The sequence below is a fragment of the Phocoena sinus genome, chromosome 8, assembly GCF_008692025.1.
Source record: "Phocoena sinus isolate mPhoSin1 chromosome 8, mPhoSin1.pri, whole genome shotgun sequence".
NCBI classification, from domain to species: domain Eukaryota; kingdom Metazoa; phylum Chordata; class Mammalia; order Artiodactyla; family Phocoenidae; genus Phocoena; species Phocoena sinus.
Window position 1 is genome coordinate 58,054,273 of NC_045770.1, and position 252,952 is coordinate 58,307,224.

Here is a 252,952-nt window from a genome sequence, read left to right on the forward strand (position 1 = left end):
AGTGGTGCTGGGAAAATTGGATAGCTACACGTAAAAGAGTGAAATTAGAACAGTCCCTAACACCATACACAAAAATAAACTCAAAATGGCTTAAAGACTTAAACATAAGATATGGCACCATAAAACTCCTAGAAGAGATCATAGGCAAAAAATTCTCTGACATAAATCATACCAATGTTTTCTTAGATAAGTTTCCCAAGGCAATAGAAATAAAAACAAAAATAAACAAATGGGACATAATCAAACTTACAAGCTTTTGCATAGCAAAGGAAGCCATACACAAAACAAAAAGACAATCTATGGAATGGGAGAAAATATTTGCAAATGATGAGACTGACAAGGGATTAATTTCCAAAATATACAAACAGCTCATACAGCTCAGTAACAAAAAAACCCAAACAACCCAATCAAAAAATGGGCAGAAGATCTAAATAGACGTTTCTCCAAAGAAGACATACAGATGGCCAACAGGCATATGAAAAGATGCTCAACGTGGCTAACTATTAGAAAAATGCAAATCAAAAGTACAATGAGGTATCACCTCACACCAGTCAGAATGGCCATGATAAAAAAGTCTACAAATAATAAATGCTGGAAAAAGGAACCCTCCTACACTGTTGGTAGGAATGTAAATTGGTGCAGCCACTATGGATGTTCCTTAAAAAACTAAAAATAGAGTTACCATATGATCCAGTGATCCTACTCCTGGGCATATATCCAGAGAAAACTCTAATTTGAAAAGATATATGCACCCCAACATTCACTGCAGCACTATTTACAATAGCCAAGACATGGAAGCAACCTAAATGTCCATCAGCAGATGAATGGATAAAGAAGATGTGGTACATATATACAATATAATATTACTCAGCCATCAAAAAGAATGTCTCCAAAGATCTTAACTAGCCCTCTGTTGTCTGAATTACATGTTATTTTGCTGTGGTTGCTTTGCTCCCATTAGCAATTATGTCTTTTGGAGCCAACAATTTTTTTTTTTTTTTTTTGCGGTACAAGGGCCTCTCACTGTTGTGGCCTCTCCCGTTGTGGAGCACAGGCTCCAGATGTGCAGGCTCAGTGGCCATGGCTCACGGGCCCAGCCGCTCCGCGGCATGTGGGATCTTCCCAGACCGGGGCACGAACTCGTGTCCCCTGCATCGGCAGGCGGACTCTCAACCACTGCGCCACCAGGGAAGCCCTGGAGCCAACAATTTTTGAAAGGAGTCTCTAGCCTTTTCCCAGGCATTGAAAGATCTATCCTTTGTGTCTCTAATGCCTAATGGCTAAGAGCCCTGTCAGATGTAGGTACTGAATACATGAACAAATCACCTCAATTCCACAGATGTAAAGAGAACACCTATTGTGTGACCAGCCCCATGCTTGGTGCCCCATGAGATTCCAATAAAATGAGGAGGTCTGCTCACTGCCCTTAAAGCAAAATTAGCACATGCCCACATATAAGAATAGAGAATTATATATAATCAAATAGAAAGCTGGGGCTGCTCACCCTAAGGATCACAGGAGTTGGGAGAAAGGGGAGAACCCTATGGCTGAAGTGGGATGAGAGGGCTTCCACATTGGGACCCCAGGAACACAGAAAGAGTGAGAATGTGCCTGAAGAGGGCAGGGAGCAGCTGCCACCTCACCTGTCCCCCATTCACGCACAAGGGGGCAGGGAGAGCTGTCTGGAAGGAGGAAGTGAGAGGGTGTTGATTCTGGGGGGGCCCTTATCCAGCAATGCCAAGAGGAGCCAGCACAAACTGCCCTTTCATGGAACCACTCAAAGAGTCCCCTGTTCGGGGGCCTTGGTTGCTCAAGCTGGGAGAAGCCAAAGGAGAGGGGGTGAGGTGGGGACAGAGGGACATTTGCCTGCAGACTGCTGTATACTCAGAAAAACGAGGAAATCAGCTAAGGGCTGGGGGAGGAGACAAACATTTATGCCTGCTCTGTGCTGGCTATTTTATCTCCCTTATCTTATTCACAACAATTATCATCCCTTTTGGCAAGACAGGAAAGGAGGCTCAAAGAAAAGACCTCTGCTAGAAGCAGAGCCGGATTTGGAGCTAGGGAGGTCTCCTGCCATCAGCTGCTTCTAACCTCTCCTTCCTCATGTTGGGATCCCCACAACTTCTCCCCCTGAGGAAGTAGAGCCTGCCTCTTTCTCTTCTTCCCCTCTGCCCCATCCTCTTTTATTCCCTTTCTTCATCACGTGACCCTTCCCATCAAATGCTTGATAGGCCTGCTCCCCCTAAGGTCTGAGTGACAGGGTCCTGCTGTCCCTGCCAGGGGCATATTTGCATTTTAAATGGATAGCCCATGGTGAAATCAAATATAATCTCAAAGGAATGAGGTGTCTTTTTGGTTAAGGATTTAAGGGCATGGATCAGATGGCTCCCCATAGATAACTACTGTCTCTCTCACCACATTTTGAGATGGGGCATAACTAAAATAATGACCATCATGCCTCCTGTCCAACTGCTTATCATCTTATGGGACCAGAGGGCAGCAGTTACTTTCCCTGGCCCAGAAAGGTGAAGCGACTTGTCCATAGTTAAACAGTGTGTCAGTGGCAGAGCCAAGACTAGAAGGCAGATTTCTGGGCTCAGAGACCCATGCCTGTCCGCTTCTTGGAACAGGAGCACAGTGGGCAGAAGATGGAATCAACCTACCCTTGATGGTGTTTTCATGGGCACAGATTTCATGTGTGGCTGTCACTCATTCATTCAATTAAGGTTTACTGATGTTGCCTCTGTGCCTGGCCCTTTGCTGGGGCTGGAGATGATGACTCTGACTGTCTATCCTTGAAGAGCTCCCAGAGAAGAAAACCCACACAATGACAATACTAGTGGAAAGGGGACACGCAACACGTTCCATGTCCGGAATGTGTGTGTTATGGAGATGTGGGAGCTTATCTCCCTAACTCACAAGTGTATAAAAAAACTCAAAAAATCCATACCCTTCTGATAAATCTAAAAATTTCTTTAGTCTTGAAAATTCAGACACATCATTCAGGAGAGATTTTCTCTAACTTTGTGTTCCTTAATCTGTTTCAGAAAACAGATTTTTCCCCCCCTTACCATATCAAAAATTGTATTAAATATTCTTTTAAAAATCACACATTGTCCCCTAGGGGATGCCATCAGCCTAGAAATTCCCACAATGCTCTCCAGGTTCTAGAGTTCTGGAATTTCTATTTTTAACCCTCTTGCAACAAAAGAGGAAATAGGAATTGTCAGTGGGCTCATCCTGGAGGAGCAAGGCAATCTATCCTGCTGCCTCTGCTCAATCAATTCTTTCTCTGGCTGCCACTGAGCCTGTTAGTCCTCTGGTGCTTGAGGCCAGAAAAAGCCATCCTCTCTATCAGCTCCCTGAGTCCCTCTGGCTCTTGGGGTTGTGGGCCTGGGGACAGGCAGGGCCAGCCTCCAGTGCCTGGGCCAGCCAGCATCAGTCCACTTTACTAATTCCAGAGCCCTCTATGGGGGCTCTGCCCTGGGTCACCTCACTCACTCTCTCCCACATCTAGCTGTCTTAGAATACAAAAATTACAGAAGCACAATGAAGTACCACTTCACACTTACTAGTATGGCTATAATTTTTTTTTTTTTTTAAAAAGGAAAAATACTAAGTGTTAGGATGTGGAGAAATTGGAACCCTCATGCATTGCTGATGTTGCAGCTGCTGTGGAAAATGGTTTGTCAGTTCCTCAAAAAGTTAAACATGGAACTACCATAGAACCCAGTAATACCTCTCTTAGGTATATATCCAAAAGAACTGAGAGCAGGGACTTCAAAATAAATATTTATACACCCATGCTCACAGCAGCATTATTCACAATAGCCAAACGGTGGAAACAACCCAAGTATGTATAACAACAGATGAATGGATAAACAAAATGTGGCATGTACATGCGATGGAATACTATTCAGCCACAAAGAGGAATGAAATTTTGATACATGATTTAACACAGATGGATCTTGAAAACATTATGCTAAGTGAAATAAACCAGACACAGAAGAACAATTATTGTATGATTCCACCTATATGAGGTACCTGGAATAGACAAACTCACAGAGACAGGAAGTAAAATAGAGTTTCCCAGGGGCTGGGGGCAGGGAGAAAGGGGGAGCTGTTGTGTGACCTTGGGCAAATCACTTTCCTTATCAGAGCTCTCATTTCCTCATCTGTAGGGTGGCACTGCTAATCTGTCTGCCTTACCCACTCCACAGAGTTGTGAGGTCTCAAAAGGCTGTAAATGTGCTCTGTAAATGGCACATACTGTATTGTGTCAATTAATATATGTTTACATTTGATTAGCCATTGATTTGTGGTATCATCATTGATCATCAGGAAAAAACTTTCTCCCCCCATTGCTCAGCTAACTACCCAGTTAACTGTTCCCTACATCCACCTGTAAGAGGCCAGCCACTTGACTAGTCTCAGGTTCCAAGGTTTCACCTGGCTGCAGGCTGGGGTTTCTAGCAAACTGCTGGGAGAGGAAGCCAGCTCTAGGAATATCGGAACCTCTTGAGTTTACATAACTTTCTGAGCCCAGGACCCAGACTGAGAATGTGTTGACTCTGGCTGCTGACGGGGCAGCCAGCTGGGGCAGGAGAAGAGTTGGCTCGAAGATTACAAACAAAACACTGTCCCTGCAGGAAAGAGTATGATTGCTGTTTGCTTTCTCTACTCCTGTTGTAGGTGCTCTTCTTGCTTTCCCCTTGTTAAAAGTTGTGACCTTTTAACTCCCCACCCCCAGTTCTGATGGCAGGCCCTTGAATCCAGCTTCAGGGTCCTTGGCACCTCACTGTCCAAATCAGTTTGTCTTGTTCATTCCATCTCTAAAATATCGAGCCTTTCTCCTTATCTCACCCTGCAGCCACTGTCTAGTTAAGTATACCTTTGCCTTTTACCTAGACTACCACTGCCTCTTTACTGCTCTCCCTGCCTCTAGTCTGGTGCCTGCCAGTCCACCTACATGGATACCAGAGTGACTTTCCTTAACTTCTGGCAACTCCCCATCTTGCCACTCAAGGCCTTTATGACCTGCCTCCTGCAGCCTCTCCTGTTACAGCTTTTACTCCAGCCATATGAATCGTGCTAATCTACCAGCTGTATCAGACTGACTTTCAAGTCTCCTGGGCTTGTGTATGCTGCCCCCTCTTCCTGCAAAGTATTTCCCTTCTTTCTCCACCTCCATTTTGTGACGATGCTTCAAAGCTCAACTCAGATGCTACCTACTTTGTGAAACCATCCCTGACCTGTTTTGAAAGAGGTTTACCTGTCCGTTTCCCTTTATACAATGTGGGCAGTGTTTCTATAATGGTCTCTCTAGACTATGAGCTCATTTGAAGGGTCTCATTATTTCTTTATCTCTGTCTCCAGAGTCCACTGGAGGCTTGGCACAGAATAACTGCTCAGGTTTGCTTAATCAGCAAATAAATGTTCATAACTGCAGGTTTAGAAGAGGATAACACCACAAGTCATGCCCAACTCTCCTCATGCCTTTGAGTCTTCTCAATCTCAAGATTCTCCGCCCTCAACACTAGATCTGTGTCTACCCATTTGCCTGCCTACCTTCTCCTTTCGGACATTTCTCCTTGGACATTCCTTAAAGTGTGTGTCTGACAGAACGGCCCCTGGTTTGACCGAAATATGTTCCTTCTGGCTTTGTAGAACTCCTTCATTCAAAGGGTCCAAGGGTCTCCTTTATTTTCTTCCTGAGTATGGAGTGCTGATCTGTAGGCTTCACAAGGATGTTGTTACATCCAGAACATAGCAGGTGCTCCTTAAAGATACGTTATGTGAACATATGAATGGTCCCCTCTCTGCTGGGGTATAGTGGACCACTCAAAGATGCTGCCATCTCCTAGCCATGTCTGTGGGCAAGTCATTTCACATCTCTGAAATTCAATTTCCTTGCCTTAGAGGGAGGAGATACGGGGATATATGTATATGTATAAATGATTCACTTTGTTACAAAGCAGAAACTAACACACCATTGTAAAGCAATTATACTCCAATAAAGATGTTAAAAAAATTTTTCCTTGCCTTTAAATTGGGTAAATACTGGACACCTACATGTAAAAGATTGAAATTAGAACATTCTCTAACACCTCAAAATGGATTAAAGACCTAATAAGATAAACTCAAAATGGATTAAAGACCTAAATGTAAGACCAGATACTATAAAACTCCTGTAGGAAAACATAGAACACTCTTTGACATAAATTACAGCAATATTTTTTTGGATCTGTCTCCTAGATTAATGGAAATAAAAGCAAAAATAAAAAAATGGGGTTTCCCTGGTGGCACAGTGGTTAAGAATCCACATGCCAATGCAGGGGACATGGGTTTGATCCCTGGTCCGGGAAGATGCCACATGCCGCGGAGCAACTAAGCCTGTGCGCCACAACTACTGAGCCTGCGCTCTAGAGCCTGTAAGCCACAACTACTGAGCCTGCGTGCCGCAACTACTGAAGCCCATGCGCAGAGAGCCCATGCTCCGCAACAAGAGAAGCCACCGCAATGAGAAGCCCACACACCTCAACGAAGAGTAGCTCCTGCTCACGGCAACTATAGAAAGCCCACGCGCAGCAACAAAGACCCAACGCAGCCAAAAATAAATAAATTTATTAAAATAAAATGGGACCTAATTAAACTTAAAAGCTTTTGCACAACAAAGGAAACCATAAACAAAACGAAAAGACAACCTATGGAATGGGGAAAATATTTGCAAACAATGCAACCGACAAAGAATTTTCAAAATATACAAACAGCTCATAGAGCTCAATATCAAAAAAACACAACCCAATCCACAAATGGACAGAAAATCTAAACAGACATTTCTCCAAAGAAGACATACAGATGGCCAACAGGCACATGGAAAGATGCTCAAGGTCACTAACTATTCGAGAAATACAAATCAAAACTACAGTGAGGTATCACCTCACACCAGTCGGAATGGCCATCATCAAAAAGTCTACAAATAATAAATGCTGGAGAGGGTGTGGGGAAAAAGTAACCCTCTTACATTGTTGGTAGGAATGTAAATTGGTACAGCCACTATGGAAGACAGTATGGAGGTTCCTTAAAAAACTAAAAATGGAGTTACCATATGATCCAGCGATCCACTCCTGGGCATGTATCTGGAAAAGACAAAAACTCTAATTCGAAAAGATATATGCACCCCAATGTTCACTGCAGCGCTATTTACAATAGCCAAGATATGGAAGCAACCTAAATGTCCATCAGCAGATAAATGTATAAAGATGTGGTATATATATATATATATATATATATATATATATATATATATATGTATGTATTTGTGTGTGTATATGTATAAACAATGGAATATTACTTATAAAAAAGGAATGAAGGGCTTCCCTGGTGGCGCAGTGGTTGAGAGTCCGCCTGCCGATGCAGGGGACACGGGTTCGTGCCCCGGTCCGGGAAGATCCCACATGCCGAGGAGCAGCTGGGCATAGTGGCTGAGCCTGCGCGTCCGGAGCCTGTGCTCTGCAGCGGAAGAGGCCACAACAGTGAGAGGCCCACGAACCGCCAAAAAAAAAAAAAAAAAAAAAGGAATGAAGTAATGCCATTTGCAGCAACATGGATGGACCTAGATATTATCACATTAAGTCAGACAAAGACAAATATATGATATCACTTATATGTGTAATCTAAAAAAGAAAATGATACAAATGAACTTATTTACAAGACAGAAATAGACTCACAGATATAGAAAACAAATTTATGGTTACCAAAGGGGAAAGGTGGGGGTAGGGAGGGATAAATTAGGAGTTTGGGATTAACAGATACACACTACTATATGTAAAATAGAAAACAACAAGGACCTACTGCATAGCACAGGGAACTATATTCAATATCTTGTAATAACCTATAATGGAAAAGAATCTGAAAAAGAATACATATACATGTGTGTATAATCAAGTTACTTTACTGTACACCTGAAACTAACACAATGCTGTAAATCAACTATACTTCAACTTAAAAATATAATTTATGTGAACTTAAAAATAATAATAATAATAATAAATAAACTGGGGATAATGCCCATACTTCACAAGGATACAAAGGATAAAGATGTAAGTAACTAGCACAGTATCTAATACAAAGCTCAATGAGGGCTTCCCTGGTGGAGCAGTGGTTAAGAGTCTGCCTGCCGATGCAGGGGACACGGGTTCGTGCCCCGGTCTGGGAAGATCCCATATGCCACGGAGCAGCTAGGCCCGTGAGCCATGGCCACTGAGCCTGTGCGCCCGGAGCCTGTGCTCTGCAACGGGAGAGGCCACAACAGTGAGAGGCCCAGTTACCGCAAAAAAAAAAAAAAAAAAAAAAAGCTCAATGAACATTTTATTCAGTTTCCATCCACCAAGGCTGGTCATCATCCTCTTGCCAGGTATCTTCACCAAAAAGAACTCTGACCAGGGTCCCCTATATTGTCCAAGAGGCAGCGTGAAGAGGAAACAACGTAGGTTTGAATTCTGACACCACCACTTCTGAGCTATACAAATTTGGACCTAATGCCTACCTGTAAAAGGAACATCACTTACCTCATAGGGTTGCCGTGAGGATTAAACAGATATGTGTAAAGTGAATTAGCTGATGATCAACTTTGATGACTATTATGACTTGCCTGGTGAACAAAAGTGTCTGACGTGTGTCCCTGAAAACCGTGCATTTGACTATGCTGCCCCGCTGTAGACAGAGTGCACACAGCCCAGCAAAGAGACCTTGGCCCGCTCCTTTCCCCACCCAACCCCCAAAGGGCTTGGTGAGAGGATGCAGATCACACACAAGGCACTTTTCTTCTCTGCTAGGGAGCTCATGCTTTACTCAGAAATATTTAGTGAACATCTAAACCAGAACTTCTCAGGATTAATGTGCCTGTTGGAATGCAGATCAGTACCGACTCAATAGGTCTGGGGTAGGGACAAAATCTTTAACAAGCTTCCAGATGATACTGATGCTACTGGCCCACAAACCACTCTGAGTAAAGAAGGTCTTAAATATAATATGGGATTGACATGACAGGAACTATTTATTCAGTGCCTACCCTGTGTCAGTTACTGAGAGAGCCACTTAACCTATATTAACTTGCATAGTCCTCAAGACTCTGTGGGGTAGATACTATTGATCTCCATTTTTCCGATGAGGAAACTGTAGCACAGAGAGAGAGAGTACATAGCTATCTCATACAGCCAGTAAGGGATGGGCCTTAGGTTCTAATTTAGGCAGCCTGGCTCCAAAGCCTACTAGGAAGAGGACTCCAACAGTATGTAGAGGATAACCAGGGGAGGGGCTGAGGCAAGGAAAGGAGACATCATAGAACAGAGAATGGACAGGGGTTGGTGGTAGACTGGATATGGATGTAAGAGAGGGTGCCATCTAGGGCACTTTGGCTGCCTGGTTTGGTCAAGTGGAGAGATGGTGGTATCTATCACTACTGAGTTAGGAAATGTGGGTGGAAGAACAAGTTTTAGGGGGAAGGTGAGTTCGGTTTTAGGAATGGTCAATGAGTGGCTTTTGGACATCTGGGAGATATGGAGAAGTAGATGGACCTAGAGTATCTAGGTATCTAGTAACTCTAGAAGTATCCAGAGTTCAGGAGATATCTAAGTTGTAGACAAAGTTTGGGTGTTGGCAGATTTAAAGCCCTGAGTGCCTGAGGTCATGTGGACGGTGTACAGACTGTCCTGTTCTGGGCCAAAGTCAACACAGCAAATAACTGGAAGAGATGGGACTGGAATATGGTCTCCCGGGCTGCAGTGGAAGCTGGTTCTGTCCATTCCAGTGGGCATTATGGATCTGGGAAGCAGGCAGAGCATAAGATGTTGATAGGCTACAGGAAAGAGGTTTTTCTGGTGCTCTATGGTGACTAAATCCAGTGAAATGTTCCCTGCCCCCAGATCAACAGAAATAAGGACAACTCCATAAAGACCAGATAGATAAAGGTTAGGAGATTTATTTTCTTTAAACAAGATCATAAATAACAAAGAAACAAAGTAGGTCCCAGACTTCAGACCCTGCAGCAGGACAGGAATAGGAAGTTGTTGGGTCGAAAGGTGGAGGGGGCTACGCATCACCTAAGACAGTCACAGAAAAGATGGGCTGCAGGAGACTGCCCCTCCCTGCCCTTGGGAATGGCGTGCCTGGGCAGCAGGGGGAGACTGAAGTGCTGTGATGAGGCAGCTGGAAGAGGGCAAATATTGAGGATGCTGGGCTGCACTGATTCTATGAAGAGTAACATGGAAACCACAAATGGCTAAGATAAGCTGTGGGTCTAGAAAAGGCAAGCGGGCACTCTGCACACCTCCAGGGACCAATTATGAAAATGGTTCAATTTGATTCTTAAAAACAACTCCACGGGCCTTAGCCTGTGGCTTTGTGCGTGGGCTGTATTCAACCTGGGTTGCCCTGTGGCAGGTGAGGGCTCAAGAGACCCCTGGAGCAGCCTGGCCTCAGCCCAGGGCAGGTGCCCAGACATGTGGGAGTGGGACCGTGGGCCCTCCCCAGTTGGGAGGCCATGTGCTTGGACTGGCCGGGCCTGATTTTCAGGCTGGTTTCTTGTGATGCTATCCACCCCCCACCCCTGTACCTAAGGATGAGATCCTGGCCCCCCTGGGTCTTCCAAGCCTAGAATAGTAAGACGGGGATAAAAAGGTACCTGACTGGTATTTTATTTAAAAGGGAAAAATAAGGACTATGCCGCACGTGGTCCATCCCATGAGGTAGGGCAGGACCATGGCAAGAACAATCTCAAGGAATGGAGGTCCCTGAGCCTGGGGAAACATATGGACGCAGGTGCATTGCCTAATGCCAGGAATAGGGGCCCAGGGTTCTGACGGAGGCTTCACCCTAGGCAAGGCAGGGAGGACAGGCAGGGGCTACCCCTGAACAGGGAAGGGATAGGAGCTGGGGAGCCTTAAACTGGGGAGACCAATGTTGGTCAAAGGCCCTGGAAAACAATGCTTTCGGCAGGAATACACGAAAGGGTTTGTACATCTGGGGATGCCCGTCTATAGGGAGCCGGTGTCACATGGTCGGGCAGGATGGTGAGGAGGAGACAGCGGCATCACAGTGGCCTCTGGTGCAATGTATTTACAACAGAGCTCAGTGTTGAGGGAGGGAAGGAGAGCAGGTCACTAACAGCCAGGAAACACACTGTGAAGAGTAGAAAGAGAGTGGAAAACAATGCGACCGTCACTAGCTTTCCCGCTGCTTACCCTGTCTCATCCAGGAAACCCTCCCTAATGATCACCAAGGCCTTTGTAGATCTCTCCCACCTCTTCTCAGCCCCATCCAGGGCAAGACACAGGGTCTGCTCTCAGGGTACTGCCGATTTGACCACAGCTCCAAATGGGCCAGGGGCCCCAAACGCTGCTTATTAAGTGAAACTAAGTCTTTATTTTGATTCCTGGGATCCATCAATAGTCAGCTGCTTGAGGGGTGGTTTGGCATAAGGGAATCACTTGTGTGGCTCACTGTACCAGGCTCCTGTCCTCACTTCCAATGCCTACCCTGCTCTGTCATCCACACCTCCTAGGCCCTGGCATTCAGAACTCCCTAATGCAGAAACCCTTTCTTTTTCTTCAACATTTTTTCTTCTTCAAACTTCCTGAGGGTGGGGAACAAGTTCCCCTAGACCATCATCAGAATCAGATAAGAGACTTCCCAACTGGCAGGTGTGACTCTTCATTAGGCCTGTGGGCTCTCTGAGGATCAGGGGCCTCCTGTAGCAAAGACTGGGAGCTCCCTGACGTGGGGCCGAGACTGTGTTGTTTGGGTCACCATGCCTCTTTTCCTCCTCCTCCTCAACAAAGAGACCTACTATGTCTGCCTAATCACACGGAGAGCTTCCTAGGATGAGGGGCATCCTTGTTCCTCTAGACCCAGTGGTTCTCAACTGGGAATGACTTTGCCTCTCTTGAGACACTTGGTAAAATCTAGAAACATGTTTGCCTGTCACAGCTGTGTGTGTTCAGGGGTGCTACTGGCTTCTGGTACGTAAAGGCCAGGGATGTTGTTCAACATGCTACAGTGCACAGAACAGCCCGCGCCACAAAGGATTACCCAACCCAAATGTTACTAGTGCTGGGGTTGGAATCCCTGCTCCGGATCCCTACACAGCCTCAAGACCTGCCCCAGCTTCCTTGGCAGCAGGGCAGGAGAAGGCATATTGAATTTCTCTGAGAGCCTGGAAAAGGACGGATTCCCATCCCAGCCTCCACAGGAAGGGGCATCTTAAGAAGAAGTATGCATCACAGTGAGGGTGGGGGACTAGGCATCATTTAATGTCAGCCAGGCAACAACTCATTGAACCAGAGCACATGGAAAGAACCAACCATGGCTTTGCAGAAACACACATGCTGGGCTCTGTGTTGAAGAGGAAGAAGAAAGGCAAGGTGACCTAAACCAGGCAGGGGTAAGGCAGAGATACCTATAACCTTGCAAATATCTCTTTGTTGGAGCACTGCTGGGCTCCTTAAACCTTTGTACTTCCTTACCACTGGAATCCACCGATGGGCTCTGCAAACCTGTGCCGAATCAGGAAAGTGGCAACAGCTTCAGCTACCTGGAAAAGGGAGAGATGTTCCAGGCCACGTTAAGGGTAGCAACGGGGTTCATCCTTGGAGGTCTGGTGGGCTTCTGTTGGAAGGTAAGGCTCTCTGGTGGACTCATGGGTCCTACAGTTCTGAGGAGCCTGAAATCACAAGGACCTGGGTCCTGGCAGGGCTGGGAGACTCCTCCCCACCATTTGCCAGGGATGGGTCCAGAGAAGTCAAGAGGAATGATGTGAAGGCTTATTTATCCCCTTAGAGTTACAAAGCACTTTTTTCCTACAGGAGGAGCACATATTAATTCCTAACTGTCACTGTGGTTTAGAGAGCAGTTTCTACCCAATTATCCCTTCTACCATCTGGCTTTCGGGGGCAATGGAGAAGTAGAGCTTAAGATCTTAACCATAGGGCCCTGGGTGAAATAGCAGGGTGCCAGTAACTCCTCAGCCCATACACACAAAGCCAAGACCAGAAGCAGCTGCCAGGGAGAGGTCTGGGGAGCTGGTGGAGTCCCAACTGTGTAGGCCCCACAGCAGCTGCTGCAGGCGACACAGGCTGACTCAGAGGCTGGTTCTACCTTCTGTGAGACACACAGTTATTCCACGTTGTCCTTTTACATTCATCAAGCACCAGACTCACCTTGTCTGGAGCGTCCTCATGGACTGCATGGCCACACTGGGGTAGGACCTGCATCTGGAACTTCCCTGGGGAAGATACAAACCAAAGCCACCTCAGGGACTAAAATGGTCCTCTCCTTACCATCTCTGCAGCCTCACAGGTCACTCCAGGAGGCCAGGACTCCCCCATCCCCTCCCTGCCAATACTCTGGACCCAATTACACCTAGCCTTTGAGGAGGATGGTAATACTTGAAATTGTAACCTTGAGCAAATCATTTTCCCTTCACTTTTTCTTTCTACACCTATTTAGTATGCATTTACTTTGGGCCAGACACATAGAAACAGTTCCTGTATACACTACAGTCTAGTGGGAGAGCAAAACATAAAAACCAACATTTTAATGCAGCATGTAGTTCCTATGATAACACAGAGCATATGGAACTGGAAAAACACAAGAAGTGGGGCTTTGCAATCAAATAGGGATCCAGGAAGGCTTCCCACACAGAAAAAATAACTTACACAAAGAAAGAAGGATGAAATGGTATTTGCTCCTGAAAAGAAAAACTTTGGCATGGTGCTCATGAGAGTTAACAATGAGGCTGGAGAGGTAAGCAGGGACCATACCATTAAGGGGTTTGTAGGCCATGTTAAGGACTTTGAGATTTATTATTACAATAATAAGTTACCATTTGAGTGCTTAACTATGTGCCAGACACGGTACTAGGCACTTTCTCACACTGTCCTGTAGAACACTGTAAGCTCACAACTAATGTGACAGTTATTAAGAATGAACAGAAATGACTGATAAAGCAAGATCTCTAAGGAGACTAAAGAATACGGGACCCAGAGCTCCCACAGGTAGAGAGAGCAGACTCTCAGAGCCTCAGAATAAGGGAGTAAGCTCTGGAAGTCCTTCTGGCTATCACATTCTGGGATTCTTACCCCAGTTACACAGTGCTTTAAAATCTTTTTTCAAAATACTCATCTACCCATTTTTTAAGTTGATTCTCAAATTTACCCTATAAAATTAAGCAGGACAAATACTGAAATTCTTTTTTGAGATGATGAAACCAAGGCCTTGATTAGTGAAGTGATTTGCCCAAGGCCACTTAATTAGTCAGCAGAGGAACTAAGACCATTCCCTCCAGGAAGGTCCTGCTTATGCCCCTCTTCCTGCAGTAAGCTGCCGCTGGGTGCTCCAGCCTAGTCCCCTCTCCGCTGTATCTCCTAATGTACTACTGTTAATGCATTTAATGGATCCAAACACAGAGCAGCTTGTGCCCCTGTTGTTCTGTAAACTAATATCTATATGCCACTGGTGCTTGCCCCCGCAGGAGTGTGTCATTTCTATAAGAACAGGGCTAATATCATTACTTGCTCTATATCCCTAATAGGGCCCAACCCAGGGCTAGATATTAAATAAGCGCTTAGTAAGTTTTGGATGAATGAATGATCGAGCAAATAACCTGATAAAACTTAAAACTCAAACCTTGATGACTGGGGCTGCATTTTTCACTCCTCTTTGGAAGAGGGGGTATAAGGAATCAGGGAGAGCTCACACATACTAACAATGCTGTACCCAGTACACATAAAATAACATAATCATGGGTAATCCTCACAATTATTTTATGAGGTGGGCATATTTCCAACTCCATATTATTTTATTTATTTATTTTTGTCTGCATCGGGTCTTCATTGCTGCATGCGGGCTTTCTCTAGTTGCTGCGAGTGGAGGCTACTCTTCATTGCAGTGCGTGGGCTTCTCATTGCGGTGGCTTCTCTTGTTGCGGAGCACGGGCTTTAGGCGCGCAGGCTTCAGTAGTTGTGGCATGTGGGCTCAGCAGTTGTGGCTCGCAGGCTCTAGAGCACAGGCTCAGTAGTTGTAGCACACGGGCTTAGTTGCTCCACGGCATGTGAGATCTTCCAGGATCAGGGCTCGAACCCATGTCCCCTGCACTGGCAGGTGAATTCTTAACCACTGTGCCACCAGGGAAGCCCCTCCCCGCCAATCTTACAGATGAGGAACTTTAGGTTCAGAGAGCCTAAATCATTCACCTAAGTTGCACCATGAATGAGTGCTGGATTTCTAGGATTCAGTAACTAATTCAGCTGGTTTAAACAGTGCTGGGAAAGCTGTGGTTTGAAATCTGTGGTGATTTAGACATTTCCTTTTGTTTTATGGATGTCATTACTCTCTATACATACTCATGGGATGCTTTGAAAGAGAAGGTGGTCTTGGCATAAACCTTACTGGGGAAACAGGAGGGATTTAATGAGGTATCAGGAGTGCCTCCTGGACACAATGAAGCCATCATTTATTTTACTTCACCCACATTTTCTCATTTAAACCTCACACAATTGAATTATTTCATTATCTCCATTCGATAGATGAAGGAACTCAGAATTAAGGAAGTCAGCAAGCCACAAAACCAGTAAGAGTGATTCAAACCCAGGACTGTCTGCTTCCAAGGCTGGTGATCAACACTGATTCCAAATGCTATTCTAGTCAAGATTAACTGCTTTCAGATAGTATCAAGAGCTATGTCTGATTCTTCTGTGTGCCCAGCATCAAGCACAAGTCTTACAACTAGGTCTTTTCTTGCTTAGGAAAGGTTTGCTTAATTGAATTTACGGAAAAATGTCTAAGCTCAGAATAACCAACATCAGGACTTCCCTGGTGGCACAGTGGTTAAGAATCCGCCTCCCAATACAGGGGACTGGGGTTTGAGCCCTGGTCCGGGAAGATCCCACATGCCGCAGAGCAACTAAGCCCATGCGCCACAACTACTGAGCCTGCACTCTAGAGCCCACGAGCCACAACAACTGAGCCCACATGCCACAACTACTGAAGCCCGCATGCCTAGAGCCCGTGCTCCGCAACAAGAGAAGCCAACGAAATGAGAAGTCCATGCACCACAACGAAGAGTAGCCCCCGCTCGCCACAACTAGAGAAAGCCCACGTGCAGCAACAAAGACCTGATGCAGCCGAAAATAAATTTAAAAATAAACTAGAATTACCAACATCAGTGCCAAAAAAATCACATAGTCCCAGCCCATGGTCCTGCTCAAGGCCTCAGGACACTATGTAGTTGGGAGAAGGGAAGGGTATGGTATGAAGGTCTAAGGCCAGAGTTTGATAAATCATTCAGAGACTTTTGAACAACTATTATCAAGGAAAATAGCCCCCTTCTCTGTGGAGAGCTTGAGGACAGCTCAAGGAACAGTCTGAGAGGCCCATGAGACATCCAAGTAGAGATGTCCAGCAGGTTTGATACATGGAGAGGTATGAGTCAGATGTTTAGTTTTGGGAGTTATCAGGGTATAAATGAGAGCCATGAGATTGCCCAGGGAGAGTAAGTAGAAAAGAAGGAAGGTCAAGAACAGAATCTGCTTAAGCTTGAAACCTTGGCCTTGGAGTTAGCACCTCTTCTTCCTATAACCCAAAGTTGCCAGTGACTACTGACTTCACATTCACCAGGCCTTTCATCTGTACTAAAGCCAAAAGCTTCCATGAAATTGGTTCCACTACCTCCACAGTCATCTAGCCAATACACCTGGACCTAAGCACAACATGTCACTTTCCTACTCATTATACTTCACAATCCTTGTGAGGTTGCCATCAATTTTCTCATTTTATAGACCGAGAAAACTAAAGCTAAGGCAGGTCAAGTAACTTGCCCAAGGTCAAAAAAATTAGTAGGAAGGAAGCAATACTCAAACGCATTTCTCAGAGCCCTTGCTTTTACCACCTCATTATGCTGTCTTCTAAATAGAGTTCAACCTTTTTGTATCTGGGTTATCTTGGACCTTTCCCTTTCCTAAGAATTCGAACAATAATAAAAATACTGATCAGTATTCAGAATATCTTTCACAATATTGTATATTTACACAGAGTACTTTATAGTTTATAATGCCCCTTTCAAAGACATTGCCTCACTTTAATCCTTACAACTCTGAGGCATATGTGGTAGTACAATTCCCATTTTTAGATGGAAAATTTCCACATGACTCTGCCCATTTCTCTGCCCTCAGGGGACCTAGGAACATAATTTCTTCACAGCTTACCTTGCATTTGGCCAATAGTCAGATCTTTATCCAATCTATCAACACCTAGAACAAAATAAGAGAATCCATAAGTAGCTTGCTAGAAAAAAGCTGTGTGAAATAGGCTCTGCTGTTCAATAATGAAGTAAAAATTGCTAGAGTTGTAAACATGATGACATTCTCAATTCATGTTAATGCCAATCCTAACTCCCTGAGGGTATATTCTCACCACATGAAGCTTTCTAGGCTGAGGTTCCCCGTAACCACTTTGCTTGTTTAAGCTGGTTTCTGAAAATAGGGTTTTACTTTTCAAATTTCCATTATACTCAGAATATCCTTATACCACTCAAGGAGAAGGACTTGGGCTTGACCAGGTAGAGGCCAGGCCAGAATTCGGCCATCCCAGGTGGATGCTTATGCTTAGTTAGGTTTAGGGATTTGGCAAAGGGAGGAGAAAGGGCACAAATGAGGGAGGATGGTACTTCACTTTGGAAGTCGCTACCCATTTGGTAAATAGTTTTAACAAAGACATGCTGAGATGACAATATACATACACTGCTAGGGACTCAACTGTGTTCCCCCCAAATTTATATGATGAAGGCCTAATTCACAATGTGACCATATTTGGAGATATGGAAGTAATTAAGGTTAAATGAGGAAGTAAGTAAAGTTAAATGCGGTCATAAGGGTAGGGCCCTCACAGGACAGGATTAGTGTCCTTATAAGAATAAACAGCAGAGAGCTAGCTTGTTCTCACTCTCTCTGCCATGTAAGAACACAGTGAAAAGGTGGTTGTTTGCAAGTCAGTAAGAAAGCTCTTAGCAGAACTCGACCAGTCTGGAACCCTTATCTCAGACTTCCAGCCTCTAGAACTGTGGGAAAATTAATCTGTTGTTTAAGCCACCCAGTCTATTGTATTTTGTTATGGCAGCCCAAGCTGACTAATAAAAACACATACACACTTACCAGCCAGGAGCAGCAATTTCGGAATAGGACAACTAAGAAAGAGATTGGATAAGCCTCGGAACCAGCCATCCCAGTATTTTTCTGTTTTTGCCAGTTCAATTCTCCAAGTGTAAGGATGGTCTTTCTTGGTCTGGAGGAATAAGAGCAAGTTTTGAGTCTCTGAGGGCAACCCCTGGAGGAACAGGATAAAAACTAGGTCCCTGGGAAAAGGAAAGGGAAGGAAACTAGCACATATTAAGAGCTTACCATGTCCCTGACATTTTAATATACATTTAATCCTTATAACAGCCTTGTGACCTAGGTTATTGTTGTAATTTCCATGTTTAGATAATCAGAAGTTTACTTTTTACTTCTATTAGTTTCAGTGAACCTAGGAAACTTTCTTAAGATCACAAACCTAGTAAATGGTAAGGCCAAGATTGAGCTTCTTATACTCATTTGGCAAAATGAACACATCATCAGAAGAATAACTACAAAAACACACTGTAGTATGAAAAATGCTTACAATATAATATTAAGTGAAAGAAGCAGAGTACAACATGTCATCTAAGTTAGGATTACTACTGGAAAAATATGGTATACTTTGGGAAAGAACTGGAAGGGAAAACTGAAAATATGTTGATTTGTTCATAGAACATGTTTTCTTATATTTTTATTTATGACAATGATATAATGTTCCTGCAATGGTAATTTAAAAAAGGAAAACTGACACAAATATGACAAAATGTCAATATCTGTTAAATCTCGATATAAAGTAGATGGCACAGAGTATGCACTCATCAAATACAAGCTGAACAAATAAAAGGTTCTCTATACTTTTCTGCATCAAAATTTTGAAATATTATAACTGAAATAATTAGATGACCACATATCAACCAAAATATGAAAATCTAGAAGTGAGCATGAGACAGCATATATTGTATTAAAGATCACCACATGGTTAAGATGTTCATACTACCCAAATGATCTGCAGATTTAACACAATATCAAAATCCCAATGGCATTTTTTGCAAAAATAGAAAAATTCATCCTAAAATTCATATAGAATCTCAAGGGACCCCAAATAGCCAAAGCAATTTTAATAAAGAAGAACAAAATTGGAGGACTCATGCTCTCTGATTTCAAAATATATTACAAAGTTACAGTAATCAAAACAGCATAGTACTGATATAAAGACAGACAAATAGAGCAATGGAATAAAAACTTCGAGAGCCCAGAAATAAACTCTCACGTATACAGTCGAATGATCTTTGATAAGGATGCTGAGACTACTCAATGGAGAAAGGACACTCTTTTCAACAAATGGTGCTGGGGAAACTGGATATCCATAAGCAAAAGAATGAAGTTGGACAACATACAAAAATTAACTCAAATGGATTAAAACCTAAATACAAAAACCTACAACTGTAAAAGTTCTAGAAGAAAGCATCATGAAACTTTTCACGACATTGGACTTAGCAATGATTTCTTGGTTATGGAACCAAAAGCAGAGACAACAAAAGTAAAAATAGATAAATGGACTATATCAAACTTAAAAACGTTTGTGCATCAAAGAACTCAATCAATAGAGTGAAAAGGCATACCACTGAATGGGAGAAAATATCTGCAAGTCATGTATCTCATAAGGAGTTAATATCCAAAGGACATAAAAGAATTCCTGTAACTCAACAACAAAAAAATCAAATAACCTCATTTAAAAATGGGCATAGGACTTGAACAGACATTTCTCCAAAGAAGATGTACAAACAGCTGATAAGTACATGAAAAGATGTTCCAACAGCACTTACTATTAAGAGATCAGCTGCTATGAACATGGGTGCAAATATCTATTCAAGACCCTGCTTTCATTTCTTTTGGGTATATACCCAAAAGTGAGATTGCTGGATCATAACGTAGTTCCATTTTTAATTTTTTGAGTAACTGCCATACCATGTTTAATAGTGATTGTACCATTTTGTAATCCCACCAATAGTGCAAAATGGTTCCAATTTCTCCACATCCTTGCCAATACTTGTTATTTTGGGTTTTTTTGGCAGTAGCCACCCTAATGGGTACAAAGTGATATTTATGGTTTTGATTTGCATTTGATTTGATTTGCATTGATCATTAATGATCACAAATGCTATATGAGTCCACTTATATGAGGTATCTAAAATATAGTGAAATTCACAGAAACAGAAAGTAGAATGGTGATTATTAGGGGTCGGGGGGAAGCGGGAAAGGGGAGTTGTTGTTTAATGGGTACAGAGTTTCAGTTTTGGAAGATAAGAAAATTCTGGAAACTGGTTGCACAACAGTGTGAATATATTTAATATTACTGAACTATACACTTTAAAATGGTTAAGATGGTAAATTTTATGTTGTGTGTGTTTTTTACCACAATTTAAAAAAAAAGATCACTGGATGGGGAGTCAGGAAACTTGGATCTTCTAGATCTCACTAAACAACTCATTCTATTCTCTTCTATTAATATTTTCCAGACACAGGACACTTTGAAATGAACACTAATTGTCATTTCAACTTGGAACCTCAGCCTGTCCTACTGCATGCAGTGCTTCCCATTTATGAGTCATTTATAAGAGATCAGCTCCACAGAGACAGCATAATCTCACAAGCCGCTCCCAAATGCATACTAGATTTCATCCGCAAATACAACTCAAAAAGACAAATAACCCTATTTAAAAATGGGCAAAAGATATGAAGAGATATTTTTCCAGAGAAGATACATAAATGGCCAATAAGCACATGAAAAGATGCTCAACATCAATAGTCATTAGAAAAATGTAAATCAAAACCACAGATATGAGATTCCACTTCATACTAGGATGGCTATAATCAAAAAGAAAGACAGTAACAAGTGCTGGCAAGGATACAGAAAAACTGGATCCCTCATACACTGCTAGTGCGAATATGAAATGATGCAGGCACTTTGGAAAACAGAATGGCTGTTCCTCAAATGAGTTACCATCCGGCAATTCCACTCACAGGTATATACCCAAGAGAATAAAAACCTATGCCCATGCAAAAATTTTTACTTGAATGTTTATATCAGCATTATTCCTAAAAGACAAAAAGTGGAAATAACCCACATGTCCATTAACTGATGAATGGATTAAAAGTGTGGTCTATCAAAGTGGTTACCAGGGGCTTCCCTGGTGGCGCAGTGGTTGAGAGTCTGCCTGCCAATGCAGGGGACACGGGTTCATGCCCCGGTCTGGGAAGATTCCACATGCCACGGAGCAGCTGGGCCCGCGAGCCATGGCTGCTGAGCCTGCGTGTCCGGAGCCTGTGCTCCGCAACGGAAGAGGCCACAACAGTGAGAGGCCCGCATGCCGCAAAAAAAAAAAAAAAAGTGGTTAGCAGGCCAGGGGCTGGAAGGTAGAAGAATAGATAGAAGTTGGTAAAAGGGTATAAACTTTCAGTTATAAGACGAAAAAGGTCTGAGGATCTAATTAATATAAAACACAATTATAGTGACTATAGTTGACAATAATGTATAACTGAAATCTGCTAAGAGAGTAAACTTAAATGTCCTCAAAAACACACACAAAAAAGGTAAATCTGTGAGGTGATGGATGTGTTAACTCATTGAGGAGTATCCTTTCACAATGCATCTGTTCATCACATTGTACACTTTAAATATCTTACAATTTTAATTGGCAATTATACCTCAATAAATCTGAAAAAAAGTCTATCTATACAATGGAATATTATTCAGCCATAAATAGGAATGAAGTACTGATACATGCTACAACAGAATGAACCTGGAAAACAGTATGCAATGGAATGGAAGTCATGGAAGATCACATACTACATAATTCCACTTACATTAAATGCTCAGATTAGGCAAATCTGTGGAGATGGAAAGCAGATTAGTGATTGCCTAGATCTGGAAAGGATGGAGAGAAATGGAAAATGACTGCAAATGAGTAAGACATTTCTTTTAAAAGTGACGAAAATGTTCTAAGATTAGATTGTTGTGATGGTTGCACAACTGTGACTGTACTAAAAATCACTGAATGGTATACTTTGGATGAGTTACCTTTCAATAAAGCAGTCCGAAAAAGAAAGAGATTTATGCACAAAGGAATATCTCCTGGACAAGTGAAGTTTATTCCTTTAAGGATCAAAGCTTAAATGTTTTCCCTTTCTTTTCTGTATTTTAACCATTTTGTATTAGATTCTCCCCATCCCCAATAAAAAAGTATAGTTTGTTTTCTTTTACAGAGCAGAGTGGATGCAACTGACCTCTTATGTATGCCTCAGGGTCATTTGAAACACAACTTTTTATATTGTGCTAAACAGAGATGCCCCTATGAAGCTTTGCCCGGTTTTTGTGCTGTTGTTGTTAAGTTTAATTGGCATTATTAACATTTTCTCCATCATTTTTATTTATTTTTCCTTTGAGATATAACTGACATACAACATTGTTTAAGTTTACGGTGTACAACATGTTCATCTGATACATTTATATATTGCAATATGATTACCACCATAGTGTTACCTAACACCTCTAACATGTCATATAATTATCATTTTTTTGCGGTGGGAACAATTAAGATCTAGTGTCTTAGCAACTTTGAAGTTTATAATACAGTATTGTTGCCTATAATTACTGTGCTGTGCATCAGATCTCCAGGACTTATCTACTAGTTGCAAGAAGTTGTTGACTACTAGAGTTTCTCTGTGTCCTTCCTCAGGTGGAGATTGTTTAGCTATGCTCCTCATTGACTGATATGCCTCAGTTTGTCCTCCTAACAAAACTGCTGGAGTTCATAAAACCCCATACAATAGGCCCTATAAAAAATTATAAGGAAAAAATGAGTTGGAATTAAAAACCAGAGGATCTAGATGTGTTTTAGCACTAACATTTATATGTGACCATAAGCAAGTATCTGCATCTGAGTTGTAAAACAGTGTTAATACCTACAATGCAGAGGCAAAATGAGAACTAGAGATATTAATGTGAAGCATTCAGTATAGATCCTAGCACATAAAAGGTAAAACGTAACTGATAGTTTGTATCAGTCTCAAATCTACTAAACACTAATTGATTACCCTGAACAAATCTCTTCATCTCTGAGTCTCAGTTTCTGTAGTGTTAACATGTGAGAAAAGGTCTCCCCTCATCTCACAGAGTGTTGGAGGGCAAACTGATCATGCATTATTTATAATTTTGTAAACTCCAAAGAGGTACAAAGTATTATTCATTGATCTTAAGGATGACAAGAAGATCCTCATTAAATTAAAAATACTGTTTAAAAAAAATGCACCCTCTTCCTTGCTAACACTAGCATCTCCAAATGCAAAGGAATATGTGGTATACACCAAGTATACATAAGTAAGATTAGTAACATCTTACTAATTCCCTGTCATTAGTAAGATGTTCATAATCCATCCCAGAAAGTCTATGGCTCACACTCACTCATCATTTCCCAGAAAAAGCACCCCTTCCCACTGGCGTCCTCAAATCAGTTGCTCAGCAAGTTCTCACAGAACACTCACTATGCACACAACCCTGAGCTATACGCTGAAGGAAATTCACACAGAACATCAGTTCCTGCCCTCAAAATACATAGGATATTTTTGTTGGGAGACAATTCTTATGTTATTAGAGGACACTGAATCTACATTCTAGGGATGACTATAAGAAAACCATAATATTTTGAAGGTGGCTTATGAAAATCAGTTCTATGACTTGGTCACAACTTCAGAAAAGAAAGTGCTAAGGTGTGTCCTACAGGCTCTCAGTGCTGTACTGCAGAGGGACTAATATAAACTGGGGTCAGAAAGCTTCCCCAAGGAGATACACCTTGAAAGATGGGAAGGATCTGGATAAGTTTAGGGTAGACTGGTACGAAATGGGATTTTCTCATGAGATAAATCACAGGAACAGAAGTACAGAGGTGAGAAAGGGCCTGATGAGAAAGCAGTCTGCTTGAGGGTAGGGTAGTACTGTAAGTTTTATGTTCCAATTTGTCAGAGCCATCAACAGTGCTTTATATCTTACAGTTAATCTAAGTATCTATTATGATGGTATCTTCGTCTCCTAAAATATCTAATGATGGACAAAAAGAACAATGTTACCTCCCTTTCGCACCTTACACACTTTTGAACCATTCCCTAACCCATCCTTCCAAGTGTATTCAGGCTTTCACCCACCTCCATGTCATCTTCCTTTTTCCTTTTGTTTACTGACTCACTTCCTTCTTCGTCTTCTTCTTCTTCCTCTATGATTCCTTCTACTATAGATTTGGAGCCTTCTGGACTTGTAATTCCTTCACATCTATGTTTTTTTAAAAAAAAAAAGTGTTATCACACACCTCTCTTCTACACACAAATTACCTTAGAGATGCTGATATTTATGGCCTTTTATAATCAATTATTAGTTTAAACTTAACAGTGCTCCTGGGAGAAGGAGGGTGTGAAAAACATGCATTTTAAAATGTACAAAAGTTGACCAGGACTATGGAAATCATCACCAATGTTTGACTATACTCCAAGGGCTGGTTCCCAGTTCCTGCAGCAATACTGACCCACAGAAGGGAGTAACCATTTCCTGAGGCATGGTGACAAGAGTTTTATTGGCGTTATCTTATATAATCCTCATAGCAATCCCATAAAGTAGCTCTGAAGAGTTAAAAAAATTGTCCAGGATCACTTAGCTCATGAGTGGATAAGCCTGGGAGGCAGATCCAGGCCCAATTAACTCTAAAGCATAGTGCTTTTCTACTGTACCCTGCCTGTAGTAGAACAAGGCTCAAACAGATTGGTAAAGGGCCTCCACTTTTAATGAGCTGACAGAAACTGGCAATTACAGTAACCAGGGCCACTGGTGGTGTAGTGGTTGAGAGTCTGCCTGCCAATGCAGGGGACATGGGCTTGAGCCCTGGTCCGGGAAGATCACACATGCCACGGAGCAACTAGGCCCGTGCACCACAACTACTGAACCTGCACTCTAGAGCCTGCGAGCCACAACTGCTGAGCCTGCGTGCTGCAACTACTGAAGACCATGCTCTGCAATGAGAAGCCACCGCAATGAGAAGCCCGCGCACCACAACGAAGAGTAGCCCTTGCTCGATGCAACTAGAGAAAGCCCGTGTGCAGCAATGAAGACCCAATGCAGCCAAAAATAAAAATAAATTAATAAAAAATAGATTAAAACAATAACCAGTGCCAGATAAACCTTAGACATCAACACATCTGATGCAACCAATTATTGTTGTTTTTCATCTAAAAATATTATCTCTATTATGTAATTAGGTAGAAAAATTATTATAGGAACAGCTGGTACCATAATTCCTTTTAAAGAGAACTCGGAAAAAAATACATTGACAAGTGTTAAAGGTAAAACCTCAACAGCCTATGCAGCAGCTAGGGCCAAGGTCTGCTCTGCATGATAATGTTATTTTGCCCTTGAAAAGGGAGAGAGAAAGGAGGAAAGGAGAGAGAACAAGCAAGACAAAAAGAGACTGGGATAAATTCAAGGGTCAGTCAAGCTTCAGTGGTGGATTTTTAAGAATAACTTCTCCTTCTTTGTCTCCTCTACCAAACCTTCAGTAACCTGTATGTTCACAAGTGTTTTGTTAAGTGGGGGTTTTCTTAGGAACTTAGGGTGTCAAGTTTCACATCTAGGTCAAAGTATCAAAGAAACAACATGTGCTTTGGGAGTGGAATGAGAGGTTCAAGAGAATTATACCTAGATCAAGAAGGGCAAGAAGGTTCCAGCGAATATCTATGTCACAATTAAAACACCCAGATACTTACATACATAGGTTTACATATTTAGAGAAAACACCACGTGAAGTAAAAATTTACAAATCAGCGAACTACCTGCATATAAGCCATGTAAATTAACTCCCTTTCAAAATGCTTTACCACTGCTTAGACAAGTCAGATCTCAAAATATTTAAGCATTGAAAAGTGAGCAGCCTCACAGCTTATTTAAAACCTCTGCATTGTGCCTGCCAGATATTACTATGCAAATTTCCCTTTCCCTTTTTATATTATGGATATAAAATCCATAATATAGGCCTTGAAGTCAAATACATAGGAATTTGAACATGAGCTCTATCATTCATTAGCTAGTGATCCCGGGAAAGTCACTTTACCTTTCTGGACTTCCATTTCCTCCCCTATAAAATGATAGTTACCTTGAAGAGGTATGGTAAGGATTAAATGAGATAGTGCAAATGAATGAATGAATGAATGAATCTAGGTAGTGATCATCAAAGGCTACTAACATTAAAAAAATAAAAGAGACAACCAGACCATTATGTGCCTCCTGATGGCAGTATACGATATCACCTATACTTGCAAACAAATAAAAAAAACCAAAATAACCACAAACAAACCTAAGATCGATCAAACCTCTGATCTAACAATTTACAGAAAATACAGGGAATAAAGGAACATGTTAAATTACACCTTGAGGAATCAATCAGCAAATCTAGACTGTGGGAAGTTCTAAAGGGCAAACAACTAGGTTTCCTCAATGAATAAATTGCCAGGAAAAAAAAGAGAGAGAGAGAAGTGGAACCTATAGATTAAAGATACTTAAGAGATTTATCAATCAATTGCTATGTATTTACCCTATTATAATTCTGGTTTGAACTAAAAAAATGTATGAGATAATCAGGTAAGTGAATACTAAAGACCTTTGATGATATTAAGGAACTGTTAATTTTTTTAGGTGTGACAGCAGTCTTGTGACTGTGCTTAACGTGTCCTTACCTTTTAGAGCATACCAAAATCTTACAGAGGAAATTATGTTTATCTGAAATTTCTTTCAATATATTTTGTCCTTAGGGGAAGTAAATAGGGGCACAGATGAAACAAGACTGTCCATGAGTTCGTAACTGTTGAAAATGGGCAATGGGTACATTGAGGTTCTTTATATTATTCTACTTGTGTATGTCTGAAAGATTTCCATTACCCAAGATTTTAAATTTTACATAGTGTATATAAAATACCTTGCATAGTGCCTGGAAAATAGCAGGCATTCAATAATGCCATTATCATTTTCATCAACTCTTGTGCTGTTTGTCCTGGTGGGCAACATTTTCCCAATTCACCTAAAGTTTATTTTGTGACTATATAGCAATACCCAGGACTGATGTAACCCAATCTAGGAGGATCAATTGGGCTAAATAATCTTAGCTCTACCTTAAAATCTGGCTTTCACCCAGGCTATGTGAAAGCTTTTATAATATAATTTCCTTACAACCAAGTTTGGCTTAGAAGGAGACTCTTATCAGAATAAAACCATATACTGGCACAAAAACAGAAATATATATCAATGGAACAGGACAGAAAGCCCAGAGATAAACCCACACAGATATGGTCACCTCATCTTTGATAAAGGAGGCAAGAATATACAATGGAGAAAAGACAGCCTCTTCAATAAGTGGGGCTGGGAAAACTGGACAGCTACGTGTAAAAGAATGAAATTAGAACACTTCCTAACACCATACACAAATAAACTCAAAATGGATTAAAGACCTAAATGTAAGGCCAGACGCTATCAAATTCTTAGAGGAAAATAGGCAGAACACTTTATGACATAAATCACAGCAAGGTCCTTTTTGACCCACCTCCTAAAGAAATGGAAATAAAAACAAAAATAGGAAAAAAAAAAAAAAAAAAAATAGGGCTTCCCTGGTGGCGCAGTGGTTGAGAGTCCACCTGCTGATGCAGGGGACTTGGGTTCGTGCCCCAGGCCAGGAAGATCCCACATGCCGCGGAGTGGCTAGGCCCGTGAGCCATGACCGCTGAGCCTGCGCGTCTGGAGCCTGTGCTCCACAGCGGAAGAGGCCACAACAGTGAGAGGCCCGGCGTACCGCAAACAAACAAACAAAAACAAAAATAAACGGAAACTAATGAGACTTAAAAGCTTTTGCACAGCAAAGGAAACCATAAACAAGACGAAAAGACAACCCTCAGAATGGGAGAAAATATTTGTAAATGAAGCAACTGACAAAGGATTAATCTCCAAAATATACAAGCAGCTCATGCAGTTCAATATCAAAAAAAACCCAACCCAATCCAAAAATGGGCAGAAGACCTAAAAAGACATTTCTCCAAAGAAGATATACAGATTGGCAACAAACACATGAAAGAACACTCAACATCACTAATCATTAGTGAAATGCAAATCAAAACTACAATGAGGGCTTCCCTGGTGGCACAGTGGTTAAGAATCTGCCTGCCAATGCAGGGAATACAGGTTCAAGCCCTGGTCTGGGAAGATCCCACATGCCGTGGAGCAACTAAGTCCATGTGCCACAACTACTGAGCTTGCACTCTAGAGCCCGCGAGCCACAACTACTGAGCCCACATGACACAACTACTGAAGCTCACGTGCCTAGAGCCCAGGATCCACAACAAGAGAAGGCACCCCAATGAGATGCCCACGCACTGCAACGAAGAGTAGCCCCCACTCACCACAACTAGAGAAAGCCTATGTGCAGCAACGAAGACCCAATGCAGTCAAAAATAAATAAATTAAAAACAAAACAAAACTACAATGAGGTATCTATCACCTTACACCGGTCAGAATGGCCATCATCAAAAAATCTACAAACAATAAATGCTGGAGAGGGTGTGGAGAAAAGGGAACCCTCTTGCCCTGTTGGTGGGAATGTAAACTGATACAGCCACTATGGAGAACAGGATGGAGGTTCCTTAAAAAACTAAAAATAGAACTACCATATGACCCAGCAATCCCACTACTGGGCATATACCCTGAGAAAACCATAATTCAAAAAGAGACATGTAACACACTGTTCACTGCAGCACTATTTACAATAGCCAGGACATGGAAGCAACCTAAGTGTCCACTGACAGGTGAATGGATAAAGATGTGGCACATATATACAATGGAATATTACTCAGCCATAAAAAGAAATGAAATTGAACTATTGGTCGTGAGGTGGATGGACCTAGAGTCTGTCATACAGAGTAAAGTAAGTCAGAAAGAGAAAAACAAATACCATATGTTAACACATATATATGGAATCTTAAAAAAAAAAAAATGGCTCTGAAGAACCTAGGGGCAGGACAGGAATAAAGATGCAGACATAGAGAATGGACTTGAGGACACAGGGAGTGGGACGAGTAAGCTGGGACAAAGTGAGAGAGTTACATGGACATATATACACTACCAAATGTAAAACAGATAGCTAGTGGGAAGCAGCCGCATAGCACAGGGAGATCAGCTCGGTGCTTTGTGACCACCTAGAGGGGTGGGATAGGGAGGGTGGGAGGGAGACGCAAGAGGAAGGAGATATGGGGATATATGTATACATATAGCTGATTCACTTTGTTATACAGCAGAAACCAACACACCATTGTAAAGCAATTACACTCCAATAAAGATGTTAAAAAAAAAATAATGAAACCATAGCTGCCAGCACTAGAGTGAACACTTAATTTAACATCCTTTCTCTGGTATTCTTCACCTTTTAACACCTACGGTTGTGCTAATAAGGTAATCCAGTATTATATAGAAGACATTATTTGGCTTTGGGATTTCTTCAAAAAAGAAGAAAGAAAAAAAGAAAATCTATATAGCTGGCCCTAATGAGCTCACTTATAAAAATTATCTAAAATAATGAAGGCATTCACCAAGATGGTAGAATAGGTATATGACAATAAAAGCAATCTGTAATTCCCTCACCCTGTTTCAGCCTCTAACCAGCCCAAGGGGGCAAAATAAGACCTACTGTTTGACTTGGCCAACCATTGAGACACGGGCAGACTCCAGATTTCGAATCTGGCCACTCTTCACACTAGAAGAGAACAGTGAGACAGGAGAGAGGAGGTTATTCAGCATCCATCTTATCATGTCACCAGGGTCAAATCAATAATTCTGCAGATTCTGTGCGATCTACTTAAAAGGTGTGGTTACCAATGTAGTTTACCATGGAGACTACCACTACTTCCCACCTGGTTATTATGGCTATAAGCCAAGCAGTAAAAATTAAGTAAAGGCATTAAAATCACTTCAGTTCTGCAAATATTTACCAGTAGGATACTATGTGCCAGGCCTGTGCTCAAGCACATAATTCAGTGGGGGAAAGAAACACAACAAATAATTTTAATATAATAAGGCAAGGTTCAAAGGAACCACTTTATTCTAAATGAGGTTAGAGAAAGCTTCCCAAATGTCTTGCCTAAACTGAGGACTGAAGATAAGTTAAGCGGAAGATAAAAGCTGGTGGTCAGAGCAAAACAGGCAGAAGGCACGCTGTGAATGAAGACACTGTGATGTGAAAAAGTCAGCAGGATGATTTTAGAAGGCAGAGTGCAAGGAGGAGCAGAGGAGAGTAAAGGAGTAGTGTGACAGAATAAGGATAGGCATGCAGGGGCTAGCTCCTAGAGGGTCTTCCATGCCATGATAGAACTTAGGAGCTTTGACTCTATAAATATAGATTAGTCTTCTCAGAGTTGGCTAAGGCCCAAGCAAAAAGACTACATGTCCCAGGCGGAACTGAAAACACCACCTGAAGCAGGCCCACAAGAACACATTTCTTCATATCTCATTTTTTAGCTTAAAACAAACAAAACATCACATAAAATTTTAGTGTACCCCCCCTTAATGACTTTGTTTCTTATTTTAATGATAAACAGAGGTAATCAGAACTACTATGTCGTTTTTCTACCACAAACTGAATCTACAAATCCACTAGTATTTATAATCATATACTCTGCCTTTGAAGACTGTTTAATAGGTGAAATATCTCTGTTCCTATTCAAGGCCAATGTTGGGCACTGGTTTCCCATTCTCTCTTGTTTATGAAGACCTCGTTTCCTTTACTTATCCTGTCTCTTCCTTATGTCGTTATTTTTTTCTCTAGTGAATACTATAAAACATCCTTTAAAAACATCCTCTAGGGGACTTCCCTGGTGGTCCAGTGGCTAACACTCTGCGCTCCCAATGCAGGGGGCCCAGGTTCCATCCCTGGTTAGGGAATTAGGTCCCACATGCTACAACTGAGAGTTTGTATGCCACAGCTAAAGATCCCAGCACAGGTAGCTAGCTAGCTAAATGAATGAATGAATTTTAATGAATGAATGAATATATTTTTTAAATGATCCACATCAAAAAATAAATAAAAATAAAAACCTTCTCTAGCCTTTAAAAACATTTTCAACCCCATATTCACTTCTAGATACTAACCCATTTCTCTGCTCTCCTATACAACAAAACTTCTCAAAAAAGTTATCTTACATGCTTTCTCCACTTTGTCACCTCCCATCCTTTCCTCAACCAATATCCCCAACTTATATCAGGTTTTTATCTCCTACTTTCTGAGATTTCCTTTGTCAAGGTCACCTCCATCATGCCAATGACCATCCTAATGGTCATTTCTTAGTCTTTACCTTACTTGATCTCTCAGCAGCATTTGACCTAGATCCCCTCTCCTTCTTTCTATAATAAACACTTGCTATGCTGCTCTCTTGCTTTCCTTCTATCTCACCAACTGTGTCTTTTCAGTTTCTTTTGTTGGATCTTCCTTTCCTTCCCAAGCTCTCAATATTGTAGAGTAACCCAAGGCTCAGTTCTTGGATCTTTTTCTATCAACTAGGTGACTGCATTCAATATTTTGGCTTTAAATGTTATCTATGTGATGATGATTCTCCAATCTATCTCTAGCTCAACCTCTTCTAACTAGTGTATACAAGTGCCTACTTAACATTTTCACTTAGATGTATAATAAGCATTTCAGCTTATCCAAACAAAAATCCTGATACCCTGCTCTCAAATCTGCTGCTCTTTGTCTCTACCATTCACCAATTGCTTAGGCTAAAAACCTAGAAGTCATCCTTGAATACTGCATCTCCCCCAACCCCCTCTCCCAACACACTATCCATAAGGTAGTTCTGTCAGCTCTACCTTCAAAATACATTCCAAATATGACCACATAACTTCCTCTGTTGCCATCATAGTCTATGATTACCATCATTACTCTTTCCTACAGCTATAATTATTTCCTAACCAATTTCTCACTTTTGTTATCACCCCTACTCTCCACTCCTTCCCCTATTCTGTTTTCCTCAGAACAGACAGGTGGTGGAACCAAGACGCATATCCGTATCAGACCTCAAAGCCCAGGCTCTTTTTTTTTTTTTTTAACTTTTTAAATTGGGGTATAGTTGATTAACAATGTTGTGTTAGTTTCAGGTGTACAGTAAAGTGATTCAGTTATATGTACACCTGTATCTATTCTTTTTCAAATTTCAAAGCCCAGGCTCTTAATGACTACACCCTACTGCCTCTCATTTGGATGACCAAGAGGGCAAAAGCAGAAATTCACTTTGCTTTAAATCTTTACTGAATTTAAATAGATTGGTCTTGTATTTCAACACCTTTTTAAAAAAAAAAATTATCTAGAATATCCAAAATGGCCATGAGTCATAAACTTGATTCAGATATCCAGCAGACACAAAACATAATTACCAAAAACTTCACTGTATTCTTTGATTCTAGGCTCAGAAAGTGTCTAGAAATCAGTGGCTCTCATAGAACCCAAAATATTTTAACATTCAACAAGTGGAATGTCTATTCTACCCTACATTTGGCACTAGAATCAAGACTCTGTCTCCCCTTAACAAAAGGTTCATCATGACCCCCAGGCTGGTTTGGGTGCCTGTCTTCTGTACCTTCTTCATTGTAGTGTGTTTATGCATTTACTTGTATGTACGTTCCCAGTTTTTTGATGATAGGAACTAAGCCTGATTCATCCCCAGTTCTTAGATCAGGCACTGACACATCTTAGGTACTAAAAAAAAAAAATGTTTACTGAATAAATTTTAAGTTATTTGGAAAATTTTCTCACTAGTTGTTACTTGGGAAGCAGGCAGGGTGCCCAAGGTTCATGTTGAGCTGGCAGCAGCCGCATTCTCAGTGTGGCTGCTCAAGATGGAGAGATTTGTGGTGCTTCCAAGAGTACATCTTGCATCACAGTAGTGAACAGGGAGGCAAAAGCAACCATATCAAACACAAATATCATTCTGGCAAGCCATATTTGGCATGAGATCCTCTGTCCTAGGAGGAATCCCCAGGATATATTTACCAGGTCCTTAATTTCCACTTGATGTCTCTGACTCAGTAAACAGATACATTCTGCCTGCTAAAGCAGCCAGCAGTATGCTATATGCTATATGAAAGTACAAAAGAAATAGAGAATAGCTTCTGACCTTATGATGCAGGAAGGGTATTAAGACAGAAATGAAAATTAACAATATAAGCATATCCCTTAAAGGAGGATTAGAAGACTTAAGGGGTAAACAGTACAATATAATACATACTTAAAGGTCTTTAGCAATTTTGCTGAAGGAGGGACCTGGGTGGTTTGTAGGAGTTATAAGAAGGGTTCTGAAGAGGGGACTAGAAATGGATTTTGAGGGATAGGTAGGAAGACAGGACACTAAAGATATTTTATCCCAAGACTGATATCCTGGGGGGAGGGATAGTGCTTTACTCATCTTTGAATCATTACCCTTTAGCACAAAGTGTTCAATAAATATAAATGCATTTAATAAATATTCAAATAATTGATTGAATTAGTGTATAATTAATAACTGAACAGCCTTTACTTAAGTGGAAGCCATAGCCAATTCTGTCAGTAATTTTTATGAGAACCATTTAGCCAAAGGGTTTTTACTTATGCAAAAACCAAATAAAAACTGAAAAGGAAACCCATGACCATCTGTTTCTCCATCTTCTCTGGAACACAGAAAGTGAATCTAGAGCCATGGAGCATCAGAGATGGAAAAGGCCTTAGAATCTCATTTAGTCCAAATTCCCACCTTAGAGATGGGAACAGCCAGACAGCAGATGATCCATAATTATTAAGATTCTAGGAGGTACTATAGTGTATTGGAAAAAGGATGGGTTTTAGAGAACTGAGCCAAGTCTGAAACATTTAAAATATTTTTTAAAAAATCTGCTCCTTATGTAAATGTTTCCATACCTGATACTACAATAAAGCTAAGGCATAGGAACTAAAATATTCCTTTTAACCTGGTGCTTGAGCTAATGAAAAAGGAAAGCTACAATCTAACATTTAAAATATAGACAATATAGATTTGTGGGTTACCTCCATTCAACGGCATTCTCCAGAGACTTGAAGGTTTTAGGACGACCACGTAAGAAATTCTGCATGCTATTAAGTGCATCCATGGCTGTACCTAGATGTTAAACAAAAAATTTTAACCACAACACTTAAGATATTCTGAGCATTTATACTTAATGTGTCAACTGTGTACATCTCCCCTCAATGACAGCAGAATTAAGTGGCACTTGGGGAAAAAAAAGAAGCAGTTTAAGAAAATTCAGAAGACTGATGTGATAGCCAGCTTCCAAGATGGCCTCCAATGGTTTTTGCCTCCTGGTATTCAACAGTCCCTCCACACTGAATAGGGCTGGCTGACTTATATGAGCAATAGTGTGACTTCTGATGCTGGGTCATAAAAGACATGGCAGTTTCTTTTTATATGTTAAATAAAATTATGGGACATACATACAACTGAAATATTATGCAGCCATAAAAGATGTTTATGAAGAGTTTTTGATGACATGTAAAATTATTACATAATGTGGGGTGTGGGCAAAATGGGTGAAGGTGTGAAAAGTATGATCTTCCAGTTATAAAATAAATAAGTCCTAGGGATGTAACATACAGCATAGTGACTATAGTTAATACTGTACTGCATATTTGAAAGTTGCTAAGAGAATAGATCTTAAAAGTTCTCATCACAAGAAAAAAAAAATGTAACTGTGTGGTGATAGATGTTAACTAGATATATTGTGGTGATCATTTCACAATATATACATATGTTAAATCATTATTTTGTACAGCTGAAACTAATGCAAAGTTATATGTCAATTGTATCCCAATAAAAAAATACTGGGAATGCCTCTGCCACAAAATAACATTAAAAAAAAGATATAAAAGACAGAGGAACATACTTCGAGATGAGAGAAGTCATATATAATAAATAAAAACAAAATAACAATAATCTACCATGGATGTTTTCTGTAAGTCAAAGATTTTGATTTGCTCAGCACTAAAAAACTTACCTTCCACAACATCGATCATGCACAGACCCAAGAGGCTTGGTACCAGGTTGGATGATGCTGTGTGGACTGCAATAGCACCACCCATGCTATGTCCAATGAGCATAATTGGAGGAGGAAGGTCCCCATACATGGCTTCAACCACATTGCCAACATCTCTGCAAAGAGAAGGAAAAAAAGCATGGAATGTACTCTGACAACACTGTAAAGATAGTTTTATTTCCTAACTCTCTCTTTTGATCTGTAACTAACAGTCCTAGGACTGTAAAGGTCTACTGGACCATCTTGCAAATGTACCTACGTAAACGTCCTAACACCCCGGCCCCGCAGTGTAGCCACACAGCTAGCTCTTCTGATAAATGGAAGTTTAAGGACTAAGAACCAAAATTTTCTAATTTTCCTTTACATCACACCTTCACTATTCCACACATTTAGTACAATTACATAAACATATATCTTTATTTTAAACCTAAGCTTGAAACTCTGGACAAATCATTTAACTGCTCTATGCCTCAGTTTCCCCATCCATAAAACAGGAAAACAATTTTAAGCATTGTAATGTAGTAAAGTTTGACGTCACAAGATGAATTGCAGCCCCAGTTTATGTTTTACTATGTGGACTTGGATTAGCTACTTAATCTCTCAGATAAAGTTTCAACATCTATAAAATGAAGATAAGAATATCAGTTACTATTCTGGATTGCTTTGAGGATTAACTGAGACACTGAATGTAAAACTACTTTGAAAAGAGTAAAGTGCTATTCAAACGTTAACTATTATTTACAATTTGTTATGTAAAGTTGTTTGAAGTATGAACACAAATTTAGTGTTCTGAGAAACTAGAAAGATGTTCAAAGCTAATTTTTATTGGCTTCTGTTCCAGTCTTTATGAGTGGATCTATTTAACAAAGTCAAACCTCAAAGCTTTGAAAATGAGAAGTAAAGCAGGAACTTTGGTTTTTATTTGCATATGGGCCTTCTATGCTATAACAATAGGTAAGTAAGGTGTGTTTCTAGAGACCACTGTCTCTACTGTCTTCTTTTGTGAGTGGGTGAGTCAGTCAACTTCAAAAGACAGTTTTGTCTTGCTGAGTGTCACTAAATATCTCAGGCACTCACACAATGTTAGCCAAATACAGCAGTTGTGAATGTAGGGACACAGCCATTCAGATATGGTCTCCACAGTATTCAGAATGGAAAAGGTAAATGTTATTAATTATTTATGAAGGAATTAATCTTAAAAATCTCATACAACAATTACAGATGTGAATAGGGTAGTGGTAGCATCTGCAGACAATCTAAATGCGAGATAAAGACATGCAATTTTATAAGCGAAAACAAATAATAGTTTAATATTCCTTTGGAGTTAAATTTAAGGCTAAAATTTTTGGTTCATAACAGAAATAATGAGTAAAATAAAAGGATGCTATGAAAGATTATCTAGTCAGTAACTGGATGTACCACAATTTTGGTAGATGACTTCTAGGGGGATTCTATCATATTTATTAATACTAGCTCATTTCCTGAGAAGCAGTATAGCATATCACAGACATAACAGAAAAAGGAGTATCAGAGTAACTCAGATCTTGGCTCTTCTACTTTCAGTGTAGTTGCATTTTATGTAAGGTTTAGGTTCTGAAGTTGATGTCAAAGGCAAAAATCATGCTGTCAGTGCCACTTGAAAACCCCTCTAATTGCCCAGTAAGATGCCCATTTTGAGATTTTTGTTTCATAGAATGATTGAACTCAGAAACAATATAAATGTTTTATTGCTTCAACTATTTCAGCAAGAATCCAACTTGTTGGCTCTTCTGATTTTTAGTAATTATCTTCATCTATTATAGAAGTTTTAATCATTTATTTTCTTTTTAACTTTTTGTGTGAGTTAGCAACTTATTGTCTCTTGGCTCTCATTCACCCTTTATTTCATGTTCTGCAAAACTGGATGAGGCTTTTAAATAGTTTTCCTTTGCCAGCCAGCAAGATGTTAAGCTATGCCAATAGAGGGCAAAGGAGAGATACTGCAGAAAAAGAGGGTTTTGTTCCTGGTTTGCACTGACTCCACAAGCTCCTGTAGTTCGTGTAGCACTCAAGACCTGAAGCACACACAGCTTCCCCAGGGCCTAGCTCCTGCAACACAGGAGGCGTCTCCAAGCACTCCATCCCTCCATCCCTCCATCCCCAATGTTCCTTTTCCTCCTCTAGCTTTTTTTTTTTTTGTAGTAGGACTCACTGATCCATTTATTAAGTCACTGTTGAGTTTCTACACAGGCCAGGTACTATGGCAGGTCTGGGGGTACAGCGGTAAAAAGGGCCGACAAGTCCCCTTCTTCATGGAGCTTACGTTTGCAGGGAGGGGAAGTGAGCAAAGAGGTACTGAAAATCCAAGTATAAACTGGGATAACACTATGAAGGAGGGGTATAGGGAGCTGTTTGAACCTAATGGGAAGTTCATCTTTGTTTTTGTTTTTTTTTAACATCTTTTTTTTTTTTAATGTTTAGCAAAATGTTTTTCTTTCTTTTTTAACATCTTTCTTGGAGTATAATTGCTTTACAATGGTGTGTTAGTTTCTGCTGTATAACAAAGTGAATCAGCTATAAGTATACATATATCCCCATACCTCCTCCCTCCTGGGTCTTACTCTCACCCTTCTTATCCCACCCCTCTAGGTGGTCACAAAGCACAGAGCTGATCTCCCTGTGCTATGTGGCTGCTTCCCACTAACTATCTACTTTACATTTGGTAGTGTATATATGTCCATGCCACTGTCTCACTTTGTCCCAGCTTACCCTCCCACTCCCTGTGTCCTCAAGTCCATTCTCTATGTCTGTGTCTTTATTTCTGTCCTACGCCTAGGTTCTTCGGAACCATTTTTTTTTTTTTTGAGATTCCATACATATGTGTTAGCATATGGTATTTAGTTTTCTCTTTCTGACTTACTTCACTCTGTATGACAGACTCTAGGTCCATCCACCTCACTACAAATAACAACATTTCATTTTTTTATGGCTGAGTAATATTCCATTGTATATATTTGCCACATCTTCTTTATCCATCATCTGTCGATGGACATTTAGGTTACTTCCATGTCCTGGCTGTTGTAAATAGTGCTGCAGTGAACACTGTGGTACATATCTCTTTTTGAATTATGGTTTTCTCAGGGTATATGCCCAGTAGTGGGATTGCTGGGTCATATGGTAGTTCTATTTTTAGTTTTTTTAAGGAACCTCCATACTGTTCTCCATAGTGCCTGTATCAATTTACATTCCCACCAACAATGTAAAAGGGTTCCTTTTTCTCCACACCCTCTCCAGCATTTATTGCTTGTAGATTTTTTGATGATGGCCATTCTGACTGGTGTGAGGTGATACCTCATTGTAGTTTTGATTTGCATTTATTTCTCTAATGATTAGTGATACTGAGCATCCTTTCATGTGTTTGTTGGTCCCTTCTAGCTTTATTGAAGTATAATTGGTATATTAAAAATGGTGCATAATTGGGGCTTCCCTGGTAGTGCAGTGGTTAAGAATCCACCTGCCAACGCAGCAGACACAGGTTTGAGCCCTGGTCCGGGAAGATTCCACATGCCGCGGAGCAGCTCAGCCCGTGTGCCACAACTACTGAGCTTGCACTCTAGAGCCTGCAAGCCACAACTACTGTGCCCGTGTGCACAACTACTGAAGCCCACGCACCTAGAGCCAGCTCTGCAACAAGAGAAGCCACTGCAATGAGAAGCACCTGCACCACAACAAAGAGTAGCCCCCGCTCACTGCAACTAGAGAAAGCAGCAACGAAGACCCAAAGCAGCCAAAAATAAATAAATTAAATAAATAAATTAAAAAAAAAAAACAACTGTAGGCATTATGTTGTACAGCAGATCTCTGGAACCACCCCCAATATTTTTGTTGCAAAGTGCCACTGGTGAGATACCTCCCTGTGAACAGCTTCTCCTGCACCCGAAAGGGCAGATTTCTGACAAGTTCTGCCATGTAACATAGTATCCAAGTGACTTCTCTGCCTTCAGTAAGCCACCATTGTGCCTTCTCCAACAAGGTCTAGATCTCAACCTCTTCCACTCAGGTTCCATCTCAGTCTGAGGGGAAATATGAAGTGGCTGCTTCTTACATCTGCTATTCCTAGTCTTTACTTCTCTCTGTTTTTCAAGTTTTTTTCCAGCTGTCTGAGATATAACTGATAAGTAAAATTGTAATATATTTAAAGTATACGATGTGATGATTTGACATACGTATACACTGTGACATGATTCCCACAATCAAGTTAATTAACCCTCTATTCTTTACTTCTTACTAGCCAATTCCTCAGTACTCCAATCCTGTTACAGTTAACAAATCTTTATATTAAACTTTCCTTGTTTAAATTACTGTGTGGTTTCTCTCTCCTGATTGTCCCAGACTGATACATTATTAGGCAATGTTTCCTTAAGGTCATCAATTAATTCTTTAATTTCTTCTTGAATGTCAGTTAAGCCATCATCACCCTTGTCTGACTGCCTGGCCACTTAGATGATGTATTTCACTTTTTTGTCAACAGTCAAGAAACGCTTTAAAACTTATTCACAAATCTTTCTATAGGTATCACTAACAAGCTTGATTATTTTGGGCTTTATTGTTCTCACCTTACAAAGGAACAACTGAGGGAGCAGATTCTTGGCTCTCTTTTCATGGTTTCTCAGGCACATGTTTATTGAGTGGAATGGTCCTCTCACAGTGTTGTTTCTCTCTCTCTGCCAAGCACTATGGTTGAATGATCACAATTCTAGTCTATTAACTGTGGGACCTCATGCAGTTATTCAACCCATCTGAGCCAGTTTCCTCATTGGCAAAAAAGTGATAATATTTACACTACAGACTAATTAAAATAATTTATCCTTAACAAATGTTTAATTTACACTTAATGAAGCACATAAGTAGCACCTACTATACAATACATAAATAACACCTACTATAACAATACAATTATGGTCACATGACTTTGGGTTCTGAAGGAAGCATAGTTTACTCATGGATTAAAGCTGCTAAAGTAAAAAGGGACAAGATATTTTTGGTGCCAAAAATACACTTGAGAGAGCATGCATTAAGCACATGAGAGAGTATGTATTAAAAGCAGGGTAGTTGGAAAAATCCTGTTTACAATATAGAATAGTGGTCTCCAAACACCAGTCATGGGACTGGCTGCAACAGATTCCTTTATAGAAATTTATCAAAATCTAAATGCCCAGACCCACTGGTAGAAGCACTAATTCAATAGGTCTGGGGTAGGGCCAAATCATCTGTACTTCAATCACTTCTCAGATGATTCTGATGAGTGGCCAGGTTTGAGAGCCACTGCATGTGCTATACTCATCTTTTACTTTGAGGCCCAGGGTATAATCAGTTATTCTTTAACTCCCTGTTTTTGTCTTACTATAACGCTTGACAAAGAATGTGGGCAGGATATCTTAACGTCTTACAGAGCCCTTTGCATACAACTACTTTTCAAGCATGGGTCCCCAATAGATATTCAGATTCTATTCAACTCTGTCAACAGAAGAAAACTTTTCAAAAGCCAACACAAACTAAACTGTGCCTTGAAGAATTTTCAAATGCTTTAAGTGATGACCATCACATTGAATATACCAAGGAAGATGGAGGTTTCTTTCAATATTAAATAGTAAAGAAACACCAGATATAGAGAAAAGAAGTAAAATTTTCTCTGTGTTATTTGTTGTTCAACAATCTCACCAGGAGAGCGATAAAGATATACTATTATTTATAATAGTAATGGAAGCCAGGTGATTGTATAAACAGTATTAGATTACTTACTTTGCCATGGTTTCTGCAGACAGGTCTTCAGAATTCTTGACTTTTGTTTCACCTAAAAAGAAAATATTTAAAAAATAAAATTCCCATGAAGATAAATCATAAAGCAAGAGTATTTGCTTTCAAAAAATCTCACCTAGGGATAATGAAATGGGAATTTTATAATGGTATATGATGGGCATAGCAAGGATTTTCTGTTACAGACGTATCTTTATAGTTGGCCATCTGAAGAAGGATAATTACAGTAGCAAAGATTTTTCCACATTCCTCATACATCACCAGCATCAGAATTTGGTTACATTAGTGGACATTTTCTTAGCTAAACAACAATATATATATATATGTGTGTGTATAAAAATATTTATGAAAACTGAAAGCTAGGACCTCCCTCTAAATGCACAAATGGAACAGCCCAGGCCACAATGAAATCTGTAATATTTAACACTATTCAAAGGCTTGGCAAATATATCATTGAGTCAGTGACTAATTAAGAACTTCACTCACCATGACCTCGAAGATCCAAAGCCACAATCCTACATTGAACCCTACTAATGATTGCTGCCTAGGAGGAAGAGGAAAAGGAAAAGTATTCAGATACATCTGGGTTAGCAAATCTTTCCCCATTACCAATGTAACTTTGTCAGATGAACTGCTATCAGAATTCAAGGATCAAGAGAATCAAGAGACTTTCCACTTTAAAGCAAAATTTTAAAAATTATGATCCTCTGCTTTTTGTGTGCATATTCTGGTTATATCCCAACTTCAAAATATGGCTTTCTCCACCTAAATCCCTCTTTAAAACTTAACTCTTCCTAGCTTTTCATAAAACAGAATAAGCACCTTTATACAATGACCCTCTGAGCTTTACTATTACTTATGATTTTCATCCATACTCACTGGTTATCTTTTCCCTAATCTGGAAGGGAAATTCTCTAGATAAGGACCATGAGTCAGTTTATATCTAGGCTCAGGATATCACACAAATGTGACACTCAGATCATGAAATAACCTTGAAAGCAGCACAAGTCATGAAATCTACCAAAGATTCACTTAAGACAGAGCAGGAATACACATAAGTTTGTACCAGTTAAATAAAAATATATTGAAAAAGAAATCATAATATCATGAGGAAGTATAATTTCAGAGGTTTAAACAAGCCTGAAATAATTGAGGATCTTCTTCCTCAAATGAACTAGTTTCTTTGACAATAATATATCACAATTGGTGTTAGTAAATGTCATCAACACTTTTTTAACTTTTAAGAATAAGATAGGAAAACTATCTAGGCTAACTCTTACATTTTATGAATGAGGAAACTGAAGTCAAGAGAAAGGAAATTATTTGCTCAGGGTCATGCAACTAGTAACAAAAATAAGACCAGAATCAAGGTAAGTTACTAACATAACAGTCAATGTATACCATAAAACAAATCAGAACTCTTAAATCACATTTTCCCCTCATTTTATTTTTAACTGATTAAAACATATTTTGAATATAAATGTTCATCATAAAAATGTTGAAAATTTAGAAAATTAATAAGAGAGGAGAAAAAACTCCTCTGATTTGCCATCCATATGTCATCTCTTTGGATATTTCCTATGATCATTTTCCCCAGCTCTGTCAAAATATTATTGATTTATAACATATGTAAGTTTAAGGTGTTCAATGGGATAATTTGATATATGTGTATAATGCAAAATGGTTACCACAATAATCTCCATCCCCTCACATAATTACCATTTGTGTGTGTGTGTGGGGGGGGGGGGACACAACATTTAAGATCTACTCTCTTAACAACTTTCAAGTATTAATACTGTATAATTAATTACAGTCACCATCCTGTACATTAGATCCCCAGAACTAATTCATCTTATAGCTGGGAGTTTGTACCCTTTCACCGACATCTCCCCATTTCCCTCACCTCCCAGCCCTTGACAACCACCATTCTTATCTCTATTTCATGAATTCAGCATTTTTAGATTCCACGTATACATTTTAGATTCCACAATATTTGTCTTTCTCTATCTTATTTCACCTAGCATAATGCCCTGAAGGTCCTCCATGTTATTGCAAAAGGCAGGATTCCCTTTTTCATGGCTGAATATCCCTCTATGTGTGTGTGTGTGTGACATTTTCTTTATCCATTCATCCACTGATTGATGCTTAGGTTGTTTCCATGTTGTGGTTATTGCAAATGACATTGCTGTGAACATGGAGGTGCAGCTATCTCTTCAAGATCATTTTTTCATTTCTTGCAGATATACAGAAGTGGAATTGCTGGATCTTACGGGAGTACTATTTTTAATTTTTTGAAGAAACTCCATACTGTTTTCCATAGTTTGGCTATACCAATTTACATTCCCATCAACAGTGCAGAAGGGTTCCTTTTTCTCTACAGGCTCATCAACACTTGTTTCTTGCCTTTTTAATAGCCATTTTAATAGGTGTGAGGTGATATCTCATTGTGGTTTTGATTTGCATTTTCCTGATGATTAGTGATAGTGACTATCTTTTCATGCACCTGGTTGCCATTTGTATGTCTTCTTTGGAAAAATGTCTATTCAAGTCTTTTGTCCACTTTTAAATTGGATTGGTTTTTTTTGCTATTGAATTGTATGAGTCCCTTATATATTTTGGATATTAATCCCTTATCAGATAAATGGTCTGCAAATATTTTCTCCCATTCTGTAGGCTGCATTTTTATTTTGCTGACTTTTTTTTTCTTTCTTTCTTTTTTTTCTGTGCAGAAGCTTTTTAGTTTGATGTAGTCCCAACTTGTTTATTATTGCTTTTGTTGCTTGCACTTTTGGTGCCATATCCAAAAATCACTGCCACAGGGCTTTCTCCTTGTTTTCTTTCAGTAGTTTTATAGGTTCAGGTCTTACATTTAAGTTTTTAATCCATTTCAAAGTAATTTTTGTGAGTGATGTAAGATAGGGGTCTAATTTCATTCTTCTGCATGGAGTTATTCAGTTTTCCCAACACCATTTATTTTAGAGATTATCTTTTCCTCATTGAGTCTTCTTGGATCCCTTGTCAATTATTAGTTGATTGTATATGTGTGGGTTTATTCCTGAGGTTTCAATTCTGTTCCATTGGCCTATGTTTCTATTTTCATGCCAGTACAATATTATTTTGACTACTATAACTTTGTAATAAAGTTTGAGATCAGGAATTGTGTTTTCTCTAGCTTTGTTCTTTCTCAGGATTGCTTTGGCTACCTGGGGTCTTTTGTTGTTCCACAGAAATTTTAGGATTGTTTTTTCTATTTCTGTGAAAAATGTCATTGGAATTTTGAAGGGGATTGCATTGAATCTGTAGATGGCTTTGTGTAGTACAGACATTTTAACAATATTAATTCTCATGATCCATGAACATGGGCTATCTATTTGTTTGTGTCTTCTTCAATTTCTTTCATCAATGTCTTATAATTTTCAATGTACAGATCTTTCACCTCCTTGGTTAAATTTATTCCTAAGCATTTTATTTTCTGATGCTATTGTAAATGGGATTGTTTTCTTTATTTCTTTCCCAGATAATTCATTGTTAGTGTATTTAATCATATTTTAAAAATCACCTAGAAAATCAAGTCTGGTTCTACTTCCATTACTCTAACTAATGAATATCTTTAAAGAGAACAAAGGACTAAAATTCTAATATACTTTGCTATTTGCTCCTGAAAGCTAATTTACAGGAGTTATTTAATGCATTATGGTGGTACTAAAGCTTTAAATGCCAAAAACAAATCTGTATTTTGGAAATAAAATTAAGTGGCAAAGATAGTGTCAAATTTGCCTGATTGCTGTACTTTAAAAAAGAAAGGTAAAACTAGGTCCACAAAACAGCAACAAAATATTCATTTGAAGGCAGTAAATGTCAATTCCAATTTTAAATTGAAAGCAAGAATTCAAAATCTTATGTGTCTGTCAGAAAACACTGACAATAATACTAAAAACAGATTTTTCACTCACTTATTTAACAAATCTAAAGTACATCTGCTAAAAGTCTGGCACCAATTGAGTAATGGGGTTACAGTATGAAAAAGACAGTCAATGTTCCTGCTCTCATGACGTTTACATTCTAGTTTGGTGGAGGAACACTAGTAATCAATGAATGAGCAAAGTAAATTCAGAAAGTAATACATTTTATAGATAATGAAAAATTGTGAGAGCATGTCTATGCCTCTAGATCTCGCTTCAAATAGTACAACTCTGCCACTTCTGGAATGGTTGAGTAAAAAGCAGCTATTTAAGAACTAGACTTATCCAACCATTTTCTCAATAGAAGTTGTGGTGTTAGTAATAACAGCAACAACAGTAGAATGTAATTTTTATTAAATCTTACTATGTATCAGGCACCAATCTAATTGCTTCAAATGAATTATCTAACTTTCTCCTCACAACTCTTTTATTTAGATACAATTTTCATCATGTTACAAGTGAGAACATTTTACACAGAGGTTTGGTAACTTGCCCAGGGACAAACAGCTAATAAGTGGTGAGGCCAAAATTAAAGTCTGAACAGCCTGATTCCAGGTGGTTCACAACCCTGGCTGCATAACAGAATCACATAAGGAGCTTCAGGAAATACTGCTACCCAGGTACTAACCCACCAGAAATTCTGATTTAAGTGATCTGGGTAGGGGTCCAGGATATCAACGCATTTTAGAGTTCCCCAAGTGATTCTAAGGTACAAAGTTTAGCCTAGCTCTAGAGTAGAGAATAAGAGTCAAGACTGGAAGTTAGATCTGGGTATTCTGTACCACTTTATTATCTCACTAAATTATCTCCCTGAGAAGTAGGCTGGGAAAATATTAGCCCAAATTTTGTTGCTGACAAAACAGGTTCTGAGAGGTATTGGTGAAGGTGTGGAGAAATAGGTATCCTCACAGACACATAAAATCCTCAAACTTTATAATGTTGGCTAATCTGATAAGTGAAAAGTGGTATTCTTTTATTTTAGTTTATATTTTACTCATTAATAGTAAGGTAGAGATATGGGGATATATGTATAACTGATTCACTTTGTTATAAAGCAGAAACTAACACACCATAGTAAAGCAATTATACTCCAATAAAAACGTTAAAAAAATAGTAAGGTAGACCCATTTTTATAAGTTTATCAGTTATTTATATTCCCTCTTCTGTGAACTACCACTTCGTATCTCTTGCTCATTTTTCTACCGGATTATCTTTTTCTTACTGCTTTTTGGGAGTTGTTTTTTTTTTAATGTTTATTTATTTGGCTGTGTGGAGTCTTCGTTGCGGTGCGCAGGCTCTTCATTGCGATGCACGGGCTTCTCTCTAGTTGTGGCACACAGGCTCCAGAGCACGCAGGCACAGTAGTTGCAGCATGTGGGCTCCAGAGCACGTGGACCTGTGGGCTCTCTAGTTGTGGCACGCGAGCTCTAGAGCGCACAGGCTTAGTTGCCCCACCGCGTGTGGGATCTTAGTTCCCCAACCAGGGATCAAACCCATGTCCCCTGCATTGGAAGGCGGATTCTTAACCACTGGACCATCAGGGAAGTCCCGGTAGTTTTTTTTAATATAATGAAACTGTTAACCCTTTGTCTGTTATTCATATTGCACGTATTTCAAATACTTTTTACTTAGCACATAGCTTGTGTTTTAATTTTAAGATATCTTGTCTAGGAGTTTTTCATTTTGGCAAAGTTGAATTTATCAACCTTTCTTTTATGGCTTTTTCTTCTTCTGGCTGCTCCAAGATCATACATGAATATTCTTACAGTTTGTTTTTTAAATTCAGTAGTTTAATCCATTTGGGTTTTTTTATATTAACTTATTTTTAAACATGGGCCTATTTCTTGATTCTTTCTGCCAATAACCATACTATTGATAGAGTTTTAGAATATGTTCTGATATATGAGAGGGCAAGTCCCTTCCCTCTTGCTCTTTTTCAAAATTATCTCAGCAATCACTGGGCATTTATTCTGTGTGAATTTTAGAGTCTCATGAAAAATCCCATTGAGATTTAGGGGAGTTAGATTCATACAGGAACATGATTTATTTCTCTATTCAGGTTTTCCTTTATATTCTTCTGTACTGTTTCCTCCATAAATGTCTTATAAGTTAAAACAAATAAGACTTATTCCCAGTTATTTTATAGTTTTGTCACTTTTATGGATAGAATAATTTTTCCTCTTATATTTCCAAATCCAGTAACTGCTAATATTTAGGAAAAGTAGATTTTTTTGTATTTACTTTGTAAACTATGGCTTCACTAGTAGTTTGCCAGTTAATTTTCTTTGGTTTTCTAGAGAGACAGTATTTACAAGTAATGACAGTTCTCACTCTTTTCAAAACTTTAAAACTCATTTTTCCTTCTTGTTTTATTGTTTGGCTAGAAGCTCCAGTATACTGTTGAAAATAGCACCCCTATCTTGTCTCTGACTTTAAAAGTGTCTGTTTTACCACTAGGTATATTTATGTAATTTTCTGGTATATAAACTTAATAAAGTTAAGAAAGTTTTTCATCTATTCCTAATTGCCAAGAGTTTTCAACATACTGGGTGTTGTACTTGATCAAGTCCTTTTTTCGTATCAAATGAGGCGAGAGATTAATTACACTGATAGATTTTCTAATGCTGGACCATTCTCACATTCCTGGGATAAAACCTAGTTGGTCAATGTATTACTATTTTACTACACTACTGGAGTTGATCTGCTGTTATTTTATTTAGGATTTTGCATCTATTTTATAACCGAAATTGGCTCACAGTTTTCTTGCAGTCTTTGCCTGGTTTTGGTATTAGACTGATGTTACCTTCACAAATGAATTGGGTAACTTAAAACAGTACTACTCTAAGTAGTACTTTTACGTGGTGAAAAATTTTAATTAAACTTTCTCCTTGGGAAAAGAAACTAACATTCCATAAGATATCAAATATTTAGAATTAATAAGAGACAGCCTTTTAACTAGTCTCTGTCTCCATTTATGTCTCCTGCCCAACCCATCATCTACACTAGCATCCTGATTATTCTAAAGCTCTTCAATGACTTCCCATTGCCTAAAACAGCGATACTCAATTACACAAGTAGGTAGATGTGTATCGTAATGCTCAGTTTCCCAGAACTTTAAAATCTCGGTGTGTTTGCAATTGTTTCATGCAAATCAGACTTTTGATACCCCTTCTTTAATTCTGACATGCCTAAAATAAGTTTATGGACAGGAGAAGTTTTGTGTTTAAAAATAGCTCCCTCTATTACCCTGAACTAAAGGATAGGGGTGCAATTCCCTAGCCAGGCATACAAGGCCCTCCCATAATTCTGTTCCTGTGATCTCTCTAGTCACCTCTTTCCCTGCTCCCTACCCTTATACTTTATACTCGAGCTACTTATAACTTCCAAAACATACTTCACTGTTACACTCTTCACTGCCTTTGTACTCATCTCTCCTTGAAATGCCTCTCTACTAATCTAATTTCTATTCAGTCTTTAAAGCCCAGATGTCCCTTCTCTTATGAAACTTTCTTTAATCTCCCCCCTCAACCATCATCAGAGTTAATAATTCCCTCCTCTATTACTTTTGTATCTTGTACATAGATGCTATAAACTCATCTAACAACTGAGTGCTTTTTTAAAAAAAATATTTATTTATTTGGCTGTGTCGGGTCTTAGTTGTGGCATGCTGGCTCCAGAGTGCGTGGGCTTAGTTGCCCTGTGGCATGTGGGATCTTAGTTCCCTGACCAGGGATCTAACCTGCATCCCCTACATTGGAAGGCGGATTCTTAACCACTGGACCACCAGGGCAGTCCTGACAACTGAGTGCTTGAGTCAAGCACTTTATCAAGAACCTCATATCTTTTGTTCAGTCTCATAACCACTCTATTAACTAGGTAGTATTATATCCATTTTACAAATTAAGAAACTAAAGCATGATAGATTAAGTTGTGTTGAGATTCAAATCCCAGTCTGAGATAAAAGCTTCTTAAAATTTTTGCTGTATTATCTATATATATATATGTTATCTCCATTTTTCCTATTTTCCCCAATAGACTTAAAACATCATATAAAAACAAGAGGGGCTTCCCTGGTGGCGCAGTGGTTGGGAGTCCGCCTGCCAATGCAGGGGACACGGGTTCGTGCCCCGGTCCGGGAGGATCCCGCGTGCCGCGGAGCGGCTGGGCCTGTGGGCCGTGGCCGCTGGGCCTGCGTGTCCGGAGCCTGTTGCTCCGCAACGGGAGAGGCCACAGCAGTGAGAGGCCCGTGTACCGCAAAAAAAAAAAAACAACAAGAAGATACATTTAATTCTCCAATGTATCTATAGCACCTAGCATAATGCCTGGCACAAAGTAGTGGTTTAAGTATTTGCTGATTGGCTGATCTTATTAAAGAGTGAACTCTCATTTCTCTGTCCTTAGTAACCCAGCACAAAACCTGAAATACAGAATACATTCATAAATATTTGCTAACATGAACTGAATTAACTGGGAAAAGAAACAGGAATCAGCAGATACTACAGATCCAATTCTTGGCTCCAATCAGTTCATACTTGGCTGGTCCCAGGTCCTTCAGAGGTACCAAAACTGAAAAGGACTGAAGGCTGATTTTCACTACTTTTTAAGTGTTTACTATTGATACTATAGTTGCTAAATTAGGAACAGGCACATGTTGCTGTTACCTGTTCACTCAAAAAACATTCCTTGAGTATACAATATGTTCCCAGAATAAATAAACTCTGGTTTTGCCTCCAAAAAAACTCACAATCTAGTTGAGGGATGTAAATGACTAAAGCCATGCTACTAAGGACTTGAAATGTGGCTAGTCCAAACTGAGATGTGTTATAAGTATAAAATACACACTGGATTTCAAAGACAGTATAAAAAATAATGTGAAATATCTCAACAGTAATTTTTATATTGATTATCTGTTGAAATTATAATATTTGGGGTACAATGGGTAAAATAAAATATATATTAAAAATTATTTCACATGTTTCTTTTTATCTATTTAATGTCCCTACTAGGAAATTTAAAATTACATGTGTGGCTCACATTATATTTCTACCAGATAACACAGGTCTAGAGACATGAAAGAGTCTAGCACTTACAGGCAAATCATACAGCTACATTCCACAGTAAGAGAAAGGAAGTAGCAAACAAGACAAGGGCCAAATCATTCAATAATTTAATAATGGTTAAGTAAGTGCCTATGTGTCAAAAACTGTTTCAGGAATTTGGGAAACAAAAGAAGTAAGACATTATCCCTGTTCTCAAGGAATTCATGGTCTAATAGAAGACATGAGAAGGCACCTTTATACTTAATTCCAATAATCCTGCTGCCAGGAATGAAATGATATATTCAGGGCCCTCCTCAACTCCACAGCTATCTGGCTTCAGGTATATAGTGCTGCATTCTTACTTGCTCCCACTTTCTGTCCTTCAGACTCACTAGTGGTAAGTAGAAGACATATGTATATCTGCTTGATACACACAAGAAGAGATGACAATTTCATTTTAGATAGGAATGTTGCCAGTATCTTCTTCAACAGTATCTCCCCTTATATATGGGCTACCCTACCCCAGAGTCAAGAATATTGGGAAGATCTACAACTGGCAGTACTCACAGAGACACATATTCCGTACTCTAGACCAGGGTATCATCAACCAAATATTACTTCCTAGTAGCTCACTAGTACCATTAAAATATAAACATTATTTAAAAAAGAAGGAACACTTTCCAAATATATATGGGGCATTTCGATGTGTTAAGTACTATAGCAGGCTCTATTAGGGAGACAAAGGACAGACATTATCTCTACCGAAGCACCCAAAAAGACTGTCTGCTTATCCATTACTTAAATCACTGAGACACAGTTCCCAACTTTGGAGAGTTCCATCCCCCTCATCCCAGTGCAATATATATAGAACATTTTATAAACTGAAGAATTCATGTGCTAAAGCTCACTCCAGTTAAAATCCTCTAGTTTAAAGAACACATGATTTTGGCCTATGATGATAAATGTTTGAAATCGACTTACATCCCTAACCATCTTATATGAAGCTAAGTGAATGAACACAGAAGAAAGTTAGGCTAGTCAAATTCATCCCCAAGTAAATAATGATTGTGCTAACTAACATTAACTTCCACTATCAACTGCTTACTTACCGTGAACACAGCCCAAGAAAGGGCAGAGTGGCCTCCTCCATGCAGAAGAAGTAGGACTGGACCCTCTGAGCCACTCTTGTAAACTCGAAAAGTGTATGAATAGTTAAAGATAACATATCTAAGCTTTTGCTCACTGAAGTTTTTGATTACTTAGTCATAATGACTGGATCAGAAAACTCAGTCAGGACCAAGCTATAAGCAAAGCTGCAGACTTCCAAACCTAAGAGGCACTTAAGTAGAAGTTTCTGAGACACCAAACCTGTTTTTGAGGCATGGAGCCAGTATGACCACGTTCTTTTTCCCACTTTTTTTTTAATTATTATTTTTTATTTTGACTGTACCACACGGCTTGTGGGATCTTAGTTCCCTGACCAGGGACTGAACCCAGGCCCTCTGCAGTCAAAAGGCTGAGTCCTAACCACTGGACTGCCAGGAAATGCCCATCACCACTTTTTCAAAGGGAAAAAAACTATTCCCTTTGCCCTAATGAGGACACAGTCCCTGGTTTCTAGACGCTAGACCAGTTCAACTCACTTGACTCATGAAACCTTCCCCTCAAAACCTGGGCCCTCAAAAGATATATCAGTTTCAAGAATTTAATTCTTAATCCCTTCCCCATGCATGAGACAATTATAGCCAAATAAGATATTGGCACAGTCTTACAAGAAATATTCCATGTTGTACAAGGAACAGGTAGAGAATGAAAATGAAATAAACAGCAAGAATAAAGAACATTTTAGAAACTACACAAATCTTCTTAGACAATGTTATAAGCCTATTAAAGAATAAGCCATTTTACAAAGGATATATCCTTGCCAGTTTCATTCTCTACTTCTACATCTTCCATGGATTCAAAGTACTGACTCCACGGAACAGGAGAAAAGTCCCGCTTTCTTCCAGGGCTAAGGGAAAAAAAAGAGAGAGATTTCAAGTAAAAATTAGTTATGCATGAAAAGGTAAAATCTTCATCAACAAATATTAAACGTAAATCTGAAATGAAAATAGCAAGATATTTTCTCGTAAAGATATGAAGAGTTTTCATACACAAAGTATTACATTAAACTGTTTTTAAAAGCTCATATATGTATAAAATTTTAGGATTTTAGGAAATTCATTAGTATGTTTTTTTTCATTAGTATGTTTTAATCACAAATATATTGTGTGTATATACACACAACAAAACCTGCTAGTTCTCGGCTATAGGCTCATTCCTATCCTCTCAATCCACTTTAATATTGTTCCTGCTACATTAATTTTTGGTCACTATTGCTTCTTCATACGTTTAATCCTTCACATTTTTTCATGCTTCTTTGTCATTTCCCAACCAATCAATATACAAGCTTCATAGAAGGCAAACTGTCCGTATCAATACCTTGAATTTCTGGGCATTTATCTGAAGAGAAGCTCACACAGAAGTGAAATGACTTATCTATTCAATGTAGCATTGCTTGTAATAGAGAAAAATTGGAAATAACCTAAATATCAACAGGTGACTAATTAAAATAAATTTTGGTACACAGAGAAATAATATTTTGTTGTAAAAAGAAGGAAGCGATTATATATTGATAAAATTCCTTATTTATGGATAAGATACACTGTTAAGTAAACAAAGAAACATGATGCACATACTACCATTTGGGTAAAAATGAGAAATATGCATAAATGTAATTGCTTATATATATTTAGAATATCTCTGAACGAATACTGATATAACACTGATGGTAACCTGGGAGGGGAACTATGACTGGGAGGTGAGAGGGACAATTTTCATTGTACATCCCTTTCTATGTTTTGATCTTTGAACCATGTATTATTTTAAATTATTGTTATTTTAAATTATTATATTAAACTATTTTGAAACAAAACAAAAATAATTGATAAATATCTGTTTACAACCTAAGGCTTCAACCTTGGATGGAACACAAGAAAGAAACCCTGAGTCTTCCTCTATTTCCACACAGATTCTTTCCAGTAATGTAGGAAATTTAGCATTCCATCAGCAGCAAAACATTAACTCCTGCCTGACAACTTCTTGTATATGCTATGGGACCGAATTGAGAATATGTACAAAGCATAATACAAAGCTACTTTTAAAAACTGAAGTTAATACAAAAGCACTCTAGGTTGACTGTAATACTGGAGAGAATTACTGCCGCTGGGCAGTAAGGAATGTATTCTCTCAACAGTCAAGTATTTATCGAATATCTACCTTCTACTAGGCATTGAAACAGGTCAGTAGGTCTCAATCCATGTAACAATAAAATCACCTGGGGAGCTTTTAAAAATACTGATGTTTGGATCTCACCTCTAGAAATTGATTTAAATGGTCTGGGATGTGGCCTAGGTACTGATAATTTTTAAAGTTCCCCAAGTTGAGAGAGAGATGCTAGAAATACAAAGGTAGAATATATGATTTGGAGTGAGAGAGGAGTTCAAATTCCTCACAGTTCATACCATTTCCCTATAATTCCTAACGCAGTATGGACTTGGGCAAATTCAAATTATCTAAATTCTGCCTTGGATTATAGTGACTAAGTAAAATAAGATATCCTTTAAAATAATCTAATACATCTGGCATTTGGTAGTTGCTCAGTAAATGGGTAAACCTATCTTCTGATAGAAAAAGTCCCTCTGTGGAAGTAAACTACAACTTTAGCCTAGACCTATTTTTTGGTTTACTGGTTGCACTTGAATTCCTACTGCAAAACTAAAAGCAGACCTATTTTTTTTTCAGTTATTTATTTATTTTTATTGAAGTATAGTTGATTTACAATATTACATTAGTTTCAGGTGTACAGCATAATGATTCAGAATTTTTGCAGATTATACTTCATTATAAGTTATTACAAAATAATGGCCATAATTCCCTGTGCTATACAATATATCCTTTTTGCTTACCTATTTTATACACAGTAGTTTGTATCTGTTAATCCCACATGCCTAATTTGTCCCTCCCCCTTCCTGCTCCCCTTTGGTAACCACTAGTTTGTTTTCTATATCTGTGAGTCTATCTTGCATATACATTCATTTGTATTATTTTTTAGATTCCATATATAAGTGATACCATACAGTATTTGTCTTTGTCTGACATTTCACTAAGCATAATATTCTCTAGGTTCATCCACATTGCTACAAATGGCAGAATTTCATTCTAAAAGCAGAACTCTTAATTCTACTTATCAGTCACTCACAAACTCATCTATGCATATACTAAAATTTGAGTACATATAACAATCATAACATAGCATGCCAAACCTATTATAATAGATTCTAAGAATCCATGCATGAAATTTTGATGTCTAGAGCTAGGATATCGTAGTAATATTACCTAACATTTACTGTACGCAACAGTGAGTCACTGTGCCAATTTACAGGCATGATTCTATTTAATTCTGACAAAACTTTGAGTTGTTTTTATCCCCATTTCTCAGATTAAACAACAGATTTAGAGATACAAAGCAACTTGCCAAAGGTTCTACAGGACGCAAATCCAGTTCCATCACTCTTCAAAGTCTCTGTTCTTTACTCCAATGCTACATTAATTCTCAGATTTTTTTTGTCTCTCACTCTCTCATTTATACTTCTGAAAAGTAATAAGGCTTTATGTAGGGCATATTATCAGAGGTTTCCTTTTCAGAGTCTAAATATGACTGATTTTGCCAAGGCCACAGAAACTTTCCAAGTTGGCCAGGCACTAGTTAAAGAAAAATTACTTCCTACCATCAGAAATCATTCCTAGGAAAACAGCCTCCACTTCTAATCTTCATTTAAAAAATAAATTTTCAGGGACTACCCAACTTATACAACATATGAGTAATTCCCATTTAGTTAAAAAGCCAATAATCTATACCTCAAAATGTTGCTCCTACTCCCACAGAGATCTTTCTGGCATACTCCTAACATCTGCATTTGAACACATAATTGTTTATATACTCCATGACTTCAGGAAATTTTGCACAAGGTTAGATAAGAAGTAGAATATGAATCTTTATATTCTAGTCAGAAAGAATACTCTGTATTTTAGAGTTGAAGTTTTGGTTCTTTTAAAAAATAGTTTCTTATTCTTTTATGCCTAGCTACTTTATGGTCATTACAGCCTGTGTAGGCTCTTTTTAGTTATAATTTTTTATTTTATTATTTACTTATTTATTTAGCCACGCCACGTGGCTTGCAGGATCTTAGTTCCCAACAAGGGGCTGAACCCGGGCCACGGCAGGGGAAGCGTTGAGTCCTAACCACTGGACCGCCAGGGAATTCCCTACTTATAATTGTTTTAAATGAATTAATTACTGACTTTTTTCTCCATGGACTCATAATGAAAGAATTCTGAAATAAGAACTTTCAAAAGCATAACAAGGTTAAGTTATACTTTAAAAATAAGGATTTATTCACCAAGAACCTATTATATGTATCAGGCTTGTGACTGAGGTGGGGTGGTAGGAGATGCTGGGATTACCATAAAACTAGTGAGACAATGCCTCTGCTCTCAAGAAGCTAATATCAAATACCTAAATATCTAACATAATGTACAGATAAATACTGTAAATAGCCTAAGAGGTACAGCTAAAGTGCTGTGAATGTTCAGAGGGAATAAAGATTACTTTCAGCTTGGGAAATAGAGACTTCAAAGAAAAAATAATATTTAAGCTATACACTAAAGGACAAACAGAATTTGGACTGATGATGGAAGCAGAGAAATAGGGAGGGGTAAGGCAGACATTTCAGGGAGAGAGAAGGGCACAAATAAGTACCCGGTATGATGCCCGTCATGGGGGTACTATTAAAAAACAAAGTAAAAAAATAAATGCAATAAGGTGGGAATAAGTACAGCAGTTTTGAAAACTAAGAGCTGATACAAGTAAAAGCAGATAGTGGAGAAAGAATAATAATAAAGTACAAAATATATGATCTTTTTCTGTTATTTGTGTGTTAGGGTCCCAAAAGCCAGATAGGGTTTGAATGGTATTGTAGAAAATGAGCAGCCAATAAAATGCACAGATTAAAGTATTTCAGAAAGATCAATGTGGTGAGAGGTACAAGATGGACTTGGTTCTGGAAAACAATATGTTGTAATAACCTGGGTAGGAAAAGATGGGAGTATAGACTGACAATGGAATTTAAGAGGAGGAAAACACAGAAAGAACTTTCAAAAAGGCAATCAACAAATCTCAGGAATGTTCAAGATATGGAAGATGACTGACAGTAGAATCAAAGTCATTCTAAAGTTCTGAACTAATAGATGAATTACTAAGTCCAACAATTTATAAATAAAAATCTACTTTGGGGGACTTTGCTGGTGACACAGTGGTTAAAACTCAGTGCTCCCAATGCAGGGGGCCCAGGTTCAATCCCTGGTCAGGCAACTAGACCCCACATGCATGCTGCAACTAAGAGTTCACGTGCCACAACTAAGGAGCCTGTGTGCCACAACTAACAAGCCTGCCGGCTGCAACTTAAGACCCAACACAACCAAATAAATAAATAAAAATAAGAAAAAAAAATTATTAAAAAAATAATAAAAATCTACTTTGGGAGGTAAATGTATACAAAATTTTTGATGTCAGAAAAAAGTTTATTTCAAACCTAACAAAATAAATGTATCATTTCCTCCCATCTCCTGCTACCAGAGGAAGGAGTTCGGCAGCCAAGGAACAAAGTAGTACTATAAGAGACACACAGGAAATATGGCTTCTACCTAAACCATGTGAATCAAGTGTGTTTATGGACCCTTTGCTATTCTCATAGACCCTGTTCAGAATCTGATGAGTGATGAGCCCTCACTCTAGAAAAAAATTCATACACATATATTTCGTATACAATTTCCTGGCTTCAAGAAACCCATCTATGAATCTCAAATTAAGAACCCTTGGCCTAACATGAAAAGATGCTCATCATTGCTAATTATTAGAGAAAAGCAAATTAAAACTACAATGAGGTACCACCTCACACCAATCAGAATAGCCATCATTAAAAAGTCTACAAATAATAAATGCTGGAGAGGGTGTGGAGAAAGGGAACCCTCTTACACTGCTGCTGGGAATGTAAATTGGGACAGTCATTATGTAAAACAGTATGGAAATTACTCAGAAAAGTAAAAATAGAGGTGCCATACGATCTAGCAATCCCACTCCTGGGCATATACCCAGACAAAACTATAATATGAAAAGATACAAGCACCCCTATGCTCACAGCAGCACTATTTACAATAGTTAAGACATGCAAACAACCTAAATGTCCCTTGACAGATGAATGGATAAAGAAGATGTGGTACATATATACAATGGAATATTACTCGGCCATAAAAAGGAATGAAATAATGCCATTTGCAGCAACATGGATGGACCTAGAGATTATCATACTAAGCAAAGTAAGTCAGAAAGAGAAAGACAAATACCATATGATATCACTTATACGTGGAATCTAAAATACAACACAAATGAACATATCTATGAAACAGAAACAGACTCACAGACATAGAGAACAGACTTGTGGTTGTCAAGGGTGGGGGCCTGGGGGAGAAAAGGATTTTGAGTTTGGGATTAGCAGATGCAAACTAGTATATATAGGACGGATAAACAACAAGGTCCTACTGTATAGTACAGGGAACTATATTCAATATCCCATGATAAACCATAATGGAAAAGAATATGAAAAAAAATATATATATTTATAATTGAGTGACTGCTGTACAGCAGAAATTAACACAACACTGTAAATCAACTATACTTCAAGAAAATTTTTAAAAAAAGAACCCTTGGCCTATATATGAACCTTAACAATCTATTTCCAGCAGAAAGAGGAAAATTTTTAAAGAGGAAGAAAAGAATGAGGGGCTACTCCACCCTTAAAACTTTCTTAATATAAATTAATTTTCCATTTGCTAGAGACTAAAGATTTGTTTTCATATCCCATTTCTGCCTTTATTAACTGTGTGATCTTGGGCAAGTCACTTAACTTCTCCAGGCCTGAGTTTCTTCATGTCAGATAGGGTTATAGCATCAGTTTTACACGCTTTGTTATGAGGATTAAAGTAGTCTTCTTATCCTTTGGTTACCCTCAAAGTAGCCTGTTCTATTTTTGTCATACAACTAGTCATTGCCTAAAATTAGTGTGTTCCTGTATTTGTTATTATCTTTCACTCACTCCACCTAATTTGCTACTGTTTGAGATCCATGAGAGCAAGAATGTTCTCCATTTGTTCACCAGTGTACTCTCAAAGCCTGACACACTGATGATTATCTGTTGACAGTATGAAATAAGCTAATGTGCATAAAGTACTTAGCTTGGTGTCTTATTATTATTACTATTATTATTATGCTTTGAGGTTAATAAACAGAATCCTCCTTACTGAATCCTGATAAGGCTTCCAATGAAAGGAAATGGGACATTACAAAGCTACACTAATCAAGACTGTAGTACAAGCATGAGAGTAGACATACAGATTAACTGAACAGAATTCAAAGTCCAGAAATAAACTCTAACCTTTACATCAATAGTGGTTCAACAAAGGGGCCAAGACAATTCACTGGGGAAAGAACAGTCCTTCCAACAAATGAAGTCAGGACAACTGCAAAAGTATTCATGCAGAAGTATGAGAATCTAGATCCTTTTCCTCTTACTATATACATAATTAAATCAAAGTGGATCACAAACCTAAATTAAGAGCTAAAACTATAAAACTCTAAGAAGAAAACACAGGGGTAAATATTGTGATCTTGGGTTAAGCAACAATTTCTTAGATACAACACCAAAAGCAGAAATGATAAAAGAGAAGATTTAGGAGTTGGATTTCACCAAAATTAAAACTATTTATTAAAACTATAAGGACTGGGCTCCACTGGTGGCGCAGTGGTTAAGAATCCGCCTGCCAAAGCAGGGAATAAGGGTTTGAGCCCTGGTCTGGGAAGATCCCACATGCCATGGAGCAACAAAGCCCGTATACCACAACTACTGAGCCTGCACTCTAGAGCCTGCGAGCCACAGCTACTGAGCCCTCGTGCCACAACTACTGAAGCCCGCACGCCTACAGCCCATGCTCTGCAACAAGAAAAGCCACTGCAATGAGAAGCCCGCGTACCACAATGAAGAGTAGCCCCCACTTGCCGCAACTAAACAAAGCCCGTGCAGCAACAAAGACCCAATGCAGCCAAAGAAAATAATACCACAAACTATAGAGACTTCCCTGGTGGTGCAGTGGTTAAGAATCTGCCTGCCAATGCAGGGGACATGGGTTCGAGCCCTGATCCGGGAAGATCCCACCTGCCGCAGAGCAACTAAGCCCGTGTGCCACAACTACTGAGCCTGTGCTCCAGAGCCCACAAGCCACAATACTAAGCCCACATGCCACAACTACTGAAGCCCGGGCGCCTAGAGCCAGTGCTCTGCAACAAGAGAAGCCACTGCAAGGAGAAGCCCGTGCACTGCAACAAAGAGTAGCCCCCGCTCGCCAGAACTAAAGAAAGCCCACATGCAGCAACAAAGACCCAACGCAGCCAAAAATAAATAAATAAATTTAATTAACTAAAAAAACACTATATATATTTTTACAGTATGGCTATGTACAGATTACCTCAGGTTAAATTTTATTTCCAATAATTATAAGCTTTGTGACCATTATTAGCAAGTTATTTCTGCCTTAATTTCCTCAACTGTAAGCTCTGAAATGTGATTTACAAGCAGGCATATAAGTACTTCATAAAGTGTTAGTTATTACAGAAACACTGTTCATAGCTAAGCCACACACTTACTGATATTTTCTTTCTTGTAAAACTTTTGTCCAGAATAACTGTCTTTTATTTTGTTTACTGAGGTTTCTATTAAACTATCACTAATTGCTTCCCCAAACCTTTTAATAGACAAAAGACATTAATAGGCATTTCACAAAAGAGGAAACACAAATAGCCTATAGACACATTAAAAGGTTCCCAATTTCATTCATAGTCAAGAGACATAATTTTTTTAAAAACAGGAGAAAATCAAACTTTAACAACATGTATATAGGGGAGAGACCAGGAAAATTGACTCACTCCAAAAGACATAAAATTTTAAATCACAGTAAGGTATAATTTCACACCCAGCATGTTGACAAAATATAAGAAGCCAAACATTACCACATCCTGGGGAGGATACGGATCAGATGGAACTGTCATCCACTGCTGGTGGGAGTGTAAATGGGGAAAACTGTTTGGAAAACAGTGAGGCATCACCTGGTAAAACTGAACAGGTGTCCTTCAATCTAGCAGTTTCAGTTTACAGAGAAATGCCTGTACTTAAGTACTAAGATACACATAAAAGGATGTTCACAGAAGCATTTCCATAAAAGCAAAGAATAACAAGCAAGCTAAATGTTCACTATCAGTGGAATATACAAATTGTGATATATTCAGACAGTTGAATATGGCACTGATGTGAAAATGGATGTGCTAGAATTACATGCAATAACATGGATGAATCTCAAAAGTATATTTGGAAAATGATATAAGCACAGAAGAATAAATGCAGTATGATTCCATTAGTAATAAAGTTCAAAAACAGGCAAAACTAAATAATATGTTTTTATGAATAGGTGGTAAAAATATAAAGAAAAGCAAGGGAATGATAAACATGCAATTCAAGGCTGTGGAGAGGGGAAATGCTCTTGTGGAGAGGCAATGAGCTTCTAAAGTGCTGACAAAGAAACTAACACAACATTGTAAAGCAATTATACTCCAATAAAGATGTTAAAAAAATTTTTTTTAATTAAAAAAAAGCTTCTATGTCATAAGCTAGGTGGTGAATACATGGGAATTTATTTTATTCTTCTTTAAACTGTACATATTTTTTAAACTTTTCTTTATATTTCATAATTAAACATTTTTTAATTTAAGAGAAATTTATAAATCTATAAAATTTATATAAATTTATAATTTGAGAAATCTATAAAACTTCTCTTAATATGGTCAACCACATTAAATGATCTATCAGGTTCATTTTTTTCTTTGGAAACTCCCTTCTCTGGCACCGTCTACTCATCTGCTCCAAATGAGACTGCTTGCTCTCTGGAAAGAATGAATTCCTGTCATTTCATCATCATCCTGGAACTGAATTCCCCTTGCCTTTCTTCTGCGTTGAATCCCTGATTCCCATATCCCACATTTTTCTTGATGCACTCTTTTTTTTTTTAATTCTATTTTTGGCTGTGTTGGGTCTTTGTTGCTGCGTGCAGGCTTTCTCTAGTTGTGGCGAGCAGGGGCTACTCTTCGTTGTGGTGCGCGGGCTTCTCACTGCAGTGGCTTCTCTTGTTGCGGAGCACGGGCTCTAGGCATGCAAGCTTCAGCAGTTGTGGTACACAGGCTCAGCAGTTGTGGTGCGCAGGCTCAGTAGTTGTGGCACACGGGCTTAATTGCTCCACGGCATGTGGAATCTTCCCGGACCAGGGCTCAAACCCGTGTCCCCTGCATTGGCAGGCGGATTCTTAACCACTGTGCCACGAGGGAAGCATGATACACTCTCTCATTTGATGGAACACATCCTCCATTAGCTTTCTGAGAAAGAGGGATTAATTTTGAAACTCTGCATGTCAGGAAATGCTGTTACCCATTTTTACACTTGACTGACAGCTTTTTCTGGTATAGAAATTTTGTCAGGGGCTGTTTCCATCATCGATAACTAGGCGCCTTGGTAGATCCAACTTGGGAAATGTTGGCTAAAATTATATGTATGTGTGTATAAAAATATATGAATATATAAAAATAATTATATATAAGATCATATTTATATAATTATACTGATTATATTTTTTAAATATACATAGGGAATTCCCTGGCGGTCCAGTGGTTAGGACTTGGCACTTTCACTGTCGTAGCCCAGGTTCAATCCCTGGTCAGGGAACTAAGATCCCACAAGCTGTGCAGCCAAAAGAAAATAAATAAATAAATGGTCTTATATTCATTCCTTCTTTTTAAATGAGGCTGGCAAGAAAGTAAGGAATATGGAATACTGAGGCCAAAAGTTAAGTGAAGATGGGAACTCAGAGAGGCATTCAGTCCATTAAAGCTGGCTTTTATCTTAATGGCATTTGCCGACCAGCTGAACCTGAGGTTTGGGGGTTTCCTGGGGCACACAGAACAAGACACAAAGCACAAGGTGGGAATCCTTGGTGGAAAGGCCAGTAGAAGTTATTTTTCCCATAAAGCTGAGATCTCAAAGGATCATATCGTCAGTGAAAGGGTAAAATAGTAATGCTCTGCTCTCTACTCTAATCTCAGGGCTAAAAGAAAAAAAAAAATACATGTCTTGAAACTTGGCATTGTATGAATGAGAGAAGAGAGAAAAAAAAATAAAAAGTCTTTCTCTGATGAAACTGTAACCACAGACAACTCTTAAACTGATTTTAGCTAAATTCATACACTTAAATATTCGAATAAGTTTCAAGTTGAGAATTTAAAGTGAACCCAGACCAGCAGTGACCTCAGGAACCCAACAGAAACAAAGGCAAATCCTCTCTGAAGGAATCAACCTTCATTCCAGGACCAAGAACTCACACAGATAAAGTTCCAAAGCACATGACCATCTCACAGTCAAAAACCATAAAACATGTGAGGAAACAGATGTATAAAGGCTTCATATATTGAAATTATATGGTAGAATATAAAATAACTGTTTCATGTGTTTAAAAAATAATAGAAACTTGAAACAAATACAACTTCTAAAATGAAAAGAATAGAATTAAAAAGAAAATGATCAGTTTAACAGCTAAGGAGAAAGGTAAACTAATACATCTGTTCAGATATATCTGGATACATCTAGAATGCAACATAAAAACAAAAGATGAAAAATATGGAAGAAGTTAAGAGATATGCAGGAAACAGAAATACGTTTTACGTATGTCAAATCAGAGTTATAACAGGAAATTAGAGAACAGAAAAAGGTTTGAAGAGTAGTAGCTGAAGTTTTCATAACTGAAACTACCAATCACAGATTCCTGAAGGTCAACAAAACACAAGATTTTAAGAGAATTACCATATTATGGTAAAAGTACACAACGTTAAAGACAATTATGTTAAAATCAGTCCCTACTCCCCAAAATGCAAAATGATGTACACATTAATTTGTTCATTTCAGTACTATTTGAAATAGAAAACGATAAAAAGAACCCAACATCCATCAATGGGGAAACTGGTTGAATAAACTGTGTTATATTCACACAATAGAGTTCTATGCAGCTGCAGAAAATAAAAAAGAATAAGAAATCTTTATATACTGTTAAGGAGTGATCAGGATATATTAAATTTTAAAAAGTAATATGCAGGGACTTCCCTGGTGGCATAGTGGTTAAGAATCCACCTGCCAATGCAGGGGACACGGGTTCAAGCCCTGGTTCATGCCGCGGAGCAACTAAGCCTGTACGCCACAACTATGGAGCCTGCACTCTAGAGTCCACAATCCACAACTACTGAAGCCCGCGCACCTAGAGCCCATGCTCTGCAACAAGAGAAACTACTGCAATGAGAAGCCCATGCACCGCAGTGAAGAGTAACCCCCGCTCACCTCAACTAGAGAAAGCCCGCACACAGCAACAAAGACCTAATGCAGCCAAAATTAAATAAATAAATTAAAAAAAAAAAAGTAAAGCAGAATGGTATATATGTTATCTTTTATCTAAGAAAGAAGGGGACATAAATATATAAACCTTTTTTTAAGTGGAAGGATTAAACAAAAAATAATGAAAATAGCTAATCTGTAGGGTACCAGAGGGAAAAAGGACAGATGCTATACTTTTCTGAATACACTATTATAGTTCCAATTTTGGAGTCATGTAAATAATTTTACTTTTGTTTTACAAATATGTTTAAAAGTTTGTAAAAACCAATCACCACCAACAACAAAAAAGGGAACAAATTAACCTAATGGTATACTAACAATTATTCCAAGTGACTTTAAAACATAATTATTTGACTATGTATCTCTGGTGGGATATACTTTAAGGGAAAAAAACAACTGAATAAGTCTTAAATAGTATTCAGTAATCACATTGTTACTAGCTTTTTAAAAATTTTAATTAAATTAATTTATTTATTTGGTTGTGCCAAGTCTTAGTTGCCACCGGCGGGCTCCTTAGTTGCGGCTCGCTGGCTCCTTGGTTGTGGCATGCATGTGGGATCTAGTTCCCTGACCAGGGACCGAACCCGGGCCCCCTGAATTGGGAGCGAGGAGTCTTAACCACTAAGCCACCAGGGAAGTCCCTGTTAGTAGCTTTTATTGGTGGTATAATTGGTTATTTTGAACATCACATAAGTGCATATTTATATACATATATAAAGCAAGTAGGTAGTTAGGTTAATATCATGAGGAACCAAAATTCCCACTGTAAGAGAAAAGGATGATATGAAGTCAAAGAATTTTAAAACCCCGTAATTTTTTTTTTTTTTTTGGCCATGCCGTGCTATTTGCAGGATCTTAGCTCCCTGACCAGGGATTGAACCCGCACCCTCAGCAGTGAAAGCACAGAGTTCTAACCACTGGACCGCCAGGGAATTCCCAAAAACCCTGTAATCTTAATTTTGAATTGGAAATATCAACATGAACTCATGATTCCCTTTGTGTTAAAAAAAAAAATATGCGGGCTTCCCTGGTGGCGCAGTGGTTGAGAGTCCGCCTGCCGATGCAGGGGACACGGGTTTGTGCCCCAGTCCGGGAAGATCCCACATGCCGCGGAGCGGCTGGGCCCGTGAGCCTTGGCCGCTGAGCCTGCGCGTCCGGAGCCTGTGCTCCGCAACGGGAGAGGCCACAACAGTGAGAGGCCCGCGTACCCAAAAAAAAAAAAAAAAAAAAAAAAATGCTACCTCTGTCACCGTAAAGGCCTGTAGCAATAATCAACCTAGTAGCAATGAGTTCCTCTAGTGCCTAAACTGAGATATTTAAATACCATTTCCAGCTTCTAGAAGCTGCCTGTATTACCTGGCTCACAGGTTCTTCCTCCATTTTCAAAGCCAGCAAGCAATGTGGCATCTTCAAATTTCTCTCAGATTTTGGCCTACTCTTCTGCCTCCCTCTTCTTTAAAGGACACTCGTGATTACATGGGACCCACTCAAATAATCCAGGATAATCTCTTTATTTTAAAGTCAGCTGATTAGCAACCTTAATTCCATCTGCAACCTTAATTCTCCTCTGCCATGTAAAATAATCCAGTCACAGGTTCCAGTGATAGGATTCGAGCATCTTTGGGATATCATTGTTTTGTCTGCCACAGATTTCTAAAGTCTTTGTATTATTTCAGAAGAATGGCAGAAATATTGATTTAACTTGCACTTTTTAAAAATTTTTATTTATTTATTTTTGGCTGCATTGGGTCTTCATTGCTGCGCGCAGGCTTTCTCTAGTTGCGGCAAGCGGGGGTTACTCTTCATTGCGGTGAGCTGGCCTCTCATTGCAGTGGCTTCCCTTATTGCGCAGCATGGGCTCTAGGCTCAGGGGTTCAGTAGTTGTGGCACACGTGCACAGTAGTTGTGTCTTGCGGGCTGTAGAGCACAGGCTCAGTAGTTGTGGCACATGGGCTTAGCTGCTCCACGGCATGAGGGATCTTCCTGGACCAGTGATTGAACCCGTGTCCCCTGCATTGGCAGGTGGATTCTTCTTTTTCTTTTTTAATTGGAGTAAAATTGCTTTACAATGTTGTGTTAGTTTCTGTTGTACAATGAAGTGAATCTATATCTTTACCTATATCCCCTCCCTCTTGGACCTCCCTCCCACCCCCCCATTCCAGTCATCACAGAGCACCGAGCTGACCTCCTGTGCTATACAGCAGGTTGCCACTATCTATTTTACACATGGTAGTGTATTTATGTCAAACCTAATGTCCCCATTCGTGCCACCCTCCCCTTCCCCCTGTGTCCACATGTCCGTTCTCTACATCTACATCTCTATTCCTGCCCTACAAATAGGTTTATCTGTACGATTTTTCTAGAGTCCACATATATGCATTAATATACGATATTTGTTTTTCTCTTTCTGGCTTACTTCATTCTGTATGACAGACTCTAGGTCCATCCACATCTCTACAAATGACCCAATTTTGTTTCTTTTTATGGCTAATATTCCATTCTATATATGTATCACATCTTCTTTATCCATTCATCTATCGTTGGACATTTAGGTTGTTTTCATGTCCTGGCTATTGTAAATAGTGCTGCAATGAACACTGGGGTACAAGTGTCCTTTTGAATTATGGCTTTCTCAGGGTATATGCCCAGTAGTGGGATTGCTGGATCATATGGTAATTCTAATTTTAGTTTTTTAAGGAACCTCCATACTGTTCTCCATAGTGGCTGTATCAATTTACATTCCCACCAACACTGCAAAAGGGTTCCCTTTTCTCCACACCCTCTCCAGCATTTGTTTGTAGATTTTTTGATGATGGCCATTCTGACTGGCGTGAGGTGATACCTCATTGTAGTTTTGATTTGCATTTCTCCAATAATTAGTGATGTTGAGCAACTTTTCATGTGACAAGCAGATTCTTAACCACTGCACCACCAGGGAAGTCCCTAACTTGCACTTTTATATATTAAGTATGCATGTTAAAATGTCTAAGGCAAAAATCTTACGTTATCCATTAAAAAACTGTAAGAACTAGTACATAATTTCAGTAAAGTTGCAGAATACAAGATCAATATACAAAAATCAATGGTATTTCTATACACTTGAAATAAACAATCCAAAAATGAAATTAAGAAAATAATTCCATTTATAATAGCACTGATATAACATTGCTGAAATTTAAAAAGATATACATAAATAGAAAGGCATCCCATATTCATGGATTAGAAGATTTATTATTACTAAAATGGCAATATTCCCCAAACTGATTCACAGATTCAAAGTAATAACTAACAAAATTGTATCTAACTTCCTTGCAGAAATTGACAAGCTAATCCTAAAATTAACATGAAAATTCAAGGGACACAGAAGAGTCAAAACAAATTTTAACGAAAGACATGGTTGTAAGACTCATACTTCCTGATTTCAAAACTTGCTACAAAGCTATAGTAATAAATACAGTGTGATCCTGGTATATAGGCAAATATATAAATCAATGGTATAAAATTGAGAGTTAAAAAATAAACCCATACATTTATGGTCAACTGATTTTTGACCAGCGTGCCAAGATAATGCAAGGAGGAAAGAGGAGTCCTTTCATTAAATGGTGTTGGGACAATGGATATCCACATGCAAAAGAACAAAGCTGATCCCATTCCTCACATCGTATATGAAAATTAACTTAAGGGTTTCCCTGGTGGCGCAGTGGTTGAGAGTCCGCCTGCCGATGTAGGGGACACGGGTTCATGCCCCGGTCCGGGAAGATCCCACATGCCACGGAGCGGCTGAGCCCGTGAGCCATGGCCACTGAGCCTGTGCGTCCGGAGCCTGTGCTCCACAACGGGAGAGGCCACAACAGTGAGAGGCCCGCGTACTGCAACAAAACAAAACTTAAAATGGATCATAGACCTCTATGTAAGAGCTAAAACTATAAAACTCTAAGAAGAAAACATAGGCATAAATCTTCATGACCCTAGGTTAGGCAGAGGCTTCTTAGATATGATACTAAAAGCATGAGAAAAAAAATAAATTGAACTTTATCAAACTTAAAAATGTTTGGTTCAAAGGACACCATTAAAGGGAATTCCCTGGCAGTCCAGTAGTTAGGACTTGGCGCTTTCATTGCCCAAGCCGGGGTTCAATCCATGGTCGGGGAACTGAGATCCCACAAGCCTTGCGGCACAGCCAAAATAAAAACAAAAACAAAGGACACCATTAAAAACATGAAAGATAACTCACAGAATGGGAGAAAATACCCACAAATTATAGATCTGATAAGGAACTTGTATCTAGAATATATAAAGAACTCATAACTCAATACAAAGACAACCCATTTTTTTAATGAGCAAAGGATTTGAATAGACATTCCTCCAGAGAAGGTATACAAATGGTCAATAAGGACACGAAAAGATATTCAGCATCATTAGTTATTAGGGAAATGCAAATCAAAACCACACAAAGAACCACTTCACACCACTAAGATGGCTATAAACAAAAAGACTGGCAATGACAAGTGTTGGCAAGAATGTAGAGAATTAGAACCCACATACATTGCTGATGATAATATAAAATGGTACAGCTGCTTTGGAAAACAGTTTGACAGTTCCTCAAAAGGTTAAACAGAGAGATGCCATATGATCTAGCAATTCTACTCCTAGGTATACCCAAAAGACATGAAAACATATTTCTACATAAAAACTTGTATAAGAATGTTCATATCGGCATTGTTCATAATAGTTAAAAAGTAGGAGCAACTCAAATGTCCATCAATTGTTGAATGGATAAATAAGATGGACTATTATTCGGCAATAAAAGGAATGAAATATTAAACATGCCACAATATAGATGAACCTTGAAAATATTATGGTAAGTAAAAAAGGTCAGTCACAAAAGAGCACATATATTGTTTAATTCCATTTATTGTAAATGTCCAGATTAGGTGTATCTATAGAGACAGAAAGCAGATTGGTTGGTTTGGGGGAAAGTGAGGGCTAACTGCTCATGGCTATAAAGTTTCTTTTTGGGGTGCTGAACATGTTCTAAATTGTGGTAATGGCTGCAGAACTCTGGGAATATGCTTAAAAAAAGACACTGTACACTCTAAATGACTCAGTTGTATGGTATGTGAATTCTATCTCAATAAAGTCGTTACCAAAAAATGATGGGGAACATTCAAAGAATAGATTATATCATTAGTACACTAACAGAGAAAAAAAAATGGAATGAGAAAAAGGAACACAGGTCAGATGAAACAAAATAAGGGGCTTCCCTGGTGGTGCAGTGGGTGAGAGTCTGCCTGCTGATGCAGGGGACACGGGTTCATGCCCCGGTCTGGGAAGATCCCACATGCCGCGGAGAGGCTGGGCCTGTGAGCCATGGCCGCTGAGCCTGCGTGTCCAGAGCCTGCGCATCCGGAGCCTGTGCTCCGCAACGGGAGAGGCCACAACACTGAGAGGCCCGCGTACCGCAAAAAAAAAAAAAAACGAACAAAAAAACCGAAAATAAGATTGCAGAAATAAATCCAAATATATCAAGGGTAGACTAAATACTCTAGGTCTGAAATACCCTCAGATGAGATTTTTTTTTTAATTCTAGCTATATACTACTTAAAAAGAGACAAAAAGTTCCAAAATTTAAAAAATGGACAAAGACATAGTAGGCAAATATTAGCCAAAACCATTTTAGGTTAGATGTTCTTTCTCAAACCTTAGGGCATTCTTCTATCAACTTCTAATTGAGGTACTGCTGTGGAGATTTTTTTTTTTTAATTTATAGGTTTTTTTTTTTTTGTCATCTCTTACCACTTAAAAATTTTTTTTATTTTATATTGGAGTATAGCTGTTGAGATTTCTTTTTAAGAACCTTTTTATCCCTCATATTTCTAAATTTTAATCTTAATGTAGAACAAGCTTCTTCCTAGGAGATTCCTTAAACTTTCTCTTATATTTAATTTATATCTACTATACATGTTTTCATTCCCAACATTTACATTTTGTTCTCTGAAACAAGGTTCCTTTTTTTGTAAAAGAGCATCCTGTTCTTGTTTCACAGATGCCATACTGTCTCTTGTCTCTGACGAGAGATATTAGGTTTTTTAGTATTTTCTTTTGTTCTATGCATTATTGTTTCCTTTTCCCATTTTGTTTTTGCCTGTCTTTTGTGTTAGAGGATTTCCCTGGATGGCTGGTGATTCTATGAAAAAGCAGGGTTTGTTGACTATTGAATATCACTGTACAGTTATCAAGTAGAGACCCAGCCTTTTAAATGGGGGACTCTTCCACCAAATATCAATATCTGCGTGTCTTTTCTCTTAGGCCAGTCATTGCTCCAGAGAGGAATCCTCCAATCTCCTGCCTGGGGACATAAGACTAGCTGTGAGCCTTCGGGAAAAGAAACTGAATAGTCTCATTTGTTCATTCACTCAACAGATATTCACTGAGCACCTATGAGATACTATTTTAGGCACTGGGAATACTGAAGTGAACAAAAGACAAAACCCGCTACTCTTGTGTTAACACTCAGTAGAAGGAGACATAGCAAAAATTTTCAAGGTAGCAATAAGTGCCACGTAAAGCCAGGAAGGGGAACAATGAATATCAGGTTGGGAAGGAATGTAATTTTAAATCAGTGATCAGGAAAGGCATCTTTAAGCAAAGACCTGAGGGAGGTAAAGGAGAAAGCCATGAACATATTTAGAAGACACAACATGTACCTTCACTTAATATCTGTTTCATCCAGTTGCTTTATCTTTGCGCACATAAGCCTACTGAGTCCAGAGCCATCCGGTTCAATTCCTCCAAAAGTTAACCTGTCTCCCATTATTGAGAAATTTATTTTCAATAAATTGAGGGAAAGGAAAAGATCTGGGAGCCTAATAGAGTCAATCAATCCTCCTGTTTTTAGAGCCCTTTCAGAGGTACCTAGCACCTATAATTCCTGAGCATTTATGGGGTTGTGATATGGATTAGTCTGCACTTTCTCCTTCTGTGGGTAGTTTTCAGTTTGCTCTTCTCTGTTAGTGAGTTAACATTCTTCAACTTGCTACCTTCCTCAATCTTGGTATCTTATCTTCCCTCCTCTTCTTTGTCCTTTGATCATATTCCTTTTTCCAAATTACTTTAATTTCATGGGGTTTGGGGAGAAAATGGAGATGAATTAATGAATTAATTTCAACAACTCTCTAGGGTAGCTACTATTATTCCTCTTTTGCAAATGAGAAAAGTAAAGCCAAGGGAGGTTAAATATCAATAACTCATCCAACAGCATAGAAAGCAGATCAGCTAGAATCTTATTCTTAGGATCACTTCCTTATCAGTTTTCAATACTACCCTCAAAATAATACTAGGTTCTCTCTCCATTCTTTAAATCATCAAAGCTAAGAATGAGCACCCAGAAATCCCCAGGAAGAGGTAAAAGAGGATTGGTTCCTGCTGTAGGGAAAATGATTGGTTGAGGACCCTTACAGCAAGCCGAAGTACCATGGAGACTAAGAAGAAAGTCAAGGTTTACAACTATAATGAAAATGATGGGAGAAAACAGAAGGGCGGAGTGGAAAGGAAGAATCAAAGACAATTCTCAAGTTCTTCTGATGTCATTCACAAAGAAAGAACAGAGGAGACCTTTTAAAAGAGTTCCAACTTACTATATACTGATTTACCATGTGCTTGAAAATCCTACATCCTATCCCTAATACTTTTCTCTGTTGGCCATTGATGAGAGTGTTAATGTTAATTGGGCATCATGGAATCCAAAAATGGAAATAGTGGCATTTCACACAGTCCTGCATTAGACATTGGCCCAACATACAATGTAGTTTCAAGCAAATGAATGAAACCTAACCTCACGTACAACCATTTTCAGATAAGATACTTAGTTTATGGGAACTTCGAACCTGCTGAGTCAGATCACACAAAAACATACTTTATTTTTATTTTTCTTGGAATTTTATTTTATTCAAGATAATACAAGAGAAGAAGGGTGAATAGAAGTGAGCATTTGCAGAGATTGGGAGGATGGTGAGTGTTAAGCCATCATTATTTTGTTTTGTTTTTTGTTTTTTCAGTATGCGGGCCTCTCACTGTTGTGGCCTCTCCCGTTGCTCCGGACGCGCAGGCTCAGCGGCCATGGCTCACGGGCCCAGCCACTCCGCGGCATGTGGGACCTTCCCGGACCGGGGCGCGAACCCGTGTCCCCTGCATCGCCAGGCGGACTCTCAACCACTGCGCCACCAGGGAAGCCCAAGCCATCATTATTTTGGAGTTAGGTTCAATCTTAGTATCTCTCAAACTTTTCCCTCAAAATAACATCCATGACAAAGGAGCATGTTTAAATATCTAGGTGTGTGGTTACCAAATTTTAAAAATCTGTAGTGGACACCATGTTCTCTATGCTTTTACTTTATTGTTGGCCTCTCCCCAGGAGAATATCAGCTCCATAAGAGGCACGTGATTGTTTTATTACTATATCCCCATGCTTTGTTTTAAATGGATATGGACAGACTGCTGCACCACAAGAACAGCTGTAATCTTATACCTCTGATAATAAAGAATTCTGCTTTACTCAAGTTAGAAAATTTTCTAAATTTTATTTCTACCATTCACCTAACATCAGAACAGCATAATTAGTAACTTCTTTTTCCAAAACTCTAAAAGTAAATAGAAAAAAGGATATAATGACAATTCTACTAAAATGATCTGGCCTCAAACATACAACCAGTGAGACATCAGGAATGAAAGCAAAAAAGCAGACAGAATACAAGGCTTTTTGAAATTTTGCAAGGACCAAATGGAGCTGTTCACTCTCTTAATGTGTGTGGCGATATTCAGTCATCAGAACGCATGTAAGTTACTATACTGCTTAGACATATCACAATAGGAAGAAAGCGAGCAGGTTTGAGGTCAGAGTTTAAAAGCCAACAAAATCCATACAGAAAATCCTAATGAAGTATATTTCAGAACCAATGGCCACTTAACACCTTCCCCAGACTCACCTGAATGCCATAATGATCCAGGAAAAAAGACAAAAAGCAAATATCTTTAGGGCAATTACTTGAGAGATTCTTTCCAGTCACAACTTGCTTATATATAAACAGGTAACTTAATTCCAATTAAACAGACATTTGACTATGCCCTGTATTGTAGGCCCTGATATACTTGCTAGACACCAGGGAAATCAGCAGGCCCGAAATTCCCTCAAAGAGCTCATGTCTGGAGGGAAATAGGAAGTAAACAGTCACTGTATACTATAGCTATGACAGAAATAAGCCTAGCGTACCATGAGAGCTCACAGATGGGACATTCAATCTTGCTCAGGACACTTATGGGGAGGGAACCAGGTCAGAGAAAGATTCACAAAGATTATGTCTGGTATGAAGATTTTTTTTTTTTTTTTTTTTGTGGTACGCGGGCCTCTCACTGTTGTGGCCTCTCCCGTTGTGGAGCACAGGCTCCGGACGCACAGTCTCAGCGGCCATGGCTCACGGGCCCAGCCGCTCCGCGGCATGTGGGATCTTCCCGGACTGGGGCACGAACCCGTGTCCCCTGCATTGGCAGGCGGACTCTCAACCAACTGCGCCACCAGGGAAGCCCCTGGTATGAAGATTTTATTAAACCAAATGCTATAAAAATTTGAAGTGCTATTTTTATTAAACAATGACCTGGATAGGGAAGAGGCAAAAGTACAAATCCTCTAATTACCAGTAAAGAATACAATTTCCGAATATTCAGTGAAAAAAAAAGTCAGCACATTCTCCAACTTAAAAATGGGTTTATATTCCAAAGGTTTGTAAAGTAGGTTGTTGGAAAAACTGAAGTACATTTCCCCTGATTAACAGTATAATGAAATATTGGTAGATTCTCTGGGAAGTTCCATTCCCAAGTCTATTTAGCCATAATACACTAAAATGCTATTTGTGATGAAATTCAGCTAATAATAATGATGTAGTTCAGGTGATTAACACAGAAAACTGAACTGAAAGTGATATTGGGCTTCCCTAGTGGCACAGTGGTTAAGAATCCGCCTGCCAATGCAGGGGACACGGGTTTGAGCCCTGGTCCAGGAAGATCCCACATGTTGCGGAGCAACTAAACCCATGTGCCACGACTACTGAGCCTGTGCTCTAGAGCCCGTGAGCCACAACTACTGAAGCCTGCGCGCCTAGAGCCTGTGCTCCGCAACGAGAAGCCACGCCCATGAGAAGCCGGCACACCACAACGAAGAGTAGCCACCGCTCGCCACAACTAAAGAAAGACTGCGTGCAGCAATGAAGGCCCAATGCGGCCCAAAATAAATAAATTTATATTTAAAAAATAATAAAATAAAGTGATATTAATATATCCTGAACCATGGTTCTTATGCTTAAGGAAAAGCTGGTTTAATTAAAAGGATGAGAAGAATTAAATGAAACAAACCAGACACACATGTATTTATGCTGGGCACTTTACAAGCATTATCTAAATTTAATCCTCACAACAACCCGGGCTATATTTTCTTAGTAGGATAAAGATAGAGGGATATAAATACGGAATCATAGAAGGATAGAAATATACTGTTAGTAATCACAGTTTTAAAATTTCACTTCTGGGGACTTCCCTGGTGGCACAGTGGTTAAGAATCCGCCTGCCAATGCAGGGGACAAAGGTTCGAGTCCTGGTCTGGGAAGATCCCACATGCTGCGGAGCAACTAAGCCTGTGCGCCACAACTACTGAGCCTGCGCTCTAGAGCCCGTGCTCCGCAATAAGAGAAGCCACCGCAATGAGAAGCCCGCGCACTGCAACGAAGAGTAGCCCCCGCTCACCGCAACTAGAGAAAGCCCGCACGCAGCAACGAAGACCCAATGCAGCCAAAAGTAAATAAATTTTTTAAAAAGAATATATATATATTATGTATAACTGAATCACTTTGCTGTACAGCAGAAATTAACACATTGTAAATCAACTGTACTTAAATAACTAAAAAAACAAAACTAAACTAAACACCAGCTCACATGCTGACTTTACCATTATGTAGAAAGACCTATCTTACTTTTGACTCTCACTTTAGGAATATTGCTTGACTCATCTGATTGAACACCCGCCCCACCTCACAGCCATTCAGCTCTTAGTGATTAAAAGAGTGCTCCATGGACTTCCCTGGTGGTGCAGTGGGTAAGAATCCGCCTGCCAATGCAGGGGACACGGGTTCAATCCCTGGTCCGGGAAGATCCCACATGCCGCGGAGCAACTAAGCCCATGCACTGCAACTACTGAGCCTGTGCTCTAGAGCCCGTGTGCCACAACTACTGAAGCCCGTGCACCTAGAGCCCGTGCTCCGCAACAAGAGAAGCCACCGCAATGAGAAGCCCGCACACTGCAATGAAGAGTAGCCCCCACTCTCTACAACTAGAGAAAGCCCGTGTGCAGCAATGAAGACCCAGCATGACCAAAAATAAATAATTAAAAAAAAAAACTGTTAAAAAAAAAAAAATGAAAAAAAAAAAAAAAAGAGTGCTCCACTTTTGTCTCCAGGATTTTCTTCCAAGCTGCCAACACCTATTTAATAAGTTTTGATACTGGTCTTGGTGTTCACTCATGTACAGGCAATGAGAACCAAGTTACAGCTTACCTGACCAAGAGCAATTATTAAGAAACTATCGTTTCAAATATGAAAAGAAATGTATCTTAGAATTTATGAAATACAGTAAATAAGTTTCCACTACATAGCTTTACTATTTAAATAATAATTCCACATATGTATATCTTTCTCCTCAAAAACAAAACTGTGAAGTTAGTATTACCCACATTTTAATAATAGTCAAGCTTATAAGCAGTATGTAGTAAAGCCCGGAAGAGAATTCTAGTTTGCTGATTTAAAACCTACATTCTTTCTACTACAAGACAACAGAAGTATAGAGCTAATCATACTGACATGGGGTTGGCAAACTATGGCAACTATGGGGTTGGCCTGTGTGCAAATCCAGCCACCCACACGCCCTGTTTTTGTGTGGCTCATGAGCTGCAAATGAGCTGCAAAAATACTTTGCATGAGCTGCAAAAATACTTTAAAAAAAATATTTTTAAAGGTTGTGGAGGGGAAAAACAAAGAGAGGAGTATTTAAAGACATGAGAAAATTACATAAAATTCAAATTTCAGTGACACCAAAAAAAATGTAGTTGGAATACAATTACATTCATTTACATATTGTCTGTGGCTGCTTTCACCTTACAACGGCAGAACTGAGTAGTTGCCACAAAAACTATGGCCTGCAAAGCATAAAATACTTACAGAAAAAGTTTGCCAAGCCCTGGTATAAATGATAGGTGCTACAAAAGGACAGAAAATGGAAAGATCAGTTCAGCCTGGATAATCAGGAAAAGCTTCATGATCTCATTTTATATGAATGTTGTGTACCACATGTCTATTAAATCAAACCTTATGAGAACATTTTTTAAACTGTGCTACTGTAGAATACACAAAGAAATAAAAACAAAGGCTCCTGTACTCTGGGACCTCCAATTTTATTGAGGAAACTAAAAAAAACCAAAAACATAAAAACAAAATAAAAACATGAAATATAAATTATGATAATGTTTATGATAATCACCCATTTAAATTACCATTAAATTACCATAATAAATTTGACATAGCAATTAAAAAACACAATACCAAGTAGTAACGCACAACAATTGGCAAATAAGAAGAAATGACAGAAAGTGCTACAGATGCTCAGAGGAGGGACAGAGCAAATGAATGAGCTAGAATAGTCTGAAAGAGCTTCAAGGATTTGAGGATGGGAAGGACTTGAAAAAGTGATATGGGAGGCCTCGAAAGTAAAATAAACCTGGCAGTTGGTTAAGTACAAGAAACATTTAGAAAATTGACATTGCCTGGGACATGACTATGGAGAATTTTTAATGCTACTTTTAACAGTAGACTTCTTGCTCTCATCCCTACACTTGTTAGAGTCACCAGTGTGTAGAAACAGCCTCATTGGAAAATAGGCTTCTCTCTTAGAGAGTAAGAGAGAAATTGAGTAAGGGCAGAAAAACCCAATCCTATAAAATGCAGCTGGGCTGAAAATAATTACTAATTGACATTTGCTCTCTTATAGTAATGGACTTGCTTTCAGGTTTGGGGGACGAGAGAGGAAGATATGGATTGTCAAATTTTAATAAAGTAAAACTAAGCAACAGGCATGAATCTTCACATACAAGAGACTAAATCCAAGTGTGAGTTTCAACCATATGAATATTTTAAACCTCAAATTGGACAAGTATTTGTAAACACTCACAACACATTCTACCTAAGTGTTGATGTTGAAATAAAGTATGAATTGTATTATTTTATGAAGTGAAAAACAGCTTTCAGAAGAACGGGAGTATAGCTTTAGTTATGCCATCTTAATGGAACTGGTAAGGAAGTAAGATTTTCCTTATAGAATGAAGCTAAATAGGTCTAGGATTTCGGTTGCTCGTTCAGTTAGCACTTAAGTAGTCAGCATGTTAGACACCAGGGAAACTAAGACACTATTCCTACCCTTAAGAAGCTCACAGTCTTGAGGAGTAGACAGTCAACCAATAATTATAGTTAGAAGGATAAGTGTTATATCTACAGAAGGTTATGGGGGCATAGAGGATGTACTCATTGACTACTATGTGATGATGCCTACTAGGCGATAATAACCAAAACCAACAAAATTATATGACTGCTATATATCAACTGCTAAGGAAATAAGGGAGGGGAAGGATGAAAGGAGGGAAGAAAAATTTTCCCTGCCTACTTAGAGAACAAAGAATAGGAAATATAAGTTGTATGTTTTTAAGTGAATGTCTCAAATCCAAAGACATAATATACTTCAACATCTACTAAGCTGCTTAAGTCTGACAGGAGAGTTATTAATGAGTCATGAGCTGCACAGTAGCAGTCCTAGTCACTGATGTCACAAATTCTCCAGTTTAGGAGTCTTGTAGTGGAGACAAAATAATGAAGTTTAATTGCAGCCAGCTATTTAAATCAAGGCACCACTGATTAAAAACAAAAAAGTCCTCATTAGCAACACTGAAGAGGATGGAAAGAATGGAAAGAAGGCAACCAAATGGCTATCTGAGGTCATGATAGTTTGGTATGTTCATTACTGTTGATAAGGGCATCTTATTAAAGCAGCAGACTTAGATTCTAAAACTACATACTGGATCATGCTATTGGAGATCATCTAACCCAAATCTTACTTTATGGAAGGGAATAATTAACTGTCTATTATGTATCAAGTAGGACTTTGAATCCTGCAAGAAAAATATTCTCTTTAAAAATGAGAAATACAGGCTCAGAAACATAAGATACATTGCCCAGAGCCACTTCCCATAGCACTGGAGCTTGGATTTAAACTCAAGCATGTCTGGTGCCAAAGAGTTCTTTCTACTACACCTCAGAGTTCTTTCTGGAAGAGGAAAGAGGAAGAGGAAAACTTGACCAAGCCACATGGCTTATTAGTGGCAGATAGGATTCCCACTTACACCTGGAAAAAGTCCATGGCAAAGGACACACACAGAGGCATGGTGGAAAAGGACTCATGGTAAACAACTCCAGCCTTCTGCTATGGTTTGGAATGACCAGAATTTTCAACTTAATCTCTTATTCAATCTTCAAAATATAGAGTTGACCCTTGAACAACATGGGAGGAGGAGTAGAGGGTGTGTATGTGAGACCCTCTGAACAATTGAAAATCTGTGCATAACTTACAGTTGGCCCTCCATATCCGTGGGCCCTCTGTATTCAAGATTTCAAACACATGAATTCAACCAATCGTCAATTGTAGTAGTGTAGTACACTTGACTCTTCAACAACACAGTATGAACTGCATGGGTCCATTTATACAAGGATTTTTTTCAATAGTAAATACCACACAATTGTAATGGTAAATACAGCACAATTGGAGGTTGGTTGAATCCGACATTGAACCATGGTATATGGAGGGTCAACTGTAAGTTATACCTGGATTTTCTACTGTGGGGAGAGTGGGCACCCCTAACTCCCTGTTGTTCAAGCGTCAACTATATTGGTAGTATGTGCTTGGGACTGGTTGTCAATACTGTATTTGAAGTACTAAGTGTGGTAAATAAGTGGACCATCCTCTTAATAGTGCTATTACTTAAAACTTTTTTCTCTACAAGAAACTATTTCACATCATGAAGGAAAGTTTTTCCTAACTAACCAGAGGCGTTTCCTCAAATCTGACATCAAGTAACATGACAAGAAAGGCTCATTAGGTTAAAAAAAATTCCAATTACCCAATTTTGGAGAAAAAGATTTGCTGGCAGTAAGTCTAGCAAAATGGAAGAACGGACATTCACTCAGAAGTGCTCAGGTCAAGCGGCTCAAACCTGGCATAAAGAGGAAATGGTGGGGGGAAGGAAAGAAAGAAATCACTTCCTATACCTGTGCAGCAATGAAAACAGTAGGGAATTTGAAGTCAGATTAGTCTCCCCCACTTGTTAATGTCAGGACTCCGAACAGATGCTGTTTACTCTCTTCTCCAGACACTCCTTTCCCACTTCCCACCACTCTGTATTCCCTAACAGAATTCCAAATTGTTTCGGTAGCTAGTAGAGATCATTTGTTATCTTTCCTCCAGCCCAAAGGAATAAATCAGAATTGGTCTAAACCAGTCATAGTAATCCCATTCCCTACTGCCAGTGATTGGTTTTAGGATGTACATGTGAACCAGTTCTGGACCAAGAGATTTAAGGGAAAAACCTGCTGCGGAGTTTCCCATTCTAGGGAAAAAAAAACAGGGACAAGCTAAGTTAGGAAAAGGTCTTTGCCCTTGTTCCTTCCTTTTTATCTAGAAAGACAGAATAAAGGTAAGGTGCAAGTGGAGTTGCAGCAGCCATCCTGCAACCATAAGGTGACAAGCAAGAGGAGGAAAAGCCAACATTTCTAAGGATGGAAAAAGAAAGGATACAAAAAGCCTGGGTCATGATTAATACAGATGAATAACTGAATCAACTCTGAACTTCTTATTTATAAAAAATATTACTTATTTCAATAAATAATATTTCCATTTAAATCACAAGCTATTAACAGAAAATTAGATTATTTCACATTAATGTAATATTGTTAATCTGAATTTGAGGAATTTTGTAGGTTTAGTTGTATTTAAATAGTAAACCTATTGAGTTTTATAATTATATAAGAGAATTATGGAATTTACTCTTATACACAGGAATTTATCCCTAGTTTTATTTTGTACATATTTAAGTAACATTAAATACAATGTTAAACATTATGTTTACATTACATAATATAATGTAGAACAATAAATATAACACGTTAGTACTTGGGATCTGAAATAGTTTTCCTTCAAAAGGGATTTATACAAATTGAAAAACATATTTCTTCAGGGAAGACTCAACATCATAAAAATGTTTAATCTAAGTTAATTTACATATTTAATATAATGCCCAAAAAAACACTATTAGGCACTAGTCTAGCTGATTAGAAAGTTTATCTGTAAGAATAAACAAGTAAGAGGAGCCAGGAAAACCCTGAAAAAGAATGAAGGGGAAGCTACCTCTACCATTTACTAAAACATAATAATGCCTCTCCAATTTAAAGCATAGTGATGGCACATAAATAAATAGGCCGAGGGAAAAGGAAAGAAAATTCATAAACAGACCCAAATCTATGTAGAAATTTGGTGTATGATAAAAATGTCATTTTAACTAGTGGGGAAAAGGACTAATTTTTATAGACGAGAAATTCACATAATGGGAAAAGGACTTTTTAATAAATTGTGTTACAACAACTGGATAGCATATGGATAAAGATAAAATTAGATCTGTTCCTCACTTTGCACATCAAGATAAACAAGATGGATGCAAGAAAAGAAAGCATACAGGTCCTAAGGAAAATAATATATGAATCGTTTTACAAGCTGGGAGAAGGAAATGTCTTTCTGCAATCCAAAATCCAGAAGCAATGGATTTTGCTAGATAGATCTGAGTACATTAAAATTTAAAAACAACTTTTTTACACAGCAAAAAATATCATAAGCAAAGTAAAAAGGCAACTTGGAAAAATATTTTTAACACTTATAAGGAAAAAAATATCCCTGATACATAAAAAGCTTCAAAGAGCCACTCCAGAAAACAATTTGGCAGTTTCTTAAAAAGTTAAACATAATTTACCATATGGCCCAGCAATTCCTTTCTTAGGTAATTATCCAAGGAAATGGAAACATTATTTCCACATAGAGCTCTGCATGTGAACATTCACAGCAGCATTATTCATAAGAGAAAAACACTGGAAACAACCCAAGTGTCCAGCAACTGATAAATGATTAAACTGTGGTATACCTATACAATGGAATTCAGCCAAAAAAAAAAAAAAAAAATGAATGAAGTACTTATATATGCTAAAACATAGATGAAACTTGAAAACATTATGCTAAGTGAAAGAAGCCAGTCACAAAAGGCCACATACTATATGGTTTTATTTACATATCTCCAGAATAGGCAAATCCATGGAGACAGAAAATAGATCAATGGCTGCCAGGGGCTGGGGGAAGGGGGAGTAACTGCTAACAGGTAAGTAGTTTCCTTACGGGATGATGAAAATGTTCTGGAATTAGTGCTGATGATTGTACAACCTTGAACATACTAGAAATCACTGAACTGTATACTCTGAAAGGGTGAATTCTATGGTATGTGAATTATAACTTAATTTGTGTGTGTGTGTGTGTTACGCGGGCCTCTCACTGTTGTGGCCTCTCCCATTGCAGAGCACAGGTTCCGGACACGCAGGCTCAGCGGCCATGGCTCACGGGCCCAGCCGCTCCACAGCATGTGGGATCTTCCCGGACCGGGGCACGAACCTGTGTCCCCTGCATCGGCAGATGGACTCTCAACCACTGCACCACCAGGGAAGCCCTATAACTTAATTTTTTTGAAATTGATAATCAATGTAAACAGATACACGAAGATTTCATTCTTTTAGTAACTTAATATGTGACCTTGAGCAAATCACTCCACTTTGCCCTTTATTTCTCCATCTGTGTGAACAGCCCCTTAAAGCCTTCCTAAGAGGCCTGATATCCGTAATAAACTTAAGAAGTTGAATGAAAAACTATCTGATCAGATATGAATAAATACACAGCTTGAGGGGAAAGAGTTGACATTATAAGATACTGAAAGGAGTGCTTCTACTTCATAAAGAATGAGCCTTTCTCATTGTTCTCAACATATAATAATTTACTAGTTATCATTCCTTAAGAGCTTATGTGTCAGGAGGCATAACTGCTTTTCACATATTATCTCATTCTCACAGCCCTCTAAGGTAAGCAGAAGTATCCCAGTTTTAGAGACAAGAAACAGACTATGAGAGGTTAAATGACTTAACTAAAATAAATACTCAAGCTAACCTTCAAACTCAGATCATTATCACTTCAAACACCAGTCTCTTTGCACCAAGGAATAACAAGAACAACGGACTACAAATCTAAAGTATGGGTTTCTGAAGTCCTGTTTCTGCCACTTCATGATTCTGTGATCCTAGGCAAGTCAATGAACATTTGAGTTTCCTCATTAAAAGAAAATATTAACCCTTGCCCTAACTTACCTCATGGAATAATACAAAAAAGCACTAATATATGTCAGCTAAAGCACTATAAAAATGTAAGAGATAATTATAGAAACAGAGTACTATTCATGAACCAAAAACACGTTGAAAAATGGTCAAATGATTTTAATAACTTATAGTCTCTCAAATGGTAATGGAATGTACTAAAGTAGTGATTTTAAAAACACCCTCAACAAAAATATACAAATGGGACCTAATGAAACTTCAAAGCTTTTGCACAGCAAAGGAAACCATAAACAAGACGAAAAGACAACCCACAGAATGGGAGAAAATATTTGCAAACGAGTCAATGGACAAAGGATTAATCTCCAAAATATATAAACAGCTCATGCAGCTCAATATTAAAGAAACAAACAACCCAATCCAAAACCGGGCAGAAGACCTAAATAGACATTTCTCCAAAGAAGACATACAGATGGCCAAGAAGCACATGAAAAGCTGCTCAACATAACTAATTATTAGAGAAATGCAAATCAAAACTACAACGAGGTATCACCTCATACCAGTTAGAATGGGCATCATCAGAAAATCTACAAACAACAAATGCTGGAGAGGGTGTGGAGAAAAGGGAACCCTCTTGCACTGTTGGTGGGAATGTAAATTGATACAGCCACTATGGAGAACAGTATGGAGGTTCCTTAGAAAACTAAAAATAGAATTACCATATGATCCAGCAATCCCACTACTGGGCATATACCCAGAGAAAACCGTAATTCAAAAAGACACATGCACCCCAATGTTCACTGCAGCACTATTTACCATAGCCAGGTCATGGAAGCAACCTAAATGCCCATCAACAGATGAATGGATAAAGAAGATGTGGTACATATATACAATGGAATATTACTCAGCCATAAAAAGGAACGAAATTGGGCCATTTGCTGAGACGTGGATGGATCTAGAGATTGTCATACAGAGTGAAGTAAGTCAGAAAGAGAAAAACAAATATCGTATATTAACGCATTTATGTGGAACCTAGAAAAATGGTACAGATGAACCGTTTGCAGGGCAGAAGTTGAGACACAGATGTAGAGAACAAACGTATGGAAATCAAGGAGGGAAAGCCAGAGGCGGGTGGGGATAGTGGTATGATGAATTGGGCGATTAGGATTGACATGTATACACTGATGTTTATAAAATTGATGACTAATAAGAACCTGTTGTATAAAAAAATAAATTAAATTAAATTAAAATATATATATATAAATAAAATAAAAACACCCTCAAGCATACCAGGTGTTATAGACTGAAATTCTGTGCCCCCCAAAATTCACTTTAAATCCTAATCTCCAATAACCTCTACAGTATTTGAAGGTGGAGCCTTTGGGAGGTGATAAGGTCACGAGGGTGTAGCCTTCATAAATATGATTAGTAGCCTTATAAAAGAGACCCCACAGAGCTCTCTTCTTCCTTCCCACATGTAAGGACACAGTGAGAAGACTGCCATCTATGAACTAAGAAGTGGTCCTCATCAGACACGGAATCTGCTGGTGCCTTGATCTTGGTCAGCCTCTAGAACTCTTAAGAAAAAAAATATGGTATTTTTGTTATGGCAACCCTAACAGACTAATACCAGTTGCAAGTAGGGCTCTAAAATCAGAGCTCCAAAATCTTTAATTAAAAAGTTCAAAACCACTGTTTTGGGTATCATCTACTGGCATCTATCAAGGAACAATAAAACCAGGATTTCAGGCCTTACCTGAGAAATAACATACATAAAGCTACTATCACAATGCCTGGCACATAGTACTCACTTAAAAAAAAAAAAAGAAAAAAAAAGTAATTGTTATTATTGCTTTATCCAGCAATACTCTGGAATTACTAAATCCATTTGGAAAAACAAAACTATGGAAACTCAGGAAAAACCAAAAACTCAAAACCACCCTGAGTATGCAAACGTATCTAAATAAGGTTTACTGAAACTGAAGGCAAGAGAATATGAAAAATAGGTGAAAGAGTAAGTCATGTAAGGAACAGGTCCAACCTGAGAGTAAGAGATGGACTGGGGAGTGGAAAAGATGGAAAGAATAAAAAAAAAAGCAAGTGAGAAGAAGTTAGAAATAAAGTAGGATGATTTGAAATTGGTAGACGTGAGACTTCATAAACCAAGAGTGACTGAGGAAAAAGGAAGACTGAATCCTAGAGTATTTGCAAAGGAATAAGACACACAACTCAAATTAAGTATTGCCAATGATAACAACTATGAATCCAAAAAACACAATAGGTCTCAGAGACTCTCTTCCAGCTTTATGATTCTAGAAGAGGAGACAGTCTACATTATCATTAATATTAGGCTTACATGAGGCATGCCTATGTTCCAATAAGGAAGTAGGAAATAAAAATACAGGAAAATAAGCTACCTGAGGACCACATAAAATTCACCAATATATGCTCCTCTCTTCACAGTACTATAAAGAAGCATTTTTCTAAAGAACTTTATCTTCCAGGATAAGTAGTTAACCTAAATTAGGAGGACCAAAGCATCTATTTAAAGAGGTTAAGTTACTAATAATCTAATCAGTTGATTTTACTTTTTCTTAGTATTTTTCTTCAGTTCTTCATCTTCAGAGAACTTTTGATAAAGTGAGAAGCTAAGCTCTAACTTATCTGAAGGATATATGGTTATTAAAAAGCTAGTATTTTAATATATATTTTAGAGAAGAGTGCTGGAATACTGAAAGATCAAAGTTTAGTTTAAGAAAGGTAGCAACTAAGATACATATCAACAATAAACGTTACATTAATTTTATAGTCCAGGTTAATTTTCTCAAATAATCTCCTATGGATCAGCTTCCAGATCCTCCTTAATCATGTTACAGTCCTACCTTTGTCTTCCAAAGCCAAAACGATCTTCATTTTACCTTACATGTAGGCTTCTACCACCTCTTTGTATTGTGCATCCATCGACCTATCTTCACTTGTCAAGGTTTTCTCAGTTTTCTACTGTGTCTCATAGTCAGGTTTCCACTTCAATTCTTAGTTTCCTTCCCCAGTTTTTCCAACCATTCTCACCACCCCTCTACTCCACTGTTTTAATTTACAGGATTCTCCTTTCTCTTCATTCCTAGGACATGCTTTCACAGTATTGTATCTCCCATCTAAATCTCCTTTTCGATCAGTTTTTGTACATATTAATCTTCAGAACCTAAGGTTTTTCTTCTCTAGTCCTTATTCCAAGAATGTCTACCAACCCATCTCTAGAATCCCAAACACACACTCCTGACTACCACATACCTAAGTACTTTTCCTACCCCTTTTCTCTTTTCAGTCACTAGTCTCCAGAATCCTACCTGATATTACAAATACCCCTCAAAACCAACTGCCTGTTCAATTACCTCTGCCTTCTACTTCTCCCAGGTTCAGCTCATTACACTCTCTCTCCTACACCTTAGCATCCCCCAACCTGGCCCAAGCCATTCAGCAACCTAAATTCCAAAAGCCAACACAGCTCCTCCCATTCCAGTAAACGATGGTTTCCCTCAAAACATTTTAAGTGGCTCCTCTCAGTGTTTCATTAATTGAATCTTATCAGATCAGTACATAGCTTCTGCCAAACCTATTTGCCCAGCAAAAATCAATTTCCCAAATCTTCGTCTTTAAGCTTCCCAGGCCTTACCTCTGCAGCACGCCATTCACTAGACCCTATTCCTAGTCATTTCTCAATCTCTGGAGCCCATGGTTACTCTTTAAGCCCCTCAGCCCTCTCCCTCCGCACTCCTCCCCTTATTCCCTACCCTCACTTCTCAGCACATTCCTATCACCCCTAACTGTCTTCTTGGCTGTGTTCTCCATCTTTCCTTAGGCCTGTTCTCCACACTTTCTCAGTACCCCTTAAGAGACTTAATCTCTAAGTCACTCCCTCACTCCCAGAATCTGCCTCTTACACCCCTAGGAACTCTCTCTAGAACCTTCTGCGCCCTGGTTGTCTTTTCCGCTCCAACCCTGCCTCAGGTGTTCTCTGTTTCCCCCAGCTGTTTTCTATTATCTAGTTCTCTGAGAAACTAGATAAAGATTTTCTCCTCCCAAATCTTTTCCAAGTTCTTCTCCTAATTCCCCTCAACTTTTCTTTCCATCGTTTCCCATTTCCCTCAACCATCCCTGGCAGATTTCCCCTCCACCTTTGTCACCGCTCTTCTCCCTTTTCTCAAACCTCCTCCACCCCTTCTTCTGGAGGTGCCTCCTACATGTCTTAAACTATCCTCTCAGCTTCCTCAATCTTTGCCTCATTCCCTTCTCCCTCCAATACTATTTATCCTCCAATTTCCATTGACTTGGCGCCTCCCCTAGTCCCCAGATCTGCCTTCTACTTCATCTAAACGTCTCCAGGCCGCCGCCAACATTCTCTCCTATCCTTAGGCTCCATTGACGTGCCGTTCTAAACGCCCAGAGACACCATTCTCCAATGGCCGAGGCCTGGCCTCTAGGGAGAAGGGGTACGGGTTACGTACCCCATTCGCATCTTGGCTCCGCTCTGACTGCTCCCGCTGCCGGGTAGAGGAGGGCGAGGGGGCAGGCGGCCAAGGTGCATGGTCTTCTCGAGGGCCGACATGAAGGGGAGGCCGCAGGCAGTCGAACAGTAGCCGAAGCTTCGTCCCACGCTAAGTGCGGCCCAACCGGTCACACAGCTCGCTCCCCTAGCGACGCCCCGTCGCCTTTGGATAGCACCCAGCTACCAGCAGCACCGCCCACCGGCTCCGTAAACTCCACCCCCTCGCCCCAGCGCTTCCACCGGAAGTGCGCACCAGCCTCCACAAAGGGAGCTGGGTAACGGAGTCTCTGATCCCCCAGACCCCAAGCGGAGAACTAGACGACCCTCGCCGGAAAGAGAAGCGTTACTGAAGGCAATGCACCCTGGGCAATGGAGTCCTCAACGGGCTTATCGCTTTGCGCTTGCGCAGCTGGAGGCGACAGCGTCCAACCCCGCAGAGGTAGTGTAGCAAAGCAACCTGGGTGTTGTAGTCTATTGGCGGGAAGGAGTCTTGGCGCCTTCCTTTCTCATGGCTTCCTAGAGGTTGTTAAAGGAAGAGCCGCTTTCTTCCTGCCTCCCAAGCTGCCCAGCGGCGCCGGTTGCCGGGGAACGCCAGCGCCGTGGGAGGGGATGGCGGGAGGGTACGGCTTAGGTGCTGGGGCCGGAGTTGGGTTGGTGAAGAAGAGCTGGGGGTCGTCATGAAACAACGGAAAGCCCCGGGGCCTGGGGGCGGCGGTAGCCGCAAGAAGAGAGGTAATGTGAGCGACCAAAGGTTGAGGAAAGCGTAGTTGGGCGGAGTTGGGGGAGCAGGCCGCGAAGCATTCTAGGGAGACCTCCCACAGCAGCCTGTTAAAAGAAAAAAAAAAAAAAAGGGGGATTGAGGAGGGAGAATAACCAGGGAATCAGAAGGTTAAAAGGGCAATTGGCCCTCCCGCGAATGGAAAGGATATAGGGGCTGGAGTAGGGGGCAAAGCGGGTGAATAAATGGGACGAAGTGAAGGCTAAAAGGGAACCCTTACAGAGGAAGGGAACAAAAAAATTGTAGGAATGTTTTGTTTTGTTTTTACTTTTTAAAAATTGAGGTATAATTGACATATAACATTATGTTAGTTTCAGGTGTACAACATAATGTTTGTGTATATTTCGAAATGATTACCACGTAAAATTAGCATCCATCACCATACATAGTTACAAATATTTTTTTATTCTTGTGAAAAGAACTTTTAAGATCTACTCTTCAGCAACTTTCAAATATACAGTACACTATCATTAACTATAGTCACTGTGCTGTACTTTAAATCCCTATGACTTAGGGGTGTTTTTGATAAAAGTTAGATGTGTGGGGACGGGAGGGGAGAGGTATAGCTTTGCAGGTTCACATAGAACTGGAAGAAAAATAAGTTGGAGAGTATGTCAATAATCCTAATAGGCAAGGATCACGTTTTACACATTACTGAATCCCCAAGAACTAACACGAAGCAGGATTTAGTAAATGTTAATTGAATGACTGAAGCGTGAGACAGTCGTAAATCATGAAGGGCTACAGGTGGGAGTAGGGAAAAGATAGTTGTGGAGGAGAGAGGAAGAAAGACTGGGGAGTGACAGTGTGGTAGGGTTGAAGTGGGGGGGGGTTTACTGTGAAGGATTTGAGGTGATGGAAGAGTGTGTAGCAAGAGGACCTCATCAGGTTAGTGTGCTCAAAAAGAAGCAAGCTTATGAAGAGACCAGGGAAATGTGAGCTGCAGCAAGAACAGTCACCCTGGGAACCCAGGGCAGATCATGAAATGAAATGGAATCTCTACAGGGCTGCCTCAAAACAAAACAAAAAGACTGGGTGACTGCATTTTATAGTATAGGCAAAGAGGTATTAGGAGTAGTGATAGTGCATTAGGCCATTGGATTGAGGACTAAAGTTGCAGTCTGGGAATAAACCTTATCCAAACTGTTTAAAGATAACTAAGGCAGTTTTGAGGCAATGCCTTTCCTTCCAGGAATGAAGGGAGGATATGAAACAGAAGTGTGGAAGTGTTCAGTGCTTGTGCTGCCTATGTCAAACCAGTCGAGCATATTTGGTTGATAGGAGGAAAATCAAAATAGAAATAACGTTAGAATGTCCTCATTATACCACATGCATATACAGTAATACTCATGTACACACCTGTGTATAATTTTTATATTGAAACTAGTTATCCATAAAGATTATGGTGGGTCTTTTCTTCACTAAAGAAAGCAGAGAGGCTGTTCACTTTAGAAATCCAAATAATTAGTTATATAAATTCCTGATCTGATAGACTCCAGTATATTTTTTTCTTGTGAGGCATGACCACTCCCCAGGGAAAAGTGAGAGGAATAGAAAGGTGTGTGTAATATTGGAATGGCTTCTTAAATCTCCTCTAAGTCATGGTTAGAAGATACCGTGAATAGAAGACGATCAGGGTCATTAAAGGAAAGCTTTATAGAAAGCCATGATGAATTGCCTCATTTACATTTTATTATCTGTCTAAAAGCCAAAAATATTATGAACCCAGCACTGTGCTAAAAGATAATGGCATAATCTGAAGATGATAGTTTCTGTCCTCATTGTGTGGTATCGGCAGGAAGAAAAGACAGTTTAAGGTGGTCTTTCTTGAAGTGCTGAGTTGTAAAGTGTAGACTTCATTTGAGGACTGATTGACAGTTGTTGCTGTTTTATGTTTAGTGATGCTTTTAAAGTAAGAGAATTAGGTAAAGATAACATATCTTAAAAACTGTGGACATTGAAATAATCAGAACAACGGTACTTGGAAGAAAAATTTCAACTACTTCATAGATTTTTTTAAACCTGTATACTGTTATCATTGTATTTGTATTTTTCATTTAATATCTTTCAGTTAAAGAGGAGTTTGTATTAGCATGTCTTAAGTTGGTATGTTCTTTACTTAAAATAACCTGAATCAAATCCTGAATACTAACTAGTTGTCAGGGTGGCTTAAGTGACCAGATAGGTTATTCTATGGTCTGGTTTGCTAGTTACTTCTCATGTATTAGAATAAATAGAGGGCTTCCCTGGTGGCGCAGTGGTTGAGAGTCTGCCTGCCGATGCAGGGGACGCGGGTTTGTGCCCCGGTCTGGGAAGATCCCACATGCCATGGAGCAACTAAGCCCGTCCGCCACAACTACTGAGCCTGCATGTCCGGAGCCTGTGCTCTGCAACGGGAGAGGCCACAACAGTGAGAGGCCCACATACCGCAAAAAAATAGAATAAATAGAATAAGCCTTCTCTCTGTAGAGATGAAAATGTTTGTGTGTTTTCATTCAAAAAGCAGATTATGTGTTTTCTGTATTTAGACTAAATTTTGACTTAGTATTCTTGGATTCCTCCACAGGTTTAAGTGACATTTCTCCATCTACAAGCCTACCACCCCTGGTTGAAGGCCAGCTACGCTGCTTTCTGAAACTTACTGTTAATAAAGTCATATGGAAGATTACAAAGCCTCCTGCTTGTGTACTTGTTCGAGTGAGATGGTGGGGAGAAACATCAGAAGGAACACTCTTTTGTCCCAGGGATGCATTGCAGACCGAACCAAAAGCTGTGAGAACAACTACACGTTATGCTATTCGCTGTGGTCCAAAGCAATTTACCTCTTATCTAACAGGTATGTTTTTGTCTTATCATTTCACCTGTAGGCCTAATAAGAAGCATGTGATTATGTTGTTAACAATGGGTATTATCGTGTACTTATTATCTATGGCATTGTTAATTATTGAGGAGTCAAAGAGATTTTATAATAGCCACCATTATTGAGAGTATACTATGTGCTACCAGTTGATACATATTATTTCTAATCCTTAATAACCTTGCAAGATAGATATTTTCTCTGTTTTATAGACAATGAAACTGAGGTTCAGAGAAATAAAATGAATCCTCTATAAGGTTACATAGTTGACAAATGGCCAAACTAGGATTTGAACCCACTTCTCTCTGACACCAAAACTCATGCACTTGTCACCACACCATGCTTCTTTAAGGAATAACTGTAGTCTCTACTCTGGCACTTACATTATGCTCAAGGAAAGATGGTATAGATATAAAATTTATATAATACAAGATAATACATGCTAAATGCCAATGAGTGATTTAGTGAGTTAATAGTACAGGTTTTCAGAGAAGGGAGGATCCCTCTACTGGAACCAGGAGCTAAAATTTCTTCATTTCTATTAAAGGGAAGCATTCTAAATGTACTGTGTTATTTCTCTATTCAGATCAAGTTTTCATGTAAACACATTTTGGATGGTAGACTTATCAAATCAATTCAGTTCAAGTCAGTAAAAATTAAGCATTTATCATGTAAATATTGTTGGCCTAAGAATACCGGAGAGCCAGAGGTGAATTAAAGATTAACTTGTCCTTAAGTTTGCATTCTTTCAAGAAGAAAATTTTGAAGACATCAAAATATAAAGAAAAAAAATTCAGTTATTCAAAAAATATGTATTGAACACTTAGCATGTGCTAGACGTTGTGCTAGACACTGTGGAGATTACAAAAATGAATCAAAAAATTTAATCAGAATGGTGTCTAATTCTCACTAAATGCACAAAGAAGTTTAGTTACAATAGTAGGTAGAAAGTGATAAGAACTTTTAAAAGATACACATAGATATTTCATTAAGAAAATAAATGAGGGCTTCCCTGGTGGCACAGTAGTTGAGAGTCTGCCTGCTGATGCAGGGGACATGGGTTCGTGCCCCAGTCCGGGAAGATCCCACATGCCACGGAGCGGCTAGGCCCGTGAGCCATGGCCGCTGAGCCTGCGCGTCCGGAGCCTGTGCTCCGCAACGGGAGAGGCCACAACACTGAGAGGCCTGCGTACCCCCCCAAAAAAAAAAGGAAAGAAAAGAAAAGAAATGAGACATGGGTGAGCCTGGCTGTTAGTAAATAACCAACAAATGTTGGTACATTTCCCTTATTCTGTATATGCACGTTATTTTATAGTCTGCAAAGCACTTTTATACCTATTAGCTCATAGAATTTTCAGAGAACTTGCATGATTAGGTTAGACAGGGATGGTGATATGTTAAGTAAGTTGCCTAAAGTCATACAACAAGCATTAAGCAGCTGCCATATAAGAGGATACTGTGCTATGTCTTTTACTTGCAATACTCCCATTCCTCACAGAGCCATGATATAGGTATTATGATGCCTATTTTATAGACAGCTGTGGCTTACACAGAAGTAGTTTGTGAATGTTGGAGCCACAACACAATCACAAATCTTCTAATTGTAAATCCAATACTCTTTTCACTACAGCATTGAACAAAGGGTGAAAATGAACCACTTTCTCAACTTTGGTAAGAAAATGTTCAGAAGTTACACTGTCCTGAAATAATCTCAGATTGCATATGCATGCATTTTATTTCTCCTGCTGTAAATTAGGACCATGAAGATGTTAAGTCTAAGCAACCAATTGACGAATACAGTTAAGGAGTTTATTTCCATTCCCTTTAGTTCTAAGTGCTCTCAGCCTTTCAGTGTTCCAGATATTATTGAGAAATAAGCAGTAAAATACTCCTGAGAGGCAGGAACCAACCCATGCATCTATACAAGAGAAGCCCTTTGTGCAGTTCAAAACTAGAAATGGTGAGAATTTAAAAACTGAGAATTTTTTTATTGTTGCTTTTTTATTTCAAAACTAAAGTCTGAGTCCTTGCCAAATATGTTAAAAATATATATATACTCTCTCAAAGGTATTTTCCTTATCAAATACTTGATATTCTAAATATTTTTATGTAATTTTTTTCTCCATTCGAGGTATTTGTCATTGCTCTTCTCTAAAACTTTGTTGTTCTTTTGATCTTGGGTTTACTCTTCCCCACCCCCTGAATGATATGGTTAGTGCATAGTTTATTTGAAAATAAAATGACTTTTTTAAGTAAAAAAATTTTGTAATGTATATTCCTCTTCCCACTTCTAAAAAAACGTACATGAAAAATGTCTGCCTATGTTGTAATTGTTTCTGATTAGATATGGCTGTGCTGGTGCTGGAAGTAATCACCAAACTTGAACATCTTCTGGTTGGTAGAGTTCAGATCAGTGGACTAGCCCAGCTTTCTCCAACCCATCACATCAATGGATTTTTTACCATTGTTTCACCAACATCTAAGAAACTTGGAGAACTCCAGGTAAAAATAGTATAATTCTCTGCTACATAGAATAAAACTTTGGGGGCACAGATAGTTGAGTCTGTTTGTAGAATGGGTAGGTACGTGACTCCCACATACCATGCAAATTCACACTTCGTGCTTTTGTTCATGTTTTTACCCAGACTGTCATGTACTTATTTCCTACTTATCCATATCCTCTTAGTTCTTTGCTGCCCATCTCAAGTTCCAAGAGACCTTCGCAGCTCCTACTGCACTCATTCTTCTCTTTATTTATTAATAAATGTACTCTTTATTAAGTTTAGAATAACATGAATTACATAATCATTGTTCAGTTATAATCCTACATAGTCTCCAAAATTTTGTATTTGTAGTTTCCCTTTAATTTCCCTTCCTTTTAGTTTCTAGATTCCGTGGGAGAGAGGACAGTGTTTTCTACTTTCTTTGTCTTTCCCACAGCTCCTAACACAGTGCCAAGCAGTAATGGCTTGTTTGACTCATTTAAGTGGTATCTTAAATGAGTCAACAGACTACGATTTTAATATTGTTGAATAAACTGTTTTCATTTTTTCAGTATTAGAAGTGCATAACCAGTTGTTGATTGTTCATTCATTGATTCATTCAGCCTACATTTTTTTGATATGCTGTTATGTGCCACTAACTTAAGATACAAAGATAAGAGATGGGCCTTTCAGTTAGTTTTCCAAAGTCAGGTAGGAGGAAATAGAAGAGAGTAACAAGTAGAACGCAGTGTGATATTGATACACATATACTATAGATATGTACCGGATGGTGGGAAAGAACATAGAAGGGTCTCTTTCTGAGGGAGCCTCTGGGAGTTCTTCCTAGAGAATTCTGAATATTCAAATCCTTGAGAAATTTATATCTTGTCAAATGTATTCTAAAATATGTATAGAAATTTAAGCAGGTATTTAAGAAAACAGTTCAAAAAAGATGAGGAAAGAACATATAACATTACCAGATGTAAGAACCTATTATAAAACCACAAGCACATAATTGTCAAAGGAAGAGAATAAAGTTCAGAAATAGATTTAACTAAGTAAAAGAACTGAACATTTTCTATATTATATTTATCATATTTTTATTTATAATATATTGAAAGATAGTGACACCTAATGGTGGTAACTTCATGGTAAAATGGGACTGGTTTACTCCTCCTTTTCTGATAATGGTACAGATTTGCATCAGACCTGCAAAAACAGTTTGGCATTATGTTTCAAGAGCCATAATAATTATCATATATCATTTACCTCAATAATTCTACCCCTGGGGTCTTATATTAAGGAAATACCATAAAAGAGGAAAGTTATATGCTTTGGACTGGTTTATGGAAATGTACTTTTAATATTGAAAAAATGAAAACAGTTTATTCAATGATATTTAAATCATCTATTAGTGGAATATTTTGTTTCCATAAAAGATAAAATTATATAGTTATGATTGTGTAGCAACATGGAAAATTATTTTGAATTGATGACAAAAGAGAATTAAAATTATACCCACATATATGCATATGATTAATGACTGGGGAAGAAAAAACAAGGGAAAATAGAAACAGTTGGAGTGTAGAATTCTAGGTAGGTTTTTTCCCTATATAAAAAAATGAGATATAATTCATATGCCATAAAATTCACCCTTTTAAAGTATACAGTTCAGTAGTTTTTAGTGTATTCACAAGATTGTACAACCATCACGATTATCTAATTCCAGAGCATTTTATCACCCCAAGAAGAAACACTATACCCATTAGTAGTCATTCCCCTTTTTACCTTTCCCCACCCCCTGGCAACCACTAATCTACCTTCTGTCTCTATATATTGCCTATTCTGGACATTTCAAATAAATGATGTAATATAATATGTGACCTTTTGTATCTGGCTTCTTTCACTTGGCATAGTGTTTTCAAGGTTCATCCATGTAGCATGAACCAGTACTTTATTCCTTATTATAGCTAAATAATATTCCATTGTATGGATATATTATAGCACATGTTGTTTATCCATTCTTCAGTTGATGGACATTTGGTTTGTTTCCACTTTCTGACTTTTATGAATAATGCTGCTATGAACATTTGCATACAAGTTTTTTGTAGGTGTAGAATTGTGGTCATATGGTAAGTATGTTTAACCTTGAGGAACTACTGGACTGTTTTCTAAGGTGGTGCATCTTTTTTCCTCCCTTATTTAAATGTCAGTTGATAAAATAATACTTGTATGTTTTTTATTTAAATGTCATTGGGTTCTTTAGAGAATTGTTTTAATAGAGCCTTGGAGACAGAGGTAAGATTTTGAAAGATTATGGAATAAGTAAATAAGTAGTAATTACAGTGAAGAAGTAGAAATAACAGAGATTTCTCTCTGTTTCCCACATAAATGGCAGCAAAGAGAGGGAGATGTAGTGTGACCTAATGGAAATAGCACAAGACTTGGACATGGAAAAACTGGTTATGAAAACATTTCTGGTGTTCATTTGTACTCTCTGAGCTTCAGTATCCTATTTTATAAAATGAAGACAATAACTTTTACTGTACGGCATTGTTGTAGGGATTAAATGATATGAAAAATATATGGAAGCACTTAACATGGTACTTAGGCACATGACAGGAACATGCCAAATTTTCTTGAATTGGAGAGGAAAGTATTGATAGTGGGCAGCAGAATCGAGAAGTTTGTTGCTACTTTAGAAGAGGAGTTGGCAAACTTTGCCCAGTGGACTAAATCTGGCCTTCTAACTAAAAATGGTTTTTATATGTTTAAAGGGTCATTTTAAAAAAGAAGAATGTGCAATAGAGCCTAAATTATTTACCCTCTGCCCCTTTACAGAATGAGTTTGCTGAGCTGTTTTTAGAGTATAGGAGACCTGATTTGTTTTGTAGGCCAAGAGAAAAGCAAGTGAAGAAAGATATTGAAAATAAAAGAGGATAATTGAGCAAGTAAGGTCTTGGAGAGAATTAGATGGGAATGAATTTCTATTAAGAACACAAATGATAGTGGTAAACTTTGGAATGGAGGAATTATAACAAGGAGGGAAAGAGGAGAAACATTTTGAGATGGATAACATGGAAGGAATTCATGCTGATAACTATTTTAGCAACATTTATTTTTTTGGCCACACCGCATTGCTTGTGGGATCTTAGTTCCCCGACCAGGGATGGAACCCCAGGCCCTTGGCAGTGAGAGCACGGGGTCCTAACCACTCGACCGCCAGGGAATTCCCATTAGCAACACTTATTATATGCATGCCTACTACATGTTTTATTTCATTTAATTTTTTTGTTTTTATTAAATAGAGATAGATATGCAAAAGAATATCTTAGATGTATAAGATATAAAAATAACCATACAGTGAACACCCATTGGCTCGTCAACTAGGTTAAGAAATGTTAATAGGAAAAAAAAGAAATATTAATAGAATAACGGAAAGAAGCCAGGTTTAGAGATTCATCCATATTGCTTTGTGTATCAATAATTTCCTTTTGCAGAGTTGTGTTCTGTTACACAATTTTCATCCATTTGCCTTGGATGAAACCAGGCAGATATCCTTGCCTTGTTCTTGTTCTTGGGAGGAAAGCATTTGGTCTTTTCACTATTAAATATGGTATTAGATGTAGGTTTCTCATAGATGCCCTTTATCATTGAGAAAGTTCAAGTTTTCTGAGAGATTTGATCATAAATGAGTATTGAATTTTATCAAATTCAACCGTTGCTAGAGGTTAGAGGTGAGAAGAGGGCATGACTACAAAGGGAGTTTTTGGGGGGTGATGGAAGTGTTCCATATCTTAATTATGGTGGTGGTTACATGAATCTAAACATAGATTACAATTCATAGAAGTGTATATTTACAAAAATGTCCATTTTACTGTGTTAAATAATTTTTTTTTTTAATGTAGCAGATCAAATGTGATGATAAACAGAAGTTGTCCCCCTACCTCTTGTTGGGACATGGCTGGGGACTTTGCAAACTGGAGCACATACCCTGACTAAAGCCACTAGACTACTCCAGCTAATTTTTGCCACAATGGGATGGAAACCCAGCATTGCTGGATCTTCTGATTTTTCAAGAGAAGCCAGAAATTCAAATTTTTACATAAAATCTGTTTTCTTAATCACTGTTAAATAATTTTGAAATCTTTTAAAATGTTATATTGACTAGAATAAGTCTGAAAAATAGACATACTAATATGTTCTCTCCAATATCAGATGTTATAAATGTAGTAGATAATCCCAGAACTCCCCATTTTATATTAAAATTACTTCTTTTTAAATTCCCCTAAAAGATACTCTGATCCTTTGGGTCAGGTTCCATGTTTTATTCATCTCTTTGCCCCAGGCAGGTAGCACAGAGCCTGGCACTGAACTAGTATCAACAAATATTTGTTAATTGAACACAGGAGTTAGGCCAGCACCTATATTTTGATTGTAAGGTGGGTGTGGCGGGTAACTGGACTTTCTTTTTCTTTCTCACTGGTAGTAAAGGCCTTTGAGTTGTTTTGAGACTAGTTCAGATTTGCTTAGGGATAAAGCAAAACTCTGGCCAGCCAGCAGGTTATTGTTAAGGCCAGGGACGCAGCCTTTATTCTCAGTGTCTCCTTTGTTTCTAGAATAAAGTGGCAGTCTTTTGGCAAGTGATGAATGGCAAGGGACGATTTTCTGACACTTATATTTGGGCAGCCAGGATTTTATGTGATCCTCTTATAGCAGTGGCTGCACAAAGTATTTATCCCACTGCATTCCGGTCATTTGTCTTTGTAGAAAATCTTAATGATGAATAGATTTAAAGGACTTTATGCTACCTAGTTCATGAACAAAATTCTCCTCATCAAGACTCAAGTGTGTTTATTGAGTCTATGCCTTGGCAGTTTCTCCACATAAATTATTCCATTGACCTTCCCAGAGACTTCTTAAAATATTTAACTGCAATCTTTCATTTTTGTCTTAGGCCATTCATCATTATGTGACACTCTTTGGCTACTTGAACAATTCCTTCTGCTGTCTGTGTCATTGTAACTGAACTTTCCACACTGCACTTCTTTTCTTTTGGAGTACATTCTTCAATTTCTTCTCTAAAGTTTTGCTTTAGGCTCTGTTTTATTTTTTATTCCTACATTAGGCTTTTCTCCATTGGGCTTTTCAGAGACCTGGAAAGCATTTTAGTAGAGTGCCTGAATTCAGAGGAGTTGGGCGATAAAGGAAATTTCAAGTAATTACTTTTCATCTTAATGTTCCTCCCTCTTCACCCTGCCTCATCCCCAGCATAGAACTAGGGCCTTATTTTTCTTAAATAGCTAGCAATAAGGATGCAACAGGTGCTATGTCATTCTTTTATTTTTCAGGCCATTAGTCATTATTATGCATACTTGTACACTAAGTGTATACTTACACTGATTAGTGTACAGAAAAATGAATAAGACAGTTCATACCTTCTAGGAATTTATAATCTTATCAGGATAACAAATAAACTGGAAGTACAAATACCTCCTTTAAGCCTCTGCTTTTTTTTTTTAATCTTCAAATTAGGATAATATACTTTCCTGACAGTTATATCATCACATCAGCTTCTCTGTGTGGGGAACATAGCACACTTTCTGGCCTATTGTGAAGTGTTCAATAAATAGTGGTTATATTAATAGATAGATACAAAGTAAGTAGAAACATGAAAAATGGAGTGGCCATAACATCTCTGCCTGGACACAAAGAAGTTTTCACAGAGGAAGTAATGCTGGAGGAAATTTGCACATGAAGGCATAAGGGAATGAAATATAAGGTACATTTAGAAAATTCTGAGTAATTGGTATATCCAGGAGAGAGAGATGGAGGAGAGGAACACAGTGAGAGATGAGGCTTCTGAGGTAGGCAGGAATTTGAACTAGATCCTATAAGGAACGGGGCCAATTAATTTATATTAGAGAGTCTTAAAATTAATCAATGCTATAAAAAAAAAAAAAGACTTCTGATACATTACATGTCCTTTTCAGGTCTCACTTGCCCTGGAGCCTTTGTCAGAAACTTATGACAGCTACAGTCCTCTTCCTACCACTGATGTGACAGAAAATGTGCTTTTATCTGAACAAGGATTCAGAGAATATACTGAAGCAGGCGATACTCAGTTTCTGGTTCCATCAAGGCCTCAGAGGATCCCTACCACCAAAATTGATGGAAAAGAGTTAGCAGCCAACAGCAGCAGGTCAACCACTCCAAGGTAATTACCACACCTAATACCAGTCAGACTGTCTGCTAACTCCCAGTGTACTCATAATTTCGGTCTTTCATTTGTGGTTGTGTAGAAGGTTAAAGGTAGTCATTCATTCAGCAAATAAGTATTAAGTACTCACTATGTTTCTGGTCCAGTACCAGGTGCTAGGCATAGAAATTGATAAGACACAATTCCTATTTTTGAACATTGCTCACAATCTAGTGAGGAGGCCAACATACAGATAAGTAAGTATGTCTAAGTCACATAGAGATGCCATGATAGGTGTACATGAAGGGAAAGAGGGAAAAGGCAGTGTTTTGTGAAATGGAATGAAGTAAGAGAAACAGATTTTGATTTTAAATAATTATCAGACGTTTGCTTTGTGTCAGGCTCAGCACTGAGCTCTTTATTTCATTGTGTCACTTTAGCCAAACCATACAATGATAGGTAAAACATCTATTATTTATTTAATTTGGGAAATGAAAAACATATTTACAAAGCCTGAGCTACACTGCTATACACCACTGATCCACTTTCTTTCTCTGACAAAGTAGAATGTTACCATAATGGATAATATACTGCTGAAGTTCTCCTTTATTTTAAAACAGGGGAAAGGACCACTTGTACTTTGCAGAGAACTCTGATACAATAAAGGACTCTTTCTTTGGACTACAGCACCATCTTAATTCAGGACAGAGTTTAGGGTCTATGACTCTGAAAGGCAAAGCCCCACAGAAGCAGATGTCCCTTCTCAACAGTTCTGAATTGCGGCCTCAAATTAAGACAGTTGCCAAGAGTCACAGTGACTCATGCATTCTTTCTTCAAACAACCCTCCTACCAAGGACCTTCTTTTAGGTATGTATATATTTGTGAACTGAGACTAAGCTATATTTATTGGGATTACTCTGCTCATTAGGCAACCTACAAAGAGAACCAAGACTTCTGTTTGAACTAAATAGCCAAATACAAGTGAATATCTTACTAGAGTCCTGAATTTCTAACCATTTAAGAGCAGCTCTATTAAACCACTGAGTTTCTTCTAAATAATTACTGGGCACTTATAATTTTAACTTGAGGGAAGGAACCATTTAAAGTGAACCTGGGTATGGGAGGAAAGCCTTTATCATAGAAAAATATTAGTCCTGATTTTTTTCGAGATAATTCAAAGCAAATAAGATTTTTATCTCATCATCAGAATTTACTTATACCATTGTGCAGAGACTAGTACTAAACTTGTTTCATATTCTGAAAACTGTTGTTTTCAGTGGGAACATTCAGTGCACAGAAACTGCTGATCTTACGCCTGGGTATTAAATATGACTGACAGCCAAACAGAAGTAGAAAGGAGTTGGTTTACCTGTGTAAGGGCTTACACTGAAATTTAAAAAGGAAATAGGAAAGAGGTTGTATTACCTCATTTTAGGTAGTGGTATTATATGAAAAGCAATTTTGGTACCTTATGTTACACTGTAATGGTCAACCATATATCTCTGTGACATCAAGATCATGACATAAATTTGTCTTCATCCTCACAAGTAAGATTTCCAAAGTAGAATATCTGCAGCGTTAGTAGAAAAGTCTTTTAAATTAAAACTACTTGGACCTCTGTTGGGTCATGATCCATAGACTAAGCAAGTCTTGCCTTATCTGTGGAGCTGGACAGGGGTAATGCGACCATTGTCTGATGTCCATACTTCATTTCCTCCAGGATGTTTCTTTCCTCAGATTGTGTTACTCTGAACCATTTTATTTTTATTTACCAAAGTACTGTACTTGGCTATTTGCAGTGTTTTCAAAACCAAATGTTTCTTTTTGTGTGTTTTTAATCTTCAATACTTGGTGCAATAGAAGCTGCAAAGATGTGCCACTTTATCTATGAAATGGAGTTTTGTATACCAATAAATTCTAGTTTAAAGACAAAAAAAAACTACATGGATACAAAATTTACATTCTTAAGGATTTTTTTTTAATGAAGAAAGACATTGTGTTAATATTTTTTCAACTAAAATGTCTATGATCCCCTAGTTTAAAAAATATACTCTGATTATGGTATGTTTATTTTTTTATTTATTTTTTTACTTTTTTGTTTTTGCATGCATTGGGTCTTCGCTGTTGCGCGTGGGCTTTCTCTAGTCGTGGTGAGCAGGGGCTGCTCTTCATTGTGATGCGCAGTCTTCTCATTGCAGTGGCTTCTTTTGTTGCGGAGCACGGGCTCTAGGCGCATGGGCTTCAGTAGTTGTGGCTGGCATGCTCTAGAGTGCAGGCTCAGTAGTTGTGGTGCACAGGTTTAGTTGCTCCACGGCATGGGGGATCTTCCCGGACCAGGAGTCAAACCCGTGTCCCCTGCATTGGCAGGCAGATTCTTAGCCACTGCACCACCAGAAAAGTCCCTATATTAATTTTAGACTTTAATGCAACCCTAGGCTACATTAACAAGAAAGAAAATTGCCTGACTATACTCAGCGCTTGTCATTCTCACACCTGGAGTATTTTGTGTAGACCTGGTCAGCAGACTTTGATAAAATATTTGTTCACTCATTAAGCAGTTATTTATTCAGCACTTACTAAATGTCTGGCAGTCTTCGAGGTGTTAAGAATATAGCAATTTAAATTTATTTTTTAAAAAGGCACAAAATCCTCCCCTACGGATCTTATATTCTAGTAGGAATACCAATGATAAATTAGATAAATAAGTAACTATGTAGTGTTAGATGGTAATAATGGCAATGGGAAAAAAATGAAGCAAGGAAGAAGAGAGGATAGAATGCTGTTTCATGTATGTTGGCAAAGGAAGTCTTTCTTTTTTAATTTTTTTTATTTTTATAAGTTTTTTTTATTTCTTTGCTTTTGACTTAGAGTTCTTTTTTTTTAATCTTTATTGGAGTATAATTGCTTTACAGTGGTGTGTTAGTTTCTGCTTTATAACAAAGTGAATCAGTTATACATATACATATGTCCCCATATCTCTTCCTTCTTGCGTCTCCCTCCCTCCCACCCTCCCTATCCCACCCCTCTAGGTGGTCACAAAGCACCAAGCTGATCTCCCTGTGCTATGCAGCTGCTTCCCACTAGCTATCTATTTTACATTTGGTAGTGTATATATGTCCATGCCACTCTCTCACTTTGTGCCAGCTTACCCTTCCCCCTCCCCGTGTCCTCAAGTCCATTATCTAGTAGGTCTGTGTCTTTATTCCCGTCTTGCCCCTAGGTTCTTCATGACCTTTTTTTTTTAGATTCCATATATATGTGTTAGCATATAGTATTTGTTTTTCTCTTTCTGACTTCCTTCACTCTGTATGACAGACTCTATGTCCATCCACCTCACTACAGGTAACTCAATTTTGTTTCTTTTTATGGCTGAGTAATATTCCATTGTGTATATGTGCCACATCTTCTTTATCCATTAATCTGTCGATGGACACTAGGTTGATTCCATGTCCTGGCTATTGTAAATAGAGCTGCAGTGAACATTGTGGTACATGACTCTTTTTGAATTATGGTTTTCTCAGGGTATATGCCCAGTAGTGGGATTGCTGGGTCGTATGGTAGTTCTATTATTAGTTTTTTAAGGAACCTCTATACTGTTCTCCATAGTGGCTGTATCAATTTACAATCCCACCAACAGTGCAAGAGGGTTCCCTTTTCTCCACACCCTCTCCAGCATTTATTGTTTGTAGATTTTTTTGATGATGGCCATTCTGACCGGTATGAGATGATATCTCATTGTAGTTTTGATTTGCATTTCTCTAATGATTAATGATGTTGAGCATGCTTGTGTTTGTTGGCAATCTGTATATCTTCTTTGGAGAAATGTCTGTTTAGGTCTTCTGCCCATTTTTGGATTGGGTTGTTTGTTTTTTTGATACTAAATTGCATGAGCTGCTTGTAAATTTTGGAGATTAATTCTTTGTCAATTTCTTCATTTGCAAATATTTTCTCCCATTCTGAGGGTAGTCTTTTCATCTTGTTTATTATTTCCTTTGCTGTGCAAAAGCTTTTAAGTTTCATTAGGTCCCATTTGTTTATTTTTGTTTTTACTTCCATTTCTCTAGGAGGTGGGTCAAAAAGGATCTTCCTGTGATTTATGTCAAAGAGTGTTCTGCCTATGTTTTTCTCTATGAGTTTTATAGTGTCTGGCCTTACATTTAGGTCTTTAATCCATTTTGAGTTTATTTTTGTGTGTGGTGTTAGGGAGTGTTCTAATTTCATTCTTTTACATGTAGCTGTCCAGTTTTCCCAGCACCACTTATTGAAGAGGCTGTCTTTTCTCCACTGTATATTCTTGCCTTCTTTATCAAAGATAAGGTGACCATATGTGCATGGGTTTATCTCTGGGCTTTCTGTCCTTTTCCATTGATCTGTTTTTTGTGTGTGTGTGCCAGTACCATACTGTCGTGATGACTGTAGCTTTGTGGTATAGTTTGAAGTCAGGGAGCCTGATTCCTCCAGCTCCGTTTTTCTTTCTCAAGATTGCTTTGGCTATTTGGGGTCTTTTGTGTTTCCATACAAACTGTGAAATTTTTTGTTCTAGTTCTGTGAAAAATGCCAGTGGTAGTTTGATAGGGATTGCATTGAATCTGTAGATTGCTTTTGGTAATATAGTCATTTTCACAATGTTGATTCTTCCCATCCAAGAACATGGTATATCTCTCCATCTATTTGTGTCATCTTTAATCTCTTTCATCAGTGTCTTATAATTTTCTGCATACAGGCCTTTTGTCTCCTCAGGTAGGTTTATTCCTAGATATTTTATTCTTTTTGTTGCAATGGTAAGTGGGAGGTTTTAATTTTTTTTAACTTTTTTGTTGTTGTTGTTTTTGCTGCATTGGGTCTTCGTTGCTGTGTGTCAGCTTTCTCCAGTTGCGGCGAGCAGGGGACTACCCTTCGTTGTGGTGCGTGGGCTTCTCATTGCATTGGCTTCTGTTGTTTCAGAGCACAGGCTCTAGGTGCACAGGCTTCAGTAGTTGTGGCACATGGGCTCAGTAGTTATGCCTCACGGGATCTAGAGCACAGGCTCAGTAGTTGTAGCGCACGGGCTTAGTTGCCCCGCGGTATATGGGATCTTCGCAGACCAGGGCTCGATCCTGTGTCCGCTGCATTGGCAGGCAGATTCTTAACCACTGTGTCACTAGGGAAGTCCTAAAGGAAGTCTTCTTTAAGAAGTTAATATTAAAGATCTATAGAAGATGAGTTCCTTCTAAGGAGAGTACCTAGACTGGGGAAGGGACCACCAAGAGATATTTAGCCTCAAGAAAACAGCTACCATTTACTTACCGTTCATTATGTGCTACCTACTATGCCAAGTGCCTTATATACAAAAACCAAGTGAGGTTGGGATTGTTATCCCCATTTTAAAATGAAGACACAGGCTCACAGTTAGGGAGCTTCTGCCCTATCAAACGGGACAGCGGCTTCTCAGCTCCAGTTCATCATTATCTTAAACTGTACAGCAAAGTTCTTTGCTTCTTCCTACTGTAGGTTCCTTGTTTACCTAGGCCTGCTTTTTTTAAAAATCAAGACTATGCTGGCCAACTGTTCAAGCCAAATAAAATATGCCAGGTGCAACCCATGGGCTGCCAATGTGCAAATTTCTTCCATAAGATGTACTAGGATCATTGGGTTTAAAGATAAAACAAGACAGATTGTGACTCAGTCTGGGTTAATAGTTCTTCCTTGCAAAAGTGGGAAGGGATAGCTTCAAGAGATAGTGAATTCTGTATCACTGGGAATCATCGAGTGTGGGCTGGATAACCTTGTCATGGGACTCTTACAGATGGGATTAAATCATCAAGTAGACAGATATGATCTTTAAAGATCCCTTCCAACCACAAGACCGTGGAGCACTAAGATTAAGTGGGTCATTTTAGTAAGTAGGTCTAAAGCTAGTCATGGAGGTTTATAACAAATACATAAACCTAATTATCTTCCTGGTCTTTATTATACTGACATCATACCAGTAAGGGGGGGACAGAGCTGAATTAGTCATCGAGCTAGAATTTATGAAACACTGACTACACATCCTGCTTATAAGAGTTGGTGGTTTTCTTGTTTTTTTTTTTTAACTTTTTATTTTATATTAGAGTATAGCCGATTAACAATGTTGTGATAGTTCCGGGTGCACAGCAAAGGAACTCAGCCATACATATACATGTATCCATTCTCCCCCAAACTCCCCTCCCATCCAGGCTGCCACATAACATTGAGCAGAGTTCCCTGTGCTATACAGTAGGTCCTTGTTGGTTATCCATTTTAAATATAGCAGTGTGTACATTTCAATCCCAAACTCCCTAACTCTTCCTTCTCCCTATCCTTCCCCCACTGATAACCATAAGTTTGTTAAGAGTTGGGGTTTAGAATAGATAACAAGGAGTAGGAACAAAAACCAAAAGCTGTGTACTTCCCTGTTTAGCAGGGGCTGTGCCCATGGCATGTAGGAAATAAACAAGGGAAACATTTGTCATGAACTCAGCTAAGTGCCCTTCCCTTGTGTTAAAAAAATAATTATTGGGCTTCCCTGGTGGCGCAGTGGTTGAGAGTCCACCTGCCGGTGCAGGGGACACGGGTTCGTGCCCCGGTCCGGGAGGATCCCACATGCCGCGGAGCGGCTGGGCCCGTGAGCCATGGCCGCTGAGCCTGAGCGTCCGGAGCCTGTGCTGCACAACGGGAGAGGCCACAACAGTGAGAAGCCCGCGTACCACAAAAAAAAAAAAAATAATAATAATTATTGAGCTGAGGTGCAGGAAGATGCCATGACAGCTCTTTTAGTGTGGAACCAGCTTCCTCTTAAGAAGGGGAGTTAAGGTGGTGTTGTTGCCATGCCTTAGACTTTAGAGAAACTATTCTAAGAATGGATGTTTCAAGGAAGAAACCACTTGGAGGCCAATGAATAGACCACCCTTGCTCAGATTTGTCCTACTTGTTGTCTGCAATGTTTATTTCTTTTTTAAAACCTGCTATTGTAAAGTATCTTAAGTACCTATTCCTATTCAAATGACTAATTAAGTCACTCTTAAAATATTACTATTCCCAGGGAAATTTTATTTAGCAGGGATGAAAACTTTAAGCTCAGTTCAATTCAGCAGATATCTTTTGAGTGCCTATTTTGTGTCAGCCATTGTTTTGAGTATTGGGGTTACAGTGATAAATAAGTTAGTCCCAGACTTAATGAATGCATTGTAGTAAAGGAAACAGACTCTAAAGCAGATACAGTACAATTTTGTATCATATATGCAACAGTGGAAGTATTTATTGAAACATTTAATCAAATTCCTGATATATACTAGGTACTGAGCTTACAAAGACCAACAAAAGCCAATCTCTTGTCTCAAAGTTGTTTGGGTGAGATAGACAATTTTAATACTGCATGGTAATTCTTTGATGGAATCAGATACGCAGAACTTTGAGAACACAAAGGAAGCATTGTGTTTAAGGAATTAAATATCGTTGTGTATGGTTAGATTATAAAGTACCAAGTACCAAATATCTCTAGGGACATTTTGGGTATCAGTAGAAAAACTATTTTTCTACATGGCCCTGAAATCAAATGAAATTTATTATTGACACTGCTTGTCATTACCTACTTTATTCATAAAGCATTTATTGAGTGTGCCCACTTCATTAAAGAACTTTAAACCATATCAAATTAAGCCAGGTATTAACTAGAAACTAAAAGGAGGAGGGCTTCCTGTCACATAGCAAGCTTCCTTAACCAAATTTTCAATGCTAGCAGACCATGTTTTTCTCACCCTTTCTCACTGAATAAACAAGACAGCCATTTTCTGACTGAATCCCAAAGAGATTTTTTTTAACAAGTAAAAACAAAAATACATACTTATATAGCCATTATTTACATAGAAAAAGTTAATGCATATTATTAAGTGAAAAAGCAGTTATAAAACAGTATACATAATTGGGTCATTTGTAGAGATGTGGATGGACCTAGAGACTGTCATACAGAGTGAGGTAAGTCAGAAAGAGAAAAACAAATATTGTATATTAATGCATATACGTGGAATCTAGAAAAATGGTACAGATGAACTGGTTTGCAAGGCAGAAGTAGAGACACAGATGTGCAGAACAAGCGTATGGACACCAGGGGGGGAAGTGGGGGTGGTGGTGTGATGAATTGGGCGATTGGAATTGACATGTATACACTAATATGTATAAAATAGATAACTAATAAAGAACCTGCTGTATAAAAAAAAATAAAAATTCAAAAAAAACTGTATACATCATATACCACTTTTGCAAAAGAAAAAATTTATATATATACACACACACACACATATATAGATGTATGTATGCACAGATTAAAAACTATCCGGGGGACTTCCCTGGTGGCGCAGTGGTTAAGAATCTGCCTGCCAATGCAGGGGACCCAGCTCCGAGCCCTGGTCCGGGAAGATCCCACATGCCGCGGAGCAGTTAAGCCTGTTCGCCACAACCACTGAGCCTGCACTCTAGAGCCTGCGAGCCACAGCTACTGAAGCCCGCACACCTAGAGCCTGTGTTCCACACAGAGAAGCCACCACAATTAGAAGCCCGTGCACCACAACGAAGAGTAGCCCCCGCTCGCCGCAACTAGAGAAAGCCCGTGCACAGCAACGAAGACCCAACGTAGCCACACACACACACAAAAAAAAACTATCCAGAATATATCAAAATGTTAATCAGTATTTGTGGGTAGTGGCATTAATGGGAATATTAGTTTTCTATTGCTGCATAACAAGTAACCACAAACTTAATGGCTTAAAAGAATACCCATTTATTAGTCACAGTTCTGTGGATCTGAAGTCCAGCAAGGTATGGTTGGGTTTTCTGCTTAGGATATCATAGGCTACAATCAAGGTGTCAGCCAAGCTAAATTCTCATCTGGAAGCTCTGAGGGAAAATTCACTTCCAAGCTCATTCTTGTTGACAGAATCCAGTTCCTTGCAGTAGTAGGACTGCGGTCCCATTTCCTTGCTGGTGGTCCGCCAGGGTCCACTCTCAGCTCCTAAAGGCCGTAAGGCCACATGCATTCCTTGCCACGTGGTCCTCTCCATCTTCAAGACAGCAATGAAACATTACATCCTTCTCATGCTTTAAATCTCTGAGTTCATATCCTGCAAACAGCCAGAAAAAACTCTGCTTTATAAAGGTTTGGGACCACCAAGGTAATCTCCCAGTCTTGAGGTAGACTGATTTGGAACCATGATTACATCTGTAAAATCCCTTTATGGCAATACCTAGATGACTGAATCACTGGGAGAAGGTATTTGTATACCAGTGGCTGGAAATTTGGGGGGAACTATCTTAGAATTCTGCCTACATCACTTTTTGGCCTTTTGGCTAAGATCAAGTATAGAATTCTGCCTACCACAGATGGTGATCTTTATTTTTCTTTTACTTATACTTTCACATAACACATTGAACATAGAATATTTCAGGGTTTTTCGGGTTTGGGGTTTTGAGTTTTTAAGCTATATTTTGAACTCTTTATGCTAACAAATGTTGAATGTTTATGGATCTGTTTGGCTTATTATTTTCTTGGCCTGACTGCCATGTCTTCTTTATTTTTAGAAGCTATAAAACTCTAGACCAAGATGGACAGGCATTTGGTATCTAGTCTTACCTACGTCCTAAGCAACTGTGGAACCTCAAGAAAATAATAATTTTTCCCAGTGTTCCTTGAAATAATACCACTGGTCCTAAGCTTTTAAAAAGAAGTCTAAGAAAAAGTGGGGTCATATATGTATAGTGGTTAAATCATAGGATGTAGAGTCATCCTGGTTATACTGCATGCATAACTTGGGCAAGTTACATATCCTCTGTGCCTCAGCTTTGTCATCTGGAAAATGAAGGAAATTATAGTACCTATTTCAGAGGATTGTTGGGAGGATTAAATGAGTTCCTATACATAACATACTTAGAGTAGTGCCCAGGAAGTGGTAAGGGTTCAATAAATTATCCTCGTTAATTGTTGTTGTAGCTTAGGGATGGGAGAAATTTTACCTATCAGAAAGTTTAAAGACTTTATCCTGACTTTTCTGTTAACCTGATGTATGATCTTAGACAAGTCATAGAAATGTTTTGGTATTCTTTTCTTCATCCATAAAAGTATACATTTGGACTAGATTATCACTATGACTCCTAACAGTTTAGCTGATATAGTTGTTAGTGTTCCTTAAATAATAATGACATTAAAACTGTTACAAATAAGAGAATTCAGTAAGATAGCTAGATACAAAAATAATATATTATGTAGCTATTACTAAATTTATTATGTGCAAACACCAGTTGGAAGAGTCAATGCATGTATATAATGACTCCAGTAAAGGCTGTCAGTCTCTACATAATGGAGACTTCATTCACTGCTGTAATGCCAACATCTAAAACGGTCCACGTGATAGAAGCTCAGTAAACATTTGTTGTAAGGTGAATGTCCACAAGGGATTCTCAAGCTAGTGGGGAAGGCAGACAAGTAAGCAATTATAGTACACTATGGTAAGTCCTGTGAGAGAAGGAAAGGTGCTAAATGTTTCAAGTGTTTCTGTTGGATTTTAGATTTTCTGTGTTGTGTTTTTTCCTCTTCAGCTCTGTTAGAACAAGGCAATAAACTGCGTAATGCCATGGTGATTTCTACAATGAAATCAAGCCCAGATACTAGCATGTTGTTGGAAGAAGTTCATCCTTCTATGAAGGAAGATTTTCTTAGAGCATCTACACAGTAAGTTACTGGATAAACGTGAACCCCAATAGTTAATTTCTTGGTAGTTGTTAACATGTGTTTTTTGTCAAGATATGGACTGAATAATCTTGGAAATGTTCAGCAGGTAATTCTTAATGTGGTAGAAAAGAAGCCTAAACTAGGAGCTAAGATACCCAAAATCTAGACCTAGCACTGACACTTGCTAAATATGTAAATGACTAAACTCTTAACTCCTTCTGAACCAGCATGCTCATATAAAAAATGGGTATATTCTCTTCTCCCTCTCTTCCATAAATGAAATGAGATTCTAATATAGGAAAGGGCTTTGTAAATTGTGAAGTTTTATGTATATTTAAGGTGAAGGCTGAAGTATGTTAAATATTCCATGTTCAATTAATTCTGATTTAGATTTTTCCCATATGTTAGCCACTGAAAAAATATTTTTTTTCATCCCTTAGAATCAAAGCCTTGTCTAGGAATCAATTTAAAGACCACATTGAAGATCACCTCCTCCCTCCAACTGAGAATACATTTTGGAAACATGACACAAAAGCTGATACCAGAGCCATACAGCTGCTATTGGGCAGGTAAGAGCTCTTAACTAGCTTTCTTTCCTTTTAAATTATTCCTCCAATTCATTGTGTACATTGTTAACAAATTTATCTTCTTAAAGCAACACTTCCTTAGAATAACCAAGTCATTCCCTTGGTTATTCACTACCTACTAAATAAAAATCCAATCTTTAGCCTTTTATTCTTAGCTTCACTTACAGAATGGTCTCCAATCTACCTTTCCATTCTTATTTTTCATCTCTCTCCCCAACACCAAGGTTAGCTAGCAGGTTATAATGAAAAGAACATGGATTTTAAACAGACACAAGTTGAAATTTGAGGTCTGTCTCTTACTACCTATGTGGCCTGAACAATTAGGCAGGAAAAAAATATATAAGGGTTCCAAATTGGAAAGGAAGAAGTAAAACTCTTTATTCACAGATGACATGATCTAGTATGTAAAAAAATCCTAGGGCTTCCCTGGTGGTGCAGTGGTTGAGGGTCCGCCTGCCAATGCAGGGGACATGGGTTCGTGCCCCGGTCTGGGAGGATCCCACATGTTGCAGAGCGGCTAGGCCCGTGAGCCATGGACGCTGGGCCTGCGCGTCCGAAGCCTGTGCTCCACAACGGGAGGGGCCACAACAGTGAGAGGCCTGTGTACCGCAAAAAAAAAAAATCCTAAAGAATCCTCTAAGAAACTATTAGAAATAATAAATAAATTCAGACAGATTGCAGGATACACGATCATTATATAGAAGTCAATTGTACTTTTATATACTTGCAATGAACAATTGAAAAGTAAAATTAAGGGAATTCCCTGGTGGTCCAGTGGTTAGGACTCTGTGCTTTCACTGCTGGGGCCCGGGTTCGATCCCTGGTCAAGGAACTAAGATCCTGCAAGCCACACAGTGTGGCCAGAAAACCAATAAGAAAGAAAGAAAGAAAAAATTCCATTTATAATAGCATTGATAAGAATAAAATACTTAGGGATAAATTTAACTAAAGGAGTGTAAAACAACTCTGGAAACTACAAAACATTGTTGGAAGAAGCTAAAGAAGATCTAAATAAATGGAAAAACCCCCATGTTCATGATTCAATGCAATCCCTGTCAGAATCATGGCTGGCTTCTTTGTAGAAATTGAAAAGCTGATTATAAAATTACTGTGAAATTACAAGGGACCCAGAATAACCAAAAGAATCTTGAAAAATAAAAAAATAGGATTCACACTTTGCTATTTTAAAACTTACTATAAAGCAAGAGTGATCAAGTCAGTTTAGTACTGGCATAAGGATAGACATACAAATAAATGGAATAGAATTGATAGTCTAGAAATAAACCCATGTGTTTATGGTCAGCTGATTTTCAACAAGAGTGTCAAGACCATTAAATGGGGAAAGAATTGTCTTTTCAACAAATGGTACTGGGACAGCTGGCTAGCCACATGGAAAAAATGAAATTGGACCCTTACCTCAAACCATATAAAAAAATTAACTCATTATGGATCAGATAGCTAAATGGAAGAACTAAAACTATAAAATTCTTAGAAAACACAGAGGTAAATCTTTGTAACCTTGGATTTGGGAAAGGATTCTTAGATATGCATCAAAAACACAACCAACAACAATAAAAAATAGGTAAGTAGATAAATTAGATTCTGTCAAAATTTAAAATGTTCTTCAAAGGATACTATTAAGAAAGTGAAAAGATCACAGGAAGGAAGAAAATATTTACAAATTATATATCTGATAGAAGATTTATATCTGGACTATATAAGGAACTCAACAACTTAATAATTATGGTACAAATAGCCCAATTTAAAAGATGGGCAAAGTATCTACATAGAGATTTCTCCAAAGAAGATAGTCAAATGGCTAATATGCACATAAAAGATGTCAACACCAGGGGCTTCCCTGGTGGCTCAGTGGTTGGGGGTCTGCCTGCCGATGCAGGGGACGCGGGTTCGTGCCCCGGTTCGGGAGGATCCCACATGCCGCGGAGCGGCTGGGCCCGTGGGCCATGGCCGCTGATCCTGCGTGTCCGGAGCCTGTTGCTCCGCAGCGGGAGAGGCCACAACAGTGAGAGGCCCGCGTTACCGCAAAAAAAAAAGATGTCAACACCATTAGTTATCAGGAAAAAGCAAATCAAAACTATAAAAAACTTCATACCCACTAGGATGGTTAGAATCAAAAAGTCAGATTAAGTGTTGGTGAGGATGTGGAAAATTTGGCACCCTCATACACTGTTAATAGCAGTGTACAATGATGCAGCCGCTTTGGAAGATAGTCTGTCAGTTCCTTAAATTGCTACACATCAAGTTACCATATGACCCAGCAATTCAACTCCCTAAGTATATACCCAAGGAAAATGAACATATAAGTCCACAAAAAAACATGTACATGAATTTACATAGTCATAATAGTCAAAAATGTCCATCGGCTGATTAGTTGATTGTTTTAAAGTGGAATATCCACAAAATGGAGTATTATTTGGCCATAAAAAGGAGTAAAGTACAGGTAACATGCTGCAGCATGAATGAACCTTGAAAACATCATGCTAAATGAAAGAGGCCAGTCACAAAAGAGTACATATTTTATGATTACATTTATATGAAAATTACAAAATAGGCAAATCTCTAGAGACATAAAGATTAGTGGTTCTTTAGGGCTGCGTGTGATGGATGGGGCATAAGTGATGATAGGTCTTGAATACAGAGTTTCTTTTTGAGGTGGCATAAGTGTTCTGAAGTTGACTGTGGTGATGATTGTTCATATTTGTAAACATACTAAGAACTATTGAATTGCTCACCTTAAATGGGTGAATTGTATGTTATGTGAATTATGTCTAAATAAAGCTGTTTAAAAAAAAATAGGAATCAAGAATCCAGCACAGTGAATGAAAAAAAACTACACCAAGATATACAATCATGAATTTTCAGGATAGTATAAATAGACAATCTTAAAAATGTCCAAAAAGAAAAAAAAAACTTAAGTGTACAATATCAGGAATTGGAATAACATCACTTATTCCATAGAGTTGACCAAAATGGAGACATAGGAGACTTCTGAGCTCGCCTCCTCCCACAGATGCACCAAATGTACAGCTGCACACAGAGCAATTCCCTCTGAAAGAGATCGAGAAAGTAACTGACCAACTCCTACACGTCAGAGGAATGGGAAAATATCATCAAATGAGTAGGAAAGTCTGAGAAACACTCTCACCAGAAACCCCACCCCCAACACAGCACCATACAATCAGAAGGGAATCCCCAACTCCTAGCTTCTCCTTGAGGAGCAAAGGACTTGAACCCCACATCTAGCATTCCCAACTTTTAAGATTCTTACCAGAGAGATGAGCCCCCAAAACATAATGGGTGCAGGAGCACCCTCACCCTGACAGCTGTACACCTAGACCCAGCACAGGAAGCAGGCAAAAACACCCATCTCCCAGTTTCTCCCTGGAAGGTGCTTCTAGTGAGGGTCCAGCTTCTAATCAGCGTACATCTAGATGTTGGCTGTGATCCTCCCCTTTGGGACACTAATGGGTCTTAACACACCCTCCACTACTGGGAGCCACTAAGAACAAAGAAGAAGGCTTAGAAAGTCATAAAAGCTTATGAGGCAACTAAGATCTTGGGCTGGGCTGATCAATGATGTTCATCCCTTACACAAGACCATTCTATCAAGACTGAGACAGGTGACGGTTTTATCTAATAAGCAGAAACCAACACAGAAAGGCAAGGAGAATAAAGAAACAGAGGAATATGTTCCAAAGGAAAGGACAGGATAAACATCCAAAAACTGATCTTAATGAAGCAAAGATAAGTAATTAACCTGATAGAGGGTTAAAAATATGGTCATAAAGGTGTGCTTACTGAGGTCAGGAGAACAATGCATGAACCAAGTGAGAATTTCAACAAAGAGATAGAAAAACTTTTTAAGTACCAAACAAATCACGGAGCTGAAGAATACAATAACTGAAATGAAATATTCAGGAGGGGTTCAACAGCAGACTAGATCAATGGGAAGAAAGGATCAGCAGACTCAAAGACAGGGCAGTGGAATGCAATCAAAGGAGCAAAAAGGAAAAATTTTTAAATGAAGCAGTTAGATAGCTTAAGGGATGTTGGGGAACCAACAAACACACCAATATACACATTATAGAGGTGCCAGAAGAAGAAGAGATAGAGAAAGGGGCAAAAAGCTTATTCATAGAAATAATGGGGACTTCCCTGGTGGTTCAGTGGCTAAGATTCCATGCTCCCAATGCAGGATGCCCAGGTTCAATCCCTGGTCAGGAAACTGGATCCCACATGCCGCAACTAAGAGTTGACATTCCACAACTAAGAGTTCACATGCTGCAACTAAAGATCCCACATGCTGCAATGAAGGTTCCACATGCCACAACAGAGAAGATACCACGTGCCACAGCTAAGACCCAGTGCAGCCAAAAAATATAAATATTTTTTTTAAAAAAAGAAATATTCAAAGAAATAGTGGCTGAAAACTTCCCTAACCTGGGAAACAGTCATTCAGATCCAGGAAGCCCAGAGAGTTTCAAGTAAGATAACTCAAAGGAGACCCACACCAAGACATGTTATAATTAAATTGTCAAGATACAAGGAAAGCTTCTTAAAAACAGCAAGAGAAAAACAACTTGTTATGGACAAGGGAACCTCCATAAGATTTTCAGCAGATTTTTCAGCACAAATCTTGCATGCTAAAGGGAAGTGCGATGTTATATTCAAAGTGCTGAAAAAAAAGAACAGCCAAACAAGAATACTGTACCTGCCAAAGTTGTCCTTCAGAATTGAAGGAGAGAAAGTATTTTCCAAGCAAAAACTGAAGGAGTTCATCACCATTAGACCAACCTTCCATGAAATATTAAAGGGAGTTCTTCAAACTGAAACCAGAGGACACTAATTAGTAGCAAGAAAACATGAAAGTATAAAACTCATTGATAAAGTTAAGTATACAGTTAAATTCAGAATACTCTATTACTCTAATGATGGTAGAGAAATCACTTACAAATCTAGTATGAAGGTTAAAAGACAAAAGTTATAAAAATAAATATGACTACAATAAGTTGTTAATGGACATACAGTGTAAAACGATGCAAATTGTGACATCAAAAACTTAAAATATGGGGGGGAGGAGCTTTGGTATGTGTTCAATGTTAAGTTATCACCTTAAAATAGACTATTATAAATGTAAGTTGTTTTATGTAAGCCTCATGGTAACCACAGGGCAAAAGCCTATAGTGGATACACAAAGGAGAAAGAGAAAGGAAGCAAAACATACCACTACAGAAAGTCATCAAATCCTAAAGGAAGAGAGCAAGAAAGGAACAAAAAAATTACAAATCAACCAGGAAGCAATTACCAAAATGGTAGTAATAAGTTCACTCCTATCATTAATTACTTTAAATGTAGATGGACTCAATTCTCCAATCATAAGATAGAGAGTAGCTGAATGGATAAAAAAACAAGACCCAACTATCTGCTGCCTACAGGAGACTCACTTCAGCTTTAAGGACACACACACGGGATATGAAAGATGTTTCATGCAAGTGGAAACCAAAAGAGAGTGGGGGGGTTACCTATTCTTATATCAGAAAAAAATAGACTTTAAGCCAAAGACTATAACAAGATAAAGAAAGTCATTATATAATTATAGTTGGTCAATTCATCACAAGGATACAACAACTGTAAATATTTAGGTACCCACCCTAGGAGTACTTAAATATATAAAACAAATGTTAGTAGATCTGTAAGGTGAAATAAACAGCAATACAGAGGACTTCACTTTTAGCAATGAATAGATCATCAAAACAAAATCAGTAAGGAAACGTCGGGACTCAAATGGCACATTAAGTCAGATGTCCGTAACAGACATATACAGAACATTCCCTCTAACAGCAACAGGATACATACACTTCTCAAGCACACATGGAACATTCTCCAGGAGAGATTATATGTTAGGCCACAAAAGAAGTCAATATATTTAAGAAGATTGAAATATGAAGCATCCTTTCCGATTACAATGGTATAAAATTAAAAGTCAATATCCAAAACTAGAAAATTGAAAAATATGTACAGATTAAACAACAGGCTCCTTAGCAACCAGTGTGTCAAAGAAGAAATCAAATAAGAAATGTAAAAATATCACTTAAGACAAGGGGAAAAAAAACACAACATACCAAAACCTATGGAATGCAGCAAAAGCATATCTAAGAGGGAATTTTATAGCAGTAAACATGTACATTTAAGTGTATAACTGAATCACTTTGCTGAACACCCAAAAGTAACAACCTTGTTAATCAACTATGGTCCAATATAAAATAAAAATTAAAAAAAAAGAAACATGTAAGGTTTTGTAAGACATAACATGTAAGATTAAAAAATACATGCATTAAGAAACAAAGAGCTCAACTAAAATAAATTTACACCTCAAGGGACTAGAAAAAAACAACAAACTAAGCCTAAAGTTAGCAGAAGGGAGGAAATAACAAAAATCAGAGCAGAAATAACAAAGATCAGAGCAGAAATAAATGAAATAGAGACTAACAAGACAACAGAAAAGATCGATGAAACTAATAGCTGGTATTTTGAAAAGATAAAGTAGACAAACCATTAGCTGGACTTACTAAGATGAAAAGAGAGAGGACTTCAATGGAATTATAAATGAAATAGGAGATATTATAACTGACATCACAGAAATACAAGGAATTGTAAGAGACTACTATGAAAAATTATACACCAACAAATTGCAAAACCTAAAAAAAATGGATAACTTTATATCCAATCTACCAAAACTGAATCATAAAGAAACAGAAAAATCTGAACAGACTGATTACTAGCAAGGAGACTGAATCATAATTAAAAACCTCCCAACAAAATAATTTCAGGGCTTCCCTAGTGGTGCAGTGGTCAAGAATCTGCCTGCCAATGCAGGTGACATGGGTTCGAGCCCTGGTCCGGGAAGATCCCACATGCCACAGAGCAACAAAGCCCGTGCGCCACAACTACTGAGCCTGTGCTCTGGAGGCCGCGAACCACAAATACTTAGCCCTTGAGCCACAACTACTGAAGCCTACACACCTAGAGCCTGTGCTCCACAACAAGAGAAGCCCGTGCACTGCAATGAAGAGTAGCCCCTGCTCACCGCAACTAGAGAAAGCCCGTGCACAGCAACGAAGATCCAACACAGCCAAAAAGATAAATTAAATAAAATAAATTAAAAAAAAATTTAAGGTCCCGAAAACTCCAGTAGTGAATTCTACCAAACATTTAAAGAACTAATACAATCTTTCTCAAACTCTCCCAAAACACATAAGAGGAGGGAATGCTTCCAGATTCACTTTATGAGGCCAGCATTACTCTGACACTAAAGCCATACAAAGACACTGTAAGGAAAAGAAAATCATAGGCCAATATCTCTTATGAACATAAATGGCAAAAATCCTCAACAAGATATTACCAAATCAGATTCAACAATACATTAGAACGATCATATGCCATCATCAGGTGAAATTTGTTCCAGGGATGCAAGGATGGTTTGACATTTGCAAATCAATAAATATACACCGTATTAACAAAAAGAAGGATAAAAATCATGTGATCATCTCAATAGATACGGAAAAGCATTTGACACAATTCAACACCATTCATGATAAAATCTCTCAACAAACTGGGTGTAGAGGAAATGTACCTCAACATTACAAAGGCCATATGTGACAAGCCCACAACTAACATCATACTCAATGATGAAACACTGAAAGCTTTTCCTTTAAGATCAGGAATAAAAGAAAGATGCTCACTGTCACCACTTGTAATCAACACAGTACTGGAAGTCCCAGCTAGAGCAGTTAGGCAAGAAAAAGAAATAAAAAGCATTCAGATTGGAAAAGAAGTGGTGAAACTGCCACTGTTTATAGATGACATTAAACACTAAAGTCTTTATCAAAAAACTAGTTAGAATAAATGAATTCAGTAAAGTTGCAGGATACAAAATCAGTATATGAAAATCAGTTGAGTTTCTCTACATCAACAATGAACTATCAGAAAGAGAAAGTAAGAAGACATCATTTACAATAGCATCAAAAAGAATCAGATACCTAGGTATAAGTTAAATCAAGGACATGAAAGACCTGTTTACTGAAAACTATAAGACACTGATGAAAGAAAATTGAAGAGAACACAAATAAATGAAAAGATATTCTATGTTCATGGATTGAGTTAATATTGTTAAAATGTCCATACTGGGCGTCCTTGGTGGCACAGTGGTTGAGAGTCCGCCTGCCACTGCAGGGGACACACGTTCGTGCCCTGGTCCAGTAGGATCCCACATGCTGTGGAGCGGGTGGGCCCGTGAGCCATGGCCGCTGGGCCTGCACATCCGGAGCCTGTGCCGGATTCGCAGCGGGAGAGGCCACAACAGTGAGAGTCCCGCATACTGCAAAAAAAAAAAAAAAAAAGTCCATACTACCCAAAGCAATCTTTAGATTCAGTGCAATGTCTATAAAATTCCAGTGGCATTTCTCACAGAAATAGAAAAAAATGATCCTAAAATTAGTATAGGACCACAAATAGCCAAAGCAATCTTAAAGAGCAAAGCTGGAGGAATCACACTTCCTGATTTCAAAGTATAATCCAAAGCTATAGTAATCAGAATAGTATAGCGTTGGCATAAAAACAGACACGTAGATCAATGGAACAGAATAGAGAGCCCAGAAATAAACCCATGCATATATGGTCAATTAGTTTTTAACAAAGAAGCCAAGAATACTTAATAGAGAAAGGATGTTCTCTTCAGTAAATATGGTTGGAAATGATGGACAACCACATGTAAAAGAATGAAACTGCATGGGGAGTAAGTCCGGAGGAACCAAGATGGCGGAGTAGAAAGACATGCTCTCACTCCCTCTTGTGAGAACACCAGAATCATAACTAGCTGATGGACAATCATTGACAGAAAGACACTGGAACTCACCAAAAAAGATACCCCACATCCAAAGACAAAGGAGAAGCCACAATGAGAAGGTAGGAGGGGCGAAATCATAGTAAAATCACATCCCATAACTGCTGAGTGGGTGACTCACAGACTGGAGAACACTTACAACACAGAAGTCCACCCACTGGAGTGAAGGTTCAGAGCCCTACGTCAGGCTTCCCAATCTGGGGGTCTGGCAATGGGAGGGGGAATTGCTAGAGAATCAGACTTTGAAGCCTAGTGGGATTTGATTGCAGGACTTCGAAAGGACTGGGGGAAACAGAGACTCCACTCTTGGAGGGCACACACAAAGAAGCATGCACATCGGGACCCAGGGGAAGGAGCAGTAACCGCAGGGAAGACTGAACCAGACCTACCTGCCAGTGTTGGAGGGTCTCCTGCAGAGGTGGGGGGTGGCTGAGGCTCACCATGGGGACAACGACACTGGCAGTAGAAGTTCTGGGAAGTACTCCTTGGCGTGAGCCCTCCCAGAGTCTGTCATTAGCCCCACCAAAGAGCCCAGGTAGGCTCCAGTGTTGGGTTGCCTCAGGCCAAACAACCAACAGGGAGGGAACCCAGCCCCACCTATCAGCAGTCAAGTGGATCAAAGTTTTCCTGAGCTCTGCCCACCAGAGCAACAGTCAGTTCTACCCACCACCAGTCCCTCCCATCAGGAAACTTACACAAGCCTCTTAGATAGCCTCATCCACAAGAGGGCAGACAGCAGAAGCAAGAAGAACTACAATCCTGCAGCCTATGGAACAAAACCCACATTCACAGAAAGATAGACAATATGAAAACGCAGAGGGCTATGTACCAGATGAAGGAACAAGATAAAACCCCAGAAAAACAACTAAATGAAGTGGAGATAGGCAACCTTCCAAAAAAAGAATTCAGAATAATGATAGTGAAGATGATCCAGGACCTCGGAAAAAGAATGGAGGCAAAGATCAAGAAGATTTAAGAAACGTTTAACAAAGACCTAGAAGAATTAAAGAACAAACAAACAGAGATGAACAATACAATAACTGAAATGAAAACTACACTAGAAGGAATCAATAGCAGAATAACTGAGGCAGAAAAACGCATAAGTGACCTGGAAGACAGAATGGTGGAATTCACTGCTGCAGAACAGAATAAAGAAAAAGAATGAAAAGAAATGAAGACAGCCTAAGAGACCTCTGGGACAACATTAAACGCAACAACATTCACATTATAGGGGTCCCAGAAGAAGAGAGAGAGAAAGGACACGAGAAAATATTTAAAGAGATTATAGTCAAAAACTTCCCTAACATGGGAAATGAAATAGCCACCCAAGTCCAGGAAGCACAGAGAGTCCATACAGGATAAACCCATGGAGAAACACTCCGAGACACATAGTAATCAAATTAGAAAAAATTAAAGACAAAGAAAAATTATTGAAAGCAGCAAGGGAAAAACAACAAATAACATACAAGGGAACTCCCATAAGGTTAACAGCTGATTTCTCAGCAGAAACTCTACAAGCCAGAAGGGAGTGGCATGACATATTTAAAGTGATGAAAGGGAAGAACCTACAACCAAGATTACTCTACCCAGCAAGGATATCATTCAGATTTGATGGAGAAATCAAAAGCTTTACAGACAAGCAAAACCTAAGAGAATTCAGCACCACCAAACCAACTCTACAACAAATGCTAAAGGAACTTCTCTAAGTGGGAAACACAAGAGAAGAAAAAGACCTACAAAAACAAACCCAAAACAATTAAGAAAATGGTCATAAGAACATAGTATCGATAATTACCTTAAATGTGAATGGTTTAAATGCTCCAACCAAAAGACACAGGCTCGCTGAATGGATACAAAAACAAAACCCATCTATATGCTGTCTACAAAAGACCCACTTCAGACCTAGGGACACATACAGACTGAAAGTGAGGGGATGGAAAAAGATATTCCATGCAAATGGAAATCAAAAGAAAGCTAGAGTAGCAATACTCGTAACAGATAAAATAGACTTTAAAGAGTGTTACAAGAGACACAGGAGGACACTACATAATGATCAAGGGATCAATCCAAGAAGAAGATATAACAATTATAAATATATGTGCACCCAACATAGGAGCAGCTCAATACATAAGGCAACTGGTAACAGCTGTAAAAGAGGAAATCGACAGTAACACAACAATAGTGGGGGACTTTAACACCTCACTTACACCAATGGACAGGTCATCCAAACAGAAAATTAATAAGGAAACACAAGCTTTAAATGACACAATAGACCAGAGAGATTTAATTGATATTTGTAGGACATTCCATCCAACAGGGGCAGATTACACTTTCTTCTCAGGGGTGCACAGAACATTCTCCAGGATAGATCACATCTTGGGTCACAAATCAAGCCTCAGTAAATTTAAGAAAATTGAAATCATATCAGGCATCTTTTCTGACCACAACACTATGAGATTAGAAATCAATTACAGGGAACAAAACATAAAAAACACGAACACACGGAGGCTAAACAATACGTTACTAAATAACCAAGAAATCAAAGAGGAAATCAAAAAATACCTAGAGACAAATGACAAAGAAAACACAACAATCCCAAAACGTATGGGATGCAGCAAAAGCAGTTATAAGAGGGAAGTTTATAGCTATACAAGCCTACCTCAAGAAACAAGAAAAATCTCAACTAAACAAACTAACCTTACACCTAAAGGAACTAGGGACAGAAGAACAAACAAAACCCAAAGTTAGCAGAAGGGAAGAAATCACAAAAATCAGAGCAGAAATAAATGAAATAGAAACAAAGAAAAAAATAGCAAAGATCAATAAAACTAAAAGCTGGTTCTTTGAGAAGATAAACAAAATTGATAAACCATTAGCCAGAATCAAGAAAAAGAGGGAGAGGACTCAAATCAATAAAATTAGAAATGAAAAAGAAGTTACAACAGACATCGCAGAAATACAAAGCATCCTAAGAGACTACTACAACCAACTCTATGCCAATAAAATGGACAACCTGGAAGAAATGGACAAATTCTTAGAAAGGTATAACCTTCTAAGACTGAACCAGGAGGAAACAGAAAATATGAACAGACCAATCACAAGTAATGAAACTGTGATTAAAAATCTTCCAACAAACAAAAGTCCAGGACCAGATAGCTTCACAGGTGAATTCTATCAAACATTTAGAGAAGAGCTAACACCCAACCTTCTCAAACTCTTCCAAAAAATTGCAGAGGGAGGAACACTCCCAGACCCATTCTATGAGGCCACCATCACCCTGATACCAAAACCAGACACAGATACTAGAAAAAAAGAAAATTACAGACCAATATCACTGATGAATATAGATGCAAAAATCCTCAACAAAATACTAGCAAACAGAATCCAACAACACGTTAAAAGTATCATACACCATGATCAAGTGGGATTTATCTCAGGGATGCAAGGATTCTTCAGTATATGCAAATCAATCAATGTGATACACCATATTAATAAATTGAAGAATAAAAACCATATGATCAGGGCTTCCCTGGTTGCGCAGTGGTTGAGAGTCCACCTGCTGATGCAGGGGACACGGGTTCGTGCCCCGGTCCGGGAAGATCCCGCATCCTGCGGAGTGGCTGGGCCCATGAGCCATGGCCACTGAGCCTGCGTGTCCGGAGCCTGTGCCGGATTCGCAACGGGAGAGGTCACAACAGTGAGAGGCCTGTGTACCGCAAAAAAAAAAAAAAAAAACCATATGATCATCTCAAAGGATGCAGAAAAAACTTTTGACAAAATTCAACACCCATTTATGATAAAAAACTCTCCAGAAAGTGGGCATAGAGGGAACCTACCTCAACATAATAAAGGCCATATACGACAAACCATCAGCAAACATCCTTCTCAATGGTGAAAAACTTAAAGCATTTCCTCTAAGATCAGGAACAAGACAACGATGTCCACTCTCACCACTATTATTCAACATACTTTTGGAAGTCCTAGCCACAGCAATCAGAGAAGAAAAAAAAATAAAAGGAATACAAATTGGAAAAGAAGAAGTAAAACTGTCACTGTTTGCAGATGACATGGTACTATATAGAGAGAATCCTAAAAATGCCATCAGAAAACTACTAGAGCTAATCAATGAATTTGGTAAAGTTGCAGGATATGAAATTAATGCACAGAAATCTCTTGCATTCCTATACACTAATGATGAAAAATCTGAAATACAAATTAAGGAAACACTCCCATTTACCACTGCAACAAAAAGAATAAAATACCTAGGAATAAACCTACCTAGGGAGACAAAAGACCTGTATGCAGAAAACTATAAGACACTGATGAAAGAAATTAAAGATGATACCATCAAATGGAGAGATATACCATGTTCTTGGATTGGAAGAATCCAAATTTTGAAAATGATTATACTACCCAAAGCAATGTACAGATTTATGCAATCCCTATCAGATTACCAATAGCATTTTTTACGGAACTAGAACAAAAAATCTTAAAATTTGTATGGAGACACAAAAGACCCCAAATAGCCAAAGCAGTCTTGAGGGAAAAAAACGGAGCTGGAGGAATCAGACTCCCTGACTTCAGACTATACTACAAAGTCACAGTAATCAAGACAATATGGTACTGGCACAAAAACAGCAACATAGAACAATGGAACAAGATAGAAAGCCCAGAGATAAACCCACACACCTATGGTCAACTAATCTATGACAGAGGCAAGGATATACAATGGAGAAAAGACAGTCTCTTCAATAAGTGATGCTGGGGAAACTGGACAGCTACATGTAAAAGAATGAAATTAGAACACTCCCTAACACCATACACAAAAATAAACTCAAAATGGATTTGAGACCTAAATGTAAGACCGGACACTATAAAACTCTTAGAGGAAAACATAGGAAGAACACTCTTTGACATAAATCACAGCAAGATCTTTTTTGATCTACCTCCTAGAATAATGGAAGTAAAAACAAAAATAAAGAAATGGGACCTAATGAAACTTCAAAGCTTTTGCACAGCAAAGGAAACCATAAACAAGATGAAAAGACAACCCTCAGAGTGGGAGAAAATATTTGCAAATGAATCAAGTTACAAAGGATTAATCTCCAAAATATATAAACAGCTCATGTAGCTCAATATTAAAGAAACAAACAACCCAATCCAAAACCGGGCAGAAGACCTAAATAGACATTTCTCCAAAGAAGACATACAGATGGCCAAGAAGCACATGATAAGCTGCTGAACATCACTAATTATTAGAGAAATGCAAATCAAAACTACAATGAGCTATCATCTCACACCAGTTAGAATGGCCATCATCAGAAAATCTACAAACAACAAATGCTGGATTGGGTATGGAGAAAAGGGAACCCTCTTGCACTGTTGGTGGGAATGTAAATTGATATAGCCTCTATGGAGAACAGTATGGAGGTTCCTTAGAAAACTAAAAATAGAATTACCATATGATCCAGCAATCCCACTACTGGGCATATACCCAGAGAAAACCATAATTCAAAAAGACACATGCACCCCAATGTTCACTGCAGCACTATTTACCATAGCCAGGTCATGGAAGCAACCTAAATGCCCATCGACAGACGAATGGATAAAGAAGATGTGGTACGTATATACAATGGAATATTATTCAGCCATAAAAAGGAACAATATTCTGTCATTTGTTGAGACATGGATGGATCTAGAGACTGTCATACAGAGTGAAGTAAGTCAGAAAGAGAAAAACAAATATCATATATTAACGCATGTGTATGGAACCAAAAAAAAAATGGTACAGATGAACCAGTTTGCAGGCCAGTAATTGAGACACAGATGTAGAGAACAAACATATGGACACCAAGGGGAGAAAGCCGCGGGGGTGAGGATGCTGGTGTGATGAATTTGGCGATTGGGATTGACATGTATACACTGATGTGTATAAAATGGATGACTAATAAGAATCTGCTGTTTAAAAAAATAAGTAAAATTAAATTAAAAAATTTAAAAAAACGACTAATACTAAACTTTCTTTGGGTTATTTGTATGGAAATATGTTAATATAAATGTTTCAGACATTACATGAAATTCCTAAAAATCTTATATGTTCTGGTATAATGTTATAAGTCATCATTCTAGTTATTATTTTAAAATGTATATCTCAGAAATAACTAAATTTCCTTGTCAATTGCATTATTATGAACTTTCGTGAAATCTTTAACTGTGGTCATTTTTAAGTCTTTTGTCATTTACAGACAGTTCTGGGTGTAGTCTCATGCTTTTGCAAAAATGTTCCTATAAAAGGGTTTCATCTTCAAGGAATTCATGGAAAAGACTGACAAGTACAGGTTTCTGGTAACCGACTATACTGCTGAACTGAATGAATAAGCATTTTCAGAACTCTTATGGAATACTGATGAATTCATAAAAGTGCTAACAAAAGATCAAGATGAAACAAAAATTAATTACATGGGACTGAGTGAACTGATGAGGATGATTATAATTTTTGTGACTTTCTGTTTGAATAAAAAAATTTTTAAATCCAAAAAAAATGAAACTGGACACTGTTTTACACTGTACACAGAAATCAACTCAAAATGGATTAAAGACTTGAGCATGGACCTGAAACCATAAAAGTCCTGAAAGAAAACATAGTGGGGTAAGCTCCTTGACATTGGTCTTGTCAATAATTTTTTGGACTTGACACCAAAATCAAAGGGAACAAAAGCAAAAATAAGTAAGTGGGACCACATGAAACTAAAACACAGCAAAGAAAACCATCAACAAAATGCAAAGGCAGAAGATATTTGCAAACCACGTATCTGATATGGGGTTGATATCCAAAATATACAAGGAACTTATACAACTCTATAGTAAAAAAAACAACAAACAAATAGCCCAATTAAAAATTGGGCAAAAGACCTAAATAGACCTTTTTTCCAAAGAAGACATACGAATGGCCAAGAGGTACAAGAAAATGTACTCAACATCATTAATCATCAGGGAACTGCACATCAAAACCATAAGGAGATATCACTTCACACCTATTAAAATGTCTGTTACAAAAAGAAAGGAGATAAATGCTGGTGAGAATTTGGAGAAAAAGAAAACCCTGTACACTGTCGTTGGGAATGTAAACTGGTATAGTCACTATGGAAAACAGTATGGAGGTTCCTCCAGAAATTAAGAATAGAGCTTCCATATGACCCAGCAATCCCAATTCTGGTTGTATATACAAAGGAAATGAAATCATTGTCTGGTTTTTTTTTGAAATTTAAAAAATTTATTTTATATTGGAGTATAGTTGATTTACAATGTTGTGTTTCAGGTGTACAGCAAAGTGGTTTTGTTATACATATACATATATCTATTCCTTTTTAGATTCTTTTCCCATATAGGTTATTGAGTATTGAGTAGAGTTCCCTGTGCTATACAGTAGGTCCTTGTTGTTTATCTTTTTTTTTTTTATTGGAGTATAGTTGCTTTACAATGTTGTGTTAGTTTCTGCTGTACAGCAAAGTGAATTAGTTATGTATATACATATATCCACTGTTGTATAGATTTCCTTCTCATTTAGGTCACCACAGAGCATTGAGTAGAGCTCCTTGTGCTATACAGTAGGTTATCATTAATTATCTATTTTATATATAGCAGTGTATGTATGTCAATCCAGTTTCCCAATTCATCCCACCCCCCCATCCCCCCTTGGTAACCATAAGTTTATTTTCTATTCTGTAACTCTCTTTCTGATTTGCCAATAAGTTCATCTGATCCGTTTTTCTAGATTCCACATACAAGCAATATTATATGATGTTTGGCTTTCTCTTTCCGACTTACTTCACTCTGTATGACAATCTCTAGGTCCACCCATGTCACTGCAGATGGCATTATTCATTCCTTTTTATGGCTGAGTAATAGTCCATTGTATATATATACCACATCTTTATCCATTCCTCTGTTGATGGACATTTAGTTTGCTTGAAATCATTATGTTGATGAGATATTTGTACTCTCATGTTCATTGCAGCATTATACATAATAGCCAAGGTATGGAAACAACCTAAGTGTCTATCAGTGGATGAATGTATCAAGAAAATATGGAATGAATATTATTCAGCCTTAACAAAGAAGGAAATCCTGTCATTTGTGACAACATGGATGAACCAGGAGAGCATTATGTTAAGCGAAATAAGCCAGACAGAGAAATACTACATGGTATCACTTATATGTGGAATCAAAAATAAAGTCAAATTTATTGAAACATTATCAAAAAGTGGTTTCTGGGGGTTGGAGAAAATAGGGAGGGGTTGGTAAAATGGTACACATTTTCAGTTATAAGAATAATAAGGTCTGAGGATCTAGTTATAATGTGACTATAGTTGATAACACTATTGCATAACTGAAATTTACTGAGAGAGTAGAACTTAAATGTTCTCATAAGAAAATAAAAAGGGAAAGAAAGAAGGAAGGAAGAAAGAAGGGAAAAGGAAATATGTGAGGTGATAGATGCATTAATTAACTCAATGAGAGGAATTCTTTCACAATGTATATCAAGTCATCAATTGTACACTTTTAATATGTTACAATTTTATTTGTCAATTATACCTCAATAAAGCCAGAAATAAAAAAGAGTTTTCCAGCTCCATGGAAGACAGTGGAGAATTGCTTTCAGGATTCTGAAAATTCTTTTTTTTTTTTAATATTTATTTATTTATTATTTTTGTTTGTTTGTTTAGGCTGCGCCAGGTCTTAGTTGTGGCATGTGGGATCTTTGTTGTGGCGTGCGGGATCTTCATTGCAGAATGTTTAGTTGTAGCATGTGGACTTCTTAGTTGCGGCATGCGAACTCTTAGTTGCAGCATGCATGTGGGATCTAGTTCCCCAACTAGGGATTGAACCCGGGCCCCCTGTACTGGGAGCATGGAGTCTTACCCACTGGACCACAAGGAAAGTCCCAGGATTCTGAAAATTCTTGATTGTTGACCTCAAATTCCATTTCGAATCAATCATGTGTGAGGGTAGAGTAAAAATATCTTCATACATGCAGGGACTCGAAAGATTGCCTCTCTTGCACTAGTTCTCAGGGAACCATAGGGTATTCTCTACAACAAAGAGAATATAGGAATAAAGAGCAAGGCATGGAGTCCAAGAAGTAGGGGATGTAACAGAGAAGAAAGAGAAGAGGAGCTTTATGGCCTGTGTCATATTTAGAGAGCGAACACTTCTTATGGAAGCAGGACAGGGCTTCAGTAGGGATATTTCTAAGGAGGGGAAAGGGTAGGTGGAAGCACATTTCTCCTGTGTTTGAGCAGAATGAGAAGAAATCTGTCAGTTCTCTTGGAGAGTTCAATAATGAAATGGTAATAGGCACGTAGAAAACTAAGTAAATGAAAGTTAAGACAATTATTAAAACAAGGAAAACTAGAAGTTGTAAAGAAAGTATAGTAAATTATACTTGGCTCTGATATGATGTTAACCCTGAAGATTAACAACAAAAAATTGTAATATAAATTGAGAAGATGGGGGAAAGGGAAATCTGTTTCCAAGAATAATGGTATAAGAGAGTGGATCCTTCATTTTTCATGCTAGAAAGTCCATAAATCATTTAGAAAAGTGAAAAGTGAAAAATCAGAAAATAGCAGTACACATGTGTTACTTAGAAATATGAAGGTAAATACCAGAAGAAACATCTTAAGGAGTTGAAAGTGATTCTAAGGAGGCAGGCAGCTACTGATTTTCATTATGTCTTGGTAGTCCTATTTGACTTTTAAAATAGGTATGTGTAGGGACTTCCTGGTGGTCCAGTGGGTAAGACTTGGGGCTCCCAGTGCAGGGGGCCCAGGTTCAATCCCTGGTCGGGGAACTAGATCCCGTATGCATGTCACAACAAAGAAGTCCGCATGCTGCAGACTAAGACCCGGCGTAGCCAAAATAAATAAATTTATTTTTAAATAAAAATATAAAATAGGTACATGTGTTCTTTGATTAAAACATGATTAAAAAGAAAAAGAAGGAAGTTCTAAGAATGGACTTGTCTTGTAGCCAAAGAATACAGGCAAATTCCAACCCTTCCCCCACCCTTTTTCTTTTACTTTTATATCTCCTGCCCTCCCAACAGGAACCCCAGGCCTCTGGCCTATGCAAAATATTTCTGACCTCTCCCAGTTTCTGGTTATAAGTATGTCCTAAATATTGCATGGAGGGAAATGGCATGCCTTTTTCTGTGTCAAAGACAGAAGAATAAATTCAAAGAAATGTTAATTTTTGGGGGGGAAAAAGGGTAGAGGACTATATACCGAACAGAATTCATAAATTTAAGGGTGTGCAAAGAGGGGAGAAAAGCAACTGGTTGGGGGGGGCGCTGGGGAGGGGGTTCGGAAGGGGAAGCGTAAGTGGCAAATGAGAATTGTGTAGAATACCAAGAAGTCGAGCTTCAAAAAGGAGCAGTGCTCACAAGCTGCAGAAGAAACATTTAAAATGTTTGTTAAATAAATGAATGAAATCCCAATCACTGTCAGTAGTGTATTTTTTGAATGCTAGCTGTTGACACCCCAGAGGAGGGGGCATATACTATGAAACTATTTATCAGATAATCTTCTGTTTAATGTAAGTCTTCTGTTTAACATATTTTCTTCCACGTTTAGAACTTCAAAGCGTTTAATAAAAAAAAGAATAGCTCAGCTGAAACTTCTCTTAAAGTCCTGCTTTGTTTTTCTTATCTCTGCAGTGCTGAATTATCCCAAGGTCGTTACTGGGACGGGCTAGGCTCTCCTCCAGATTCCCCATCTCCTGGGAGTGATGTGTATTGCAGCAGTGAGCCCAGTGACCCTCAGTATGACCAGAGTCTCCTGGAGAACTTGTTTTACACAGCACCTGTAAGTCACTGAATCTGAAACTTTAGGAATTGGAGAACAAGAGTATTAATAATATAAGTGGGTGTAGGCATGTTACCACTTGCCAGACAGAAAACTATCCATTTTACATACGTTATTTAATTATAATCACAATCTGAAGAGGAGAGTATTATCCTCATTTTACAGATGAGGAGATAAGCCTACTAAGATTAATTATTTTGTCCAAGGACACATCATAGCAAGTAAGTGTTGGAGCCAGGATTCAAATTCAAGTTTACCTGAGTCCAAAGCCTATAATCTTAATATATTATGTGGCTTCCTAAGAGCTCTTTCAAGGAAGAGCTAATGTAGGTATACCCTCAGAACCACCCTTGACTGGTATCTTTTCAGATACAGGTGTTCCAGAAACACCTCTACTCATGGTGGACAGATACCTCTACTGACCCTTAAGACAGAACATTCTCTTTTCAGGCAGTTTTAGCATTTTCAAAGTTCTTTCTTATGTCAAGCCGTATGTTCTATTCATTGGTTTAGCATCTTCTAGAGTGTATACAAAATGAGTTCATTCACTGTTCCACAAATAATCATATTTGTGAAGATTGCTGTCATATTCCCTATTTTCTTTTTCTCCAGGTCAGCAAAGATACCTGAAATACAGTGTAGTTTATACCAGCTCAGTGGAAAAGCAATGAGGGTGACCAGGGTGCAGAAGAAGCAGGGAGGACTTTTACATGAGATTGTCAGGAAGGAGCATCATGAGGGATAAGGGATTTTAACTGAGACTTGAAAAGTAGTGTTCAGAGAGATAAACGATATGAAATAGGAATAGAAAGAATGACCTGTTTAGAGAAGCAGTTTGTGTACTACAAGGCATCTAATTTGACTGGGTAAGAATTCGTGTGGAAGAGACATTGACGAGGCAGGCTAGCACATTACAAGCAGTCTGTAACAGCGTTTGAATGTCGAGTGAGGAGGAAATGACATGACTGAAATAGTGTTCTAGGAATGTTAAACTGGCAGTGATGTAGGAGGTCAACTGTGGGGAGAATAATGGGAGCAGATAGGAAGCCATTGGGTTATTGGAGGTGTGAGACAGAGAGAGAGAGAGAGAGAGAGAGAGAGAGAGAGCATGCCAGAATGAGAGTGGCAGCTGTGGGATTGGAAAGGAGGAGATGGACTTAAAAGATACTGTGAATTGTTAGGATTTAATGACTTTCTACCTTAAAAGTCATCACTGGGGCTTCCCTGGTGGCGCAGTGGTTGAGAGTCCGCCTGCCGATGCAGGGGACACGGGTTCGTGCCCCGGTCTGGGAGGATCCCACATGCCGCGGAGCGGCTGGGCCCGTGAGCCATGGCCGCTGAGCCTGCGCGTCCGGAGCCTGTCCTCCGCAACGGGAGAGGCCACAACAGTGAGAGGCCCGCGTAACGCATAAAAAAAAAAAAAAAAAAAAAAAAAAAAAAAAAGTCATCACTGATACTGTGTTACCTGTAGGAGAAAAGAGAAAGGGAACTTACATTTAGTACACATTTTCTGTGTGCCAGGGAATTTACATTACCTGTTATTTATTAAGTACTGTGCCAAATGTTTTAAGTTCATTATTTCATTTAATTCTTTTACTAGCCCCATGAGATAGTGTTATCCTTTTACATATCATGAAATAAAAGCTTAGAGACATTAATTACTAGTAGTTAGGCAGAACTAGAATTCTTACCCTGGTCTGTCTGGCAAAAAGCCCATGTTGTTCCCACTAGACCACACCATCTCCTAAGTCTTGAGCATAGCATTAGAATCTGATCTTGACTTGACCTCCCTAACCTCATCTCCCACTTTTGCCCTGTAACCACTGGCAACTCCAGTCATACTGATTGTCTCACAGTCTAGCTTTTTCCATCCCCATATCTCTTGCTCATACTGGTCCTTTTACTTGTTGAAGGATGTTGAAATGCCCTTATACATCTGGTAAACTTCTCTTCATTCTTTAAAAATCAACTCATCACCTCTATGAAGAAACCATCCCAGACTCCTCTAAGCAGAGTTTGTTGCCTGAATGTCCACAATATCCTGCACATACCTCTCTTACAGCCCTTATGTTGTACGATACAGTTCCTCATGAACAAAAACATGTCTTCATTATCTTTTTATTACCTGTAAAACAAAGGCCTGATAGAATTTTGAGTACTCAGTGAATTCTTAGTGAATAAACGAATGAATGTGTGAATGGTACTAAGTAATCCCCCATGCTATCTGAACAAAATAATTTTAGAAAATGTTTGTTTACTGGAAGAAGGAGTGAACCAATTGGCCTTGAGGCACTGGGAAGACCAAGGAGCTAGAATGCTCATGTCCTTCCCTGGGGTCAGTGTTTAATGTTCTTAATATTGAATAACATCCACAGCTTAGAAATTCAGCATTACCTTGTGGTTTTGTTTCCTGAAATTATGAGCTTTTGAACAACCTGGTTTATATTTACTCTAATTTTTTTCAGGCTGTGAACCCATCTAGCTTTTGATCACCTTGTCAAAACCATTTTTAGAAGCTGCCACTTAACAAAGAAAAACTTAAGTGCAAAAAGCCTTGTAATTTCACCTTGGAAAAGTTACATTGCCTCCTAGAAGGACATTCTGATCATGCCTATTTAACTATTAATTTGTTACCCTTATGACAGGTCAATACGTTATACACCCTGAGATGCTGAGAAAAGGGAGTTGGAGGTGATAAGCTTAAAACTACTTTGGATTGGTCTCCTGCATTTATAACAGCAAGATTTTTTTTTAATTGGAGCCAAATAACTGTAACGCTGTCTTCTTATTTTGCATTTGTGTTAGAGCTGATTAGTCAATTTCAGCTGCCTTTTCTCACGATAAAATTACAGGGGGTTTACCCACCGGTTCTGCCATTACGAAAATTTGTGACATATAATAAACAGTTCATCTTAGCAAGGTTAAAAGCAGAATGAATCATTAGGAGTATAGAGTGCTGAAAAAAAGTAGAATCTTTAGGGCTTCCCTGGTGGCGCAGTGGTTGAGAGTCCGCCTGCCGATGCAGGGGATGCGGGTTCGTGCCCCGGTCCGGGAAGATCTCACATGCTGTGGAGCAGCTAGGCCCATGAGCCATGGCCGCTGAGCCTGCGTGTCCGGAGCCTGTGCTCCGTAACAGGAGAGGCCACAACAGTGAGAGGCCCGCGTATCAAAAAAAAAAAAATTGAGATGGGGACACCTTACAGGAATGTACTAAGGATTAGAAATACACATGCAGCATTTAACATAGTACCAGATACATAGAAGGCAGTCAGTAAATAGTGGTTGTTATTACTTTTGAGGATTCAAAAGAAGAATCTATTTTCATTTATTTTCTTTGAACTGAACTTGTAGGTTATTTTTGTGAACTTCATATTATTTTTATATAGCCAGGAGAAACAGGATTATCTTCCTGGTGTCAGTTATCTCTTTTGATTACTACTTTTAGAGAAATGTTTTCATTACCACTATCCCCAAAGCAGTTATCTTTTAGTGCCTCTCTTTTTGTTTCTTCCCCCCATAGAAATCTGATACCAGTGTCAGTGATGTCTTCAGTGGAGATGATGATGTTGTCCCTTCTAAAAAAATGAGCCAGTCAAAAGCTCTTGCCAGATCTTCTAAGGTTCTAGAGTCAAATGATCATAAGTTGAAGAAGAAGGTGGTGGGCAAGAAAAATAGGTGAGCCTCTTTATGAATGCTTGTTTAGAGTCAAAAGCAAAGGAAGATTATTTTCACAAGATCTCTTCAAGTGAAATCACCTGTGTTTGCCAACACTGTCAGACTGGTTGAGTTACAGTAACTCATTAAGTATTGCAGTCCTTAAACATGCAATAACATGAAAAGATGGATGTGATAAAATAATTAAGGGAGAAAGCAGAATTCTAAGTTGTATGTGTGCTCAGTCACACTTAATGTAGAAAATATGCATAAAGAAAGCAAGTGAAAAGGAATACACAAAAGTGATGATAGTAGTTATATTAGAGTAGTGAATAACTGAAGTAAAGTCTGTATCCCTTGTTGAAAACCTAATTCTGTTATATCAGTTTCTGTACTTGTGTGGAGATAATAAGCCTTTGGATTACAAGAATGTTTTTACTTTTTTTTTTTTTTGGCTGCATGGGTCTTAGTTGTGGCACACGGGATCTTTGTTGTGGGATCTTTAGTTGTGGCATGCAGGATCTAGTTCCCTGACCGGGGATCAAATGTGGTCCCCCTGCATTGGGAGCGTGGAGTCTTAACCACTGGACCACCAGGGAAGTCCCTGTTTTTACATTTTTTGAGATTTCTTTCATGTAGATTAGGACCAGAATTATGATGATTAAAGCCATTTCCCAATCTTTGATAACTTGTGAATTAAGATGCCTGCTGCCCTTCCTCCTTCCTCCTCTTGCCTGTACCAACTAGATCGTTTCATATTTGGCTTCTGACCATCTGCCTCACTGTCTATATGAACTCCTTTCAGAAACTTGATTGAACAACAGATGCTATCAGAAACTCCAGAAGATGCCCAAGTGATGACACTAAGTGTGGATAGACTGGCCCTTCTGGGTAGAACACATTCAGTCAGAATCATCATCGAAACAATGGGAGTTCCTCCAGATAGTCTCCAGGAGACCCCTGGCAAAAAAAGCTTTCCTGGGAGACCACCTAAGCTGACAACAAAAAAGCGGTATGTCTCTAACATGGGAAAACTAAATTTGACATTTCTGGAAAGTGTGTCTGCTAGTAATAATAAATAATTACATAGTACTTTATGATTTATAAAGTGCTTTCATATGCTTCATTCAATCAACAAAAATGTACTGAATCCCCCACTAGGTCCCAAGCATTAAAAGTATGAGAATAAAGAAAATTAAGACCCAGGCTTCATTCTTCCATGCCTTACAGTCAATAGGAGAGAGAAACATTTAAATGGCTGTCTCTTGGGTTGGCCAAAAAGTTCGTTCGGGTTTTTGTAAGATGTTACAGAAAAGCCCAAACAAACTCTTTGGCCAACCCAATATGATAGGGCTTTAGGGGCCAAAAGAGATGTTTTATATGAAAAGTGCTGTGGGAACGCAAGACTGGTAAAGGCTTTCAAAAGAGCAGGTCGGTCCTCTGAGGACCTGAGGTTCTAAAAATAGGACCTTGAAAGATATGTAGGATTTATCAGAGAGAAAATACGTTTATTATTTGGTTTGTTTTTTAATTACTTTTCTTGTTTTGACTTTTTAGCACCTTCTTTGTGGAATATCACTTTCCTATGGGCTTTTCCAAAAATGGATTGACAAAGACAGCTTTGATCACTGAGGTGGTTCGACTTGCATCCAGTAAAATTACAGACGGAAGTAAGAGAGAACTTGATTTCTGCTCCTTAGATATTTTGGCTTTGGAAGAATTTTTGAATCCCTAATTATTCATATACTCCTGTATTATCATAGAATCTTAGAGGCAGAAAGAATTTTGAAGTGAATCTAATTCCTTTACTTTACAAGTGAGGAAACTGGTCCAGAGGTGCTGTGACTATTCTGATGCAAGGCAGAAAGGCAGTGACATAGCTGAAACTGTAACTCAGAACTCCTGATGCTTAGATCATGTTCTTTCAACTATTGACGTTTTTCTTTTCTTCCCTTTTTAAAAATAGCTTTATCAAGGTATAACTCACATACCATACAATTCACCCATTTGAAGTATACAACTCAATGATTTTTAATATATTCATAGGTTGTGTAACCATCACCACAATCTAATTTTAGAACATTTTCATCCCCCCTAAAAGAAATCCCATAGTTATTAGCATTCTTTCCTCATTTCTCTCTTTGCCCCCTTTCACTAAGCAGCTCCTAATCTACTTTCTGTCTCTCTCAATTTTCCCATCCTGGACATTTCATATAAATGGAATCATATAATATGTGATATTTGTGACTGGCTTTTTGGACTTACTGTAATATTTTCAACTTTTAATATTTAAGTTGTTTTCAATATTTCGCTATTAAAGACAGTGCTTCAGTGAATAATCTTGCACATGTATCATTTCTCATTTGATGTGAGTATATCCAGCACAAGCGTTTAAAATAAATACTTATTTACCCTTAAAAACAGCACCTAAATAATTTAATATACTCTTTTACTAGAGTACATTGTTTCACTTTCCCCATCACCATAAGGAAGAATTAGGGCATTTAAATTTTTTCGTATTTTTATTTTCTGTATGCTTAAATTATCGATAGCAACAGAAGGTGCTCTGGAGGTTTGTTAAAAGCATTCAAGAATGTATACTTGATTCTGCTGGCTGAAGTCAATCAGTGTGTTTGAGGAGCTTTAATGCAATTAAATTGTTTTTATCAAACCCCAATGCAAAGAAAAATGTTGGATTCTTTTCTCAGGTCTTCCCCATCTACCTCCTTCTACCTACAGGACATTTATGAGTTCCTTAAAACTTCTCTGAGCCTCAGATTCCCCATCTGTAAAATGGAGGTACAGCAAGGACACGGTTCTGATATGCACGAGTTTCAGTTAACATAGTATCTACAAAGCAAGAACTGCCTGTATTACACAGGGGCTTAATGGACAGTCAAATGGGATAATGAATGTAAAAGCATTAAACTCTAAAGTTGTATGTAACTAATACTAGCTCACATTTATTGGGCACTAAATTATGTGTCAAGAACTCTACTCAGTGTTTTATATATATTAATCATGTAATATTTTAAAACACATACACACAGATGAAGAAAGAGGAAGCTGAGGCATATATCAGTTAAGTAACTTGTCTAAGATAACACAACTGGTTTATGGTAGAACTAGAATTTGAACTAGAACATTTTTGATTCCAAATCATGTGCTTTTCATCTATATTGCTTCTCATGCATTATTATTATTGGCCACAGCGATTGAGTTCTCCCTTTGTCCTTCTGAGAAAGATAGTATGGGACATGTGGAATAAGCATCAAGCCAGGAATTGGAAGAGTTCTAGTTCTGGTTATACCACACACTTAATTGTGTGACCCTAGACACAATGACTTTTCATCTCTGGGCCTCTCTTAACAATATAATATGGAATGGACAAGTTATTTTCAGGATCCCTTCCAACACTTTAAAAAAGTCTGCTTTGGCATATTGTTAGCAATTTATTTACATGAATTTCTTCTTCCATTATTGCCTTAACATATTTTTTAAAATATGAGCTTAAGAACAGAGAATTATATGACAAATACAGTAATATAGTACCAAAACATACTTAAGTAATAAGGAGAAATCTGAGTAGCACCAGGTTGAAATACAGTTCTGTTTGTACATAAAAGATTTTATAGTGTTTTAAAGTGCTTTTTTATCTGTTACCTCAGTTGATCCTCTCAGCACACCACTGAGGTGTAGGTGTTGTCTTACTTCTCTTTCCATGGTGGGATAAGCAGGTAAACTGGTCTAGTGGGTGTGCGCTTGCTGGGCCCAGACCTTTTGTTAACAGTTCCTGTGGATGGATCCAGATAGCAAGACCTAGATCCTGTCCATGAGTACCTAAAGGAATCAAAAGAGTCAAGAAGTAAGATGGCAAGGATAGAGATCAGTAGGTCAAACGGGCAGTTTGAATGAATATCAGAGATAGTGGATTCTCTGTAACTGGGCCTTTTTGTGTGGCTTCTTCAGATCCATTTTAAGGGTCTAGAAGTGAATGGACTGGAAGATCATTTTACAGGTGATAAATTGTGGCTGAAATGGTTCATTAGTAAGTAACAGAACTTATTCATATCAAATGATTCTAGCCCCAAATTCCTTTTTTTTTTAAACCTGTTAAATCCACATAGCAGTGAGCACAGACTCAGATACTACCATCACTTTATCCCATTTACACTTGCTATTACAGCAGAAACCCCTTCCTTTCCATCTATGAAAAGACAGACTCCGTTCTGCCTAATACTGCAAACTAAGATCAGTACTTAGAACCTTGTATAAGTGTGACAGGAGAAGTCCCCTAGTCTTCAGCCAGAAAATAAACTCATTTTCATTATTACAGTTTTTGATTCAGTTCTTCTCTTCATTTATCCCTCATTGTCCCACATCCAGCCAGCCCCCTTCTTTCATTACATTACCTGTCAACTTGTCTTTTAAAACACTGGTCATACCTTACACCCAGTGAAGTGTATGGTGTGTCTCTCTACACATCCTGTGCTCCTATGCTTGACATTCATTTCTCATAGCAAAGCAGAGCAACATAGCCCTGCTTATCTTCTCTGTGCTGTATCCAGGATTTTCTCTCTGTCTCTGTTCCTTCAGTCCTAATAACCCTAACACTTTTATGAAATTACACTGACTGGATTCCTGAAAGAGATCTTAGATTTGAAAGGGAGGTGGGTGGTGTCAAGGCATGGATTGATGAGATGGCTCTAGTTGGGTGGTGTGACATGTGCTTATGTGTCTGGTTCTCCTTACAGTGGTGAAATTCCAGCAGAGATTTGTGTTTCCGGTACAGTTTGGTGGCCCAATGATAGAACACTGGTGGAATTCCAATCTTACTTTCCAAATTTACACAAAGAAAACCCCACAGTTAAAGGTACTTCAAGTGATTTTGACCTTTGCCTTACCATTTATTCACACTAGGGATTTGGAGCATACTTAAAATTATATTCCTACCTAAACTAGGAAATTCTCCAGGCTCAAACGATATTAATACTTATGATTGTTGTTTATTATTATAATTTTAAATTTCTAATTGATATTTGTTATAGGCTAGATATTATGCTAAAGGCTCTATGTGAACAACACTATCAAATTTAATCATTAAAACAATTTGTGAATTAGATACCTTATTATCTTCAATCTACAGATGAAAAAAACCAAGATTTAGTGAAGTAACTTGTCTAAGATCACCCAAGCTAATAAAAGACAAAGCCAGGACTCTATCCCGAGTCTTTAGATCCTAAGTTCTTAACCTCTTTACTGTGCTCCCTGCTATGGAGGGTTGTTTGAATTGATACAGGATAATAGCCTTAATTTGAGGCTCTGCTTTCTTTTTTCAGACAGAATACATAAGTTATCCATCCCATATCCAAAGTAATATAATGTGGGTAGCAGTTTTATCAGCTAATTCCAAGTTTATGAAATCCACTTGCAACTGGTACAACAGAAATCAAACTATGTCATGAGCAGTTTTTATTTCCTTCAATTAAAAGAGTAGCTTTTATAATCTTTGACTTCCTCTTTGGTATGGATAGTATGAGGAATGCATCTTGTTTTCTTTTTGTTTATATTTTCAGGAGATCTAAATAATACAAGTTCATTTTGGAAAATATAGCAAAATAGGAAGAGAAGGAAAAACATAATATCACAACCTCAAGACAACCTCTATAAGCATTTCAGTATATTTGCATTGAATCACATAGTTAAGGCTTTTTTCTAATTATAAAAGAATTATACATGTTTTTAATAGAAAAATATTTTTAAAACACAAAAATCACCTATAATCTCATCACCAATAAATAACTATTGTTAATATTTATGTGTATCTTTTTCAAATGAATACATTATGTATGTAAATCTTTGACAGTATCAGGATAATTTTATATGCAATTTTTATCCTGCTTTTTAAAAATTTAACATTGTCTTGAGGATTTTTATTCATTTTTTTCAAAAATGTAAATCTTTTCCATGTAATTTTATAAATATGTGAAGGTTTACTATATATAATTTAATACCCTATTTCTAATAAACATAATGAATATTGTTCATATTATTTCAAATTTTAGTAAACATCATTTTAATAGCTATATATTATTCCATTCTAGAAATGTGCTATAATTAATAATTCCTGATTTTGAACATAAAAATCTCATTGTTAACTTTTAAAATATACATTGTATATAAGCTTCTTATGTATTATTTACTATTTCTTCAGTATAAATTTCCAGAAGTGAAATTACTGGGCCAAAGAGTATGAATATTAAAAGCTTTTTATATTTATTGCTAAATTTCCTGTCCAGAAGTATGTTGCCAGTTTATATTCCCAACTTCAGGCATATGACAGCCCCTGTTTCTCCATAACCTTGTTAGCATCAGGCATGTTTTATAATTTTCCCAGCTTTAATGGCAAACATTTGCATCATCTTAATTGCACTTTTCATTTTTAAGCGTGAAGTTGAACATTTTTTGTAAGAACTAACTCTTAAAAATAGAAAAAGATAATCTTCTGACCTCCTTGTGACTCATGAAACCCTCTCTAATCTTCCAGGAAGAATTGGTAAAACCCAGAAGGGAGACCAAAATGACAGAATATGGGCTCCCACTTAGAGTTCCCTCAGTCAAATAATTAAGCTACTGACTTCATAAAGCATGGATTCCTTTATAAGTCATCATATGTTGTCACTTCAATTAAAGTCCCCTGTGGCTTCTCTTTACTTTAACTTATTCTTTCCTTCTTTTCTCAGCCTGAAGTCATTGGGTCTGCATCACTACCTTTGAGAGCTGTCATTCAATCTGAGCTGCTTTCTTTCAGTGACCAGCTTGCAGTGCAACAGGAAAATGGTCAGACTCCACTTGGCCCCCTCAAGGTATGTAGATACACATTCAGGTAGTCAAGTATTTACGGAGCATGTGTTACTGGCTGGCCGTGAGATTATAGCAGTGAACAAGAAAATCAGCATCTTTGCTCTTGCAGCTTATATTAAAACAGGACAACAAAAGTGCTAGGAAGGGGGCTTCCCTGGTGGCTCAGTGGTTGGGAATCCGCCTGTCAATGCAGGGGACAAGGGTTCAAGCCCGGGTCCCAGAGGATCCCACAAGCCGTGGAGCAACTAGGCCCGTGTGCCACAGCTGCTGAGCCTGCGCTCTAGAGCCCGTGAACCACAACTGCTGAGCCTGCGTGCCACGGCTACTGAGGCCCGCGCACATAGAGCCCGTGCTCCGCAACAAGAGAAGCCACTGTAATGAGAGGCCTGAGCACCGCAACAAGGAGTAGCCCCCATTTGCCGCAACTGGAGAGAGCCCACACACAGCGATGAAGACCCAGTGCAGCCAAAAATAAAAATAAATAAATAAATAAATTTATTTCACGTGTATAATTTTAAAAAAAACTGCTGTGAAGGAACTAAATGATACAATATGACAGTAAGTACCTGGGAGGAAGTAGGAGATGGGAAGGTGTCTCTAAGGAGGTGACATTTAAGGTGAGATTTGAAGAATGAGAGGAAGAGGCCACCAAGTAAAAAGCACAGGAAAGATCGTTCCAGAGAAAAGAATGGCACATGCGAAGGTCCTAAAGTGAGAATGGGCTTCACTTCGTCAAGGGGCAGAATGTTGCCACAGGATAGTGAGCCAAAAGGGAGATTGGACAGGCAGGCGGGAGCCATGTCGCTCAGAGCTTTGTAGGTCAGAGTAAAGGGTTTAGCTTTTATCCTAAGAGCCAAGAAAGGACATTGAAGCATGGAAGTGACATCTGGTTTACATTTTAAAAGATTACTGGGTAGAGAATATTGTAGGGTGCAGGAGGGAAAATGTTGCATTCATCCAGAAAAGAAATGATTGATAGTTTGTACTAGAGTAGTGGCAGTGAACAAGGAGAGAAGTGGCTGAGTTTGTGTGTGGTGGGATGAATGCTATGTGTAATTCATCGGAGAGAGGGTTCTGTCCTTTATTCAGAAGCATCATTTTCTTAGGTGGAAGAATTTTTTATTTTTAGAGCTTGCCCTAATCATTTTCTTTTAACTGAAGTATAGTTGATGTACAATATTATATAAGTTACAGGTGTACAATACAGTGATTCACAATTTTTAGACATTATCTCCATTTATAGTTATAAAATATTGGCTATATTCCCTATGTTGTACAATGTATCTTTGTTGCATATTTTTTACATAATAGTTTATATCTCTTAATCTGCTACTTCTGTATTGCTCCTTCCCACTTCCCTCTCCCCACTGGTAACCACTAAGTAGGTCTGTATATCTGTGAGTCTGTTTCTTTTTTGTTACATTCACTAGTTTGTTTTATTTTTAGAGTCCATGTATAAGTGATACAGCATTTGTCTTTCTCTGTCTGACTTGTTTCACTTAGCATAATACCTGTAAGTCCATCCATGTTGTTGCAAATGGCAAAACTTTTATTCTTTTTTATGACTGAATAGTATTGCATTGTATATGTACAATGTCATCTTTATTCATTCATCTGTTGATGGACACTTAGGTTTCTTCCATATCTTGGCAGTTGTAAATAATGCTGGTATCATTGGGGTACATATATCTTTTTGAATTAGTGTTTTTGTTTCTTTCATATATATACCCAGGAGTGGAATTGCTCATTCATATGGTAGTTCTATTTTTAGTTTTTTGGGAAACCTCCATGCTGTTTTTGACAGTGGCTGCACCAATTTACATTCCTGTTAGGTGGAAGAATTTGAATGTGTGGCTTCACTATAGCTTTGTCCTGTTGTACTGGCGAGCTTTTGAAATCATCACAGCCATACATAAAACATTTCCATGACTCCTCATCACCCAGAGGATAAAATACAGGGCATACCATATGACCCCACCTGACCACTGCAGCTTTCTCTGTTCCAGCTTCCCTACCAATAGCCATGTCAAACTATGTAAAGAATTGCTAAAGTATTGTGCTGGGTTATGCATCCATGCTTTTGTTCTTGATTTTCATGCTGCTTCCTCTTCTTGGAAACCCTCTCTGCCCTCTTCTTGGCCTTCTTAGTAATAGATACCATTTAATTTTAAAAACTTGTTTGACTACCATTGCAAAAAATTAACATCACATTATTCTTCCACTACCAAAGTTTTATTTTTTGCTTTCCTTGTTCATTCTAGACTGCAAGGTTTATAATCAGAAAGGGGTAATAAATAGAGTTGATGGGCTAGAAATTGTTTCTGTCCTGGCTTTGTTGAGAGAAGTACTGTTCTAAATAGATTGCTGTCTATATTCAATAGAGCAAAAGAACTTTGCTGTGGGTTTTAAATAAAAGGAGCTGCAAGTCCCCTTTATCTCTAGTAATTCAGCCTCGTAATAGTGACCACTTTCATTCTTCATCATTTATCCCACATCCTTTTTTACTTTTTAACATTTTAAACTTTTAAAAATAACTTCAAACTTAAAGAAAAATTGCAAAAATAGTACAAAGAACTCATATACCCTTTACCTGGACTCAGCAATTATTTGTCGTATTTGCTTTATAATTATCTACCTCTTCTGTCTCTTTCTCTCTCTCTTTTTGTCCCCCTCCCCACTCTCTCTCTATACACATACACACACAATTTCTTTCTGAACTATTTGAGAATATGTTACAGACATTAAACCTCTTTCTCCCTAATTTCTTGTGTGTATTTTCTAAGAACAAAGGCAACATTGTACATAATGCTGTACAGTTATAAAGATCAATTTAACAGCAATAGTATATTCTGTCTGTAGTCCATACTCAAATTTCACCAACTATGCCAATACTTCCCTTTGTAGCATTTTTTTTCCAGTCCAGGATCATGCATTGCGTTTATTTATTTATTTTAATGAATTAAATTTATTTTATTACCTTTATGCATATGATGTGTGATAGAGCTAAAGATCATAGGGTAGGGCTTCCCTGGTGGCACAGTGGTTGAGAGTCCGCCTGCCGATACAGGGGACATGGGTTTGTGCCCCGGTCCAGGAAGAGCACACATGCCGCGGAGTGGCTGAGCCCGTGAGCCATGGCCACTGAGCCTGTGCGTCCGGATCCTGTGCTCCGCAACAGGAGAGATCACAACAGTGAGAGGCCCGTGTACCGCAAAAAAAAAAAAAGATCACAGGGTAGCTAATTCTGAAGAAGGGATGAACCTTTAAACAATTAATTAACCTCAATTTACATAATGGTCTTATTTGCATAGCTAATGGTAGGGTTTGATTATAGGCCATTAACAGTCATTAATAAGTGAAAGTGTGTCAGAAATACTACACGGGTTTGTATCTTAGACTCAAGAAGCAAACACCCATTGCATTTAAATGTCATCTCTCTCTAATCTCCTTTAGCCTAGAACAGTTCTGCCGCCCTTCTTTGTCTTTTAGTACTTTGATATTTTTGAAAGTAAGGCCAGTTACTTTGTAGAATGTCCTCCATTTGGGGTTTATCTGAATCACTTATTACTATGATATTTGAAAGAATATGATTTCTAACTTCACCATTAACTCCATCATTCCCTGTGCATTTATTAATTGGCATTCTACTACATAGAAGAGTTGTCCCTTCTCCCTTACTTATTTATATTGGTATGGACTCATGGATTCTTATGTTATTCAAAAGGTTATAATCCACTAGTAGTATTATTCATTTTGAAACTCAGCTTGTCCTGGATTTGTCCAGAGGGAGCCCCTTCAACTGGATTCTGTGTCCTTTAAATATGTCTCCATTCTCTTCTGAGCACTTATTTATGGCACAAGATGATGTTTTAGGCTCATCTTGTATTATTAATAAATCATCTGCCTAGCTTTTCTTAGTCCTGGTAAGGTGATGTATGTGCAGTCTATTAGTGTTCCTACTATTGTGGTATTTGAGGATGAATTAATTTATATCCTAACAATCTGATGCTGCTCCTGGCTCCAAAATTCTGTTTCTGATTCTAGAAAATATTCCTATTAACTCTCTTCCTTTTATGTTCTATAGGTAACTGTGGAGCTTGTTATAGATAACAAGGATTTCGCTGATGTCAATACAAAGTTAAGTAGCAACACCCAACATAGCCCACTTTGTGCTCTTACAAGTCCAGATAAGACACTGCCAGAACCTAGTCAACATGTTACCTGTACCAAAAATCCACAGAACCTCAATCAAATTCATGAAGAAACTGTAAAGAAAACACAGAATTTGGTGCTCCCCATCCCAAAGTCACCAAGCCCTGTTGTACCAAGTCCTTCGACCTTCACGGCTGTGCCAGCCTCTCACGATTTGATAAATCAGATAAATGTGTCAACAAAAGAAAGTGCTTTGCTGTTGCATGTGCTGTTGATGGTGCCAGATGGGAAGGATTTCATTACTGGAGAATCTGAGAAACAACCATCATGCAATGTTTATTTAAATTGCAAGTTCTTCAGCACAGAAGAAGTCACCAGATCTGTCATCGCATGGGGCACAACAAAACCAGTCTTTAACTTTTCTCAGGTAACTTTGTACATGTCTTAACATTCCATATGCATTAAGGATGAAGGCAGGAGTTGGGGAGGGGACAGAAGTATGTTTCCCAAATCATAATTCCATTGTAAAAAACGAGAATTTTCAGACTGGAAGTGCTTTTATAATTATCTGGTATGCAGATCCAATCCCACTATTGTATGGGAAGAGGAAAAGATGTTGCCAACATTTTAAAACGTTTTGTGTGTCTATTTCTTTCTATTCTATCTCAGTTGTTATGGTTTCCCACTGTTTCTTTTGCCTGAATTCTGAGTTCTGTTCCTTTCTCCTTCCTCTAGGGCTTTGATCAGTTGAACTTCCTTCTTTATTTTCTGTTTCTCCAATCTCTCCTTCTTTATTTTATTTATTTATTTTTCCTCAATCTCATTTATTCCTCCACTGATTTCAGTACTCATCTTACTTGATTTCTCAGTAGAATTTGATGCTATCGCTTAAATTGTTTCCTTTCTTGACTTTCATAACTCTCTCCTCTTATTTTCTTCCTGACTCAAGAACTGTTTTTTTTTTTCAGTCATTGGGCCAGTAGGAAAACTTGGAAGAGTCGTGATCCCAGTACTTCTTCCTCTCCTACTTTTAAATATTAGTGTTCCTATTCATTACTCTATCCTTGGCATTCTTCCAAACCAACCCTCTTTTCCCCATGGTCGCCACATCTACTCTCATAGCTTCAGTTGTGTGAAGATGACTTTGAAATCCACACTTCTTTCAGGCCAGGCATTTCCGTGTAGTTTCAGATCTTTGTGTCTAACTGCCTGTTGGTCATCACCACCTGGATATCTCAAAGGCACTTTCCTCTTGGCACCTAACACATCACCTGGCAAATTGCAGGTATCCAATAAAGATGTGTAAATGGAAGAAGAAATTCAGATGTATTCAAATCTGAATTTATTATTCCCTCCAAATCTGTTCCTCCTCCTCCTGTCTGCCCTAATTCATATTACAATTTACTCAGAAACCCAAGTAGAACCTAAAAGTTGTCCTTGAGTCTTTCTTACATAAAGATTCACCAAATCCAGTAGATGTTGCAAACTTAATTATCTCTGGAATAAATTCTCTTATCTCCACTCCATTGCCACTGCTTTCATTCAGACCCTTACTCTCATTCCACCTAGCCTTCAGACTGTCCTGTTTCTTGTCTCTCCCTGTCCATTTCTTCCTCTGTGCACCAACAGGAATGATCTTTCTAAAACACTAACCTGAATATTTTACTCTCCTGCTGAAAGCCTTTCAGTGATTACCCGTAGCCTTCAGGATAGAATATAAGTTTGGACTGCAAGACCCTTTAAGACTACCTATACTTCTCCAGTCTCGACTCAGGCCACTCTTCACACTAAATAGTCCAGCTGTACTCAGCTACTTGCATTTCCTGAATATCCTCTTTTCCTACCTGTGTCCCAGAAGCCCTATCTATATGAGTTTTGTCCTCAGAGAATTCATGCCATTTTGTATTTGGCCTTTATGTGTTTGTCTCTAACACAAGACTGTGGCTTTAGACTGAGGATAACAGAGTAGGTTTTATTTTGACGTCTTCAGCTCCTAGCACTGTGCTTGGCACACAGATAGGCTTTAGTAAATGCTTGTTGAATAAAAGTATAAATTAATACTTTGTCTCAGATGTGGAGTTTTGTTTTGTTTTTTTCCGGCTGTTCCTTTCCCCAGGTGATTCCTGTCTCTCTGTCTTCCAAATGCCTGGAAAGGCTTAAGAACAATGTGATGGTAATTGAAACTTGGAACAAGGTGCGGAGCCCAGGACAGGACAAGCTGCTCGGGCTGGTGAAACTCCCCCTCCATCAATTTTACATGTCATTCAAGTAAATAGGACCTTTTGAAGTATTCTTTTTTTACATCTTTAACTTTGTATGAACTGAAGAGGAATATTTGTGGTTTGCAAACATGAACAACCCAATAATTCCTTGGAGGACTTTTCTCAATTTCACCACAGTTGCTACTCTTTCTCCTATAACAGTATTACAGATACTGCTTGCCATGTTTTAGGCCCTAAGCTAAGAACCTTACATATATCAAGTCATTTTAATCCCCACAACAGTCCTTCATGAGGCAGGTAAATTTTATTTCCCCTGTTTTACACATGAGTTAACAGAGGCACAGGGAAGTTAAATAACTTGTCATATATATTGTAAGTAGTGGAACCAGGGTTAGAACCCAGAGAGTCTGCCTCTGTAGTCCACTCTCCTCACCAAGAAACTCAACTGCCAAGTTATCACCTCAAATACTGATGGTGTATCTCTTTGTCACAAACTTCAGTTAGTATTGTTCACATCAGCCATTTGCAAGATTTCTGTACTGTGCATTGTTTCTTAGACCTTCAGATTTGATTGCTGTACCTCACTTATCACTACTCAAAACCTAGATGGGGTATTGATTTATCTGAAAATTATTTCTATCCTCAGTACAGACTGTTCATTTTTTTGTTTCAAGATAGTGATTTTTAATTATTTTAGAACTGACCTCTTTCAGCCTTCTCATGGTTCTGTGTTTTAAATGCTATATTTTACATTTTGCAAAGAGCACTGTTGTGGGCACTGTCTATAGAAATGGCTCACTATCATGTGAGCCTTTCTATAACCCCAGGAAGTATTGTCATTATCTCCATTATACAAATGAGGAAACTTATTTAACTTGGAGATGTCAGCCTCTCTGGCTTTGTTTTCATCATCTGTAAAATGAGGGTGATGACAGATCTCCTATCTCCCTCTTGGAGCAGTTGTGAGGATCCAGTGAGAAAATAAACGGGTAAGCCTTCAGTGAACAGTTAAGTACTTATATGATGGTAACATTGGGAAGCCTGGTCAGGCTAAGGAGTGCTGCTGGAATCATGGATGTCATTGTCAGCTGTAAGCTTTTGGCTTTTTCCCCTTTTTTTGTTGTGGTATTAGTTTGGTCTGGTATTCCTCTTTCCTTCTCATTTCCTTAGACCCCATTCATTGCCGAGAGAGCACAAAGTGATAATAGCTATCAATTACTAAGCACTTATCATGTTGGTATTTTATATTTGTTATCTCAGTTTAGTCCTAACAACAGCCCTTTGATGGAAGTTTTATTACCTACATTTTACAGATGTGGAAACAGACTTTTAAAACTTATATTGATTACTTAGAGTCATAGAGCAAGTAAGAGGCAGATCTGAGATTCAGCATGGTGTAATGAAGAGCATTTGGACTTTTTTCTCATCTGTGAATAGTGGATAGTAGCAACCTTTGCTGTGTTAGAAGGATTATAGAAACATTGTAAAGTGCTTACCACATAGTAAGTACTCAGTAAATGGCCGATATTATTTGTAATGTTACTCAAATCTTATCTGCCAGACTCTAAAATCTATACTTTTTCTAGCTGAGCACACTGCCTACCTCTAAAATAATGCTATTCAGCAAGCCTTGGGGCCATGATGGTATAGAGATAAGTTAGACACATTCCCCCAGCCTGTCAAATTGCTGAGTTTGGAACTTATCTGCCTGGTCATTTTTATTTGATGGATTATGGATAGAATCATATATTTTTTTGAACCACAATTACTTTTCTAGTTGTAGATCCTTTTTTTTAAAAAATTTTTTTTGAGGAATTGGTATACTGTTTTCTTTGTGTTTTTTTGTTTTTATTTATTTTTGGCTGTGTTGGGTCTTCGTTGCTGCACGCGGGCTTTCTCTAGTTGCGGCGAGCGGGGGCTACTTTTCGTTGCGGTACGCATGCTTCTTATTGCAGAAGCTTCTCTTGTTGTGGAGCACGGGTTCTAGGTGCGCGGGCTTCAGTAGTTGTGGCTCGCAGGCTCTAGAGCACAGGCTCAGTAGTTGTGGCGCATGGGCTGAGTTGCTCCACGGCATATGGGATCTTCCCGGACCAGGGCTCGAACCCGTGTCCCCTGCATTGGCAGGCGGATTCTTAACCACTGTGCCACCAGGGAAGTCCCTGTAGATCCATTTTAACAAACTGAGAAAACAAGCCAAATAAGAAATGAAGCAACTCTATAACATGATTGATGACTGTTACTTACTCATGCACAATTTCTCTCCCTTTAGAGATCCCAAGATTTCTCGCCTGCTGCTTGATGCTCAGTATCCAGTTGTTGCTGTTGACAGCTACATGCCTGTGATTGATGTGTTCTCAGGCCACCAAAATGGGAGTCTTCGAGTCTTTTTAGCTATGGGTTCTTCAGATCAGATAATAGCACTGCAAAGATTAAAGAATGAAGAAGGAACACTTCCTCCCTTCAACCCCAGGCCAGCCCATCTCCTGGACCAGCCATCTGTAGCATCTGTTGCTATGGTAGTGACTAAACACTTGATTGTTTACAAAAAACATAATCTTATTTTAAGGCTTAAAAGGTGATGTTTTGATACATGCATATGCTGTGAAATGATTATCACAATCAAGCTAATTAACATATCAATCATTTTATCTGGTTACCTTTTGTGTGTTTTTGATGAGGACACTTAAGATCTACTCTCTTAGCAAATTTCAAGCACCGTAATCTCATTTTATCTTGCGTGTTTTAATGAAACCATTGCCCCAAATTCTTATTTCAATAGTGAAAGGCTCAACAAAAGAACATACTTGCACTTCAATGCTTGCTGTAGCTCAAAAGAATCATTGGTATTTTTCTTTCTTTGTTTAAATGGATACCTGTGTCCCTCTGAGCTCCTTGAATTTATAAAGAAAATGTAAGTGGACAACCAGATCTTAATCCTCTAATTTACTAAATTGCCTTTTTAAAAAAATTGAAGTGAACCTAAATCTGCTCTAAAAAAATAGTCTTAATGAAAAAAAAAAGAAACGGTAATCTGGGGGAAAAAATGGGGATGGAGATGAAGAGTGATCCCAAATGTAAACCAGCAAAGTATTCTGTTTCTTGACCAAATCCATGTTGGAAAGTTAAAGTGAAGTTCCTTGCTTTTCTACTAATAACTTAAAAAGTTATTTGTTCTGTACAGTGCTGTTCAATTGAGAAAGCACATTGACATACTTTATCATGTTTATTCCCCTAACAACTACATGAGGTAGGTCATTGTCATTCTCTTTTTTAGGTGATGAAACAGAATCAGAGAGGTCATCCAGGGTCACACAGCTAAAAATGGGAGAATTGGTGTTCAGACACAGGTCTTCTGACTCTAAGTCCACTGTATCATGTCCTCCTCTATCTTACATTTGATGTCTTTATTAGTATAGCCAAGTCTCAGTGTCCACACCATTTAAGTATGTTATGTTTTTTTAATCTGAATGACAAATTTGATGTCTCTAACAGAGAAAGAACTATTAAGAAAATACCTATTAGTAGGTTATTGGTTTTTGTTTTTGTTTTGTTTTGTTTGTTATTGTTTATTTGTTATGAACTCTAAACTTTTTCTATTATATATTTATCATATTAGTAGTAGAAGTGCCTTCAGTAACAGTGTATTCACTACCTCCCCATTAATAAACAGTCTCAGTGTTATTCCTAACTTCATTAGAAATAATAATTAAGGACTTCCCTGGCGGTCCAGTGGTTAAGACTCCACGCTCCCAGTGCAGGGGGCACGGGTTCGATCTCTGGTCAGGGAAGATCCACATGCCATGTGGCACAGCCAAAAATAATAATAATAATAAAGTAAATGAAAACTTGTTTCAAATATGTCTTCTTTATCCTATTAAGGAAATAGCCTTCTGTTTTTAGTGTACGAAGAATCAGGAACATCTGATTAAATTTTATCAAATGCCTTTTTAGCCTTTATTGAGATAGTCACTTTTTTTCCTTCCTCTATTAATGCACTCTATTACATTTATGGATTTCCTAATATTGACCCAGTCTCACGGCCTAGAGTGAGTCCTGCCTGATCTGATTACAGTGAACAGTTGTGAGATTTATACACAGTGAAAATTAAGTATCTGTTCTAGTATCAGCCAGTTATGCTTATCTCTTTGTCTATTCTCAGACTTCATAGAGAAGCATGAATACGCTATACAAATTACTCTTTAAAGCTCCCCAGTATCTCTGTTTCGTTTAATAGGCAGGGGACCAAGGAAATGGATTGATGGAGCACCACTTTGAACTCCTTATAGACAAGATTAAAGGGCTCGCCCCTCTTCAGGCAACAGTCTGGGGAGAAGCAGATTGTTATGTCCAGTACTACTTTCCAGTTCAAGACTCGCAACCCAGTGTGCTGAAAAGACCTGAGTTCCTTGAAAATGGTAGGTTTGGGAGATTAGGCTTTCTCATTCTTGTGTGGCTCTTTTATTGAATATGCTTAGGAATTTTTTTTCCTGAGTCAGTTTTATGTTCCTCAGTATTTCCAGCCTTACCTGGGCAGTATAGGAGATAGCCTGAGTTTTTACTTTTCTTAAATTGTTTTTTAATTTAATTTTGATTTGATTTCAAATCTATGGAAAAGTTACAAAAATAGTACAAAGAACTTCTGTATACCCTTTACCTAGGTCCATGAGTTATTTACACTTTGTCTCATTTTGTATCATTTACGTGCCTACTCACTCTTATCATCTATTAACATACAGTTGATTCTCATTATCCACTGTAGTTATATTCTATAAAGTCATCAAGAGCACTGAATTAAGAGAATACCAAACCATTGCTCCTGGGGGAAATACGTACATATACATATCTCACATAGATCATAATCTTAAATCCTAAAACAATTCATCCTCATAGATTCTATTTTCTTTATTTTACAGAAGAGAAAACAAGGTTCAGAGTGTTAATGGGTGAGGCCGCCCCACTAACAAGTGCCAAGGTTGGCATTCAAACACTGTCCAACTGGCCCCAGAGCCAGAGCCCCTGCACTACATTGCACTGTCCCTTGCCATCCCATCCTCTGGTCATCTCTGAGAGCTAAAACAGGAAGACAGAGTGTCACCTTGTTTGATCTCAGCTGGGAATGAGCAAGTTGGGTGACTCAAATTGTCTGCTATTCTGAGCATGTCCTTGAATAACCGTGAAAGTGCTGCCAGTATTGGTTTTGAGGTTCAAATAATGGACTTGTATCTGGGATATATTGATATAAAGAACTCTTACAAATCAGTAATGAAAAGACAACCCAATTTAAAAATGGGCAAAGGATCTGAATGGACACTTCTCTAAAGATATACAAATGGTCAATAAGTACATGAAAAGATGCTTAACATCATTGGTCGTTTGGGGGATAAAGATCAAAACCACCACAAGATACCACTTCACACTCACTGAGGTGGCTATAATTTTTTTAAAAACAGACTAGGGCTTCCCTGGTGGCGCAGTGGTTCAGAGTCCGCCTGCCGATGCAGGGGACGTGGGTTCGTGCCTCAGTCCGGGAAGGTCCCAGTTGCTGCGGAGCAGCTGGGCCCGTGAGCCATGGCCCCTGAGCCTGCGCATCCGGAGCCTGTGCTCTGCAATGGGAGAGGCCACAGCAGTGAGAGGCCCGCGTACCGCAAAAATAAAATAAAAAGACTAATAAGTGTTGGTAAGGAAGTGAAGAAGTTGGAACTCTTACACGTTGTCTGCCAACAAAGGAATCTCTTCTGTATTACCATGGCATCTCAGGGGACCAGAGCTGCTAGGGAAATGGACCTTGGTAGGAGTAATACAGTCAGAAGATACAGATTCCGGTTCCAGGTCTGTGACCTACTAGCTCTAAGACCTTTGGGTTGACTATGTAACATCAAGGTATCATATCCTCATCTGTGTAGTAGGAGAAATAATACCTGCTTTGTTTTCTTTACAGGAGTATTGTGAGGATAAAATTGAACAATACTGAATATTAACATACTGTAAAACTACATATAAACACTTCTTTTATTTATTTATTTATTTAGGCTGCGTCAGGTCTTAGCTGCGGCTTGCGGGATCTTTCGTTGCGGTATGTGGGCTTCTCTCTTGTTGTGGTCTGCAGGTTCCAGGGCGTGCAGGCTCTGTAGTTGCGGCACGTGGGCTCTAGTTGTGGTGCGTGGGCTCAATAGTTGGCAGTGCGCGGGCTTAGTTGCCCCACGGCATGTGGGATCTTAGTTCCCCAACCAGGGATCGAACCCACGTCCTCTGCATTGGAAGGCAGATTCTTAACCACTGGACCACCAGGGAAGTCCCTGTAAAACACTAAGTGATGTGTTGGATTATTCTGAACTGCTTTTCTTTTCCAAAGGATTCACTCTGAAGCCTTTCAGATCTGCAACCACACTCTGCATTCCAGACCCCATCTTTAATAGTGAGCACCGTCACTCTCTCCTGTTGCCAGCTGAAATTCCAGTGCAAAGGCTCCTACTCAGTGCCTTCTCTGCACACGGGCTTGTACCTGGAGGTGGAGTCCAGTTTGAAATCTGGTGCAGGTACAGTGTGGAGAACCCATGCCTGTGCCTAGGAAGGAAGTGCACAGTCACAGAACATCCTTCCCTTAATTAGCCCAGGTTGAATTATAAGCAAGCAAAGAGCCCCCTTCTGCCCTGTTTAATATTATTTAGGTTTGATAATGACTTTTGTCCAGATTTTACTGAAATCTGTTCAGTTATTAGACTCTCGGGTGCAGTTGTATCTCATACTTTTAACCACTACTTACATTTGGAAGAGAAGTTTTAATCTCCTACTGTCACTTAAATGTATCAGTCACCTTTTTTCTGCTTCTCTTTCTGCCTTATATAGTTCAGGCCCTCACTATATCATGCCTAAATTATTGTAATACCCTCTTAACTGGTCTCCCCACTTCTAGAATCGTTTCTTGTAATCCGTTCTTCCCACCACCAGAAGAGTGGCCTTTGTAAAATATAATTCCACTCATGGCACAGACTTTGGCAGATTTCCAGGGAATATAATGGCATGAATACAGATGTTTAACCTCCCCCTTTGCATCCTCACCCCCAAGAAACCAATTAAAATAATTTTAATGTGAGGAGGAAATAGAGTAGGTACTAACAGATCCTCATCACCCCTTCAAATTTGAGGGGCATGGGCCTGAAGCCATAGAAGAGATTGGAACTGCACTACTTAGAACCACTTGTGCTGCAGGATAGCTGCTCTCAGGAGTGGCAACTCCCAAAGGGCCAAGCCAGATGCAGATTCCTCAAACAGAAAACCTGTGAGAAGCTGGGCTTTGTCTTGAACACAGGGTATAATTTATGGGGTTCTTCCTCCAAGTAATGGGCAGTAAATCCAGCCAGACACAACCACAGCTGTATACCAGAAATACAGAACAATCAGGCACCAAAGATAACTAGATACTGAAAGCTGATCCCTAGGGCAGAGTGAATCATTCATCCACCTTATTCTTTCAACTGACAGCTTGTGCTTTTGTGGCTTACAGGTACTATTATCCTAATGTGAGAGACCAGATGGTCGCCAAAGGAACCTTGCCATTATCGAGGATCTGTGCCATTGTAACCATGCAGCACCGTGAGGATGTGGGAATACAGACGTTTAATCTCCCTTTAACCCTATTCCTTGAGAATAGGAATGAACTAAGGAACCAATCATCAGGTAATTGAAGACTAGTTTATCTTTCCCTAGCATATATAAATATCCTTTTTCTCTCGTAAATTAGTGATTCTTCACATTTTGTAGTACTTACCTTTTTAAGAATCTGATAAAAACTATGAGACACCTTCCCTTAGAAAAAGAGTGTAGAATATACACTGCAAATTTTGTATATAATTTTAGAAAATTCATAGTTATGTAGACTCTGTATATAAATGTTGCTTGTCTCATCTCACCTTTAACTTCAGCAAGCATTTGATAAGCCCTCATGGCATAAAACCTAAGTCTCATATAGGTGTACTCAGAGAATTATTATTCCAGGGCAACATGATGTAGGATTGCAAGAATATAGTCAGCATGAACTGGGAATTCACTGTGAGGGAGGAAGAAGTCAGGATTTAAAGTTAGAAGGGATTAGTTAGAATTTAGAGTTTTCAATTATATCCTAATGGTTTCAGCTGGATGACCCACCCTCCAGATACATCATGAATAACTAGAATTAGCCTTCTAAATCAAGTTACTGTTCATTCTTACCGGAGATTATCTGCCCATACAAAAGGTTTTATCTTGCTATGATTAAGATTGAGTTGTTCCTCCTGACTCTCACTGATCAGCTTGTTCTGTTGTTCCTTAAACCTTTCCTGAAATGTGATAGAATTTTTATAAAAGGATGGCATGTAAAGGTGTTTAAGGTGGTGGCAGTAGGAGGGTGACAGAAATATATGAGTGCAAAAACCTTTTAAAGGTTTAAAAAAGAAGAAAGGTTAGAGTCCATCTCAATTCTATAAAAATAACTGGGATTAAGTTCTGCCTCTGATAGTTAATGTGATTTTGGCAAGCAGTTGAATCTCTGAGCCATAGTTTCTTGGATATAAAGTGAAAATAGTGACATCTGTTCTGCTTTATTAATCCTAAAGTACAATAATATAATGTGATTCTGACCACAGACAGATTGTTTCACTGCTAAGGCCCCATATTGTTCATTAGGATTATAGTGTTTATCCTCTTCCTTCCTTCCTGACTAGACTTGGGGTTTGGTAGAACAGAGATTATTCCAACCAACCTTCTTTTCATTTTTCCTTTTGCCCTCATTCTTTAGGTTTACTGGATGTGGGCCTAAGGTACAGGTGTACTCCAAGGACAGCAGAGGGAGTTCTTGCAGCCCGAGCCGTCTGCATCTCAGTCCAGATTATTAGAGCCTGTGGTTTGCAAGCAGCAGCCAAGTAAGTTCACCTTAGAAAAGCAATTCTCAAAGCAAACCTTTCTCCACTGCAGTCCACATGATATGTGATGCCCAAATAACGTAAAACTTTCTTGCATACAATTTCCAGTTTATTAAACACAACTCTACTCTTTTTCTCTTAAGAAAGCATGTAGGAATATAAGTGAATAAATCACTTGCAAATTCTGCTGTTTTAACTGTTATTAGCAATTTAGTTCCTTGACCTTGTCCAGCGATTTTTATCCTCTACCCTACTTACCCTCTTATTCCCAAGGTCAGACCCTATGCCCACCAACCATGCCAGGACCAGTCACCACTACACCTTCTCAATAGTCTCTCATGTTCAATCTCTGAGTACCACCTCCTATTTTTCTAGCTTATTCCCCTTTAGTCTGTTCTCAATACAGAAGCCAGTGATCTTATGAAAACTTAAATCAGGTCTTGACACACATCTACTTAAAACCCACCAATGCCCTTGCATCTCATTCAGAGTAAAAGCCAGAGTCTTTAAATGGCTATAAGAACCCCACATGATCTGACCCCGTTATCTTTATGACCTCCTCTCTTCCTGGTAGTTGCTGCTCTACTCACTCCACCCCAGGCACTGGCTTTCTTGTTACTTCTGAACACACCATGCTCTTTTTCCCCTCAAGGCCTTTGTCTTGCTATTTTCTCTGCCCGAAACACTGTTTCTGTGTATAAACAGCATGGCCCTCTCTTCCCTCCTTCAGGTCTTCACTCATTCTTCTCTCTAATTTGGACGTTCTTCCTCCTTTTGTCCTCTAAACAAGCTTCTGTTTTCTTCAGGACTTTGCAGCCTTCCTCTGTCTCTCCTACATGTAGATAGAATTGGTGCTTTGTCCTTTGTCTCTTAGCACCTTGGTTGCAGCACATATCACTCTGTTTCAATTATTTGCATACATGAGTTTTCCTCACCTAGGCTGTGAGTTCCTATAGACACAGGTACTGCCTGAACTCCTCTCTGTCCCTGCCACCACATAGCATAGTTCCAGCACGTATCAGGTGCCCAGTAAGGAGAACTAGATCACGATCCTGAGGCAGACTAGCTCACTTTGGACATGAATTCAAGAAAGAGGCAAGTGCTCCTTAACTTCAGATTATTTACCTTTAACTTCATAGTCGCTAAATAACTAATGGGATTACTTCCGTGTGAGATCTGACACTGAAGTAGCTGGTAAAATGTTCAGTCTAATTAATATTTTTCCTCACTAAATTCTCCAAATGGACTTTTCCAATAATTGCTTGAGAACATCTTAGTGTTAGTAAGATGCCAGGGCAGTTTTTTAATCATATTTTCCCATATATTCAAACTCTTGATGGTTTCTCATTGTCAGTAGCAGTGGTCTCCTAATTTTAATTTTACATTCCTATTAATAAAAAAATAAAAATTTAGCATACTCTCTAAATATGTGTATACTTATTCATGTATAAGTCATCTTCATGTACTACTACACTAATATATACACTATAAAATATACCAGAGAGTAGTAAAACTTTAATATATGAGATAACAACTCTAGAAGTTTTAATAATTTTTTCCTATGCTCAAAGTTTACCCTATGAACCCCCTAGATTGTACTCACTCCACTTCAGGGTGGTGGTCAAACAACAGGATAAGGTCCAACCTGCTTGCTCAACGTGGCATTTAAGACCCTTCAAAATATCTTAATCTGAGTCTTGAAAGAAGAGTAGGAGTTAATCATAATGCCCAAGAAAGCTGAAGACTATTCTGGTCAAAGAGAAGAACATGTGCAAAGGCCACGGAGGCATGAAACTTGTGTATAATGGAGTACCTGTTCTGGTAAGACCCAGCCCAGGTCAGAATTCCTAAACATGGTGTAAATTAACTACTGTTTAATTGACAGAGAAGGACTTGGAATTTCGAATACTCAGTAGACCTCAGAGAGACTGAGTAATGGATAAGAAACTCAGTTGCTTTTCTCTCTGGGAACTCACAGGGAAAGTCAGATTAGATGGCAGGCAGTTTTTTGTAAGTCCCCGCAATTGGGTCTGTGTTGTGCTTTTAAGAAAAAAAGGACAAGAAGCCAGACCAGTACAATGGAGTGTCCTTGTAGTATCACTCTAGTAGGCAGATGAATATTGTCTCCCTCATATACACGTACACTGTAATATCGAGATTACTAAGAAAACACATAGTGGCATTGCCAGAAGCCTAAACAGGAAACACATGGTTGGTTAGTGTTCTTGGTGGCCTTGTGGAAATGGTGATGTTTTCTAGGCAGTCAAGCTGATTTCTGATATTACCTCCTTCTCATTCCCACCCTTCTCCCCTACAGGGCTTTGGCTGAGCAGGAACCTGCTCTGCAGTTTAATGCCACAGTCGGGGTCAATGCCTTTGTTACCACTCATCTGTCCTTCCTGCCCAAGGGAGAACAGCGCCAAACCCACCCTGTGGCCTGTTCCTTCTGCCCTGAGTTCTCCCATCACAGTGAATTCTCATGTAACTTGGTAACTCAGCACTGCAGTGGAGAAGCCTGTTTCCTGGCAGAGTTGTTGGAGTTTGCAGAAGTTACTTTTGCTATTTATCATGAAGATACCAAGTCAGGTGAGCACCAAATGACTCACAATTAAAATTAATAAGGGCTCTGTTTTGAATGGTATAGCACTTCCTAGGAGATACATGCTGAAGTGTTTAGGGGTGAGGAGTCATATTTGCAACTTACTTCTGAAGGGTATAGCAGAAATATGTAGAATACATAGTGTTTGAGAGAATGTAGAGAGAGATAAAGCAAATGTGTCAAGATGTTAGTGGGTGAATCTAAGTGAAGGGTATATAGGAGTTCATTGCAGTATTCTTTTAACTTTTCTGTATGTCTGAATTTTTCAAAATTTAAGTGTGTGCATACACATACTTAATGATTTAATTAAAATGATTTAGAAGGCATTCAAGTTTTGACTGGAGCAAGATGATCTCTAATGCATCTTCCAACACTGAAATTCACTGAGTGTAAGTGGAGGATTATATGGCTCTATTGTAATACAAGCCCTTTGGTCAGTAGACCACCAAATAATTTCTCTTTCTTTGTTTGATTTAACAGCCAGTGATATAACCAGTATCCGCTCATTCAAAGATTATCTGCTTGGAGTAGTAAAGATTCCAACAAAAGATCTGCTGATCAAGAGATCTGGTAGGGATCCTGGATTATCACTTTCTAATTCTACCCTTTCCCATTCACTTCCCTGCAAGAGATCTTCTTGTTTGGCTCTCTTGCAAGATATGCAAAAAAAAATAAAAAAATAAAAAACCCCTTAACATATGCTTCTGAATTCTCCCAAATACCTCAAAGGTTTTCCCAAAAACATTTTAAGTCCTTTCCTAATCATTTCAAAGGCCTTCTAATAAAGCAAAGAAGCTCAAAACATTGTACTGTCATCTTACTCCAGGAAAGATAATGATGATGATACTACTTATAATAAATATGGCAATACCCATTGCATTATATAGCACTTTGTAAAATATTTTCTCAGATCTTTTTTGAGCTTCATGGTAACTCTTACTGATGGGGATACAGGATTATCTTTTTCTTTTTTTTTTTTGCGGTACACGGGCCTCTCACCACTGTGGCCTCTCGCGTTGCGGAGCACAGGCTCCGGACGCGCAGGCTCAGCGGTCATGGCTTACGGGCCCAGCCGCTCCGCGGCATGTGGGATCTTCCCGGACCAGGGATCAAACCCGTGTCCCCTGCATCGGCAGGCGGACTGTCAACAACTGCACCACCAGGGAGGTCACGGGATTATCTTCATTTGACAGATGAGAAAACTTAGGCTTACAGAGGTTAAGTGATTTGTCAACCACACAGCCAGGTAGTAGAGTACTAGAAATCAAATCCAGATTTGCCCATTCTTTTTCACTATACCCTCCTCTCTCACTGAAGAAGGAATAAGGGTATGAGGTAAAGACCCAAAAGAAGGCACAACCACCAGGCAGTAGTCTGGAAATATTGGTCCCGTCCTACATTTTACTAGCTCAGTGACCTTGACCTCTCTGAGCCCCACTTACCTTATGGATGGAGACTGTTAATGCTGACAAGTCTACGAGGTAGGAATCAATGAAATAGGATATATAAAGTACCTGACACATAGTAGGCACTCGTAAATGTTAGTTTTCCTTCTCTTGCCCATCTTCCTCCCTAGGATTGTATAATCTAGTTTCCAAAATTTTATCACACATCTCCCAAATTTAATTGTGAATTGAAGTTTGAGCAATACTCAATAAACAGGTACTATGTGCCTGCCAGAGAGAAGTCTCTACAACTTGATATAGGGTTCAAATCTCACTTCTGTCACTAACTGTTTGTGATCTAGAACAACTCACTTCATCTCTCAGATCCATAGTTTCCTCATCTCTAAAAATGGAAATAATAAGATCTTTGCAAGATTTTCGAAGCATTCAATGAAATTATACACGTGAAGATCTTTGCACAGGACTGGGCACATAGGACAACTCAGTTTCCTTCCTTCTGAAACTTACTACAGAGTTTGTCAGAGAATAGGCACCATCTGAGAAATCCCACCTTCACAAATTAAATTTAACCCCTTGGAAATAAACCTTTTAGACAGTTTGGAATGTATCATTGGTCTTTATATTCAGAGTTATTCTAGGGTGAACATTGTGTTTTGTTTCTTCCTGCCAGTAATCTCAATTACAGAATCACAGAGCAAGAGGAATAATCTAATCCACTTACATGCTGAAGTGGTGTGAAATTTTTTATGTATTTGTATTTGTACATTTTTCTGGGGATAACTTTCATTAGAGCCGAAGGGGTCTGTGACCAAATAATGTTAAGAAGCACTAGGTTGTGAGGAAATTAATACCCAAGTGATGAGAAATTACTAAAGCCAAAGCCATAGGTTCTTAGACCGACCAAGTCAAATGGAGTCATAGAGATCAACCTCCTCATTTCAGTGTCTTCATTTTATAAATGAAAACTTGGAAGGCCCAAAAAAATTAAATGCCTTTTCCAAAAATCATAACACCTAAATGGCCTTTGGCAAATTAATCTCAATAAGTCTGAATCTTCCCATCTATAATTTTTTTTTTTTTTTGTGGTACGCGGGCCTCTCACTGTTGTGGCCTCTCCCGTTGCGGAGCACAGGCTCCGGACACGCAGGCTCAGCGGCCGTGGCTCACGGGCCCAGCCACTCCGCGGCATGTGGGATCTTCCCGGACCAGGGCATGAACCCGCGTCCCTTGCATCGGCAGGCGGACTCTCAACCACTGCGCCACCAGGGAAGCCCCCATCTATAATTTTAATTAAGACAAAACCTTTCTCAGAAAATTGCTGTGAATATTATACCAATCCACAATCTGTTTTACGTAATTATGAAATCCAAAAAGCTCAGAAAGTCAAAAGTTTTTAATTAACTCGTTAAGCAGCCAAACCTGACCTCAACTGACATGAGACTAGTCTTTATTTTCTGACTTAGGCCACTGCCTGATTATATAGCTTTATTGGAACACATTGTGCCCATTCATTTACATATTTTCTGTGTCCACTTTCTCACTACAACAACATAGCTGAATAGTTGCAACAGAGACCATATGGCCCAAAAGCCTAAAATACTTACTATCTGGCCTTTTACAGAATAAGTTTACCAACCCCTGACCTATGTGACCACTGACTAGTACATAATATTCAGTTTATGTACCACAGTATCTTTCTAAAATCTGAAAATTTTTAAATTCAGAAACAAACCTGACCCTAAGTGTTCTAGATAAGATATTGTGAACCGGGACTTCCCTGGTGGCGCAGTGGTTAAGAATCCGCCTGCCAGTGCAGGGGACACGGGTTCAAGCCCTGGTCTGGGAAGATCCCACATGCTGCGGAGCAACTAAGCCTGCGAGCCACAACTACTGAGCCTGCGTGCCACAACTACTGAAGCCCGTGTGCCTAGAGCCTGTGCTCCGCAACAAGAGAAGCCACTGCAATGAGAAGCCCATGTACACCAACGAAGAGTAGCCCCCAGTCACCGCAACTAGAGAAAGCCCACATGCAGCAAGAAAGACCCAATGCAGCCAAAAATAAATAAATAAATAAATAAAATTTAAAGGAAAAAAAAAAGATATTGTGAACCTATAATAGATGGTGTGTAGACTTTAAAGCCAGCTAGGCCTGGGTTCAAATCCTGGCTCTACTACCTGGTAGCTATAATGACTTAGGCAGGTCTCTTCCATTTCCTCATCTGCAAATTAGGGATTATTATCCCATTTAATCCTCAGAACTTCACAGGGTTATTAAGAGAATTGAATGAAGTAATATATATAAAGCATAAGAGAATTTCTGACACATAATAGATGCTCAGTAACAAGTAGCTAATATTTTAAATTGTTATTTTGAAATCTAGTGCCTGGTCCTTGGTATGTGTTCACTAAGTGGCAATTCCCTTGGTGAAAGACCCGGGGCTAGACCCCAGATCTCCTGACCTTGTCCCATGCCTTCTCCATTGTACTCATAGTACCATAGTAATATTTCACATTTTTTATTTTCTTTCAAAGTTCTTCCAAAATCATTATCTCATTTGACAATTATAATAAGGTTGTCTGGTAGGCAAGATCAGCACTATTTTTCCCATTTGTCAGGTAAGGAAATAGAACTGAGAGAAATTAATGGCTTACCCAGACTGAACCACTAGTTTTGGGCTGAGCCAAGAAGAAGATGCAGGTCTTCCAGCTCCAAGCTTTTGTTCTTCCACCTGATCTCATTGTCTTTCAGTGGTCAGATGAAACAAACTTCAATGCACTGTGGGTATATGTTTTCTCTTCTGTCTTGGGCCAGGGTGATAGTGGCTATGGGGTGGAAAGTGGCTAAGTCTTTTTACTTTTAAAACAATAATTGAAGAATCTTCCTTTTCTTTCATAAGGGATCACAGGATGGTATCCTATCATTTTACCAGAAGAGGGGGCCCTGCCTCACGGCTTGGAGCTCATGCAGAAGATTGTGGGTGGTCTGGAGCTTTCCATTTCCTTCACCCATCCTGGAGACAGAGAGCGGGTGTTGGAAGCTGCTGAGCTATTGGGCTGGAGCTTTGAGAATAATCTGAAGGATTTTGTCAAGATGGATGAAGAGGAGCCAGCCAGTGTTACCATCTCCACCCCGAGGCTCTGGCTGCCTATCCATTGCGTGCTGCTTGCTGGCCAGAAGCACATTCATAAGAATACATATTGCTACCTCCGCTACAAGCTGTACGATCATGAAGGCTTTTGGACCCCTCTCAAGAAGCCTAAGGAATCTGCAAACAAAAAGCAGGTCATGGTTACTTTCAAGGCATCCAAAAGAGCAGAAGTCTCTAGGAGCCCATCACTGCTTTGGTACTTCAGAGAGGAAAGGTTAGAGATCCAAGTTTGGCGGGCTTATGGCAATGACAGTGTGGAGAGGCCCCATCAGACAGACAGCTGGATTGGCTCAGCCTATGTGGACCTGGCCAGACTTGGGGAGAGGTCAGCAAGGACACTAACTGTCAGTGGTAAGTGAGGAACCAGCCTTAGCACTTGTGGTTTGAGCAACTGCTGCTCCATGACAAGCACTGTGTGAGACACCCTCTCAGACATTATTTTATTTGATCCTCCCAGCAATCCTGTGAGGTAGGTATGAAACCTGTTTTTCAGTCATGAAAATGGAGGCTCAGGTAGGTTGGGTAACTGCCCAGGGTCACATGTTAGTAAGTGTTCTTTCCATTATTGCATGTTGAAAGATTAATAGTAATTTAGTAATACTTCTTAAAACTACAGAGATTTCAGAAAGAGGTTTGCTGGATGCTTTAAGAAGGGCATTATCTAATGACAGTATACCTTAGTGGAGTCTAAGGTATACTGTCTGAGATCTAAGAACTGGTGCTGAACTTTGTAGCCTTAGACTACATCCAAATTCATAAGGTTGTTGCACCTAACATAGTGTCTAGAACATTGTAAGCCCTCAGTTAATACATGTAAAATAAAAATGAGTGAATTTAGGAGACTACCTTTAACCACCTGTATAAGAGCCTATATTATAATCTAGAATGTTGGTTTTAAAATACACTGAAAAGCATACCTGCTAATGAGATTAGGATATCCTCTCTCTCTGGTCAGCACATCTTGGAATCATAAAATCTACATGGTAATAAACTGGTTTGAAAGGAGGAAGGTTACATTTTGCAGTGGCACTATGGGTGCTTTTCTTTCAAACATTTGTTCAGTGTTTGCTACATGTACTTGGCCCTGGGAGTTCAAAGATGAGTCAGAAATAGTTAATGAGCTTATAGTCTAATGGGAGAGTAGAGTAGTAAACAATTACAGCGAAGTATAAGAACTGTGAAAAAGGTATTCTCAGTGGCACTGTGGGAGCACAAGGACACAACATCTCTTTGGTTCAAGGACAGCATCCCAGTGGAAGTGATGATGCTTGACCTGAGTTACAGAGGATTTAGGAGTAAGTCACGAAAAGGAGGAAAGAAGGGTTTTCTAAACGGAAACAGCGTGGGTGAAGGCACAGAGGCAGGAAGCAGTTTGATACGTTTTAGGTGCCATGAGTAATTTGGTACTGCTGGATCACAGGATATATAGGTTGGGAAATGATGGGAGATGAAGCTAGACAGCTGGGCAGGAGTACTATGTTGAAGGCCTCTTCTAAGCAGGAGAGTTTAGACTTTTTCGTGAGAGCTATGGAAAGCTATTTTAACGGCTTCTGAAGAGAAGAGTGACACAGCTTTGCTTTCTAGATAGATAAGGCTGGCAACTATAGTACAGATTGGATTGGAGACGGCCAGACTAGACTCTTTACAAACGTCATATTTATTCATCTTAACGTTCCTGTAAGGTTAGTTATTGCCCCCACTATACGGTTGAAGAAACTGAGTCACAACCCTATTTTAGCTCTGTTAGCCTTGTGCTCTGACCCTGTTGTTGAGCAGGTGGCCCAAGCTAAAGAAGGAGAACTGAGCAGCTGGGTGATCATCCCAGATTCTCTGGTTCTCTCTGGACCCAGCAGGTATAATTCTGGCTCTGTTGAGCACCTCATCAAATGCCGTGTGCCCTGTTTTATCTGGGCTGGCCTAGAATCACTTCAAAGAGACTACAGAAAAAGTCCCCGAAGTGTGGAAGGCTCACTTGAACTAAAGTTCTTAAAGACAGGCTTTTAACTTCACTCTGCTGGAGCAAGTAGGTTTGGGAAACTGAATATAGATTTAGGGATCAGAACTCAAACACAAATACCTCTTTTTATTGAGGGATACCAAAGGCAGTATTCAACTTTTCAGATTGTCCATTCCCTCTTACTTTTCCACTCCCACCAGCTTTTTATCCTCTTGCCTTGAAATCAGACCTCTCACTACTTTCCATTGTTGCAGGTAGTGATGGGGTAGGGGGAGGCAGTAAAAACTCTCACAGTGTGTGTTAACTTCACAGTTTCTTTGCAAATTGGTATATTAGGGCCTGTAGCCCTGCCAAAGGAGAGAGGGCCACAAGCACCCTCAGAGAGCATCTCTAGGTTTAGAGAGTGTCCCTGCTTGCCTAGGCTTATCCTCCTTCATCCTCTTGCAGGTGTGTATCCTCTATTTGGACGAAATGCTTCCAACCTCTCAGGAGCTGCCTTGAGAGTTCATGTGGTTCTCTCCTCTCTTTCTTCACACCCTGGGCCCACTAATGAGCTGGACTCCATGGACTGCAGCAGCCCCAGTGAGTCTGAGCAGCTCCCCAGAGGAAATGATGAGCTCCAGCTCTCTCCACCACATGACCACCAGAAGTCTCCGGCCTCCACCCAGGTCCCCTGCAGCAGCACCACAGCTGAAGTCTGCCTGGCCCAGGAGGGCCCTACTGCACTGGATGGAACTTTTGCAGTCAGTATCCTGGTAGAAAGAGCAATGCACTTGAGCTTGAAAGGTATGTTCTGCTCCCTTATCCATAAACAGGTATCTGACTCCACAGGCTATGGTCCTGTCTTCACAAATCTTTCTAATCATGACAGGGTCTGGAAGAATTGTTAATCATCTTAATCATAATTATATATCTCAAGCCTAAAGGTTTAAGCCAAGTGAAAGCCTTTCTGAGGTCCTAAGTGGGCCTTGTCAGTTATCCTAATTTTGCATATCATAAATTCCCCAGTCCAGAAACCTGAGTATCAGCTTAGATACTTCTCTTTTCCTTCTCCACCATCAAATCATCAGATCTATTAAAATTGCTGTATCTCTTAAATTTCTCTTAGATCTCTACCTTCTTCTCCATTCCTTCCAACTCAGGCCCTCTTCATTATGTACCTAGGGCCAAGGGTTCTTAGCATTGGATCCATAAGCCCACAAGGGTAGGTGAACTTGGATAGGAAAATAATTACATTTTTTTTTTTTTTTTTTGCGGTACGCGGGCCTCTCACTGTTGTGGTCTCTCCCATTGTAGAGCACAGGCTCTGGATGCGCAGGCTCATCGGCCATGGCTCACGGGCCCAGCTGCTCCGCGGCATGTGGGATCCTCCCAGACCGGGGCACGAACTCGTGTCCCCTGCATCGGCAGGCGGACTCTCAATCACTGCGCCACCAGGGAATCCCATACATCTTTATTTTTATTAATCTCTAACTAAAATTGAACATTTCCTCCAGTTGTGAGTGTAGGCAATAGACCCTAGTAATATTAACAGTACCTGTGATGTTGTCAACAATAGAAATCACAGGTATTTTTATATCACATTTTAGTTACTGCAGATATCTTGGAATATCATCTATACCTGTCATTACTTCAAAATTACAGTGGTTATTAAACCTACAGTTAGATCTTGTTATGCATTAATAAAACTATAGTGATTACTATGTCACTTTTTTAATGTCTTGATAACTTACGCCAATATAATTTCATTTCTTTGTAATCTTATGTATTTTACAATTAGCATTAAAAAATATATATATGGGGGCTTCCCTGGTGGCGCAGTGGTTGAGAGTCCGCCTGCCGATGCAGGGGACACGGGTTCACGCCCCGGTCTGGGAAGATCCCACATGCCGTGGAGCAGCTGGACCCGTGAACCATGGCCGCTGAGCCTGTGTGTCCGGAGCCTGTGCTCCGCGGCGGGAGAGGCCACAACAGTGAGAGGCCTGCGTACCGCAAAAAAAAAAAAAAAATATATATATATATGGGCTTCCCTAGTGGCGCAGTGGTTGAGAGTCTGCCTGCCGATGCAGGGGACATGGGTTCGTGCCCCAGTCCGGGAAGATCCCACATGCCACAGAGTGGCTGGGCCTGTGAGCCATGGCTGCTGAGCCTGTGCATCTGGAGCCTGTGCTCCGCAATGGGAGAGGCCACAACAGTGAGAGGCCCGCGTACAGCGAAAAAAAAAAAAAAAATATATATATATATATATATATATATATATATATATCTATATTAGAAGAGGCCCATAGACTTCACCAGACAGCCAAAGTAGTCCATGGCACAAGGAACCCCTGCCCTACTTTTTATTCAGCCTTGTAATCTCTCCTAAAATTTTCCCTTTTGCCATCACCCTTCTCTTTTGCCTGCTTAATTCCCACTCCTCTCTCAAGACTCAGCTCAAACATCACCATTTACCAGAGTTTCTCTGACATAAAGGCTGCCTCCTGTTTGCTCTCCTAGCACTTTTGCCCTTTTTATCATAACAAATATCACATGTACTAACATTGTTTGCATGATTTTCTTCTCCACTAGGTAGGGACTGCTTAAGAACAAAAACCTTATCTCATTCATTTATTCATTCATTATTCATTCATTCAGCAACAAAACTTATGTCATATTTGCTATATGTGAGCACTGTCCATGGTGCTGGGGATAAAGCAATGAACAAAACAGACAAAATAGTGCCCTTGTGGAGCTTACATTCTAGTAAGAATGTATTCAGCCCTGTATTTCCAGTAAGTTGTGTGTGTTTGTGACTTTGAGCAAGTTACTGTCTCTCTGTGTCTTGAATTTCTCATCTGTAAACGGCTGTGATTAACAGTTCTGAGGTGTGTGATGGTTCTGAGAGCCAGAAAACCATAGCCTTATGAGTCCAGAAGGTTTAAATATACATCTTCTGGTTTGGCCTCCCTACTCGGTTCCTGTCAATTCTGTGTTGCCTCAGTTTTTCTGTGTATCCTTATTGCTTTGGAACAGAAACAGAATTCATGCTCCTAGTAACTGTTGTCTGTCTTTCATTTCTATTTCTCCATATACACACTACAAACAGACATTACTTCCAGGATTATAAGCTTCTACAAAGACTCTGAGGTTCTCATCCTTCTCATAACCTTTGTGTGTCAGAGACCCTGAAACATTCTATCTCAGGACAAAGTCTTCTCCACATAGTCTTGCTGTGCTGTATTAGAGATACTGAGGTCCATACTGTATGAGTCACAAAGTTGGGAAACAGTTTTTGCTTTTTTACTGCCCTACCAAAGCAGCCCATTTGTGACAAGTCTGATTTGTAAAAACTGAATTTTTTAAAAAGAGAAAAATCAATACATGAATGAATTTAAGGAAAGCACAAAAAAAGCTTTGATTTTTTGCAAGAACTGTTTTGGTTTTTTGTTTTTGCATTGAAAATAAAATTTAACGTGCAAAAATATGGTTATGTTCCATTTTAGGGGTTGCCCCCATATTGCAAAAAGCAAATATACTTGTAACTTCTCAATTAGACAGAGTTACATTCTTTAAATACAGCTTGACAATTGACAATAGTTCATTGAGCATCTCCTTGTGCCAAATTTTATTCTCTTTTTTGTACATTAATTATCTCATTTAATCCTTACCACAGTGGGGTTTTTTTATGAACAGATTACAGTACATACCCATTTTATGAGTGAGGAAACTGAAGCTCAGAAAGGTAAAATGACTTGAGTTACACAGTTAATAAGCTCTACAGAGCTGCAATTTGAATCCAGCTATGTCTGGACCTAAAACCCATGCTCTTTCCTCTATACCATCCTGACTCTTAGGTATGAGATAAACGGTGTTTACCAGTTGGTCCTGTTTACTCTCTGTATTTAAAAGGGTGCTTATGTACTATACACCCAGTCCTGTGCTTATATTGCAAGAATGGTGGTTCAGTTCATCAGGTAGTAAATCTGTGCCAGGCCAGTGCCAGGTACAGAAAGTGCAGAGCAAATGACACATGGTTTCTGTCCTCCAAGAGCTGATAACCCAGATAAGGGGATTAGCAGCTACATGATTATTGATGTATAAAGGAGAATGCTCTAAGGACCAGAAGGATAGGTAATACAATATCTAGTGTGTAGACATGCAGATGGCCAAGAAGCACATGAAAAGCTGCTCAACATCACTAATTATTAGAGAAATGCAAGTCAAAACTACAATGAGGTATCATCTCACACCAGTTAGAATGGGCATCATCAGAAAATCTACAAACAAGAAATGCTGGAGAGGATGTGAAGAAAAGGGAACCCTCTTGCACTGTTGGTGGGAATGTAAATTGATACAGCCACTATGGAGAACAGTATGGAGGTTCCTTAAAAAGCTAAAAATAGAATTACCATATGACCCAGCAATCCCACTACTGGGCATATACCCAGAGAAAACCATAATTCAAAAAGACACATGCACCCCAATGTTCATTGCAGCACTATTTACAATAGCCAGGTCATGGAATCAAACTAAATGCCCATTGACAGATGAATGGATAAAGAAGATGTGGTACATATATACCATGGAATATTACTTAGCCATAAAAAGGAACAAAATTGGGTAATTTGTAGAGACGTGGATGGACCTAGAGACTGTCATACAGAGTGAAGTAAGCCAGAAGGAGAAAAACAAATATCGTATATTAGCGCATGTATACAGAACCTAGAAAAATGGTACAGATGAACCGGTTTGCAGGGCAGAAATAGAGACACAGATGTAGAGAACAAACATATGGACACCAAGCGGGGAAAGTGGTGGGGGGATGGTGGTGGTGGGATGAATTGGGCGATTGGGATTGACATATATACACTAATATGTATAAAATAGATAACTAATAAGAACCTGCTGTATAAAAAATAAATAAAATTCAAAAAAAAGCACAAAAATTACATATCTAGTGTCTAGAGAGTTTAGAAACAGAGAAATCAGACATGTCTAAGAAATCAGAACTTTTTAGAATGAATATGATTTCAGAAAGGTGGGAATGAAATTCTAGGTGGTTATCTCAACTTGAACGAAGATACTGAAGTGGGAAAGTGTGTGTTCTAGGCCTACTTGGAGCAAACATGGGGAATTGTGGTGGCAGTTGATCCTCTTTGGCTGAAGTTCTTGGTCATTACAAGGGATCTATAGAGAATCATGAAGATATAAATAAGAAAATTGCTGAACTGCAGCAAGGGCTCAACTAAGACTAATTGACATGATTTTAGAGTGGCAGTGGACATACTGGTGGCACAATGCTGACTTTTTCCAGCAGTGCTTGGCTTCCTTTCCCTTCCAATTGTAACATATGGCAAGCCATTCCCTAGGCCTTTGCTCATGCACCTTTCTTAGCCAGGATTCCTTTCTCCCTTCCCCAGTTACCAAATTCTCCCCAACATCCTGCTCTTCCTCTTAGGCACCCTGTTCCAGCCACACTGGCCTCTTTGCTTTTTCTTAAATGTATAGGCAGACTCCTGCTTGGGGCCTTTGAATCTGGTGTTCTCTCTGTGCCTGGAATATTCTTCACTCCTGGCCTGTCTTTACTGAAATCACCAGCTCAGCAAGACCTTCCTTGGTCACCCATCTAAAATTACAGCCTTTCTCCAATAATACCTGTCCCTCTTTCCTGCTTTATTTTTTCCTATGGCCTTTAAATAGTGTATTTTGTTTATTTTCTGTCTTTCTAGAAAAAGAAAAGTCCTACAGAGACAGAAAGGTTTTGTTTTATTTACTGCTAAATCCCCAACACCTAGAACTGTGTCTGACACATAATAAGCAGTAAATATCTTAAATGAGGAAGCAGATGAATATGAGACCTTGCTCAAATGCCCTTTTTCTCCTTTTAATACGTTCTCTGATTTTATGCTTTGCTTCTACTGCAGGAAAGTTGCTTATGTGGAAATTTAGCAGAGGAGAAGTTACAGGGATTAATGGATTCATTCAACAAATAGTTATTAAGCTTCCACTGTGTCTAATACAGGGTATAGGATCATGTCCTCTTACACAGAAGGTTTTTGTCACCTTTTCTCTATTCTCACTGCTTCCTTGCTTGTTCAGCCTTCAGAAACTTGGACTAATGGGGTAGCCCTTTCAATGATTGCTGCGGATAATATTCTCTTTCAATATCTTTTTCATTATACTACTGAGGTTATACTTATTACTTTGTACTGAAAATGTTTCTTAATGTGTCTCTCCACTAGGCTGCCTGTTCCTTGGGGACAGGGACTGTGAGTTTATTTCTGTATCTCAACACCTGGGTCTTCCTGATGCAACTAAGCAAGCATAATGTCTTCTTGTTTGTGAATATGATGCTCAACACCTCTCATATTTCTGGTATGAGTTACAAATCTGTAAATCACTTGTTATTTGGCCTCTTTCCATTTAGCCAGGGTAGATCAAGCTTCAGAGTGGACACTTTCAGAGGTCTCTTGTCTCCCAAGTCCTACCCTTGCAGTGATAGGCCCATATAGTCCTTTGCCCTGCAAAGATTTATGCTTTAGTCAGACCCTGTGCTGGGCCCTGAGTGTACAGACCTGCCCATCATCTCTCTGAAATTGCCTTCCAAATGATGATATAATAGAAAGACTTCTGGAATGGGAGTCAGAAGACTGACTTCTGGCCCTAGCTAAGCCATTAACTTGCTTAGTGACTTTGGGCAAACCCAGTTCTCTTTTCCTCAGCTGTGAAATGTGATGGTCATATAAGATCATCTCTAAGATTCTCTTCACCTCTCATCTTCTAAGAATATGGAGCTGAGGGCAGCATATCCCACACTCTGTGAGTCAGCTATAAATGGCCAAACTTCTGTGAAAACCATGTAGATGCTTCCTTAATATCCACGTTGGCTGTCCTCCTGCCTTCAACAGTGTTCTCTGTGTGTCTGTCCCTCTCATGCCTTAGAAGCTTCTTGCTTGAGGAAGGAAACGAATGATTCCTAGTGCAAAGCTGCATGCAGAGGATTCACTAACAGCCCTGAATTATGCCTTAAACCTGAGGCAGCATAGTCCCCACTGTGGTCCTGGTTCTGAAATACAAGAGTTTCTTGGATACTTTTGTTAGAAAAAGCTCTAAGGAACCTTCAAGAACCAGCTTCAGTACTTATAAGACTTGTGTACTTATACTCAACATGACCGGTATCTCTAGCCCTGTCTTACAAATGAGGCAATCAAGGAACAGAAAGGTAAAGTGATTTGAGGTAATCTAAATTATACTCAGTGAAAATCAAAACCATCTTCAGTATCATCATCCTTTAGAGGCTCTCTTTCAACTACCCAGGCAGGGTTATGGGTCCTTCTCTGTTCCCACAGTCCCCTGTGCTTTTGGCATAGTCTTTATCTTATTGTATTATAATTATCTGTGTGTCTGCCTGCAGGTCAAGAATCAGATCTGACTCATCTGTGCAGGTGTGCCACAGAGCAGCTGTCAATTAATGTTAGCTTAACAAAACTGAACTAGGTTTTTATTAACATAAAAATTTGGGCATTGCTTGAGGGAAAGTTTCCATCTGTTCACTCCAGGCCAGAGGGAGAGCTTTTCTCTTAACCAGGTAGAATTAATTAGAAGTATTGCAGTGGAATATCCCTGGAATAGGAGTTAGGAAACCTGGCTGGATCTTCCAAATGCTAGTTTACCAGATGTGTGACGAGCAAGCCACTTTACCCCTCTGTTCCTTGGTTGCCTTATTTGTAAAATAGAGATAGATACACACATCTTGTATGATTATCAGGGATGTCATCAGCACAAGTTTAGTACTGATAAGAAAACTGTAAGCTGTAAAGTGTTAAAAATAAGGGGTTGTTATTTTAATCTCATTGAAGCAATCGTACCATTTTTTGATGCATAAAACTACTACTTTTCATACTTATGTAAAACATAGGAAATCCAGTGAAAACTCTTAAAATGGTAAAGCTGGTTCATCTCAAGTCCTCTTAACTGCTCTCAATGTGTGTCCCAACCCAGTAGGAAGTATAGCAATTTTCATCTCGGCTGCCTCCAAAAGTATATCAGAACTTGACCTTTTCCAGGAAGGTAAACAGGCCCAGCTAAATTTCCAACCACAAGGGGAGAGCCAGGGAAACCTGATAGACCCAAGCAGATTTCTTTATCACCTGCCTCTTTGGCTGAAAGGAGTATTTCTGTTCAAGACTGAATAAGGACACTTTTTTTCCAAAGTAAAAATAGTACTTCTCTTTCAGGGACTTTAGCAAATAGCAGCCTCAAAAATAACAAACCTTAAAAGGTGGGGTTGAGGTATGAGAGAGATCTGAGCAGTATTGGTGTATACCTAGAATCATAGAATTTTATCGTAGGAAGTAATGTGAGAGCACATGTTTCTGATGAAGAAACTTGATGCCCAGAGAGCCAGAATGAAGTACCCAATATGTCACAGTAAATCAGTGGCAGGGTACACCAGAACCGAGGGGTCCTATCTCAGAACTACAGTTGGTCCTCTCTGCTGATTTCTCTCAGAGCTTTCCTGAGCAGATGCTGCTGTCCTCTGCTGGCGCACACGGCATGCACACAGGCAGCTTCTCTCTCTTCTCCAACCCTGGCAGTCATCTGTAGACAAAGGGCAGCAGGGAGTCTGCAAACCTTTAATAAGGGCCGTGGGCCTACTTTGTGCATTAGTTTAGTGAGGGAAACACAGACACACACAGATATTGTAGAATACTATGGAAGCTGTCAGTACAGAGGCAGATTATCTCTCCCTAGCTGTGAGGATTTATGAGGATTCTATTGGAAGAAATCAGTTGAGAAGCTTGAGACCTATTAATACTAAGGAAAATGGGAGACAGAGAGAGAGAAGTGAGATTGAGAGAGAGATGGAAGCTGTGTCAGGGAGAGTACAGTTACAGGAAACAACTCCCTCCAGCCATTTTATTTACCTATTTTTATATATTTATTTATTTTTGGCTGTGTTCAGTGTTCATTGCTGCGCGCAGGCTTTCTTTCATTGCGGCAAGCAGGGGCTATTCTTCGTTGCGGTGTGCGGGCTTCTCATTGCAGTGGCTTCTTTTGTTGTGGAGCACAGGCTCTAGGCGCGCGGGCTTCAGTAGTTGTGGCACATGGGCTCAGTAGTTGGGGCTCACGGGCTCTAGAGCGCAGGCTCAGTAGTTGTGGTGCACGGGCTTAGTTGCTCTGCGGCATGTGGGATCCTCCCAGACCAGGGCTTGAGCCCATGTCCCCTGCATTGGCAGTCAGATTCTTAACTACTGCGCCACCAGGGAAGTCCCACTCCAGCCATTTTAAACAGAGAGGAGTTTAATATAGATTATTAAGGTACTTCAAGTTATTGGAAGGGCTCAGGGAGTGGGCTCTAGTATAAGCTTTCAGGAGAGAACCAGTAGATCTTTTAAATTTGAAATACAGTGCCAACACTGCAGCCCAGTGATCGGAAACTCTCATCAGCACTATTGACATGGGGCCTCTGGGGCCTCAGGGACCAAACCCTGGAGCAGAAAACTCAGTGTCATCCTTGCTAGTAGTAAAAGCAAAAGGGAAAGGAACATGTCCTCTGCCTCACGTCTGCCTTCCAGATCTGTTGTAATGGCATATAACAGATAGAGACCAATTTGTATCCATACTCTAGCACAAAAGAGTCTGTGACCCTTTCAATCTCTACAATAAAGGAATACAATACAGTAAAAGTTAGTGGGGGTGGGTGCTGAGCAAGTCAGTCCATGTAATACTGTTGAGTTTCACAAAAATAAAACTTTTTTAAGAAGATAGCTCACTAGATAAAGGTACCATTAGCGCTATTCTGTACATTTTACATTAATAACCACGGGTGCTATATTATTGATTTCCATTAACTATTCTTTGCTTACTACCATTTTATTAGAATCATTTTTTCCTGCTCTTTCAAGAATATGCTTGTAAACTGGTTTTGCCAGGTTGTAGCCAGTGGTTTTTTGTTTTATTTTGTTCCTCCTGTAGTTCTTCTGTGTATCTTAGTGTTTCTCTGCCTGCTGGTTAAGCCTTTCTCTGGGTCCTGCTTTGTTGGCAGCTCTTGCACACACCTCAGCTCCCTCCTGCCTGGAAGCCACTACCAGCTCTCACTTCTAAGGCTAGCATTCCTCTTCCTCCTCTTCAGTTCTCTTTCCCAAGGCCTCCTTGCAAAATCTCCACTCCTTTGTCTCTGTTCATCACCCATTTTCTTTCTTTATTAATTATCCCCAGTAAGAGGGACTAAAAAGTAATGCCATCTGGTCTGGTTGTTAGAAGTCACGATATTAAATAACATGACGTAAATTTTTTACCAAGATTTGGGGGGAAAATATCATTTTTAGTTTAAACAAATAGGGCTATAGTAAGGAAGATAATGTAAAATCCTCATGAAATTTTAGATAAAATACAAGCCTGTTAATAGATGTCATGTGTGTTGCTCTTTCAAGGCAACAAGAACCCCAATGCTCCAGATTTTAGTATTTACTTGTCTCTAAAAGTTGTTACTTTGGTGGGAAAATTTGAAAAGAATTGGTCTACTCTAATGCAAATTAGAGAACAGACTTGTGGTTGCCAAGGGGAAGGGAGGTGGGGGAGGGAAGGACTAGGAATGTGGGATTAGCAGATGTAAACTATTATATGTAGGATGGATAAACAAAGTTCTACTGTAGAGCACAGGGGACCATATTCAATATCCTGTGATAAACCATCATGGAAAAAATATTTTTTAAAATGTCTGTGTGTATAACTGAGTCACTTTGCTATACAGCAGAGATTCCCACAACACTGTAAATCAGCTATACTTTAATAAAAAATAAAACAAAAAATTTTTTTAAAAAGCACTTAATAAAACTACAAAAAAAAATTGTTCTACTCTAATGGAAATTCTTTTGGTTGAGGAAAACATAGCAAAGCAAAATTGCAGGCACTTCTGTTTCCCTAAAGAATGTTGAAGTTGGAGAGATCTAATGATGGGGGTATAACGTTCAGAGATTCTGCCTAAAGAGTCAAGAGAGGCTTCTCAGAGTAGAAGGTACTAGAGTCTGTCTTGTGTTACGCGGGCCTCTCACTGTTGTGGCCTCTCCTGTTGCAGAGCACAGGCTCTGGACGCGCAGGCTCAGTGGCCATGGCTCACAAGCCCAGCCGCACCGCGGCACGTGGGATCTTCCTGTACCGGGGCACGAACCCGTGTCCCCTGCCTCGGCAGGTGGACTCTCAACCACTGCGCCACCAGGGAAGCCCTAGAGTCTGTCTTTTAAAGGCTACTTATTAAATATTACACTGCTTGTGGAAAGGAGTAAAATCAGCATTCCTGAGTATAAATGTGTTCATCGGATTTTCTGTTCACAGGGACAGCCTGGGGTCTTTGGAAGAGTAGTTACTGAAAGGAGCAATCAGAGAAGGAGCAGGGTGGAGCCTCAAAGATTAACTTCATCAGGCTTCCCTGGTGGCGCAGTGGTTGGGAGTCCGCCTGCCGATGCAGGGGACACGGGTTCGTGCCCCGGTCTGGGAAGATCCCACATGCCGCGGAGCGGCTGGGCGCGTGAGCCATGGCCACTAAGCCTGCGCGTCCCAAGCCTGTGCTCCGCAACGGGAGAGGCCACAGCAGTGAGAAGGCCGCGTACTGCAAAAAAAAAAAAAATAGAAGATTAACTTCACCTACAAAATAAAGTGGGAGTATGCATTTGGGGAAGCCTTGAGCTAGTCAGGTAGAAAGGAGACAAACCATTTAGAGTCCACATACAGAATTTGTTCCTCTGGATCACGTAAATAATATTTAAGACATACTTATTTTCTCTTTCCTTCGTCTGTAATCCTGAGTCATATCATTTTAGAGCTGAAAGGGATCTTATGGAATGTATAGAGTCTACTACATTATATAGAGTCTATGTTATTCATCACTGTCAAAAAGAACTTTGTACTGTGATAGAAATGTTCTATATTTTTACTGTCCAGTATGGTAGCCACTAGCCACATGTAGCTATTGAGTGCTTGAAATATAGCTAGTGTAACTAAGAAACAGAATTTTTAATCTTATTTAATTTTCACTAATTTTAAAGTAAAATAGCCACCTGTGATTAGTGGTTATCTTGTTGGACAGCTGAGTTAGACTATCTAGTATTGTCATCCGTCTTCATTTTACATTGTTTTAAGAGAAAATAAATGACTGAGTCTCCCACATTGGAAACCTGATCTTGTAAAATTAGCATCAGCACAGTACTCAGTGTTTTACGTTCATTTAACTCTAGTGGAGGCAATACAGGCAGTGGCTGAGAGCTTGGACTCTAGAGCCAGAATGCTTGAATTTGACTCTCAGTTTACCGTTTAGTAAATGTGTGACCTCTTAATAAGTGTTTGATCTCTCTGTACCCCAGTTTTTTCATCTATATAATGGGAATAATAATAATATCTTCCTCATAGGTTTGTTGTAATGATTAAATGAGTTAATACATGTATAGTTCTTAGAATAGTGCCTGGCACATAGTAAGTGTTATATAAGTGTTACCTACTATTATTATTTATTTTTAATCTACAACATCTGAGGAGGTGTATCATATGCCCCATTTGAGGAAGTGGTGGCCTAGATAGGCCTTGCCCAAGGTTACACAGAATGTGTATGGCAGAGCTAATCATTGATCATCTGACTTGTAAGTCCAGGCTCTTTGCAGTTCTGTCTTTTGCCTCTTAATCCAATATTTTCCATCATCCCACAGAGTACAAGGAGATGGAAGAAGTTGTTTCTTGCTGGGTAGTATTTATAAACTGAACCTTGAAATGACAGTTTCAGTAGCAGAAACATTTCAGACACAGGGAATAGCTCAAAGAAAGACCCAAAGGTAGGAGAGAGCTAAGAATGGTTCTTCTTGTACTTGTATAATGAGAGGCTTCCAACACATTCTTTTTGGTACCCTAAAGTGTAGTCACTCCACTCTTTTCTATTTCAGGGAGCCCCTTGACACAGAGGAAAGTATCAATACCCAGTTGTTGTGTATCCTTCACAGCAGCTGATGAGCCATCTCCTATCTACACCCCAGTGGTTGAAAACACAGATTCCCCCATCTGGAATTTTCAACAGCAATCAAGGTTTGTATTTTATGATGTTCCATCAGCCTTCCAAAATCTGCTTTTTGTTCCAAGAGACAAATTCAGAGTGAGGAATGTAACAGACACGACAATATTGAGCAGAGTTGGAGAATGCTTTCCTTATCAAACAGTTATTTAATCCTAGTGCTTATGAATTCACAGCTAGTGGTGGTTTAAAGGTTTAGTTGTGGTGGGTTTTAACTCTGCTCAGTACAACTCAAAAATTATTCAGTGAAGACCTCTTATATGCTCTGCTCTGTTCTGGACAGTGGGAATTAAAGGTAATCGATTAAGACAGTCCCTGAAGACCCCTCAGCTAAGTGTGGAAGAATGTATGCAGGCTATCTAGGTGAAGAAGGCAGAGAGGACTGATCTCAGGAAAGGCTGTGGATTATACATTCTTGGAAAAGATTTCTGGTGCAGTGGAAAGAACCAGGGCTTGGAACTAGAGAGACTTGGCCTCATACCCCATCTCTGTCATTTACTAGCTGTGTGAACAAGTTACATAACATCTCTGAGCCTCAGATTCCTCATCTGTAAAGTGGAGGTAATTTTGACAGGGTTATTAGGAGGTCCAAATTACATGACATTTAGGGAAATTACCTCCTGGTACGTGGTAGGTACATAACAAATGACAGATCTCCTTTGGAAGCTCAAAAAAAGGGGGAGATGGAGTCCTGTCAACCATGTGGCAGTGCAGCTCGGAGGTCAGGGGCTGGTACAGAGGCCCACTGCTGTGGTACCAGGCTCTCCTCCCTTTTCTTCTGTTACCTGTTGCATTATCATTAAAAGTGGGATTCTATTACTAATTATTGTTACTATTATCTTTACACTGAATCACCTTTTGCAAAGTTTAATTCTTGTCCACCAACACCAGCCATGCCACATGGTATCTGATCTGCTGTTTTCTCACAGTGTTTATGTACCTAATCGAGTCTCAGCAGTTGCTCACATGTTCAGTGTTGTGAAATCTGAGTGGTTGACTTGAGTCAGGAGCTGTAACTGCAGTGACAACTTAGTACTGTCTATGGTGAGCTACTGGAAATTATAGATATTCTGGCCATAGTGGCCAGTACTGAAATATCAAATCTGCCTCAAAAGATAGGCGACCAGGGCTTCCCTGGTGGCGCAGTGGTTGAGAGTCCGCCTGCCGATGCAGGGGACACGGGTTCGTGCCCCGGTACGGGAAGATCCCACGTGCCGTGGAGTGGCTGGGCCCGTGAGCCATGGCCGCTGAGCCTGCGCGTCCGGAGCCTGTGCTCCGCAACGGGCGAGGCCACAGCGGTGAGAGGCCTGTGTACCGCAAAAAAAAAAAAAAAAAAAAAAAAGGCGACCAGAGGGCTGAGCTTCTAAGTGAGGGTGATTTGTTCATTCAGAGCCTAACTTTACTAACTTGTTAAAACAACATGAACAATCACCTCATTTCATCCCCTTACTATACAGTTGAGGAGACTGTGGCCCAAGGAGGTTACATAGTCTGTTGGTAACAGAGACAAGATTAGAAGAAAAATGAATGATGGTGCTGTTGGCAATTTCTTTATCACAAAATTGTTTCATTTGATCCTCCTAGAAACCTTGTAGGTAGATAATAATATCCCGTTTAACAGGTAGGAAAATCAGGGCTCAAAGAGACTGAGTGCTCAGGGTCACTCAGGTGATACTAGGAGAGCTAGAATTCAGAGGTGGATATTTTGACCCCTGGCTAGAATTCAAATCTCTGACACAGTATTTGTTCCAAGTTAGCACAGTGCCTCTCACTGGTCTTGAAGTCGGCTCTCTTCAGTTCCCCAGTGGAGTCTGGAGAAGGAAATTAAGTCTCTTAGTTTTCTCTGGTTCTCCATCTTGCTCACCTGGAGCAAGGGTACCTGCTTTGTAGTTTAAAACTATACAATTCACTTCATATAAAATATATTAGAGGTGCTCAGTGAATTCCACATTGACTTCTTCAACCTGGTAAGAAAGTTGGGTACTTTCTTATTTTGGTGCCTTGCTTCTGCACAGTGTGGCCCTGGAGTCAGGCAAACTGGGGTTCAAATCACAGCTCTGCCACTTACTGACTCTTATGTGACCTTGAAAAACTGACTTCACATCTCTGAGCCCAGCTTCATCATCTGTAAAACAAGGATAATAATGTCCATGTCATAGGTTTTTGTGCAGATTACATGTATAAGAAACACTTGGCACCATGGCTGGCCCAAGGTAGGTACTCAATAAACACTCTTTTTCCTCTCTTCTCACCATCTCCACACACCACCACAAGGCATAAGAAGAATCCTTACCTGCTCCAATAAAACGGGGTAGGGGGGTAGGGGGAAGAATACTACATCACGGTTGCTTGTTTTTAGGTCTTGACAAGTTCCTAATTACTTCACCTCTCTGAGCTTGTATTCCCTCCTTTTAACTGTGAAGATAAAAATATATCCTAGAAGATGATCATAAGCATGAAATGAAAATGTTAGAAAAGTGTTTTGCAACTATAAGGTGTTCTTCAAGTCTAAGTTTCATACTAGAGGAGCTACCTACACAATTAATCTACGGTGGTTGTTTTCCTTAATAGGCTATCAAAAGAACTTCTTTTGGACCCACAACAAACTCTGGTCTTCAAAGTTTGGCATAAAGGAGGTATGAACTGTCTTACTTGGTTGTAAAAATAAGTTCACATCATGTTGACAATTTGCCAATCCTTTTCTTTTTCTAACCAAGTAAAACCATGGCACTGATGGTTCTGGGAACACATATGTATGTTAGAGGTAATCCCACAGATTACCTGCTGTCTGTCATTAAAAGCGGACTGAGGGAATTCCCTCACGGTCCAGTGGTTAGGACTCGTAGCTTTCACTGCTGTGGCCCAGGTTCAATTCCTGGTCAGGGAACTAAGATCCCACAAGCCGTGCAATGTGGCCAAAAAAAAAAAAAAAAAAATGAGCGGCCGGGCTTCCCTGGTGGCACAGTGGTTGAGAGTCCGCCTGCTGATGCAGGGGACATGGGTTCGTGCCCCGGTCCAGGAAGATCCCACATGCCGCAGAGCGGCTGGGCCCGTGAGCCATGGCCCGCAGAGGCTGCGGGTCCGGAGCCTGTGCTCCGCAACGGGAGAGGCCACAACAGTGAGAGGCCCGTGTACCACAAAAAAAAGAGCGGCCATAGCCCAAGCTCATTTTGCACACTGAACTGGTTTTCTAGGGGGTTATTTGTCCTTTTTTTTGTGAATTATGTCTTTTGTTCTTAATTAAATATAATACATATGTATGTTATAGAAAATTTGGAAAATGCAGACAAGTAAAAATAAAATGCAAATCCCTGATAATTCCAAGGGTGATGGTCTTTCAAATGATTTCTTTCAAGAGCCACTGCCCTAAGGAAAATCAGTGAGACGTGATAACATAGGGAAAAAAACAAGTGTTTCTTATGTTTAAGGGGTGTTTTCTAGTTGCCTATATCAAGAGGACAGAACTCAACCCTGCCAGCTTTTCCCTACCATACAAAAAGGGAACTTACAGTAGTTAGAAAGCAGGCTGTGGTTGCCAGTCTCTCATCCTCATTATCTGTCTTTTCTGTTGATTGTGGAATCACTGAACCTTTCCATCCTCTAAATCAGTTTCTCTGTGTGCCACCTCGAATCTCAGTGGCAGGACATGCCCAGCCACATTGCCCAGCTCTTCTCTTTCCCCCACAGATGAGGAGAGGGTGATTGGCTTTGCCTCAGTGGACCTCTCCCCGCTTCTCTCTGGCTTCCAGTTTGTCTGTGGCTGGTACAACATCACAGACTTCAGTGGAGAGTGCCAAGGGCAGATAAAAGTTGCCATCTCCCCTTTGGAGAGTTTGATGCACTTCAGAGAAGAAAGGCAAGCAAGACGTGGGATGGAGACATCAGGATCACTGGTATGTATCCTGATTCACGTCCTTAACCAGTAAGGGTTCTACTGGTTTGCTCTTATAGAGCAAAACCTATAAGAAGATAATTTACATGTGTTTGGTACTTTCCAGCATACAGAATACATTTGTGTCTCATAATGACCTCATGACCTTTTTGGGGTGAAAATGTTCTGGAATTACATGGTGGTGATGGATGCACAATTCTGAATATACTGAAAACCACTGAATTGAACACTTTCAAAGGGTGAATTTTATAATACGTGAATTAAATCTCAATTTTTAAATAAAGTAAGATTAGTTGCAGTGTGGAATCTGAAACCACATTGGATGAACTTTTTTAAAAAAAACTCTGTTACATTAAAATCATTGGTCTGTTAAAAAAAATTAAAAGAGAATGGGATTCAAGATTAATTATAAAAAAAAAAAGAGAGAGAATGGGAGGAGGGGAATTGATGATAGTAAGTACAGACAACTCTTTCAGGGAGTTTAACTGTAAAGGAAAGGAGACTTTTCCAGGCTGTCCCAGATAGGAGAGCTCTATCAAGGCAAAGACTGTGTTTTACTCATCTGTCTGTCACGCATGCCTGGCCCAGGGTTTGGTAAAGTGGGCATCAGTAAATATCAAATGAATGAATGAGTGAATAAATGCATGAGTGAGAAAAATGACAAAGAGTTTAAATAGTCCCCATATAGGAGGGTCTTTTCTTTACATCAACGCTGGTAATCATGAGACAAGAAATATCACAGCCAGGTTATCCTCACATGTAAGGAAAATGTAAGATGTCCAGCCAGGAGTTCACAAACTAGTGGAGGAAACAAGAGCATAAATAAAAATAAAGCAGCCTTTAAAAAGCAGTCTGAGGGCTTCCTCGTGGCACAGCAGTTGGGAATCCGCCTGCCAATGCAGGGGACACGGGTTTGATCCCTAGTCCAGGAAGATCCCACATGCCATGGAGAGCCTGTGCACCACAACTACTGAGCATGAGCTGTAGAGCCCACGAGCCACAACTACTGAGCCCACGAGCCACAACTACTGAGGCCTGCGTGCCTAGAGCCTGCACTCGGCAACAAGAGAAGCCACGACGATGAGAAGTCTACGCACTGAAACGAAGAGTAGCCCCCGCTCGCCGCAACTGGAGAAAGCCCACACCCAGCAACGAAAACCCAATGCAGGCAAAAATTAATTAATTAATTAAATGTTTTTTAAAAATTAAAAAAAGCAGTCTGATAATGTAGTCTGTAAAATGGGGGTAATAATAGTACCTACCTCATAAGATTGTGATGTTTAAATGAGAAAATGCATGTACCTTGCTTAGTACAGTGTTCAATACATAGAAAATAAATTATATGCATACAATAAATTTTACAAATTTATTTATACTGCTTTTTTCCAAAAGGATTTGTGGCAACAAGTGTCTGTTTTTCTCTTTGCTTCTACAGATCCCAATATATAGTACCTTTTCCTTCCCTGCCTCTGATATGTATGGTACATTCCCTGGCTGCATTGCAGGACAGACTCCAGAACAACTTGTTCACACCTCATCAAAGGAGGTTGATTTCTCCTCTCCTGGGAGGTGAGTGATTTCTTTATGATAGAAGGAAATGGGGTCAAGAGTGGAAGTGTGCAAACTAGCTTGTCATTTCTCTCTTTCCTTTATTAGAGGAAGAAATGAGAGACAGGGAAAGACAATTGACCTTCTTTCATAACCCCTGGGAACCCCAAGATCCTATGAAAAGAGTTTTTATAAGATAGAAACTAGGGACTTCCCTGGTGGTCCAGTGGTTAAGAATCTGCCTTCCAATGCAGGGGACACAGGCTCGATCCGTGGTTGGGGAACTAAGATCCCACGTGCTGCAGAGCAACTGAGCCCACACACCACAACTAGAGAGCCTGCGTGCCACAATGAAAGATCCCGCATGCTGCAAATAAGACCCATTGCAGCCAAAAACAAATAAATTTTTTTTTTTTTTTTAAAAAGGGAAGTTTTACTGCTATCAAAAGGGTAGCTTCGGGCTTCCCTGGTGGCACAGTGGTTGAGAGTCCGCCTGCCGATGCAGGGAACACGGGTTCGTGCCCCGGTCCGGGAAGATCCCACATGCCGCAGAGCGGCTGGACCCATGAGCCATGGCCACTGAGCCTGCGCATCCGGAGCCTGTGCTCTGCAACGGGAGAGGCCACAGCAGTGAGACGCCCGCGTACCGCAAAAAAAAAAAAAAAAAAAGGGTAGCTTCAGTGCAAGGGACTCTTTTCTCTTTTCCTCAGAGACCTTTAACCTTCATCCCTAAAATCAGTCATCAGCTGTGTGAGAAGCATATCATGACTTTTCCTCTCCCAAATCTACATTCCAGGTTATTTTGTGAAAAGCAGTTGGCCCACCCTTTTCACCTAGCCAACTGTGGATATGCATATGGATATCAGGACTAGAGCATATTCCATCCTGTTGAAGGGTAGAATCTAAGACTAAGATTGCTTCTTTCCACCCCATTCCCCTCAGGCCCTAGTGTCATTTGGCATCCCCCTGCCTCCATCAGTCTTTTCCTTGTCTCTCTCTCCACCTCAGGGAGAAGGCAAGGGATCTTATACGAGCCACTCCTACAGCAGCAGTTACTGAGTAGACCCTTTATTCCAAGAAAGATACTCTAATACTGCTTAGCCACTCAAAGACCCATTTCAGTGCTATGTAGCCTTTCTACCACATGAAGAGAGCCTCTGCCCTCTGCATGAAGGGAGCCCATGTGTATGTGAAATCCTAGATCCCAATATCTATTTTATAGGTATTACGTTGACCATAGCCAATCAGTGAGACAATCAAAGGAATCTCAGAATAATTATGCTGAGAGAGAGAATAATTATGCTGAGAGAGACAAGCTAGACAAAGAGTACATTGTATATGATTCCATTTATATAAAATTCTAGAAAATGTGTACTAATCTATAGTGACAGAAAGAAAATCAGTGGTTGCCTAGGGATAAGGCAGGATGAATAGAGTGGGAAAGAGGGAGGAATTACAAAGGACAGGAGGAAACTTTTAGGGGTGATGGATATGTTCATTATCTTAATGTGTGTGGTAATGGTTTCCTTAGAGGTACATATATGTCAAAATACATATTGTACACTTTAAATATGTGAAGTTTATTATATACCGGTTATACTTTAATAAAGCAGTGGTTCTCAAACATTTCCACTTGAGAACCACCTTATACTCTTAAAAATTATTGATGACCTCAAAGAGGTTTGTTTCTGTAGGTTACAGCTATCAGTTTTTACCATATTAGAAATTTAAATGGTGACACTTTTTAATTTCTTACAATTTTTTTTAATTTTTATTTTTATTGAAGTATAGTTGATTTACAGTATCATGTTAGTTTCAGGTGTACAGCACAGTAATTCAGTGATTTTATATATATATATATATATATATATATATATATATATATATATATATATATTCCTTTTCAGATTCTTTTCCCTTATAGGTTATTACAAAATATTGAGTATAGTTCCCTGTGCTATACAGTAGGTCCTTGTTGGTTATCTTTTTTTTTTTAATTTTTTTAATTTTTTTGGCCGTGCTGTGCAGCATGCAAGATCTTAGTCTCCCAACCAGGGATCAAACCTGTACCCCCTGCATTGGAAGCACAGAGTCCTAGTCCAGAGTCCTAACTGCTGGACCACCAGGGAATTCCTGGTTATCTGTTTATATATAGTAGTGTGTATATGTTAATCCCAACCTTCTAACTTATCCTCCCCTGCAACCCCCCCCAAACTGAGAAACTTTTAAAATATAATATACAAAATCAGTTGTGTTTCTGTACATCAGCAATGAATAATCCAAAAAGAAATTGAAAAGATGATTCCATTTACAATAGCATCAAAAAGAATAAAATACTTAAGAATAAATTTAACCAAAAAAGTACAGAACTTGTTCTCTGAAAACTATAAACCATTGTTGAAATAAATTAATGAAGTTATAAATAAGTGGAAAGATATCCCATGTTCATGGATTGGAAGACTTAATATTGTTAAGATCAGTTCCCCAAATTGATCTGTAGATTCAACATACTCCCTATATCACAATCCCTGCTGGATTCCTTATGGAAATGGGCAAGCTAGTCCTAAAATTCATATGGAAATTTAAGGGACACAGAATAGGCAAAACAATCTTGAAAAGGAAGAAAAACATTCCCAACTTCAAAACTTACTACAAAGCTACAGTAAACAATACAGTACTGGTATAAGGATAGAAATAAAGATCAATAGAATAGAATTGAGAGTCCAGAAATAAACCCATGTGCCAAGGATGCCAAGATGTCAAAGGTGCCAAGATGGTTTAATAATAAGTATAGTCTTTTTTCAAGAAATGTGTTGGAATAACTGGATATCCACAAGCAGAAGACTGAAGTGGGACCCCTTTCCTCAGACCATATACAAAACTAACTCCAAATGGGTCATATATCTAAATATAAGAGCTAAAACTATAAAAACTCTTAGAAGAAAACATATTAAAATTTTCTAACCTTCGATTAGGCAACGATTCCTTAAATATGACACTAGAAGTAGAAGCAACAAAGGAAAAAATAAATTGGATTCATCAAAATTTAAAACTTTCCTTCTACAAACAATACCAAGAAAGTGAAAAGACAACCCACAGAATGTGAGAAAATATTTGCAAATCATAGATCTGTTAAGAGACTTGTATCCAGAATATATAAAGAGTTCTTACAACTTAATAATATAAAGCAAATAACTCAATTAAAAATAAGCAAATGGGCTTCCCTGGTGGCGCAGTGGTTGAGAGTCCATCTGCCGATGCAGGGGACACAGGTTCGTGCCCCGTTCCGGGAAGATCCCACACGCTGTAGAGCCGCTAGGCCTGTGAGCCATGGCCGCTGAGCCTGCGCGTCCGGAGCCTGTGCTCCGCAACGGGAGAGGCCACAGCGGGGAGAGGCCCGCATACCACACACACAAAAAAAAGCAAATGGGGCTTCCCTGGTGGCACAGCGGTTGAGAGTCCGCCTGCCGATGCAGGGGACGCGGGTTTGTGCCCCGGTCCGGGAAGATCCCACATGCCGCGGAGCGGCTGGACCCGTGAGCCATAGCCACGGAGCCTGCGCGTCCAGAGCCTGTGCTCCGCAACGGGTGAGGCCACAACAGTGAGAGGCCCGCGTACCGCAAAAAAATAAAAAATAAAAAAAATAAGCAAATGATCTGAATAGATATATCTCTAAAGAAGATATACAAATGGCCAATAAGCACATGAAAGGTGTTTGATGTCATTAGCTATCAGGGAAATATAAATGAAAACTATAATGATATACCACTTCACATCCACTAGGACGGCTGTAATCAAAAAGACAAATATCACAAGTGTTGGGGAGGATATGGAAAAATTGGAATCCTCATACATGGCTTGTGGGAATGTAGAATGGTGCAGCTGTTTTGGAAAACAGTCTGGCAGTTCCTTAAAAGGTTATACATAGAGTAACCATATGATCCAGTTCTTTCACTCCTATGTATATACCCAAGAGAAATGAAAACGTATGTCCACACAAAAACTTGTACATGATTGTTTGTAGCAGCATTATTCCTAATAACCAAAAAATAGAAACAACCCAAATGTCTATCAACTGATAAGTAGATAAACAAAATGTGATATATCTATATAATGGAAAATTATTCAGCCGTGAAAAGGAATGAAGTACTGATATATGCTACCACATAGATTAAGCTTGAAAACATTATGCTAAATGGAAGAAGCTAGTCACAAAACATCACATATGTATGATTCCATTAATATAAAATATCTGGATTAGGCAGATCTATAGAGACAGGAAGTGGATTAGCAGTTGCGTAGGGCTGGGAGGTTTGGGTGGAGGGTCAGGGGAGAGGAGGAAGTATGGAGTAATGGCTATTAGGTGTAGGATTTCTTTTTAGAGTGATGAAAATATTCTAAAATTGATTGTGCTGATGGTTGCACAGCTCTGAATATATTAAAATCCATTGAATTGTACACTTTAAGTAGGTGAATTCTTTGGTAGGTAAATTATATCTCAATGAAGCTGTTATTTAAAAAGAAGGGACTTTCCTGGTGGTCCAGCGTTTAAGAATCTGCCTTGCAATGCAGGGGACACAGGTTTGATCCCTGGTTGGAGAACTAAGATCCCACATGCCGCGGGACAATTGAGTCCACGCACCACAACTAGAGAACCCATGTGCCACAACTACAGAGCCCATGCACTCTGGAGCCCACACGTGCCACAGCTAGGGAGAAGCCTGTGCACCGCAATGAAGAGCCCATGTGCCACAACGAAAGATCCCACGTGCCACAACTAAGACCCAACTAAGCCAAAAATAAATTAATTTTTAAATAAATAATAAATAAATTAATTAAAAAACAAAAAGAAGATGATTATTGCTGGGATCAAGTTCTTGAATACCATGCCAAGGAACTTGAAATTTGTTCTAAAGATAAAAAAAGAGAAGCCAAAGCTAGAAAGGAATGATAGTAATTGAATAGGTTAATATATGTTGAATGCTCAGAACAGTGCTTGGCACATAATAAGGACTCCATAAATGTTGTTGTTATTGTTATTTCAGTTCTGTGTTTTTAAAAAATCACTGAGACTATAATGTAGAGAATTTATAAAAGGGGAATGAAAAAAAAAAAAAAATGAAAAAAAAAAAAAAAAAAAGGGGAATGAGTAAGACTGAAGACAGAATTTTCAGGAGATGATTATAATCCAAGCAATTGAGTCGATGAAGCCAAAACTGTGGTAGTGGGGATGGATTTGCAGTACCATGTCAGGAGGGTGATTTGTTTGTTGTCACAAATTTATTGTTTGTTTTCTCATTGGTTGGGAATTTATTTTGCCCCCATTTATTCCTGATAGAAGCAGTACCACAAGAAGCAAGGCATCACGCCATGAAGAGCATGTGCAGAACATCCGCCGATTCCATGAATCCCTGCAGCAGGGAGAGGCAATCTTGCCAAGTGATGACAAACTGACCACATCACCCTTGTCCTCCCATACTTCCATTCTGACTTCTCTCAGGTGAGGCTCTCTGCTGAGTAAAGACACAGGGAACCATAGTGGAGCGCAAGGTGAAGGGGCAAAGGCAACCTGCAGTACTGCTTTCTATCAGCTACCACTGCTCCGGGATGTTTAGCAAGGACTTTCGTGTATGTTAGCTTCGAAGTGGACCTGGAGCCTCACAGGATTCCTCACAGATGAATCTGTCTCAGTTTGGGGCCTTCCAGTCCTTCAGGGGGCTATATTTCTAGTCCACCTATAAATATAGAAACTTTAGATTAGTCATCAAACTTAATAATAACCACCCTCACATCTGCTGTACAATTTACGAAGCCTGATCCTGCCTGCTGTCTCACTGTCTTTATCCTCACAACCACTGGATCCTTCTAGACCAGCATCTGTCCTGTTAATGCTTCCCTATCTCTTTCTTAGTTTAGTCATCATCTGAGCCAGAAAAGCACTGTGAGAATTGAAAGGACCATTAGAGATCATTTGGATCAGCCCCTGGATTACCTAGTAAGAAGTGTGGTGCAGTGGAAAGGACTTGGCTCCAGAGTCAGATAGACTTGATTTCCAATCCTGGCTCTGCCATTCCCAGCAGAGGAGACAGCCATGTTGCCATTATAATTATAACCATGTATGATAAGAGTTCCAGGTTTCCTGGCCAAGGGTACATGGAGGAATGAGTAAGATAAGGTACATGGAAAGATATAAAGAAGTCACATTTGAACTGGTCTTTAAAGGAACAAGTCAACAAATATGAAGGGTATTCTGTGCAGAAAAATAATGTGCTAAGGCCCAGGAGCATGAAACAATAAGCCCAGTTTGGGGAGATACCAGCACTGCAGTTAGGGTGAGGCTGAGCATAAGATGTAGGGAGCAGGGCAAGCTGTGTGGGAGTCAGTTCTTGAAGGGCCTTGAATGTCAGGCCAAGAGTTTGCACTTTTACAACAGTGATTCTCAAATGGAAAGTGATGGGGTCGGGAGGAAGAGAATGTGTAAAGTTGGAGGAAACAAATATAAAAAAGGATTTTATTTTTTGAAAAAGCTAATCTATTATTTGATTTCATAAAACAAGCTCAGGATGAAAGATTGGCAAAATCTTTTTTGGTGGGACATGGGTTAGAAAGGACTGAGCAGTCATGCTGTAGACTGGGAAATTGCTCAAACTTATAAGGAAGTAATATGTTCAGATTCTCATTCTAGGAAGATGCTGGAGATTGGAGGCTAAGTAAAACCATCAACAGTGTGGCTGTATTTTATTGGTCCATTCAATTGACATACTTTAGCACCCACTGAGGAAGGAGAGAAAGAAACTCTCCTTCACCCTAGAGCAGTTTCTCTCAACCTCAGCACTGTTGACATTTGGGCCAGATGTTTTGCCTGTGGGGGCCTGTCCTGTGCATCATAGGATATTTAGCAGCATCCCTGGTCTCTATCCACTAAATATTAGTAGCACCCCTCTCCCAGCTGTGACAGCCAAAAATGTCTCCATACATTGCCAAATATCCCCTTGGAGCTAAAACCATCAGGCTAAAAACCACTGCCCTGGAGGAGTGGTTCTCAAAATTTAGTGTGTGTCAGAATCACATGAAGAGCTTATTAAAACAGTTATTGCTGGGACCCACCCATACAGTTCTTGATTCAGTAGGTCTAGGATAGGGCCTGAGAATTTGCATTTCTGACAACTTCTCAGGTGATGCTGATGCTGCCAGTCCTAGAGCCAGGTTTTGAGAACAACTGTCGTAGACAAATTCTCTACGAAACAGAGATGAAACAAGATAATGTCAATTTTGCATTACTTCCTTGGGTTCATGGAGCCCTAAAGCAGTGTTTCATTTGAGTCACAGCAATCCTGTGAGGCCTGCAGGGCAAGTATTACCAAACTTTTCCCACAAGTGAGGAATTTGCAGCTAGGTGTTTATAGGTTCTATACCCAGAACCTCTGACAAGGCCAGCTGGGTTTGCATATTTTCTAAAGTTTCACCAAGTTGACATTTGTCTGCACATTCCTGCTACAGGTATTTATCTATGTGGCATAAACCCAGATATAGACACCTAAGTAAATCCACTATGATTTGATAGAGTTGTGGCTTCTAGTGATAGAATAAGGATCAGCTTTGTCCTCTCATTTAATTTACGTTTGGCTCTAAGATATGCAGACTGTTCTTAACAAAAGGATAGAAAGACTTTCTGTTTACTTCACAGTTACTTAGTGTCTGCATTGTGCAAGTTGTGCCAGACACACTGAGTATACTAGAGAAATAGAGAAGTTTGAGATGTTATCTTCTATTACCAGACACGCATGGCCTAGTTAGGGAAACTAAACTAACACATAATGAGAAAACTAAGGGAAAATCTAAGGCAGAAGGTTAGATGCCAAGAGTGAAGAAGTTTAAGGGAGAGGTGGCCTAATGACTTGGGGCAATGGACTTCGAAAAGGAGAAATACGAGCTGCACCTTAAAAAGTGAATAGGACAGGGACAGAGCAGGGAGCAGCTTGAACTCTGGTTCTGGCCTGCAGGGGTGTGAGGCAGAAATGAACCCAGTTGGGACAGAGCCCATCTACTATAATGGAAAAAGCATAAGTCTTGGAGTTCCAATTTCTGAGTAGCTGCATGCTACTACTTACCCTAGACAAATCACTTAAATTCTCTGACCCTCACATTCCTTATTTGTAAAACAGTAATTACTGATCTCATCTGGTTGGATGAGAATTAAACAAGGTAATGTGTTTGAAAGCATAAAACGTAAAATCCTATGCAAGTGAAGGTGGTAATAGTTGGTGTGATTTCTCTTCGGAATAGTAAGAATGAATGTGCCCCAATTAAAGGTTTTTGAATAGAAGATTTTTTTAAAGCTCATTTATTCATGTCTATTTATCCATTCAGCATTCATTTATTTTGTTCCAAGCACTGTGCTGGGTGCAGTAGGTATAAAGGAATCAGCACAGAGTGCACATCACATCAGGGGAAATAGATGTGAAACAAATGATATGGTTGAAGAGTACAGAAAGAGTAGAGCACAGAGGAGTGGCCCTTAAACCAACTTAGAGTCAGGGAAGGCTTGCTGGAAGAGGTCACTTGCTTGAAGGTCACTTGCTTGAACCATTCCATCAGGAATGGTTAAAAGGTAGCAGAGGTCAGTGCTAGCCCAGAGTAAGGGGAAGTGAGGACTGGAATGATGATAAGAATGGTTCCCTATAAGGAGGTAGAATACTTGCTGGACATCAGAAGAGGAATCCCATTAGCCAGATAGAGGGGGAAAATGTTGTCCCCAGCAGTGGGATTGTAGTCAGAGAGGTGAAGGATGAATTGGTGGATTGGAGAGACAGGGGCCCTGCTGTTAATAGACCAAGTGAGAGATGCTAAGGTCCTAGCTCAAGCAATGGAAGGTCAGGGGAACATAAAAGATGCTCATAATCCCAGTGAATGACCCTTTTTTCTTCTCCCCTTCTTCTTTTGCAGGAGGAATCTGAGTGAGCTAGATCAGATCCAGCAGTACTTTAGCCAGAAGCTCACCAAGCCTTTATTTCCCCTCAGTCCTCAGACCCATACTGCCATCTCGCAGTGCCAAGAGAGTCAGAGGGACCATCTTCGGCCAGGAGCCAGCAGCCTAGACCCCGAAAGCCATTGCATCCTGGAGAAATCCAATAACCTGGTGTTGCAAGTCAGCTCCTTAATCACAGGTATGGCTCAGGGCCGCTCTTGTTGAGGAGTTATGGTCATGGGTACTTATTCAAAAAGCATTTGAATGTGTGCCTTTAGACAAGTCTTTATGGCTAATAGAGACCAACGGCTTTCACCATCTTTCTTACTTATTTACTGTCTTCTTTTTGAAAGGAGAGACATAGTAGCGTGGCACTGGGACATGTGCAATGGAAAGAACATGGGACTGAGAGGCAGGGGACCCAAGTCGAGTCCTTGGTGGGTTTGTGGCACGGACTTAACTGTTTGACTCTGAGCATACCCTTTGCCTTCTTGAGCTTCAGTTTCCCCAACCAGAAAAAGAGGGGAATGGATTAGATGAGTTCTTCAGTGGCAGTTCGTGAACTCCTGCCACTCTATTTTCAGAAAAACTCAGCTACAAACATATTTCAGATTTTAATTCTCAGAGGCCAAAAGACTGCATTTTTAGCAAGCACCCCAGATGATTCTAGGTGTTGGTGGTCCATAGTCTACCCTTTGAAAAGCCCCCTTAAGTGGTGGTTCTCACTTTGACTGTATTGATATCATTCAGGGAGATTTTTTTTTTTCTTGGCCACACCGCGATCTTAGCTCCCTGACCAGGGATTGAACCCGGGCCCTCAGCAGTGAAAGCACAGAGTCCTAACCACTGGACTGCCAGGGAATTCCTGGGATCATTTTTCTCAAGCAGAATGTGTAGATTCTACACAGGGATGAATAAGTTCAGTTTTTTCTCTTTAAAGGGAAAGCAAGCCACCATGGTTGATATTAGACACAAACCTTCCTGCCCTCTTCTCCCAGATACCTAACCTTTTGGTAGCCAGGACCACAGAAGTGTACTCTGTGTTTGGCTTCCACTTACTGTTTATTGAGCACCAACTGTGCCAGGCATTATTGTGTCACTAGTTCTGGCAGGATACAGTGGTGGACAAGACAGGCATTGTCTGTGCTTTCATCAAGCATGCATTCTATAGTCAACCAAAGAAGCTGCCCCCCAGAAAGAAAGCATAAGAGCAAAACAGAGGGAGGCTTGTTTGGGGTGGAGGTGGGAGTGGATAAGGAGAATCCCTTTAAAGGTCATATTAAAAGAGGAGAGTGAGGAGAATCAAAGGCTTGAAGCCGAAGGGCCTTGAAGGCAAGCTTAGTAGTTTAATCTTTATCCTGGAAGAAAAAGGGGAGTTCTAAGCAAGGGGATGACAGAAGGAGAACTGATTTTCACAAGGAGAGGATGAATTTTGAAAGGAGTTACTGAATGCCTATATATGTGCTACACAATGTATGCCCATTTATCTCATATATTTTTCACCATAACGCTGTGAAAAAGGTGGTGTTTTATCACATTTTAAAGATAAACAGACTCAGGATAGTTTGCTCGTAACCACAAAATTGACAAGTGACAGTAGAGATTTGAACCCAAGCCTGACTGGCTCCAAAGCCTGTGCTCTTTCCAGCACACCATGCCGCCTCCATTTTCTTCACAAATCTCCACAGCCTTATCATTTGGGTGATGGGTATTTCTTTGCTTTTATTTTCCAAATAAAATAGTTCTAATAGCTGTCATCAAATAGGTAAATAAGTGGATTCTCATTTTGGTTTTTAATATAGGTAATTACTGAAGTAAATGGAAGCATGAACATTCCTACCAGGACTCCCAGCTCCCAAGAATTCCTGAGCATGAGCAGATAGTCTCTGAAAGTGTTTCCACAGACGTAACCACAGCTATAAATGGATTAGATTTTGGTCCTCTGATATTAGAATAAAATGCTAGAAATTGTACCGCCTTGAATATAGTTTCACTCACTCTTGGGGGCAAATTAACTATTATCTTTAAGGTTTGTTCAAAGGTCTGATTGCAAGACTACATCTGAAACTAGAAGCTAATGTGGGAAAGTTGAGTGGTCTGGGGCCCTACCTTGTAGTAAGAGTGATATCTGTTACTGTTTAGATCTGCAGACTATCACCCAGAACTCCCAAGGATCTTTGCGTTCTCACCAAGCGAAGAGTAGAAGCAGAGAAGTCACCACCCTCCCAGATGCTCAGGACATAGCCACGCAAGAACAAAGCACAACTCCAGACCTGCCATTGGCAAGAGCTCCAGATGAGGGCAGAAACTCCCCACCTCCCTCTACTCTTGAAGAGACTTCAGGTGGAAGAGGAATGCTTCACGAGGCCCTGGGGCACACGGTACCCACCACAAGAATGCAGAGCAGTGCGGACACCAGGGCAGGCCTGGCCTACAGTGATGAGGACTATGAAGAAGACATCATTGAGCCCAGGGCCCTCAATGAGGTCACCACCGTGACAGACAAAACTAGCCCTTGGTCCAGTTTCATGTCAGATGCAAGTGAGATCATCAGCCCTCAGCCTGATGAGGGGCAGAGGGAAGGCCCCTCTTGTCCTTCAGAGCCTTTCCCCAGAGAGGAGCTCAAGGTCAGAAGTAGCTTTCTGTCCAGCCTGGAAAGGACTGTTAACCCCCACTTCCATAGGCAGGGCTCTCCTAGCCAAAGTATTGTTCCTTGTGAGGGCATGGCATGTAACGCCAGGATTGGAGAGCCTGCCTCAGCAGGCCCTCAGCTCAGCTCCCATGTGACACTCTCAGGAGCCCAACAGAGCAAAACCTGTGTTGGGTGGCACTCACCAAAGGCAGGCCAGGACCAGGAGCCCAAGCCAGAGGCCCAGGCTGAGAAGGAAGTGGCCTCCGATGAGCTAAGTGACTCTGCTGATAGCTCTGAGAAGCTCCCTCTACACCCAGCCTCCCAGAGCAGAAGGGAAAACCATAAGCAGCCACCCATCAACTGCCCTGACATCAGGCAGAAGCAGCAGACATCTGGGTCAGAGGTGTCCACGAAGCAGAGCATCCTTCTGTATCCTTTGGTGTTTCCCCCAGGTAGCCCCTTAAGCCATCTCTAGGCATTTTGGGTGCCGGTGCTTAGGCCAGCCGCATGAGCGTGAGCAGCGTCCCCGCTCATAGAATGCACTCAGGGGCATGGGGAGCCCCTTCCTGCTGAAGACTCACCTGTACTGATCAGGTGCTACAATTCTACCATTATCATCAGGCCTCTTAAGTATAATGCTTTGTACTGGGTTTAGACGTTGGTAGTACATTCATTAGCCTATCCTAGCCTGATTTATCTGATTAATCTCTGGGTATTTTACACCTGAAGGCAAAGTTCTGCATCTAAGGAATGAGACCATTAATCTCAGTTGAAATTTCAGGGGAGGGTATAGAGAAAGAAGAGTCCTACCACGGATTGAGCATTTACCGTGTGCCAGGCACTTTACGTACATTTTGCATTCGGCCACACAAGTCTTTAAAGTTGGTATCATTTCTATTTTGCATGTAATGAAATGGAGACTCAGAGTTTTAGTGACTTGCCTAATTAACTTTTTTTAAAGGCAAGTGATGGGTCCAAGGGGAGGGGAAAGTGGGCACTGTTGAAATGGTCTTACCCAAGCCCCCCCAGGATGGTAGTGTTGATGGGGAGAGGGGCATCTGACATTCCCCCTCTTCCTCCTTTGAAATGCAGATGGGCATGTTATGGGGAAAGGAAACCACTTGGGACCATCAGTAGCCCTCACATCTGTAGCCTAACCAGCTGATCACATCAGCTCACCTGATATCCCAACAATAAGCAGGGGCTATTGCAGGGCTGGTGGGTGAAGCAGGCTGCCTTTGTAGTGCTTTGCAGTCCTTTCTCCACTAGAAATCAGGGGGCCTGACTTCGACCATTCGGACCCAGCTCTTACTACTTGTGTAACGTCAAGCGTATAGTTTAACCTTTCTGAGCCTCGATTTCTTCACCTATAAGATGGAGGTAATAATCCCTTACCCACCAGACTGTACATTCCCAAGTAGGTCAAGGACCTTGTCTTTCTCCATGTCCCCAGACATGACACACAGAAAGAATCAGTAAATATAGATTGAAATGAGCTATCAGTTTCACAGGATTCTTGAGAAAATCAAATGAGTGGGAACATTTGTACGTACCACACAGATGTGATTCTTGATGCAAGGCAGAGAGAAACCTGAGGGTAGAGGGTATGGGCTCAGGAGAGGCTTAAAGCGTGAAATGGCTAGAGGCTGAGCACTGAAAGCAGAGTGCCTCGGTGTTCTTTCCTGGCCTCATTCTTCCTGGCTTCTGATGTTTCTGCCTCTGCAGTCAATTCAGTTGTGCTCAGAATTTATGGTCAGTGGAGGAGCAGTCACATGTGCCAGGTCCTAAGGGCACTGCTTTAATTCGGGCCTTCCCAACTGCTCATTCTTTCAAAAAGTGAGTATTGCCAGGCCCGGTGCTGTGTAATGACGGCAGAGATTTGAATCAGACCTTACCTCGAGAAGTTCCCGTTATGAGGTAGGAGACAGGTAATGACAGTAACAGTAAATAGGCAGTGATAAATAGCCTTTATTGTTCTAAGGCATGGACAACATGCTAGGGAACAAGAGGTGGAAGCTGCCATAAACTCTGTTTGGAGGTACCCCAGAAAGAGAGACAGTAGAGCTGGACCTCAAAGATGAATAGCCATTCTGTAGGCAGGGACAAGAACATTCTAGTCACAGCGAACTGTGTGCGCAGAGGCGTAGCCACTTGAAGGAGCCTAGCCTGTGGGCAGAAGTCACTGTGGTTAGAGCCCCCAGATAAGAGGGATGGTGAGGGGTGAAGCTGGGCTGGATCTGAAGGGGCCTTTTATATCTGGCTAAGGTACTTGGACTCTGTCTTGTTAGCAGATTAAACTTCAGTTTCCTTATCTTTAAATAAATAAGTAATAACAGTAGTTTTCTTGTGGGGTTGTTGTGAAAATTGAATTAACAATGTAAACTACCTAGCATAGTGCCTGGTGCGTAAATAGTGTTCAGTAAATGTTAAGCAAGCATATGATTGGTCAGATTTACATATTAGAAAATTCTCCCAGTGCCTTGTAGAGAGTGGATTAGGTCAGTGGAGACCAGAAGCAAGGAGACCAGGTAGGAAACTTGCAGTAATAATGAAAGATGAAGAAAGTCTGACCTAAAGCATAGACTGTTTTATGATGAGGAAAAGGAGGAGGGATCTGAGAGGATTAGATAGGGGCAGGGTGAGAAAGAGGAAAATAGAAGTATGACTGAGAGATTTCTGTCACAAGTTAGGTCATTTACTAGGTAGGAAATAGCAAATAATGCAGACAGTTTGGAGTGAAGAGGCAGATTTCTATTTTGCACATGTGCCTGTGAGACATCCAGGAGGAAATGCAGGCCCGGAGTTCAGGATGAGATCAGCTATAAAGGTAGATATCTCTGGAAACAGACAAGAACAGCAAGGAGACAGGGAAAGGGAGAGCCACACAAGACAGAGCCCTGAGGATCACCAGTGCACGAGGGCAGGGGGAGCAGACGCGCCCATGGCGGAGGTGGAGGAGGGCCGGCGAGAGAGATGGGAGCGGCAGGGTTTCGGGGAGTGGTGGTCAGCAACCTGATGCTTAAGACAAGTCCAGCACAATGTGGACTGACATGTATTCGCTGGCTTTAGCATTAGGAGGACAGTGCAGAGGTGGGGATGGAAAGCAGATTTCAGTAGGTGTGAGGGAACCAGTGGTGACTTTTCCCCCTCAACTGGGGAGACAGGAAGGGCTGACATTTACTGAGTACATGCTATGTGTCAGGCACCATTCTAAACACTTCGTATATATAATGTCATTCTCAAAACAAAAGGTACAATTATTATATCCATCTTACAGGTGAAGGAACAGGCACAAAGTGTGAACTTTTGTGAAGGTACCATCTAATAAGTGACAGGGTTACTGTTGGAGCAAGACCCTTAGAAAGACAGGTGGTGCTGGGCTGAGCAGGGGAGCTTGGTGTTTTAGCACACCCTGGGCACCTCACAGCCAAGCTGACTGTCAGGCTGAGTCCTCAGCAGTCAGAGCGTGACAGCAAATAGGTCCTACCTCACCGGGGCCTCTGAGGAAGGCTGAGGTCAAAGGGCTCTTTCCCTTCAGGATCTCCAACTCTGTCCCCACCTCTCTGTAGAAAAATCAGGGACTTGAGCCAAAGCAGGAAATGATGTATTTCATTCATTCAGTAGATATTTATTGTGTCTCGGGTACTATGCTAGGTGACAGGAATATAGTATGAAAGAGAGCTCATCTTTGCCCTCCTTGAGTTCGAAGTCTAGCATGGAAGAACAGTGATAGACCAATTTGCATCAGAACCATACTTAGCTTATTGAACAGAAACAAATAGACCATCAAAATAGTCCCCTCCTGCCCCTCCTAAACTGAATCATTGCTTTGACTGAACAAATTTGTGGAACACTGTGTTCTCAACACAGTACTGGGTAGCTCCAGAGGATGTGGAGAAGTGCAAGATACAGCACCCGACTTCTAGGGTTCATGCCCAGGTGGTGGATCAGCTGTGCCTACTTATACAGAGCCCTCGTTTCTGGATGTGAGCACAGAACACCCAGGAGGACAGGCCCTCCTTCAGGGCCAGGCAGCACCTTCCAGCCTAAGATGCTGCCCTGGAGCCACCTTCCCACCCCTACCCTGTCAGGTTTTGGCCAGTAGGCCCTCGGCAAGTATCACCCAGTGCTTGCTACCTGCCAGCCTCATGGGGCTCTAGGGAAGTAGTGAGGTGACTGAAGGAAATACACCGCCTCTGCCTTTGAGAAGCTTAGGGAATATTGGGGGAAACAAATTGAGAGTCATATCAGACTAAATAAGCATTAGCCGGGCTTCCCTGTGGTTAAGAATCAGTGGTTAAGAATCCACCTGCCAATGCAGGGGACACAGGTTCGAGCCCTGGTCCGGGAAGATCCCACATGCTGCGGAGCAACTAAGCTGGTGCACCACAACTACTGAGCCTGCGCTCTAGAGCCCGTGAGCCACAACTACTGAGCCTGCCTACCACAGCTACTGAAGCCCGTGTGCCTAGAGCCCGTGCTCCACGCCAGAGAAGCCACCACAATGAGAAGCCCGCTCACCGCAATGAAGAGTAGCCCCTGCTCTCCACAACTAGAGAAAGCCCATGCGCAGCAACGAAAACCCAACGTAGCCAAAAAAAAAAGCATTAGCCTGTGTTTCAGACTGGGCACTAGACTAAGGAGGGGTCACTGTGGCTGAGATTTAGAGGAGGGTTCCGGGAGGAGGCAGGATCTGAAGTGACCCATAAAGTATAGACCAATTTGGTAGGAGTTGCAGAGCCTTCCAGGCAGAGGGAACCACTTGAGCAAAGGATTCATGGGCAGGAATAAGTTGGAGGGAAACAAAGGGGTGGTAGAGGTCAGAGGAGATGCTTGTCTGGGGAAGATTTCTAGGTATTTGTGTCCCTTAACTACCTTTATAGCCCAGAGCCCATTGTGGTGCCCAACTTCTTTTTACCTCCCCAGCAGTTGGAGGCCTCCCTGCGGATGCTCTCTCTCTCTACAGCTTTGCCACCACCAGCCACAGCAGATCAGGTAAGAGGACACCTGGCCGGCCTCCTGTTTCCTATAGAGTCATCATCTCTTTCATGAAAGCATACAGAATGCAGAGTGGCCCCGGCCATGCTCCTGGAAAGGCAGCAGCAGTGGTCACTCTCCAAGCTTGTGCTGAGCGTATCCTGTGGGCCCAGCAGTGGGAGGAGCTCGGGAAAAGTGAGGAAGAGCAAATGTGTTAAGAGCAAGGGCATCATCAGCTGAGATGACAGGTAGAAGAAATAGCACAGAAGTGTAAAAACAGGACTCAGCTAAGAAACACATACTGAGTGCTGTGGGAGCTCCAACTAAGCAAAGATGGGTTTGAATGGAGGAAGCTTCAAACAGGAGATCCCACCTCGGGAGACTGTGGCAGATGAGTAAGGTCTGGATGAAGAGAGTAACAGAGTGTTAGACCTATTTGTTGTTTACAGAATACCTCATAACTATTCGTCATGCAGCTGAGTTAGGTGGTTGGAACCTTGGTGCAAATCCTAGCTGTGCTCTCTTCTGCCTTGACACAGCACCGGACCTTTCTCGCAGGTGGCACGGAAATCATATCTGCTTCTCTAATCATTCAGCATATATTTACTGAGTACCTGTGCTGTATCAGGCATTGTGCTAGGTGCTGAGCATGCAGTAGTAAATAAGGCAGATTCCCTGTCTTAACGGAGTACAAACAGTAAACAAAAAATATTTACAAATTGTGATGAGTCCTAGATGCTCGGAGAAAGAACAGGCTTTCCCTGAGGAGGCAGTGTTTAAGCTGAAAACGATGATCATGGTGGTGCTTGCCAGGTACCCAGCACTGTTTGAAGCACTTTAGGTTAACTCCTTTAATTCAGCAACCTGATGAAGTACATACTTTTATCCCTATTTTAAGATGAGAAAACGGAGGCACAAAGCGATTAAGTAACTTGCCTCACACAGGTAGTTAAGTGGTAGAACCAGAATTAGAACCCAAGCAGTCTGGTTTCAAAATCTGTGTTTCTAACTACTGTGCTGTACTGAGGAGGAGACACAAAGCCCCTGCCTCATGGAGCTTTTATTTTATTTTTAATTCTCCTTTTTATTATTTGGGCACGCAGTTTATAAGAGTAAATGAAATCTTGGAGTAAATTTCTGTTGGTTGTACAGTTGCGATGGTTAGGCTCATCTCATCTCACCAACAGTCCAATGAAGACTTTTTTCTTTTTATTTAATTTTTATCTTATATTGAAGTATTATTGATTTAAAATGTTAGTTTCAGGTGTACAGCAAACTGATTCAGCAATACATATACACATATCCATATTTTTTCAGATTCTTTTCCCGTATAGGTTATTATAGAATATTGAGTAGGATTCCCTGTGCTATACAGTAGATCCTTATTGATTATCCATTTTGGGGGTTTTTTAAATATTTATTTATTTATTTGGCTGTGCCTGGTCTTAGTTGCAGCACACAGGATCTTCGTTGCTGCGTGCAGGATCTTTTAGTTGCGGCATGTGGGATCTTTAGTTGCGGCATGTGAGATCTTTAGTTGTGGCATGTGAACTCTTAGTTGTGGCACGTGGGATCTAGTTCCCTGACCAGGGATTGAATCTGGGACCCCTGCATTGGGAGCACAGAGTCTTAGCCACTGGATCACCAGGGAAGTCCCGATTATCCATTTTATATATAGTAGTGTGTGTATGTTAATCCCAAACTCCTAATTTACCCCTCCACCTGCCACCTTTCCTCTTTGGGAACCATAAATTTGTTTTTGAAGTCTGTGAATCTAATTCTGTTTTATAAATAACTTCATTTGTATTGGTTTTTTAGATTCCACATGTAAGTGAAATCATATGATATTTGTCTTTGTCTGAGTTACTTCACTTAGTATGATAATCTCTAGGTCCATCCTTGTTGCTGTAAATGGCATTATTTCACTCTTTTTTATGGCTGAGTAATATTCCATTGTATATATGTACCACATCTTCTTTATCCATTCTTCTGTTGATAGACGTTTAGGTTGCTTCCATGTCTTGGCTACTGTAAGTAGTGCTGCAATATATATATATATATATTGCATATATATATAGATATCTATATATATATATATATATAGATATATATATATATTGCAGCACTAGTTACAGTTGCACTATATATTGATATATATCTCCAGAGAAAACCATAATCCGAAAGGATACATGCAACCCAATGTTCATTGCAGCACTACTTACATACACAAACACACACACACACACACACACACACACACACACACACACACACACACACACACACACACACACACACACACATATATATCCAGGAGTGGGATTACTGGATCATATGGTAGTTCTATTTTTAGTTTTTTAAGGAGCCTCCATACTGTTCTCCATAGTGGTTATACCAATTTACATTCCCACCAACATACATTCCCACCAACATACATTCCCACCAACAGTGTAGAGTGCTCCCTTTTCTCTACACCCTCGCCAGCATTTGTTGTTTGTAGTCTTTTTGATGATGGCCATCCTGACCGCTGTAAGGTTGATATCTCATTGTGGCTTTGATTTGCATTTCTCTAATAATTGGCCATGTTGAGCATCTTTTCATGTGCTTTTTGGCCATCTGTATGTGTTCTTTGGAGAAATGTCTATTTAGATCTTCTGCCCATTTTTTGATTGGGTTGTTTGGTTTTTTTGATGTTGAGCTGCATGAGCTGTTTGTATATTTTGGATATTAATCCCTTGTCGGTCACTTCATTTGCAAATATTTTCTCCCATTTTGTGGGTTGTCTTTTCGTTTTGTTTATGGTTTCCTTTGCTGTGCAAAAGCTTTTAAGTTTAATTAGGTCCCATTTGTTTATTTTTGTTTTTATTTTCATTACTCTAGGAGGTGGATTGTGGAGCTTTGAAAAAAACAATTTCAGAGAATAATACATGCTATGAGCAAAATGTATTAGCTTATTTGTTAATTATAATAGCCAACCCCTATGTAATGCTTACCGTGCACTAGACATTATTCTAAGCATTTTACATGTGTAAACTGATTTAATTCTCCCAAGAACCCAGTAAGAGGGGTACTATTGTTATCCCCATTTAATAGATGAGAAAACTGAGGTTCCCATACAGAACTTCCCATACAGACTTACAAGGTATTATAGTTTCTATTCTGTAGAAACTGAGACACATAAAGGTTAAGTAGGTTGTCACCTACCCAGGGTCTCCCAACCAGTATGACTCCAAACTCTGTGCTTTCCGTTGCACCACTTTAAAATCATGACACTTGGCTTACGGTATATTTTTCTAGCTAATTTGCCTTCTTTATATAGGTTTCATTTTGCAGTTAACGTTTAAACATTTTTTAATGCTCTTCCAGGGCCTACTTTGATGACAGATGGGGTCAGTCCAGAAGTATCCTGGGAGCCTAGGGGTATAGTCCTAAAGAGAAGCCATAAGATGTCTAGTTCTTTTACTGGTTTCCTTCCCCACTTCTCCCCCAGCTTCCCCAGCATCATTTTGAGGACACCTCATTTCTTTGGCACATTGATAAGTGTAAATTCCCACACATCTCAGTTTTTATCAAATTTGTATTCCTGTCCTAGAGGAGGAGAGGTGCCAGTCCCCATCAGAAACTCTGCATTTCCGTGGCCTTATTTCTACTCTGGTTCAGGTCACCAGTTCATCTCCTTCTACTCTGCATCTTCCCTTGCATGCCCCATGTATTCACGTCAGCAATTATGCTAGGGTAGCAGGGCTGTGTCCAGCACCAAGCACAAGCTTTTGAACAAGACATCTATGATATGAAATACTGAATCTGCGACGTGGCTAAGTGATCTTGGGCAAGTGACTTGACCTTTCTGAGTCTTGGTTTTTTTTAAAGTAACATCAGGCTAATAGAATTCTTACCTAATAAGAGGATGACAAGAATTACCCTAGAGGAAAAATACAGACACTGTTAGTTTCCTTTCCCTCTTCCCCTCCCAGCCAAGTGGGTGAAATGTGAGTGAGATGTGCCTTGTAGGAAGGGAGGTCTGTGAGTCACTGTGTCTGAGCTGTCAGCTCTCAACTGCCAAATGGAACTGCTGTTCCTGCTTTTGTGCTGTTCCTGCTTTTGTGTTTCTGCCTTCATGATGTGCCAGCTCCTGGGGGGACTTATTATCTTTGATCTATTAAACATAAGACACAAAGGGTGGGAGAGGGATGTAATAATGTTTACTTCAGTTAAAGGGCAAGTCTAGTTTTGAGAAGATAAAGTCTCATACACTTTGTATCCTTTTCTCTTTCTTGCCCACAGCAAAACTCCATTGTTTGTCTGCTGCTCTCAGGAACAGCTCCCTCCTCAGGACCTTATTCGGGGTCCTAGTTAGGGTAGCCAGTCATCACAGTTCACCCGAGCTGTCTCATTTTCAGCATTGAAAGTCCCACGATCCAGGAAACATCAGGGTGTTTGTCGTCCTCACTGGTGATGAGCCTTTCTCACTACTTGATGTGTTTGTAGCAGCACGTTTTCTGCAACTTATGCTCTTGGCTTCATTCCTTCTTCACACCCTGGTCTCAGTTTATTACCATTTCCCTTCAGCATGAAGAACTTCCTTTAGAATTTCATGTAGTGCAGACCTACTGGGAGCTGATGCTCTCAGCTTCAATTGGCTGAAATGTATTTTGCCTTCATTTTTCAAAGATACTTTTTCACTGGATATAGAATTCTAACTTGAATTGTGTTTGTTTTAGCATTTTATTTATTCATTCATTCATTCATTCATTTTAAATTTTGGGCACGCCATGCAGCTTGTGGGATCTTAGTTCCCCGACCAGGGATTGAACCCTGGCCCTCAGCAGTGAAAGCTCCACATCCTAACTACTGGACGGCCAGGGTATTACCTGTTTTAGCATTTTAGAACTATCACTCCACATTCTACTGACCTCCATTGTTTCTGATGAGAAGCAGCTATCATCCTTATTGTTGTTGCCTGGAATGTTATGTGACCTTTGTTCTTTGGCTACTTTTAAGATTATTTTCTTTGGTTTTCAACAGTTTGACTACGATGTTCACAGTTGCAGAGGCTGGATATAGGATGGGGGAGGAAGAGCACATAGGTCTATTCAACAGTATTAACAATGCTTTAGTTCTTAGGTTGGGTTGTGGGTTTATTGATGTTTATTTTTATCATGCTTCATAATTTTAATATGTTAGTATTCTTTGGTATATTACACCATGAAATCACAAAATCGTATGTAATTTAAATTGTAAGAATGATTGAACGGTGACAAAATGGAGACACCAAGTCCTTCCATAGATTTGGCTGTGAATATGGATCAGAAGTATAGGATAGCGGGTGGGGTAGCATCTGAGATAAGGTAAGTTTTTTTGGTTTTTTGTTTTGTTTTTTTTTTTATTTGCGAAAGGCTTCAGCTTTTTCTGTACAGCAGTGCAGTGAGAAAAGAAGAAGGGGAAGATGCAGGAGAGGGAGAGAATAGAAAGACTAGTCCCTGGATCCAGAGCACATGTGGAGATATTAGCCCGTTGAGAAGAGAAAGAAAACTTACCCTATAGCATACAAGCATACAGGCAGACAGAGAAGATGGGTGCTAAAGCAGATAGGATTAGATTTGGTGATAGAGTTTCCCATTTGATGGAAGCTTCTATTTTCTCTTATGTCCATTTATTTATTTTGGCCATGCCATTTGGCATTCGATATCCTAGTTGCCCGACCGGGGATCGAACCCACACCCCTGGCAGTGGAAGCACAGAGTCCTAACCACTGGACTGCCAGGGAAGTCCCTATTTTCTCTTCTTTCTTCTATTTGTGGTTATGTTTCAGTCACAGTCAACAGCTCAAAGTGAGAGGTGGGCAGGGGAGGGCAGGAGCCTTGTCCTGTACCCCCAACTTGAGGATTCCATCTATTTTGCCTCTTCCTAAGGCTCTGAAGGCTGAAGAGGAGCATTTTGAGAGGCTGACTCTTCTCACCCAGTGTCCTGGGACAACTATACTTAGCTCACCTGGCTCCACCACAAGATCTAAGGGAAGGCCTAATCCTTCAACCACACTGAAAAATGCACCTGAACCCAGGAACCTCCCAGACAGTCTCCATTTCTAGCATTTGTGAAACAGGTGTTTTCCCCTTTTCCCCACAGTATAGTGGATACAGTTCTCTGTGTGAACTTCGTCAAGTCTTCTGATTTTTCTGAGTCTGTGTCATCTGTCAGATGGGGTGATCAGGCCTCAAAGCATGGTCGCACTGAAGAGCACCAGGTGTCACACAGATAGGGTATAGAGGCCAGCTCTCAGCCCCCCTTCCTCATGACTGTTTCATCTTCTGGTTGTCACCTCTTCAAGAAGCAAAGGAGGGAGGAGGATGGCGGGTCTAGCAGGACCATCGAACAGCCATCCAGTGGCACCTTTGAAATTCCTTATGAATCAGTCAGGTTCTGCTGCCTCTGCTTTCTCTTTCCTCTTTGTGATAAAGTAACTCTTCAATGGGACAGTTCCCTGGTTTTATGTATAGTTACTTCTGATTCTGTTTGCTTAGCTGCCAGGGGCAAACTAGTTTTATCAACTTCTCTAAAAGGGGAGGTCGAGGATGAGATAGCACTAAGGTACATGTTGTTTTCCCCAGACTTATGTCTTCTGCTCTTGTAGATGTTTCTTTGGGGAAATTTCAACCACTTCAATTATTTCAGTTATTATTACAGTTCGATGACTCTCAAATCCTTATCTTCAGTCCAGACTTCTCTGCCATGCTACAGACACACATGGATCCACCTACATCCTAGAAGTCTTTACTTGATGTTACAAACAATTCAGCACATCCAGACCTTGAGCTTGTCGTCTTCCTTTGCACACCCCCTCTACTGCCGGCATTCCTTATCTCAGTAAACACGACCACGGTCATGTAGTTACCCCTGCCAGAGCATGTGTCGTCTTCCCCTCCTCCTACACCTTTATCCCCCACAACCCACCATCACCAAGGCCTGTGAATTCTGTCCCCTAAATATCTTTGAATCCACTCACTTCTCACCATTTCATTATCTAGCCCCAGTTGTTTCCCCCAGAGCTGTTTCTAACTACTCTTACTCACAACCACACTTTCCCACCACCATGCGTCTCCATACTGAAGCCAGTGATTGGCCACTGTAATCTGACTCTTACCCCACTTTACCACCGGAGGAGGGAGGGACTCTTCAAGGTTGTCAAAATCCAAAAAAAAACCCTCCATATTCCTAAACCGGTTATTAAATCTGAGTGCCCAGTTTCTTTGATCTCTCAGCGGCATGAGACACAGTTGATCTCTCTCCTGTAAACATTTTCTTCACTTGTTTCTAAGGCATCAGTGCTTCTTGGTTCTCTTCTTCCCTTGTTGGCAGCTCCTGCTCAGCCACCTTTGCTGGTTCTCCTTCATTTCCCCTACTTGTTAATAGGGGTGACCAGGGTGTGGTCTTTAGACTTCTCTATTTACATTTACTTTCTAGATGATCCTGTATGATCTCAAGGCTTTAAATCCCCTCTATATGCCGAAGACTCATAATGATTATCTTAGCCCAGACCTCTCCTCTAACTCTAGGCTCGTATGTCCAGCTGCCTACTCAATATATCCAAACTCAACTCCAGATTTTATTCCTCAGCTCTGTTCCTTGGTCTTCCCCATCTCAGTTAATAGATATTCTATCCTTCTAGTTTAGTTGTTCCTGCCAAAACCCTTGGAATCCTCTCTGATGCCTTGATTTCCAATCCACCAGGAAATTCTGGCAGCTCTACCTCTAAATTCAGATCCATCCACTGCTCACCACTCCCACCACTACCTGGTCTAAACTGTCATCATCTCTCGCCTAGATTGTTGCAGGAGCCTCCTAACTTGCCTTTCTGCTTCTACCCTTGCCCCCATTCCCCATACAGTCTCCTGTTAAGTTGCTCCAGACGCGCAGGCTCAGCGGCCCAGCCGCTCCACATGTGGGATCCTCCCGGACCGGGGCACGAACCCGCATCCCCTGCATCGGCAGGCAGACTCTCAACCACTGCGCCACCAGGGAAGCCCTCCTGTTAAGTTTTTAAGACGTTAAGTAAATCGTCAAATAAATCATGTGACTTCTCCACTCAGAACCCTCCAGTAACTTACCATCGATGACTAGGAGAGCCCGAGGTGGGTCTGAGGACAGGCAGGCCAGAGAGTAGGAAAGTAGTTTGGGCCTCCAACTTGAAATTTACATCTTTCAGCAAATTACAAAGCCAATAGTCCTGAGCTAGGTGCAGAAGTAGACAGAGGAGCTGTGGTCCCTTCCCCCGCCAAAGCTTACAGCTCCCCAGGGGACTAAGCTTTAAATGTAAGTTCCACCAACTCCACCAAGCGCCCTTTGTGCTTAAAGTGCTAGACGTGGTGCCATGGACCCTCTTCAGGGAGGTCACAGTTCCTTGAGAGGCACTGGCCACCAAACCACTCACTAACTTTCTCAAATGACATTAGCCTATATTAGTACGTAAGTAAAACAAAACAAAGAGAATGCGTACAGGGAAAGGAAGACAGAGCCATGTAGGGTGGCATGAGTAGAATTCAGCAAAGATGAAGGAAAGGCTTTGAAGGCTGTGGATTTGGAGAAAAGAAACCTCTCAGAGAATCAACAGAATGTGGTAACTGGGAAGCACAAACAGGATGTGCTAGAGGGGAGGTCAGAGCTGGGGAGAGATCAGCCTGGACCAAAGCAGTCAGGATAGGAATCAGAAGTAAAGAGCAAGAATCAACCTGTCATCTGAGCTCCTGGACTAACCACAGGCCTGGGGCCAGATGCTATTGTTCATGAGGAGTGTGTGTAGGAGGCAGGAGGTCGGCAACAAGGCCAGGCACGAGTGTCCCCTTGAAAGCCTTGAGTTGTCCAACTCCCACCCCACCTTAGAGTTCTCACCTCCACTTGGCCAGACCACAGTGTTTCAGACATCATCGGGATCGAGGTGCTCCAGGCAGCTGGGGAGCTGAGTCAGCAAACCTGGTTTCTTTTTTTTTTTTTTTAATGGCTGCGTTCGGTCTTCATTGCAGTGCGCGGGCTTTCTCTAGTTGCGGTGAGCGGGGGCCCTTCTCGTTCCGGTGCGCGGGCTTCTCATTGCAGTGGCTTCTCTCATTGCAGAGCACGGGATCTAGGCGCACGGGCTTCAGTAGTTGTGGCGCACAGGCTTAGTTGCTCCGTGGTATGTGGGATCTTCCCGGACCAGGGCTCGAACCTGTGTCCCCTGCATTGGCAGGCGGATTCTTAACCACTGCGCCACCAGGGAAGCCCAAACCTGGTTTCTTGCCCTGGCTCTGCTTCTGGCCTTCTGAGGTGCTGAACAAGGTCTGAGGAGGCAACACGGACATAATTTGTGGCTATACGTCCCTCTTCTCTCCTACCAGGCAGTTTTGTATAGCGGTTAGGCACATGGCCTCTGAATCCAGACAGCCTAAGTTCAGAGCTCAGTTTTGCCACTTTCTAGCTGTGTAACCTGGTGCAAGTTACCTACCTTTTCTGTGCTTCAGTTCCTTTATCTGAAAAATGGGTGAAACAGTACCTGCCTCCTAGAGCCTGTGTAGGGTTAACCGAGTAAGATGTTAAGTACCTAGAGCAGTTTTTAGCATATGACATAGTAGGAACTATATGAATGTTAACTATTGTTATTTTTATCATCATTATTATTGAGACAACTTCCCCTCTTGTGCTATTACATTCTGGGGGGACTAGTAGGAAAAAAATGCTAAGGGATAGGGACATCATCAAAAGCTTAGCACCAGGCGCAGGGAGCCGCAGGGACCTGGGAAGTTAGACCCCACAGGGCAGCCCCAGAAGGATGGAGAGCATTGCTCAGGGCCCTAGCAGTTGATTGTGTGCTCAGTTCAGACCCTGAATTAGAGGCCCAGGATGACCCACTGCCCCCACCTAAGGGTGGTAGAGCCCTAGCCTCAGAAGTCCGTGGCCTGCCTGCCTTTGAGTCCTGAGGCTGCTTCTTTTCTCCCAGGAGCCCAAAGAATTCTTCTGTCCCTTGGTTTCCCTTCCCCAAGCCCAGATCCATCTAAGAGAAACACAGTCTTAGTAGAGGAGCCCAGTCCTCCATAAAATCACCAGACCAGATGGTTGGAGTCCAAGAGAAGTTCCTGAGCCTGGTGTCCTCTTCTCACCCTGTGGTCCAGGCCTGATGGCTGAGCTGCCCATCTTGGGGCAAGAAGCCCTGACCTGTTACCTCACCTCTTTTAGCTACCAAGTCCCTAGCCCTCTGCAGAGACCCAGGAGGAGTCCCAAAGGTCAAAGAGCTTCTGATTCAGGCCACACAAAGCTTTGAGGAGGAGATGAGCTCTCTGGCCAAGGGTGTACAGAAGTCAGGGGAAGCAGCCAGAATTGGCTGGTGCCCACCTTGGCGCAGATGCAGTTTGGCCGGCACCGCGAGGGAAAGGGCCTACAGGTCTGCTGGGCAGGTGCTAGGCTCAAGTTGCCTGAGCGCTGAGGCCAGAGTCTGGGAGGAGCCAGGAGTTCCAAGGGTGTCACTTTAACCCTTCCCTCTCACTGGCAGGGAGTGGGTTCAGAAGGTTGAAGAGTCTTGATCTAGTCTGGCGTCTTCACGGTGCAGGCTGGGAGACTGAGGCCCGGGCTGAGGGGTGACACAGGCCCTGCAGAATAGGCCGGTTGCCAGGGAAGCCTTCTCGGAGGAAGGCAAGGGAGGCATCAGGGGGTGGGGAGGAACAGAGGCAGCATGTAGGTAGTGAGAACCACATGACCAGAACTCTGAGGCAGGAATGGAGGGTGAACTCAGAGCGTGGAGCCCAGCCACACTGCAGCTGGGCTAGGTGGTCAGATTTAGGATTGGCCTCTCAAGGCTGGGCACCTGGTCTGCGAGTATTATCCTCGCTTCCCCCCTGCTCTTAGTTGCAGCTGCTGAGTTTGCTACCTCTTTAGCACAGGGAAGTCCTAGTCCCAGCCTTTGGAGAGGACTCTGGGAGCCACCACAGGGGAAGGCAGCCAGCCAAGTAGGTGAAAGTTGAACAAGGCAGGCGGCTCTACCGAGCCTCACTCACCTCTGAAGCAGCAATCTGTTGGCAGCCCTATCCTAGCCAGCCAGAACCAGCTGGCTGTTTACTTTCTGTTTTCAGCTCTTTGGAGAGTTTTGCTTCTAGCCCCTGAGGCAGTGTTTATGTCATTGTAAGGGATCTGCTCTGGGGAAGAAAACAAAACTTCAAACCTGATGCCAGGCCCAGGGGCTCAACGGGTGGGGAGCACTGGTAGGGGGAGAGTATGGCCAGTCCTGGCCTAGCCCTGGGCATCCCTTTGGGGGTGCTGTACCCCACTTCTGCTCCAGCTGAAGTGAGGTCTCAGAACAGCAGGGCTTCATTTTGCTCTCCGCAGCTGGTGTCTCCAGCTTATTTAGCCCCTGTGCTTTTGTATCTGGCCAGAGCCTTGGTCACATCTGAATTGTATTTCAGCTTCTCTGTAGACCTGGGGCAAAGAGGCAAACAAGTCCCCAGCTCCACTTGGTAATGAAGATACTGAGACACAGAGAGACAAAGTGTCTTGGCCTCAAGCAAGTGGGGCAGTTGGGCTGGGCCACAGACCAGTGTTCCTTCCACTCCACCCCACTGCCTCCCCTCTGAGAAAGTCCCAGGGACACCCAGAAGCAGGGGTAAATGGGGGTGCCTGCACCTCCCACCCTCCTGGAAACATGTGGTCTATGTAGGGATATCCATCTGGGGACTAGATGGAGGGAACCCAGAACACAGTGGCTTGAATCAGCTCACATTTCAAGGCCAAAGAAGAGGGCTGGAGCCTCCTGAGAGAGCGTTTGGAGAAGATGCTATCACAGGGAGCTGGCCAAAGAGGGAGCCACGGGCCGGGGTAAGTCCCTGGGTTACAGGGTGCCTCCCCCTGTATTACCTGCTCATCCTGATCTGTTTTCAGATGAGGAAACCAAGGCCCAGAGAGGAAGTGACTTGCCCAAAGCCACTTGGCTAAGAAGTGGTAGAGCCAGGACTAGAGCCACTCCCCCACCAGGGTTAGCCTCTTGGTGTGAGGAACCCCTGGAAGCCCCATATTTTCCTGCCACCACTGCTCCTTACTCCTCCCCTGATGCTTTATTTTCTCCGTGCTGGAGTTCTGTCTTTGACATTGAAGGCTCCTTTGAGACGTCTGTCTCAAACAATAGGCCAAGAAGCCTGGGTATCCAGGTGCCCAGAAAAGAGCAGGCCCCCATATTTGGAAGTGGGAGAAGTTAATAGGAGAGCTGGATGGATTTAATGGGACAATCAGAGCCCCTCATAAACTGCCAGGCTTAACACCCAGACCACAATAAAGCCTGTTCTGTCCTTCACCCCAGGACAGGGGTCAGCCCCATGCCCCCTGATCATTGGAAAGTCCAAGAGGAATATGGTCAGTTCCTCCCCAGACATTCAGGAACTTGAGCCCCTCCCTTGCTGGGTTTGTCTTCTGCTCTCCATACCTGCAGTCAACCAGTCCCATCCCCCTGGCTTTCCCAGCATATAAATTCCTTCTTCGCACCTTTGCTCAATCTAAGACTACCTGGAATATCCTCTCTCATACTCTTTGTTCAGATTCCACCTTCATGTTTTTTTTTTTTTTTTTTTTTTTTTTTTATGCGTTACGCGGGCCTCTCACTGTTGTGGCCTCTCCCGTTGCGGAGGACAGGCTCCGGACGCGCAGGCTCAGCGGCCATGGCTCATGGGCCCAGCCGCTCCGCGGCATGTGGGATCTTCCCAGACCGGGGCACGAACCCGTGTCCCCTGCATCGGCAGGCGGACTCTCAACCACTGCGCCACCAGGGAAGCCCCCACCTTCATGTTTTAAGTCTGTCTTCTTGAAAGTACCCTTCCAGGGACTTCACCCCACGTATGACACCCACTGTCCAGACTCCAAGGCCGCTGCAGCCCCTCAGTCTGATGGTCATGCTTCCATGTGGGCTCCTCCTGCCTCCCCACGGAGGCTGAGGCTCCTCAAACCATAAGCTATGGTGACAGTTTGCTGGTGCCCCCAGAGCTCCAGCAGGAGCATGGGAGTATTTTCAGAGGAGTGGTGGGTACATGGAGGGGTGTCCCTGCGTGGGCAGCTACACCTCTGCCCAGCCCCGCCAAGGCTGTATGTCTCGGGATAGCAACCCTGACGAAGAAAGAGACTTTACTACTAGTCAAGATGTTTTCAGACCCTTTTGAGGTCAACAAAAGCCACATGCTGCTGGCCTTCCACAGCTCTGCCCTGCCCAGTACACAGAGCCAAACCCCGTCCTGTCCCCGGGCCTGGGCCATGCAGGTAAGGCCCCCTAGGTGGCTGGGTCCAGGTGTGGGTACTGCGAGGCTGGCTGTGGCTGGTTCACAGATGTCAGCCCAGCTAGCAGGTGCAGGCCTGTGCTCACGCTGCCCCTCCAGTGCAGTGACCTCACCCCCCCCCCCCCACAGCTCTGCTGAAACCCTGCGCGTCTCAGATCCCACCTCTGCATGAAGCCGCCCTGTCCTTCCCAGCTGTCATGAATTGCTCTTTCTCTGTGCTCCCGGGCTCTAAGCTTCCTCTTTGTGATTGCTGGGTAGGTCAGCATTCGTCTCCCCTCTAGCTTGAACAATCACTGGTTCTGGAATGAATGAAAGAATGACTGAATGAGATATTTGCTGCAAGAGGCAGTCTCCTCCCCAATTAATTTAAGCCTCTGGTCACCGTGGCTTGACCCATTCACTGGTCTATCAGCTACCAAGCTCCCATCTTGGACCTGTCTCAGTGGGAGTCACAAGCATCAGAGACAGGCCATGCCCTGCAGGAGCATCCAGTCTGGAGGGAGAGGGCCTCAGGCAGTGGCTGGGTGGCTTGCCTCCCCAGCCTGAGGCATTATGGGGTGCAGGTGCCTCCCGTGTTTTGAAAGGAAGAACTACAAACACCAGCACAGGGTGGGTTTCCTTTCTCCCCTTTTAGCCTAGGCCTGTCTGGAAGATGGGGAGCTGTATGTACTCACCTCTGCTGGGCATGTCCAGCCCCTAGCTCCGCTTTGCTCTTGGTTCTCCAGCAAAGAGAACCTGCCTGTGGGCTGTCCGTGCTGAGAGCTTGTCAGGTTGTATGCACTCCCTTGGCATTTGGAATTCCAGATTGACAGGGACCCTCAAGATTGCCTGACTTCCATTCCCCCTATCACTTCCTGGCTGCTATTCTAATTCTTTGAATAGCTCTCTCTGTCTCCCCAGTTTAACTGTGAGCTATGGAGATCGAGAACTGTTCATCTCTATCTCCCTCTCACAGTAGGCAGTAAGAAGGTTAAAGAAGTGAAGGAAAGAAGGAATTACTGAATATTACTGATCCCACAAGCAACTCTACTCCCACAAGCAATGGGCCTCAGTTTCCCATTAGCAGAATTACTAAGGGGCAGGGAAGTAGTCTTAATCTCTAGGGTCTCCACCAAGCTGATTCTTGGGGCGTAGGGAGTGGTGCATGTGCTTTCAGTATTTGGGGACAGGCTGCACGCTGTGGAGTCAGCCACGTTTGCCTGTCGGGGCAACTCCCATGTCCTTTCAGCACTGCCTCTTCCTCTTCCATGTCACCAGGCCTCCACCTCTTCCCTGGGGCCTTGCTGTCAGCCACCTGCCTGGGGTGGCTTTCCTGTATCCTTTGAGCTCCTTCAGGGCAGGAACCTGGCACAGAGTAAGCACAGAAACAAGCAAACAAAAGGGTTAGAGGAGCAAATGGGTGAGTCATAGAGGAGTCCAGAGGACCACGACGTCATAACCCAAATGCACGCACCTTAAAGGGGAAATTCGTGATACCCAGTCAGCCCAAGACAGGGAGATGTTTGGTAGCAGGGCTGTGGGTATGTGCTTCATGACACCTGGCAGCTCCAGGAACTCCCCAGGGCCATACAGATAGTGTATTTTTCACCAGCATCTTCTCCCTGGCAGGGTCACACTTGGGACAGTCACGCTTCGAGGACAAATGACTTGTCTAGACACATGCAGCAAGAGAAGGGATGTCCTGGAGGAGACTGCCCCTCCTTCTCTAGAGGCATAGAAGGAGTCTGAACAGGGGTTTACATCTTAGGTCTGCTACTCCGAGCTGTGGGACCTTGAGTTTATTTCACCTGAACTTTAGTTGCCTCATCCATGACATGGGAACCATGTACCAACCTGTGGGGTCGAGGTGAGGGTTAAACACACTCAGGTATGTAAAGTGCTTTGTAAATCAGTCAGCTCTATACCAGTATTAGCCAAAGGACCAAAAGACGAGAAGAGTCAAAGTCATCTTTAGGCAGTGCCATGTGCGCAGTGCTAACCTAGCTGACCTCCTCCTCTCCAGGGCAAGAGCGAGACCACCAGGGGAGCCCTGTCCCAAAGGCCTTGTCGTCCCAGACCTAACTCGCTGCCTCCCAGCCTGTCTGAGGAAGAAACTCGCAGGATTGCACGGATATTTTCTTCTCGATACTCCCAGAAAGACTAATGCAGCCCAAGAGACTGAGGGAAGGACCACCCACCCAATCACCCTCAGCCTTGTCTGGCCTCCCTCAGGGCTGTGAAAGCCCTGAAACCACCACCAGCCTTGTCCCTGGACACCAGTCAGCCCAGACTAGAGGAGCGTCACAGACCAGCCCAGTGTCCACCTGCCAGGACTTCAGCTTCCTCCTCGGATGGTGAGGCAAAGGCTAGAAATGGTGGATTCCAGTGCCCAAGTGGCCCACCCGTCTTTTGACCAGGGGACCCAAGCGGGCATCTTTCGGCTGGGAAACTCCTCCCAGTGTCCTTGACCAGAGCTTCCTGCTGACAGGAGCCTACCCTCTGCCTGAAGATGATAGGCCCTTTTTCCTTAAAGGGGTTGGGGAGGGTGGGTGGAGATTTTGTGCATCGTGCATAGCCAGGGAAATCCTGGGGCCGACCTCCAGTTCATTTGCTTGGGAATAAGGGTATTTTATAGATAAAACTATTTTTAATGCTGTGTTGAAATAATCAGTAGGAGAGGAGGGGGAAATTATCTCCTTCAAACTTTTTATCTGATTGTCTGAAACTCTAACCATGCTTTTAACTTACTGTTTTTACCCAGCTCTGAAGGTCATTGTTCCTGCCTGTGTTTGAATAAAATCATATTGGTATTTGTATTCTGTGCACAAGTGTTTCCCAGGTTGGCCACTGGACTGCAGTGTCTGTCAGAAATTTGCTTGTGCTCTGACAGCCAGAGAGAAAGCTTTGCAACCATACAATCCCTTGGAGAAGCTCATCTGGAGCGGGGGGTCCAGGGTCACCATGAGACTCCTGACTCCTCCAAAGATTAGGTTGATGCCGATTAGGGTGACGCCTAGTGTTTCCTTTGCTGGTACCTCAGATCTATCAGCACAGTAATGGGGCTCATGGCACAGGCCCGCTCAGAATGCCCCATCTCTCTGGGATGAGTACATAGCTCTGGCTTAGACTGTCAGACTCCAAACATTCGAGCAGCTACCATAGAAAGGGCCTGTGGGGAGCATTAGAAGGGGGCAGAAATGTGCAGAGTGGCTGGGAGGGAACTACCTGGAGGGCCCTGCTTTCCACCCCCAAGCATAGGTCATCTCAGTCCTCAGAACAACTCTATAACCCACTCTTATGATTCCCGTCTTATAGTTAAACAACTGAAGCTCAACGAAGTTAAGTGACTTGCCTCTGTTCATGTACTTAGGAAGCAGATCACACAAGACACCTCCAGACATGTCACAAGGCTTCTGTGCCCAGGATACAGCCAGTTAAGTGCTTTGAATTCGGGGAGTTCATGGAGGAAACCATGTGGGCTGGAGCAGTCAGAGAAGGCTTCCTTGAAGAGCTAAGTCTGGGGGTGAGACCAGGGAGGAACCAGCAGGGCATGCGGGCCACGGTCCAGCTGGGGAGAGAGCAGAGACGGGTCCGGCTCTGCCACTTCCCGATAGGTCCCCTCCGGCTTGACTGCGCGAGCCTCTATCTGTCTGAGCCTCTGTTGCCTCATCTGTAAAGCAAGATAAGAAGCCCAGCTTCACTGGGTTGTTGAGAAGATTAAATGAGATGACGTTTGTGAAAGTGCTTTGCCAGCAATTGGCACTTAATGGAAACGTAGGAAATGTCAGCCCCACCCACCCCTCCCCCACTGACCCGGAGCAAGTCAGTAGATAGGCAGGCTCACCACTAACTGTGAGGCAGGACATGCCCCAGAGGGTACAGGGTGATGCAGGGTGCCCCCCTCATCGGTCAAGTGCACTCAGACCAGCATGTCCCCCTTCATCTGTTTGTCTCAGCCCCCTAACCTTCGGCCTGCCAGCTCACCTCCTCCCCAGTGTCTCCCTCTCAGCTCACCAGCCGCCTGTCTGCCAGGAGCTTTCAAGGCCCAGGTCTCCGCCTCCCTTGAGGCCACAGAGAAGCTAGGGGCCCAGGCCTGAGGGGTTACGCCTCAGGTGAAGAATTTTCCTTCCCAATCCTGCTCCAGCTCCTGTAAATAACTTGATGGGGTCGAGTTAGGATAAGGACATGCATGACTCCTACCCAGGCTGAGGGCGGCCTCTGATAACACAGAGGCACCCTGAGGGTCTGAAAACCTCCCCCTACGCTTACAGAGTGTGTTATTTACCAGTGTCTTCTCCCCAGAAGTTGGATCTATTTTGCAGTAACAGCTCAGACGAGAAACACCCTGCCAAGCATGCAGCACCCGCTAAGGGCATGAGGTACATGTTTGTTCCACCACCACCAACAGAACTAGCCAGCGTCTCCCTACTTCCCTTTCAGCACTCCCTCCACAGAGCCCTGAAAATGGGTGCTTCTGATCACCCAGAGGTTGGCTGATCTCAGCCCATGGCAGCCAGCTTTGGAACTTCTAGCACAGGCTGGATTCTGGGGACACGGAGCCAAAGCAGACAGATCTGGCCCTGCCCTCGAAGAGCTCCCAAGCCCACATGAGCTAAGCTGCCCTCCCTCTGGGTCTCTCCAGGGACCACCGCCCCCTTGTTTGGGTTCCGACTATTTACCCCTCCCCACCTCCTGGCTGCAATTCACCCACCACCTCCAGACTGCCATTTTCAGTTGGAGCCAAGAACCTACTTCCAGAACGCTCCCCACCTCAGCAGCCCTAGCAGCCCCTTCCCTTCATAGGACTAACCCAACTGCCTGTTCTGCTGACACTGAGGCAGGGACTGCTCCAAGGAGGACCTTTGCACTTGAGTGTCTGGACTTGTGACCATGGCCATGGCTCTGCGCCCAAGTCTAGCAGTGGCCTCTGCCTGCTCCTCTGCCCCACCCAGTCACCTCCCTTCCCTTCCCACCTCTCTTCTCTCCTCCCCTGCCCCTCCCTCCTCTCTACTCAGTCACCTGGATCCCAGGTTCAGATTCGCCCACCCCTTACCCTCCGTGCCTACCAACGGGGCCTCAGCGGCTGCTGCGAGGAACCCTTCCCGCCCCACCCCTCACACCCTCCCCAGAACCCTTCGGCTTCAGGCGTGTCCATGCTGAAGCCCCCAAGTGTCATATCATAGAGAACAGTGTCATATCATGGAGAACAGATGGATCCAAAGTACATTACAGTTTGCAGGCTGGAAGTCAGGCCCTGCCAAGTATTGCGACCTGGGTGAGTCACTGTCCCTCCCTAAGACTCTGTTTTCCCCTCTGCAACCTAAGCACTAAAATGCATGGATCCTCAGCCATAGAAAGGAATGAAGTGCTGACACATGCTCCAACATGGATGAACTTGGAAAACACTGCTAAGTCAGAGGCCAGTCACAAAAGGTCACATATGGTGTGGTTCTATTTATACAAAATGTTCAGAATCAGCAAATCTGTAGAGACAAAGTAGATTAGTGATTGCCTGGGGTTGTGGGGAGGGGAGAAAGGAAGCGACACTGTTGATGTGCACGGGGATATTGGGGAGGGTAATGAAAGTGTTCTAAAACTGATGGTTGCATAACTGTGAATACGCTAAAAACCGTTGAATCGTACCAGTTACATAGGTAAATTGTATGGTATGGGAATTATATCTCAATAAAGCTATTTAAAAAAAAAAAAAAAAACTTAGGGCTTCCCTGGTGGCGCAGTGGTTGAGAGTCCGCCTGCCGATGCAGGGGACACGGGTTCGTGCCCCGGTCCGGGAAGATCCCACATGCCGCGGAACGGCTGGGCCCGTGAGCCATGGCCGCTGAGCCTGCGCGTCCAGAGCCTGTGCTCCGCAACGGGAGAGGCCACAACAGTGAGAGGCCTGTGTACCGCAAAAAAAAAAAAAAAAAAGTGACAAGTCCAAACCCCCCACCCCATATATACCCTCATCACCCGAGGAAGCACTTCTTTAATCAGCTGGAAAGGGCTAGTTTAAAGAACCCCAAGTCAAGGGAGCTGAAGCAGGTCTGGAACTCCAAGCTTCCCCCTCACCTTCCTGCCCCTCACCAGCTGCCTCTGGTCAAGTGACCAGGCTGTCAACTAGCTTCTCCAGGATAAGGTTTCAGGTCAGCCAGAGTGTATAAAGACAGGTGCCAAGCCAGAGGCTGCAGGGACGACAGCAAATGACAGAGGGGTGATCAGGTCCCTGCTGCCACCTCCTGGGATGGAGTCCTGAGGAGCCTTAAAGAGACCCTATGCTTCCCCCACTTTGGCTGGACTCACAGGTAAGACCCCAATCTCCACCCCACCTTCCTCCTCCAAGTTCTCCCCTCGCAGCAGCCTACGGAGAGCAGCCAGGAGCTGTCAGGGGTCGCTAACCAATAGCAGGACAGAGCCGGGAGAGGTTGAGTCAAGATGAGGGAACGGCAGCCCTGACGAGGGCACTATGGCGGGGCTGGGACTCCACCCCAGCTCCTGTGTCACTCACCCAGGACTCACTTCCCCCTTGCCCTGCTGGCTGCCTCTGCTGTGATTTTGCAAATCCCCATAGATAAAGAGGTGGCTTTCTCCTTAGTCTGACCCAGAGTCCCCAGGATTTCCCCAGAGCATAAAGCCCTTTCCCCATGAGGCCCCCTCTCCTGAGTAGGGGGGCCACCCCAGCTCTGCTCAGACAGCTTCCTCAGTGGGGATGCAGTAGAGGCTTTGCCAGGAGGGTGGAGTCAGGCAGCGTATCTCAGAAAAGGGGCTTCTGATCCCTGCTTCAGAGCCACCACAGAGAACTTGTTTCTAATGCAGATTCCCAGACCCCAGCTCAGACCTGAATCTCCGGGGCTGAGGGCCAAGAATCCACTCTGTAAACAAGCAGCTCAGGGATCCTGAGCTCTCCCTGAAGTCTCACACTGGGTGGTGGAACAGGAACAGGTGCTAGACAGACCTGGGCTCTAATTCCAGCTCCATCCCATTAGCCTTACGATTAGCTGAAGCCCTGGAAGCCCCAGGGCCCTTGTTTATGAGGACAATCTTAGCAGCTACCTTGTATGCCGTATAAAGGGGTTGAACTAGTCAATGCCTGTAAAGCCCTCAGCACGGTGCCTGGTGCAGGAAGCACTCGGCAGATGTTAATGGGGCACCATGACTCTGCGCGTGCAGGCTGAAATGTCCCATCCCTCACGTGCCCCAGCAGAGCACAGGAAGGAGGGTCTGCTCTATGCTTCACCTTTGCCAGTGGGAAAGTTCTGCTGGCTGCTAGGGTTCCCTGGGTACCAATTCAGGAGGCTGGAGTAAAGGGGGAAGGAGGTTAAGGAGCACTGGCCTCAGGGCCCCTGCCTGTGCCCACCATTGTGGCCTCCCCCCTGCCCTGCCCCCACTTGACCAGTGAAAGTCTAGAGCCCGTCGCACCTGAGTCCACTCCACCCTCCCGTGGGGGGCTCGGGACAGCCTCTGGAATAGGCTCCAGCTTCACCCTTGGCCGCTGCTCTTGACCAAGTTCAGGCTCCAACACCTCTTGCTGCACCATCCCTTCAGCCTCACTTGTCTCTGAGCCTCCAGTCCATCCTTGACACCTGCACCAGCCTGATCCAAACACAGGTCTGATGGTGTCATTTCTCACCTTGAAAACACCAACCAGTCCCCATTCTCGCTAAGTACAGCTGTGGCATTTGAGGCCCTCCACCAAAGAACACTGTGGACATCTCAGACCTTGTTGCCCATTTCCCCACCTCAGCAAGTGGGGTCCCTTGGTCAACTGGTCCTCCCTGGACCCCTCTGGCCCTGGGCCGTCCCTGTACCAGGCTGCACAGAGAACCAAGATAAGTAGCCCCAGTCCCTGCTTTGGGACACCCCACCCCCATCTAGGCAGGAAACCATTGCAGTTAATGAGTTAATTCTAGGGACTTCCCTGGGGTCCAGTGGTTAAGACTCCACGCTTCCACTGCAGGCGGCACAGGTTCGATCCCTGGTTGGGCAACTAAGATCCCGCATGCCGCGCAGCGTGGCCAAAAAAAAAAAAAAAAAAAAACCAGAGCTAATCCTAAAGAAGGTGTGGGACAGAGGCAGTTGAGGACAAAGGAGGTTCAGAAGGGAAGCCGTGCCTGATGGTTCAGCCCCTCTGGCCAGAGGACACAGGCGGCCCCTGGGAGACGGACCCAGCCCATGAGGCAAAGCCCACCAAGTGCTCCCTGCAGGGCCTGGCCCATCGCAAACACTCCATGCCAGGGGCCAATGGCAGGGAATGCACTGAGTCACACAGCCCTGGGCGGGATCCCACCTCTGCTCCTCAGTTCCTAACTCTGAAAGTGGAATTAAAATACCTAACTTGCAGGATTCTTCTATTAGAGCCTGGGTGGCCACCAAGGTTTTGAAAAAGGGACACTTGTACAACCAGCAAGAGACACTAGAGAACACACCTCCCAAGGGCCTCCCTGCCCTGAGAGTCGGGCCCTCACATTCCTGAAGCCGAGGTTCCCAGCAGCACAGCTCCTGTCAGAAGAGGGGAAAGGCCAGGGCTTTAGGGAAGAGAGGCTGACAGGATGCAGGCACTGGCGGCTGTTCCCACACACAACCAGGCACTTTCATTCCAACCCCAGACGGAGGAGCCAGAGCCTCCCTGCTGGGGACTGAACCTGCCTGGCAGCTGCTGGGCTTCTGCAGGGCAAAGGGGAAGGAGGACCGTGTTCCCCCCGCATGCCTGCAGTGCTGTCCCCTCAGCCAGGCTCAGCTCCACGCCAGCCTCCCAAAGGGCCAGAGCCTCCTTGGACCTTCTCAGGGAGGCAACACAGAAAGGCAGGCAGACGGGCTGTGGGAGGAGCACTGCAGGGGGAGCCTGAGACCTGACTGCGTGCCGTGCGCTGGTCTCAGCCTCTCTGGGCACATTTTCTTCCTCTGCCAAACTGGACACCAATGCCCACCCACCCAGCCCTCCTCGCCAAGCTCTTGTTCTATGTGCTTAGCACTTGATTCCCCAGAGAGGGGTTTTGTATGCAATTTAAAGGGCTTTGAATGCCCTCAACAAAAAAGCAAGATGGTGGATATCCACACTACCACATCCACTGGGGCCCCTGAGTGGAATGAACGGTGAAGGGGGCCTTATTGCTACCACAAGAACCTGGTTGGAGCTCTGTGAATTTGAGGAAGTCTCTTTCCATCTTAAGCCTCTCTTTTCTCACCTTAAAATGGATTTAAATGCTGTCCTGCCCTCTTTCCAGGGCTGTTTCAAGCCTAGTAGGCTCTGACACTGGTGGCTGGTAACACTGAGCAAGCCAACATCTCTGAGCCTCCATTTGCTCAAACGCAGGGAGAGGAAGGGGGAGCCTACCTCTCAGGAAAGTTGTGAGAATTCAGTGAAATTGTGTGTAAAGCTCCACCGCAAGAGCCTCATGCCCCATAGCCATTCCCTCCTCCTACCCTAAGTGGTGCCCTGGACTCTTGCACAAGCGCACGCCCTTCCCTGCACCTGGAACCCCCCTCCCACTTCTCCAGCTGCTGAAATTTTGCCCACCTTTCAAGGCCCTCCTCCCACCCCCCACCATGAAACTGTCCTAATTCTACCTCACAAATAAGAGAGAGGGTTTCTCCCTCCTTGGGGTCCCTTCTTGATGGTTCCTTCCTTCCAACATTGATCCAGCCCATCTTGCACTGCAGTTACGCCCCCACAAGACTCCTTGAGAGTTCCCCACGGGCAGGTCACACAGACTGTTTTTACTCATCTCCAGATTTCCTGGAGCGCCAAGCACAGAACTTAGCATGAGCTGGGTCTTAGGGAGGTCCATAGGCCACGACAAGGACTTTGGACTTTGTTCTGAATAACCAGGCAGGGCGGGGGGCGTTTGGAGAGCTTTAAAACAGGGGAGTGACATGATCTGAATTATGCTTGGACACTAGGTTAGGTCCCCATCCAGAAAATCTCCTCCTGCATTTGCTGTCCAGGCCTAACATTCCAGAATCGGTGCACAATTCCCTTTATGACTCAGTAACTTCAAAATGCATACAATCCTTATATGTAAGCTATATCTCAATTTTTAAAGTTTTAAAAATAAAAGTAAAATGTTAAGTGCAACTTCATGCCGGGAGAGATCAAAATAAAAGCACCCCCTTCCCCGGGGCAGGATTCAAAAGTTGTCCCTCCACACTATGACCCAGGCTTCCAGACTGGGATCCAGTGGCTGGTGAGCTCCCATCTCAACCCATCCTCCATCTCACCTCCTTCATTCCCTTTGGATAATTCTACACCTATCTGTGTTCCTGAATGTAAGCTCCTTGGGGGCAAGGGCCAAACATGATTCATTCCATATCTTTCCTCCCCTAGTACCTGCCATAGTGTTCAAGAAATAGCTGATCATTAAGATAGTCACTTACACCTTAGCATGAATTAGAAACATCAGCTCCTTCTTAAGAACAGAATTTTCTAGGGAAAGGCGACAGCAAGCATAAGAGTCCAGGGAGCCATGTGGGTTGAAGAGACAGGACAGGGAGAACCAGAGTTGTAGACCACAGTCCTGAAAGAAGCCTCAGGTGGTCACCCCTATCTTTTGGAATCCATTTCACCACTGGTGAATAGGTAATATATCATTCCCATTTACCCAAGAGAGGTTAAATAATGTATCTAATGTCCCTCACCCATTAGTAAGCCATGAAGACAGGGCAGGAACTCAGGTTTCCTCACCACAGGACCAGAGTTTTTCTATTACCATAGAGAAGGGGGCACAAAGTCAGCCCACTTAACAGCTAACTCTATGGGACTGGCCCTGGCTCCTGGGGTGACAATGCTGAAGGGTCCAGGATCCCAGCACACTGGGGGGTGCCGAGTGTGTGAGTTGGGGTGCCCATGGGCATGAACTGCCAAGAGATGGCATCAGCACCAAAGGCCTGTGCCCACTTCCCAAGGTAACCAAGGCTAAACCAGGACCCTCATGTACACATGCCCCTGGTCCACCAGCAGTAAGATGGGTGCAGGCACAAGTGCACCCCTGGGGGCAGGGAGGGGGCACAGTCCCCCTCAGAGCCCTGGGGAGGCCGAGCAGCAGAGGGGCCCAGGGTCAGTCACCGCCCCCCCACCCCGTCCCTCCACAGCAGAACACCAGCCCGGGAGTCCTACAGTGTTGGGAGGAAACATCTCTAGTCACAGGCTAAATATCTTTGGTGACAGAGAAGCAATCACAGGCTGAGAAGGACTGTGTTTGTTTTAAGTAAAGAAGAGTACATTCAGGCAGGCTTGGAGGAAACAACAACTACAACCCCTCATCCAAGATGGCTAGCAGTTAACTGAGCCATGAGGCACATTTATTTTGTTGATTTGGGATGGCAGGGCCTAAAGCGATGATACTTGGCAGGCTGTCTCTCTATACACCTCAGGGAGCAGGCCTTTCGCAGGAAGCAGCCTGAGGCTGGGGAAGGAGAACAGGGTTGGGGGGTTGCCTGTCCCTGCCTGAGCCTTTATACAGTGAAGACCCACCTCCAACCGGGAGGGGAGAGGGGTCAGGGTGAAGATGGCAAGACATAAGGGAGGAAAGTGACCTGTTCTTTTTTTTTTTTTGTGACCTGTTCTTTTAAGTCAAATCCACACAGCTAAGCACAGCCATGCACAGGCTTTTCCCTTATAAACACCCTCCTGATGCTGAGGGGGGCCTGGGGACGGACCCAGAGGGCATGGGTTCTATCCCCTCCTCTGGCCTGTCTCCTGCAGCCTCCTCCATGCACTGAAGCCCAGGGCTGTGCAGCAGCCTCTCTCCTTGGACCTCCACTGGGCCCTGGAGGGACCGGGCAGAGCCCCTGGGACCATGGTTGGACTGAAGCCTTCAGAGGTGCCTCCCACAACGGCTGTGAAGTTCCTGGGGGCGGGCACAGCGGCCTGCTTTGCTGACCTCCTCACCTTTCCACTGGACACGGCCAAGGTCCGCCTGCAGGTAGGCGCCCTTTGGCCGAGGGTCATTACTCCCATCAGCGGAGGGGCTGAGTTCTCCACCGGGGCACCTGCAGTGTCTGCCCGCTCGCTCTTCCTCACAGAGGACCCTGAGCAGGCCACTCACCCCACTGCCCACAACCCTGCCTCGCCACCTCCCCATCACCATCACCCAAGACCAAAAGATCTTAATTCCTCGGCAGGACATGCCAGGGCCCTTCATGGCCTTGCCCTACTTTGTAAGCCAAAAAGTGAGAAGTAGAAGTAAGGAATTACTGGGTGAGCTTGGGCAAGCCACTGACAATTTGTACCAAGAAAAACAATCCACGCTGTTCTCCCTGAGGATCCAACACCACACTGTGTACAACAGTTTGTGGGCTGGAAACTGCTACACAAAACTGTCATTTTTACCGGGATGTGATGCTGTGATCACGCTTTTCCAAGGTCCAGCCCCAAGCAGGCCCCCCTGCACACAGCCCCATCCACCCCCCACCCAGCCCCTCACACCACTGCGGGGTGTCCCTCAGATCCAGGGGGAGAACCAGGCGGCCCGGAGCACGCAGTACCGCGGGGTGCTGGGCACCATCCTGACCATGGTGCGCACCGAGGGCCCCTGCAGCCCCTACAAAGGGCTGGTCGCCGGCCTGCAGCGCCAGATGAGCTTCGCCTCCGTCCGCATCGGCCTCTATGACTCCGTCAAGCAGTTCTACACCCCCAAGGGATCGGACCGTGAGTGCTGAGGGGGTGGGTGGAAGCAGAATCTAGGCTGTGGGTCAGAAGACCAGGGCAGTGCAGACTCAGAGGCAGAGCTGGGGCGTGAGAAGTTGGTAACATGCTCATGAGAAGACTCTGAGCCTCTGTTAAGGAGGCTCTGGAACCTTGGCCCAAGAGAGGAAGGCATCGAGCAGGGGAAGCCCCCAGAGGTCAGCATCAGGCCCAGAGAGGCGCTGGGTGGCGGAACACTGGCCCACTCACTCTCCTCCTCTCCAGACTGCAGCATCACTACCCGGATTTTGGCGGGCTGCACCACCGGGGCCATGGCAGTGACCTGTGCCCAGCCCACGGATGTGGTGAAGATCCGATTTCAGGCCAGCGTGCACACTGGGCCCGGGAGCAATAGGAAGTACAGCGGGACAATGGATGCCTACAGGACCATCGCCAGGGAGGAAGGGGTTCGGGGCCTGTGGAAAGGTAGGTCTGGACTCCAGGTTCAGGGGGTCTTGGGCAGTGATTTCCCTACCCTAGGGCTGGAGCAGGGAACTGGGCAAGGGGGGAGCCCAGCACGTGTATTTCAGCGACTCTAAAGGAACATCCCAACCATTGCAACATCCCAGCTGACCCGCCACCCTGCCCCAAATTCAGTTCAGTTTGCCAACTCTTCACCACGTGCAGGACTGTGAGGGAGAGAGAAATGAATAGAAGACATCCTCGTGGCTCTCACAGTCACACAGAGGAGAGGGGACATGTCAAGGAGCAGCTACTCCACAGGGCAGGATGTGCTGGGTTCACGCGCAGGGGCAGGGCCGGAGGCAGGAGAGGCCCTGCGGGCTGGGGGTTGGGGGGGGGAGGTGACGCACAATCTAGGCCTCACAGGCTGAGCCGGCTCAGCAGAGAGTGAGGGAAGGGCCTCCCCAGCAGAGGCCAACGAGGACGACTGCAGGGCATGGAGAGGAAACAGAGGCCACTGGGGGAAGCAGCCATGAGGAGGGGGCTTCCTTGGGAACAAGGCTTTAGGGTTCCCTACGTGTCTGAGTGGTGGCCACCTTGACAAATGCTGTTGTCTCTCCCACATGTGGCTGGGGCTCACGTGAATCTTGCAGAGGAAACAGTGACCCAGTGAAGGTTAAAGGCAGGACACCTGGGTCACAGCCTCACTTGCTGTGTGCCTTCCTGGAGCCCAGCCCTCATCTGTGAAACCGGGGCGGTGGTGGTGGGGGGGGTCTTGACGCTCTCCAAGGGCCCTGCCAGGGCTACATCCTGTCACTGTTCCAAGAGCCTAGCCTCCCTCTTCCAAAGAAAGGCTTCCTCTTCTGCCTCTAGCCAGGTCTCAGGGAGGCATATTTTAATTTTGATAGATATTGCAGATTATCCTCTGAACTGTGGCCGAAACAAATACAAGAGGGCCTCTCTGTTTTTTGTCTCTAAGATGGACATGGATAACGTGAGAGTTTTTAAACATCAGAAAGGAAAGTATGGAATCTGCCCACCTGAGGTGGGCTCCTCTGAGACCCCTGGAATGGGGCACCATGTCCCCCCAACTGGGGCCTGTGGCCTTGCAGCCAGGGGTTCCATTTCTCCTCTTCCCCACTCATCAGCCCCACCCCCTCCCTGACAGGAACTCTGCCCAACATCACGAGGAATGCCATCATCAACTGTGCTGAGATGGTGACCTATGACATCATCAAGGAGAAGCTGCTAAACTACCACCTGCTCACCGGTGAGGCCCTGGGCTCCAGGCAGACGGCCCTCCCATAGCAGAGAGGGAACCCAGGACACCAGAGAGTGGGCACCACCCACAGGCAACTGGGCTTCAGAAGGAGTAGAGGGAGGCGCAGTGCCCAGCAAAAAGTGCCCAGCACATCATTATGATGAGTAGGAAAGAACCCTGGACAGGAGGCCCGAGACCTGGCTTCCAGCCCCGTGCCACCTCTCCCCGTGCACCTTTAAGCAAGGGTCACATTCTCTGACTACAGTTTCCTCCAACTAGGTGGTTGGACTGGATTACCTTCCAACCCTGGGATAGCCCAGTTCTGTCTTACGAGTCCTTACCAAGAGCTCCGCCCTGGGCACTGTAAGAGATTTGGAAAACACTATCCTTACACTCAGGGAGTTCACAGTTTCATGAGGGACAAACAGTGGACACATATGAAACAGAAAGCAAGGGCACGCCTTGTCTCACAGCCCAACATTTGCTCTTCCCTAACCTGCGACAGACAACTTCCCCTGCCACTTCGTCTCTGCCTTTGGAGCTGGCTTCTGTGCCACAGTGGTGGCCTCCCCAGTGGACGTGGTGAAGACCCGGTATATGAACTCACCCCCAGGCCAGTACCGCAGCCCCTTCGACTGTATGCTGAAGATGGTGACCCAGGAGGGCCCCACAGCCTTCTATAAGGGGTGAGCCTCCCCTCCTGCTGCCAGTACTCCCTCCTAGAGAAGCAGGCCTCCCTCCCCAGCTCCCTTCCTTCCCGCCATGTGGATTGTGTCTACCATGGGTCCACCTGAAAACACACTGGTGAACAGCACAGGTATAAATGCCACAAAGGACAAGTATAAAGACCTACGGAAATGATTTTTAGAAAGAGTGGACCAGGTCTGATTTGGAGAGTCAGGGAGGCTTATCTGAGAAAAAGGTTTCTAGGCATAGGTCAAAGTGCCATCCGCAAACGTCCTGGGCAGGGGAGGAGGAGGGAAAGGTGGTTGGTAATCCTGAGACTTTTCCCTGACCCACCGCCATCACTGTGGATCACCACAGTCGGCAGCCCTAGTGCCCAATGTGCTTCATGTTTTCTTGCTTCTCTGCCTTGGCATTTACTGTTCCCTCTGCGTGGAATGCCTTTCCTGCGCCATCCACATGCTCTACATCTTAGCTGTCCTTCAAGACTAGTTCAAATGCCACCTCCTCCCTAACACTCTCAGGTGTAAACTTTCCCCCTCTGTGAACTTCAGTGATACTTCCTCCACACCACTCTTATGGGATCTACCACTTCCTACTTTGTATCAATATTATAGTATTTGTAAGTTTAAATTATCCCCCATGCTAGAGTGCAGGCTCCTTGCAGCCAAGGACTGTGGCTTATACAGTTGACCCTTGAACAATGCGAGGGTTAGCGGCATGGACCCCATGCAGTTGAAAATACGTGAACAATTTATAGTCGGCCCTCCATACATGAGGTTCCTCCATTGCCATGGTTCCTACATATCCCTGGTTCCACATCCACAGATTCAACCAACCATGGATCCAACCAACCGCAGATCATACAGTACTGTAGTATTTAATATTGCAAAAAGATCTGTGTATAAGTGGACCCTCACGGTTCAAACCTGTGTTGTTCAAGGGTCAACTGTATACATCTTCCATACCCCAGAGTCCCCAGCACCAAGGCAGCACTCTATAGTCATTAACAATCATCGTGACTGCTAAGTCCCTAAGTATGAGGCCTTTTGCTAAGCACTTCACAAATACTATCTCACCCCCCTGAACTGGGCCGCGTTCTCCACATTTACTGGGGAAGAGACTGAGGCTCAGCAAGGTCATGGAACTTGTCCCAGCTCACAAAGTTTGAACGGCAGAGCCACGGCTCAAACACTGACCATCAGATACCACCCACATCGTCCATCCCACGCTAAGCTCTTTGCTTGGCCCTCTTACCTCCACCACTGAGGATAGTTTTCTGGCGCCCAGCGTTAGATTGGGCCCAGCAAGCAACCATGTTCTCGACCCTGGGATGACGTCACAAAACTGAGTTCCAGCTGACAGTTCTTTTCCTGTAAGTGCCGCCATCATTTCACTCTTCAGCTGTAGCCACTTGTCTCGGTTTGTACTTTCACTTGGCAAACATTCACTGAGCATCTTGCGGGTGCTGGGCCCTGTGCTATGCGCTGTACCTTAACTCATTTAATCCTCTCGACAACTCCGTGCGGTAGGTGTTGCTGTCCTCATGTTACAGATAAGTAAGCTGAGGCTGAGAAAGATTAAGTTCAAGAAGCTGGTCAAGCTAGGATGTGAATCCAGGTCTAACGCCAGAGTTCACATTCGTTGTCCCCGTGCTATACGCCCTGTGAGGGGCCCAGGCTGAGGGTTCAGGAGAGGCCTTGGTGGGAGGTTCTGGTGCCCAAGCTGAGTCCCACGGAGCCAAGAGCGAACAGCCCGGCAAGGAGAGAAGGAGATATTCCAAGCAGAAGGAGCAACATGGGCAAAGGTGTGGGAGGAAGCGTCTGGCAGGAGCTGAGAGGACCAGGAGGGGATTAGCGGAGAGAGAGGCTGAAGAAGAGGCAGGGGCCGGGCCGCTCCCTGAGTCTGCGAAGCACAGCCGAGGGGGGCTATCGCCCAGCCGCGCTACCCACCGCAGGACTGGCAGGCTCTCCGGAGAGTAACTAAATTTGGTGTCACGTTGTTTTTGCCCCTCCAGCTGGAGGCCGAGGTCTCCGCAGGGGTGGCCACTCAGGTTGTAAATGAGCCCAGAAATACCCAGCAGCAGAATGGAGTCAGGTGGTTTTAACTGAGCTACTTAACGTCGGTTTCTGAAGAGAAAGAACTGGCAACAATCATAGCTACCTGATAGAACCGTGAGAATTAACTGCCTGACACAGTAACACGGCTCAAAATGTTAGTTTTCTTTCCTTTCCCAACTCCAGCTTCTGCCTAAATTCCTTCAGTAGAGAAGAAAATGACTGAACAATCTCAGAAAATGCTCGTGACTAACAGAAGGCTAGTCCTTTGGCACCAGCACCGAGTGGGGAGAGCACATAGATCCATGTGGGACTCCAGTCCACCCACCTGACCATGTGGTTGTTTCTCTCATCAGATTTACACCCTCATTTTTGCGTTTGGGAGCCTGGAATGTGGTGATGTTCGTCACCTACGAGCAACTGAAACGGGCCTTGATGAAAGTCCAGATGCTACGGGAATCTCCATTTTGACTAAGACAAGGCCACTTGGTACTTAAGTAGGACAAAACCAGTTAAGGATGGAATAAAGCAGCGGGTCCACACACACAAGGACATAGACCCACACATGTTTACAGAACTGTTTACTTGCTGCTGACTCAAGAAACAGAAGAGGAGGAAGGACTGTGGTCTTCAGTGCTTTGTCTTAAGAACACCTTTGTTTTGCACTGACAACATGGAAAATAAATTACATTAATTTGTGAAACCCATCAGGTTGGATGCCTAACATTTAGGCAAGGAAAAACAAAACAGATCCATTTGGATAAAATGGAAGTTTGCAAACTTACGTCCCCTGAAAAATCTGATTAGACGATGAATTATAAACAGGAAAGGGACAGGAGTGGCATGCGATTCACTTGGAAATCAGCTGAGTCTACAGGGGCATCGCCAAAGCAACACAAAGCTTCTGACTGCAGCCTTCGGTTAGCCATGCATCATCAGCTATATTTGTAGCGTGCCTGCTGTGTAAAACCCACCGGGATTCCAGGAAACGTGAGAAGAAAAGAAAACCTAGAACCTGTGTCAAAGGAGCACTGCTGAGCCAGTGTGAGGCTAGACCCATAAATGTTTGCTGATGACACTGGAGAATCAAGAGGGCAGCCTCAGTCTCTTTCCTGTAAAATGGGAGTAATAATCCCTTTCCTCCTACCTCACTTGGAGTGTTTATGAGGATCAAGTGAGAAGGTGGGCAAGAAAGCACACTATAAAAGCAAAAGCTCTGTACAAATGTAAATAGAAGGACCATGCCTTGGGAAAGATTTTGTAGGTCAGTGAGGAAGTGCCAGGGAAGAAGTTTTTGAAGGACACAGTTGTCTAGAGGTGAGACCAAAGGAACCAGGGGTTTGGGGGCCAGGGGTGACAGAATGATGTGCAGCTGTGGGAGCCCCCCACTCCGTGCTGGACTGTGAGGCACCTTGAAGGGTGTGGAGTTTGGGGACAAAGATAAATACTGAGCTGAGAGCCTAAAGTACCAGGAATCAGAATTTTTGGAAAATTACTATGACTCAATAAAGGAATTCACACCTTGAGTGTGGGAATGAGAATAGCCACCTTTCTGCCTTCTCTTTCTTGGATGGAATCACCCTTTCTCGCTTCAGGCTTCCTGTGTGTCAGCGCTGGGCCACACCTGGCCCACACACATACACTGCCTTCTGCCCTTCTGCAGGCTGGCTGCTCTGTCATTTAGGGGTTCGGCACCTCCATATGTAAAAGGCAGGCTTGAACCAGATAACCTCCTTCTGAACTTAACTGGCCGTATTTCACATTGATAATTGGGACCCAGAATGCCAGACTTTCTGCTTCTTAGCAGCCTGTGTGGCTCTGATGTCAGAACTGGGTTCAAACCACAGACACACACACAACTATTAGCAACCTAACCATGGGGAATCCTTGCACCTCAGAGTCCTACAGAGAAGTGGGAATGACAATCCTCACTTTGCAGGAGGTGTTCAGTGATGTCATCCTTCCTTCCCTACTCTGACTCCTCTGCACCCTGGGGAAAAACGAACATCCACTTTCCGAAATCAGCACTTTCCTAAATCTAAATCATAATTTTTGAGCATCTACATATACGAAGTGGAAAGTCCAAGCAAAAGCAAAAAAATAAAAATTATTTTGATTTAATGTCTGGTTCAGCTTTCAAATAAAAGCTATATTTAAAACTTTCTTTTGACTTGACGGCATGTGCAAATCATTTTTAAACACTTGGTCTTGATTTGATAGTTCCTAGAGGCCAAGGACTATGCCTTCCATGAGCTTCTATGTAGCAATATTAACCCATCATCTATCCAGAGCATACTATTCAGATGATGCTGCTGAAAGAGGGGATAAATGCTTCTGAGAGATATTTTGATTGAGATCAGAAGCCTAGTGACCTCCAACTTCAGGCTTTTGGGAGAGGGAAAACAAGACTGGTGGGAGGTCTTCTGAGGTTTTTCTGGGCAAAATACTAGATCTCTTTCTCCACTTCTTAAAGGTAAAGGTTGAACCAAATGACCTAAGACTAAAGTTCTGTGATTCTAAGAACTAAGAGCTTCCTCCAAGCCACAGGCATTCCCTTCCTAGTCCTGCCTCCCACTTTCTGCCACCAGGAAGCCAGGGATGCAAACTCCTGAGGTCAGATCACCAGCTGAGGCCAATACCCATTCCCCCACTGCACCCTCACAGACACCTACCTCCATCAAGTCCTTCAAAATGTTACTGAACCAGGCTTCCCTGGTGGCGCAGTGGTTGAGAGTCCGCCTGCCAATGCAGGGGACGCAGGTCCGTGCCCCGGTCCGGGAAGACCCCACATGCCGCAGAGCGGCTGGGCCCGTGAGCCATGGCCGCTGAGCCTGCGCATCCGGAGCCTGTGCTCCGCAACAGAAGAGGCCACAACAGTGAGAGGCCTGCGTACTGCAAAAAAAAAAAAAAAAAAAAGTCATGTACCACAATGTTCACTGCAGCTCTATTTACAATAGCCAGGACATGGAAGCAACCTAAGTGTCCATCGACAGATGAATGGATAAAGAAGATGTGGCACATATACACAATGGAATATTACTCAGCCATAAAAAGAAACAAAATTGAGTTATTTGTAGTGAGGTGGATGGAACCAAACTTGAATCCTCTCGCCCACACACAGTAAAGCTGATCTACTGACACTGGGTTGTGGTGAAGGAAAGTACAGCACCTATTGCAGGGCACCAAGCAAGGAGTTCAGGAAAGCTAGTACTCAAAACGTGAACTCCCTGTTTGCTTTGTTTGTTTGTTTTTGGCTGGGTCGAGTCTTAGCTGTGAAACGCTGGATCTTTCGTCGCAGCACACAAGCTTCTCTCTAGTTGTGGTGCACAGGCTTGTCTTTAGTTGTGGCACACAGGCTTGGTAGTTGCAGTGCATGGGCTCTCTAGATGCAGCGCGTGGGCTTAGTTTCCCTGTGGCATGTGGGATCTTAGTTCCCCGACCAAGGATCGAACCCGCATCCCCTGCATTAGAAGGCGGATTCTTTTTTTTTTTTTTTTTTTGCGTAAGAGGGCCTCTCAGTGTTGTGGCCTCTCCCGTTGCGGAGCACAGGCTCCGGACGCGGAGGCTCAGCGGCCATGGCTCACGGGCCCAACCGCTCCGCGGCATGTGGGATCTTCCCGGACCGGGGCACGAACCCGTGTCCCCTGCATCGGCAGGCGGACTCTCAACCACTGCGCCACCAGGGAAGCCCTAGAAGGCGGATTCTTAACCACCAGGGACCACTAGGGAAGTCCCCCCCCACACACCAGGGATTGAACCAGTGCCCCCTGCAGTGGAAGCACAGAGTCTTACTCACTAGACCACCAGGGAAGTCCCAGCAAAGCATTTTTAAAGGCAAAGTGAAGGAGGGGCATCCCAGGGTCTGTGAACAGCTTGTGCACAATTCTCTGATTGGTTGATGGTAAGGTAACAGGATGATGTCACAGGGGTAACATTATCAATCCTTAGGCGCCAGTAGGTCTGGGGGCTATGGGCTCATCATCATCAAGTAGTTAATTTCTTCCATTTGGTGGGAGTTTTAACATCTGTAAAACTACTCAGGAAATGAGCATCAGATATGATTATCTAGGTAATTCACAGAGGAGCTAAAGCAGAGACTATAGGAGAGGGGTCTGTCCCAGGAAGGCCCCATAGGGTCCTGCTGGGTTATAGAAAGAAATCTGCTTTTTCACAAGCTCTTCTAGTATATCAGGAACAATGAGATAGTTTGACCCCTGACTCAGTCACATTCGTGACATAGTGGATTATTGACTTCACAGAAATCTTGTTAGTAAAAGTAATATTTTTAAAGGAAAATTTTATTCAGGAGGAATGAATGTTAAGTAAGGAAATATAATTATACCTCTATAGATGAGTTAATTTGTGTCGGGACACTCTGAAAAGTACAGAGCGCCATACAAACCAAAGTATTCATTGTGCATACATCGTTAGCCACACATTGTACTAGGTGCTGAGGTGAACGAGGCCCGTCCTGCCTTCAGGGAGTTCACTGGGGTGGTGGATGGTGGGGCAGGAGAGACAACGATGCAGTGTGATGAGAGCCACCGTAGGGAAATGCACAAGGCACTCAAGAGCAGAAACCCAGATGAAGGACACCTGACCTGGTTTGGGGCCCAGGAAGCTTCTTTGCAGAGGACACCTAAAGGACAGATAGGAGTTATCCTAGCAAAAGAGGGGAAAGTCATTCTAGGTAGAGGTAATGGCTTGTACAAAGGCCTAGAAAGAAGCAAGAACAAGGGGCATTCAAATATTGCCAGCTATCAGCATGGCTAGGTTGCAGACTAAAATGAAGCAGTGAGAGAGACGGGGATAAAGAGGAAAACAGGGGCCCTGAAAGGCTGGAGAAGCCACATATTATGGACTGAATATTTCTGCCCCCAAAATTCATATGTTGAAGCCCCAACACCCAATGTGATGGTATTTGGAGTTTGGGCCTTTGAGAGGTAATTAGGTTTTGATGAGGTCATGAGGGTAGCACCCCCATGATGGGATTAGGGTCCTTATAAGAAGAGGAAGAAAGACCAAAGTGCTCTCTCTCCACCATGTGAGGACACAGTGAGAAGGCTGTCTGCAAGTCAGGAAGAGGGCCCCCACCAGGGAACCTAATGGATGGGCACCTTGATCTTACTTCCCAGCTTCCAAACCTTAATGAGAAATAAACTCCTGTTGCGAAAGCCACTAGGTCTGTGATATATTGTTATGGCAGCCTGAGCTAAGACACCACCCTAAGGAGTCTGGGGTATTCTGAGGGTAATGTGGAGCCGCTGAAGTGTTTCAAGTAGGGATGACTGACTGCAGTGCAGAGAATGAATTAGTGGGGTGGACTCTGGTCACAGGAAGATGAAGCTGTTGTCATAACCCAGACAAGAGTATTGGAAGTGGGAGTTGAGTGAATAGAATAGTAATAAAATCAACAGAAGATTCCATCTGGAAGGAGTAGTGAGAAAAAAGGACAATGCTCACATGTTCCAAGTAACTTAGAAATACCCTCAGTAATATTCCCAGCAAATCATTTTTTGGCCTCTGAACCAAACCACTTGGGTAGTAGCAGACTCACCATCTCCAGCTCTGCCTAGTAGAGAGTTTTCTGATAATGAATCAAAGGCACAGATCTTGTAGCATTTATTGCTTTGCCGACTTCTGTTATTTGTTAAACATATGCTGGGTCTGACATACATAGGGGACTAAGATGCCCCTCTGACAGGCTCCCACAACCCTGGTCACACTGTGCCCACCTGTCTGATGGTCACACTAGCCTATAAGTTCCTTGCAGGCATGAACAGGGTATTGTTTACACTTGTATCCCTCGCCCTTAGTAGAGTGCCTGGAATATTGCAAACTTAATGAGTGAATGAATTAATGTTTTAATTTTTAAAAACTGTAATAAAAGTCACAACATAAAATTTACCATCTTAACTATTTTTGTGTTCAGTGACCTCAAGTTCATTTATAATGTTGTGCAATCATCCATCCCGAGAACTTGTTTCATCTTGCAAAACCGAAATTCCATACCCATGAAACAATAACTCCCCATTTCCCTCTCCCAGGAAGCCCTGGCAACCACCATTATACATTCTGTCTCTCAATTTTACTGTTCTAGGTACCTCATATAAGTGGAATCATATAGAATTTATCTTTTTGTGACTGGCTTATTTCACTTAGCATAATGTCCTCAAGGTTCATCCTATAGCATGTGTCAGAATTTCCCTCTTTTAAAAGGATGAAAAATATTCCATTTTATATATATATATATATATATATATATATGTGTATGCCACATTTCGCTTATCCATTCTTCCATCAATGGATATACTTAGGTTGCGTCTACCTTTTGGCTATTGTGAATAATGCTGCTATGAACATCGGTGTACAAATATCTCTCCAAGACGCTGCCTTCCATTATTTTGGGTATATACCAAGAAGTGGAATTGCTGGATCAATTGCTGGATCATTCTGTTTTTCAGTTTTTGAGGGACTGCCATACTGTTTTCCATGGCAGCTGTACCACTCTGCATTCCCACCAAGAGTGCACAGTGTTCCAATTTCTCCACATCCTCACCAACACTTATTTTCCATTTAAAAAAATAATAACCATCCTAATGAGTGTGAAGTGGTATCTCGTGGTTTTGATTTGCATTTCCCTGATGATTAGTGATATTGAGCATCTTTTCATTTGCTTATTGGCCATCTGTGTATCTTCCTTGGAGAAATGTCAATTCAAGTCCTTTGCCCAACTTTGAATTGGGTTTTTGTTGTTGTTTTTGAGTTTTAGTAGTCCTCTATATATTCTGGATATTAACCTCTTATGAGATATGTGATTTGCAAATATTTTCTACCATTCTGTAGGTTGTCTTTTTACTCTGTCGATTGTATTCTTTGATGCACAAAAGTTTTTAATTTTCATGAGCTCCAATTTGTCTATGTTTTCTTTTTTTTTTAATCTATTTATTTATTTATTTATTTTTGGCTGCGTTGGGTCTTCATTGCTGCGTACGGGCTTTCTCTAGTTGTGGCGAGCGGGGGATACTCTTCGTTTTGGTGCATGAGTTTCTCACTGTGTTGGCTTCTCTTGTTGCAGAGCACAGGCTCTAGGCACACGGGCTTCAGTAGTTGTGGCGCACGGACTTAATTGCTCTGTGGCATGTGGGATCTTCCCGGACCAGGGCTCAAACCCATGTCCCCTGCATTGGCAGGTGGATTCTTAACCACGGCGCCACCAGGGAAGTCCCTGTCTATGTTTTCTTTTGCTGCCTGTGCCTTCAGTATCACATTTAAGAAATCAGTGCCAAATATAATGGTATGAAGCTTTTATCCTGTGTTTTCTTCTAAGAGTTTTATAGGTTTTTTGGGTTTGTGGGGGTTTTTTTTGGTCACGAGGCATGAGGAATTTCCCCAACCAGGGATCAAACCTGTGCCCCCTGCATTAGAAGTGCAGAGTCTTAACCACTGGACCACCAGGGAAGTCCATATAGTTCTCTAGATCTTATATTTAGGTCTTTGATCCATTTTGAGTTAATTTGTGTGTATGATGTTAGGTAAGGATCCAAGTTCTCTCTAAAATAAATAAATTTTTAAGAGCTAAAGAAAACCCCTTCCTAAAATAGAGCTTTGCCTTTGAGAGCAAAAAACAATGAATTATCTATTTTTGCAGAGGGGGTGGGGATCTCTTGAGTATTCAAGTATACATCTCAATTCATGTCAATGGAATGAGTATGAACCTCGTAACAAAAACCAAAGTTAGAATCCCCGTTCTGATACTTATTAGCTATGTGACATGGGTCAAATTCTTGGTCTCCTTAAGCCTCAGTTTATCTACCTATAAAACATGGGTAATAATTTGACAGACAGCAAAAATCCACAGCTTTGTCAACTAAAAGTGGTAAACTTTGTAGGAAACAAACTGGATTCCTCATGCATTGTTGGTGGAAATGTAAGATGGTAGAGCCACTTCGGAAATTTTTGAATTTTTTAAAATATTAAATATATATTTACCATCTGATCCAGCCATCCTACTTTTAGGTATTTACCTAAGAGAAATGAAATCATATGTCCACACAAAGATTTGTACATGAATATCAATAACAGCATTATTCATAATAGCTCCAAACTGGAAATATGTAATCCAAATGCCCATCAACTGGTGAGCACACAAACAAAATGTTCTATATCACTGTGATGGAACACTACTCAGCAATAAAAAAGGACCAGACTGCTGACTCATGCATCAACATGGATGGGCCTCAAAAAACATTATGTTGGGGGCTTCCCTGGTGGCGCAGTGGTTGGGAGTCTGCCTGCCGATGCAGGGGACGCGGGTTTGTGCCCTGGTCCGGGAGGATCCCACGTGCCACGGAGCAGTTGGGCCCGTGAGCCATGGCCGCTGGACCTGTGCGTCCGGAGCCTGTGCTCCGCAACGGGAGAGGCCACAGCCGTGAGAGGCCCACGTACTGCAAAAAAAAAAAAAAAACATTATGTTAAGTGAAAGAAGCCAGACACCAAAGACTACATTGCACTTATATGAAAATTTTAGAAAATGCAAAGCTGTAGAGACAGAAAGTAGATCAGTGGTCATCCAGGGCTGAGGTGAGAGAAGGAAATGACTGCAAACAGACACAACACAACTTTTGGGGGTGATGGAAGTATTTTAAAACTGGATTGTGGTCATTATTGCACAACTGTATACATTTACTAAGAATTAATTAAATCATACACTTAGCAATGAGTGAATTGTATGGTATTTAAGTTGTACCTCAATAAGGCTATTAAGAGTGCAAAAGGTTATGACAGTTCATGGCAGTACTACTGTAACAGACAAAAAGTGGACACAACTGAAATGTCCCATCAACAGTAGAGTGAATACGCTGGATATACTCATACAGTAGAGACTATACAGCAACGATAATTAAAGATCTACAACTTCATGTAACTTGGCTGAATCTCACAAATTTAATGTTGAGTGAAAGAAAGAAAATAGTACAATTCCATGTATATGATGTTTAAGAACAGGCAAAACAAATATTTGATGTTAAAAATCAGTATGGGGGGCTTCCCTGGTGGCGCAGTGGTTGGGAGTCCGCCTGCCGATGCAGGGGACGCGGGTTCGTGCCCCGTTCCGGGAGGATCCCGCGTGCCACGGAGCGGCTGGGCCCGTGAGCCATGGCCGCTGAGCCTGTGCGTCTGGAGCCTGTACTCTGCAACGGGAGAGCCCACAACAGTGAGAGGCCCGCATACCGCAAAAAAAAAAAAAAAAAAAAAAAAAAAAAAGATCCTGCATGCCACAACTAAAATCTGATGCAGCCAAATAAATAAATAAATATATTTTTAAAAATCAGTACAGTAGTTATTCTCTGGGAAAATAGTGACTGAGAAGGGACATGACAGGTTGTTTCTGCGGTGTTAATAATGTTTCTTTTTAAAATTTTTTAGCTTTATTGAAGAATAATTCACAAATAATGTTAATGTTTCTTGATGAGTGCAAATTATATAGAGGCATTCACTATATGAAAGTTTATCAAGCTGTACACTTATGATTTGTGCACTGTTTAATATGTATGTTATACTTCTATAAAAATTTTACTTAAAAGTGCACTCAGGGCTTCCCTGGTGGCGCAGTGGTTAAGAATCCACTTGCCGGGCTTCCCTGGTGGCGCAGTGGTTGGGGGTCTGCCTGCCGACGCAGGGGACATGGGCTCGTGCCCCGGTCCGGGAGGGTCCCACATGCCGTGGAGCGGCTGGGCCCGTGGGCCGTGGCCGCTGAGCCTGCGTGTCCGGAGTCTGTGCTCCGCAACGGGAGAGGCCACAATGGTGAGAGGCCCGCGTAACACACACACACACACAAAAAAAATCTCACACATATAGCTCCAAATTTGCATAAGTAGGAAAATTGTTCACATGCTAGAAATTATTTAAAAAAAAAAAAAAAAAAAAAAAAAAAAAAAAAAAAAAAGAATCCACTTGCCAATGCAGGGGACTGGGTTCGAACCCTGGTCGGGGAAGATCCCACATGCCCGGAGCAACTAAGCCCGTGCGCCACAACTACTGAGCCTGTGCTCTAGAGCCCATGAGCCACAACTAATGAAGCCTGCACGCTTAGAGCCCGTGCTCTGCAACAAAGAGTAGCCCCCGCTCACTGCAACTAGAGAAAGCATGTGCGCAGTAACAAAGACACAACTCAGCCACAAATAAATAAAAGAAAATTGATAAATAAAAAAAAAAGTGCACTCAACTTGAAGAAGGGACCACTGGTGATCTCCAAGAAGTGTGTGTGTGTGTGTGTGTGTGTGTGTGTGTCTGTAGGGATGATGAGAGGTGCTAGCCACGTAAAGATCTGAGGAAAAGTGTTCCAGGAAAAGGGAACAAGCAGTCCACAGGTCCTATGGGAAGGAGCTTGGCATGTTCAAAGAACAGAAAAAAAGACCTGTGTGGCTGGCGTAAAGTGAATGAAGAGATGAATGTGAGATCATTCATTTATTCATTCATCAGACATTTAAGAGCTGTGCCAGAAGCTGACATGTCAGAGGACAGCCAACTGTCCAGAAAGTTTGGCAGAGAAAGAAAGGAGAAAAAATAGCCACTGTAAAAGGAGTAGGAAAGTCCTGAGGTTATCTTTTAATTTATACACACACACACACACACACACACACACACACACACACACACAGAGTAGAAGAAAGGAAAGATTGAAGATAGGAGGAAAGGTCCTAGAGAAACAGAAGAGCATAGAATAATGCGTGCAGGTAGGAGGGATCACTCTGGAAAGGATATGGTAAACCTAGAAATAAAAGAGTCACATAGGCAAGAATTTTGAAATGGAGAGAAGCAAAATGAAGGCATTCTCCAATCCTTTCATTGAAATTTGAGGAACAGTCACATATGAGAGTAGATGAGTGAACCTGCATAATTATTTACAAGAATGATGATTTTAATTTTAAAAGCTCTTTTTTCCTTAAAGTATAATTTAATGAAGAAACTGAGATTCTCTGATGCACCCCTGACACTGTTCTCTGCCGTGCTGAGCTGTATGGAGCCCTCACCGGGCAGCCGGGCATTCCAAAGTGTAAGGCACCAGGCCTCCTGCAGGCTCCCCACCAGCTGTCCCAGGGCCCTTGCACCATGGATAGGAAGTTCCACATCAGGCACAGCCACTCACGGAACAGGCTGCCCACCAACACGTGATAGGGTCTTGGAAATTCACAGAGGAAATATGCAAAGCAGATTGTCCTCTACATACCCACAGTCAGTTATGATACAGAAATATAACTTAAATACGTCAAGAAAGATTGAATGCAAATACTCTGAGGAACTATTACAGTCGAGATTATTTCACGCTGTATATTTACCATTTATTGGGTATTGTGGTAAAGGGTCTGAGGATAACACCATTATCATATTACGCTGAGATTATAGAGGACATTATGAACAATGAAAAAGTTATGCTTAGGAGTTCCCTGGTGGTCTAGTAGTTAGGATTGCGGGCTTTCACTGCCGTGGCCCAGGTTCAGTCCCTGGTCTGGGAACTAAAATCCCACAAGTCGCCTGGCATGGCCAAAAAAAAAGTTATGCTTCATTGCCCAATTTTATTAGGGCTGACTATCTAAGTTTTCTTGGCAATAAAAGATAGCAGTACATTGATATTATGAATCAGTGTAGATCATCAACTTTTTCTTTTTGAAATTTGAGGAATGGTCACATCTTCTACCAATAAAGCCAGTGGAAACTGCCAAAGAGGCATGGTGGTAGGCTGGTCAGAACTCAAAAATGACATAAAGATGTGCATTTTGCCTGAGAAATATACTCAACTCTCTGAATCCCTATATTATAATATGCTACATAGTTATACAACAAAGGATTTATTTGAATTATTATTATTATCTGAATTTTATTCTCCTGAAGGTTTTGTAATGAATTGAGTTCAAGATGACTAGGTGATTACTTTGAAACTTTATATTTCTTTCAATAGATGAGCATACTAATGTTGCAGAGCTTGCAAATGTCCTTGAGAGAGACATGTCACTGGCTAAGAATGTTTCTCCATGTATTGCTGCCTGGCTCTGCCCCTAAGAAGAGACATAAGTAATAAATGTGCAGCAAGTACATTCGTCAAGGTGCAATGTTCCATCTGCAAAAAGATTTAAAAGGACTTTCCATCCACAAAAGATACTCTTTTTATTCGATATAAGATGTCAATGAAAGGGACTCCCCTCGTGGTCCAGTGGTAAAGAATCCACCTTCCAATGCAGGGGATGTGGTTCAATCCCTGGTCGGGGAACTAAGATCCCACGTGCTGCAAGGCAACTAAACCCGCGCACCGCAACTACTGAGCTCACGCGCTTCAACGAGAGAGCCCACGTGCCGCAAAACTACAGAGCCCACGTGCCCTGGAGCCCGCGGGCCACAACTGGAGAGAGAAAACCTGCACGCCACAACTAGAGAGAAGCCTGTGCGCTGCAACGGAAGATCCCATGTGCCGCAACTAAGACCCGATGCAACCAAAATAAACCAAAATTAATTAATTAATTAAATTTAATTAAAAAAAAAAAGATGGCAAGGAAAGTAGGAGTCCTGAAAAGAAGTTTTTGTCAGCTCTGGTACTGATAGAAATAGTCAAGATCCAGCTGACACAACCAGTATAAGCAATTTGGATCTGTCTACAGGACTCACAAAGCATATTGCTTGCCTATTTGACTCAACACTTTCCTTTGTAATGATGAGAAATCCTGTACCAAAGTTGGCAGACTTTCACATAAGTCTCTGACAGCTTCCTTACAGAACTAGAAAAGGTTCAAAACACTGATGAAGAAAAAGTGCAGACCTGCAGAGATATTCTGATCAGGCACTCACTCTGAGAAACACCATACTGTCTCTGTATAATAATGATACAGTCACACAACTACATAGCCAGAACAATCAATTATGGTTTTCTTCTGGAGTCTTTTAAAAGGTGTGAGAGCCTTCTAGATTTGGACCCTGTGACTTGCAGCAGAGTTCTAAACAAAATTACACATGGCTTGTTTCCATGGCTCCTCCTCATTTATGAATACAGCCCATCAGCAATAGTACTCCTCAGAATATTAGACAAGTTATCCAGAAGCCACTGCTCAGAAGTCAGATCCCTATTTCTTTACTGGACAAAGGTAGAAGACTTCAAAACCATCAGATATATTTCAGAGCTAATACTGAGTATTAATAATGTTTTGGAGTCATAATCCTGAAGTAATTCCTACTTCAGATTAGCTCAGATGTTAAATGATGGGATGAGAAAAACCTTTTCCATTTGATTAAAACAGAAACTATAAGGAAAGTTTGCTGTATCAATATGGATGTTCATAAAACATTGCAAATATTAAAAAAAAAAAAAAACATTGCAAATATTAAGGAATAAAGTGGGCTTGCAGGGATTTCTGTGAATGTGTCACCTTATCTAAGCTTCTAGTCAACGTGTAAACAGAAAACCTGTGATGCTTCTGATGAGAAAGGAGAACCTGATTTACCGTATTTAACTTCTGGCTCAGAGCAAATGAAGAATCCTGTGAAATGGTCATTGAGGGAAGCAACAACAGATTCAACAACAAAACACAACTCTGATGTTGCCACAGCAGAAGTGACTGGCTTTCTCCTTAAGCTGTGCTTTGAAATTCCACTATTTAGCTCTGAATTAAATGAGAAGTTTGTAGGAAAACTGCTACATACACCTTTTGGCAGAGAAGAAGCCATCAAAGACTCTGACATTGCAGCATAAAATTCTCTCTACATGTCCTTAACTTTGCTCACTCATTCAGGGAAGGTGCTTCAACACTGGATATACACACTGAGGCCAACTTTTTCAAGTCCACTTTACCATCTTATGCTGATACGGGAGTTCTGCTTCTTGTAAATTAGAGATGCCCATCGTATCAGAATGGTTTAGAGTGTCACCTTCCTCACTTCTCACTGCTAATCTTCATTTGCAGTAATTTAGTTACACCATTTGTTATTCACACTTGGGTGTCTTTTTTTCTTTCTTAAAGTAGCTTATAGTGCCAGTCAAAAAAAACTATTCTGCTGGTGCAATATAACTTACACTTAATGATGTTAAAAGTGTGTTGTATTGATGTTTGGCAAACATTTAATTTTGTCTGGAGTCTTGCTCATTACAGCACATCCTAATGCAACAAAAAGCTCCTTTTTTTTTTTTTTTGATTGATCCCTAGGTTGTTGTTTCTTTTTAACAAAGAACTTTTTAGGAATCAGCACTGTACTTTTATTTTAAGGGCAAAATTTTTTGGTTTTTTTTCGTTTTTTTAGGGGTTTTTTGGCCACAGCAGCAGCATGCGGTATCTTAGTTCTCCAACCAGGGATTGAACCCAAGCTCCCAGCATTGGAAGCACAGTCTTTTTTTTTTTTTTAATTGGGGTATAATTGTTTTACAATGTTGTGTAGTTTCTACTGTACAGCAAAATGGAGTTCCCTGTGATATACAGCAGGCTCTTCATTAGTTACTTATTTTATACATATTAGTTAGTATATATAAGTCAATCCCAATCTCCCAATTCAGCCCACCTTCCCTTTCCCCCACTTGGTGTCCATATACTTGTTCTCTCCATCTGTTGTCTCTATTTCTGCCTTGCAAACCGGTTCATCTGTACCATTTTTCTAGATTCCACATATATGCCATTAATATACAACATCTGTTTTTCTCTTTCTGACTTACTTCCACTCTGTATGACAGTCTCCAGGTCCATCCATGTCTCTACAAATGACCCAATTTTGTTCCTTTCTATGGCTGAGTAATATTCCATTATATATACGTACCACATCTTCTTTATCCGTTCGTCTGTCGATGGTCATTTAGGTTGCTTCCATGACCAGGCTATTGTAAATAGTGCTGCAATGAACATTGAGATGCATGTGTCTTTTTTTTTCTTTAATTAATTAATTTTATTTATTATTTATCTTTGCCTGCATTGGGTCTTCATTGCTGCGCGCAGGCTTTCTCTAGTTGTGGCAAGTGGGAGCTACTCTTCCTTGTGGTGCGTGGGCTTCTCATTGCAGTGGCTTCTCTTGATGTGGAGCACGGGCTCTAGGCACGTGGGCTTCAGTAGTTGTGGCACTTGGGCTCAGTAGTTGTGGCTCACGGGCTCTAGAGCGCAGGCTCAGTAGTTGTGGCACACGGGCTTAGTTGCTCTGCAGCATGTGGGATCTTCCCAGACCAGGACTCGAACCTGTGTCCTCTGCACTGGCAGGTGGATTCTTAACCACTGCACCACCAGGGAAGTCCGCATGTGTCTTTTTGAGTTATGGTTTTCTCTGGGTATATGCCCAGTAGTGGAATTGCTAGGTCATATGTTAATTCTATTTTTAGTTTTTTAAGGAACCTCCATACTGTTCTCCATAGTGGCTGTATCAATTTACATTCCCACCAACAGTGCAAGAGGGTTCCCTTTTCTCCACACCCTCTCCAGCATTTATTGTTTGTAGAGTTTTTAATGATGCCCATTCTGACCAGTGTGAGGTGATACCTCATTGTACTTTTGATTTGCACTTCTCTAATAATTAGTGATGTTGAGCATCTTTTCATGCATCTCTTGGCCATCTGTATGTCTTCTTTGGAGAAATGTCTATTTAGGTCTTCTGCCCTTTTTTTCTTTTTTTTCCATTTATTTATTTTTAGCTGCATTGGGTCTTCATTGCTGGGCATGGTCTTTCTCTAGTGGTGGCAAGCAGGGGCTACTGTTCGTTGTGGCACACAGGCTTCTCATTGTGGTGGCTTCTCTTGTGGCAGAGCACAGGCTCTAGGTGCTTGGGCTTCAGTAGTTGTGGCACATGGGCTCAGGAGTTTTGGCTCACGGGCTCTAGAGTGCAGGCTCAGTAGTTGTGGCACACCAGCTTAGTTGCTCCGCAGCATGTGGGATCTTCCTGGACCAGGGCTCGAACCCATGTCCCCTGCATTGGCAGGCGGATTCTTAACCACTGTGCCACCAGGGAAGTCTTCTTCTGCCCATTTTTTGATTGGGTTGTTTGTTTTTTTGATATTGCGCTGCATAAACTGTTTGTATATTTTAGAGGTTAATCCTTTGTCAGTTGCTTCATTTGCAATTATTTTCTCCCATTCTAAGGGCTGTCTTTTCATCTTGTTTATGGTTTCCTTTGCTGTGCAGAAGCTTTTAAGTTTCATTAGGTCCCATTTGTTTATCTTTATTTTTATTTCCATTACTCTAGAAGGTGGGTCAAAAAAGACCTTGCTGTGATTTATGTCAAAGAGTGTTCTTCCTATGTTTTCCTCTAAGAGTTCTATAGTGTCCAGTCTTACATTTAGGTCTTTAATCCATTTTGAGTTTACTAGAAGTGCAGAGTCTTAACCACTGGACCGCCAGGGAAGTCCCTACATTTCTTTTTATTAATCTAAGGATAAACTTTATAGACTTTATGATAACTGGTAACATTTATAAGCAGTCACTGAATATTGTTATGGAGATTTTATGTTACTTTAACAAATCTTATTTAATTTTATATTTTGTTACCTACACTTTTGGGGATAATGGAAAGTGATTTAACTCTCCCTGTGAAAAGACTTCTTGGTATTTAGAATAGAAAGAGTATAAAACAATAAACAACAATTACTGAGAGAAGATATGATGAGACATTAAGAATTACTATGGAGGGAATTCCCTGGCAGTCCAGGGGTTAGGACTCCGTGCTTTCACTTCTCCCTGATCAGGGAACTGAGATCACACAAGCCGAGCAGCTGCACAGCATAGCCAAAAAAAATAAATAAGTTAAAAAAAAAAAAAGAATTCCTGTAGATACCTATAAATTATGTATATCAGCTGAACCTTGTTGAAGGTATGCAAATCAGTACAATTTAACCTTGTTTTATATGTGGAAGATAATGCAAATCAGCAAAATTATGTATAATTTAACCTTGTTTTATAAGGTCTTAATTCAGACTATAAAGTTTCACTGACATTTCGCGAGAAATTTTGGAAAACATTCTTTTTTTTTTTTTAACCCATTTAGAATTTATTCAGAGTGCAAGAGCAGTCCTTGAAAGGATGTTAACATGGTCTGATTTGCATATTGTTTTGTTTCTCTCTCTCTTGTTTTTTTTGGTAGCAGCATCATTGAAATATAATTCACATATCACACAATTCACCCATTTAAAGAGTAAAATTCAATGCTTTTTAGTAAATCAGAGTTGTACAACTATCACCACAATCAATTTTAGAACATTTTCCTCATCCCCAAAACAACCACACCCCCTTACCTGTTATCTGTCATGCCCAAGTTCCCCCATCCTCCCTAGCTCTACTTTCTGTCTCTATAGATTTGCCTATATAAATGGGAACATACACTATGTGGTCTTCTGTGACTGGTTTCCTTCACTTAGCATAATGTTTTCAAGGCTTATCCATACTGTAGCATGTATCAGTACTTCATTCCTTTTTATTGCTTTTTATACTGTTGAATAGTATCCCATTATTTGGGTATACTACATTTTATTTATCCATTCAACAATTGGTGGACATTTGGATTATTTTCTATTTTTGGCAAATATCCTATTTTTAAACAATGTTTATGTGTAGACTTTGTCACTCACTGTGGGTTTTCTTTTCATAGAATCTCTAAGGAAAAATAGAACTTTTCCATTTTGGTAGCAATGGTTGCTGCATGCTATCACCTTGATTTAAGAATTTTTTGTTTCGTTTCTATATCAACTAACATAAAATTGAATTTGATGTTTGCAAACCGAGGATTATGATTTCAGGTTAAGGCTACACATCAGAAGCACTGAGGCTAGACTTCCCTAGTGGCGCAGTGGTTAAGAATCCTCCTGCCAATGCAGGGGACACAGGTTCGTATCCCTGGTCCAGGAAGATCCCACATGCCACGGAGCAACTAAGCCCGTGCACCACAACTACTGAGCCTGCGTTCTAGAGCCCACGAGCCACAACTACTGAGCCCATGCACTGCAACTACTGAGCCCGCGTGCTACAACTACTGAGCCCACATGCTGTAACTACCGAAGCCTGCACACCTAGAGCCCGTGCTTCACAATAAGAGAAGCCACCACAATGAGAAGCCTGAGCACCACAACGAAGAGTTGCCTCCACTCGCCACAACTAGAGAAAGCCTGCGCACAGCAACGAAGACCCAATGCAGCCAAAAAAAAAAAAAGAAGCACTGAGGCTTTCAAGATCAAAATACTCTAGTGATAAATCTACTATGAAAACATTATTTTAGGCATTCTAGATATTAAATTATACCAGTATAACTTTAAAGATAATTGAATAATTTCAAAGGTTTTCTTAATTAATTTGCTCTTGTAGTATCTCAAATGTTACTTAGAAAAATTGGAATCACTTTTTATATTTTTCAAGTTACCTTCCTTAGGAAGTTTATGTCATGTTATAGTTTAGTTCCTCTAAAGGGTAATTTTTACAGTTTAAAATTGTGACCAAATTAACCAAACAAGAATGTGGAAAATAGACTCTGGGAATATTATAACCTAAATATTTTTACTGATGGTTTTTTGTTCTTTATAAAACTACATGTGCATTTAACTTACTTCTAGAAATATATGTCTTTCTTTGAACTGTTAACACAACCATGTGTTCAATACTAAAAATTTTAGACCAAGTTACCTGTGGCTCAGTCAGTGCTGTAATTGGAGTAAATGTAATAATGTTTAGTTTTCTAATTTGTCTTACATGAACTGGAAACTAAATATATGCTATGCTTATCTATATAAGGAAAACTAATACATACTGTGATGGTTAATTTTGTGTCAACTTGGCTGGGTCACAGTGCCCAGAAACTTGGCCAAACATTCTGGATGTTTCTGTGAAGGTGTTTTTTGGATGAGATTAACATTAAATCAGTGGACTTTGAGTAAAGCAGGTTACCCCTGCCCCCATACCTAAGTGGGCCTCATCCAATCAGTTGAAGGCTTGAACAGAACAGACTGACCTCCCCCAAACAAAAAGGAATTCTACCAGAGGACTGCATTTGGACTTGAACTGCAACTCTTCCTTGGGTCTCTAACTACATATGCAGGTCTATGCTATATATTTTGGGCTTGTCAATTCTCCATAATTGCACAAGCCAACTCCTTTTAAAAAATCTCTCTTTATGGGGACTTCCCTGGTGATTCAATGGTTAGGACTTGGTGCTTTCACTGCCATGGCCAGGGGTCAATCCCTGGTCGGGGAACTAACATCCCGAAAGCCACGCAGCATGCCCCCCGCAACCACCCAAAAATCTCTCTTTACATATACACACATATCCTGTTGGCTCTGTTTCTCTGGAGAACCCCCTAATATACATATTAATATGAAAATAATTTCTAATCACTGTGATTCTTTCATTTATTCCCTCAATAATTGTTACTGAATTATTGTATATTCCTAGTGCTTTTCAATATATAATTTCTACAGTGTTTCAGTTGAAAGTTGTAAGTATTTCATTTGATCAAGGCTCTTTAATTTTCTTTTCATTTGCTTTGTTTTACTAGCTATAGTTATTTTATTATCTATATATTAGCACTCTAAGCCTACTGTAATGTTATGTACCTTAACAAAGGACTGAATATTTGTAATGGTTGGCAGTGAATGAATTTGCTGCTATATTTCCTTTGAGAAATAATGGAGGAAAAAATAGAATCTATTAACAATCATGGATTTTAGGGAAGGCACTGAAAAACCATGTGATCAAGTTGTTTCTTATATAAAAATGGAAATGTTAGCCATCTGATCACCAGCTGAAGGCCTATCATCCTGTAAAAAAACTGGGGGAGGGCTTCCCTGGTGGCGCAGTGGTTGAGAGTCCGCCTGCCGATGCAGGGGACGCGGGTTCGTGCCCCGGTCCGGGAAGATCCCACATGCTGCGGAGCGGCTGGGCCCGTGAGCCACGGCCGCTGAGCCTGCGCATCCGGAGCCTGTGCTCTGCAACGGGAGAGGCCACAACAGGGAGAGGCCGGCGTACCAAAAAAAAAAAAAAGAAAGAAACTGGGGGAGAACTTGCATTTTCAGAGCTATGAGCAAAATGTGAACAACTGCTATGTTCGTGCTCTGCTTTATGAACTGAGCTTTATTTCAATCACACATTAATTCACACAAAGAAGCATCTTTTAACTCTTAAGAGTGTTTTCCCAATATAATTTTGTTTTTTGTTTTTTTGTTTTGTTTTTGTTTGTTTTTTGCGGTACGCGGACACGCAGGCTCAGCGGCCATGGCTCACAGGCCCAGCCGCTCCGCAGCATGTGGGATATTCCCGGACCGGGGCACGAACCCGCGTCCCCTGCATCGGCAGGCGGACTCTCAACCACTGCTCCACCAGGGAAGCCCCCAATTTAATATTTAAAATGCAGGGTTTCTTACTTGACAACAAAGATTCATTAAAGAATTTAATCCAGTTTTGTTGTTGCAAATGTTCAAAGTAATTCTACCTCGTTTTGGGTGGCCATTTCCCCCACCTTTTTTTTTTTTTTTTTTAAGAAATCAAGAAAGAGAAGAACAAACAACAAAAAGATATGGACTGGGTTGGGGAGGTGCGGGTGGGTGTGGGGCTTCCCTGGTGGCGCAGTGGTTAAGAATCCGCCTGCCATTGCAGGGGACACAGGTTCGAGTCCTGGTCCAGGAAGAGCCACATACCGCGGAGCAACTAAGCCCGTGCACCACAACTACTGAGCCTGGCTCTAGAGCCCGCGAGCCACAACTACTGAAGTCCCCGTGCCTAGAGCTTGTGCTCCGCAACAAGAGAAGCCACCAAATGAGAAGCCCAGGAACTGCAATGAAGAGTAGCCCCCGCTCGCTGCAACTAGAGAAAGCCTGCGCACAGCAACGAAGACCCAACACAGCCAAAAATAAAATAAATTTACAAAAAAAAAAAATCAGTGTCTTTCTTGTGTCTTTTTCATTTTCAGTGTTTCAAACAACTTTTTAAAAATTTTAAAGTTCCAAAACTATAAGTACAGATACATATTTCTTTTTTCAGTGAACTAGATGTGAAACAGGTTTGTAAAATGCACTTATCTGTACCCACTGTGGACAAAGAATGTCTGCCTGCCGTATCAGTAAACAAAGGATGTTGAGACTATCAGTCCATCAGCCACTGCAGCCATCACCAATGGTGCACCCTAAGGGGATTCATGATGGAGAAAAACAGGATATAATTTTATTTAGCCCAGACCCTTGCATCTTCCCATACATAGAAGAGTGCTAAATTCATTAACTTGAGATATCTGGTTTTTCTTTAATTAGCAGCAATCTTTTGATGTTCAGTTTTGCAGAAACTCCTATATACCCTGGCTCCTCCCCTACCTCTTCAGAACAGTCCTTCAGAGGTATCTGAGAGGCTGTATCCTGGGCTTAAGGCCTCAGTAATGCCCCAAATAAAATATAATTATCAACTTTTAGGTTGTGTGTTTTTTTCAGTTGACACCAAACATTCTTCACTTTCTCCATAAGACATCTTATGATTTGGATGAGCTGTACCTCTAAAATTCCAGAGGTACAGTGTCTGTAGCAACACCCTGATCTGCCTGGCTCCATCCTAAGGAAAAGAGAATTTAACAGGACTTCTTAAGAAATCCATGTTGAATCCTGGTGATATCTACTTCTCTTTTTAGTATCCACATATCATCCTTTTAACAGTCCCTTGAATTTTGCTAGGGATGAACAAACATCTCACAGGTATATAGTCTTTGAAATCCAGATTCTTCCCTGTTTTGGCAATCAGGGCAACACATTTATTTCCAAGCCTTTGTTTTACTCTATTTTTCATGTCTCCTCAAAGATCACCGACCAGTTCAGTAGTCTCACCACAAACTTGCTGAGTATCCTGGGAATCCATTTATCACAGCCAAAGACAGAAGCTTATGTGCAAAAGATAGGCCAGCAGTGGATGGGAGACTCCACAGTGCCAGAAATAAATTTGTGGCTGGATTTCTCAGTTTCCACTTTGTTTCTGCCAGGATCATATGCTCAGTGTGTCTTTTCTTTTCTGCTATAATTATCCAGTCCCATTCCAGCTATAGTCTCCTGGCTGACAATTCCTTCTGCTTGTGGACAAAAAATACACACACTGGGCTGATTAACCAGGGCTTAAGTCATGGCGCACCATTCCTAACCGTGTTACATTAGGCAGATGATTTAACCTCTTTGGCATGCATCTGTAGATCAGAGGTTAATACCAGCCTCACAGGGTTATGTGAAGTATCCACACTGAATCTGAACATAATAACTGCACTCACTAAATGTTCATCTTCCCAGATCCTCTCATTACACTTACCAAGGGCACTTTCAACAGCAGCCCCAACAGCATGCATTGAGCCTCTACTATATGTAAACTGA

General features: G+C 41.0%; 3 protein-coding genes, 1 long non-coding RNA gene, 1 other non-coding gene and 1 pseudogene across 13 annotated transcripts; 3 read left to right on the forward strand and 3 right to left on the reverse strand.

Moving 5' to 3' along the window:
- Positions 1-9,954: 9,954 nt before the first annotated feature.
- Positions 9,955-87,257, reverse strand: PPME1 (protein phosphatase methylesterase 1). Its single transcript, XM_032641270.1, has 14 exons — positions 86,879-87,257; positions 52,049-52,142; positions 51,241-51,333; positions 41,617-41,674; positions 41,116-41,167; positions 35,296-35,450; positions 34,313-34,403; positions 29,933-29,998; positions 24,372-24,495; positions 18,210-18,339; positions 17,265-17,309; positions 13,221-13,285; positions 12,528-12,595; positions 9,955-11,184 (listed from the first exon to the last, which is right to left on the reverse strand). Exons 1-14 carry the CDS (start codon positions 86,977-86,979, stop codon positions 11,166-11,168), a joined length of 1,161 nt encoding a protein of 386 aa, XP_032497161.1. The 5' UTR covers positions 86,980-87,257; the 3' UTR covers positions 9,955-11,165.
- A 130-nt stretch (positions 87,258-87,387) lies between these two features.
- Positions 87,388-216,357, forward strand: C2CD3 (C2 domain containing 3 centriole elongation regulator). 7 transcript variants are annotated; one of them, XM_032640766.1, is made up of 34 exons: positions 87,388-87,651; positions 90,264-90,533; positions 92,185-92,225; positions 92,899-93,056; positions 99,031-99,254; positions 99,857-100,104; positions 109,825-109,957; positions 110,398-110,526; positions 130,185-130,332; positions 133,853-134,007; positions 134,792-134,998; positions 135,544-135,656; positions 138,741-138,859; positions 140,730-140,852; positions 144,935-145,429; positions 147,119-147,270; positions 149,494-149,740; positions 151,459-151,639; positions 153,577-153,760; positions 154,729-154,901; positions 155,998-156,121; positions 158,439-158,707; positions 159,201-159,290; positions 163,024-163,626; positions 165,680-166,018; positions 178,147-178,285; positions 180,843-180,907; positions 181,959-182,164; positions 183,599-183,732; positions 189,050-189,211; positions 192,658-192,878; positions 194,822-195,740; positions 200,195-200,306; positions 215,565-216,357. In XM_032640766.1, exons 2-34 carry the CDS (start codon positions 90,355-90,357, stop codon positions 215,703-215,705), a joined length of 6,933 nt encoding a protein of 2,310 aa, XP_032496657.1. In that variant the 5' UTR covers positions 87,388-87,651; positions 90,264-90,354; the 3' UTR covers positions 215,706-216,357. The 7 variants fall into 7 exon arrangements, with proteins under 7 accessions (XP_032496657.1, XP_032496651.1, XP_032496652.1 ...); XM_032640760.1 differs by lacking the exon at positions 92,185-92,225 and adding an exon at positions 212,032-212,120 and having other exon boundaries at positions 87,431-87,651; XM_032640761.1 differs by lacking the exon at positions 92,185-92,225 and adding an exon at positions 212,032-212,120 and having other exon boundaries at positions 87,431-87,651; positions 192,733-192,878.
- Positions 107,866-163,009, reverse strand: LOC116758098. 2 transcript variants are annotated; one of them, XR_004351142.1, is made up of 5 exons: positions 162,779-163,009; positions 149,469-149,644; positions 137,650-137,826; positions 115,277-115,391; positions 107,866-108,353 (listed from the first exon to the last, which is right to left on the reverse strand). It is a non-coding gene; the product is annotated as an uncharacterized LOC116758098 (long non-coding RNA). The 2 variants fall into 2 exon arrangements; XR_004351143.1 differs by lacking the exon at positions 115,277-115,391.
- Positions 216,358-223,502: 7,145 nt separating the features above from the next.
- On the forward strand, positions 223,503-233,191 carry UCP3 (uncoupling protein 3). 2 transcript variants are annotated; one of them, XM_032640768.1, is made up of 6 exons: positions 223,503-225,459; positions 225,983-226,184; positions 226,446-226,646; positions 227,791-227,892; positions 228,389-228,569; positions 230,981-231,331. In XM_032640768.1, exons 1-6 carry the CDS (start codon positions 225,334-225,336, stop codon positions 231,093-231,095), a joined length of 927 nt encoding a protein of 308 aa, XP_032496659.1. In that variant the 5' UTR covers positions 223,503-225,333; the 3' UTR covers positions 231,096-231,331. The 2 variants fall into 2 exon arrangements, with proteins under 2 accessions (XP_032496659.1, XP_032496660.1); XM_032640769.1 differs by having other exon boundaries at positions 225,137-225,459; positions 225,983-226,188; positions 226,453-226,646; positions 230,981-233,191.
- A 4,821-nt stretch (positions 233,192-238,012) lies between these two features.
- TRNAR-UCU lies at positions 238,013-238,085 on the reverse strand. The gene has a single exon. It is a non-coding gene; the product is annotated as a tRNA-Arg (tRNA).
- Positions 238,086-241,736: 3,651 nt separating this feature from the next.
- LOC116758319 lies at positions 241,737-243,660 on the forward strand (annotated as a pseudogene).
- The last annotated feature ends 9,292 nt before the right edge of the window (positions 243,661-252,952 follow it).

What these genes read in the sequence shown, in the direction of transcription:
- C2CD3 (XM_032640760.1), top strand. Translation starts at nt 87,597, where the DNA reads ATGAAACAACGGAAAGCCCCGGGGCCTGGGGGCGGCGGTAGCCGCAAG. An exon ending in CTCCACTTGGCCCCCTCAAG is followed by an intron (nt 140,853 to 144,934) that starts GTATGTAGATAC and finishes TATGTTCTATAG; the next exon opens with GTAACTGTGGAGCTTGTTAT. An exon ending in TGGAGACATCAGGATCACTG is followed by an intron (nt 182,165 to 183,598) that starts GTATGTATCCTG and finishes TTGCTTCTACAG; the next exon opens with ATCCCAATATATAGTACCTT.
- UCP3 (XM_032640768.1), top strand. Translation starts at nt 225,334, where the DNA reads ATGGTTGGACTGAAGCCTTCAGAGGTGCCTCCCACAACGGCTGTGAAG. An exon ending in GGTTCGGGGCCTGTGGAAAG is followed by an intron (nt 226,647 to 227,790) that starts GTAGGTCTGGAC and finishes CCTCCCTGACAG; the next exon opens with GAACTCTGCCCAACATCACG. An exon ending in CCCACAGCCTTCTATAAGGG is followed by an intron (nt 228,570 to 230,980) that starts GTGAGCCTCCCC and finishes TTCTCTCATCAG; the next exon opens with ATTTACACCCTCATTTTTGC.
- PPME1 (XM_032641270.1), bottom strand. Translation starts at nt 86,979, where the DNA reads ATGTCGGCCCTCGAGAAGACCATGCACCTTGGCCGCCTGCCCCCTCGC. An exon ending in TTTCTTGGGCTGTGTTCACG is followed by an intron (nt 41,675 to 51,240) that starts GTAAGTAAGCAG and finishes TCTTCCTCCTAG; the next exon opens with GCAGCAATCATTAGTAGGGT. An exon ending in GAGAATGCCGTTGAATGGAG is followed by an intron (nt 29,999 to 34,312) that starts GTAACCCACAAA and finishes GTTCTCTTCTAG; the next exon opens with TGTGAAGAGTGGCCAGATTC.